Source organism: Aspergillus melleus (assembly GCF_016097325.1).
Source record: "Aspergillus melleus strain CBS 546.65 chromosome Unknown contig4, whole genome shotgun sequence".
In the NCBI taxonomy this organism is placed as follows: Eukaryota; Fungi; Ascomycota; class Eurotiomycetes; order Eurotiales; family Aspergillaceae; genus Aspergillus; species Aspergillus melleus.
Window position 1 is genome coordinate 224,740 of NW_025763373.1, and position 263,784 is coordinate 488,523.

Here is a 263,784-nt window from a genome sequence, read left to right on the forward strand (position 1 = left end):
TCATCGTCAACAAGACTGGACATTAACTAAATTCATCAAGAACTCTTGAAATTCATCAAGGGATCTTGGCAAATATACAATTCCTAGATACACGAATCACAATTCTAATCTTCATCTGTCCTGCTGGCACCTGTCGATATATATTTGTTCATCCTCCTAGCGCTCCGTGCAGTTGACCTGCAGCTACTTTTTCCATACCAAACAGCATGCTACATCAGTTCTAGCCGAGGGGTCTATGTCCTTCGCGGTGTCTACCCAAGAAAGTGACCGAGTTCCGTAATGCTTGCCGACCATGAATTTACTCGATCCTCTCCTCCTTCTGCCATATGATGATGGGCAACATAACCATCGAGCACGCTGCAGAAATGACTGACCAGCTTCATTAGCACCCTCTACCCGAAGAAAAACGCCTCACTTACGTGGCACAAATTGAAAAGCGTAAAGGTAGCTCGAGCGAACAACCCGCTGCACGGAGCCCGACAACGTCTCGGCGAATCTTGCGTCGTCGAGGATCCGACCGATGAACTAAAACCAACGATTAGATGTCAAAGGACCCACTATATAAGCTGCACAATAATACCTGTTTCTCTAGGAGGCCTTCTAGGTTCTGTGAGAGACGACTCCCGAATACTCGTTGAACGACCGCCGCCCCTGACGCAGGACCGATGATCAACCCCAGCTGCTGGAACAGATAATAGGTCGTGATGCAGGTCTCCAGACACCCTTTCGGCGCGCCGAACGACATTCCGATGAATTGGGTGGAGAACAAAACACCGGCAACAATGCCGTTGGGGAATAAGTAGAATATCTCGGGGATGGAGCAGCCATCGCGCCAGCGTGCAAAGATGAGGAGATACACCGCGATGGCGATGATGCCGGCAGTGACTGTCATGCTCTTATAACGCTTCGTTCTGCATGAAATGTCAGCCATGTCGCGTGGCACCGGGATGACAGTACCTCTTGATGATGGCGCCGGCTACAACACCTCCGATGGATATCCCCACGGAGCTGATGACATACGTGGACGAAACGAAGACGTTGCTAGCGTGATCAACCCGAATGAAATAGGGGACGAGGTTGCTCACAAGCTGTGACCGATAGTCAGTAGACATTCATTCCAAGAAAGTGCAGACCCACCGCCATACGAGCAGCGTTCATCAACACCTGTCCCACGGAATAACCTCCCAACGATCTTATCATAAGATTAAGCGGAATGAGCGGCCTTCGAGCCCAGAACGCTTCAACCAAGATGAATATTGTCACAGCCCCGACCAGGGACGGCACCAGCAATGTTATCAAGTGACTATGGTCCCCTGTCGTGACACTTGCATTCTGAAGAATGAAAAGCAAAATGACAGTGGCTAGAGCAAGAAAGAAAAGACCCCCAAAGTCGACCTCCGACAGCTTGGTGGGAGGAGCATTCCGATGGTCTTCTTCGACTTCGCGATTATTCAACGAGGGTGGAAGGCCATGGATCGACACTAAGCCGCAGATAATAACTAGAGGAAGCTGACCAAGGAAAGACCTGATTTTCTGAGCAATGAACACTTACGATGTGACCAGGGCGCACTCACCATCGCCATCCGATAGTCTGTATCAGAAGTCCTCCCAACGGCGCACCGAGACTTCTGCCAAGGACACTGACAACATTTGCATAGCTTCGGAAAAGAGCTACGTCGCCGGCGGGAATCAAGTCTGCTAGGGATGAGTTCGAATACACCTTGACAGAGAATGCCTGACGTACCTGTGATAATGATGGAAACCAGCGAGATCATTCCTCCACCACTGATCCCCGCTAAGACCCTGGCGAGAACCAACTGTTCCAACGAGCCACTAAGACCACTAAACGAAGGTGAGTAAACACTCGAGATACTGGAGCACGAGTAGACAAACCATGCTAGACATCCCACGGCAAAAAGTGCATAAGCGCCGAGAAGCACATTTTTCCGACCGTACATGCTACTCAGGGTGCCATACTGACCGCGAGGACTCAGTGCTGTGGGCAACAACGCACCATCAGAGGCCATACCATAGGAAGTGAGACGCAGAAACCGAAATTATACGCAACAACCAACCATGAACCCTCGGACAGGCGTTGAAACTGGGAGGATATGGTGCTCCATGTTGAAAGAACCAGAGAATCATCCGCTGCGGCAACAAAGATACCTGATGCAACATTAGGGCTGCATTGAACCTGCCTCGAGATGCTTACCGATGAATGAGCCATAAACAACAAGTTGGTTGGCATATTCACTCTGTTTGATCTGTCGCTCCTGGACAATCGATCTTTCTCCGGTCGGGTCCTGGAGGAGAGGAGATTCTTCGTCCGCAGGCATATCGCACTATAACCCACAACCTGGAGGCTTGAGTAGATGAAAACCAGGGCAATTGGTGGATATATCAATTTTCTTTGTAGGTCCAATAGTAACCCCTCTCATCCAGGGCCAGAGAGTGAGTCAGGGTACTGCCCTGCCGAGCATTCCTTACTTTGCAAGGTTATCACGTCAGCTGGGATTCTGATGATACGCCAATTGACTAGCCTCAGGATTCGCACTAAGATAGTCTGTCCGCCAGCATATCATGGCGATCTCTTTAATCAATCAGGGGAAATGTCAATTTCCTCGTGCCATGTTGGGTCAAAGAGGGACTTGATCCGAGGGGATCTGCGTGGATGTGCATCAAAATCCCCTCGTCAGTGCGGCTGAGCCAGCTCTCTATTCAGCTTCGACACGATCTTTCGTCACCCACTGGTCAAAGATGCAATAGCCTGTGATTCCTTGCATCTGTTCCCCGCATGATGCAAGGTGACCGCACAATGCGACAGACCCAGCAATGAGGTGTCGCCAGGACAGTGGTTTGTCCGCAGATCGATAATGTCACGCAAAAAGGCCTCGTGGAATGAATGAAGATACCATTTGGGATTATATAAAACGACCAGTGAAATGATTTAGAGGAACAATCACCAAGATAATGCAACCGGTCGGAATCACTCTATCTTTGGAACACCCACAATGCCCAGCAGATCAATCACCGAATCGATGGTAAAGTCGGGGTTTAAGCGACCACACTCTTCGCTGTCACCCTGCCCATATCGACACCAGGAAACCTTTGCTCCGATATTGCGCGCGAATTGAATATCAGTCCGGGTGTCGCCGACCATGAGAACCTCGCCCCCTCTCTCCCCATAAAGTTCCTTCAACCTCGGCAACATCACGTCCGTGAAGCTGGAAGGATCGGGCTTCCGCGTAACCCCGGGAATGCCATCGCCCAAGATGAAGGGCTCGGGAAAGTATCCCAACAAGCCAGTCTTGGTCAAAGCCGACTTCAAAGCTTCCACGCCCTTATTGCTGATGATAACAATGGGAATGTCGCGAGCGCGCAAAGAGCGAAGCACCAGCTCGGCACCGGGGAATGGTTTGGCGCGCTGTTGGCCGTGGGCAGCGTACAGTTCGCGATATGTCTTGACCCAATGATCCTCGTCAAAGATATTTGGGTCGGGATGAAGACTTCGGAACGTGTTTCCGGGAGGAGCGCCCGTGGAAACAAGTCGACGCACTTGATCAAGAGGCGCGGTGAACCCGGGGAGGAGAGTGCTGAATGTCAGGAGAACGGAGTGCTCGATAGCATCGTAGGTATCGAAGATCGTGCCGTCGAAATCGAAGATAACGAGTTTGTACATGGTCAATGTGGATTCTGATGGAATTGAGGGTTGAGTACTGAGGAGTGAGAGAACAATTCACCAGTGACTCACTCGTCAGCCATCCCGATTTGTGGAAACGCGGCTGATCCTTAGACCTTAGCCGACCAATTCTGGCGCTAATCGCAGATCCTTCTCGATCACCGAATAGATTGATATTGCTTGTATCGGCAGGATGAAGGTGTTAACTAACTTGTCAACATATCTGCCTACACCGAAACATCATCTGGTCAATTCAAAATGGACCGGCACATGCCATTCATGGCTTGTGTGCCCTGAATCACACTCCGTGTAACATCTGACGAACATTTTCCCCAGGACAAAAAGCTCATGGTCCGGCAATGCTATACTTAGCATCAATCAGGCCAACGCAGCAGCGGTCAGCGCATGTGTGGCCGATTTGACCTGTCGTTGGGCCTTGCCGTCAGGCTCGCCGTTCTAAATATGGAGAGGCAACCAGCTCGTAAAGACGCAAGAAACCCTTCCAATCAGTTCGGTTGCCATCAGACAAGCCAGATGAGCATCCCTCAAGGTAGTATTATGATCCAGACACTGTCTGTGGTGTATACAGCAGACCACACTCTTGCCACTACTGGGTATAAAACAGCCCAGCAAAACTTGTCTATCCCTTACTTCATTCAATCTCAACCTCCCCTTTGCGTTGACTTCGGATAGTTTCATTCAACGTTCACCTCACTTCACAAAATGCACTTTGCCTTGCACTTGCTGTCGGCACTAGCCCTGGCGAGCAGCATCATAACCGCTCTCGCCGCAACCACCGACCGACCCGCCGTCAAAGACTCCACGATCCTTCGCTCCACTGCAGGCTGCCCAGCCTGCCCCGAGCAAAACTGTTTGAAATGCACCCTCGGCTTCCACGAGACCCTCGAGGCCAAAGCGGACGCACATAACTTCACCCGCACCCTCGTGGGCTTCAAAATCCCCGTCCTGCCCTCGTCCATCATAAAGTGCACCGTGCAATTCCCGGCATTCACCCGCCCTTCCCGGGACCCGGTCAACATCACCGTCGCCGCGGCCAGCTCCCCCGACTGGGACGAAGGCACCGTGACGGGTGAGACAGCACCGGTGTGCGGACCTGTCTTCGCCACTTTCAATGTGCCAGAGTATGGCAACCCCCCAGCGCTGGACGTCACGCCTGCGTGTCTCCGGGCGGACGACCAAGGCAGGTTTTCAGTCTACATTGGCACCGATGATGGACGATTTGAGATTTGGTCAAAGGACTCGGGGAATGCGGCGATCTTGCATGTTAGCCATTGAGTAACGTTCTGGGGTTGAGGTGCTATGATTGAGGGAAGGATGGAGGAGGATCAGGAAAATTGCTATCGAGTAGAATTTGGTACTTCACGCTTAGTGGAGTGTGTTGCGAGGCTACGATTGGTCAAATTGAAGTAGGAAGAACAGGTAATCTCAATTTTATGCAATGATCTTTCCGTTTTGCATATGGTCGTACAGGCAACTACTGTGTGATTCACTAGGATATAACGACTCTTCACCTGTTCTGGGAGAGACGAAGATTAGTCTGTCTGACAAGAACGCCACACAGACACGTTCCCCGGAAATCTGATGAGCTCATGATGAACTAAATGTCTCATTCTAACCCCCATTATCCAGCCTAGAATGTAGCCTCCTGAAGCGATAGTATCTAAACTGATCGCCCATCGTAGAAAATGCTGTCTAGAGATATGAACCACGAAAATGTCTCCTCTCGAATAAACCATCAAACATATCCATCCAACCCATCCCATCCACTAAACCTGTCCCCAAGCCTGCCCTCGCGATCCAAATCAGCCCACCTCTTTGAACTGACAACATGAGGCAAGACATCGCCACGATAAACGCACACAACACATCATGAGCAAACAGAAACGTTACATTGTGCCGGAGGCCCGTTCACCATGAAGTATATCACCCCACATATAATATCGCACAGGAACGCTGCACTGTAACGCAAACCTACGCCACTCATTTCAGCTCAGTCAAACACCTCCTGGGCCGAGCGGGCATTCGACATGGATGATCTCGAATACTGACCGAGAAGGTTGACGCTGGATGTGCAGCTTGGTGGTTAGCATGCCTGACAAGGTGTAGGGTGCTTTGAAATTGCTACCAATTTGGTTAACATGATGCGCGTTTTAGCTCAGCCAATACTCCCCGTCATTATAATAATTAGGTAATGTCATATTCAGTGAGTGTCCAGCGAAGTGATCTAGTTCTCCTAGGCCATGGCAAATAAATAGGCCGGACCCAGGTGCGTGCCAGTGGTGGAGGCATTCAGGAAGCAGCGTGAACTTCAACGAAAACGATAGTATAGAGTGTTACGCGGTATAGTGCTTGGTGGGTTATATTGGTGATGCGTTTAATACCGCGAGACCGGTGATGCTTTTGCCCAGGGATGGGCTGAATTAGGCGAGCGACAGGGATGAGGAAGCCAAAGAGGTGGTCCGCCAGAGAGCGCCTAGACAGGCAGAATCTTGCTAAATATAGATGCTGATATGTGGTGCTCCGTGGTCCATTGGCTATAGAGTTGCAGCAGCAAGCCGAGACATTGAAACCTACGTCGTTGATTCCACGAATACTTCTGGCAGAGAGAATGACTGCTCAACCACTTTAGGATACGGCATGCAGATCCGGTCCAATTGACACAGTCGTTCCTATCCTCCCCTCCAGGGCCCAGTTGTACGACGGGCTTCACTTCATCTGCCAACCAGGTCGAGCATGTCTCGGCTCCATGCAGGTTCAGGCAATTGCCGCCAAACACCACTCGGGACGTTCCACAACAGGGATCTATCAAGGAAACTGGATTAACCTTTGAAGTTGCATGGTATCAAAGGTAGTTCGCCACAGTCAGGTCAGTGGGTCCTTGTCCCAAGTACAGGAGATCGTTCTACACGTGAAGGTTGAGTCAGTCATGGCTGGAAAGAAGTAATCAGAGAAGTCCGTATCCTTTCCCTCGGAAGAGAAAAGACGTATTACGCATGACATGCCTCGGAAATATGGTGCATTGTAGACTGGAAGCGCCTTATGTGGCATGAATAAAGAGAGATAGACTAGGAAACAGGCAGGAGACTGCACTATCATGAATGAATAATGAAAATAGTTCATCAGAGCTGTCCGCATAACCCCCGTCATCGAATACAGGCCCGACTACCCACTTCGCAAAGTCGCTTCAACCATAGGAATCATTCCTTTGTTGATCGCATCGGAGGATCTCCAGTCAGACCAGGTATGATCAAGAAGCCCTGCGGAGCTGTTAGTAACTAGAGTTAGGTCTCCCCCGAAAAGAACTCACCCCAAGATTCATCAAAATCTTGCACTCCCTCACGAATGTAATAGCTTCCGCCTAGCTCCCAAACCATCCATCCCGATTGAACTTCGGGCAAATATTCCTTCAGGCAGGAAGCATAAACAGTGTTATAAGAATCGTCATCCTGAGAGAATCCAAATTCGGTCAATAGCACCGGCAGAACATTCACAATACTCGAGTTCTGCGTGTCTAACGCATTGTAGCCACTGCCGTAGAGGCTTGACTTCAAACTGTCACAGCTCCCAGTGTCACTGGCGTAGTTGTGAAGCTCAAGCACGATCTTATCAGCGAAGGCAAAATCATCCTTACTGAACTTAGTACCGTCGCCGAGGTCCTCCCCAGTAGGGATAGGAGTCAAGGTCGTGTCGAAGTTCAAACCGGAGAAAAATATCAGGAGATCGGGATTCGCCTCGTAGATCTGTTTGGCATTCTCAACCATGTTCTTATACCAGACAGTCCATGTATACTCTTCGCTTGTAGATTCATCATCGGGCTGACGGAACTCGTTGCGCATTCCGACGCTTTTAACGGCGGGAAGGTCTTTGACCTGTAGATTGTTACGTGAGATACGGTATGTGCGACAGGGGCATGCGGCGACATACGTGATCAGCCATGTACTTCCATCCCCTATGCCAGCTGGTCACGTTGAAGAACTCGTCGCCAAACCAAGAGTTTCCATCATCAGTGGAACAACACCACTTGGCCTTGGAGACGTGGTTGTCAAGGTGGACGTAGACACCCTGGTCGTAGCACTCTTTAGCGACGGCATCAAAGACCTATATGTAACAGTCAGTATCTGGAAGACTCTATACATGACAAAGCTATCATACATCCAGCCTAGTAGTATCCTCCCCAAACTGATCATTGTGGCTGACAATATCCTGATACACGGAAGTCCCATTCTCCTCACCAAGAGCGTTGATAAGGGAAGTTTTGATAGGCACGTCGCCGCCCTGTTCATAGATGTCATCGATCATTTCGATCGCAAATGTCAGTCGAATTGAGTTCATCCCCAGCTCCTTCACCTTGCCAACAATATACGCGATGGACTGGTACTGAAGACCCTCGGGCAGCATCGCATCTGCTGCGCCGGGCCAATTTACCCCAGCAAAGGTGACGTTTGCTCCATCTGAATCAACGATCCAGCGACCGGATGTTGAAAGGGGCGAGTCCGAAATAGACGCAGCGAGGGGAGTAAGACTCAGGCCGACCAGAACGGCCAAAGCATTGAGAAAATACATGACGAAATGCGATACTCTTCCTGCAAGTCACCACCGACCAAGCCAGCCGGGATAACCTCCACTCTAAATACATCCCGAAAGACAGAGATTGCATGAGGAAATTCTCTGAACGCAAGAACAGGCCACGCATGAACACCAGGCAGAAGATGCGGGGATGCTTCGGGATTTTACTGTGCAGAGTTTAGTCGCTGTAAGTTTATGCACGAGCAGCTTGGATGAGGTCATACTTGCTGATCCTTGCCAACGCTAAAGCCGTCGTTCTCAATTTCTAGTCGTTTAGCCTGTTTAGTGCAGAATGCATAGCATGATGCTGCTCCGCGGTTAGCGCCGCTGATCCCGGCTGTCTCCGGCCGAAAGATCTCAGAAGAAGTTAGAAAGGAGAGAATGGAATTTTGACACTTGGTATATATTAGGTGCATTCTATAGAGAGTCTGTACGGAGGTATTCCGAGCCCGAGGATCGCAACATTTCAGTCCTGGATTGTTCGTTCGGAAACAGCGAGATGAAGGATTTTGGACTAGGAACTGGAATATTCCGCATCGCAATGCTAAAAGCGGAGGTCTCTGTGGAAGATATCGAACAGACATTATATCGGTATTTCGCAGTTGCTCAATGGATCGTTTGGCTTGGATAATCGGGACATGCCGCGTTTGAACATGAAGAACAAGCTCGCACAAAACCCCTAACATCTACCGCAGCTTGAAGGCATACATAGATACCCAACCGATTCTATCAAGATCTCGAGCTCTCTGTCACATAATGGTCCTCGAACGCAACGGCTGCGCATATTGCAACTCAGCATTCAACCTGACCCAATGTCAGGGTGGGTGCATGGTGGTACTGTACTGTAGCCAGGAGCACCAAGAGGCCCATGACGCACAGCACAGACGCAAGTGTGAAGACATCTGTGTATCGCGAGCTACTCATCTAGAGGAGCGTGATCGTGTTATGAGACAAGCCAATGTCACCGATGACTGGCAAACCTTTGTCAGAAGGACAAACCCTGGTTCACTCTTCCTGTTCAAGTACACGATTAGTCAAATGTTTTACCGATGCAGTCTTTCACTTGTCCACACCACGCTGGCACTGGAAAGTGAAATGGACCTCGTCAAGAACTGGTATGTTCCATCACGAAACAAACCTACCTGTGAAGCCATTCGGATTGCGCCTTTCTTGATACGCCTCAACCGGGACGATGAGCTCGCTCGTGAGTATCTCGACGGACTTGACATTTCAAAATTCCAGATCTCTACAACTAGCACGATCTCCGGCAATTATTGGAAGATGAAAACCCGGTGCAACTTCGTCAAAATCCTGGTGAGAGTCAGAGTGGCCGTGGACCTGAGAATGTTAAGAATGACCACGAAAGCCCTTGAATCAGCAGTGCCTACCGAAATCTTGGACCAAATCCGTCAAGAGGTCGCGGTCAGTCCGTTGGTGTGGAAAAACCGCCGATTTATCGAAAGTAACGACCACGATACACTGATCCAGGCATTAGACAAGGACATCATACACTCGGTGCAAGAGATTCACAGTGAGAATGGAAATCTGTGGGGCGAGATGTTCAAGGACGGAGAGCTCACAGTTCCATTCAAGCATCGTCTTCCTGGAGGAACAGAGATTAATACTGATATGAAACAGGATGAGGCGCACTCAATTATTCGAGACAGCCAACTGGCTTGGAGGGGCTCTCCGGGTGCGGTGGATTATCTTCAGAGGATTCTTCGCATGGTGCTGCCGCCTTGTCGTAATCATGAGGATATGGTAGCGCTCAGTTAGCGAAGCAGCATACATACCCATGCTGGATTCTCAGTACTGTCTCCCTAGCAGTTTGTTCAAGATAGGACCAGAGGGCTTCATTACATGTATGTACTGCCGGTTTGGAGCCAGGTTTGTTTTGTTTGGTCGAATCCATATTTGGCGCAATAATTGAAGATCTACCTTATGGAGCTCTACGTCTGATAGTCTTGACTCTAATCACTCTAATGAAAGGGCCATCGGAAACCATGAAGAGCAGTATGAAGCAACTGTAGAAAGTCCATATCTTCTTCCAACATCGAGAATGAAAAACCACTATCGAGACACTCCACTGTAACAGACAACAGCCAGAGGTGTGATACATAGCCTTGTTTGATCGAATTCCTTTGCAAATGGGATGACTATTAGGTATGGCCCGGGAACCTGGCTTGGTTATTGTTGTCCTTTATGAGGAGATAAAGGGTTGAGTAAGGGGGTAATGGGCTGTCCCAATATTACTGGTACAGCCAAATGCTATATAAATACCGAGGAATTGACTAGAAGGACAGGTCTCTTTTGTTGCAATTCAATAGGCCGACACAGTGGCATCGTGCAGTATCTGGATCTAAGGAAACCTTCCTCAAAAGATTGAGTACCTGGCATCTTGATAACCGTTACTATGTCTCAGTCAAATCAATTCGAAAGCAGGTGCCCTCACTGCCTTGGCGCGGACAACCATTACCCCTGTCAACGTTGCAAACTTGTTTTTTATTGCAACGAGGAGCATCGGGCTTCTCACCTTCTTGCCCATATGTCAGTATGCAGTGCCGTTTGCAGGGAACGCACTAAATACGAAGTGGTCAAGTCACAGTTACCTTTTGCTCCGGAAAGCCCATCTGGAGACAGCATCGACCATGATACGATTCTCGGAAACCACGTATATGATGTGAACAGTTACATCGAGGCTCGAATCAACTATGCGAGAGTTCTGGAAAGTCTTCATAGCAGGCAAGCTGCCGAAAAGCGGATCAAGTTGCTGAGGAAGGCACTGATAATGCTTCCGGACAACAAACATGTGAACGCTTGTCTGAAGCCTCTGTTGGGTCTCATGTTCCGACTGAAGTCCGATGAAGAAATTTACAAGTTCATGAGGCAATACCTCGGCGTTCTCGTGGTTAAGTATAAACAGCCTCAAGACCGCATCAGAGACTACAACAAGCTGAACGCATTGAGCGACATTGAGCTGGTCCGAGCGACCCCATGTTCGCAGATTCTGCGAGTGGCATTTGTGATCCTGAAACTGAGAGTGATAGCACAATTGCAGGATATGCCACAGATTGTCGGTAAGAAAACCCGAATTGTGCCAAAGGAGTTGAAAGATAAAGCCCATTTCGGGTTCTTCAACGCTCTCGCCACCGCAGAAGATGACAGATACACCATGAGTGAAGCCAGCTGTTCGCGCCTTATCGAACGCCTAATCCAGCAGGTCCGTATATTGTTCTTCGCTGTTCATGAGTATAATCACCAGGTTTGGGACTATCTCATGGCCAAGGACAACCCTGCTAACATGTTTGAATCTCAGGAGAACTCGACCTCTCACACAACAGCCGCTATGATTCGTATACAATTACGTGAACCTTTTGAGAAGACTCCCGGTGCCGAGCAGCTCGTGGACCGCTTCCTCGGTGAAGTCTTCCTCGCCGAGTGTCAGAGGACGACCCCCGAAATCAAGGTGGAACCCGATATGTGGGAAGAAGTCCGGCTGGATGACATTCCCATGGCGAAGCACGAGTCAGACTGAGGAGAATATGGCCGGCAACGAGTAACTTTGGCTCGGAAATCGTCTGTGTCTAAATTTCTACTGTTGGAAATTTAGGAAGGTGGCCGACCTGGGATAGGTAATACTGCCAACTGGGTTCTATTGTTCATTTCTGGAATCCGAGGGTCCTGTCTGAATGATTGTATTTATATTGTTGGTTGATAAAAATTGATTAGCTCGCTTATTCTATAACCCTATGATATCTTCTTCTTTTGTTGCCTAATTGATAGTTACAATCAGATTTGCGTAGCAGCATATGCACATGCATATGCATCCTTCGTAACCGAAATCTCTCTACAGATGGATCAAGGATGCGCTTTTCTCAGCGCCTTCATACCCGAATACTCAATTAACCAAACTTTAACAGTCTAATAGAATCTTGATTAATTGATTATGCTTTTCTCACGATGTAAACGTATGTCTTGCTTGCACTAATAGAAGCAATCTAAGTGATGAGGACTTGAGATGTCCGAATCGGCCATGTTAACTGGGTGATTGATTGTAGGGAGAAAGAATGATATCGACAGGCTTCCAAGACACCTACCGATTTTATTACAGGAATCTCACGGTATATCTGAGTGACTTACAGAGTCCGGCAAACGGACATAGACTGCTTATTGCTCACGCTTCGCAAATGGAGGGTTCCAGTATGGGTATATTGGTAGCGATAATGTATAAATCCCCAGATCAAATATACTGAGACAATGGATGCAACCTCCACTCTTCACGCCCATATCCAGAACCAGCACCCACTTCGGGCTCTTCATCCTCGCTTACACCGCAGCCACCATGTGCTTTCCACCGTTTGGTCAGTATCATTCTGGCTGTCCTGAATGTGATACAACTAAAGATCTCTCCCCTTGCGAATGTGGAGCAGTCTTCTACTGCGGACCGTCACATAAAAAGCTACATCATAAAACACACAAAAGGTCCTGCTGCCAGAAGATCATTAAAGCACGCCAGCAATATGAGGCAGCAAAGAATGCCCTCCCTCCAAGCCAAGCGGAATGCCTTGACACAATGAACGTGTTAGAGATCGATCCCGTCCACCTGAAGGAGGGCAGAGACCAGGCGTTTGAGAAATGTCTGGAAGACAGACATGCACTGGCTCGGGCCTTGAGAGCCGCGCGTACCAGGCAGGCTCTTGAGGAAAGTGCAACCTATTTGAAGTGGAATACAATCCTTCGACCTGATACTTTGGACCTTGCTTGCCCCCGTGTGGTGGCTTCGTATCTCATTCGAACTAATCGGGATGATGAATGCCATGACTTTCTACGGCAGTATACGCTTGCCATTTGCAGAAGCAAAGGATGGCTCAGTGACGAAGAAATGACCAACGAGAGAAGTAGCGATTCGTGGAACGACACTGATTTGCTGCACAGCCCGTTCGTGCCAACTACCGTGCTCCTATTCGCAACCCTTATCAAATTGCGGATGCTCAGAGAACTGCAAATGTTCGATGAATTCGACGGCGCGGTGTCAGATTCGATTGGCCACAGACTTCCTCTCGAGCTACTGGAGCTTGTACGGTCGCATCTGCATGACAATCCGATTTTAGCGAACACGCGTACCTCACGACGGAGCAACTACAAAGACGGAATCTACCATGTCAAAGCTCAAATCGACAGGCTATGGTGGGAGGTCCGACAACGGTGTAAATACATCTGGCCATACCTGGTTGACCATCGCGTGATGCTGCGGCCCGAATGTTGTCGACATAATCATCGGATGGGGCATACTGGGTGCACCTTTTGTAATCTCCAGGATATTGCCAGGTTTAATATCGAGGACGCATGGAAGCAATCGCCCGGTGCCCTTGCTTACATTGCTGAAATGGCTTTCAAGCACGATGCGGCATGTTTGGTTAGTGACGACGATTTTATTGATCTTCGAGCAACTTTCTGATCTTCATGGAATATCGGCATAACCAGCTACTTAGAACGATATACAGGTGAATAAAACATAGTTCATTCATGAAGCTATACAGAGCGATAGCTTCCAAGTCATGGCTCCGTTCACGCTTTATTCGTTCTTTCTGTGTATGTTTGCCTTCTCTTGGCCTGCTTTGTCAACAGATTCGGTTCTTATATGATGCCATGGAAGACAATAACAAGGCTGCCTGGCCATGTATCATCTCTGGCCAACATCATTATTACTGCATGCGTTTGGGCTTGATGTGGCCGCCGGACGACGCCCCGATTAATCCCGGCAACTCACGTCATGTGCCTTGTATAGGTGATAGTTTCATGAGAGGCTTAGCTGACGACCCCAGGCGCCTTGGCTTGTATTGCTAGGTTCAGGCCCTCGTAACCGTGAAGAGAATTACTGGGTCAAATTGCCATGTTCTATTTGCCTTACTTGCATCAACTGTGGCTGCGCTGGTCTCGGGTCTGAGACTTGTGCTTTCTCGTGCATCTTAATTCTAGCCGTCGCAAAGGTTTGCTGGTTAATATAGCCGGTCCCAATAGCAAATTATATTTCTTCCTTACTACTTGTAATGTTGATATAATCGAATTGTTAAACGGTTCCTCATAGAGAATAGAAGTTGAGAGTGCGAACCCTATCCAAGAAGCTGAAATATCACTAGAGATCTTCTTTCGACGCATTCCAGTAGACATAGTGGAAAGATCCACGCAGCATGCAAATCTTTCGAATTTTCAAGGAGCCTCTGCGCGTGCGCGAATGAATGTCCAGGCGCAACTTCCTTTGCCCATGAAGATGTTACTTTTGGTCAACAACAAGGAACTACAAGAATCGTAGCTCGTTATTAGTACCTCTTGAATTCTATAACCTGGCTGAACGGTACGCGTTACCATTGCCACCTTTGCGTGTGCACCGGATGGATTATCGCGAGGTCCAAGAATGGCTTCGTGGTAAAGAGACTGGCGATCCATTCGCGTATGTCAACTTCTGGGGTGAAATACTGCTTTTCAAACTTAACGTGGAGATCCTGTTGATGGTAGTGTTCATGAAAACCGAATTACGAAGCGAGCTAAAAGTGCTACATGAAACAACACAGCGCGTTGTGCCTAAGGTTCCCTCGGAAATCCTTGATCAAGTACTTGAATATATTGTACTCACTCCTATCATTGGGAAGGATCGAAAGATGCTATACAGCAGAGATCAATCGGGCCAGATTCGAAGGTTGGAGCATCAGGTCACACTTCTTGTTAATATAATTCATCATAGAGATAGTAACACATGGCCCTTGGTCCCTCAAGAGGCGCGCAAGGAGAAGGAGCCTTATAGTTCTTGCCCATACCATAACCCAGCCGACGGTGAATGCTATTTGTGGCGTCCGTGTATCTTTCAGAACTTTTATCAAGTCAACAGGAGTGACTTTTAGAATTTTGCGGCGTTTTTCTCAGCTAAACAGAGTGTTTCAGTTCGTCGCGCATTCACAAAAGGAGGCTGTGTTTTTGTGCTGCCTTCTTTGATAAAAATAGAATAACTCGATGGGGGCAGAAAGTGGAGTCTCCCGAGGGCGGTAAACATCGCCCTGGTAAAATGCTGCCTAACGTCTTTGTTTATCCTCCCGCCTTTCATTCCAGGAAGGCAGGCAATATAAATAGTATTTCCCAACGGGACTCTCTCTATCTTGGAGCCTTTGTACCATCGGTGGCCTCTAGATTTATCCTATCTTTCTTCATACGACACAACCATACCCACCATGCCCTCTGACGCCACAGTGATCGACGGATGCGGTCTGTGCAATCGACTCGCTAGTCCCTATGTATGCGAAACCTGCCAGCTTGTCTCCTACTGTAGCGAAGAGCATATGCAGGAGCATAAGCATGCACATCAAAGGGTCTGCTGCCGAATAGACGACATCCGTCGGGAGGCCGAGCGATACCAGCTTCGCGATGAAGATGGGAATGTCATACGTCCTCAAGATTTGGACACAACAGAAGACGAGGGCTGGCGGTATCGCTCGGAAAATCTCGAATACACCACAAGTCACATGCTATTGATCCAGGAGATCGAGCAGTTGAGCACTCGGCCAGCACTGAAAGCACGATTGGAGCTTATGTTGAAGACCGGTCACTTGTATCGTAATGATGCTGAAAATGCGATGGACATACTATGTCTGCACTTTCGGCTGGGTCGGCATGCGGAGTTTTACAATCTCGTGAAGACCCATACCACAAAGTCTCCTGCATCCGTCTTGTCCACCTTTGGGACCGGATACACGTTCCAGGATTGGCTGAAAACAATCGATGAGACGCCAGATCTATTCGAGGATGTCCAATGGCTGATATCCTCTGACTACCATGTCGACATTGTGCTATTGGTAATGCTACTCAAGCTTGACATGCTCTTTGATTTGGTAGCGGCAGAGACAGCCACCGATACAGTCGGATCCAGAGTTCCCCGCGAGATCCTTGACCACATCGTCTCATTTGCTGTCACTACGTCGGCCGTTGCGGACAGCCCCAAGTTTCTCTCCCTTGACCATACTGAGCAGATCAGGATCCTCCGCGATCAGATCCAGGAACTGTATACCGCAATTTCGAGAAGGAAATTCAACGTATGGGATTCCGTGATCAAGTACAAAAAGTCCGGCTGGGGCGATAGTTGTCCAGAACACATCGACTTTCCCAGTGGCTGCCAGTCCACATTCAGATGTGGCCCTCATTACGCGTTGGACTTCTGGCATGAAAGGCCATGGGCTCTGAAGTACATCTCGAAACTTGCCCCCAATACATATGTCTGCGGTGATGAGATTCTTCCAGGAGCATAGGTAAACGGAACGTGTTTTCATTTCATTACAACTCCCAATTCTTCCACTCACTCCAATTATTCCAGCAAGTACCCCAGCAAATTAGGTTTTCCAGATCATTGTCATTTCATAATTACCTTTCTCTCTTCAGTGTAGATTCTGTAGCTTTCTCGGCGTGTAGAATCTCGTGTTGGAAGCAGCACGTGCTTTCAGAGCATCTGCATCAACTACACCAATGTCCGTCGATACGCCCTCCAAAGTATAACAATCAGCAAAGTAAACATGATAAACGGGACAAATAGCCTTGGGGAGTCCAGATCATGATACCATCGATCATGTCTTGTTACGAGATTTGATCAACGGGAAACGTCCGAGATTTCTCTCGCAATTGGTGGAAATTCCCATATTATTCCCAGGCCGCCATTATAAATACATACAGAGATTGCCACTCCTGCGATACGCGTCTGCTGCTCAGGGATGAACTCAAACAAGATGGTCTATCGATATTCGGCTTGGACACTTGAATCAGGCTGCTACATATGCAGCAGTACACAGGACTTACAATTCTGTCCGTCGTGTAAGGTGACCGGGTATTGCCCAAAACATAAAAGCGGACACCATGAAGGCCACAGTGCCGCATACTGTCAGTTAATGGCCAAGTCGCGCATAGAAAAAGAAAATAACATGAAGGTGCTTCAGGACCTGCTTGGACCAGATGTTTGCCCGTTGGAAGCGAGTACCTGGAGATTCAACATTTCTCCCGATCCCACAACGTGTTATTGGGATGCGTTTGAAACTTACACAATCCTATTGCAAGGCGTTTTTACTCGAGAGGCGCGTGAAGAGGAGGCCAACCATCTCATGATCTGGGCCAAACACAAGATAATATGGACTCATGTCAAGCTGCCGGAAATGTTAATCCGACTAAACAGGGATTGGGATGCATGGGCTCTCATCAGAGACTGGAACCTTGATCAGGTACGCCGCGCGGGGAAATACAACTCTGAAATGTTCTTTACCTGCGCGGAAATCGGTCCGTTAGACGAGCTCCACTCACTTTTCGAATTCCACGCGCGCCAGCACACCGTTTTGGCGACATTGATCAAAATCAAAATACTCCTGGATCTACAGGCTGTTGACGAAGCGCGATTTGCAGTGGGCTGCAAGCTGCCGCAGGAGCTCCTGGCCATCATTTTATCGTATGTTCCTTCCACGGACATCATAGCCAAGGACCAAGACCTGGCTTATCACGGCCATTGGCTCAAAATTCGCCTCTTGCAACAACAGATCAGATACTTGTTCAGGAGGACACTGGAGGAATGCGGTGACACCTGGGATTACATTCTCCACGGCTGCTTTCCTGAAGCCCCAACCTGCAAATGTATAGAGGACAGATTGATTCCTGGAGAGAAGTGCATTTGGGACGACGAGGCAGACGCGTACTTTCTTCGTGTACCATGGTTGGAAGCCCCCGGAGCATTGGACTACTTGGAAAGACTGATTAATGCTCCACGGATCCTCCCATCAAACTACGTCTCCGTGAGCCAGCTAGGAAAACGACGTCCTGAACATATGTCATAAACCATCGAAAATACAATTAGATTCTATCAATGCTCAATCTTCTCCATCAACATTTCCACTGCATTCCTATTCCCTAAAGCATATCCCTTCACAAACCTTTCCCCAAAGTCCCGCACGCAATTATCGTAGGTTGTCTCCGGCTTTTTCTCACATAGCCCACACATCAGCTTCTTGACCCCGTCCTGGAACCCATCCGCCGGTAATTCCTGCACCACGGCATTGTATTCTTCCTTAGAGATCAAACCCCCAGGGAATTGCGGGCCCTTGAAATCCGCAAAGATGCCCATATTACAGATCGCGACCTCGGGCTCCTTATGATGCCCAATGCTTGGCGTCGTGTGTAGCGCGATACTATCCCAGATGAGTTGACGCCTTCGAGCGTCGAAGTTGGGGGCTTCTCGGTCAAGGAAGTCTCGCGCGGCGTTGGCGCTGTCGACTTCGAAACGCTTGTCTGGCGTGGCGAAGGGGCTGGTGGTACAGTCCCACGCGAGATCGTGTAGGAGGGCAGAGACGGCATGGACTTCGGCGTCGATAGCGGAGAAAGCCGGGATTTTGGATGCGATGATGACGCCGAATATCCAGGACCGGTAGGTATGGTTGAATGAAAAGGTGTCGTTATGATGACGGGTGTACTCCATAGCTTTTTGGACCAGCGGGGTGTCGATGAGAGTGACACCGGCGAAGGTACGGGTGGGATAGGCTGGGGTAGACATTGTGAGATGTACTTTTGGGAACTAAACAGAGTAAAAAGGCTTCTTCGATGGGAGAAGAAAGGTCTATGACTTGTATGACCGCGGGTGAATCTCGACTCTTATATTGCGAATGCCGTCCACACCCGCTCTATGGCACGACCGTTGTATTGGATATCAGTAGTGGAGCATGTTCACGAATTGCTATCCCAATTTCCTAATTCATAAAAGCCACAAGCATCAGAATGTACTACTCCTGGAGCACACCTAGTGCCAATACGACCAATTGGCCAATGACCTTGCATCGGGCGTTGCACTAATCACTCCGACGGCCCGATATGCTAAAGCAGGTTAGTGCTGTCTAAGCTTGAATCTAGGCATCGAGTGATTCAGAGTAAGCTCAAGAGTAAGGCTGTACTCCGTATTCAGCATCATCCTGCATCTTCACGGATTCTATCAAGCTAGGGCTAACAATGTCACGACCCTGTCGCACGTGCCGGTCCCGCAAGAAAGCTGTACGCATCTTCTGCATCTCCGTTCCTGACAACTATTAACTAAATCTTCCAGTGTGACAAAACCCACCCTCACTGTAAAACATGCCAGCTCGCCGGCCGCAAATGTCTAGGCTACGATAACGAACGCAATCAAGTCTTCATAAATCTAGATTCGAGCAACCTAAAGGCCCCGATGAAGCCACTCATCAGCAAGGCCATCTCCACCAGCAAACGCCAAAATATAGCCTTCCCAACCATTCAATCAGACCCGATATTTTCTCTGTCACTAAGCACACTGGACCTGTCAGCGGGAGAATTCCGCTCTCATTTCATCACGCTATGGGGCAACTTCCACTCGCTGTACGCACGCACCCCGGATGTCTGGTCCTCAGGAATCTCCTCGGTGGGGCTTCAAAACCGAGCGCTGGATTTAGCGCTCATTGCGCTAGCGACGATGCGATTAGCACTGTCTCCTGAGCATAAGGAGAACAGCTATCAAGTGTTTGGCCTGAGTGCGTATAATGCTAGTATCCAAATCTTCAGACGATTGTTGCAAGACGCACCTCCAACAGCAAAGTCAAGGCCCGTGCTGGTTGTGATCTCCCTTGTATTCACGCTCTTCGAGGCCGTGCAGCAACGGCCTACTCAAATCTATGACTCTGGATGGGCCGGCCACTTGAAAGGCGCATTGACGTTAATGGAGAGACAAGGTCCCGGGGCGTTTCGGACTGGAGCTTTGCATGAGGCGTTTAGGAAGTTGAGGGAGATGGCGGTATTCCCCCTTCTCTATCTTTCGAGGGATAACAGACCTAACTAACGATGTCAGATCCTCTACCTTCTCTCGACAAGCCAAAGCTCTTTCCTCTCACACGCAGAATGGATGACAATTCCTTGGGAAAAGATCAAAAAGACCCATCGTGACCAATTATACGACATCGCAGCGAAACTCACATCCATCTACTGTCGCCTTTCATCAACGGCAGCATGCCAGCTTCTCCTCGAGGACGAGAAATTTAATCTAACATGGCGCTGTCAACAACTCCACGAAGAACTCAGGAACTGGCGAACAACGTGGCTGAGATGCGAACATCCCGAGTTTCTCATCTCCACACCCAGTCAGAAACAGGAAACTACTTCATACTGCTCCTCTAGAGAGAGACACTCCGCTTATACCTCCGACCCAAAATCTTTCCCAACAAACGAGTTCTCGTATCTCGTATCCGAGTGGACAGCGTTGGTTCTGCTCATAAATAACATGCTCGCCCGTCTATCTGGTTCTTCATCGCCACACACGTTTGTGGGTGACTCCATCAGTCAATCTCCAGAATCCCTAACCACCTTGACCTGCACCTCCATATCTTCTATATCCATTTTGACATCAACAACCCACTCCACCAAAACACTACCTTCCGTTTGCTGTGAAACCTTCCGCCTACAGGGATACCTCCGCTCGGTCCTCAAATTGCCATGTTTCGGCTACTCGTCGTCTACATTCGATGAAGCAGGGATAACCGAAGGACGGTGTCGCTCGTTACTGCCGAACTGGGTCCTTTCGAATGTGTATTTAGACGGGGAAGAGGCTTGGGCGGAAAAGGATGGGAATTGGGAAAGTGATCATGGGGCTGATCGGAGTGACGCAGGTTGGTGGAGTGGATTGAGTGATCGGTTGAACTTTGGGGTTTTTTGATCTTCTGCCCTAGGGCTTGGAACTTGTAGAGTGGGGATCTACGGATGGAATCAGACTTCGAGGCCGAGGGATGCATTTGACGGCGTAATTATTCCTTATCACTGACGTTTTTACCTATTTTTCTGCAGCATTCCAAATGGACGAAGCCAACAAACAACAAACCGAAAATGCATTATCGTATCATATTCTATCTGAAAATATTAAACTTCATTACCAACTTGGCGCATTACCACAATTCTTCCCAGCTTAGATAGGCTCATCTCTCGGCTCAATAAGAACCTCGTTAACAGATACATGTTCAGGCTGGCGCAAAGCATAAACAATCGAGCGCGCAACATCCTCCGGATCCAGGATCTTCGCACCCGAGGGCTCCCCGAACTTCTTAACCGCCTCTTCATCCGTCGACATGCCCAGAAGGTCTGTGGCGGTGTTACCCGGCTGGATGCTCGTCACACGGAGACCGGTGCCTGCCGTCTCAAGACGCAGGGACTGCAGTGTAGCTTCGACGAAGAATTTACTAGCCGAGTAGACACCCAAGCCGGGGAAGACCTTGCGGCCGGCGTCGGAAGAGATAGCGACGATGTGACCGGCGCCGCGAGAAAGCATGCCGGGAATGGTAGAAGACAAGCAGTGCAAAAGACCTTTGCAGTTGACATCGACGGTGCGCTCCCATTCATCGGTCTGGGAGTTGGCCATCATGGTGAAGTACATGACGCCAGCACAGGAGACTAGGATGTCGACGGGGCCAAGCTCCTCGGCGGCGTCCTTGAGCAGGGACTCGACGTCGGTTCGCTTCGTGACGTCCGTCTTGCGGATGATGACCTTGCCGCCGCCAGAAACAAATTTGGCACGGACAGCCTCCAGCGCGTCGAGGCGACGGGCGGCCAACGCGACATGGCAGCCTTCTTTAACGAGGGCGGTGGCAACCGCGGCGCCGATTCCGGACGAAGCGCCGGTGACAACGGCCACACGACCGCTGAGGGGTCCCTTAATAGCTCCGGGGGATTTAGCAAGGCTACCATGGCGGATCGGCGCGTGAGGCAACCATCCTCTAGCGAACCAGTGACGAGTGTAGGTCTCTAGCAACGCGCGGTCCACCTTGGGACGTTCCACCACCGCGCGGAAGGGTCGGGTCGCGGAGTTGTCAAGCACGACAATGCCCTGGAGGAAATCAACGGTCGGCATACCACTGCGAAGAATATCGACCGTAAAGCCACCGTCGCCACCCTTCACGCTGGAGCGGTTCTTCGTCCACATGGCCACCCAATCGTCCCACCCGAGGCGCTCAGTCGGGTAACCGAGTTCGTTGAGCGCGTCAAATACCGATCGCGTATCGACCGGATCAGGATCGCCAAGGTGGAAAATTGTTTGCTCTGCGTGAGTTTGCGTGGATAAGTGGATGATGGCCTTGCTGACGAAATCGACCGGCGTCATCTCGGCGCGCCAGCCATCCACGTCGGGAGCATAGCCAAGTTTGATGGACTCGACAATCAGCGCAGACAACAGATCCCAGGCGTTGGCGGCACCCGTTCGACTGTGGCCGCTGATGGTACCCGCACGATGGATCTTGACCGGAAGCCCGCGACGACCGGCCTCGAGAACCAGCTGCTCGGCCACCCACTTAGTTTGTCCGTAGCCATCCAACAGCTTGTCGGGCACGTCCTTCACATCCAGCGTCGCGTCCTCGGGCCATCCCTTTGCATTGGACGGAGGCAGCACTCCGTTCGTCGAGACATACTGCACCGTGGCGCCGCCCTTGGAAGCTAGACGTAGGATCTCTCGGGTTCCTCCAACGTTGGGGCCACGCAGCGCAGCATAGGGATAAACCAGGTTGACGGTGGCGGCAGCGTGCACGATAACCTGGACACGGCCAGCCAGTTCATCGAACGCCTCCTGCGACAGTCCAAAGCGCGTTCGAGAAAGATTCCCGGGCATGATCTCCACTCGCTCCATCATCGCGTCGTTCCAGAGTCCCAGGTCCAGCAGGTTTCTTCGAACCCGAGCAACACCGCCGGGCTGATCGTCGTCAGCGGGTTCGTTAAATCGCACCATACAGATGATGTGAGCGGAGGTGTTTTCAATCAGGTCATTGAGAAGGAAGGCACCCAGGAAACCGGTGACACCCGTAAGAAGAACGGTTTCGGCCTTGTCCACGGAGCAAATAGTGGCGTTCAACGGGCGGATATCCTCGTCGAGAGTAGCATCTGCGCGCAGGACAGCCGGCAGGTCTGCCTGGACTGCTTCGGTATGTCCGTCGCGGATGGCACGCACGGTCTCCAAATGGCCCTTCAGCGTGGAGTTCTCCGCAAGACGAGCGATGGGCACGCGGAAACCGAAATGACGAGATAGTCGGGACGACAAATCCGCCAGCGACAGAGAATGCCCACCCAGATCAAAGAAGTTATCTTCGGCCTTCAGCAGGTTCTTGGAAGTTTTCAAGGCGGCCGCCCAGATCGCGGCGACTTGGTCAATGTTGACCGGGTCCTTGTCTTTGTGACCATTGCCGTTGACATGGTCGCTGCGTGGAGAGGGAAGACGCGAGAGATCAACCTTGCCAGTGACGTCGTGGGTCGGCAGATCCTTCAGCTGAACCCACAACGCTGGGATCATGTAGTGCGCCAGGAACGGGGCCAGAGTGCGGCGCGCCGCGGGACTGTGGCCAGACTCGTTGATCTCCACCGCGGGCCGACCGGCAGGATCCTCCGTGTCGGGCACGATGTACGCCACCAACTGTCGCTCCAGTCCCTCCCCGTGGGCAATCACGGCACAATGGCGAACCGCGAGGTTCTTGACGATTTCGCTTTCCACCTTGGCCGGCACAACCGAGTATCCGCGCAATTTGATCATGGCACCGACGCGACCGGTGATCTCGAGGTATCCCGAGGGGAGCATGCGGGCCAGGTCGCCGGTCTTGTAGAGCCGTGAGTCTGATAGGGAATCAAAGGGATTGGGAGTGAAGGCCTTAGCCGTCGTCTCCGGGAGGTTCAAATATCCCCGAGCCAGCAGGGGACCGGCCACAAAGAGCTCGCCGCTCACACCAACGTCCACTTTTTGTCCGCTCTCGTCGAGAATATGGGTGTTTTTGCGGTCGAGCGGCGGGCCCACGGGGCAGTACAGGGATTCCTCGTCGAACATTTCCCGAATGTCTCCGCAGGCAATCTCATGTGTCTCGCAGGCACTGTAGCAATTGAGCAGTCGCGTGTTGGGCAGCGATTGGATGGCGCGACGGGCTAGATCTGTTGTGACCACCTCGCCATTGAACCACAACGTGCGTAGGTCAGGCAGGCGCTCTCGGATGTGCGGATGACGGGACAGAACGGTCGCCAATAGGGTAGGGGTCATGAGGGTTTCCGTGATCTTTTTCGAAGCCAGCAGATCGACGAGCGCGGCCGGATCGTAGCTGGCTTCGTCCGGCACGGCCACGACGGTCGCACCCCGCAAGAGCGGGCGCAGGATCTCCCAGATGAAGAAGACATTACAGGCGACCCGATCGCCCGGTTGAAGATCTTGTACTCCGAATCTCAGGTTATATGAAAGCACGGCGGCCTTGTGGGGGTTGGCGATGCCTTTGGGTTTGCCGGTAGTTCCAGACGAGTAGGAGACGAAAGCCAGTCGGTCCAAATCATCGTCGGCCGGTAGGGGAGGCGCTTCTTGGGTGTGTCCATTGCTATCGGTCGGCGGTTCGTCCAGCACGATCAGCGGAGCGTTGCTTTGGATCTTGCCGACCTCCGCACGGTAGGTGATCACGACGGAGGGGTTGCCATCGGCAATGACCTCAGTAAGAAGATCTGGGGGATAAGCCAGCTCGAGCACGAGGAATGCCCCACCGGCACGGAGAGCGGCCAAGCACGCAATCACGTAGTGAGCAGTTCGCGGCAACAGCACGCCCACCAACCGGTCTCTACCAACTCCGTAAGCCCGCAGGCGACGAGCCAAAGCCTCGACCTCGCGATCTAGCTCGGCATATGTGTAGACTGTGGAATTGTCTTCTAGAGCGACGGCATCGGGGGTGGCAATTGCTTGTCGCGAGAACAGCGCCGACAGATCTTTGGTGGTGTCGATTATCGACATTGTCTGGTTACACGGAGAGAACAATGCTGTCGTGTCAAAAGGGAGGGGAGGAGGAGGATCGCAATCGGCTTGGGAACTCCCAAATTAAGGTAGGTGCGAAAGGGATTCGAGGTCTACTCCGGTGTACAGCTGTGCTAGAGACAAGAAACGAGTGAATCGTTAGAAACAAAGATAATAATCCCTCGCCAGCGGTGAATAATGAACGACAACAGCAAGGCAGGGGAAAAGAAAAAGGTAAAATAGACTCACCGACTGCCACGACACGAGATTCTTGACTGGAGCCCAAGCAAACGGCATGACGGCGCTGGCAGACAGACCAGACCACCTATTGACAGACCCATTCTTGCCTACAGTGTACAATAGTGAAATGTGGTTCCAGAAAGACCCAGAACTTGGAAGAGCAGCTCCGTCCATTGTCCTCCGTCGACAGTGGGGTGAAACTGGAGAGGCGAGAGAGATTGGACCCGGCTTGAGTCTAGTATCGGCCTCAACCAGCGGTCGGCAGGGGCAGCGTTGCTGAATTGGGTTATCTTATCCCACCCATTCTTGTCCAATGAATCCGGACTCAGTCAGCAACCGGCCGAGATGTCGCAACGCGTGGCCAGTGAAAGCGTGGCTCGCGGACTGGTCGCATTCAATATCGAACCCTGCCCCGGTATCTCCACAGCGCGGTGGAGTTCGGACTCGCTTTTTGTTGGGGGCGGATTCTTCCGACCTTCTGGCGACACTTGACATGTGAAAGTCCTGTCTTCGCTTCTCCTCTGCTCCGTCTCCTTACTGGACTGCGTTAGACAGCCCAGTTAGCCAGAGAAACGGGTGCAAAAAGGTGAAAGCGACCGGGAGAAACATCGGGTGTCTGCGGCTCACCGAAGGCCGCTTGGGCTCTTAGCCTGAAAGTCGGAGGAAATTGACTTTCGCCCTGAGAAGGCACAATCACAACATTGGTCGGCTCGTCGAATCGTCAGCCGCCACCGGTGCTTGGCTCGGTGCAGGTCAGGCCAGGATCGTGGAATCTGGAATGCCGCCTTGCTGCTTCCGTTCGCTTTCAAGTTTTCTCCCTCCGGGCGCGGAGGCGGTCGGGGCACGTGATTTGTGTGTCTGCCTCAGGCCGTACCCTACCTGACTCATGCGGATGCCTCAGGCACTATTATTCTGCTCGAGTGTTGACTCTCAGTCTGGAACATGGTAGTTGTTACTTTCTACTTTTATTCTTAGAGAATAGTACATCATACGTATGATGCTTTTGTACCCATTACATCTCCCAAGTCTCTGTATGGCGTGTCCTTGTTTAAGCGGGAAAACTATATATAACCTTCGGGTAGTAAACACAAACAAAAAAGCTGGAAAGAGAGGGAGGGAGCGTGAGAGTTGTTGGCGTTTGAATATTTAAGGCAACCTGCCAAGTATTTCTCCCTTTGCTTACCTCTCCTTGGGCACCTGTTAAATAGTTAACACCGGGGAAACCTTGTTTCTGCCTGTACCAACCAATCAACCAGCCAATTCTTGAGTATCGATCAAGAAAGCATCCTTTCGTTGCTACATTTTCATTATCTTTGCTCACTACGGTGTAAGCGGCCCCTATGATTGCTCTAAGAGAGAGATACACGAAGATAGCAAAATCGAGAAAGCCAGAAGAAAGGGCGAAAGACATTGGTAGACATGAGCAGAGACCAATATCACAGACAGAAACAAAGAGATCCCAGCAAAGAGCACGAGAGAATAACCTCTACTTGGCAAAATAGTGGTAATGCACCGGCCTAGAGTACCATTCTTGATCGGAACGAGCCGAACTTCCTGGTCTTTGTTAAATAGAAAGCAATGCCAACAGTAAAGTTGATTCAATAACATGGAACAAGGATGAGTGGTGGTTCGTAGTTGGATAATTTAATCTATACGTAGCACCGAGTACCTACCAGCTAGGGTCTGTCCTTCCGCCTTGTGACAGCTCATCTGGCGGTGAGGAAAACGGACCGGGCTTGAGATAGCCTAAGCAGGTGGAATTATGTTCGATATAGCAAGAAAAACATTCAAATTGTATGTATAGCGTGGGCTAGATGGTGATTTGACCAATGGCTCGGGAATGCGCACTATCGGGCAAGGAGAAAGTAGGGAGCCTGAGGACTCTACGCACTATGGACTACACAATAGGGGATATAAGTTGGGCTTGCAGTTACACAAATGATGCTCATGAGACCGAGCAAATATCACAAAGGAAGCTGAAAACGGGAACAAGGGACCAGGGCGCTTGAAAGTGATACAGACAGGACTATGCGCCTGAAATACAGTTTTGAATAAAAGATACAAAGATCTGGGACCGCATATCCGCGGCCTTTTACCTTTCAAAGTAGCTAGTGGATCAGATATATAATATCAATTCAGTAGCAAGCCTGTGTATACTACTAAGTATACATATAGTAGTAAGCGCACGCATTAGTTAGCCTACATTTAGAATATGCCCACATAAAGTAGTCAGCGCACGCATACCAGTACATACACGTATAGTAATCAGGCGCACACATCGTAGTAGGTGCATGCATAGTAACAAGTAGAAAAAAATAAAAAAGAGAGAGGTAAGATAGCAGAACTACCTAGGGTCTAATACCAAAAGACCTAATTAGGATGCAGAAAGTGAACGGACTCTACTGCAATTGTCAAGATGATTATATAATGAGGCAGAAACAGCACTATCCTCCCTGTAATGCATGATCCAACGAGGCCGAAGTAAGGGACGGATTGGTGATTTGTTGCGTCGTAATTAAGGACTCTTGGCCCATCGAGTCTACAGCGTTCCTTGGGCTTTATTTTATGTCGGGGTGGACTTGTATACTCTAGGTAATAATGAGCCTTCATTGGCTGATGGAAACTGCCTAGGATACAACAAACCTCTAATAAGAACTGTCTTAGCCCCGAGGATGAGTGCATAATCACGATTTCTCAAAAACCAGAGCAGCGAGATTTAGAAACCGATGCATCTAATATTCTTCGCCCTCTTGGGGCTTGCTTGTCTCCCTACTGCATATTGTGCTCCTGAATATTGCCCACTCTTGGGTCCGGTGTTTCCTGCTCCAAAGAATATCTCACAAGACCCGGCATTCCGCGCCGCGACAAAGAATATCAGCGAAGCACTGAGCGATTGCATTAATGGCGATACATCCACGAAGGCGTTCCTCAATCCAGATTCTACCTCCGTGGCTTTGCAGATTTTCTCTGCCGATAGGCCCGCGCCTTTATTCGGATCATATTACACTGCTAGCTCTGCCCGCAATGCCAGCCTGGGAGTCAACAAGGTCGATGGAAATACAGTTTTCCGGATAGGCAGTATATCCAAACTCTGGACCATGTTACTTCTTCTGATAGAGAAGGGTGACATAATCTTCGATGAGCCTGTGATCAAGTACGTCCCAGAGCTGGAGGATGCGATCAATGATATGCACAATGCCACCCAGGAGCTGAACACCGTGGACCATGTGCGCTGGGGAGAGGTTACCATTGGGGAGCTGGCTAGCCACCTAGCTGGAATCTCTAGGCAGTGTGAGCTTCGCACATCAGCGCGACAGTGGCTATTTACTGACTTTATGATAGATGGCGTCGGCGACTATGCCCTGCAGCTCAAGGACCCCGAGGCTGCCGGACTGCCCAAGCTTACCAAGGAAGAACTACCTCCGTGCGGTGCCACAGCTGCCTGTGATAGGGCTGGTACGTGGTGAAACATCGTATAGATTATGGACTGATACTAAATGTGCCCAGACTTCTTCAACGGCCTGCTCAAGCAACGTCCGGTTGTGGCGACCGGAGCGACACCCATCTACTCTAACGCAGCGTTCCGGATTTTGGGCTACGCATTGGAGAAGATGACCAACACCAGCTATGAGGATCTTCTTACGAGACATCTGATCAAGCCTTTGAAACTAACACACTCGAGCTACAGTGCACCAGATGCCAAGTATGGAATCATCCCGGGAGACGCAGCGACCAGCTCCTGGGGTGTCAACATTGGCGAAGAGACTCCGTAAGTTCAAATGCCCTATCTTGGACACGGTTGATTCACGAACCAGCAGCGCCGGAGGCGTATATGCCTCACCAAACGACCTCTCCGCCGTCGGTCGCGCCATTCTCAACAACACTCTGCTTCCTCCCGCCATCACTAGACGCTGGTTAAAGCCCGTCTCTCATACCTCCTCCCTAGCCCTCGCCATCGGTTCACCCTGGGAGATTTTCTCCTTCCCCAACGCTCGCGTCGTGGACCTCTATACGAAGGCCGGCGATATCGGTGCCTACTCCTCCATGATTGCCCTCTCCCCAGACCACGGCGTCGGCTTCAACATCCTAGCCGCAGGCGAAAAGACCCACGAAGTAGTCTCCTACCTATCCGACTACGTCGCAACCTCCATCCTGCCGACCCTCGACCAAATCGCCCAACGCGCTGCAGACCAGCGCTTCAGCGGAACCTACGTCGCCAGAGACACGAACTCCACAATAACAATAAGCACAGACGACGGTCCAGGACTGAAAGTCACGAACTGGACGAAAGGAGACATCCGAATATTTGAGGCTTTGAGCAAATTCTACGGAGACGAGAGTCCCGCCGACCTCGAGGTGCGGTTGTATCCTACCGGTCTGGAGACGGACTCACGGATCTCGTTCCGTGCTGTTGTTCAGGACACGGGCAAGCATTTACCTGGCATCGGACCGTTCACGAGCTCGTGCTTCACGTGGGTGACTGTGGATGGGATGCAGTATAATGGAGTTGGAATGGACGAGTTTGTATTCGATGTTGATGAGAAGGGAAGGGCTGTTAGGGTGTCACCGAGGGCATGGCAGTATGTGCTTGAGCGGGCATATGTATAGGGAAGTTTCATATGTTTCTTTTCGTTTTCAAAATTCAAATCTCCAAGTGAAGCAAACAAAGGTCTCCAGAAACACGTAGAGCGGCGAGAAAATCTCCCATTCGGGATACATTGCAAAATTGTGGTGCAATGAGAAATGAGGTTACGGAAGTAAGGCTCACGATGATGCGAAATAGTTTCGTCATCAATACCTAATCGACATATGAGCCATACAAGTACATGCCTTTCGAGAAAATTCCGAACCTTACATTCCAGCTATTTTCGAATCTTCCCAAACATCTGACAGAAGGACAGGCAACGCACCCTGGCTAACAACAATGTTCTTCAGGAAGAAGCAAGGGCAGAAGGAGACAAAAACAAAGATACCCGACCGAAATTCAGGCGAAAGCCAACGCAAGACAGATTATGAAGCAGCTCTCGAACGGTGCGAGGATCGTTGGAGGCATCGGGAATCCAACGATGTGGCTGCCAGCGAGTGGCTTATCTCGTTCCGGAACACAAGAGCAAAAGGGTGGGCGATTCTCCAGCGAGAAAACCGCCTAAAGAGATATTTGTCCGAAGCAAACAATTCCTCCAGTACGGAAGAGGGACCCAGTCTCCCGACCTACGATGAAGCACTTCGGCCGTCGACGGCGGGCGCTGAACCTCATGTGTTGGACGCCACACGGAGAGCTGAGATTCAAAAAGCGATCACCAAAGTTCGCCAGGAGTACAAGGATTGTATTACCAGTCTCTACGAGTTGGAACTTAGCACTCCCGATTGTCGCGAGGTGGACATCGCTCTTCTCAACACTAAATATGGTGATGACGGTCGTTGCTATTACTGGATGCTCGACCGAGAGAGATGTTCTGATGAGGGGGGTTGCTGTCGTCGAGGCTGTGGGTGTTGTGAGAAGCTTTTGCTAAAGTATTCATACTTCCCAGGAAAGTCACATGTGAAGAAGAAGGTGAAAATCTACGGGCACTGTACGAATGAGTGCGAGTGTTGTATTCGAAACGGATGGCGTGCGAGCGATTACCCGCCTCTCTCATTCGAGGTCTGAAGTTACAGGGGAGGCACCGACAAGATATTGCTGCAATTAACTCGGCGTCGCTGATAGAGACAGTTCAACCTTTTTATTGCTACTAATGAGATGGCTTTTGAGTGAGATAAACTGTGTACGTAAATAGCTAAAAGAGGCTTGTTACAAGCAGGCCACACCGCAGGCGAAGCGTAACCCCCAAGGAGTTAGGACTGGAATCTATCATAATTAATTCTATTTGCTTTTCGGAAATTCAAACGGTGGCTAACTAGAGCTTGCCGCCTGTCAACAAATGACTGATGATCGCCGGCGACATTCTGTTGTTTCAACAGGCTCCATGCAAGCCCGGATCTCCCGATCAATGGCGTCCTCCTGGCCACCGCTACCCCAGCGTCCGTGATGTGATCGGTGCGAACTCGACTCTTGTGGCGTGTAGGACAATGGACTATCGTTCGAACAAGCCCCCTTGGCTATCTGAATCAGTCGTCCCAGTATCGCGTATTCGAGTTTGAACTTGACGCTATAAGCCACCGGTTTAAACATAACCTGAAGAGCGTAGTATCCGGCATATTCGATTCCGACAACGGCGACATCGAGGATGAGGATGGCGATATTGGTGATAAGAAGTTGGGCAAGGATTTTATGGTGGTGGCTTTCGGGACGAATTCGTAAGGTCTTTGCCGTTTCCCAGACATATGTCCCCGAGATGATCACTTCCTGGACACAGAACCAGACAAGCTGAATTCTCTCCATGACGTTGTAGCCTTTGGCGAATGGCTCTTGCGTGATAGATCCGTACATGAGGACAACGGTCGGTGTGTGTAAGATGATAGCGTCGATGATGATCATAGCAAGAATCGCCTTAAGAACTTTCTGCGTTTGGAGGACAAGACTGAGGCGCGACCACAGGACGAGCGAGTGTCCCGTTACCATCACGCACCAGCTTAGAAGGATCAAAGTCACCGAGACATAAGGTGAGATGCCGAGAGGAAAGATGTAGAATATGTAGCCAAGACAGTGTGGGATGAGGCTGGCCGACGAGATCAACAAACTCCAAAAATAACAACCACGGTATCTCTTGAAGGTGCTGAAACAGAGGACGATGAGCTCGAGCGAATTGCACCAAGCTATGGCGGCGAAGACTGAAATCACGTATTTCTGCACATCATCACCAACGTCGCCGTCTTCCCAGATGGCCTCGGTGGTGCCGCCTTCATGGGGGAACCGCATGGGGAGATCATCTTCCCGGGCAATTTGAACGTTGCGCTATGCTGGGACTGTTTGGAGAATCTCCGGGGCATTTGAAGATTTCAACCTGAAGAATTGACGAGGGGCGTCGGCGCAGTAGACTTCGCGAGGAAAGTTAGCAAGGGATAAGCCGTGGATACGGATGCGGCGCCGAGGCGAGCATTCCGTGGAACGGACCCAAATGTCACAATCACATAGGTGGAACGCGATGTCAATGACGCATTGTCGCATCCAGGCTTGCCATCTAGACCATGGTGGAGAAAGTGCCTTTTCGTAGCTATCCACAGTTCCATCAGGTGCACTTTCTATACTTTCTGTCCTATTGGTTCATTAGCCCGACGAGAAAATCATATGTCGTGATGGCTGGAGGTATTCCTAGGTTTAATCCGAGCTCATAAATGCCTCGGACACAGTTACAAATCTGATCTCATTGGTTAGGCTTGACGTTTGGCAGAATGTAGCCCGAAAATTTGGTGGTAGCAAAATGGCTGTCATGGCCACCACATGGCCGTTTTCTCTTTCTACGCCTTGAACATAAGAAAATGTCTTGCTGAGTGGTAATCATGTCATGCCATGTTCAACGACAGCCGCTTGGGTAAGATTGGAATCAATGGGAAAAGAAAGAAAAAGGAAAGAAAATAAGATTGGTCTTTCACGATTGACCTTGAAGACAACCATGTCGTGCCCTCCGCTTTAGGAAGTTACGAGGAGGTCCTTCCAACAACCTTCGCAAATTTCATTCACCATCTCTCCTTGGTCCCACCATTCACTTATCCATCATCATCCACCACTATATTCATCATCATCCACCACTATATTCATCATCATCCACCACTATATTCATTGACCCGTTTGAACTTGAACCATAACTAAATGCCTGCTCTTTCTACCACCGTCACAACGGTGGTCACACCGTCGGGCCTTGACTCGTCGACCTCAACGACGCCTACCCTCCCTCTGACAGCGACCATCATGGTCCTCAACGTGATAGCGTCGGTCGAACCGTTGACTATGAATGGTACAACACATCGCCGAGGCAAATCCCCGGCACAAGGACTGGGAATTCGTCAGGCGTCCTCTCGATTCATTCACCCTTGAGAATGGGTTGGCAAGACACCTTGGCATTGTCTTTGAGCCATTGCGAGAGCCCCTATGGATATACCGCACGAGGTTTATCGGTGATGATACCTTCAGACGTGTTGAAGATATTACTTCAAATGGTGTTGCATGGACTTGACTATCTCCACTCTGAATGTTGTGTCATTCACACTGGTATGTCTCTAGTTTCTAATTGAATAACAAAAAGCACTCGAACTCATTGGCCCTAGACCTGAAACCAGACAATATCTTGATCAAAGTCGAGGATCAATCTATCTTGGAGGAGTCGGCCAGAGATGAGCGGGAGCATTCTCTACCACAGAAGGATTGCTCAGATGGTCGCACAATTTACCTTTCGCGGAACGACTTTGGCATCTCTGACAAGACTACGGGGATAATCCAGCTGACTGACTTCGATTTATCTGTGCGCGGGCCCTGCCAGCGGATTTGCATCGAGTGCTACGGCGACTATTCTGGCGACGAGACAATGTAAGAAAGCCCCAAGGTTCCATTTGAAAGGCTCCACAGCTAATAGGTTGTAGGTGGTATCTAATTGCATCCATGGCTGGCCCTCTCCTTATGGGTGATGTTATGGCCGTTCTAGCTGAATGCCAGAATCGGCAAGAATACGGCCTAGACCGCTGGGCTGGAGTGCGCCAATATACGGGCCGGGTGCGCAGATGGACAGCAAGTGACTGGGATACCAGTGACTGGGGAACTATTGATACCTTGCCCAACGATGTATCAATTAAAGTTGCGGTCGTGATTCCCTGGTGCGGAGAGGAAGGTACAGCATTTTCTCTTCGGCGCATCGACGGCACAGGAGACTTTCTACATGAGATGATCTTGCATAAGATGATAACGGAATATGGCGATGAATATCGGTGGGATCACTGGCATCATGGCGGCAAGCCAGGGAGACCTGTGTGTAAGAGAGGAAATTATAACGCAAACCTGTTGGCTGTACGGGATTATCAAGACGAATATCTTTCGAATTACCGCCATATATTCCGCCTGCTGTCAGATGTAAAACAATGACCTCATTCTTAACCTGGCTTCCGTAAAGAGGACGGGGGGATATGGTTGACTGGTTCGCTGAGATATTGTTTTCGTACAAGCTCTAGAGGCAAGCCTTCAAGCTGTCTCTCCCCCAAGCAACTCGGCATACGTGTACATAGTTCTCGTACTCTATCCCACCATGCTCCCGGTTTTCATTCTTGCAGTATCAATAACGGAAGTTCTAGATCAGGAGCCGCGATGGCCTACAGCAGCTATATACGGGAATGAGGAATTATGCGTGCCCTAAGACACACTCTAAACTGACGAGGATGGGGTATTTTTCTATTGGCTAACTGTAGACTTGTGGTTGACCATCAGGAAGATGGTGCGAATAGAGCCAAAAACAAATAGGAAATTGAAACTTTTCGCCTTCTGACCTGCTAGAACTAGCATAGGGCTTCTTGCTGTGTGGAATCGATCCCTCTATCCAGGAGCAATCTGCACATGGTTATGTACTAGAACGGTCCGAGAAAGCCAATGCTAATGTTAGACAGGCGTATGCCCGAGAGAACAGGGGTTTTCTAGATATCACCGGCAGTCAGAAACTATAGTCCCATTACTGTCGCGCACAATCGAAGAGGAGAGGTTCGATGATGACTGTATCAGCCCGTAGTTGTGAAAGTCGAGTAACAGAGGGCTAGCGCATAGATAGCTTGATCATAGTTCGGGTGGAAGAATACCCTCATACGGAGACATACTGTTAACAACGCTGAAGTATACGAGGCTCTTCCGGTCCTGTCAATCAAATGACGGAGCACGCCATTGGAGGCGCTTTGACTGTCCACGCCATTAGTAACTCATCTTGGGGCTATCAATGCAAAGGATCCGATTCAAATAAAAATCTGGGTTGAAAAGGGAAACACTGACGTCGATCAAGTTGCTCACTATCAGACCGGCGCAGTGAAATCCGCCCCCAATGCAATCTTAGGTTTCAAGCTCGTCGGGCCGTTCGAATACCTAATCCGTACTCCATACTCCACAAGAAGGATCGCTTGATAGAAAACCTGGTTGGAACTAAGCTTTTTGTGTGAGGCTCACCGCCAAGTCCCTCGTAAGGCAGCCTTATATGCCAAGGCTCAGTTGATCCCCAGCTAATCATCTGTGGGAATGAGGTTCCGGGTGCCGCTAGTCCAAAGGAATGCCCCAAATGGGCTCGGATGACGCTAAATGGGCACTAAAATTTACGAGACTGGGTCATACAGTGGATTGCACATCAGCAAGGCTGTGCCCAGTCATTGTTGTTCTCATAGTAATTGTTTGGTTCTTGTGTCATCCACCACAAGCCAGTTCCAACGCCAGGAGGATTTAGTATAGGTCGTTAGATCAAATTAACCTCTTGCTAGAGCTAAGGCTACTGGAAAATGTTGCTGTCTATCCCAAAAACACAAGGCTTATACAAAAAATCAAAATTAACGAGGTGGCCGCAAACGACATATAAAAAGCTGCTCGAAGTGCATACGTTGACAATGCATCAGCTTCTTTCATCCCAATTCATCCTTCCACTATGAAAGCCTTTCAATTTCTTTACACCGTGGGCGGTTTGTCCCTCGTCGGGGCTCGCACATTGCCCTTGAGGGTTCGATCGTCCGACGCCACGTCCAAAGTCACGGCCACTGAGTTCGGCAGTGTCTTCGATACCCCGGTGACCATTGGGGATCAAACCTTTCAGATGCTGATCGATACCGGCAGCAGTGACACCTATGTCATGCGTGATGGTTTCACGTGTATCAACCCGGAGACCAACTTAACCATCCCACGAACCGAGTGTCTCTATGCCAACCATACATACCATGAATCCAGCACTTACCGTGAGGTCCCTGGCGAGATGTTCGGGATTCAATACGGAGCGGGTATTGCCAGTGGTGTGATGGCATACGAAGATGTTACAATCAACGGCCTCACCGTGAAGGGCCAGAAAGTGGCCATTGCCAACGTGTCTCATCCCATGGGCGACGGGGTTAACAGCGGATTGCTCGGTCTTGCATATCCATCAATCACCTCAGCCCACCCAGAGGACAAGAATGACAACGGAACATTCTACTATAATCGCCTCCCTTACGACCCTGTCATGTTCAGCGCATGGAAGCAGGGCCTGACCGACTCGTACTTCAGCATCGCCCTGGCACGAACCCCACGGAATACCACCGTTGGGTTCGGTGGCTACCTGACCATCGGCGGACTCCCACCCGTCAAGCACAGCTCCCAGTTTGCCGTTGCGCCCGTCGAGATCATCGACGTCGTCCCGCTCGAATTCACCTCTGGCAAGCGGATCCGATCCTACTGGGCCACAACGTTCGGCGCAACCTTCTACGGCAGCTCCGGCAGCAGCCTGGAAAGCAACACGACCAGCTTCCAGGGGTTCTTTGACATCGGCAACCAACTTTCATTCCTGCCGAAAGAAGTCGCAGACGGTGTGAACTCGCATTTCTCGCCCCCGGCTGTCTTCGATGCCGAATTGAAGGCGTACCGCGTCAACTGCACTGCGAAGCCGCCTAACTTCGGCCTGAAGATCGGAAACCAAACCTTCTTTCACGAGCCGGAAGACCTCATCTACCAGACTGGTGATGGCTGTGTCTCTGCTATCTCAAGCTCCCAGAACGTTGCCGTCCAGGGGATCACGATCCAGATCATCGGCGCCTCCTTCTTGAAAAGCATCCTGTCTGTCTATGACTTTGGCAAGAACGAGATGCGATTTGCCAAGCTGTATGATGTTTCCAAGCCGGACGGTAATGGTACTGTGCCTTCGCTGCCGCCTTCTGCGTCCGGCTTTCCTTCGTCGTCCCCTTCTCCGTCCACTTCTACTCCTCCGCTGAGTAACGGCGGCTCGCTGGTGACCTCCAACGGTTTGCTTTCTCTGCTCGCTGTCCTCGGGTCTGCGTTCGTTGGAGGATTTTAGGAACGGAACAGCCTAGGGGTTCTTGTATACTATTTACTTCAATTCTCCCTGTCTGGCGCCACTGCGGCTATATAGACGGTCATGAGCAGAGTGGCTCTAATTTATAGATCAGATTTGAGTAATGAAGATTGATCATGAGGCAATCCAACTTCTATTCGTTGTGTGACAAGAGTTGTGGCAACCAGCATTTGTAAGGTGTGGTCGAAGAGCGACAGATACACCCTGCCAGAATTGAAGCCTGAGGCATCAGCACGTTGGCGCTCTCGACCAGTTCGAGAAGGCGCGACCGTCGGCGTGGTTGTACATCAGTGGAAACCCTTTCAGCAGTCCCGCTCCACGTAAAACGATCGAAATCGTATAAAACTATTATGGGGTGGTTACCAGCGGCTAGTAAGCAATATCTCCAGCTCTGATAGCATTCGAGGATGTTTTGGAGTTGCAGGAATTAATTTAAAATCTTCGGTACCTGCACGTAACACAGCAACGCGCCCGGTCGGGAACTGAGTGGTCGGCTAGTTCGTCGCAGCCTCAGGCCGCAAGTGGATCATCGAGGCGTCTTCTGCCACCGAGAGCTCCTTGAACTCGCTGATTCTGAGAGGACAGTCCTCTCCAGTTCTCACTCAACATATGCCTGATAATCATGAACTAAGAATGGATTCTGATCAAAACATACATAGAGAGCGAAGAAGACATTCTATAGACTGATCCAACCAGCAAACCAGTTTTCTTTTGCCTTCTGGAGAATTATTTCTATAGTCCTTTACCAGGAAACCAGGATTAGGATTGAACAATGCGACACTGATATGTGGGCATGTTAACCCCCCAGGAAAAGCCGCTGGTGGTCTCTATAGATGTTGCCAAGACCAAGACACCCATCACCCAATGACATCGTCAGGCTTGCCGCCCATATCGTGGTCATCGTGACCTACCCTGGCATCACTCCATCTGTTTCTCTTCTCCACCTATCCCAATCTATCTGCACTTTGGTGATACCATACAAATGCCAAAGAACATACTTGTCACAGGTGCGACCGGTCAGCAAGGCGCATCCCTAATCGCAGCCTTGCGACCAAGCGAAGACGCCAACGCCACTTCGGAGTATCACGTCCTCGCGCTGACGCGGAGCAAATCCACCTCTTCAGCCGACCGTTTGTCCCAAGAAAAGCATGTCACCGTAGTTGAGGGTGACTTGAATAATCGCACCTCCGCAATCCGTGTCTTTGAGGACGCAAAGAACAGGGAGGGGGGCAGCATCTGGGGTGTGTTTATGGTACTCGCCTTTCCGGGACTGGGGAAGAATGCAGATGGGGAAGAGGCACAGGGGAAGGTACCGATTCTCTCTTCTGATTTTATCGTTTCTAGCCCTTGGCTGTTCCTGGAATACACATTCGTTCATTGACTAATACTTCACAGTTGCTGGCGGACATTGCTCTGGAATACGGCGTCTCGGCATTTGTTCACTCCTCTGCCCTGCGTTCGGGCCCAAAGTATGATGACGAGTTGAAGCTGTCAGGAAAAGCAAAGGTCAGTATAGAGAGACATGTAAAGGAAATCGGACTGCCTTGGGTGTAAGTGCGCAAACCCTTTACCCCGCGCACAGCCAAAAAGCTAACCTCTCAATGAAATATAGGATCGTGAAGCCCGGATTCTTCATGGAGAACTTCTCAGGAGCGCTAGGTGCTCTCGCCGTGAACCTAATGCAGATTGGTCTCAGGCCCGAGACACGTCTTGATCTAGTCGTGAGCATCGAGCTAGCAGTACCTCAACGCAAAATCGCCATTGCTAACAGTTCGAAGGCTGCAGATGACATAGGGCGTGTTGTTGCGGCTGTCTTCAAGGTGAACTGGCCAGCTTTGCATTGTCCGAGCCCATGCTGACCACACCATCTATACATATAGAACTTTTCCAAATGCTCATCCCGTGAGCTGATCATCATTTCCGAATCCTTAACAGCCAGCCAAATAGCAGAGCAATATCGTCACACCGCAGGACTCATTGGCTTTTATGTTTCGCCATATCTTGCATGGTTGGTGTTGAAAGTCAATGCTGATACGCAGAAGCTGTAAGTCACCAAGGTATCCGATCTGTGCATTCAAGTATGAAGATATCTGACTATCTGTAGTGTACAAACCATTAAAGACACGCATGATCGATCGGTCAATGGGGACTATCCCGAGCGCGAGGCAGAGATGCGAATAGCAACGGATGTGTATGCCCCACGAACTACGTTCCAAGAATGGGTCAGCAAGACAAACTCAAAGACCAAGGAGGGTTGGAACAGGTTAAGTCTCTGGGGTCTGCTTACAGGGGGGTCTTGACCTACCTGGCCACCCGTTAGGATGCTACATTGAATCTGAAATGAAAGGTACACGAAATTGTCATTAGGCATCAAATACAAGGCAAATTCCGTTAGAATCACCCCAGAAGTCTCTCCTTCAGCTGCAATCCCAAATGCCAGATCCATGGCCTAACCTTCTCCCCAGTCACTCCATTCATGTAGCCCACTCCGCCAGCCACAGCACCTACCAGTCCAAGAACCAAAGCCGTATAACTAATTGGTATCTCCTCTACGACCCTACCAATGTACACATTCCTCCCCTTAACCAGCTCCTTGCCAGTTCCCTCAACGATGTAGTCATCCCAACGGACCCGGGACATTTGTTTCTGGTACTGCACTGCTGTCCCGGACCAGTTCTGTGTAACCCGGCCATTTTCGGCCTTATACCAGCTATGGCACGCCGGGTCTGCGAAACTGCTTTTCGCCAGCCGAGCTTGAACATCATCGTCCCATTTTTGGACGACGTCAGGTCGAGGTGTGATCACCAGAGATTTGCCCGATTTCTTGGCCTTGATGACTCCGTGGATAAGGGTGGACAAGTAACGGGATTGCGCTTCGATCATGAGAACGATAGAGTTGTGGCCTGTCCATGTCAGTAATGCATTTTGCAAGGTCAGGCTGAGGATAGAGAGAAGCATACTCACCAAGATTCGTGTTCGGCCCATACAACATCCCGAAATTAGGCATATCCTCCACCACGGCTCCCTTGTACGCCTTAGGTCCATCCTTCCAAACATCGGAGATAGAACGACCGCCTGCTCCGAAAACCTTAATGGGGTACAAGAAGTCGACGGTCCGGAACCCTGTCGCTATGACAATCATATCGAACTCCTTGACCTCGCCATCTTCTGTCTGGACGCCGGACGCTGTTAGCCCATGAATAGGTCTGGTATCCAGATCCACGTGCTTCTGGTTCAAAGTGGGATAGTAATCGTCAACGATGATAACTCGCTTACAACCCGGCGCGTAGTCCGGGACCAGCTTGTCCCATAATTCAGGCTTGTCGGGTAGCTGGGCTTTCATGGCTGCTATAGAGTTTCTTCGGAAATAGTTCGAGAACCAGGACTCGGGGATGGCGAGACCCATGTGCGTCAACTCACGGTACTGCATTTGAAGGGAGCGCTTGAGCCACCGGAGGGGTGGGACTCGTGAGAGAAGGAACTTCTGGACCGCGGAGACGGGTTTGTCGTTGCGCTCAATGAGCCAGTTAGGGGTTCGTTGATATACAGTGAGGTGCGAGACGGAGGGTGCGATTGCGCCGATGACTTGAACGGCTGTCGGGCCTGGTGGAATTGATACAAGTCAGCTTCTCATTCCTGGAGGGGAGGATGCTATGAGAAAGGACTGACCATTTCCGATCACGGCTACGCGCTTTTCGGTGAAATCATAAGTCCAATCCCATCGTGCCGAGTGCATCAGTTTCCCTGTGAAGTCATCTAGACCTGGGTACGAGGGCCACTTCGGGATATTCAGCTGGCCCACGGCGGAGATCAAAAAGTCGGTGGTTATCTGGTAGGACTCTATATATTGTCTGTCTTTGACCCCGGCGACCTCCACATCTACCGTCCATTGCAGTTTCTCGTCATCCCAGCGGGCTGCTTGAACGACCGAGTTAAACCGGATGTATTTGAAGAGACGGTACTTCTCCGCGACGCCTATAAGATATTCCTGGGTTGAGCATTAGTCGGTATTCTGAGGATTAGTTGATCGGGATATGTACGAGAATCTCTTCCTGTCCAGGATGTTCTCTCGACCAGTCGGACTTTTGTTCGAAGGAGAAACTGTATAGCGTACTCCAGACTGGCAGAGTTAGCGAAGTTCTTGCGGGCTTAGTTGGGCGCTTACCATCGCACGCGCATCCAGGATACTTATTATCAAACCAAGTCCCGCCAACCTGACTTCCTTTCTCGAGAATCACGAAGTTCCGACACGGTGTTCTCTTGAGAAGATCAATCGCCATACACAAGCCTATGTTGACGTGATTTAGCCAACCACCCCTTGCTTCCCAAACAAACAAACAACGTACCCGAAAAGCCCGCCCCGATGATCACCACCGTCGACTGCGTGAAGTCCTTGTTGCCCACATTGCGTGAAATCCGAGTATCAGCCATTCTGAAGCGATGCGACCGCGGCCTTTGAGAGTCACATTCCAGCGACCTCGCATCAGCGCCTAGCAGGCAATATAACGGTGCATGCAGGTGGTGCGATGCAACCTCGGCTACTAGCTCGGTTACGCATGTTGAATGAGAAGAAGCTGCAGACAGCGCTTACACCACGCCTTGGCTGAGGGGTTAATCACGTTCAACTGAGGGGGACGAAGCGTCGGTTCATATTGCTTCTAAACGTAATCAAGCCATCCGCGGCATCATAAAGACTGCGTCATAATGATCAACATATTCATGCCCCTCATATTGTCGACCCGAGGCTTAACTGTGCAGCATTCACCCCTTCGCCGTCGATGAGCTGGACAGCTAAAACTGCAGACTTTCCTGACTTATGAGTGACAGTAATAAGAGTCACGTAAGACCGACGGCGTCTCTTCACGGCGCCATCCTAGTCCGACCGGTGAAGGTTCAACCTGGCCTTGATGGTGGGCAGCCACACCTCAGTGGCTGGCTGTGGACTGTTCTGCAAAAGAAAAAGAAGAGGCAAGAGACGAGGTAAATGGCCGAGCCCAGTCATCCTCGCCCTATTGCCCTCTATCCCTGGCGTGCACGTCTAGAATTTTGTTCAGGTCAGAAACCCTGAAGAAAGTCAGATATTCAGCCACACTAATTTCTGACGGTGGCGTGGGCCTTATTCTTCCTTGGCCTTGTAATACTCCACAGATGGTTAGTATATGCGAGGCTGAAGGCTGATTGGAGATTTTAGATCATCGCACACTTCGTCACTTCGTCCTACAGTGGACTGTTGCAACCAGCGAAGGGGAACAGAATGTGCGGTTCTTGCCGGCAAAAGACTTGTGGTTGCTGGTGACGGACAGAATCTGACCTGTCGATTCTTTACTCCGGTTTAACTAGTTGTACGTAAGCTTTTAATATCTTATCACAAATGTGGCGTCGAGTTAGGGTGATGGGAACTAGTTCTAGTATGAACTCCGTTTCTATATTGGTGTTGTAAGGAGGAAGGCACAATTCTTAGCCTATCGCTTCTTCTGCAAGGTCCGCATTCTGATCATGTCGACAAGCTCAGTCTTACGGTTATTGGTCTGATTAGACCAAAGTTTTGGTCACGGTCTGATTTATGTCTGGACTATATCTATCTAGACTATGTAATTCTCACGAAAATCTGAACACAATGGCTTTGTTATTGGATTGCTTCCCAGTGCCCTGAGGAACGAAGCAGCCAACCTTCACCATAGTTGGTGGTTTATGCGGGCTATGAATTGTATATTTTAGTGAGATTGTTTACTCCATATGAGCGCTGGCCATATCTAGGCGATGCTCGTCACATAGAAAATCCCTGCATGTGGAAAGCACATAGCTGGTAAATCCAGGATCTTTTTTTTTGAGCGGTGGATTTAAGTCTCGATTAAATTCACGTTTGTTACTAGCACTTGACATGTATGATTTTGGTAGGGTTCATCAATTCTTTGAAGACAAAGTGGTGATCCATGCGCCCGGGCGGCTACGGGTGAAACCAGCTTTATCTTGCCGCATCACCACCTCAGCATTTTCCACCATCTCCCCTTCATCTTCTCCCAACATGGATCTATCACTATTCTGCCAAAGTAATACTCTTTACACACAAGAAGAACTATCAAGATATCGACCTGGGGGTTATCATCCAGTCAAGCTTGGGGACACATTCCAAAACGGTCGCTACGAAATACGTCATAAGCTAGGATGGGGTGGCTTTTCGACCGTATGGCTGGCGAGAGACAAACTGTTGGTCCATGCATACACACTTGGGATCCTCTAGGCCGTAGCTAACAGTAGACCAGTCGAGATCAATGGGTCTCTTTAAAGATCATGGCGTCACGGTCGCAAGCATCTCAGGAGCTGCAAAATCTTGAGCACCTGCAGAGGCATTCTCGCGGCACACTTGCTTCGAACTATATTGTTCAACTTCTCGATTGCTTTACCCACGAAGGTCCAATTGGAGTCCACCAATGCCTTGTTTCTGAACTACTGGGCCCGACCGTTGATAAGGTCCTGGCCGACTACCGTTGGGGCAACGACAAGCTCGACTCGGAAACCGTACTTCGCATGTGTACGCAACTTTTGACGGCCGTCAGGTTCATCCATAGCGCCGGAATGGGCCACGGAGGTGAGATCATGCTGCGCCAGCAATTTGTTTGCGATCCAGCATCATTATACTTACTTCGCATTAGACATCAGTGGTCGGAATATCGCATTTACCTGCACCCAACTATCTAATATGACAGAGGAGCAACTTTTCGAAGTTCTTGGTGTCCCGGAAATTGCTCCACTAGCTCGTATTGATGGCACGCCTTTAGAAAATGGTCTACCATCCCAGCTGGTCAAGGCAACAGAATGGACGGATTGGATTGACGAGGACGATGAAGACATTCGGCTTCTTGATTTTGGGGAAAGTTTTCTCCAAGGGGAAGAGCCTACAAGGCTGGCTCAGCCGGGTATATTGCGAGTACCGGAAACCATTTTCACGGATTCGTTTGGTTATCGCGTCGACTTATGGCGAACGGGTTGCATGGTACGTCAAAGTACCTTTTTGTAGCAAGTTACTGATGTTTAGATTTATTCCTTCCTGCTCACAAACTTTCCATTCTGGTATCTGGGCAAGGATGAAGACTTAGTTCTCCAAATGATTAACTTCGTGGAGACGTTGCCGACCGAATGGGAGTCTCAATGGAAGTCCATGAAGATGAACTCTCTCCACGATTTAGAGATCGAAGAAGGTAAGGGCACTGATCGGTCATGAGCGTTTGCTAACTGGCCTCAAAGATTGCGACACGCCGAAACTTGAACGGAAGTTTGCAGAAGTGCCTGATCCCTCCCTCAAACCTCTACTAGAAGTGATACAAGGATTGATGCGGTTCCTGCCATCACGTCGCTTTACTGCGGATGAGGCACTCAACTTGGTGGACAGCATTAGAGAATACTAAAGCAGCTTTGATTCGCGCAACTCATCTGAATGGTTCTTTGCAACCTGCAAGCTGCAACCACCTTCACCCCTTTGCGCCAAGACATATACCCCTGTTCTTTCCCCACCGTGCCAGCTCATCAACAGCGAGAAATACCTTTTCCCTGTCTCTCCCCGGCCATTATTGACTACGAAAGGGAAAAAATCTTTCCAGCACCATGCCTCTCAGCGGACAGGTTCAGAGGAATTAAACACAGGTTGTTTCAATCCGCTCCAGACGAAAGGTATCAATAAACACCGAATAGGTCCGTGACATCAGTAGACAAAGCGAGTCAGAGGGAGGGACAGGCCAGCCCGGTCGGAAACCAACAGAATACACATGTTGTGTCTCTTTGGGAACAGGCATACAAGCTCATTGACAGAGACCTAAAAGATCAATATGAAAAGATTCTTTCCGAAGAATGGGAGAAGCTCAGTGAGTCTTTCGGGCTGACTCAAAGTCATTCAATCATAGTCAAGGTGCTGAGTTGTGTCATTAGAACCCGAAGACAAAATCACCGATCGCAGGGAACAGCAGAGCGCTATAATCGAAAGAAGCCTGCAGAAGCTCGACACAGAGAAATCTGGCGTCAAAGAAGGCGTCGCAAAATTTGCGAAATGCGCACAGTCCGTCAAGGAGTTTGTTGACGCGGCGGTCAAGGCATCGCCAGAAGCCTCGTTGGTCTGGGCAGGTGTTTGTGTCGCTCTTCCCTTATTGACAAATCCCCAAGCCGCTTCGGATGCCAACAAGTCCGGGTTCCACTACGTGACCTCTCGACTGGCCTACTATCTCGAACTCGAGCATCTTCTCTGGCCTGTTGATGGACGCGAAGAACAGCAAATTGCGAAATTGGAAATCAAGTTCTTAGACAGCTGGACTGAGCTGTACAAGAAGCTGTTGGAGTTCCAATTCGAGAGCGTTATCCGAATTCATAGTAGGCACCTTGCAAAGGATATATTTGGCCTTCAAGACTGGGAAGGAATGATCACCAGCATCAAGGAGCTGGAAGCGATGGTGGACAGAGACGCACAACAGATTAATGCCTCGCTGTCACGACAAGACCTGGAACAAATTCGAACAAATTCAGACGGCCTGATTGATTCAATGCGCGAATATTAAAATGGATGTGGCCGGACGACAATTCAAAATTACCGTGAATCAACTAGAGATTCAAAAGCAAATCCTGGACCGACTCCCTGATAAAGAGAAGGAATGCCTGCAATCATTCCGTCTGGCGAGGGATGATCGAGACGACACCTACGAATGGTACAAGAACAGAGTTCAACAGCGGACAGAAGGAACATGTAAATGGTTTTTATCACAACCCAACTATACGAACTGGCGGAAGCAGGAGACAGGGCTGCTTATCGTTTCAGCCGACCCAGGTTGTGGCAAATCTGTCCTCGCCAGATACCTGATCGATAGTGAATTTGAAAAGGCCAAATCGTCAGCCAGAGTCTGCTATTTCTTCTTCAAACATCGGGATCAAGATACCCAGAAACAAGCACTCTGTGCCTTCCTGCATCAAATGCTTTGCTTCAGACCGGAGTTGATTGAGCATGCTATTCCTGCCTTTGACAGCAACGGGGAGAACCTGATTAATGTGACCCACGATCTATGGAATATTTTCGCAAAAGTGGCGACGGACCCCCGAATGGGGCATGTGGTGTTTGTCTTGGATGCAATGGACGAATGCAAAGAGCGGGATTGGAATGGTCTTGTCACTGAACTAAAATCGCGAATTCCGCTAAAGCAAAGAACGAGTCATGTCAGCATTCTTTTAACCACAAGGCCAAACGACAATGTTCTGTCCAGCTTTTACGATCTCATGGATGAATTCCCTGAGATTCGGATTCCTGGGGAAAAGGAGTCCGAGAGGATTGCGGAAGAAGTGAACCTCGTGATCAAAGATCGGGTCCATGAACTGGGTGTAAAGAAGAGATTGAATCAAAGATTGAAAGATCACTTGGAAGAGAAATTACTGAGGATGCCACATCGGACCTACTTGTGGGTATACCTTGTGTTCGAATACCTGGATACACACTCGTTTGAGAAGCGCACAACCAGCATCGATAGAATTATCGACAACTTTCCAACGGGTCTCAATTCAGTATACGAAAACCTTCTCTTGAGATCCGAGAACAGGTACATGGCCCGAAAGGCATTTTGTATCATTCTAGCCGCGACTAGGCCACTGAATGTGCAGGAAATGAACATAGCTGTCCATGTCGACAAGTCATCTACCGACCTTGATGACCTCGAAAGCAATGAGGACTTTGAAATTACCCTGAGGAACTGGTGTGGTCTGTTGGTATCCATCAACGCAGATAAAGTATATCTTCTGCATCAAACAACACGCGAATACTTGCTCCAGGCAGGGCTTTCCGGTTGCGCAGACGGCCAAGATGGGCCAATCACTATGCAAGAAGCACATGCAGTTCTTGCATTCAGTTGTATTGGTTTCCTTGAACTGGCGCAGCAGAAACCCGAATTTCTTGATTATTCGATCAATAATTGGACGACTCACACCCGTGACTCGTCTCTAAACCGTGACCGGAGCCTTTCACCGAGGTTGGAAAAGCTCTGCGACCCTCATGAAGGGACTGCCGGCCGCTGGATCCCTCACTATCAAGGGCAGGAAGACTGTCAGTTTTCCTACCCATGGCAAAACATCGACCTCGAGCATATCAATACCTTGTGGATAGCCTCCGCGTTTGGAATGACTGCACCAGTAGAGCAGATACTGCGGCGAGGCGAGGTCAACGATGTGGTTGATAGATTCGAAAGAAATGCTGTTTTAATGGCTGCTCACGGCGGCCATGACTCGGTCCTCAAACTCCTGGTCGATTCAAACCAATTCGATGTTAACTGTCGTGACTTCTGGGAGTTGATAGCATTGAGCTTCGCTGTCATGTTAGGGGGCCTAGCATCAGTCAAGGTTCTGTTGGATTGCGGAAAGCTCGATTTGGGCCCCAAGGAATTGATTGTACCATTCCAGAGCGCGATTGAAAGTGGGGATGAGGAGGTTCTCAGACTGCTGCTGTGCTCTGAGAAAGTTAGCGACATTGACTTCAGATCCCCCAAGGGAGACACGCCATTGATTATGGCCTGCCGAATAGGGAATAAGGGGATCGTAAACCTCGTACTTGATTCAGGGAAAGCCAATCTCAATCTCCGCGGAAGTGGTGGGTCAACGGCTCTGGCTGTCGCTACAAGAGAAGAACAGGAAGGAATCGTAAGGCTTTTGCTAGGCACCAAAACAGTTGATGCTAATGCACCCGACGACAATGGCTGGACGGCGTTCTTGCGTGCTGCTGATACAAGAAACGTGACTATCATCCAGCTTTTCATAGATTCAGGCAAGGTTGATTATACCAAAAAGCTGAATGACGATTCGACAGCATTGCATCTGGCGGTACAAAACAACAGTGTAGACGCCGTTAAAGCACTGCTACCTGTTACAGTTCAAGTAGATGCGCTAGATGACGAGCAATGTACTCCCTTGATCTATGCTGCTTGGAATGGGTATGAGAATGTTACTAGACTCCTGCTTGAGTCGGGAGGGGTTGATGTTAATTTGAGTGGAGGGGTATCGGACACAACTCCACTATCCTTAGCCAGATCAAGTGGCCATGATGACATTGTCAAGTTACTTCTCGAGTTTGGAGCCATCGATGATTAGCTACATTGGTAGGAATCAAAGGAAAGGTGAAAATATAAAGATTCCTTCACATATCGCATTCCACCCTTGAGCACGTTACTCAACCAGAATTGCATCACTCCATATCTTTACCTCCCATTCTCTAAACAACTCCCATGCGCTCAATGCTCAATGCTCGCGGAGCCTGGTCAATTAATTTGTTAAAGAGTCTTTGCCCCAAATCGTGCGCGGTTTGAATAGAACCGCCAGATCCAACGCAGACGCTCTACGCAGTAGATCCCCTTCACAAATGCGGCATGTAGGATGGAAAATGATCATACATCGATGTAATCCGAACTACAGCTACTGAGATGTCCAAGTTCCTTTATATCCTTATTTGGACGCAGCCGATGTTCTGCTCGAGTTACTTCGTTGGGGAACCGGGTATTTGTTCCTCTTCTCCGGGGGGTCCATTGATGCCTCGGCACAAAGGAAGACCGAAAGACGGCTATTTACAGCTGGCCGGATATTTAGTTTATTTTGATTTTCTCGACCACCTTGCAGAATAATTTCAAACGCAATAGAGCCTCGTCAAAGGGAAAAGAAATGGGGACTGGAAAAAGGAAAAGGAAAAGAAATCTGGGACAGATCAGGGGCAAAAGAAAACCCTTCACCCAGAGCCACTGACAACTTGAAACCCCGTCACAACAACGATAACAAAAAAAGAACAGCTCAGAAAAATCTAGTTATCAGATCCATTTGCTAGCCTGAAAAACCGTGCTCCAAATTCCCGGCAGTACTCAGCCTGCACGGCAATTTAAACGAACCGAACCAAGCAAAAGAGCGAACTACAAACAGCCTCGAGGAAACGAAAAAAGTAAATACCTCATGGACCCAGCACGCTCAGGCGTACGACTGACAAATCCCAAACCCGGAAAGCAAGCAAAAAAATCCTGCATCTCCCGTGTCTCCAAAAAGATCTACACCCCTAGTCCTCGGCACTTACGAAAACACCCGGTCAAAACACCCGGCGGCCAAATATCCGGCCTGAAAACATCCGCAGAAGAAACATCCGGGCGAGAAGATCAACAAAACCGGATATTTGGTGGATACAGATCAGCTCAGAGAGACCCGAACTGGATCAGATGAAAAAAAGAAAGCACACTAAGTACCAGGTCCACAGGGGGGAACATCAATCCGCTAAGGAGTAAACTTTGGATGACGATGTTAGCGTCAATGGCCCGCCGATGCAAGTGGGGACTGACTCGGGACTTGCTCGATTTTCAATTCCAGAAATGGGTGCCATTTGGGTCGAATCGGTAAATGCCGTGTGGCCAATGGGCTCGGGGGAAGAAGGCACAGGACCTGGGTAAGTTGGTTAGATCTAAGATGCAAAGTTTAACATGGAAATTTCTACGGGAGAAATGTAAACAAAGTAAACCCGACTGTCTCACCGGACTGCCTAGATCTTGCCTGTTACCAGTTATCTATCCAGTCGAGAAAGTCCAAGCTTGAAGCAATTCACTCAATCTACTGTCTCTGGCGCCTTGCATTAAATTAGGTCAGATCAGGGGAAGACACAGAAGCTGCAACATGGTCCGTGATCCTTCGCGCTGGTGATTATTTGAAAATCCTCAAAAAAACCGGAGAAAGACTTCCGATACTAAAAGACGGGATGTGGAGCACGGCTTAGAAGTGGTTGCATCCCGTCTTCCGATTGGCGGAACCACTTACCGTACTTTGATGGCTCTTCCCCCTGGATGCCTGATCCACGAGGCATTGGTGTTATTGTTGTTGCTGTTGTACGAAGCGAAGTCGGTTTGTTGGCGTAGTGCAAGTGGTTTAGTATTGGGCTCCGGTAGCAGTTCTGCTTATGTGCTCCTACATTGAATCATCTATGACGGAATTGGAAAGCTTATAGTGTATTGGACTAAGTAGAATAATAGCCAGTCATATGGCATTCGGAAAATATATATTCGGTGGTCTAAAGAATTGTTCTTCAAATTAAAATACACATCTATATACACAACACCATTTTATCAAATAAACAAGACCAAATCTACAACTTCGCAGCCCGATCCAACTTCTTCAACTCCCTCCGCAAAATCTTCCCCGACGGGTTCCTAGGAATTGCATCCATAAAATGCACGCCACCCCTCAACTTCTTATAACTAATAACCTTCTCCGCCACAAACGCAATGATCTCATCCGCCAACGGCTTACCAGCCGAATACCCCGGCGCAGGAACCACATAAGCCCTGGGCAACTCCGTCCCAGACTGTCCGCTCTTAATACCCGTCACGGCAACATCGGCCACGCCGAGATGACCCAATGCAATATCCTCCAGCTCAGCCGGCGCGACCTGGAAACCATTATACTTGATGAGTTCCTTCACGCGGTCGGTGATGAAGAAGTGGCCGTCTTTGTCTTCGTAGCCCACGTCGCCGGTCTTGTAGTATCCGTCTTCGGAGAAGGACTCGGCGTCGGCTTTTGGGTTGTTCAGGTATCCGAGGAACACGTTGGGACCCTTGACCCAGAGTTCGGCGGAGCGGCCAGTTTCGCCTTCCACGGGGACGTATTTGGCCGTCATGTTGGGGAGGAGACGGCCGACGGAGCCGGGGTGTGAGCGCGCTTCGGACCATGTCTAAGGGTGTAAGCGTTAGCGATCGATTTAAACTGAGGGAATGAGTATGGTGGGTATTGAACGTACCTGCATGTGAGTGCACGGGGCGCATTCGCTCATTCCGTAGGCCTGGCGGACCGAGAGGTCGAGCTTTTCGCGCAGGGCGTGGATGAGTTCCGTGGCGAGGGGCGCAGCAGCGGAGAGCATCATGCGCAGAGATCGTAGGTCGTATTGCGACACACGGGGGTTGGATACCAGTTCCAGGATAACAGGAGGCACGACGTACGCGTAGGTGATGCGCTGGTCTTGCACGGTGCGGCAGAAGGCGTCAAATTGGAAGCGCGGCATGACAAAAGTGTGTAGACCGAGGTAGATAGTGTGGTTGAGGAGATAAGTGAGGCCTGGAGTACGTCAGATGCGATCTCTCGTCCAAATTTCAGGAGGAACGTACCGTAAATATGGAAGAATGGGAGAAGCGCAAGAGCGCGATCCCCCTCGCCATTGAGGCCCTTGTTCCAGGCGAGAACGCCCTGATCGACGGATGCCGACTGCAACAGATTTGCGACCATGTTGCGATGCGACAGCATCACACCCTTGGGCAGACCCGTCGTGCCGGACGAGTAGACCAAAAAGGCCAGGTCGGTGTCCGGTCGCGCGACGGGCGCCTTGTGCGGTCCGTAAGTGACGCCATCCTCAGCCATATCGCGCGGCAGCTCATCGAGGATGAGAACGCGATCAGCCGGCAGACCGGCCTTCTTCGCAGCCTCCATGGCCACGGGGTACTGCGCGCGCTGCGTCACCAGAGCCTTCGCCTTCGCATCTTTCAGCGGGTGTAGCAGCTCCTCGGCACGGTAGCTGGGGTTGATAGGGCAGACAACACCGCCGATAGCCAGGGTACCCCAGATCAGAGGAGGCAAATCAATAGAGTTAGGGGCAAAGACAGCCAGCACGTCGCCATTCTGCCAGTTCCATTTGCGGCGCAGCGAGTGGCCAAAAGTCAAAGCCTGCTGCCGAATCTGTCCATAGTTCAGGGAGCGACCGGTGTCAGCATCGGTGAACAGGGCTGCAGCGATCGGATTAGCGGGATTAATCAAGGGATGGTATGCAGAGCGTTGACGTACCCTTCTGCTCGGGATACGGGCGGTCGCCACGTTCGAAGAGAAAGGACCAGAGGTCGACAGAGGGCACATCGATGGCAGGAAATGGCGATGTCATGATGGGCTTGTGATGGGAGTTGATGGGAGAGTGAGAAAATGCAAAAGACATGGGAGGACGAAGTGAGACCAGCTCGTACGGGTAAATTCGATTTCTGACAGCGAATGCAATGCAATCGAATGCGATTGTAGTCTAGATGAGGCCCGTGGTTGAGCTCAAATTCCTGGCTCCACTTGTGGAAAAAAGAAAAAAGAACAGCTTAGCCATTGTTGCTTTTACCGAGTGATCGGCACAATGCTCAGCTCCACTTGCGCCAACAAGTACCTTGCGCTAGTCTTTCTTCTAAACAAATAAATGCCGGATCAGGCCCATCTTGCCATCGCCTGAATCAATCAGAGGCGTGAGTTAGGGTTTGCCGCACAGCGTGACCCGCTTCCTCCTCCAGCTGAAACCTGCTCCTGGGCAATCATTTAGCCTTTGATCCAAGTGGTTCTGTTCCGATCGACGAGATGTGATTTTTCTTTTTCCTTCTGCTCGATCGCTGGTCCAGTTAAGGCATCTCCACTGTCTTCCAACTTGATCATTGGCGTCGGTGAGCGTCCACACAGCATAGATTCCTTCTAGCGGCTCGTGCTTTTCGACTCCGTCCACGACACTATCAGATATCCACGGCTGAGACCTGCACGCTAACTTGCAAATGATACTATTCCCGGGCCAAGGTTCGTCAGCGGGTATCGACGGTCTGATGCCGAGTCCACCTGGATCGATGATCATGTTCCTGCTTGTCGGTGGAGCGATCTCGACCGAGTTGTTGGTTTTGTTTGGGAAATGCATTTTTCTAAGATCCACCGGTGAATATACTGGCGAAATGTTCAGGATTCACAGTGCATGAACCTGAAGTCATGAACAAAATTCTAGGATCGCAGCTCACTATTAAACGTTGTTATAGAGATCTCGTGGAACTTCACTTCAAATGGAATACAAGAAAAGAGCTGCGTCTGAAAATCTGAGACCTGTGACAGCGAGCATCTCCGTATACGACCGTATCCCAGTCCCACGATCTTCCCCCTGAGCGAAACAGCGGATAATTCCTGACACCATGGATTTACAATTCACCTCCATGCTAATCTTGCTCATCCACATCCACTCGGTTCAAGTCGTGGATCCCACCCCCGACTCGGCAAGATCTGGGAAAATCCGATAGAGCAGGTCATCCCCCTGCCTCTGCTCCTGCCGCGTATAAAGCTCAGCAGCTGTCCTCTTTGTCCAAGGACTTTCTTGACAGCCATCTCTCCTCACACATCATCCACAATGCCTGCCCTTCCATCTACCCCTACTCACTTGGCCACGACCTGCCGGACGTGGAACCGTCTGCAGGACATTAAGGCCAAGAAGGACCTCCAGCTGGATGGAAACAGTCTCGACATTGCGTCGGTGGTTGCCGTTGCCTAGTATGTTTCCTACTGGTCGGATTTAGTTCCTTCTGTGTTCTTTCTAACAATCTACCTTTAGCCATGACTGCATTCCCGAACTCTCGTCAGACCCCAATGTCATCGACAGCATCACCTCCAGCGTTGATGTCCTGATGGACCACCTGGACCACGGATACTGCGTCTACGGTACGTCATCATCCATCCTATGTCTACATAGCCTAAGAACAACGTGATTGATTCTGTCTATTTAGGTGTCAACACCGGATTTGGCGGAAGTGCCGACTCTCGTACGGACCGTGCCACCTCCCTCCAGGCTGCTCTTCTGCAGCTCACTCAGGCTGGCGTTTTGGTCGCTGCCGACAAGAACCAGCCCACAGATACGGCTTCACCCGGAGCCCACTCCATGCCCTCTCCCTGGGTGCGCGCGTCCATCGCCGTCCGTGCCAACAGCAATGCCCGTGGCCACTCCGCCGTCACCATCAAGGTGCTCGAGGGTCTCCTGCTGCTGCTCAAGCACCGCATCACTCCCATCATCCCCCTCCGTGGCTCCGTCTCCGCCTCCGGAGATCTCATGCCCCTGTCCTACATTGCCGGCGCCGTCGAGGGCAGCCCCGACATCTTCGTCCAGGTCGCCGACCCCAAGGCTCCCTCCAACCCCCGCATCATGACCGCTCGCGACGCTCTGCGTGAGGCCGGTATCGAGGCCCGCACCATGGGTCCCAAGGAGGGTCTCGGTCTTGTCAACGGTACCGCTGTCTCCGCCGGTGTTGCCAGCTTGGCTCTGCACGAGTCGCACCAGCTCGCCGTCCTCGTCCAGGCGCTCTCCGCCATGGGTGTCGAGGCCATGACCGGCACCGCCGAGAGTTTCCACCCCTTCATCCAGGCCACCCGTCCCCACGACGGCCAGGTCGAGTGTGCCCGCAACGTTCTCTCCCTTCTCCAGGGCTCGCAGCTCGCCGTTGGTGTCCAGCGTGAGAAGGACCGCAAGCGCTCCGGCCTCATCCAGGACCGCTATGCCTGGCGCAGTGTCCCCCAGTGGGTCGGTCCCCAACTCGAGGACCTTATGCTCGCCGACCGCCAGGTCTCCGTCGAGCTAAATTCGTCCTGCGATAACCCTCTCGTCGACACCGTCAACAGCGAGATCTACTGCGGTGCCAACTTCCAGGCCGCGGCCGTCACCTCCGCCATGGAGAAGACCCGTCTCTGCTTGCAGATGATCGGTAAGCTCATCTTCGCTCAGGCCACCGAGCTGGTTGACCCCAACTACAACAACGGTCTGCCCACCAACCTCGTCGCCGACGACCCGTCGCTCTCCTTCACCATGAAGGGTGTCGACATCTCCATGGCCGCCTACATGGCCGAGCTGGCGTACGTCGCTCACCCCGTCAGCGCGCACGTCCAGACCGCCGAGATGCGCAACCAGGCTGTCAACTCCCTGGCTCTCGTCTCCGGCCGCTACACCATGCAGGCCGTCGAGCTCGTTTCCTTGATGAGCTCCGCCTACCTCTACATCGCCTGCCAGGCTCTCGACCTGCGCGCCATGCACATCCGCTTCCTCGAGCGCGTCACGCCCCGTCTGGAGCACCTCACCAACAGCACCGTTGGCGCCTCTCTCCCCACGACGGAACAAACCTCTCTCTGCGCCTCCGTCCTCACCACCATCACCAAGACGTGGCCCACGACCACCCGTATCCCCATCGCCGACCGCTGCTCCACCACTGCGCAAACGGCCATCCCCGTCATCGTCAACGCCGCCGCCTCGTCCTCGGCCCTCCGCCTCTCCGACCTCAGCGAATGGCAACGTCAAGCCACCGCCATTATCCAGGAGACCTACGACGAGACCTCCGCGGCCTTCATCGCGAACCCCCACACGACCGAGCTGCTCGGCCACGGCGCCAAGGTCCTCTACCAGACCGTGCGTTACGACCTCGGCGTCCCCTTCCACCAGGGCTTCATTGAACACCCTACGCCCGAGAGCACGGAGCTGGACGGCCGTGACAAGAAGACCGTTGGTTCGTGGATCTCGAAGATCTACGAGAGCCTCCGTCGTGGTGAACTCCAGGGTGGATTGATGAAGGTGTTGCAGGAGGTTGCTTAGATGAGTGATTTTTTGGCTAGCGTTGATGGTGTTATGGGTATAAAAGTGTGATGGTTTCCTTTTGTTATCTTCTTTTGTCGAATATTTAATCTACATATATAGAGAGTATAATAATTTCATGAGCTATAGATTGCATTTGTCTTTCCTCTTCTTTGCTTGTAGTGAGCGATATTATTCCAGATCTTTGTATATTGCTAAGGCCTTTATCCACATCTACCCGGCTATGCGCTCATACATTCTGTGCAACCCGCTCGTCCATATGAAAAGAGAGTAGAGTAATCATTTAGAAAATTTTTTCTTATACCTCTTATCAAAAAATATCTATTACCAGTGTATCGGTTGGGAAATTGTTGAAAGAAGTATCTTTCGTATTTCACTTCTATCGCGCTGTTCTATCCAGTTACTGGGGAGAATACAGAGTCTGGCTGATAGTCTAGGTTAGTTTTGTCATATTGCAAGGCCTTGTTTATATTTTTTGAGTCCCAAACCATCAAGTTGAATCCTCAAAGCTTGACTCTGCTTCAGAGTGGGATTATAGGGATCATATGGTGAGTCCTTCATCACAACTCTCACCGGAAAGTATCAACCTGTATAATAATAGCGAGCGAACCGATGCAGCACATGGTGATTCCGATGATTTAATCGATGGAATTCATGAAATAGCGCCCTCATGAACATAGAATTTTAAATTTTTTTTTGTTTTTTTACAGAAATCATTCAGACAGCTATGTACCCGAATAGGTATGGTTTGGCAGAGTGCATCTCAGGCATTACGAGATCTACAAACATCAAAGATTAGATACCAAGGACAAGATAAAGGTAAGTCGAGAAGAGATATTCTCACGATTAGCTCATGCGAATCATAGAATTTTAAACCCTCAAACTACCCATGCACCTTAACCGACCATAAAAGATCATATACAAGCTCAAACACGCAAACAAGAAGTCCCAAAACAGATCTATTCATGAGTTCGCCAACAAACATAACGAACCGGTTTATAAACAATCATAAATCTAAGTACATTCACATGCCATGCATAACAAACATATTTATAGAACCATAACAACAGGGTCAGCCTCTAATCAGCCGTATTCGCGCACGAAAAGCTCGTCTTGGAGCTGTCATCGTGGATGGCCTTGCCGGAGACGTAGAGACCGAGACCGCACTACATAGATATCATTAGTATCCACCATCTCATACTGAAGCATGGAGGGTGAGTGAAGAGAGGGAGAACATACAATAGCGCCACCAACCAACACGATGAGCATGTTCAGAATGGTCAGGAAGATCTTGCGAGGCGAGGAGAACCATTTGCCCCAGTTGATGTGGAGCCAGTAGACGCCGCTCAGACCGTCTGTGAATCATTGTTAGCATGTTTCCCACCGTTTGGGGATCTCCATCCTGGGAAGGACATGAGAAAAAGAAAGGGAAGGTCATACAAGTGAACCAACTGGCGAATAGCGAACTCTGTTGAACATATTAGCGATCCATATTTTTGCAGCGGGAAAGTTTAAACAAGGAAGACATACAATCAAGCTGACAATGTTGTTGAAAGTCGGGATACCCTGCGCAATAATGAAGGCAATGATCCAGCAACTCAGACCGATGGCAACCCAGGATCCGACGGAGACGAGATCGCGCTTATGCATGCGTCCCGAGCGACGGAAAATGCGCACGTAGATGTATTTCAATCCGACGTGACCATTGACGACACCGGCTCCGACGATCTATTCCCATTAGCATCCGGTGAGCTTCTACCGCATTGCAGTCGAGTGAAAGGTGGGGGTCATACCGTCGGAATCGCAATTCCATACGCCACCTTCTTCAGCACCGGTCCGGCAGACCCAAGTGCCGGAGAAGCCACCCCATCACCGACATAGTAGTAGATGACAATGGCGGCAACAACGTAAAGGACGATCTCGAAACCCTGCAGCAGACACAGCGCCTTCGGGAAGTCCTTGGGGTTTTCCATCTCAGCGATAAGACCGAAGAAGGCGACGTGGGCGCAGTAGGCGAAGACGATGTTGGTGACGGCCGTAAAAGCGTGGTAGAGGTTCGTTTCGTTAGTGACGGTGATGTTCTCACCACCCTTGTACTGCACTCCGACTCCGATCATGGTGATCATGACGGCGGTGAAGATGCTAATGAAGGCTGGGTCGTGTTAGTTGACTTGACCGGAGCTGTCGCATGGATGATGGAATTAGGTGGAGGTGAGACATACAGGCGATGGAGATGTAGGTCATGTTCTTGATGGTCCGAGGCAGAGACAGAACCATGCAGATAACCATGCCGACAACGCTGAAGACGATGGAGCAGGTGCCGTGGTCGGTGATGGTGTTCATCATGACGGTGAAGGTGACGATATGACTGCCCATGATGAAGATCGAGAACAGGATCTGGCCCAGACCGAACAGCTCGCGACCAAACCGGCCCAAGAGGATTTCGCCTGCATCGGCCAGGTTATGGATGAAGGGGTAGCGTTGACGGAATTGACCGATGACATAACCGGTGTAGAGGGCGAGGATACCGAGTCCAACGATGAGGATGATGGCACTGAGAATTGTTAAAGGAAGGTATAGTTGAAAGCCGGCGATTGGTGACTTACGGGACGATTCCCAGGGCGGCCAGCGTTGATGGCAACGAAAGGACACCGAGGGAGACGGATTCGGCAATCATGACTATAGATGATTAGCTACACAGATACGACATGTGCGCATCTCGACGTCACGTACACATTCCACATTGCCTAGTCACCGGTGTTATTAGCGCATGATGCCTCAATCGCATAACCAGGCAGCTCAAACGTACCACCACTTCAACGTCTTATACTTGACCTCCGCGGTCTCTTCATTGCCGAACGGGTCATGATACGACGCGTCCTCCTGGCCCTTGAGGTCGTCCTCGGGGAAACCGCCCTTCTCGGCCTGCTTGTTGTCGATAGGACCGACGGGGTTGACGCCTTCCAACATCATCTTGTTTGAGACCGGCGAAGTGGAGTGACGGGTCGAACAAGGTCAAGGTCGATGTCAACGGAGGGCGCAAAGGGTCGACAAAGGACAAGAGACAACGACGGAGACGACAGAGGAAGAGTGAAGGGCTGCGCTGAGTAGAAAATTCCTGCGCAGTGGGTCGTGGCGGTTGTGTCTCGCCGGGATGCTGGAACGGCAAGATCTGGGGATCGGCCGTTGAAATTGAGACACACTGTGTACCAGCCTCTTCTCTCTCGGATACTAACAGCGATTTCGGCCTCGGACATAAATGCAATCACTATGTACATATTCCACCCCGTGCTACATCATACCGCATGCCGATATCCCCTCCCCGCGAACTCGAAGCGAGGGTCGGATCGACAGCACGCCGCGTAGATGGGCTACATGCATCACACATGGAAATTGTCTGCGGCGACGAACCAACGCCAAACAGTCAAGCTCTGCAAGCTCCACCGACGCCAATGAGAATGAGCAGTCGTTGCAATTAAGTAACAGATTTGACCCACGCCAGAAAGCTTTGCGCGCCATCCGACGATAACCGTCCCTTGGCTGGTCGCTGGTTGGCTCGTCCGTTTCTGCTCGGTGGACTTCCGTGTGGCCTGAGGCATCCACCCGATCGTCCCAAACCGCGCGGTGGAATTCCTGCGTTTCTGTTATTCTATCATTACTGATTTTATTCTGTCAGTGTATGCGTCTGACCAGTGGCGTTGGTTCATTCTGTCTGACTGCTTTATCGGTGTTGATATCAACGTTCGGTTGCGGGTCTGCATTCTGGAGTTGATGTTGCATCGACTTGGAGAGCTCTCAAGATCTTCAAATCTTGCAGCTCGCGTCCTGGGGTATAACGTGGGATGCCACCTGTTTAAGGCTGCCGTTTTATACCCCGTACGGTCGTGCGGTGTAGCTGGGATGTTGATCAGTTCACCGTTCAATTGGGACAAAAGCTGTGTTGCCACTTGCCAATGCACAACTCTATACATCAGTGCGCGTCGGCAGTTCCAACTGTAGTATTCTGTAGTTGGAACTCACCACCAACAAGGATCGATGGCACTTGACCGACTGAAAACATGACTCGACGGTGAAACAAAGCAGCAGAGATTATTCTCTGACCGCTTCTCAACGTGCCCACGTTACATTCTAGCCTCAAGTATCGAGTCAGGTCGATCAATGTCGCGGGAAGGCCTCTTTGATGTCTACCTGGCATCAGCCATATGACAGTTGAATGGCTGTGAGAAAGTCGATAGTGTTGAGACAAGTAGAAGGCATGCAAGGGATGGGAGTGGCTAGTATATATAGTCACTGCGGGCTGTAGAGTTTTAACTTTCACATGTACACGTTGACATTCTGGTTGGAGAGAGTTGCATTGCACTGTTCGTAACCACGTGTCAGGCTAGATCTTGGTGTGTATCGCGGAAGATACATCGTGTCTTGTCGATCTACATCTTATAAGAGTGATCTTGCATGTATCGGTTTGCCGGAAAGGATGGGAAGACTATGTTTCTCGGCATTCCCACAACAACAATAACCAAGGGAATAAACGATCGTTCGAGAAAACCAAAGGACATCTGGTTTCAATGTTAGATGTTTAAGTTATAAGAAAGATTTAAATTCAAGTGTTGACGATCGGCAGAAGGATAATGAGGGCACTCGAACAAAAATGCCAAGAAATCCAGCGTACCTCTCTCCAACTATGTACAAAGCTAGAATTACTGGTTAAAGTTGTCATGCCATCGTGCGTTGTCAACTCTGCACTTCGCAGTCTGCCACTTGCACTGAGGGATTAAAGCAAAATCAATTCTCATAATCTATCAACAAAAGTAACTGCATCCTCATCACGCCCAGAAGTAGTACATAAACCCCGCCTTCCCCTCACTCCTCAAGCCCCAGTGATTGGCAGCGATTTGAAGACGTATCACAGCGCGCTGTCCGTGCATAACCTCGGATCCAGGTCTCCTAGCTGCAGCTTGTAGGATTAGCCGACCACGTCGTTGTTCTTATAAAGACTGTTTGTCCGCCCCGTTCCGACGTGACCATGTAGCCTGCCTGATTCATCCATCTCGTAGCCAACATGCGTCTCGATAAGAAAGTCGCCATCGTCACCGGTTCCTCCTCCGGACTAGGACGAGCCATTGCCGTCCGATACTCTAACGAAGGAGCACTCGTCGTTTGCGCGGACCTGTCTCCGACGGCACGGTCGCAGGTTCCCGAGGAGCTTGAAATCACGACGCACGAGGCCATTCAGCGAGCCGGCGGACGAGCCATCTTCGTGGCTACGGATGTCGGCGATGCAGTGGCCGTCGAGCAAATGGTGCAAGCGGCTGTGAAGGAATTCGGACGTCTAGATATGTAGGCTTTCGTGTTTCTCTCCACCCTCCGTGTCAAGAGGGCACGATAGATAACTCATATCTGTACTCAGAATCGTGAACAACGCCGGCGTGGCCCTCGAGACACGTCGGCCAGGGAAAATTCACGAAACCGACGAAGACCTGTGGGACACGACGATGCGCGTGAACGCGAAATCAGTCTTCCTAGGATGCAAGTATGCGACAGCGCAGATGTTGCGACAGGAACCTCATGAATCTGGCGATCGGGGCTGGATCATCAACATGTCTTCTATCTGTGGAACCATCGGGACCTTGGATACTCGTACGTTTGCGCAAGACTCATTGTCTTGTTTGTGGAACCAGGGCTAATTAGTAGACTAGCATCATACTGCGCCTCAAAAGGAGCAGTCAGCAACCTAACTCGCCAAGTCGCCCTAGACTACGCTGCCGATCGCATCCACGTAAATGCCATCTGCCCTGGATGTACGTCCCTTCCCCTGCCTCTGGTATGTTCCGAATAAGACTGACAGCATAGATACTCAAACGGCTATATTCCGCGAGGTGACGGCGAGCAACCTAATGGCCGTGGAAGCGCTGCAGAGGAAACATCCACTAAAAGGCCCGGGCGTGCCGGACGATATTGCGAAAATGGCGGTGGTGTTGGCGAGCGAGGATGCCAGCTGGATGACGGGGGCATGTGTAGCGGTGGACGGGGGATATACGGCTCGGTAGATGCTGTTTGTAGATAGAGTGCTATCAGTTAATGACAGCAGAAGCGAGAATGGAGGGTCGATAACGTTGTAATACCCCAGAGAAAAGATGAAGGAACACGATTGAAAGTAAGGTTTGAGAATCTCACGGAAGAGATGGAATGATGTTGATGCCCGAGGCAGCGCTGAGCAAGTGACCATCCGAAGCCTTAAACATCATGGAGTTCTCGGTGATAGTTTTGGATCATCTTGACTTCAGATCCCCGCAAATATCCTAGCTCACTAGAAGGACACGACGTGTTCTTTGGTGGAATACCTCGGAGAATGAGTATGAGATTTTGGAGAACATCCAAATGTAGAAGGGATACGGGTTCTGACAGAATTGCGTACTTGCCCAGTATTCTGCTAGTGTGCCATACCCCCCAAAATATTGAAAGCTTCAACGGATGGTGTTGTTTCTATCTAGTAAAACAATTTCGATGGCGTTGTCAACAATGCAGATCAACCGGGAGTCAGTGGATTTCTACAACCATGGCAGGAGAACCTGCGGATGATTGTAAGACTACTCTCATTGTGATTTGCTGGTGCTCGAATGCTAGTATGTGCTTCTATATTTCTCTTGAGAGATGGCGTGAGCTATTTTCCCGCGACAATGAATGAGGATAAATGAAATGGGTCGCCTAAATTTCCGAGACCTCGGTCTACCGGTAGTTGTTGAGACCGCGCATACTACTCCGGGCTAGAGGCTCGAGGTAACGTACACCGTAGTATTTGGCGACTTCGACTTTTCCTCGATAGCCTGGTCAAGAAGCAAATTGGAAATTATCGAACACGAGCCATGTTCACCGAATTGTCTCTAAACACAGGGATGCAATATCTGCAACTCTTATAACACTTAAGGACTGTTGATGTCCTCTTTCAGAGTTTGAAATCCAAAATCAGCAAAGGAACACAAGTGTGGGTTTCAGAAAAACTAGGATACACCGTACATTGTTCTCAGTCTTCTAACCAATTATGTCGACTATTTTGCCTAGTCTTCCTACCAGAAGGGTAAAGCTTTCATTCAAGTGACCCACATTGGATATGAAAATAGAATGGACAAAAGGGCGGAAACAACCGAGGAATGCCAAATAGTCCAAACCAGAAGCAATCACCCTGGCGTAAAAGCTTTACTATCTGGCTATATAGTTGCCTAGAATTTGAGAAAACTACCAAACTCTGCACGAGGCTAAGACTGAGACATTGAATGGAGCTTGCACATTATATGAAGTAGCTTCATGCATTGATATTGTTGATATGTTACTGCCTAGACCAGGACGCGCTTAGGATCGAGCCAGTAGAGTTAGTCAATATCAAGTCATAGTTACAGAAACTCACCTATCGAACCCTTTCGCAAAACCAACCAACAACGACTGGATCAATCTAATCTAGAAGATCCACTTACCACCGCCCACCTCTCCTCAATGATACGTTAATAATCTTTTAAGTTGGGACATGCGAGCTGCACGAACCTATCAAATACCTGTATATGCTAGGCATCACAATTCAACACTGGAAGAGGGCTTGGCGTGTCTGTGCAAGGTGCTTGTCTGCGTGCTGGAGCCAGTGAGGTTTCTATTCAGGTGCCTCTTTCTGCCGTCTACCCGGGGATTCAAAAGGCTTGATGCCCCTAACAACGCACTTGCGGGCTTGGCGCTAGGGGCCGTTTTCCTGCGCTTCTAGGCTGCTCAAATACAAGGGAAACAGTCAATAGAGCACATATTTTCTCCTGGGGATTTCTATTCATGGCTCTCTGAGTAGGCGAAGTGTTCACGACGTATACACGACGTATTCAAGCATAACCCCAGTAATAAATATTAAGCTTATTCAGACAATTCCGCCCGACGCAAACTGCAAGTCTGCCGAGGAGTTTGGAGTTCGACCCCAACCAACACTACACCAGAGACCCTGAATGGACCGGCCATCAAGTGGGTCCAATATACGAGTGACCCTCCCTGGCTGCTCTTCGAAAATGGCTGCCTGCACACATGGCAAGCTTGAACATGCTAAGCCCTTCGCCCGCAAACTAAATCATGTGTCTCCTGCTCTGAGCCTCTGTAGGTATGGACAACGGAGTGCACAGCCAACCAACATGGCGATCGCAGCCCACATCAAACACCCCCGTGCGCCCGTTAAAAGGCTGATCTATTCCCCATCAGGGTGGATATTAGGCTTGAACTGGCCCTGCCAAGCGCCATCCCTGCCTTCCTGGGAAACTGCTAGACGGACGGCGCGTCCATCGCTTTTGGCCCGCCAATAAACACCGAATCTCGACCGGTAGGGTCTAGTTTCACAGATGATCGCAGAGCCTTCTCTCTGCGGATCTCGGCTGGGGCTGCGTCATGGAGAAGAGGGCGGTTTCGTGTCACGCTAGGATGAAAGACCAGGCGATAATTATCGGCCATGCCCTCGTCGCGGGTGATTCACAAGAACCACGAAAAAGGAGCCGCGAGGACGATCAGCTTGACACCTACTCCGGAGTACACCTGATATTCAGGACATGATTCAGACTCGTTCCTAGTGAACATGTTCGGCCAGTTTCGCGTCCGGTCTTTTTTCCCTCTTTATCTTTTCTGCTGCGCGCTCGTCGGCCTGTTTGTCTGGGGACTTTGGTTCGGCGTCAATTCAGATCGTGATAATGTCCCGGCGCTGTTGAATCATTTGATTCCGGCTGGTCACTGCGCCTGTCAAACCGCGCTGGATTTCAAGTGCGACACCTGTCTCAGCTGCGCGGCGGAAGCGCCCACGTCTTCCCTAACCGAGAGTCGGAACTATAATCCGGTCTACGACGCACATAATCTATCCCTCAGCGATGCGCAATGTCAGGGGTTCTTCCCAGGCCTGTTCGAAGACATCCATCGCGCCGAAAAGCTATGGAACACTCGAGGCGGAATCAGCATGGAGGACCTGGACAACATCGAGCTAGTCGATAGCATGGCGCGGGCGGTCATCGTCGACGGACAATTATATGTGAAGGCGACGCGAGCGCACAACGACGATCATCGACGAAAGATCCTGGCAACACTCAGCGCGATTCATCGGGCTCTGGTGACGAGTCCCGACACAACGCTTCCACCAACAGAATTTGTGTTTTCTGTTGAAGACAAGCTGGACGATGTGGCTGGACCTCATCACCCGCTTTGGATCCTGGCCCGGAAACCAGACGAGGAGTCTGTCTGGCTGATGCCGGATTTCGGCTTCTGGTCGTGGAATAACGGCCACACGGATATGCCGATCGGGCCGTACGGTCTGGTGGTAGATCGCATCGTTCGTCGAGAGGAGAATGAATTTCCCTGGGACGAGAAGGAGAAGAAGTTGGTGTGGCGAGGGAAGTTGAGTTTTGCGCCCAAGATGCGACGAGGCTTGTTAGAAGCAGCGAGGAACCAGCCCTGGGGCGATGTCAAGGAGGTGGATTGGCACCGGAAGGATAACTTCATGACGATGGAGGATCATTGTCGGTATCGATATATCGCTCACGTCGAAGGTACGTTTTGCAACAGTCGAATTCCTAACGGAGGCTAACATTGACAAAGGTCGATCGTATTCCGCCTCGTTGAAGTACCGACAAGCATGCAAGTCCGTGGTAATCGCACACAAACTCCAATTCATCCAACATCACCACTACCTTCTCGTATCGTCCGGCCCAGACCAGAACTTCGTCGAAGTAGAGCGGGACTTTTCCGACCTGCCGGACAAGATGCAAGTCCTGCTCGACGACCCAGCACTATCGGAACGAATTGCCAACAACAGCATCGCCACCTTTCGCGATCGATATCTGACTCCAGCGGCTGAAGCATGCTACTGGCGCAAGCTGCTCGATGGATGGGCATCTTCTTCGCAGAACATCAGCAAGGCAATCAACTCGTCATCAATCACGAACGAGGTTTTGCGATTCGAATCATTCCTATTACTAGACAGCCCGGCGATGATGGATTTCTCAGGTACCTATACTACAGCATGATGGCTGGCGTCAAACGTGCCACGTCATCTTCTTTTGTTTCCTTTCCTTTTCAGCGTTATAGAACATTATACCCAGAAGCAAAGTCAAATTCATTGAGATTGAGGGCCTACAAAGGTATTCCAGGAAGAGCCACTATGCAAACATTGACCATAACCCTGGCTCCTTTCTGCTTGACAGGGGCTAGTAATCCGGTCTTATTTAGATCTCATTTAGATGGATAGAGGTCGAATGCGGTAGTAAGCACAAAACTATCAGTGGTCTAGACTCTAGCCGCTTAGAAGTGTCCGACCCGTGAGGCGAGCGGCACGATAGTGAGATTCGTCCCTGTGAGGGGCTCCATCCAGGGCACTAGAACCTATCTTAGGCTTTCGGATGTTCCCTTGGAGATGCTGTCAAGAGGGTATACTAGTTCTTCGCGCTTTTCCGAAGAATCGGCCGATGCGCCTTGTGCAGAACATCTGATATCAGAACTATTTGTAGATCACTGTTCATGATCGCTAATGCACTCCGTACAGAAATCGTAAACCAAAGATCTGATCGCATGGTGTCCATCTCCATACATCCCATCTGCATCTTGACAAAGTTGGATCCGAGACTCATCATTAGGCATGAGGAGGAATAGTGTGCGACAACCGATCTACCCAACATGTAGACTCTACGTGACAGTCGGACTTGTCAATGCAGGTCCCTCGTGTTGGTACCTGGAGCTTATTGACAGGCAAGCTGGAGATCAGGATCTGGCGTGTCAAAGTATGAGAAACACCGAGCGTATATGATATTATTATTAGAACCTTGGAAATCGGATTCCGTGACAGCGCGGTTGCTAAATACCAAGCAATGTTTGGAATGAGATTTTTCATTGACTCGATGCGATCTAGTGCTCCGTAGAGCTCAATTATACTTCAGAAGGTAGACGAGTCACATTGATGTTCAGGGGTATCTGATACATCTCATTGCAAGGGCTTTCAGGGACCCAATCGACATTTCCGCGGGTTGCCCCTTAGCAATACTCCGTACTTGCGTGTAAGGCAAAGCAGGCAGTTTGGATCCATGAATAGTAGTGCTCTAACATTCTCTTGGTGGCTTCCTAGGCTTCTATGCTGATCACAGTATGAAGTTTTGATTTAACTAGAATGATCGCACGAGAGCGTAGAACCCTATTAGAAGACCCATGGCAAGATAGAAAATGGTGATCAGTCAGATACAGAAGGTTCTAAATGTTTGATAGCCCCTTGCCATGTGTTCATTCCAAGATGCGCCCTTGCATTTGCGGACTATAATTCATTTGGGCGCATATCATAATATCCCGAGCCATATTCGGCACCTTCTTTTCTGTCATGTCCGATCTAGCGCATGCAGAAACAAGGGAATAGATCAAGTCCCTAGCATGAAATGTGATCAGTATTGAGAATCTTCTTTTTCTTCCACAGTAACTTAATCGTATAGCTGCTGGTGGTGGGTCTGAAAGAAAGACATTTTATTCCTCTCCGATACAGCTAATATTTGACAGTGATTTATTGAATTTTCAGCAAGCCATATTCTGAAAAAGGGGAAGGAAAGGGATAAAATGAGAATAGATATAGATGGACGATGAGAGTATGACAGCAGTCATTCTATTCTTCATATCCTTAAAAATGTCTATTCCAATGGAACTGGGGCACCTTCTGAGTAACCTCTCGAGTGAGGTGGATGGAGGTCCTCAGGTAGCATCAGAAGGGTTCCTGGTCAATGTATCTCGATCGGCACTGCTTGGATGTCTGTTCATAGCATCCTGGGCTGTATACAATGTGTTCATATACCCTCGATTCGTCAGTCCCCTGAGGTCCCTCCCTCGCGCCAAGGTAAGCCCACAGACTTTCCCTTCGTTTTCCCACCTCTAACAAACAGACGACAGGGTGGCTACCCGATCCTCGGTCACGCGTTAGCCCGATTTAAACAGCCCTTGGGGGAAGAGTACTTGCGTTTCGTGGAAGAAGTACCTAACGAAGGAATCATTCTCTTCCGCGACCTATTCAACTCAGATCATCTACTCCCCACGAGCACCGCGGCCCTCCAAGACGTTCTCTCCAAGAAATCATATATGTTCGAGAAGCCCAGTGAAGTGCGCGAATTCACGAGCCGGATATTAGGAGGCGGCATCCTCACTGTCGAGGGCGAGATCCACAAGCGCCAGCGCAAAGACATCACGCCGAACTTCACCCTGAGGCATACGAGACAGCTTGCGTCGCTGTCATGGAGTCGGACCATGGAGTTGGTCCGTGGTATTGCAAGCGAGATTGGGTCGCAAGCACAGTGCGGTAGTGCCATGGACCGAGGAGATAAGTCGGGTATAGTGGATATGAATGTCTGGGCTACGCGCACAACGCTGGATATAATTGGAATTGCCGGGTTAGGACGCGATCTCAAGACGCTCAATACCTCGCGGGTTGCCCTCCACGAGGCCTATACGGCGGCGTTTACGGGCACGTGGAGGAAGAGCTTCCTGTATGTCGCGATGTTGTGCAGGCTGACTTGGTTGATTGACTGGATTCCATGGAGGGTGGATGAGCGGTTCAATCAGGCCACTGACTACCTGAGACGGTTCTGTCGGGAGTCCATCGAGGAGAGCAGACGGGAGAAACAAAGCAACGGGATAAGCTCCCCGGACTTCCTGACCAAGCTCATCGAGTCAAACAAATTCACGGATGATAACCTGGTGGAGCAATTGCTGGCGTTTCTAGCAGCGGGGTGAGTTGTGAACTCCATGTCCCTAAGAGTCAATCATATCAACAGCAGGTCTAACACAGAGCAAAGACATGAAACAATAGCCGGCTCACTGGGATGGTCCGTTTACCTCCTTGCCACTCATCCTAGCATCCAGACTGTTCTGCGAGAAGAGTTACTCTCCTGCGCCTCGCCCGAAGAATGGGCCATGCAAAGTCCCGACATCACGACTCGTCTCGAACGCGTTCCCCTTCTCAATGCCGTCTGCAACGAAACCCTTCGTCTTTATCCCTCCATACCACTGACACCCCGTGTCGCCAAACAGGACACGTCCATCCTTGACTGTCCCGTCCCCAAGGGAACTCGAGTGATGATAGCACCGTATGCGATCAACCGGGCACCGCATCTGTGGGGACCGACCGCGAATGAATTCAAGCCGGAGCGATGGATCGACGAGACGACGGGCGAGGTAAACAAGAAAGGAGGCGCTGATAGCACGTATGCCATGCTAACGTTCCTGCATGGGCCGCATAACTGCATGGGGTCGGGGTACGCAAAGGCGAATCTTAGGGTTATGGTGGCTGCTTTGGTGACGGCGTTCGAAATGGAATTGGCGTATCCTGATGAAAGGGTATTACCGAGTGGGAGGCTTGCGGCGAGACCGGGGGATAAAAATGATCGGTTGATGATACGATTCAGGCCTGTAGTTAAAGAGTAGGGTCGAATGAGAAACATGCTATAATTGCATTAGCAGAGAAGAATAACAGAGGGAAGGAAAAAACTGAAAATCACTACCACATTCAATTGCGAGGAAGCCATTGCTGACAATACACTCAAAACATTATGTTTTGAGAAGGAAACAGCAAGTCCCCTGCTTGAAGTCTGTGGGAGGTGGCAGTAGAATCGGAATATATAAAAGGACACGGGACAGGAAGCCAAACAGGGGGTACAATATAAAGCACAAAGACGACAGCACATGTATTGAGAGTACTACTGGTAGGGTATGCTAGAGCTCAAGATCCAAGAGCCTTCAAAGAGAAGTAGCAAGAGGATCAAAAGAGAGGAAAGCCTCCAGCCAAAGAGATCCATTTGCTGCCTGACTGCCTGGTTGCCTTACTGCCGGGACCTGTATGCCTCAGGCTTCAGGCAGCCAACAGAAGAACACGTGCCACAGACTCTCGCCGACGAAGATCCTTTCCTTTCCTTCTTTCTCTTTCCTTCCTTCCTTCCATCTTGCGTCTTCAACTATCCATCCTCCTCTCTTTCTCTCGGTTAATGCATCAATGCTCGCTTACAGCACCATCCACATTGACCCATCTTTCAGCGGCTTCGGCCCGCCCTGAACCTGTTTACGGTTACCTTGGCAATGACGTAGCCGACCGATCGGTTAGAATCCAGACCTGCCTTGCAGTTAAAAGCGTCGCGATCCCCACCGTTCACCGCAATCCCCGGCGTCTTTCCATTCCTCCACATTCCCCAGACAAGACCTGCCAGTAGAGTCTCGGTCATGCCCTGGTCTATTGCTCTCCCGCAGGCGATCTTCGCCTCGCCCATCATTTCCGTCGCGACCCCGATGGCCGGCGGTTCTCTCATCGGCTATCTCGTCAACGGTCTGTTCCCCCATTCCGCCAATTAACGCGCCTGTAAAGGCATCGAACCGCTCGCTGATTTCCTATCCAGGCGGTGGCAGCACGAAGCGCAAGTACCGATCCCTGCGCCAACCTCCCTTCTACCCCCCTGTCTGGGTCTTCCCGCCCGTCTGGACCTTCCTGTACGCGACCATGGGCTACGCCATCCACCGTGCCACCGTCACCGGCACCGTCACTTCCCTGACCGACCCCTCCGCGACCACCCTGCAGGGCTGGGCCTCTACCGCGCAGACTCTGTTCAGCACACAACTAGTCTTCAACTACCTCTGGATGCCGCTGTTCTTCTCCGCGCGGAAACCCAGCTACGCGTTGGCGGATCTCGTCCTGCTCGGAGGCAACGTGGCGGCGCTGATTGGGACCCTGTGGAACAATGACCGCACGGCGGCTTTGATGCTGGTGCCGTATGCCCTGTGGACTGGGTTTGCGGCGTACCTGAATGTGGGAGTCGGGGTGTTGAATAACTGGACGATTGAGGAGAAGAAGCGGGAGGAGTGAATGGTATGCAGCATGATTGACGGCATTTGAGAATGAGAAAAGTGGTCCTTATTATGTCTTATTTGAGTCATGGATGTGAAAACCGGCAAACTGTATGATGTGTCGGGATTGTCATGATATCCGGAGACTGTACTAGTATACCTCCCTTCAATTGATTATACGTTCAATGAATGTTCAGAATGTTCATGATACACTGTATACATTCCCAATCCACCTCAACATCAAATCGCCTCCGTTTCCCCCAGTCCCCAGAGAAAGAAAGGAAAATCTTCCTTAACATTTCCGACTTCCCTCCTGCTCCGACGCCTCACACCCACTCGCACAAAGCTTCGCATGTCCCACATACCCCGGATTCATACAATGGAAGAGAATGTTCTTGAAATCCTCATTCTCGTATTCACTGCCTTTCAAGGCCGTCTTCAGATCATCCTCCGAGAAACCTGGAGGCTGTGTTACTTTCCTGATTTGGGATTTTTGGCCACTGGGGGCGATATGTTGTTGTTCTCTCCACGGCGAAGTCCCATGCATATGTTTGCTTACCTTTCTTTTCCAAAAGCTCACTCGCGCAGTAATCGAAACTGGGGGTACAAGTTTTATCAGCCACCGCGGCAGTAGCGAAGAGGGCTGTGATGCCGAAGATTAGGGAGGCGATTTGCATTTTGTATAATAGAAATTTGATGAAGTTGCTTGGGATGTGGATTTTTGCAAGTAGGCTTGGGTAAGACGTGATGAGGAGAGGCAATGGACTAATTTATTTAGATCATAGATGGAGTGGTGCGGAATGCTGCGTAGGGTTGTGGTATGCTTGCTGTTTACCTACGTGAGGGTCGATGTTTGATAATGAGTGAAATCACGGTTGTCATTGAAATCATTAATTAAACATCTTCTGTGTTTGGAATGCTAATGCTGTTGATCGAAGATGCATGATACAGGAGTCTCATGATTTGGCTAACGAGCGCGAACTTGCTGCATCATGTAGGTGTCCTACAATCCTCACAGGTGGTCCAGGGTTAAGGACAATAAGCGTCAAAATGTGACGTAGGGCGATTCATGGCCGTCACTCCATCGATCGTGACATTCTTGCCATCCTGCTGAAGTCCACCGCCCGGAATGTAGATCCGACCGCCCAACGAAGCAGCCTGAGTACCATGACGCGGCACGGCCATGGGTGCAAGGCTTTCCCATCGCTGCGACACGGTATCAAACACCTCGGATTGATTGAACAGCCCCGTGTGTGTGGTCGGACTGCCCTCTCCACCAAAGGTATACAACTTGGACCCCACCGCACTGCCGCTAAGACCGCCTCGGGGAACAGACATATGGCCGCTGCTCGTGCGCCAGCCAGCGTCTTGGTTGGCGAGGTCCAGCTCAAAGACCGTGTCCCGGGTATTCTCCTGCCCAAGAAGTCGTCCACCAGCGACGTAGAATGTATCACCGATGACCGCACCGCTGCCATGCTGTCTGCTCTGGGGGAGCTCGGCAGCCTCTGCGCCGAGTCTCTGCCAGGTTCCCGAGGTTGTGTTGAACGCGGTGACGATGTTCACCGCATCCTGGTACTCGGCCTGCAGCACGGTCATACCGCCGGCAAGAAAAATCATCTCTTCGTGTACGCCCATGATGGAACTTCCTCGTTCCGTACCGTTCGGCATGGGGGCTAGCTCCGTCCACGTATCGGTTGCGAGATCGTACGCGTGAGAGGATGTGGAAGCGACCCAGTTCATGATCATGCTGGGCGACAAGGGTCCGTCAACCAAGCCGCCCAGGAGGTAGAGGGTGTTGTCGACGACGGCGAGGTTCGGATGGTTGACTGGGTAGGGGGCAGGAGATGCGGTGCGCCACGAGTTCGAAACGATGTCATACAGCTGGAGGATGTCGGTGGTTTGTATGCCATGCTCGAATGGAACAATGCCACCCAGGATGGCGATGGTCGAGTTTCCGATGGCGACAGTGCCATGTTCTTGACGGGGTTGCGTCGGAATCGGGGCCAGGTTCACCCATTGTCCCGACGTGCAAGAGGCTGCTGCTATGGCGAGATCAAAGACGCTGAAGGCTGTCAATGAAACGGCATTAGAAAGATGCATGATGAATCGTTTCCCTGTAAGAGCGATTTGGAGGCTGAGAAGAGAAAGAACGGGAGGCGTGTCTGGACAGGAAGACAAGAAGCCGGTGTAAATAAACTTGCGGTCAACCCAGTCCGATCTTCGATGATCGCATCCCGCAATCTAGGCTGCCAGCTGCCAGCTGCACTCTAAACGAGAACGCACCCTGCCATGCGGCCTTTCGATGTCCCACGTACGTCTAGAGTTGATGGTCTTCAGTGGCTGAGTCATGGCTGACAGGTCATGTCCCGTGACCATGACCTTTGCAAGGGACAGAGCCTTGGGTCTCTGAGGGGAAAGACTGTCAGAAATCCAGAGTCTTCTGTACGCAAGGCTCTCTCCTGAGTGCTAGGAATCAGTCCACGCGCAATATGTCGTCTAGCGACTTCTCATCTCCAATACTTCCTGCTAGTACACCCGGCAAAGTGGAGGTCGAAGACCTCTCCATCGCGGTAATCCCTGCCAGCACGGAAATCACTCAAGCCAGCGGATTGCCCACACGTCTCGACACGAGGTTGCCCCGGATTGAAAAGCTGTCAAAGACCGAAGACTGGAGTTTCTGGGTTCGGAGAGTGAAATGCGCACTGGAGTTGTTGGACCTAACTGATCTCATCGACTCGTCCATTCCTCGGCCAGCTCCTGGTGACCGTGACTATGAGAAATGGAGGAAAGCAGCAAAGGCTGTGCGCTACTGGTTGCTCAGTAGCATTTCAAAAGACATCTTCATGAGAGTCACGGATTTCTCCAAGCCAGATACCTGGCCCGACGACTTGCTGAAACTGATTCGATCAGCGGTAGTACCCCCACCTGCCGATCTCTTGGATAGAACATCCAACATCTCACGTTCAGAATTTGGGACGATCCCTGAGTTTGTGAAGGCACTGAGGGACCTAGTCAGGCTCACGAATGATTCGTATATGGCCACTTCGCCTTCCTGGGCCTGTAACCAATTGCTTGGGGGGATTCGAGGCGAGATGCCAGATTTTGCTTTGCGCCGCTACATAGAGCTCGACGAGACCCCGGCTAACGATTTGTCTTGGGATGCATTCATGAAGTTATGCGACAAAACGATTCGCAGTGCAAACTCTAGTGGGTTGAGGCCGTCAACGGCGCAATCTTCGAAATCATCTTCCAAGACGGCGAAAAAATTCAGATGATCAAGAAAGTGTCAGCAATAATTTCACACTGGAATCACCCGTCATGCTGGTAGATGATGTTGGACGCTGGCGAAGAGTCGGGCTGGCATTCTGGAGATTGGTGGCAAGTCAAACACCCAGGGAATGATCATTTGTGGCTTCTTCTCTTTGTTTACCTTATGTTTTTCTATTCTTGTCTTCATGCCCGCCTTGATCTCTACCACGATTTGTCAAGGTTGTTTTATGTTTCTTCCACAATCGCAGATGTAAACTGTGAACTATCGAGAGAGCACAGAGACTGTTGATCCATCTGGTCTAGGGATGTGGGGATTTTGAACCTGACACAGGTACAAGGGACAACAGCTAACGAGCACAATGAAACTGATAATAACTCAAGGTGCTATGCCTATGATTTTTGGGAAATGGGCCGCTTCCATATGAGCCATGTGAGATTGCTGTGAACTGAAAAAAACTGAGCTGATTGTCCGGGTCAGCACTAGCAGGGGCTTAGCCTACACAGTACCTACGCGATGCCGGATTCCGGAATGCCCTCATCGCCGATCAATTCGGGCCCACCGCGACGCCAGGCATTTTTCCTTATCGGGCAGGTCGATATTCCACGCTTGGGGCCTGCTGGCAACTGAATGTCGGGCAGTTGAGGTGTATGGCATCTTGCAAATCTCCGATCAGGCACCGTGCAGATTCACTCCGCAGGTTCAGAATCCAACGACCTTGCATTCCTCGCATCATCAAGCGGGGTAATGGGGTGAGACCGACAGGATCAGTCTATCAACTGAGGCCATTCCCTGTCTTTTAAATCTGCCGGACTCCGGTCGATCGCCGACCCCTTGAAGAAACACGGCCTATTTAACTCTCGTCATGTCCGGCCCTTTACCAACCACCGCATGCGAGTCACTGCGCGATGTATTTCTCAGCCCGAGTAGTGTCGCTCCTGGGGACTTTGGTCCTCCTAGCGGTCCTCACACAGGCATTCGAGCACACGCCGCTCGAGCTGGCGGTGCCTCGACTGCACGCCATCAAACAGCGTCATAAATCCACCGGCGTCGCGGGACTAACGCCACGCTCAGTAGCGGGGGCATCCTATCCCGAGTACAACCTGTCCGTTCCCGTGGATCATTTCCACAACGATTCGCGTTATGCGCCACACACCGACGAGGAATTTAACCTCCGGTACTGGTTCGACGCCAGTCACTACCGGAAAGGCGGACCGGTGATTGTCATCGCCGCAGGAGAAACCGATGCCACCGATCGCTTTCCCTTCCTGTCGCAGGGCATCGTCACGCAGCTGGCCAAAGCGTACCACGGCATCGGGGTCATCCTCGAGCATCGCTACTACGGCAGCAGCTTTCCCTTCGAACAGCTCGACACGGAGAACATTCGCTTCTTGTCCACGGACCAGGCGCTGGCCGATTATGCCTATTTCGCCGAACACGTGAAGTTCCCCGGTCTCGAGCATGTCGATCTCACGCCCAAGTCGACGCCGTGGCTGGCCTATGGTGGGTCCTACGCCGGTGCCTTTGTCGCCTTCCTCCGCAAGCTCTACCCCGAGGTGTACTGGGGCGCTGTGTCCTCGTCAGGCGTGACGGCCGCAATTATCGACTACTGGAAGTACTACGAGCCGATTCGCCAGTATGCCCCGAAAGACTGCATCCACGCGACGCAGGTCTTCATCGACATTGTCGATCGGGTGCTGATCGACAACGCGGACAACAAGACGTTGAACGCGCAGTTGAAGACGGCGATCGGGGCCTCTGCCGACCTCGACGACTTCACATTTGCCAGTTCCCTCTCGGCCGGGCTGGACGACTTCCAAGGTCGCAATTGGGATCCTTCGATTGGCAGTCTCGGATTCCGTCGGTACTGCGATAACATTACCAGCACGGACCGGCTGTACCCTGAGACCAAGAAGGTCGAGGAATCGATCAAAGAGATCGTGGACGTGGCGGGCTACGACGCGCAGAACAAGACCTTCGTAACGCAGATTCTCAACCACGTCGGCTTTCTCGACAAACTGGTCTTTTCATACTCCGACCTGGCCTCAGGCGCCGACGCAGACACCGATACTCAGACCTCTAATAACAACTCCGCAGCCGCAAGCCCGCTCCCCAAATCATCCGGCACAAGCTGGAGCTACCAAGTCTGCACAGAGTGGGGATACTTCACGACTGGCACGGGAGTCCCCGAAGACATTCTCCCGCTAGTATCCCGCGTCCTCGACATCGAGAACTTATCAAGTTTCTGCCCCTCGCAGTTCGGAATCACCACACCCCCACAGGTCGAGAACATTAACAAGCACGGCGGCTTCGACTTCTCATACCCCCGCGTCGCCATCATCGACGGACTCGCTGACCCGTGGCGCGATGCGACGCCGCACGCCGATGGGACAGCAGACCGGGAATCCACGGACGAAGAACCGTTCATCCTGATCGATATCCCGGCGGAGGACGTCTGGGATGGGATCCGGGGTGCGGTGCACCATTGGGATCAGAACGGGGTGCCTGGGAACCAGACGAGGGGTGGCATTCCGCCGAAGGAGGTGGTCGATGTGCAGAAGGAGGTGGTGCGGTTTGTGGGTGTATGGTTGGAGAAGTGGAAGGATAGTGGACGGGGGAATGGCACGGTTGCGAACAGGCAGAGAATTATTGGACATAGATTTTGATCTCGAGACGTGGATCGTGAACCGTGGTTCTGACCGCATGGGGCCGTTGTCGATAATATGAATCAAAGTATAAAGTTCGTGACTGAAAGTCTGTGGCGCTCGTGTTGATGACGTCGACGGGTTCAAATAGATGGGGTAACACGAGACGTAGTATTGCTTGACTCATATTTGAACTCATCAATATCTTTCCGACCTCGTACTTTTCTCGTCGGAGAACTGTCTGACTCGACTACGCAAGTTCTTATACCGTATCCATCATCTACAGATCAACCTCAAAATGAAGATAGCTATCATCGGCGGCGGCATATCCGGCTGCACCACCTACCTTTCACTGAAAAAGCACCTCCCTGCAGCATGTATCCACAGCATAACAATCTACGAAGCGTATTCTACGCCTCATTCTCCCGATCCCCCATCCACCACCAACTCCAATGACGCAGAGAATACAACGGCCACTAAAACGCCAATAATCGGCGGCGGACTCGGCCTCGCGCCTAACGGTCTGCGCGTTCTCTCTCGTCTTGATCCATCCCAGTCACTGATCCAGGATATCGTACGATCCGGTTACGCCATCTCAACCATGTCTTTGAAGACGAAGAGCGGGAGGGTATTAGCAGATTTAGACTCAAACTCTGATGCTGGACCTATCCCGGAGGTCTTTCTCTCCCAATCCGATTCACACGAGGAGAGCCATGACGGTAGTATTGGAATGAAAATGAATATGATAGCCAGTAGTCGACACGGGCTCTGGGGATGTTTGCGGGACAGAGTTCCAGACGAAGATGTTGTTACGAAGAGGGTGGAGGATGTGATTCCGAGACCTGACGGGTTGAACATCTTTCAGTTTGAGGATGGTGGAGAGGTAGAGGTTGATTTGGTGATTGGGGCGGATGGGCTGAGGAGCGTTACAAGACGGGGGATGTTTAGGACGTTCACGGAGGATGGAGAGGAGAGGTATGAATATGGACCACACTATGAGTATGATGATCCTACCTCTTTCGTTAATATAATTTCGGCCAGAATATATTCTAGTCTGTGGCTATCAAGAAAAGGAAAGCTCGGCCTGCTAATCAGTTTATATAGAGGCCTCATCGGCGTCGGCGGCTTCACGCCCCTCCCGGCATCACTCAAGACACACCTCAAACCAGGCACAATGTCCCTTTTATTCAGCGGCAACGGCTTCTTCGGATACTTTCCCAGCTCTTCATCCTCCGAACACCCAACCTCAACATCCCCATACACTATAACACCCCCCGGAGAAACCCTAAGCTGGTGGTCCACCTACGCCTGGCCATCCCCACCCCCAACGCCCTCCGACATCTCCCTGCCAACAATAACCGCCGACCTGAAATCCCGGCACGCGAATTGGACCGACCCGATCATCCAATCCATTCTCGCAACTCTCACAGTCGAAAACATCTATCCGACATGGACGTCTCCTGTCCTGGAAACGTGGGAGAAACACGGCGTGATACTGGTCGGTGACGCGGCGCATGCGTTACCTTCGACGAGCGCACAGGGTGCGTCACAGGGTATGGAGGATGGGGAGGCGTTGGGAATGTTTTTAGTGCATTCCATCACCCAGGGAAGGGAGGAAAGAGAGGATGCTGAAGAGATAGAGGAAGCGGAAGAAGACATCCTACGAACAAAGAGAACCATCACTCGAGCTGCGAAACGGTATATTGAGATCAGAAAACCACACGTGGAGGTGATCTTGAACGAGGCGAAACGAATGCAGAATAATAAGCGCGATGTAGGCTGGGTCGGGGAGATGGTGATGTACGCTGTTCTTTGGATTATGGGTAAGTGAATGGGTTCATTCTGTCATTCCGGTCTGATGCAAGTCTGGCGGTTGCTTGTTCTAGTCCTATTATGCATGATCTGTTAGGGTTTGGGGACTTCTTTGCCTGGTGGTTGAGATATCCTCCCGCCTTGCTCTTCTCTCGTTCCCGAGATATGCTCAAGTTAGAGAACAACATTCTATACTGACTGCTAACGTTGAAGGAATAGGCTTCTTCCCCAGCATTCTCTCGCGCAAAAGCAGGTCTATTATCAACTATAATGTGGCGGACGAGGCAAAGAAGGTTATGAGCAAAAGACAGCAGAGCTAACTCCCATCTCAACACCATGGATATGCCTGTACGAATAATTGCTCTAGTCATTTTCTGCAAGGTACGACTAATAGTGAATCACCGAACAATAGTCACGGATCTTTGCCCTTAGAAGTTTAAGCAAAACCTGCAGTCCTAGCAATATAGCTAGAAACTGGGATTCTCTTGGAAAAGGGACAGTTTCAGACAACTAGGGTCTACTATCTAGCTATGTTCGTAGTCTTTTCGAGTTGGGGTACTGTTCGGACCTTGAGGCAGAAATATTATGCGCGACATCAAGACCCCTGTCATGAAGAGAAGAGGCAGTCAAATGCTCCCATAACATTAGGACATGGATAACATGGAAATGTCTACCCACTGGTCTCTGTTGACGATCGGATGCCTGAGGCAACCTGCCAAGCATCGCCGTTTGCCTTCCCCTCGAGGCGACGTGGATGACCTCTAGTTACATCAATCAATCAATCAATCATTTGTATTGATCAAGATATTCAATTCATCAATTTGACCACGGTGGTGCATGTGGCCTCTCGAACGTGAATATATGGAATGACTACCACGTCTGTACTGTACATGACACAAAACTGACCGGTGAGTACTCATATTCCATGGGATTATTATTAAACGCCAATTTAGTACACGCATGAAAAGCCTTGCGCATTTCAAACACCAATTTAATCCAAATTCCTCGCCCCCAACGGATGGTTCCCAGTCACTCGATACTCGCCTTCTCCCTTCCACCTCTCCGTCTCCTGCAATCCCGATTCGAAGTCGAACGGCCCCGAAACAGACAACCCAGAGTCCTCCGTCTTCGGCTGCCCAGCAACAGTAGGCTCCGTGCCATCGGCGCGCCTAGCCGGCGGAATGAACACGTCATAGTACCGCGGCAGCACAAACCCGAGAAGAATAGCGACGAGGCATAAATGCGCCAGGATGAAACCCGCAATCATCATGGGGTCGTAGCGCAGGGTGTGGAACTCGGGATACGCGAAACTGAAGATGATGGCGAGGATGGGCGCGCTGACGTACCGGAGCAGTACCGGCCAGAAGCGAGGGATGTTCCAGTTGCCGTTTCCACCGACGTGAGCGTTTAGGTCGCGGCGGAGTTGGTTGCCCTGTTTTGGTTAGGTATGATGTTTTGTATAGATGTGAAGGGAACGTACGGAGTAGTTTGCCAGATACCAGAATCGGCTGAGGAAGGGATTCCGACCCCAGAAGCTGGCTGCTTTGATAGTTGGAGTCGAGGCGAGGAAGACTGAGGCGATGGTGCAAACAATGTATAGACCGAAGCCGGCGCCGGCGCCGGCCTCTGGCATTTCCACGCCATGGGCGACGGCAACACCAACGATCTGTCCACCAAAGTAACCGAAGTTGTACAACAGAAAGGCAGGAAGTCCGGTCTGACTGACAACGTCTTGCCAGCGGTAGACTGTAGTGGCGCTGACAAGCTCGGACCAGACGACAAAGATGAGGCAGATGTTGTTGATCCAGCGATCAATTCCGTCTAGAAGATAGAAACCAAATTCCGTACAGTAGGGTAAACACATGAGGAAGGAGATGATGGTGAGGGAAGTCACAATGACCGGTCGAGGCAGCTTGACACCGGCGTCGACGGCCAGCGTGGCACAGGCGTCCAGCATCACGAAAGCAGAACTGAATCCGAGCACAACCAGCGTGAAGAACAAGAGGATAGCCCACCAGTTCGCCCCAGGCATATGAATCACGGCTTCAGGCAGCGTGAGGAAACCGACGACGAACGCGCCCAGTCGCTCTCCGTCTTGAGGCCAACGGCGGAGGTATCCAACGACGCCAAACACGGCGAAAGCAGCAAAGTTCTCGAACAGCACGTTACTGCCACAAATGAGAACCGCGTCCATGACGGCATTCGAATGCTTAGCGTTATATGACGCATATGAGGTGAAATAACCGAAGCCGATGCCGGTTGAAAAAAAGACCTGTCCGACGGCCGTCTGCCAGACAGTGCCCGAGGCAAGCTGCCCGCCACGCCAGGTCGCCCAGAGCAATTTCACGCCTTCGCGGGCATTTTCGAGGGAGCACGCACGGCCGACTAGGATGATCGTAGTGACGATCGGAAGACCCATGGTCCAGTAGACAACGCGACCGGTCATGCCGACACCACGAAAGATGGAAATCCAGATCAGGAACCAGATAAAGGCGCTCCATCCGACTGTCTCGCCGAGGAGGCCCACCGATGGGTATTGCGTATACGCGGCGACTCCCTTGTTCCCGTCGGTCAGGCTGCCCGCAATGGGATCGGGATTGGCGACCACGTCACCCATGTAGAACTCCTCGATGCGACCTTCCCACGGCAGGGGGCTGGTGAATGAGTTGCGAAAGTAATTCATGATCCATGCCAGATTCACTGTGAAATATTGCGTCACAATAAAACTGACCAAAACCGGTCCAATGCCCACACCCTTCAGTCGCCGGTTGATATTATTAAATGCGATAACCGTTCCTCCACGATATGCCTGACCGATCGAGATCTCCAGAATCAGGGCCGGAATAGCGACTGCAAAGACAGCTAGCAGATATGGAATAAACCACTGCAGACCGTAGTTGTTGTAGACGACCGAGGGGTATCGCAGGAGGTTTCCTTGGCCGGCGCAGCCACCCATGGCAGCCAGCAGAAAAGCCGCTCGAGAAGGCCACTGGTCTCGCCCATCTTCCGATTTTTGCGGCGGAGGAGCAAGCCAGGTTGCGACCTGCTTCAAACGTCGACCAAGCGTCTGGGTAAAGGGGCGGGAAATCATCCTGCCTTGAAACCCGCGACGCAGGCGGCAATGAATTCAATATGCAAGGTGAATATAAGCAATGCGACCATGCAAGAGGTCAAGAATCCAGCAAGCACAAGAAAACCATCAGCGCAGCCCGCCTGGTGGTTTTTGTATGATTTTGCGACCGACGCCAAGGGAGACGGGGGCAAGGGCAGGTGCCATGCTAGTGACCCCCGGAATTGGTCGAGCCATGCCAAGCAGCGTCAGAGAAGGCATTCTGATCCTGGCCCAGCAAGTTTGCGAGATTTCTGATAGAGGGACCCATGCCAAGGTCTTGGGAGCATCGCGCTACGACGGTGGTGCTCGACATGGCCTCGTCGTTGGTGATTTGGAGATTGCGGGCGTCCTTCAGCCAATCTGGACAGGCCGGGGCCGCCGATGCTGCCGCTTTGGGTTAGTGCGTCAGGGCATATCAGGTCACGTGGAGTCACTTGATCACCGCATGAATCGACTGGCAGCCTGAGAGCCTGAGAGCCTGAGAGCCTTGCTGCCTTACTGCCTGCCTCTTCCGGCATCCCCGAGTGCCCGACTTGGGATACTTCATACCTCATCCCCTTTCCACCTCCCTCCGTCATTCAGCATTCCCTCTCCGCCGCACCCGCCAGAGCTTCACCCTCCACCCAGTTTCTTCCGGGTGATTCAACCCGCCAAGCTCCTACCCTCTTGGCACAGTGGCGTAATCCCGTGGCCTTGATTGCGACATGCAGGATCGAAGCTTGTGGCGGACTAACCTTCTTTCTCGAATGAATGGACCGTCCAAGACCCGTGCGGCCCCATGTCCGGAACCAATCACGAGAACCATTGCATGGATGTTGGCGTCCTGGCATGATTCGTGCAGCCTTTTCCGCGTGGCGATCGCGATGGCGGAAGCACGCGATATCAGGGCCAGATGGTGTTTGTAGGGCTGGACGAGTCTGGACTGGCTGTCTTTGAGGGTAAAGTATGGACGAAACTGGAGCTGTTTGAGCTAGGCGTGAGATAATTATCTTGAATCAGGCCATTTAGTTAGAATAACATGGTGCTGTGGTTACACGCCTCCAAAGTTCTGGTCATGAGATGCGGTAGTTTCACAGCAGGAGTACAGTATTCGGAGCTGACTCTTGTTCCTAGATCTGCGGGTACCTGATAACTTCCTCTTCCGCGGAGATATATCTCCTGCCTCCATTCAAATAACCACGCCCCATCAGATTCCACGCGAAGGGGAAATTGAGAATTGAAAGCTAAAAGTTGAACTCTTTCAAAACGACAAGAGAACATTGAGCAAGGCTTTACTCGGTGGACCTTCTCAAACAAGAGTCCGATCTCGGGGTCGAGAACGAATTCCCTCCTACAGATGCCGATGATCCATAACGAAGTCTCGGAACCGATTTCTAACATCTCAAGAAGCTGAGGAACGGTACATTCCTACACGGGGGTCTTAAGAAACTGGAAATGGGCAAGGGGCCTTGTCCAAAGCCGATTCTCGGCAACTGTCCAAATGCCCAGATACCTATCACCAGTACCAAGTGTTGCTGATAAACCGCCCGCGAACGTATCTCTCTCCAATCCCACATCGAGATCAACTTCTCGGTTGTGATCTTGTCCACACTTCCACGGAGCGCTGCGTCCAGGAAGTGGGGACACTTACAGTCGGCATGCAACTGGTCCATTACCGTCTTGGCTTCAAAGCATGCCTTCTCAACCAACCATGGCGGCAACTCCGGAAGAACCCAAATCCCATCTACATAATGATGCCTGGGTCACCTGGAACGACAATGTGGTTCGACACTAGACATGACTGTCCACCTAAACACATTTACAACCAAGTCACTACAAGATGAAAAAAATCCCACGAGAGCATAAACTGCATCAAACTCGATAATTTGTCACGTTCCTGTGCCGTCGCGATTCAGAGCAATAAATTGGCACGAAAGCCTAATTCAAACGCACCGAGAATCGCAATGCAGGTGTAGAATGATACGATAGCCCCTCTCTCGGAGGCAGATCGCTCCCCTATGTATTCGACAGAATGGGCTGTGCGATGGAAGAAGATAACTCTCTCTCATGGGGGCTGGTATATTTTTGTTCGAGTGGGTGAGCAGCGGGAGAGCCTTTGGCTTTCACGAATATTCACATTCATTCAGTCTCAGCCGCGATCATGTTTTATGGGAGACAATTTTATTATTCAGTCGGGTGAGCTTTCGCCGAGTTTGCGAATGGCATGTCGGAAAGATGAGAGCTTGTTTTCGTGTCCTTGAGTCTAGTGGCCCGTGGCAGAACGGTGAATGTCTTGACTGAGGGTATAAACATCGGTATGTGGGGGGCCTGTGATGATGGGCATGTACGAGCTAAAGCACGGCGTATCCAGTTGATGAGAGACAAACGAGCTGTACGGATGTGTCGACCATACTGGTCGATTCTCACATCACCTAAGTTGAGAGAACAAAGGCTGAGCCATGCTACATCCTGCTATCACGAAAGATTCCACCTTGGCACCGCGCGCAGTCCTCGGTGTATTTCCTCCGACACACACCTGAGCACTTTATATTAAATCGGGATGTGGAGCCGGCACCGGAGCCCGAAGCAATTCACCATTCCACTGTGCACATGTAATTATGCTCGTTTCTCCCACATTCTCATGCAGAATCCCCGGAATCGAGAACAATGTGCTTGTGTGGAGCATGCGGAGTCTACCCCGTGCGGAGAAAGCGCCCTGAAGATGTACAACCCAACGCGTGCAGGAAATGCAGGGACCTGAATACCCACCACTGGCCTTCGGGGTGAGATTGAAATCACCGAGCGATCTACATCGTCGAAATACGCCGTCAGTGACCTCGAGATAATATACTTCCGACGTGGAGAAGCCTGTTAATTCAACTATAAATATTCACACATGGACCAGACAAGCCCTCGAACAACCCAACAGCAACCCCATCAACACAGCCATCATGCACATTCCCAAGCTTGCCCTTGTTTCTACCCTTCTCACCCAAGCTGCAGCCGAGTACCTCGACTGGCGCACCCACACCGTCCATGGCGTCAACCTCGGCGGCTGGTTATGTCAAGAATCCACCATCGACACCACCTGGTGGGCCGCCAACTCCCTCGGGGCCCCAGACGAATGGGGACTCTGCGCGAACCAAGGCTCAAAATGCGGTTCCATTCTCGAACGACGATACGCGACATTCATCACGCCCAAGGACATCGACACTCTTCATAGTGCGGGAATCAACACCCTCCGTATCCCCACGACCTACGCCGCCTGGCTCAAGGTCCCCGGATCGCAGCTCTACACGGGCAACCAGCTTTCGTTCCTTCGCGATATCTCGACCTACGCGATTACTAAGTACGGCATGCACGTTATCATTGATGTCCATTCCCTTCCTGGTGGCGTGAACGGGATGCCCTTCGGCGAGGCAGAGGGTCATTATGATTGGTTTCATAACGAGACGGCACTGAAGTACTCACTGGAAGTCATCAACGAGGTGATCAAGTTCGTGCAAACATCTGAACATCCAGATGGATACTCAATCGCGCCGATCAACGAGCCGGTCGATAATCCCGATATGTCCGCGTTTGGCACGCCGGCGGCATTATCAGACGAGGGAGCGACTTGGACATTGCAGTATATCCAGTCCGTGATCTCCAAGGTTGAGAAAGTCAACGCAAAGATTCCTATCGTCTTCCAAGGCAGCTTCCGTCCCGAGAGCTTCTGGTCTCCGAGTTTCAAAAACACCACGAACCTCGTCTTCGACGTCCACAACTACTACTTCGCCGGACGAGGAGCCACAGGAGCAAACATCACCGAATATATCTGCCAAGATGCGATCGCCTCAGCAGGAGACGGCAAGTTCCCGACGTTTGTAGGCGAGTGGTCGATTGAGGCTGAGAAGGCAAATACGTTGGCCGGACGTCAGAGGGCGCTGAATACAGGGCTTTATGCGTTCCAGGAACAGACGAGGGGGAGTGCGTTTTGGACAGCCAAGTTCTCGGGTAATGCAACTGTTGATGGGGAAGGGAGACAGGGTGATTATTGGAATTATATGGCGTGGATTGAGGGGGATATGATTGATCCGGAGGAGGGGAAGAATGTTTGTTGAGATGGTTGAGTACACAACTCGAGACTGCTAGTGACTGATGTCTAGAAGCCGTCCAAGTGACAAGTAACATTCACTTTTACCACCGAGACACATACCCAGTAGTAGGCGACGTAAGGCTGAATCCCTGCTCTGTACACAACGAATAAAGATACAACCCAACAGTCGGTGTGACCACCAACACTGACACCGACAGACAAATTCCCAAGGCAGACAAAAGGACGACCGTCTAACTCGAAGGAGAAAATATCGCTCAACCTGTGTCACTTCCAGAACAAATGACATTCGCTCTATATATAACTGTCCACCGAAACTCCCCGACGAGAAACCACTCGTGCAGTCCTCCCTTACCAGGACAACCTACCCAACCGACCAACAAAACAAGGATCAGATCGCGTCGATCATCGCCCAGAAATCAACGCCTCTCTGAGCTCATCACCAATCAACTCCTCTCCCAGCGACAATCTTCCCCCCCACGCCGGGGTTCCCCGGAACAAAAATAGCGCCCGCGTGGCTATGGAGAATACGACGGTCGAGCCAGTCATTTCCCCGGAACAGGGAGAGTCCTGACTTAGACATTGAGAAATATACGTCATTGGCTGACTTACTCAGGTTCAGGCAGGTGCAGTCTTACTGTCTTAGACACATCATCTGCCTACACAGTTGCCTACTGGTTCATTGGCCAGTACCTCCGCCTGATCTGTATACTCGGCACTGTAGTCTACCCCATACCTCGTGAATGTAGCCGTACAACAGACGACAAGTCATTCTGCCAGTACCTCCACATCACCTTGACACAAGGCCAACCAGTCAGACAGACACAGAGACATGATTCCATTCTGAGGCAAAAGGTTACATATACAGAGACCTTAGACAGTAAGGCGAGCAGGATACGAGATCTCGGTTCTTCGCGAGCGGCATATGAGAAACAGGGACAATGAGGATGTGATTCGCGATGGGGAAGGCATGACGGTGCCGTATAGTCCGGATGTGTCATATCGTACTTTCTATATTTGTCGTTCTTGTGAGTGTTGGATGAGTAGAGAGGTTGTTGACAGAATGAGAAGGATGAGAGGAAAAGGTATATAAAGGTGTAGATATCCCGTCAATACTCATTATCATCATCATCATCATCATCATCCACAGAACAACACCAGAAGCAACAGCATTCACATTCAATCAATCAATCAAGAAACCAATCCCCAACCAATACCATCAGAATGAGATATACCGTCCTCTCCCTCATCGGCGCCGCCACCCTCGCCACGGCCGCCAGCCTCCCGCACGCCGCGCGCGCCGACACCCTCCTTTACCCCTACCGCACGTACCGCTACTGGGTGCAAAGCGGCGTCTTCAAAGAAGACCCTCAGGACCAGCTCCTAGTCCTCAAGAACGGCAACCAAGCCGAAGAGACGACCACCATCGTGACATTCGACATTTCCCCAGACCTCCAGGGCCGACGATGCAAGCTCCTCTTTGACCTGTGGGAGCGAGACGTCTCGACTGGCTCGCAGCAGGCCGACGTGTTCACCGCGACGAAGCCGACGGGCGCGCAGGCCAAAGAGGACGGCGAGGTCAGCGTTCAGGCTGTCGCGGCTGCCTCGAAGGAGGTTGCTGAGGTGATCGTGCAGTCCAGGGATGAGCACATTGGACGGATCAAGGTCGCTGCTCCGGGCGTGGCCGAGTGGGTGATGTCCTATGATGGATATCCTGAGTTTGATTGCCCCGCTGGTGAGATGGCTGGGTTTGAGTTCGTCGGGGTTAATGATCAGGTGGCGATTCGGTGGGATATTGGGGTTACTGGACCTCGCGTGCAGGTTCTCTAGATCATTGGGAGAGTGGTCACGGTGTAGTAGCCAATGTGAAAGGATCGGGAGAGGAGTGGCTCAGAATGTTTCATGCTTTTGTGTGCTTTGCTTTCTTGCTTTCTTGATTTCCTGTTCTCCTGCATTCCTGCTTTCCTGCTTTTATGTATTTAAGATGTCGTGAGGGAAGTTGTTGATAGTGCTCTGCCGAATGAATCTGTTGCGTTCTCGACTGTTCCCACTATTCATGATGAAGTCTGCTCTTCGGCAGCATCAACCACGTCACCCCCGTAGCCCCTAGCAAACCGACCAAGATCGGCTGAAGGACCTTGACGCCTGTCCTGTCTGCAATAACCCCTGTAATGGCCGGAAACAGCGAGCCACCAACCTGTCCGAGGACAAAGATAAACGCTACAAGAATTAGCTCATCTCATCCGAATGTAAGGAAGGAACACAAACCCAGAGCCGAGGACCGAATGCCAACATCAAACAGCTTCGACGCCACAGAAATGCCCTAATCTCGTTAGCACAGCTTCCTGACCTCCAATCCGAGAAACACATACCGTCGCAAAGAACGGCCCCGAGAAAAAGCCCAACAGACTGATCGCTACAGCCTCGGTGACAATATTCGGCACCCTAAACAATCAGCACGAGCCTAGACCAGAACTGTAAGGAATTTGGAAACATACAACCAGAAGACCAGCTCCAACGCCAAACACAAACACACATAGACAAAGACCATGCGCCGCTCACCAAACCGATACGTCGGTTCGGCTAGAAGCAGTCGTCCTAGAAACGCACCCCCGTAGAACCCAGCCGGCACGTAGCCCATCTGGTTCAGATCGCCGTCACGAACATGAACCAGATATTCGACGATCCAGCCTGGAGATGATCATCAGCAAGATTCCGGACAGATGCAGAACCGTATCGCAGAACCATATCCACGGCACGGAATACGAGAACAGGTTAGTTCGATCGCAAGGAAGGGGATCTCACCACCAGCGGTGATAACCGCGCCCAGAAAGAAAAAGAAATACAAACTCAAAACCCACACGCTGGGCAGCGATAAGGTTGCCCACATCTCCTTGACCGCACTGCTTTCCCTGGTTGACGCCGCCGTATCGATAGCTCCGTCACCTTCAGCTCCAGCTCCAGTAGAGCTAGCCCGCCGTTTCAATCCCAGCGAATCGCGAAACGCAAACACGACCAGTCCCAAGTTCAACACCCCCAGACCCAGGGGCGCCAGGTAAAATAAACTCCACTTGGCTGTCGGCCCCACCGACAAGGACACGGACGAGGAGGAGGAGGAAGCAACCGCGGTCGAGACAAACGGCGCAACCAAACATCCAGCCATATACATGGCGTGGATAAAGCCTAGCCAGCGATGCGCGGCCTTCACGGACGCGACGAACGTGTTGGCATAGGTATCTTGGTAGGCTTGGCCGAGGGCAGCGAAAAAGAAGGTTACGGCGAAGAGCGCGAACGGAGGCGTCCAGGGGCGCAGGGCGTGTGCGAGGACTTGCAGACTGGCTCCGAGAGCGAGGAAGACTCCGAGATTGAGGTATTGGCCGAGATAGCTGTTGGATAGTGCGGCGATGAGCCAGCCTAGGAAGGTCGTGCCGTAGCTGATCGACCAGGGATGATGTCAGTGAAGTGCAATGTGGTCGGGGAAGACTGTGAACCTACACGACGGACACCAGGTTTGTATCGATATGGTAGGACTCGCGAATGTATGGAATGAGAGCCCCTAGACTGCCATCGTTGAGGCCTGCAACGAAGAACGCGAAGCCCGCGCTGACCAGTTTCAGGAGAAGACGTGGCGGTGCGGGCTCCTCGTGCTGTTCTACCTGCATCGACTCCATGCTGAGGCTGAACTAACACTGCGATTCCATCTGTCTGTGTGCTATTCCTCGTTCATGAGTTTATCATCACGAAAGTCGGTGGAACAGCGGAGAGACGGCCCGCCAGCTCATCTCGGCGTGTCCACACTTCCACCAGCGTCACCAATAATAAGAGTATAAAGCACGTTAAACACCGTTAATTTCCCACTAATTAACAATCTACATTTCAGGCCAGTAATATTCGCCTTTCCGCAACGCCGTCTCTAACGCGCCATCGACCGCCACAAACCCCGCGCGCTTCAACTCCGGAATTACACCGACAATCAACGAAGCCACAAGGCCGCCAAACACCTGGCTCCCCTCCACGTTCAGATGTGTATTATCGTCCGGGCTGAGGTTATAGTTATGGGCCTGGTCCTCCCCAATGGCGTTCAAGTACCGCGTACTCTCCCGATTCAAGTCAATGTACCGGGCCTTAGAATTCCGCGCCGCCTGGATAGTCGCGACCCTCTCGGACTCTAAATTCAAGACGATGGTCCCTGTCGACTCGTTAAACGTGCGACGCGACAACGGCGTCACCAGGATAGGCGTAGCCCCTGCCTCACGGGTCTCCGCGACAAACCGCTCCAGGTTAGCCGTATACTGCGCGATGGAAATATTCTTGGCCGGTTTCTGGTCATTATGTCCGAATTGGATCGTCACGTAGGGCGCGTAGACGTCGCCGACCTCGCCCGCCTTCTCCAGCACCGTATCCCAGTCGCCGCCGTCGCGGAAACTAACGGTCGTTGCGCCGTTGTGGCCGTAGTTGAAGCCGTTGGCGCCGTGGTGGAGCGTCGTGTTCAGGAAGCCGTCGCCCCAGCCGCCGCCATTGGTCGCTTGCGTGGCCGTCGTACTGTCCCCTGCTAGTAGGAAGAACGGCGGTTTGGATTTGGATGGAGATGAGGGGAGAGGAGAGGCAAAAGAGGGGAGGACTAGCGCCGAGAATGTGAAGGCGAGGAGGCGCAGATTCATGGTGATATCGTGGATTTCCGGAGGGGGGGGTCGGTTAGAGTGCGTCAGGGATTAGACTGGGATCTGTAGTAGTCTGTACTGTACGCGCTGTGATGCTGTGATTTATAGTCACATACTTCCTTGCCTACATCTTGTTGACTCCATGGTCGGCGGTTATCCATCACTCACGATAGATTGGAGAGAAGATTCCACCAACGGGAGAATTCTCCAGATGACAGAATATCGCCCATCTTCCACAAATTAGATGCCCCGTGAGGACGGAGGATAGACAGTGAAGAGCAGCTGTGTATGCAGATTGATGTCATTATTGTGGGGGATAAGCACGTCGTTTCGATGGATGAGATCCATTTCCGACTCTACGGAGTTGAACAGTGAACGGAGGGAAGAGATCGGTCTATGTACTCCATAATATGTGTGTTTACGGTTTATCTGTTATCATTTCCACCGTGGTCTGAAACATCAACGAGCGATCTCAGGCTTGGTATTCACGAAATCTTTGGATGCGATCGTTCGAGCTAAAATCCTCATGGCGTCGGTTCGCTGTACAAGAAAGCCAATCGTACAGGCTCGGGCTTTTCTCGCTGCTTCTATTGAATGCTGACGGGAATCTCCGGTGGCTGCGATGACCATGGATTGTCAAGTCATGCACACGTGAGGAGATTTAATTATTAACATTGAATCCTAGGCTTCCTAGCAACAACTGTCATGTCATCAATCCTGCTCGGCTGTCGTCTTGCATCTCTCAGCGCTGCGGTCCAGACTTGGACTCGTAAACGGAAGTTATTTGACAGAGTGGAGCTGAACAGGAACAAAGAAGAGAGAAACGAGAAACGAGAAGGAAATTGCTGCCCAGTGCTAACTATCGACCTGCTAGTCCTGGCTAAGGTAGCATTTCTAGTGCCTTGGTTCCACCGTCGGACAAACCGTACGGTCGCAGGCAGGGAAATCCGAGCTGAGCGTCATCTCACGCCGGCAGTGCACCAGACACTCGCTGCCGGACCATTCGGTGGAGGCGCAGACGCTCGTCACGAGCTGAGACTCCTGTTTTGAACGGCAGGAGTCCGTAGGTTGGACTCTTTTTGAGTCTGAACTGAAAGCGGCTCTTAAGGGTTTCGGCCCTATCTCCATCGGCCGGATCATGGCGAGGCTACAAATGGGTCCCTTAACCCTTTAAACGGGGGCCAAAGAAATTGGACAAGACTAAACCGAACAGGACAACACTGGGCAAGTCCACCGGAGTCAACTCGCTGCGCAAGGCTGGACTAGGCCGATTTCAATGATCCCTGATCACTTTTTGGTGTCCGCCAAGGCCATTAGATCGGTCTGATGCCGTCGCTGGACCAGTCAGAAGAGTGATTTCTGCTCTAGCAGGGCCACCCTCGCACCAGATGAAGGCCCGAATTGGCCCACGGGGACGAAGTGGAGAAGCGCAGAGCACAAAGTCTCGGATAGAGCTTCATGTGAATGGCTGGCGCCGGATCCATGGTTTAGTTCGAACCAGACAGGCCCAGGATCACCGCCAACGAGCGCCAACTAAACCGGTTGCAGCAGTAGTTCTGGGTCCAAGAAGCGATGAATGAATCGCTTCTTGATTATTTGTTATTGTCTGCTTGTTTTCCCTGTCGGTTTTTCGTTCATTTGGTCTGCGCCACGGCCGTTCTTAGTTATATCGGCCCTGCTAGATTTAATAATCAAATGGAATTAAAAGAACCTAAAAAAGTCGGGCTCTTTGTTAAGGGCTGATTGCTGACCCCTCTCGCTCTTTCGTAGGTATTATTATTTCTCTCCGTTACTTCCCTCGATTTATTTTAGTTCTTTTTTCCCTTTCTTTTCTTTCTTGCCCGACTCTTTGTTTGGACTTGTCTCCCGCATGACGGCAACCCCCCAGACATTCTGAAACGCCGTGAACTTGCGGAACAAAAGGAAAGGGAAAAAAAAAAATTCTCTCGTCATGCCATCTCCCGTGCGTGTGATGACATGGCTGCTGCTAGCCCTGCAGGCGGCAATGGTGTCGACACAAACAACCTCATCGGACGATTCATACGGCTCCGCGACGGGGAGTGGCACTCGCACGCAGAGCATGGCCAAAACGACTGCAACGACGACCTCTGCGTCGAAAACGACTTCTTCAACCACGGGTACTGCAACGCATACCGTGAAGGTCGGCTCCAAGGAAGACCCTCATCAGTACTCGCCGCATAACATCACGGCGGATGTCGGCGACGTGATCATCTTCGAGTTCTATCCGCGCAATCACTCCGTCGTCAAGGCGGATTATCTGGCTCCTTGTGTGCCGGCTAGTAAGGATGTGTTTTATTCCGGGGAGTTCAATCGGTTCAATGAGAATAATGGACAGTTGGTGGGACCTGTAAGTATCTGTAGGGAGATGATCCGGATACATCGAGACTAACCAGAGTCTAGCCTCCGACCTGGTCTTTGGTTGTAAATGACACTGCTGTGAGTTTATCTTGAATATAGCAGATCGATCTGAGAAGCCCCACTGACTCCCACAGCCAACGTTCTTCTACTGCACGGCCATCGACTCATGTATCGGCAATGGCATGGTCGGCGTCATCAACCCGGTAAGTCTATCGACGATCTCCATGTCGATCTCCTGCTAATAGGTCCAGAACTCGAGCATGACCTGGGACGACCAGTACAAGAAAGCCAAAGAATATCCGTACATGCTCGTGCCCGGACAATCGCCCCCCGCCGAAGGAGACCTCCCACCCAGCGGCACCGCCAGCTCATCTCCCAGCTCGACCGGTTCGTCTGACAAGGGCGGCGGCGGCGGACTGAGCGGCGGTGCCATCGCCGGTATCGTTGTCGGCTGCGTCGCCTTCGTCGCCATCCTCATCGCCCTGTTTTTCGTCCTCGGCCGCAACCGCATATACAAGAAGTGGATGTCGTCGGAGGACGGACGCACCGAGCGAACGGCCCAATGGGCCCTATTTAACAGCCACGGCGAGCGCAAGAGCGAGATGACTGCCAGCGCACCGGGGCATCCGGGCGATCAGGCCACGTTCGTCTCGAGCCCGGACCCTACGCAACGCGCCTTCTCCCCGCCGCCGCAGCCGGCGAGCGGACACTGGAGCTGGGACTCGACCAATTTCCAGCAACAACAGGCACAGCAGATGGGCCAGATGCCCCCTCAGTCGGGATATCAGCGCGGTCCGACCGAGTTGGAGGCGCCGGTGCCGATGACGCAGATCCCCGAGAGCCACGAGCACTACGACGGGCGGTGATATTGCCCAAATATCTTTATGAAGTTGATCGCATACTGAGCCTGGCTAAATGTCCCTGTGGAGGTGTTGCTAGCTCTGTCCTTCTATTGTTAATATATGTTAATACTTTCGCTTCTTCTCCGTCTGGTCTTCGCGGCGCATGATATCCAAATAGGCTTTGTCGGTGTTTTCCTCTTTACCAATTTTATACCTTCTATCTAGTCAGTCAGCTGTCCGATAGGGCATCCGTGTGCTACGATCAATGTTATTACATATTCCAGAATTCGAATTTTGCAGGCCGTGTGGAGGGACAGGTTAGACTGAGAATCTCCCCGGCTGTTCAGTCTATACAGTCTATCTGTGTCACTATCAATGGCATCGCTCATTTGCCCCCGTCACCGAGCCTTATCACTTGGCAGCGCCACTAGCATCGCCTTCTCTTCCCCCTTCCGGTCGCTGGTCGCGATCGGCGCGATAACATCTTATCAGTGGGTGGGTTTTGTCAAGATATGCTTAATTCTGTATCGGAAATCGTGGTGCGAGGATACACAATGCGGCCGTTTATCGTTCCACCTCGTGGCTGCGGATATATAAACTCCGTTCCAGGCTTCATATGAACCCACCAAGGGCTGATACAGTAGTCCATCCTGCGCGGTCATGGAAAAAAAAGCTTCTGTCGAGGACCATAGTGTCCCAGAGGATGTTATCTCAGGCACCATCACGCCATACCGTCAGACGCAGCGCGGTCTATCGCCTCGACATGTACAGTTGATGGCCATCGGGGGATCTATCGGCACGGGTCTTTTTGTCGGGATTGGATCGTATCTACGCGATGCGGGCCCCTTGTCCGTTTTTCTGGGGTATCTGTGCTATGGTATCTTCTTCATCTGGCCATGCAATCTGTGCGTGGGGGAGATGTGTGCCTATCTGCCCATTCGAGGGTCGATATTTGAATTGGCTGCACGATATATTGACCCTGCGTTTGGGTTTGCCATGTGAGTTGCCTGGTCCTATCTCCCTATAAAGTTTGATCTGACCGGACAGGGGCTGGGTATATTTCTATGGAGGACTGATGTTAGTCTGCACCGAATATGCGGCCGTGGCCACCGTCATGCAATACTGGAATACCAGCGTCAATCCGGCCGTCTGGGTTGCCATGGCGCTGGTCGTCTGCTTCCTGTTGAATGTAGTCGCGGTGAAATGGTACGGCGAGAGCGAATTCATCATGGCCTCCACCAAAGTCCTCCTACTGATCGGTCTTGTCCTGCTCACCTTCATCACGATGGTCGGTGGGAACCCCAACCACGACGTCTACGGATTCCGCAATTGGACGAACGGCGTCATGCACGAATACTATACCGACGGCACGACAGGCCGCTTCCTAGGCTTCTTCTCCGTGATGGTCTACGCCGGCTTCTCCGTCGCAGGACCCGACCTACCGGCACTCGCAGCCGGCGAGATTCAAAACCCACGCTTCACGATACCCCGCGTCGTCAAGATGACCTTTTACCGCATCGTCGGCTTCTACGTGATAGGCGTCTTCGCCGTCGGCATCATCTGCCCCTCGCAAGACCCTCGTCTCCTCTCCGCCATCGACAACGGCAGCGCCGGCTCCGCCGCATCCCCCTGGGTCATCGGGATCACGAACCTGAACATCCACGGCCTCCCCGACCTGATCAACCTCCTAATCCTGCTCGCCGGCTGGTCTTGCGGAAACGCCTACCTCTACTCCTCCAGCCGCACGCTCTACTCACTCGCCCGTGACGGCCAAGCCCCAGCCTTCCTCCTTAAATGCACCGCCGCCGGCGTCCCGATCTACTGCGTCGCGACGGTCTTGGTCCTCAGCTGCATCACCTTCCTCGTGGCCTCCAACTCCTCCTCCACCGTCTTCTACTGGTTCGTCGACCTCACTACCTGCGCCCTGATCGTCACCTACACAAGCATGGTGATTGTCTTCCTCGCCTGGTACCGCGCTCTCCGTGCCCAAGGCATCTCCCGGACCAGTCTGCCCTGGGAATCGCCCCTGCAGCCTTACTCGGCCATATTGGCCGCGATCATAGGCTGCACCGTGACGCTCTTCAACGGCTTCACGGTCTTCAAACCATTCAGCGTACAGGGATTCATCACGTCGTATTTCGGATTGGCCTTGTGGGTCGTCATGTTTGTGTTTTGGAAGCTCTGGCATCGCACGGAGTGGGTGGATCCTGTGAAGGCGGATATCTATAAAGGGAAGGCGGAAATTGATGAGGAGTGTCGGGTCTGGGAGGAGGGAGGTGTGCAGGAGAGGAGGAAGCGGGAGTTGGCGGAGATGGGGTTCGTGAGGAGGTTTTGGGAGAGGATGTGGTGATCCTGCTTTCTTGTTCGTTGTGTTTTCCACGGGACTTTCATCTGGGTGTTGGTTCGGTGTTATGTTGCTGATGGGAGTGTTTATCTATAGGATCAGTGATTTCCATCTAGCCCTCTGCCTATTTTCCTGAGATGGATCAACCGAGGTATAATGCGGTGTATTGAACAATGGAAGTCATCCTGTCATCGATGGCATTTCTAGTCACTTCTGTGCATACAGAATACTCTGTTAGACCAATGACGAGTGTTGGACTACACTGCACAAGCTGCTACTCAAGGGCGAACAGTTTACGATTTACAGTCAGGTTGAGAAAGCACAGACGATATGGACAACTACAACCAAGCTGTGCCACGACAAGTTGATGGAAACTACCTGTTTAACCAGAACACCCCTTGATTCCGGATCCGAACCCGGGAGATGTCACGTATCTTCTGTCACGACAGATAGGGGAAGCATGAGTTGAAAGATTATGAAGTAGGATGATTACAATTAGTCTCTTGATAATATACCGTAATTCACACAATTCTCAGATATAGAAAGCTGACCCTTTGCTATGATCAATCCTTCCATGCCTCATATCCGTTTACATGTTATTCTCCGGTATGTGGCCTTAACTTGACATATTTGACGTCCTGTAGCACAACCATACAAAGAAATACATGGATCCCGCGTGTGCCCGTTAAAAACGCTACCCAATGACCAACATTTCTATCTCAACGTAGATACATCCATTGTTCGATTGCTATAGGTCCAAAAGGATAAGGAGTATCTCCTAGTATATCTTAGTATCGTTTTATGCTAAAGTAGGTGGAAAGGTATAAAAAGACCAGGTCATCTGCACGCACCAGCAAGAACGACCTCCTTAATCTAACAACCACGCGGAAATCACGACTGCAGCTCTGTAGTCTTGAACTTCCTATCTACCCATCTGCTGCCCCTTCGGAATCGCACGGGACTTCTGTCAAACATATCCTCTCATCTGACTAGCGAAACCTAGAAGGTCACAATGGAGACCACAGGAGAGAGAGGTCCTGGCGTTACCCAGGCGAACGAGGGCGACCAGGAGAATCTTGACCGCCAGAGACAGACCTTGGAGCTGTGTGATAGGATTGTGCAGGACATTGACGTTATGCGTGAGACGTATTCCGATGCAGAGATAAACGCGATCGTTAGTCGCTTTCGCCGGGCGATTGACAACGGGCTGGGGAATGAAAACAGACAGGAAGATGAGGATAGCCAGGGAAGTGAAGACGGCCAGGAAGATGAAGATGAAGACGAGGACTATGATGAAGATGAGGATCCTGAGGATCCTGAAGATTCCTGGAATCCTTTCAGGGCCACAATGCCGATCACTCATTCCATCACCGAAACGAATGAGGTCATCCTGGAAAATGTAACTCCTGGTGATCGATTGTCCGTGATCAACTACTTATCGCAATTTAATGTAGTCCACAGCTTCCTCGAATTTCACGACGATCCAAACAAGCTCATCATTCGTTGGTTGATGATTAGGAAGCGCGAATACTACTTCATCGACGGGCTCACCATGGCAAGGTTTCTTCGAGCCATGGATGAAGAAGACGAGTCCTGGTTCAATCGACGACTCGATCAGTATGCAATAGACGTTAGGGACAGAGTCGGCCCAGATCGCGAGTTGGATTATGAGGCTGGGCGAGTCATTTATGGGATGCTTCATTGGAGCATCATGGATGCCGCCCAGCGCTGGGAGGTTAATAGAGACTACAGAGAGATCTTCACTTCTAACCTGCGCTGGCTTCCAGCCATGCGCGTCGTCGTCGATACCATGGCCGATCGTTATCGCGAAGAGGATCCGTTCATGGGGTCTGAGCTAGGTCGTTTCCATGCTGATTTCCTGTTTCTCCTGAAACAGAGGTTTCTAGCAAATCTCTCTGTTCCTAATCCTCAAAGCCAGTTAGTGTCTACTTTGACCCGTCAGGAACACCTGCATATCCTGGCATCGATGAATGCTCATTTTGTGCGTCGGTAATCTCATGAGTGTTCCATCTGTGGTGGTATCTACCTTTCTTTGCCATGGAGCTCGGTATCCTTTCAAGTTGTCATTCCCTGACATTCGTGTTTTGAACCAGTGTTGCATGGGCCTTGCCCTTCTCCAAACAAAGGAACCATAATAGATAGGTAATCTACGCGGCTTTATGAGGTCGAGTTTGGTACAATGCTGACGAGTCAAGATCTATACTGGTTATAGAGTCTCCCTCAGATTGTGCTGGTAACTGGAAAGTCCAGCCAACAACCGAATTGTCGACTTTTTGATTATAATGAATTTGAATAACCATTTCCCAGGTTTTCAAGCAATGCATTACCAACGCCAATAATACCAACATTATCTCAATTATTTATTACTTCAGAGGCATATTTATCATCGCTTATCGGCTAGCGTTTGAAAACCATCCTGGACAGGGGTGAGCTTTCCTATGTCTATGATTACCCCTTCGTGCTTTGACCTCTTAACCATAGTATTTAGTCAAACTCTTCATCTCACTCACATGTTCCACACTCCCTGTCACTCAGTAACAGGTGTCCGAGCCAACTGTTAATTGGTACACTTGAACCCCAGCGGCTCGTTAACATTACTGCATTTCACCTTCGCCACCTTCTCCTCTGGATCAACCGCAACATTTGTAAACTCCACACCATTCATTTTCAAGCCATCACAACCATCCTGAGACCGGCTACATTGGAACTCCGCAATGTAGCCAGAATTGATAGTGCCACGGAGATTAGAGTAACTGATATCGGAGATATCGAACGTCGAGGTGCTGCAATTGGCCTGCGCCACGTTCGTGTAGCACTGATTGATGACCAGAGGAGCCCTTTCGCCGTCGTGAATGGTTACGTTGTCCCATGAGATATTTCGGATGTCTTGAGTAGCATGATACCAAGAATTAGCACCAGTTTCAACAAATATTGGAGACAGGAGACTGAGCACTCACAACCAATTCCGCCACCACCTCCATTCGGCGGCCAGTCGTTCTGTTCACCTGTCCAAGTTTTGACCCTTCCAATATACCGTGACGCATGGGCCACGATATTTCTTACTGTTACATTCTCCACGGTTTCAAACCGTTCCGCGTACTGACCTATACTCCCGATGGCGACTCCCTGGCCTTTGTGAAAAACCGTATCTTCGATCAGAATGTTTGTGGAGTTGGCCTTGGCAGCGATGCAGTCGTCTCCGTTTTGCACGGTCCAACGTCGGAAGGTGATTGAGTCGGAAAACATGGTATTGGCTCCATCGGTGTTTCGCGCAGGTTGCCGGCTGTCGCTGGTTGCGTTGACGTGTATGTCTTCAAGGAGTAGGCGAGATGAGCCCACAATAGTGACCGTCCTTTCGCTTTTAGCCTTCTGTTCGTAAATAAATCGACAATGATCAAAAGCTTACCACATCTGAGGTTTGATAAAGCGCAACCCATGGAAGTAAGAATCCTCAGCTGTGATGACAAGAGCATGTGGTCGATCTGGAGATGGTCAGGTGCTTTGCCAGCCCTAATGAGTGTTCCCGCTGCCTACTTGGATAATTGGACTCGCCCTTCACAAAGTCATACCAGGCCTGGCCATTTCCATGGAATGTCCCGTATCCATGGCCTTCAACCCATAGTTTCTTCCCGCCAAGAATGAAAGCCACAGTTTGGTTTTGATACGCAGCGGGCGGATAGGAGTTCTGATCCTCACCGGGACCGATGGGGAGGGAGTTGTTGAGCCAGTAGTCGATGTCATCGCTCCACTGTGACATTGTTAGCCTTTCTTGGACCGTAGATGAATATCTGGTATGAGAGGGTCAGCTTACTTTGAGCGTTCCTTTGATGTCGACTTTGACGTTGTTTAGGTCCTTAAATTCCATCGCGGTGTTGATGTTATAAGTCGTGTTTTTGAAGACGATCACGCCATCTTTCTGACACTTCTTGAAGGCTTGAATAATCCCCGGGGAGTCATCCGAGCCATCTCCGTTTGCAGGGATAACACATGTTCTCACATACTCAGCATCCAGACTTAGGCCTTGGGCCGGCGCGAGGTCCTTGCCTGCTCCGAGTGAAGCAAGCAGAAGGACCCCGACGAAAAATGCAAATCTGAGTCTCATTTCTAGTTTGTTGCGATTTATTTTCGTTGCAAATGCCCATCATAATTCCCGGCTCCATAATCGACATGCCTCATATACTCGTCGTCGGCCTTTGAACATCGGCAATCCATATCAGGGCGGCAACTTGGTGTGCCACAGAGATGCCCATCTCGCGTCCTTTAGGTGAAAGCAGCATAGATTGCCACTGTTCATTTTCCCCGTGTCAGTCGCGTGTCATGAGAACCAGCTTGGGCGCTGGACATGATTCGGCCGGATATATCCCGAGAGCCGGGCCAACGGAGACGGTCCTGCAAAGCGACAGGTAACTAGCTCTAGTTCCTGGCTCCCCCGCATTATATTTTGGCAGGAACCGGAAGAGCCAAGAGGGGAATTTATTAATTCATGCACGTCGAATGCGTTATGACGGACATTTTCCCACGAATGAATAATCGCCGGTGGAGAGCATCATCGGAGTTGCGCGAACACCCCTCTTGTCTACTTTCACCCCACTGGAGCATTTACAATATAAACTGCGTTATGATCGTGTTCTTCAAGGAGCCCCTTCAAAAATCTTTTTCGGGGCAATTTATTGGATTTTATCAACACAATGCGAGCACTCCAAGCTCGAACCCTGCCGGTGCTGGCCACGCTTGCAACCACAGCGCTTGCCCGGCTGCAGACTGGCGAGAACTCAACTCATATTTCTCTCAACAACAATCACCTCAGTGTCATACTTACCAAATCAAGCGGTCAGATCACTGATCTCTTCCTTGACGGCCAAGACCTGCTTGGCCCTACGAGCGGAAATAGCGGAAAGGGCCCCTACCTAGACTGCAGCTGCGTGCCATCTGGCTTCTGGACCCCCGGAGGCAGCGACAAAGCGGACGTCCAGCTAATCAATGGAACCGACTCTGAAGGAGTCGCCTATGGCGGACTCGTCATGACCGATACATACGCGTCCACGAACCAGACTCTCTCGCAGTACTTCTTCCTTCGCGACGGCGAAACAGGCCTACATGCTTTTTCGCGTGTTACGTACTTCAACCCTGACACTCCATTCCTTCGAGGACTTGGGGAGATGCGCACGCTTTTCCGTCCAAACACCAAACTCTGGACTCATTTCTCGACTAGCGACACAAACTACGGCCCGATGCCGTCCTCGGATGCAAATTCCAGGGCTGTCACTGTGCAAGATGCAACTACCTACCTAGGCAACACCCCCGACGATCCCTATGTGAAGCAATACTCCGACTACTTTACTAAATACACTCTCGCTGAGAGCTGGCGCGCTCACGACGTCCACGGCCACTACGCTGACGGTTCCCAGAGTGCGGACGGGAACACGTTTGGCGCGTGGCTGGTGCACAACACTCGGGAAAGCTACTACGGCGGACCGCTGCACTCTGATCTCGTAGTGGACGGCATCGTTTATAATTACATGGTCTCGGGACATCACGGTGCCCCGGTCCCAAATATCACACATGGGTTCGACCGGACCTGGGGACCGCAGTTCTATTACTTCAACAAGGGAGACAAAGGGACGAGCATGTCCGAGTTGCGGGCCGACGCGGCGCGGTTTGCAGATCCGGAGTGGAATGTGCAGTTCTATGATGATATTGCGCAGTATGTGCCGAACCTGATCTCTTCTAGTGGAAGGACTGCGTTTTCAGGGAAGGTTAAGCTGCCGAAAGGCGCGAAACATCCTATCATTGTGCTCTCGGAGAATAAACAGGACTTCCAACTGAATGTCTTTGAGACTGAGTCAAAGCAGTACTGGGCGGAAATCGATGCATCTGGAAAATTCAGCATTCCTAGGGTAGCGAAGGGAACGTACCGAGTTACTGTCTATGCGGACGGTGTCTTTGGCTGGTTCATCAAGGACGACGTAAAGGTCAATGGCGGCAAAGACTGGAGCTTCACGTGGAAAGAAGAGACCGCAGGAAAGGAGATCTGGCGGATTGGTGTCCCCGATAAATCAGCCGGCGAGTACCGTCATGGCTATGCGGTGGATGAGTCAAAGAGTCTTCATCCTGAGCAATATCGGATCTACTGGGGACAGTATGATTTTACCGATGACTTTCCCAAGGGCGTGAACTTCGAAGTCGGGAAGAGCAAAGAGTCCGAGGACCTGAATTACATCCACTGGTCATTTTTCCCAGCAAATGGAAACCATCTTCGCAACGAGTCTGTGTACGAGAATGTCAATAACTGGACGATTGCATTCGACCTATCAAAGAGTCAACTCTCCCGTGCCAAAACGGCCACCTTCACCGTTCAAATTGCCGGCACCAAGACAGCCAACGGAAACTCGAAATGGTCGATCATCGATCATCCGTATAGCAACCTTCCATGGACTGTGAATGTCAACGACGGAAGCTATGAGTCGACCTGGTGGATCCCTTACTTCCGAAGTGGGTCGTGTGGTGTGCGCAGCGCCGTGGCGTGTCAGAACATCGAGCACAAGTTTGTGTTTCCTACCACAAAGCTGAAGCAGGGGAAGAACGAGTTTGTTTTGAGTTTGCCCTTTAATGCGTCGAGTGTTGAAACGGCCGTCTTGCCGGAAGCTTTGTATGTGCAGTATGATGCCTTGAGGTTGGAGTTGAAATAGATGCGCGGGTACATATTTGAGACGGATCAATGGGCCTTTTAACGAGATGACATCACAATTTTATTATCCGGCACCATTTCCCCCCACTGTAGGTGATCATCTTCGCAAAAACCCAATCCAGGGCAAGATAGACGTTTGACACAAAAGAAATGTAGATGGCTTTCAAGGTGCCCTGAACGAATGAATTAGCGCAATACAACATTAGAGGTCAAGGCATATGCTTGTCCCTTGAATTTCCATGACATAGTAATAATCCCATTCTTGCTTAGCTCAACACAGGTTATACTGACACATCACCGCGGGTGCTCTCTTAATACCCTCATTGCCACCACCTACGCCCCTTTCCTCAGGAGAATATACGATCACCTTCTCCAAAATAGCGCCATGATAATCCTTCCCATTGTATAGACCCCCAATGGTCACTATGCTCCTGCTCTTCTTCAGCAGCAACTTGAGCGGAAAAGAGAGTACGACACCCTTATGTGTATCTTTCTGGTAGAGGGTATGCACGTTCTCAATATCCCCGTCGACCACAACATTGCTAATGCAGCGCAGTTGTAAAGTGCTGTTGATGCGATCTGGCTGGCCCGTTCCTGTTGTTATCATCGTAACCAAAGGCTTCCATCTTGTATTCAATGGGAATTGACTCAAAGTTAAACGTACGTTGGTCTCCAAAACCTATGTCATCGATATCTGCCGGAATCAAGAGATTAGCAGCCTTGTTTTAGGCATGAGTGGCTTGAGCACCATAGCTCACTTGGATGACAGATTGAGACCCATTGCTCTTTATCAGAACCTTGAATTTCGAATTCTACATTTCTGTCGTTGCCGTATATCCCGGTGGCCATCACGCCGTTACCGGCAAAGTTCTGCTCATCCGGAAGATGGATTAGCAAATTCTCTTTTCCTCTTCCTATCTTCCCCCCCCTCCCTGTACCGAGTACCGAAGGAAAACTGTTTTCGAACCAACCGTTTCTTGCACGAACGCATCGCCCTTGGTTTTGGCGTCTTTGACCTAGTATATCTCGCCGCGGATTGACATCCAGTCTCCAGTTTTATTTGAAAAGAGGACATATGTTAAGACCGCTCAGAATCCCGCCGTAGATAGACGCAAATTATGCTGAGCACGTCCACATTCATATCTTAAACATCATCCCAGGCCAGCTTGAGGTCCCCCTTTGCGTCATCGATTTCCACGGGGAGCTGTATTCCGGCTTTCCCATTGAGAGTTCATGTCCCACTGTGTTCACTTAGTGGTCGCCGAGAACCCAAAGTAGAGCCCACCATACCGTGTTACCCATATAGAAATAGGTTGTCTCCATGCTCCCCTTGATCCTCATACTGTATCCGGATCGCGTGCTAAAGGTGCGAGTATACGGTGGAGCAATCATGTAGGGCATAGACCACGGGCCTGACAAAGACGGTTCTAGTTACAGTTTCTCGGTCAGCTTCTCCCGTTGTAAGAACTTCATCAGATAAGTGTCTTACTGTTTGGTCGTCTATATCCCGTCTTGTTGCTCATGATAGCGTAGTAGCTCTTCTCTGTCTAGATGATAGTCGGGGCTTCAAGATCACGTTTGGGGGATCGGTGAATAACCTCTTCAAGAAAGGTCACGGTCTCATTGAATCAAGTGAGATTCACTTCTCTACCCTCAACCCTATTCCTGTTGGAATGATTTGAATACAGTGTTGGACCACTGCTATTCGCTTGTAGCCTTGCACCTGCCTATCATAGTTAGCCTGCGCACCAGCTGACCCACGGTGGATCGGCTTAGGTAGATGGCTGCGCTAGGGCTCTCATACAATTCAAGCATTCCACAGCAGCAGTTCCGTCTGTAGCTAGTAGCTACTCCGTAGATAGCCCGTAGATAGCCTCGCTGCAAACCGTGAGAGCTTCATACAATTCAAGCATCCTACACTCACGAGTTCCATCAAATGGGCATATGATTGACCCTCTTTGTTGTCTTTGAAAAGGCCAAAGTCCTGCGACCAGTTTCCTAGAGGTGCGAGGGCTTTGTGGAATTCGTACGGGCCAGGGATAGTGTGGCATATCGCAAGACCTTGCAGGAGCATGTCGGGTTGAATATGCGCTATGTGGTCAACCCTTCTTAGCGAGGTATAGTGCATATCTCCCGCGGCCACAGTGGCTGATAGATCACGTGACTGTGGCTGAGATCCCAGGGCCAGCCGACCACACCCAAACCTCAAGCAATATGCTGAACCTCTTGCAACATATGTATCTTCTTAATGAACATACTAGAGCTTATCGGATATCTTCTTTCCACACGTTGGCGTGCCACCGAATCTAGAAGCGAAGTTTAGCATCACAGTCTCTGATGAATACTCTCGTAAAAGAGCCCTACGTGGTACTGTTGAGTCTCCTGATAAAACACAACTTCCGGCCTCTGGATCAGATTCACAGAAGACACATATCTGTGTCGCTCAACAGGCTCTGACTTTATTAGGTTCGGGGTCTTCAAGCTCTCAGCTAGACAGCTCACCAAGCGCCAATCCACGCGATCCCAAGTAACCACCGTAACTATAAACCGAGACACCCACGCCGTCAGTTTGGTTTTCGATCTTATACTCGTCGAACCAAAAGAACTTTCCGGTCTTGTCGTCTATACAACTTCCTCCGGCGTGCACATCAAATGACTCCCCGTTAGTATCGACCCATCGAGCCGCGCGTACTATCCATTTTGCAGATCCTCCGGCCACAAAGAGAGTCAGGGGGATCAACATGGGGGATCACAGGGTGATAATCATTTTGAGAAGGAGAATGATGGCTCCTTTACGTGGGATACTGAACGGATACTCCCTGTCTTTTGAAGTTCATTGTCCACATACAAGGCTGGCGGTCAATTGAAGCATCGTCGGATACAGCTTCACCGAGTTCAACAGCCAAGACTACAATATCCGACTTCCCCGCAAGACCCTTTGCTGATCGGCTTCCCCACGGGGCATTCCCCCCTACTGGGTACCGTGAATAAGGCTATTGAGTCAATAGCCGACGGTAGATTTAGATCGTTTCTAAGATATGCTTGATTATATAGTTTCCACCAATCGTACAGTACTACAGAAGAATGCATCTCTTACCGCTCCACCTCTCTGACTTACATTCAAGAGTACTTACAGCAAGCATTAAATCTTCCGATTCTCTATCTTATGAAGGGGGTCCGCACAATGGGGATAGAAATAAGTCACTTTCCATTCAAAGTAAAACATGTCAACGTCCCTTTTTTTCTGCGTTTCGCAACACGCCGCTGATAGGCGGCGGCATGGCCATTTATTCCGGCTGATATTCAGATGTTCAGTCTATTGTTCAGTCACTTAGTCTACAGCTTATACGTCCAGTTGGCTTATCAGTCATTTTACCCTTTAGCGTACCGCCAAGTCTATCAAGCCGTCTATACTGAGAGTAATTGATGGATTCTGTTCGCATGAGTTGGGGGAATAAAGCAGCGCGAAAGCACGGCCGCATTTCCTTATTGCTTTATTTCTATGATCTATCTCGAATGCACCACTATCTAGCGAAGATGGAGAGACAAGGAAGGCGTAGGCCTTTTGACATCGTCGCACTCTCTCACGTACCCGACTCCGCAGGCGTCCCCGCTCAGCATTTACAGAAAGTCAGACCTTGATTTATTCAACCAAGGTCATACAAATCACCAGATTCGTCACGTCTACCCATTTCCCGGAGATGCTTCTGGCGCGGGTTGCAGAGGGTCAAAGAGTTTGATGTGCATTTTTCCATGCACTTCAGTTTGAAGGTCGTTGATTACCGCGGTGTTGAACATCCACTGTTCTGCCGGTGTATTGGCAGAACGGGGTTTGAGAAGAAAATCTTTTGTTAGGTGGGAATCAATCTGACTTTTTGTTATACGCCCTATCTTCCGGGTTGCGCGCCCACATATAGGTCCAATGAGAAGTTGTTTCTCAAGGAGACTCGCATCCGGCGGATCCTCGCACAATCTGGAGTGCCAGACAAGGCTTTTCCACTCGTTATCAAACCAAAATCTCTTTTCCTGCAGCTGACCTATAGAGGAATTGGAAATCTGTATTTGGATGATGCAAGTTTGATTGTGAGAATTGTTTCTAGCCGCAAGGTCACGATAGTGTTCGGCTGTGTCTTTCTCTGGTGTCCAGTAGTAGGCCGGCAGCTTCCCATTGAAATCTCCACCTTCGTTGGTGACTATCGGTTCGAAGTTGATTTTCCCGTCAGCTTGGATAAGCCCCTCAGTATAAAGCTTCCCTTTATAAAGAACGACGTGATCCGGTAAGAGTTGTGGGTCGCCTGCAATAACCTCGACACGGGCGTGGGCGTCGTTCGGGAAGTTGAAGTCCTTCGCTGGCCTATTGATAGTGGCTGTTGGGTTTGGGCGCGACTGATCCTCTTGCTGAGCGGCCACTCTGGTGCCTTTCCGACCTTTCCTGCTCTTACCGCTCTTTTGTGTCCTATGTTCGTTGACCTTCCCTAGAGACCGTTCGTATGCATAGCCCGGAAGAGTATATGGGCACTGTTCTTGGTTTGGCCCTCTATTCCAGCGCCCAAAATCCTCGTTTGCGGCCTTGCGCTTGGGGTCCAGGCTCCCAGCAATCTCCAGACGTACTTCCACAATAGGAATTTCGGTGTCTATCGCTGAGGGGGCGGGGGAAGACGAGGACAAGAGCAAGGTTGGGATAGCCGGTTCAGAGCTGACAAGCGACGCTGAAATGGCTTTCTTGCCTGCGTTGGCCATTTTATAGGAAGGTATAGTCCGTAGGTCTAAAAGATGTATAGCTGGGTTCCGCTGAAAGATATCAAAAATGGATGTTTTGATGTTTTGTTTTGGATTATCGACGTGGAAAATTGGGGGTAGTGAGATGGATGGAGGGCGAAATAGGAGAGGCTGCCCAAAAGGAAACCTGTTTGGTTCTTCACTTACCATCTAGCACATCCATTTTCGTTTGTTGAGCCCCCCCTACTTCAGTCATTTGCAGTGCAACAAACGGGAGTAGATATGGAGCGTTCCTTTGTTCTCATATGTATGTTTCACTCAATTTGCTTGTGCATCTGCGGAGGTTGAGGGCCCTGACCCTCCTGCTCCAGTGCCTTTCTTTCCCTTTCCTCTTACCTTCAACCCTCGTTAAGCCATTCCTTCCTGTCGTAGATGTATACGATGGTCCAGGGCCATCGAATGCGCTTTTGCCTTGTCGATTCTTCCCAGGGACGGACTGTATCAGCTTAGGAGCTCTGGTAGTGGCGTACAGATTGCCTTTTCTGATTCTGTGGGCTACCGGTTCGTCAAATCTTCCCATCGTCTGCTTGCTCTTCTGGACTGGCTCGAGTATACCATTCACAATCTCCGGTCCGGTTTTATGAGCTCCATGGAAGTAAAACTTCTTGCGCTGCGGATAAGCCCGCCTAATTTCTCCAGCAATCCATTATCCTGCTAGACAACGTCAGTGTTTCCTCTCCTTGACTCGCTTCCAGGTCCGAATATTTGATCTTTTGAGCTCAAACTCCGGAGGCTTGCTCTTATTGCCATCGCAGAGCAGGCTTTGACGCAATTCTTTCACGAATCGATGTCCATACGCCCGTTTGAGATTTGAACCCCTCTGATTGGGGAGCTTCCTTAATTCGTCGTTTCTCCTGTGCTAATTGTTTTCCTGGCCCTCGGTCGATCTAGGAAGCCAGATAATTCTCAATATAACCTGGGTCTCCAAGTCAATACGGCAACATGACAAGGGTTTTCACATATAAATACCGTCCCTCCAGTTCACGTACCGTTGGCACATTGTGAATACCACAGGTGAGTACCGGAGAAAGCGGCCTCTGCCAATCTCTATCTCACGAAGGAACGTAGTCTGGTCATATGTTGTCAAAAGGGTGTCATTCGGCTTCGTACCCGGCATGTAGAATGCAATTTGACTCAAAAGCCAGTTAACTCGCATGCCCACCAATCCTTTGCTGGGTTATCTTACCTAGAGGATGCCAGAAAGGCTTTCGTGACCGTCTTCCCCAAGATTAACGGCGAGAGCTAGGTCGTATCTTCCACTCATGGAACCTTGGCATCTCCGACCAGTTTACGTATACCTAGGTATTCATAACCTCTCCACACCGTGCCTTTGAAACCACCCAAAACGAGGTCTTGTTGGTGTGATCGAATTATGGCGCTCAAGACCTGGCCAGCCCTTCCTACCCCCTTCCATGCGCATAATCCTCACAGGAAACAAATACCTGCTCCTAGACACTCGAGCTGAAGCAGCCAATCTGGAAATTCGGCGTCTAACAACGATGGCTCCTAGGTCTCTGCTTTGATGGTGCTTATAACATCAAGCGTGGAGTTGGTCCATGGCATAAAATCCCCTACAAAGTAAATGTTATGTAACTCATGATGGGTGTTGTCCACTGACTCTCAAATGTGGAGGTGGTTTTCTAATTGCCAACTGTCGTTCTTGGGAATCCACTATGACTTTCAATGCCTGGACGTGGAAAATCAAACCCGTGCCCAAGAGCGTGTTCACGGATTCCCTCAAGTGAGTATCCATGAAATTCCTCGAAGGCGAGGTCAAGCTTTCGAGACGCATCGTAACGCGGAAGACTTCATTGGTAGCGTTGAAGGATAACATCACTGGCAAAGATAGGTGTATAATTTCGTCACCGAGTTGAAAGTAAAAGTTGGTTCACGATGGCGGCTTGGCAGATAGGCCTTGATCGTCTTGTCGAGCTTTCGCTGCACTTTATCGGCGGGACTATCTATCTTGGTGGGATTGCACGACTGTACGAGCCTCGCACATAATTGCGAAAACCTCAGACGTTGATGTTACCGACGACATGCTTCAAGGCGCTGATCAAAAGTGACAAGTGGACTTGAAAGAACGAGACTTGACGCTCAATAATCACGGTAAGCAAATGTGGAAGGAACGACCCAGTTAACGTGAAAGCTTCATGGCTGGGAGTGAGGTCATATAAAATCACAATTCGGGGTTCGGCGCCAGCTATCTTACTCTCCCAAATTTCCTGGTCTTCTGGTTTGTCTAATTCGGTTGTTGCATGGAACTAAAAATCTCTAGACCTCAGTTAAGGCGACAGCGAAAGCTAGTGAATATATTTGGTATCTGCATATGGTTAGGTGAATGTTCGGAATTTTCGTGAATCCCAGCAAATGGAGGGGATACTTCGTAGACAACAATCTTTGAAGTCGTCCTTCATTTCCCACCACAAGGTCATAATCATACCTGTTGCGATTTGCAGAACTACGAGTTCATCAAAGATGGCCGACCCATCAATCTACCATTACGGTCTAACTCGCGAAATTGGATGTCGCTTTTTCCCAGCGTTCTCTTTCAACAACGCCAATTGTGATCCAAGATTATCCCCAGAAGGGTGGTCACACAGTAGATGGTAGGGGCTAGGTCGGCTCCTATTGAGAAGAAATAACGCTAGCTGGAAAGTAAGGCTAGAGGCTCCGAGGGGATGAGACGAAAGTGGGGGGGTTAAATTACGAACGGGTCTATGGACATCAGTATGTCCAAGAATTGCGCTCGAGATACCGGACGGGCGTATCTACCGGAAGGGGTCGTGAGGCATCCTACTTCGACGGAGCTTTACGCATACAAGCAGCGAGTGTGGGTGGCATAATCGAGACAATTTAGAAAGACCACAAGAAGATGCGAAGGCCGGTTATATCGGGAACTTCCCATCTCCTAGTGAATTCCTCCAGTAGACAGGGCCCCTGCGGCCTATATAGGATCCTACAATGCACCTCGGGAGAATACTGGTTTGCGTGGATCACCGGCAGGATTCACTACGCAGAAATCCCGTCATCGAAAAGCCTATCCCCATCATACTTGCGGAATTCTTCGCTTCCAGAAGACAGAAGAGAATTGCCGAAGGATCGCCTTAACCACCGCCCCAATGTCGCCTGACGACTACGATCGTCTTAATCCGGAGCGAATCAATTGCTTAGAAGAAGACGGAATCATGCTTCCAAGGCAACAGCGGTCTCTCGCAAAGTGATTTCTCACCAGGAGTGAGCGGTGTGCCCCATTTCGCATACGAACGGTCTCGGCAGCGCTCGTAAGCCCTCCACTGAGTATATCAAGCTCGTCGACGTCCTCGACGTCCCCAGCATCCTCAGCCTCAGTGAAATTCCGGAACTTTAGCCCGGGCATGCTATCCACCAAAATTCCCATTCGGACAGATGTGAAAGAGGTGCTTGAGTACATTGGTTTCAAGCCTGAGGCTGCGGAAGACATATCTCAGCGCTGGCGTCTGCCACCAGAAGGCCCATGGGATCCTATGGACACTGCCCACCATCTAGTGGATGAATTGGAATCGCCACGTTATGCTGGTTTGAAGCTCAGAGATGCGATGAGCCGTGTTGGATTGAAGGACGAAGTGGCAGCGCCAATCCTTGACCCTGAGTTTCGTGACTTACTGGATACCCAAGGCTTATGTTTCTGGATCAAGGATACCCTTGATACCAACTATGAAACCCTTCTGTGTCGTCAAAAGCTTTTGAAAAGGCACGCCAACAAGGTCATGGCGCAAAAAAGCCGAAGAGAGCGAGACGGCTTGGAAAAGACTTCTCGGCAAGGTAAACAATCATCAGCCACCATCAATTTGAGGATGGAGGACTTCAAACTCCCAGCCGCCCATGTCTCGGTCATAGAAGGGGATCCACAGCCCGTCTTACCCGATCACGTTGTTCTCTACCGAGGGATGGCCTATTGTCATCATTACCCGAATGACCAAATTGTCAAGAATGATGGGAGTATCCAATTGCTCAAGGCGCATAATCGGCGGTATAATGGGGATTTCAATGAAGGCCGCAGTGGCTACTACTGGGCGGAAGAGAAGAAGACGGCCGAACGATATCGTAAATGGGCCGCTCTTCGGTGTCCCACAAGTGATACTTGCATCATTCAGATCCAGGTGCGCAGGACCTTTTTGGACCAGCTGGTATGTTTTACAGCCTCGCCTTTCAACACATGGAAGGACTTTGTTTGGAACTTGAGAAACTACGGACGCTACGGGGAACTGCCAGATCATCTCAAGGAAGTGAAGAATGCAGATCTCATCAAGGGCTATACATATACAGGCAGATCAAGAATAAAGGGGAAAAGTCTTACAAAGCTAACGAGCGACAATTTGCTACGCTGTCCTTCCACCGGTCGACCAGCCATACAGTGGATGTTTACCTTGTCCGGCTGGCCTGCGATCGACCGACTAAACGCTGAAGTTCGTGGAAATGTCCACCTTGATCTCTTTGCGGCCACGAAGCTCGCTGCAGAATGAATATTGCTGTGTACTGGGCCGGGGGATGGAATTGTTGTTGCTTTTCCATATCACTCTTCCGATCCGTTATGTTTCTAGGAAATTCGAATCAATCCATCAGTCTTTATCTATTCACTAATAAAGCCTATTCAGTTGTTAGTAAGTTATGTATGAAGTTTGCTGATCGAAGGATATAGGGACGCTCTTCTATGCCTTTGGGCCTCCTGTTCCTTCCTTTCGCTCGATAGGTTTCAGCCACCAATGGTGCACGACCTGAACCCCTTTTGGCCCCTTCTATTAGTATAAGAGACCCTCTGAAGACTTTGTGGATTATCATCCTCCCAACTGGCCCTTCATAATGCCTTCGAAAACCACGGAACTACCTTTTCCGCCCCGGGATATGGTTCTAGCAGGTTCAGGATGGGCGATGAGCTGGGAATCTTTATTTCTTCGAAGTCCTAGCATAATGAGGTATTATAATGAGCCAGAGCGGAGTAATAGCTAAATAAGCACTCAAACCATTCCAGGCACTGTATCATGCTATTCCTTCCCGCCTAAGGGGGTATGGAAGTAGGTAGTAGATGCCAGCCTCTGTTGTCCCTAGCTGAAACAAGGTTGCGCGCTCGTCTAGACGGGGCTGAGCCTAGTGCCTAGGGAACCCGTAGGATACCCACTCCTTTTCTTCTCACATCATTGTATTCTTCCTTCGTTTCTTGACTCAAGTCGAGAAGCTCCATGAGTCTGTCCTGGGTGATCGATTGAGGTTTGAATGTGGTCTTCCTGGCATTAGGATCCGGAAAGGGTCTGTTTTCACATATTCGGCCTAGTTCCTTTCCCAATGGCTCCCACGCGCCTGCTGAAGTTGAAGGTTTTGGGCATTCATCTGCCCCTGGGAGCTCATAATCTGCTTTCCTCTTGTGCTGGACGGACTTGATGATCCGGAGCCACCAATTGCGTTTTTGCCTAGCTGACTCTGTCCAGGACCGGCCTGGATCTGATTAGGGGTGATGACAGTGGCGTATAGATTAGGTCTAATGAGATTACTCCAGGAATGATGGGTCAGTGGTGTTAGGAAGGTGGTAGGAAAGGTGAGGTCTTGATGGTGATAACTACTTAGCAACCACTCTTATCACGTGTCATCTCCGCGGTCTTGTACTTTCCCGGCGGTCATTCACTTGATGGATTCTTCCGACTCTTGGCCTCATATTAAATTCTCGTCCTTCGGCATGGTTCGTCAGGCTCTGGATGTTCAGCTGCTCATTTCTGATGGGTCTACTCGCCCTGCAAAGAGGCAGCGCCCTCGCTGCGGGAATACGCAGTAATGCCCCAATAAATCAAATATAAAAACTCCGTACCATCATCCGCAAAGGACTAAGCTAGTTCTGAATTATATTAATTGTGTGATTCAAACAGCGCAACCGTGGCATGGCTGAATCCAGCTTCATCCACCTGCCCCTGTGAAGTCCAGTCGATTCCACGCAATATGATAAAATGAACGGCATTATGGCAATGAAACAGCTACTACAATAATCTGCGGTCCTTAAAATGCAGTCAGCATGTCAACTAAGTTTACTGGGGTCATGAAGCGTGCATGGTAATATGGATACCTCCGGAGAACTTGCAAATTCCCAAAATTCCAGCAATCTCACTATCATTCAAGGCGACATTAGATACGTAAATCCCATCTGTTTCAGTCTTGACCTTATTTGTAATATCGTGTATTTCTTCAATAGATCACCAAATCTTTCTTTTGCTGTTAGATTTATTACGCGCTTTCATGTAGTTCCGAGCTACAGCCGAATTAGGCAACTTCAAAGACCGAATCTCCGGCTGCGCCATTTTCGCCTGCGCTTTACCAAAAGGGGTATAGTTTCTCCCGTCTGTTATCCTTCACCAACTACTTCTTCCTCAACTTCTCCAACTGTGTTTTCAGGTCCCAACCTGCAATCCACCCTCGCGAATTGACCATGCTATTTACGCGCTCTTCATGTCCAAAGCTATTCTCCAGGTTTGGACCAAGACCACTAAGGTTCTTCTCATCAGCCACTCCCCGGCAAGCATGCCACTCAAAATCATCCAGTCATACCAACACATCAAGTGGCGATCGTGAGCAGAACGCAAGCCCAAAACCGGAGACACGATCACTACTGCAAAATTCCTTCTGGAGCTGTCGCTCGACATGGAAACGCGCGGGCATCAACACCCTTCGCTGTCTGGCGGGCTGCACCATCGGCGACTTTTCGGCCCTCTGGATCCTCCAGACATATCTTCCGCATTTGGGAATGGGAACAATCATGGGATTATCAAGTATTCTCGCCACTTGCGCTTCCCCCCTATATTACCAAGCTTCCTCTGTTCAAAACTAATCAAAGACCAGTGGCAAGCGGCATTTCAACCTCGATCCTCCTCGAAACCATGCTTCTCAAACACGGCCCCGACAAACTTCCTCTTCGCGCAGCCTTCCGCACCGCAACGGGCATGAGCCTCGTCTCGATGCTTGCCATGGAAGCAGCCGAGAATGTTGTCGACTGGCATCTAACCGGGGGTGTGGTCGCAATCCACGACCCGACGTTCTGGGCCGCCGCGGCAGTGAGTATCACGGCGGGTTTCTTGGCGCCGTTGCCGTACAACTATGTTAGGTTGAGGAAATGGGGGAGGAGTTGTCACTGATTTAATGTCTTCGGTCTTTGGATCGGATAAATATTGTATTATTATCATTTGGTGCAGTCTTTCATGTACAGTACATTATATGCATCTTCCCTCAAACATTTCAGTGGGAAAGGTCGTAGGTATTATTTCGTTGTTAAAATAGGAACTACATCAACGGGTCCATCAGCGGCCACCTAGTAGTTGAATAAGGATCAAACGAGTCGAGAAGTAGATTCCAGTCCAATGAAGGGTCCTTTGCGATCAATTAGCTAATATAATCATACATCTGGCCTGTGCACTTACGAGAAACTCCGGTATCGAATCGCCCATAGAGAGAGGTGTGACAATCTGTCCTTGGTTAGGCATGTGCTGAATTGTCTCTGTCTCTGTCGCGTCGATCGGCGATGAAGCGTGTATATCGGCTGCCTGTATTTTCGCACATTAGCATCTAGCTCCAAGGATCAAGATATCATGCAAGTTGAGTTCATACATCTGCGTAGTCTGGGCGCTCATGGGTTGACGCTCCGTCACTGGCATTTGTCGTGTCGGCCAACAAAAGCTCCCGACACCGACGCGATGCTTTAGGACAGGCATCGTCTAGATCAACAACGGAGTCGTTCCCAGATGGTGAATTGTGGTTTCTCGCCGAAGTCACGATCAGATGAAGAAACATGAGCGCCTTGCACCCCTGCTTTTCCGCTCGGACCTTAAACTCAAAGTACTGGACGGCGCTGTCGATGCTCTGCCAGAGCGATCCGACATGGTATCCTGTTCCGTAGTCAATGAAGGATGACCGCGAACCTGGCAAGGATGGAATCCGGGTATCTCTCGCTTGTAGACAGAGCTCGAAGCACAGAGTAGCTGCAGCGTGGAACATGTCATCGCGAAACATTCCCCCTCGCAATCTTAGAAGATGGGGATAAGATTGGTTCGTTACGGCGAGGGATTGAGCGTCAAGATCAGATGACTCCAATTGAGCCAGTAGTGCTGTACTGGCTTGGACACAGAGCCGTCGTGAGTATTCGAATGTGGGGTCGCTGGTATCCCCGAGGGTGAGGAAGAAAGGCCGATGAAGGGCAAGTAGACATCGGTAGATAAGAAAGAGATAGAAAGATTTTTGGAACGTTGAGTATCCTGTGCCTCCAGCGGCCTCTTCGCTCCGTAGCGCGAGTGGAATGTTGACCATCCCCGTCGTCAACTCGTTACTAATGCTCAACACCTCCTGGTAGTCTAATGGGCAGCGTAGATTGCTGACACACTTCGCGATTGTCATACGAGCTTGCAAACTCTGTGCCAGAATCAGTTGAAATGACGTTCTTGTTGCAGTGGTGATTGGTGATGATACGGGAGGCTCGATCGAATCAACCTGGATGTCTTCGTCGTCGATGTTCAAAGGAAGAGAGACGTCCATTTCATCCCAAGACACAGCCATTGGTGTACCACTCTGTAGGGCGGATTGAAGGTCCAGTTCAACCACGGTCAGCCAGATGCGACGCCGCATTTCAGCCATGTAGCTTGACACCCGAGGAAAATTGGAGGGGTCCGTATGAAGACCCATCGTGATGGCCTCTCGCACGAGGGATCCCGCTGTCATCCAAGCCAAGTCTCCTTCATATGCGACGGATTGCGCGCCGAGTACCATCAAGCATTTGATTTGAATCATGTCGAGATTCAGCCGGGCATATCCCGTCGTAGAGTTAATCCACGATACAACTCCTTCAAACCAAGCCCGCGCAGATATGTTTACACTGTTGCAATTTGTGCCGTAGGTGGTCTGGGTTTCGTAGAAGTTACTCGAGCATGCCATGAGGGCCAACAGTTTGGCCACAAAAAGTGTCCTAGGAGCTCGATTACCGGAGGGCCGCTGTGTGTCCCAATAGTCCACGTATTCAGACATGAACTGTGGTCTGTGCAGAATGCGAAATGTCGTTTCAAAACTTGAAAAATAGAGATTCACTAAAGTATCCGCCACACTGCGGCTGGGAACCAATTCTTCCAACCGTTGCACTTGCGGGTAACGAGCAACGTCGGAGTCGGGCTTTTGTGTCCTCATGTCTCGTTTCAGTCGCTTCATTGTCAGATATTCGTCGAACGTGTGGTGTGTCTCTTTATGTTTTTCATCGCTATACTTTTGTAGGTGAGCTTTGAGATCTGGGAACTATGATCCGGTCAGTGATAAACCATCTAATGGAACAAGATCGGTACCATGTCCAGTGTTGTCGCCCAGTGACTTCTTCCAAAGTAGCGTGTTTTATGATCTTTTCCACGGTACGAAAAGGAAGAGAAGGCGTTTGGTTCTGCAGGCAATGGTTGGCTTGCAGTCCTTGTTATCCCCGAGCATGTTGAGGCTATATGCTCGCGATGCTCGGACACAGTAGCACGGTTGTTCACCCTTGACCCCAAAACCGATAATGACTCGTCCCGTTGGCAATTCCTCCGAGGCGTTGACGCTTCCTGTCGACTATTCGAATTGGTAGGCCGGATTAGTTGAGAAGACTGATTTGACGTAGAGGCACCGATAGCGCTCTGTCTCTCCTCAGGGCTCGAGTCTAACGCCTGGGGGTAAAAGCACGTATCTCCGATACTGTGTTTGACACATTGTGTACAAGGTTGTAGGCGGTCACATTTCACCTTGCGTCTCCTGCAGGCGGCGCAGGAAATGATTCCACGGGGCTTTCGAGGAGTTACCACTTTCCCATGCTGATCTACTCGCATAATCGATCTCTTCGAATTTTGAAGCTGTCTCAGAGGGTCCATAATGCACGGAACCTTTTCATGCGTGACAGATGAAGTCCGAGAGACACGATGATTCTTGTCGGTGTCTGCGGACGGGCGGGTTGCCATGTCCGGTATCTCCGGACTCCGACAGCGGACCGACGCTAACCATACAAGTCAATTTCTTTCTCCTACAGTAGTGGCTGCTTTTCCCTTCCCAATTCATCTTCTGCCCGCTAATTTCTAATCATCTTTCCAGTAATATGGGAAGGCATGAATGGAGGCTCAGACTTTTCTATATGATTTCTAGGAAGTTGCATGTTTATATGAGAAAAGGTCTTTTATTTCCAAGTCATGCTAACTAAGGTAGGTACTAGATGACTCCGGCTAGATTATGGTTGTCATTGGACAATCTGTCCGGTCTGACCCACCCACCCGAAAGGGGAAACATCTGTCTCCGAATGTATGCAGGATATATCTTCGCTGAAATCTGAATTTTCTTTAGCATCGTGCTCTGCCAACCTTTCAAAGACCAAGAGAGTCCCAGCTGTCCCTGGCAGGCTTTATAAAATGGGTTTAAAGATATCTCGCACACAACGGCTGAGTGCAGTCATTGCTATTTCCACATCTTTCTTCATCGCCGAGATCTCGGGTACTGTTCTCATGTCACTCCCGCTCCTGTTCTTATCGTTTTAGCTGACCTATAATTATCAAGTGGGCTTTTATACACATTCGCTCGCTCTTATAGCGGATGCTTTCCATTATGTAGGTCAAACATAAGGTTTTCACCTTTTTCCACCATAATTGACTGAACCACTCCAGCTGAACGATCTAATCGGGTTTATCATCGCACTTATCGCCGTCGTTGTACGTCATTTGTACCGTTCTTCCATAGCTCCAGGCTGATTCGTATCTGCGCAGGTCGCAAACAAACGCACTCCTCCCAAAGCCTTAACATACGGATGGCAGCGTGCGGAGCTTCTCGGCGCGTTCTTCAATGGAGTCCTCCTTTTCGGTCTGGGAATCAGCGTTTTTCTACAATCTATTGAGAGGTTCATCTCGTTGCAACGTACGTATCATATTTATGTATGTACTTTTGACCCCATGCAAACATACTAATCCCTTGGTGGCTTAGCGGTCGAGAACCCAAAGTTGGTTCTTATCATTGGCTCTATCGGCTTGGGGCTGAACATTATCAGTGTTCTATTCTTGCATGGTGTGTTTTCCTTGACTATACACTAGAATTTATATTTGCATAAGGTTGCTCACTAATTCTTCCAGAGCATGACCATGGACACGATCATAGCCATGGTCACAGCCACGACGATCATGGTACCGCCAACGAAGCTGACCTGCGTGCAAATACGCATTCTCACCCCTTGCCGAATGAAATGGTTTATATTTCCAATCTTCACAATCATTTGACAAGTCTGACCTAGAACAGCACGTTCACCACAAACACCAGACCAATGCCGCCTCTGCCTCAGCCCACCGACCCGGTCACGACCTCGCTATTATGGGAGTTCTAATTCATGTCCTCGGTGATGCAGGCAACAACCTCGGTGTTATGGCCGCCGCGCTGGTTATCTGGCTCGCCGATTACGGTGGAAGATACTATGCCGATCCGGCAGCTAGTATGGGCATCGCATTGATGATCTTTGCTTCCTCTATACCTCTTAGTGAGCTTTCCGTTTCCTGTATCCGGTCTGAAAACAAAGCTAACGATGTAGTCAAACGCGCGGGTCTGGTTCTGCTACAAAGTGCCCCTGGGGAAGTTGACCCGGATGATGTAAAGCATGATCTGGAAAGGGTATGCGGCTATCCGTGATCTATTGCATAATCTGGAAACCAAGCTTACTTATTTCTAGATACCCGGTGTTCGCGCCATTCACGAGCTTCATATCTGGCGTTTGAACCAGGCCAAATCTCTCGCGTCAGCCCACATTCTCCTAACGGACGAGGCAAAAGATAACTTCAGTTCTCTGGCTAAAACGATCAACGAGTGTTTCCATGCATATGGTATTCATTCAGTCACGCTGCAACCAGAGGTGTGGTCAGACCAGAAGGGGTTCGTTGCCACTCCGGCGGGAAATGGTACTGATACGACCTCCGTGCAATCGGTGAGACCGGGTGTATCAGAGCGAGATTGTCAACTTGTTTGCGGGAAGCTGTGCGAAGATCTTTTATGCTGCTAAGGACCGGATTTCAACTGTTGCCTTACATATGTGTATCGTATGTTTAAGTCCGTTGCGAAGCCTATCATTCAACTAGAGTATCCATCTATTGTCTCGATCAACTATCTATTCACTTGTTGATAACGCAATGAAAAGTCACAGTCATCCACCACCCATCTCCCGTATATCAACCATATGTATCCCCTCCCAAAATAAACGTCTCAGGATTCTTCTGTATCATACTGGTAGGTTGTCATTTTTCCTGGGCTTGGAGAGCGTACTCGAGCGAATTCTTTCAAGGGATCGGTCCATGCTCTTCCCTCTCTGTACCCAACCCAGATGCATCTTTCATGGCCACATCTGCCATATCTGCCACCTTCTCCCCACGCTTACTAGCAGGGGCCCCTGGAATGTTGGCAACAGACGGTACATCAGCTGCATTGGCCACATCTGCCACGTTCTCCCCCTTCTTATCAGCAGAAGTGTCTGGGATGTCGACAATATACGGCTTGCCAGGTTCGCTGGCCATGTCCGCCATGTTCTCCCCTCGCTTAGTAGCGGAGGTCTCTCTGACGTTGACAACCCGCGGCACATTACCTGCGTTGGCCATAGCAGGACCGTCGGCCATAGCGGGACCGTTGGCCATGGCAAGACTATCGCCGTTTCGTTTCGTCGCTTCTTCATTTTCAGCTCGAGCGAGGCCGCCGTTGGCTTCGTTGAAGGTGGGATACGGGGCGGCCATGGCCGCGGAGAAGGCCAGGGTGATGCTGGTGAGGAGGGATGTTTTCATCTTGGTTTCGAAAGTTGAGCGAAGTCTGGATTTGTAGGAAAGGTAAAAGATAACTGTGTTTGTCTTCGATTTAGAAAATGTCGACATTGACTCGAGTGGAAGACACGGATTTATATCATGTTTGGGGGGGGGGTTGATCTTCTGTGGCGATGACGAAGGCAGCAGACATATCATATTGCAGATCATTGCACCTCTGCAGCATATGCTCCCCATAGTGTGTGTAGCTACGTACTTCAGTGGCCTGAACTAACGTCTTACATGTATGTGTATCCTATAAGATGCCGCAAGGGGGAGAGAGCGGGAGGGGTGTTGCATACAATGAATACTTATGTAGGTTGATGAGTATTATGGGGCTCATTTGTTCTGAAATCTGCGCTTGTATATGAAGCTTCTCTCATAAACGCCTCCGACGAACTAAACACGTCATTAATTATAACCCAATTTATTTCCAGCTTCACATTTTCATACGCGATGAGTCTATAGTACATGTACCTCACAGCTGAGGTAAAGTGAGTCTCATTATATTGCATGCCAAGCTCACTTTCATCGTTCTCTTTTCCGGTTTTCTTATATCTCAAACCAAGACTTCGTCAATGTGTCTCTTTTGCCGATGACCGCCTAACTTCCATCCACAGCATCATCATCTTTCACGAAGGCTATCACAAAATCGCTCTTCCAAAATCGACAGTTAATAAGTAATACGTTCGACCTTTGCTTTCTCCAACAGTCTACTTTGCGGTGGTCTTTCCCAACGAAAGCAGTATTGCCCCTTCGCTAATGCAATGCGTCTCGAGCGCTCGCCAGTTTGCCAAACAGTTTCTCCTTCCTTTGTCCAGCCCAGCTCAAATGGCACAGTGTAATCTGGAGGGCCCGGAAGATCAGGCCAGGTAAGCCGCCTGGGTGCACTCAGACATTGTTCCGTGGCACTCTCGGCCCTCCTTGCTACCCAATTATCCAGGAAATTGCGGAAATTCGACATGTCAGAGTCGAGTTCGCGGCGAACAGGCCACTCAATATTTAGCACCATGTCTATGTTTCGGTCCCAGTGTGGAATACTCGTAAGATGCCTATCGTTCGTGATGATCTCATAAAGTGTGAATACAACACTCGACACATCGTCTCGGCCATCTAATAGACCGTCCTTTCCATTGGCAGCCCAGTCAAAGTCAAAGAGAACAACGTTGTCTGTTTCAGGGTCGACAAGCAAATTCCGGGGTGCAATATCTTGATGCATGATCCCCAGTTCTAGGTTCAGGAAATCCACCACCTGGGTAAGTTGTTGTAGCCATTTGAATCGGAAAGGCCTTTTCGGATCGACATCTTCTAGCGTTCCACCTGGTATATACTTCGATGTGAGCCCAATCACTCGGGACTCCACATCTTCAAGGACAAGGCTATCGAATGGTAATATATTAGGATGCGGTGGCATTTTGCTGAGCAGGTTCATCTCCTTCCAGGACATGTGTAGTCTTCGCGGCATGCCTAGAGGGTTGAACTTGAATGCGACCTTCCGGTCATTATAGGATACAAGATCGACACCTGGTCCAAGTCGATCAATTTCTTTGAGTTGTGAGAAATAGATCGTAGAGCAATTTGCGAGTGATTGACACAGGGAGAAGGGAAGATACGCAATAAAGAATGTATCATCTTCTTCCGGATCTGTCGAGACTCCCGTGAGAAGCCCGTCATTGTCGACCGTGATTGCACGAACCTCCGGCGAGAGGTAATCAGCGAATTGCGCAAGGACTGAGACCTCTACATCCTCTTCAGGCCGAAAGAGTTTGGCTGTTCCTTTCACTTTGATTAATCGCAGCTGGTCCCAATCCCAGACATTGCAGTGGGTTTCGGTCAACGGGTTTTCCCTTGGGCCAAAATAGCCCTGGCCTTCTGAGAAGAATCTATCTTGAGGGTCGATCATGGTTCAAAGATCAAGGAAATCGATTTTGTAAATTCGTGGGCGGCTGGTGCGGAGGAGACTCGCAGCAATTGGTGTGCAGCAAGGGGTGTTTCCAATCCCCTTTGAGAAATCTTAGAATGCGGTGTCACTCGGCACATGATATTCGAGCGCTTACGCGCGAGACGTCATTTGTTGCGCTCATCAGTTACCCCTTGATCGCATCCGAGATGCTGTAGAACCCATGTCGGGTCAACGACAATTTCTCTGGAACCAGACCATTAAGAGATTTTCGATGCAAACTTTTAATCGTGATTTGATAAATCTCACAACTCATTGATCTGATCATTTCGCTGTTCAAATACCGCTCCTTTTCTGCTGTTCGAGTATTTGCCAATATATACCGACATCTCTGCAACATTCCAATCACGAAACCCATCAACAACTTAATCAAAGGGAAGCAGCTAACTGAGCAGGTCTGTTGGCGTCAGCTGCTTGAAAATCCGATACTTCCGAGATCACTACCTAACTGATTCTTCCACACATGCCAAGCTATACACAGGGTCTCCTGATCGCAAAACTGCTGGTCGAAACGTTCGTCCTTGACCCCTTGATCAAATTAAGACAGATTAAAGCGACCGATAAACTTCCCCGAAAGTTCTCCGGCCCGCGTCGCTTCTCAGACCGTTGTTTTGCCTTGAAACGGATGGGGCTGTTGGCGCGTCTCCATCGGGTGATGATTGACATTTCACGGCCTCAACCCAGATCGTTCCGTGGGTGCTTCCTGCCACCAAACATGACAGGGGAGGGTTCCGACCGGAACGCAGCCAGAATCGGGTTGGGTTCCCTTCGAACATACTTTCAGATCTTGACAGGTTGACGTACTCGTTCGCTGATCCCTCATGAGAACGCTCCGCTCAATATCCCATACAAGTGTCAGGGGTCCTGCATCATGTCGACTGGTTGGGCAATTTTCCGATGTGAAAAGGAACTCGGTGGAATTGCCGGAGGGTCTCCGTTGAGAGTGGCCCTATATAAAATCTCACGATGGTATCGACTTTGAACCGTTATATATTATCTACGTGGTACGGAGTGCATCGGTTCCATTTCTAGGTAGAACAACACGAGAAGAATGCGTTCTAGTCTCACCTTCGGGGCTCTTGCCTCCATTTCACTTGTTCAGGGCTTCACTCACCCCGGCCTTCTCCATACCAACGAGGACTTTGACCGCATCAAGTCCAAGGTCCAGGCTAGCGCCGAGCCCTGGATCACCGGCTGGTACAAGCTGACCAACAACTCCTACGCATCCCCCTCCTACACCAACACGGCACAGGAGGTCATCTATCGCGGCGACGACGGCACTCATTCTCAGAACTACCCCAACCTGTACCGCGACATCGCAGCCGCTTACGCCCTCGCCATACAATGGAAGATCACCGACAACACCACCTACGCGGACTCCGCCGTCGCCATCCTCGATGCTTGGGGTACGACCCTGACCGAGATCTCTGGCAACTCGGACAAGTTCCTGGCTTCAGGAATCTACGGCTACGAGCTAGCGAACGCAGCCGAGTTGATGCGCGACTATGACGGCTGGTCGACCGAGAGCTTCAACACTCTGCGCGACATGATGGTGAACGTGTTCTATCCGATGAACCGGGACTTCTTTATCCGGCACAATGATGCCGAGATCGATCACTACTGGGCGAACTGGGATCTTTGCAACATCGCCTCTATGTTATCCATCGGCATCCTGTCTGACAATGAGACCATGTACCAGGAGGCAGTGGATTATTTTAAGAACGGCGAGGGGAACGGCCAGATCGAAAAGATGGTCTGGAAGCTGTACGATGTCGATGGACAGACTCTAGGCCAGGGGCAGGAGGCCGGCCGTGATCAGGGACACTCGATGCTAGACTTTGCCCTGCTGGGTCCGATTGCCCAGTCGGCGTATAACCAGGGTGATGATCTGTTTGAGTATCTGGATAACCGGATTCTAGCTGGGTAGATTCCCCACCGTCTCGAGATGTTTAACAGGTATGCTGACACTATCTCAGTGCCGAGTATGTCGCCAAGTACAACCTTGGCGAAGATGTTCCCTACACCACATACGTCAACAGCGATGTCACGCAGGATATCATCAGTGAAGCTGGACGTGGTGATATACGCCCTCTCTGGGAGCTGCTGTACAACCATTACGGCGTGTTGAAAGGACTGGACGTGACGTGGACGAAGAAGTATCGCGATCTGGTGGTCGAGGATGGCGACGGAGCTGAAGGAGGTGGCGGTGACTATGGAAGCACCAGCGGGGGATTCGATCAATTGGGCCATGGAACGCTCTTATACACGTTGGAGTAGATTGCACGTTGCTGAAGCAGAAGCGATCTTTCCACCGAGAGCCCAAGCCAAATAATGTTGTGTTTCAGTTAAAGTAATCAGACAACGATACAGTGGAATAACAAGCTGACAGTCACCAGCAGCCCGAAACCATGATATCGAGAGGTCAGGAAATAGTCTACTCTCATATATAAGCCAGATGAACCAACATGTTGGGATTCCACTGTTCAACCCTTCGTATATAGTCCTAAACACTCTGGAGGCAAGCTTACCAACTACTCGATATCCTCGGTCGCAGTGCAGGGCGCCTCCCAGCCCTTAACAATTAGCGGGATGGTTTTTATAGTCTTCCATAAATCAATATATGGTCTAGTATTTGATTTTTCATATGAAAGAAATCGATACTTATATAATCTAGCATGCTTTGAGTATTTAGTGAGATATGGTAACATGATATACTGATGTTAAATAGAAAAGCAATTATAAACTCGTTCAATGATTGGTTAAGATAACGGACACAGTCAGAAGTGGGCGGGGCATCTTCCATTGAATAGTCAATTTATTTAACCCGCGCTCTTTTCACTTCGGACAATCCACTGCTCTTGTTCTTCATCATGGTTGTGCAAGGGGTATCCGGGACCTATAGTCCAGATGTTGAGTTGCAGGGCACTCAAAGAGCCAGCCCAAGTCAAGTGATGGAAGAAACCCCACCATCTCATGCTGTGAACTTAGCACCCCGATGGAACGATTCAAAAGCCACGATCTGGAGGCTAACTGCCACCTTCTGGTGTGCATTTGTAATGGGTGCTAATGATGCCGCGTATGGTGCGATAATTTCCTACGTTCGTCTACCCCCCTATATCTATACTCGTTCTATAGTCATACTTATATTTTATTTTCAACGCTCTAGCTTGAGGAATACTACCAGAAAAGCTATACGGTTGTTTCCCTAGTGTTTCTCTCCCCTTTTGCGGGCTACACTATCTCTGCCTTTGTCAGCAATTCGATTCATCAGCATCTCGGTAGACGAGGCATCGCCATTATTGGTCCTGCGTGTCATTTACTCACTTTCACGATAATATCCAATCATCCGCCGTTTCCGGTCCTGGTGTCCCTGTATGTCCTCATAGGATTGGGCAGCGGTATCCAGAATGCGGCGTGGAATGTGTGGATCGGAAACATGGCGAACTCGCATGAAGTTCTCGGCTTCTTTCACGGATTCTATGGCATTGGGGCTACGGCTAGTCCTCTTGTTGCTACCAGTTTGATTGCCAAGGCTGGATGGCAATGGTACTCTTTTTACTCTCTAATGGTAAATTTATCACCTGACCCGCCCTCTTTTCCTCACGAGTAGACATGAATTAGTTAACGGTGTGCCAGGCTGGAGCAGCTGCTATCGAGCTTATCTACGCGACCAGCGCATTCTGGCTTGAAACCGCGTCAAAGTACCGACAGGAGAATTCAAACTCCTCAAACTCAAGCGGAATGATGCGCCAGACTCGCCTTTCCCTCACATACAGGGCTACCTGGATCTGTGCTGTTTTCCTCTTCCTCTACGGGGGCGTGGAAGTCTCCATCGGTGGTTGGATCGTCGTCTTCATGACCAGTGTCCGCCAGGGCAGTGCATTTGCAGGTGGTATGACAGAAACAGGCTTTTGGCTCGGCATCACAGTGGGCCGATTTGTCCTTGGATTCGTGTCGCCCCGAATTGGCGAGAAGTCATCCATTGCTATATACATGATCCTTGCGATCGTGCTTGAGGTCATTTTCTGGCTCGTTCCTCAGTTCATTGTTTCCGCACTTGCGGTCTCCTTTGTTGGGTTTTTCATGGGAACGATCTACCCCGGCGTTGTCGTGGTGTCAACACGTCTTTTGCCCAGAAACCTCCATGTCGCTGCAATAGGGTTTGCCGCTGCGTTTTCGATGGGCGGGGGTGCTGTTTTTCCTTTCATGGTCGGCGCCATTGCACAGACAAAGGGGGTAATGGTGTTACAGCCTATTCTCCTGGCAATGCTGACTGTGGCGTTAGCAATTTGGGCAACACTGCTTAGAGTTCCGAAACTGGAGCTGCTACGTCGAGTCTTACCTGATAGACCCTGACAATCACAAAAGGCAGAGAATGAGGCATGTGTTAATTGCGATACAGTATGACGTAAATCCTGAACATCCTATGATGGTGTCAAAAGCGTTTACAGGTCAGCAGGTCTTAAGTTTCTATCGCCAGGTTGCCAGTATATCAGGTTTACCAATAGATTACTACTACATAGTTGATATTAGTAATTAAACTACCCGGATGATAACTTACAATATAGAAAAGTCTGTTAGATTATAGATCTATGAAAAGTTTTACATGTAATATGATAGCGTATGCTCATATCAGCGTTGGCTGAGTATTACATAGTGACCCTTCGTCCTAGCCTTAGGCATCACCTGGGTAGACTGCGGCAAAGTAATGGTTTTGGCTATTCACCGGCCACTTCCCTTGTTGTCAATTCACTTTTGTCTTGTCACCATATTACTTACGCATGCGAATGCCCTCATGTTCCGAAATCAGTAGAGTCGCTAAACTGGGTTTTTGCATACATGGAACACGGGTGACGGAAAGTGAAGTTGGTCCGTGCAGCCCAAACACTTGGAATGTAAGATATGCGGGAGAAAACTGGACACGAATCGCCTTATCACTCAGCAGTGCGAGTCCAATGGTGTTCTGATTGAATTGACTGTCGGGGTGGTTGTTCATTCAGCTCAATGAGATGACGTCAGTCAACTGCTAGGACCATACAGTGTACTTTAGAGTCGTCTTTCTTCAGGTCCCTTCGCTCTCCGTAAGGCGCAAACCATGGGGCTTCATCGGCATGGAACCTTTCTGGGAATTTCCCCTTTTGAGACAGAAGTACGTCGCCGTGTCTGGTGGTATCTCGTTAGCATAGACGTTCGTGCTTCTGAATTGGCGGGCTTTAGGAACTCTATCATATCCCAAACGTGGGATACCCAAATGCCTTCAATATCAACGACCAGGATATCAACCCCACAATGACGGTCTTACCGAAGGATCAAACAGGGATAAGAGATATGAGTTTCTGTCTCTTCACCTACGTGACCATTGATGCCCTGAGATCCGCGGAGCTGAAGAGATATTCCAATATTTTGTTGAATACAAGGTCCAGATCATACTAAACAGGGAACAGTTCTCAGAGCTAAAGAGCCTAGTCGAAGAAAGATTCCTGCGTTTCTGTGACCCTGTGATGCCATTGGATCTTTTCTTGAGTATCATGGCGAGATCTACTCTTTGCAAACTAGAAAACAAAATAAGGCTCTTCGCGCCTGACCCCCAAAATCGGGCCACCGAGCCCTGACTCATGGTGCGCTTATGGTATCCGGATGTCGGAATACGAAAAGATGATCCACTCGAACGAGCTTCTACGTGGGTTTCTCTGGTATGCCCATGGTAACTTTCCATGGGGTGCCCTGTTTGGGCTCCTACGATCGATTAGTTCTAGTGAATGGGACGAGAATGAAGAACAGTGATGGCAGTGCGTACAAAACACTTACCGAAACTACCCGGAGCTCTGGCATCAGGACAAAGGCATGAATCGATTTGTTGGGACTCTGACACTCAACGCTTGGGATGCACGGAAGACATCGACATATGGCTCTGCAGAGCAGAACAACCCCCCGGAGTTCATCGAATCGCTTATCGCAAGACGCAGCAAGATAAATGGCTTTACAGCTTCAAGTGCTGTGGATAGAACCCAGGGAGAGAATGTTTCCGAAGTCTACTTGGCCAGGGCCAGCTCTGCTGTTCAAGGCTATCATGAGCGGCCGCAATCTTGGAGCGATCCATCATGGTCTAGTCTATTATATCTGAATACCGCAGATCCGGATGTTGATTTCGAATCTTGGTTAACATGAACAATGCAATTGTGGGTTCTATGGTTAACAATTATACACTGAGTGAAGATTTTCGAACAGCTTTCCAACACCTCAGCACCGAGCCTCGCAGTGTTCAATCAAACAAACGCGTCTCTGGGACCCGATTAGGTCAGATACCTTCTTTTTCCGACTCCGGTCGCTCATCTACCTCCTCTGTAGTTCTCATATCCTTCCACTCCACAAACAACGCCACAACAACCCCAACACAGGCAAGCGCAATGGCAAGGTAAAACACCTTGACCACCGTGTCGTTGTAAACATGAAGCAGTGTATCCATCTTGTCAGAAGAGACTGCGTCACGCAGATCCGTGGCTCCCGAGTTCACAATCATAGACGCGTCGACATCTGGCAGCTGTGACTTCACGTTATTGATCAGTTCCTGGGACATGATATTCTGAGCAATAGAGAGAAACACCGATCCTCCCAGCTGTTGGCCGAAGAACAACAAAGAAATAGCCGGAGGGAGTTCTGATTTGGTCATCATGGCTCCTCCCACGCAGCTCGAGAAAGCGAATGCAGCTGCCACCGTGCGCTGTTTGACGGTCTTCGTCCTGATCATGGCCCTGTCGCCTTCGAGGGCCTGATCAATGCCAAATACGATGAACAGGACCCCGCTCATCACCAGCGAAGCAATGACTCTTCCGGAACTCCAAGGATAAGCCGAGCCTCCCCACTGCAGATCGAGCAGCAAACAGACCACTGCAGGAACCAACACACAGAACCCCAGGGGATTGAACTGAAGCACCTTATCCAACAGCGACTGTCTCCCTGTTTGTGCACCTGCACCCTCATTTCCCCCCTTTCCCTCTCTCTCCTGCTTCGGAAAGATGAAAAAGATAATAACCAGCACCACGCCTCCAATCGGCAAGTTAATTAAAAAGCACCACCTCCACGACGCATGTGTTGTCAAGGCACCACCCAACAGCGGTCCCGCAACCGCCGAGAGACCAGAAATAGCACAAAAAACCGGTATACATCGCGCGCTTCTTCAACGGCACGGCCTTCATAATCAGGACCATTGACCCGGAGAAGATCCCCGCAGACCCGAAACCCTGAATGGCGCGGCCTACAATGACGGCCTCGGAATTCGGCGCGCCCCCGCATACCGCGGAGCCGACTTCGAAGATGACCACGCTGGTGATGTAGACAATCTTCGCTGGGTACATTTTATAGAACATGCCCTGAGGCAGCTGCATCACGCAGCCGGTGAGCATGTATGCGCTGCCGTACCAAGCGATGTCGTCGAAGGAGTGGAATTGGTTCGTCATGCTGGGGATAGCGTTGGAGATGATGGTGCGGTCCTATCAACAGGTTAGTAGTCATTCAATATCCTGTGCTGTATATCCCAATGGGTTTATAACAAAAGAGGGCAAGAGAAAGGGCAGGGAGAACCTACCAACGAAACCAGGAACATGCAAAGACAAATCGAAGTCATCACCACAGCCAGCGCCATGCCCTGGAGGCCCTCTGGCTCGGGGGCTTGGTCATTAACAGAGCCACGCCCTTCCTCCTTGTCTTTTTCTTCGTCCAACTTCGATGATGAAATCTCGTCTGAGTGTTTCATATTGGCACTCGAAGAAGTTCCGCAAAAGAGTATAGATAGTAGGTAGAGCCGATGAGCAAAGAGAAGGTAAACAAAGTCGGCCCAAAAGTAACTGATCAAACCAGTCTTTTCAGTATCCAATACTCTCTCCTCTCTATTATTGCACGAAAAAGAATTCCTCAGTTATATACATCGAACCCCCTTAAAGCACCCAACAATAAACCCAATCTCTGTACCTTCCGGATCGATGACCAATTACCATATGCGGTTTAGCCCCGGGTGCTCGGGACCAATCGGAGTGGTTGATTCGGGCTCGAATGCTCAATCCTCCCGACTTTTTGAGCTGTCCTGGACCGAGAGGGTTATCAGTAAGTAGTTTAGGGGTAAGTGTCTTCTGGTGATCCTTGACATACGGATAAACTTTGAAGGTTGCTGTGGTGGTGTCGGAAATTGGTATTATGTCTTCTTCCGACTGGTATATTTTTCCCACGGGGTTCATCAAAATGTACTTTTTTCTGGCCTTCTCGTTGAGCAACGACATAACACAGCAGGCTGTCTTTTCCAGCGTCTTAGATAGCTACAAGTCTTCTATCATAGTACAGAGATATATTGATCAGCAATAATCCCTCTCCGGTTAGAAATATATCATGGACCTAAACCTGTCGGAAACTTTCATCTAGCATCTTAGATGATAATTGAATAATTTCAAACCATGATGTTGTTGCCAACAGTAGTTTGTGTATCATTCCATTCAGAGCTTCAAAAACATCGTTAATTTCATTAGATCTTATGGAGGCTGTTGATGTGAACAGGATCCGTCTTGCTGTGGGACGGCGGGATAAAAGCAATATAAACCGAGGAATCAGAAGATATTGTCAGATATAGCACACCTGCCGGTGTGATTCAATGCATTGTTCATGCTCTTAAAGAAATCATGTCTTGGTTCCCAAGCAGGAATTAAAGCATATATATGATATTTCCGTGGTCTAATATCCCAAGCTAAGGCGTTTGATCATATTTCAAAGATTACTTATAGAATACTGTCCCTAGTCCTTGCCAGAAGGTTGATATAACGCTGATAATTTCGTCTATGAACATGCAGGAGCATACAAATAAACCACTTAAAGTATCTATATCACGACTGGATGTCTAGAGCTCCGTCAAGATAAAGACCACGGAAAAGAGTCCAACAGCATTTCAAAAAAATAACATAAGCGGCACCAATAAAACCAAATATTGAATCTAATATGAATTATACCCTGTTCCAAAAAGTGAGTAGACAGTCCAGAAATCTAACATCATCTCAAGTCCACGGACTGGGTCAAGTCCAACATTCATAACTTAACAGACAACCAACTCTCCCCACGCCATGTCATTTGATTCAAACCAAGAACCAAGCATCAAAAAGCTCGGAAGCTTCCATGCCTGCGCAAAGGCAAGTGCCCTACAGCTTACGGTAGTTCTCATCCATCATGTGGTCCGATTCCTTAGCATTGGCCCGAATCCAAATTGCCAGCTCACTCTCACTTTCTCCCTCTTTATGTTCTTACTTTTCTTGATCCAGTGAGGGGCCTGCGGGGTACTTGGAAAATCAAACAATAATAGGAGAGTACATATACCCTATCCGAGGTGTATACCTCCGGACCTTCGATATAAACTTGAGTAAACCCCCAGATATCCAAAACAAACAACATGTATAACAGTATGCCAGCGCATAAAAAGAATATCATGAAAACCAACATCTCAACATTCCAACCTGCCACCCATATAATGATTCTCAAAGTCTAAATAATCTAAGTCAACGCCAAACAGACATACTGTAGACACACCTCCCAACCACCAGTCCACCTAGTAACCAACGCAACCACATCCCAAACAACCGAATTCCAAACCCGCCTTGCCTTGCCTTGCCTTATCTCACCTTACCTCACTCCTGAAATCAAAGCTGGAACCTATTCTGCACTGTGCACGTTTACATCCTGACCGACAGGAAGCATTTCATTCATTCATACATCCCACTAACATTACTAGTATAGCACACTGTCAACTCCACATCCGGATATCCATCAACCTCATCCAGAAAGGCAAACAGCAAACATTCAGCCCATTGGATATACATACTCAAGTAAGCAGACACCCATACAGTCCATCCAATGATGCAATTCAGATGAAGTAAGATAAACACAACGAGGGGGGAACAGGTACAAGTACCACCCACTGTTGAAAGGAAGTTGGTAATCGGGCTGGGTGGGGTTGAAATCTTTCTCTATCCGTGGGGTGGGTGTCTACAGTGTACATATGTACTGTGTACTCCGTACATTGGTGTAGGAGTAACTCGAACTGGAGATCTGCCTGCCTCTCTGTCTGCTTTTGTTCACCGGATGGATGGGTAGATGCGTTGGGCGGTTGCGTTGGGAATCGTCTTTTTACACAAACATATCGTTTTTTCGGGTTATGTTATGATCCTGATTACATATGGCTTGATCAATGTTAAGAAAGCATGTGCATACATAGCCTCATAAAGAATACCAAGAACATTCCCTATCAACACCCTGGCCAGGTTAGGTCCGATTAGTCGCTACAATCTACTGTACACCCTCCATAACCCAACTACATACAGTACGTCCGCGATGATAAACCTGCCTCGCCGTTATGATCGACAAAGCAAGGATTTCTGTACGACTCACCTCCCGGTCTCAACTGCAATAAAGCCAATTTGGCAAGTTTCAACGCTCACAAGTATAAAGCTCCGGTCGCACACGCTGGTCGAGAAGGTTTTCTGTGCTCGGGCAGTTGATATCGAGTGCTAGCTGACGCGACAATCTCGGATCCTTGGGTATATTTCGGAAGAAAGGGAAAATGAAGAACGGAGAGATGATTGGAATGTGAAGGGTGGCCAAGACCAGCCAGACAACATAGATAGGAGAGGTAATGAGAAAGACTGAGCATTAATTGCTGCTGCAGGACCCCGAACAAGCATCGCGTCGCATCCTCGGGAGATTTCACGGTATCCTACACGATGGACCTGTTGTCGAGCCACGGGGCACAGAGTGACACTGCATGCATGGATTTCATCCGGATTCTTCCATGGCGTGTTTTCCGTTTTTGCCTTCCTTATCCATGTTCATCCGTCAAGTCTCGTCACGAGTGACACGATCAAGGATGGTCCAAACTTCGATTAGCTCTGAGTGTTTTTTGGTCTCCAATTGGAGTCGCTATGATCGCGCCCTGTAACTTCATCCCCTGCAACCAAAGTTAGACAAGTCCTGGCCACAGTAGCTAACGAGTTAGTCAACCTAGGCGATTAGATAACCACGGAGTACATCACACCGAACGCGCCTCGACTCGCTAGGAAGTCCGTGGCGGCCTCGACATGCAGAACAATCTTACATACATGGTGGCTGCTAACCGGCTTTGGGCTGGACCAGTACCACTAATGTATGTCCTTTATCCTATCACCGTCCAGAGGGCGTGATCGGCCTTACTCCGGCGTAACTTTCTCCTGTACATAAGGTGACATGGAGACTGGTGGCTCCTGATGGTCTATCCTGGGTGGACGGATGTGCATTGTGCAGCGTGCACTAACACTTTGCAGTAAACTCAATAACAAGCAGGCAAGGTTCGCAGCGATCCGTTGGTGAGTCGTGACTGTCTCTGTGGGTTTGGGGGTTCCATTTTGCCTCCGTCTTCAACTCGGCCTGCAGGGACCAGGGATGGGCTTGTGCGTCATTTTCATATGGAGTGTTATTTCCCACTTACCTAGGTTGTTTCTGCACTGCGGGCCGTGGCGCTGGCAGGTCTCCATCTGTTCCGACAGTCGCAAACATAACACCAGTCCCATACTTCAATAGGTTAAACGGCGAGAATTTGAGGCCAACCTTTCGCATAGGGAGTACTCGGTTGAAACAATTCCGCATACCCCCAGCCAAGTACTAACCAGTTAGTACAGAGTACAAGCAACGCAAAACTCAGAATTCCAATTATATCTCACACCCAAACCTCCTGGTTTAGCGGCGGGATCGTCAAGGCTCAGCCGCAGCAGGATCCACTTGTTCAGGGCGAAGATGAAAAACCGGGTAAGAACAGTCCTATTATTCGAAGCTACCGCAGTAACCGTACGACGGGGGTCGAACGTCAACCATTTCCGGAGTAGCGAGGTCTCTTCCTCTCAGAATGTCCATGCGGAGGCACCAGGAACGGGTTAATTTCTCGAGTAGCCGTGGTGGATGGGTGGTGGCCCGGGTCCTGCGCCGGCGTCTGGGCTCGCATAGTTAGCTTTGTTGGTACCCGTACTTCTGTGGGCGATGTTACGAATCCTGCAGCGGTTAGACGTTCTGTCTCCACTGAATGTGGGAACGCTACTCGAGAGGCCGTAGGAGCTCTCCTAGTCTCAAGCTGCGACGGCGATGTGCACGATAAGTGACGCGACAGGTGGTTGGGAATGGGTCTGGCTTGTAGCCCTGTCGGTGGGACGGATCAGAGATATAGAAGAAAGTGAGCCCCGTACTGACGCCGAATATCATCGTGATTACAACTGATCACAAAGCTCTCAGTCAATCGGCAACTTTTATCTCGCCGGTCCGATAATTAGTGCATCCAGTGGATCCGCTGTTAATGCAACATCCTGTTTACCACTCTTTCTAGTTTCTGCTAATAATGTCCACCTATGATGACCCTTGTCACTCGAATGGCGTGCTCCCTAGTGCGTGCGCTCTGTCTGGGACTAGGGACTAAAATCCGCTATCTGATGGCGGTCCTTGACCAAATTATCAACTAGCTGCGCAAGTTGCTAGTGCGTACTCCGTAGAAGAAGTTCCAAACTTAGACGGTTACCTCAGCTTCATGGAGCCACAGGCGATGGCAAAACAACCTACTACCCGTATTATAGGCATGGGTGCTCCGATGTGGCAGAATGGCACGGACAGCACCGTGCATTTCGAATGATGCCATCGTGCATGAAGAACCTATCAACGGTACCAGTCACGGCAAGCCAGCTCGGAGATTTCTTGTCTGCTTGCACCCGCAACCGGCTGTAGACGATATCAGATTGACAATGTGATTGTGTCAAGAGAAGAAGGCCACAAAAGAAAAGTAGAGAAGCGCAGCATGCGACGCGCTGCGATTCGGTCCTCCGCCGTATGCACGTCTCAATTAATCTCGTTGGTCCGTGTTCCTGCTGTGGTCCGGCCGCGTCGCCAATCGAAGCTTGCGAGATCGTTGTGGGCGTTCGGGTGTAACCGTCCTTTCCTTGGCCCCTTATCATCCCTTGTGTCAAATGCTGTGTCCCCGATGAATGTCTTCCGTGGCCATTGACGTTTTTGATCCAAATATGTTTGATAACGGACAGGGGGCTGAAGTGGGTTCTAGTCTGAGCCCAAATCTGAACCCAAAAATGAGGTGACACGGTGGTGGGTGTTAACGCTCAAGGGGGCATTGAATTCGCCGAGAGTGACGGCTGATCGCGGCCAATAAGAATATTCCCTGGAGCGCTTGGGAGACGCGAGAGGCAGATCATCATGTAGTTGACGACGTTGAACGTCGTATGAGGTATAGCATGACGGGTATGGGATCATGAAATAAATAGAACAAGGTCGGCACGGCGTAGGGGTGGCAACAATGAAGGAGACTCGACTTGAATGCTCGCAGATCAAAGGTGAACACGTTTTGGAGCATCGTTAGCACGTAGCCATGTACGCCGTAGGACGGAGTACGATGTGGACAGGAATCTCGATGGACCACCTGACTCGGCCGTAGCTAAACTCAACTCGTCAGGTGCTCGGCCCTGGCCTGAGGTGTCGAGGGTCCGAGACCACCCGCGGAGGACCGTGCGACTTACGGAGTACAGACTACAGACGTGGCCACCCCAGGCAACTTGTTGCATACACAGCACGAGTCTTGGAATCAACGCTGTCTCTCGACTGTTTCTTTCGTTTCGTATCGATGAGATGCAAGGTATTACCCTTCTTGTCGCCTAACTTCGTATCAGAAAATGACCAGGGAATCGGGATTGGGGGCAACGAGAAAGAAGGCAAATCATAGAACAAAGAGCAACAAAGAGCATCCGATCTAGATTCACCCTGCCGCGTCTCATGCACCGGAGATTAACAACGTCATAGCGTGGGATGGAACGTTGCCCCAACATGCAAACGACGGCGGCTAATCCTAGACTTGTCTCACGGCCCTCGTGCAGACTCCCTGCGGCGTCGTTCACCCGTTTCGGATAATCGTCCTCGTCTGGTTGACGGGGCCAGTGAGATCGACTGGAAATAAATTCATCCTTCGCAAATCATACGGAGCCGTTCAGATTGGGGACTTCTAGACGTGCGCCTCGCCATGGACATGCAAACTTTGTCGGCGGGAGCTGTGCTCTCTCTACCGTGTACACCTAAACACTTTTCGATGAGACGACCCGCAATTCCGCGTCCACGGCGACGAGGACGGAATCGAAGCGTATTTCGAGCCGGGCAAAGCCGTGGCCATCGTTAGGTTCGCTTTGTTTGCGATTACCAAGTTACTTTGTTCGGCGGACTTGCCACTAGGACTGCGAGGACTTCTTTGTTCGTCGCATCCAAATTGTCGATGCCCAGCCGTCCGAAGTTTATCCTCTTTCGCCTGTCAGTCGCGGAAAAAACAAAGAAAAAGAAAGAAAGAAAAGAAAAAGGGAGAAAAGAAAGGCAAAGATCAGCAGGACGACCACACCCCGTTGGCCTTCGCTAAGTTCTAGAAAATCGAGCCGTGACCTCAGTGCCCTGGGAACCGGCTCGGCTCCAGGGGAGAGACGCATGGATGGGGAAGGTCCCAGGCAATGATCAGCCATCGTCGGGACAAGTGGCCAATCACACCGACCAGACGATCTGGAGTAGCGCAAGCATCGTCTCTCGTCGTGCTGATGGGGGCGCCAAGTCTTCAGTCGCTGGTGGAGGAAGGTGGTGGACTATCCTTTTTTCAGACATCTTTTCGATTTTCGATTTTTGAGGGTTGTTGGGGGGAATTCTGACAGGGAAGGTGCTCCACCGAGGAAACGACCACGATCGATCAATTGGTAGAAGGTGAGAATGGATCCGAAACGATTGGGCCCGAGAGCAGGAAGCCGAATCCCGATTGAAGTTAATGCACGCACGCCCCGGGGGGAGACCAGCGACGGTGATTGACCCGCGATGACCTCAGGGGCCCACCAACCACACCGGATCGGGGGGTGGTCATTGGCTTCGACGCGGCTGGAACCTGGGAAATCCCCCACACAAACCTCGCCCCGTTGCTCATTTGCTCTCCCCACAAAATGGCGCAAAAGCAGGTCGTTTTCTTGCTGCAGGCAGGCGGGCTTACCTCCTTGAGCATAGGCAAGGGCCTACTCCGTAGAGAGGCCGTGGTCTTAGGTTCCGTTTCGTTCCTGCTTGAAAAGTCCTATTAATACACTGACAGTACGGAGTACAGCGTACATACTTACGATCGAATTGCTGAGACCGGTCTCGTTTGAAGGCAAACGATGCGGCGCCAACCGCCACCCCATCAGCAGCCACCGTCTCTCATTTTGGTTTTAAATTTATTTTTCGTCTGTTCTGTCTCGCTTCTTCATTCTTGACGTCCATTCCAAGAATGATCCATGACCCCTCTGAACTGTTTCTAAGAATGGGCAATGATTCGTTCCGGAATGTCCGATCTGACCGGCAAGGGCGATGAAGGCGTCACGAGGTCTGGGGTTGAATTCCATGTTCGACGATCCACGGGCGCGTTACGTGACGGTACTCTTTGCCTGCCCTGGATCGGTGGACTCGCCGGACCTTGCCTCCTGCCCTGCGCTCTCACCGGTAACTGTCGTGCATGAATGAATATACACAGTGTACACTGAGTATGGTCATGGTCTCAGTCAAAGACTCAGTCATGTTCATACATAGTCCTGTAGGATCCGGCAGACTGTGCCAAAACAGACGGCATACCAGGCAACTGATCCAGCAGAGTCAGGACCAACGGGCAGCAGCAGCCGCAGCCAAGGGGCTGGTCACTCTGGATCGGTAATATTAGGTAAGTCAATACACGGGCAAGGCGTATCTTATCTGGTGGCTGACAGCTATCTCCCATCCTTCTCTTTGGGCACGGTGGCTTTCAGCTGCTGATTCCTGCCTATCTGCCCTTCCCCGTGCGACCGCAGCTTCATCACTATGATAGTCTTATATCGGAAGCTCTCCGAATCGTTGGTGCTGGCCAGAAACCGTATCCATATTTACCTTAGGTACTCCTTACACCGTACAGGAGAGAGCTTCCTAACGGCACCCGCGGATCGGGTCCAGCCTGCCAAACAAAGCAAATGGGGTCGTAATCTGTGATTACCTATTATTCTGGAGGAAGTTAATCTGAAATTAAGGATCAATTTCCACGCGCGGCATTGCCCTCCGGCATGCTTCCAACCCGGTTTCCCCAGCAGTTTATTCTCATGAAGAGTCCTTCCTCTAGAGGGCTAGTCTTAGGGAGGTTGTCGAGGTAAATTCTACGAAGGGACACCATACTTCTGAGTCCAGTTCATTTAAATCCAATTGTGGATATTTCATCCTGCAAAATCTGGTCGAGCTCTCGAGCGTAGAGACCTTACCCTCCTAGGCAGGTAATTATGGGCTTCCCGTCTTACAAGACGCACTGGACGTACCCGAGGGCCGATGTGACCCCCGTGACTGGGAGGTGGGGCGGGCCTTGGCTCTGGGCCTGTCATGGCCCATGCTTCCCCTGCAACTGTCGGCGCACCAACGCTAGCGGCCCCCACCCCGGCTCCCGGCGGGTCTCCCTGATTGGAGTTGAGCCGTTAGTAAGGGCGACTCCCGCGACAGTCGCCGGGGTAGAGACTGGGCTTGGGTCGTACATTCGTTCAAAGGTGGTTAGCCCCGTGGTAAGCAATCAAAACGGATGGCGAGAATTAAAAATAATCATAATCAATATTATTCTTTTTATTATTATTATTCGAATTATTATTCATCCGGTCAAAATAATAATAATAATAATAAAAAAAAAGAAATTGTACGAGGCAATTCTGAATTCTCCCTTAAGATTGCCCGTGCGAGATTTAGTTCCTTTTCATTAATTGAGCTAAACAGAAGTAGTGCCATTCGGACCTTCTGTAGAAAGAAACGAGAGAAGAGAGACCTTCCTTACCTCTCGCGACCTTTTTTAACTTACCTTACTGAACTTGACTTTCTCTCTTTCTTTCTTACTACTTCTCCTTCTCAACCTTCCTCTCTCTCCCTCTTCCACCTCTCCGTCCATCCATCCTTATCCTCTCTCTCTTCTCCCATTCCCCACCATCCATCCCTCTCCGCCCCTCCCTTATCAATTGACGGCGCTACCCACTTCCCTTTGCCCCCCTTCCTTGCCGCACGTATCAATTCCGCCCTCCATTCCCCCATTCGGCTATCTCCGGCTTACCTCTCCCATCCGCCTCACACCACGGCCCGTTGAGACAACGCATTCCAGTCATCGCTCTTCAACGTCCGCTTGCGTCCTTCACCTTCTCTCCCTTGAATCGGATCTCGTGGATGGATACTTTCTAGCTCCATTCTTGTGCACGTTTCTCGGTAAGTTGACATCCGTGGTCATTCCCCTGGATCCTCCAAACTTTAACCCCTGCTGATTGCTTCGGCTTTCGAATGTTCCCAAAGATCGAGCTCCCCAGGAACCGCGTTGCCACAATCCAGTTGCGCCGCCCGTGCTCCTTTTTAACAGACCTCTTCCTCCATCAGGTCATTCCCACATAATCAGGCCCATTCCGATCGCTCGCCTGGTCAGCTCCTCGAGGCTTCCCGGAATCCGTTGTTTTTCTCCTTTTTGCTTTCGTCTCCTGCGCCTCGGATTGACTGGTTGGTTTTTCCCTCGAGTTTCCCGTCTTTCTCTCTGCTTCATTCCGCGGGAACGCCAATGACGGCAGTATTATATGATTCCTATCGTCATTAGCATCATAATCTACGCCATCGTACCACCGTGCGGATATCGCTGGATCTTTATTTCTACCACGCGTTATACTGGTCATGATTTGCTTACTGGATTCATGGCACGCAGAATAAACAGTCGATGCTAGGCCCTGATCATCATTATTTCGATAGATTCCTGTGAAAAACCGTCAGCTTGGTTTTTCGCAAGTGGAATACGATCCCCAGACCTTTCGGCACGGCCTTTCCTCTGATAAGCCAGCGCCGAGGACCTGGATTTTCCGGTATATAAACGGCAACTAGTATGCTAGTGGACTCGATGGTGGGTCAGGAATTGGGCAGTAGCCCCAAAGTTGAGGATCTTGCAAGTATAAGTGAGGTCCCCGCGGATATGTCGAGTGAGTTGTGGCGGTTTTATTTACCACGGCGCGCATTACTGACACAATGTGAAAATTCTAGCTTCTAAAGATGCTGCGAAGAAAGCCGATAGCGCCAACGGTCAGGCCAATGCCAACGCCAACATCCCGCCTCCCAAAACCGATAAGCCACGCCCGCATGGTTGCACGACATGCGGTCGGTCCTTCGCTCGGCTTGAGCATCTGAAACGTCATGAACGGTCACATACCAAAGAGAAGCCCTTTGAGTGCCCGGATTGCGCTCGCTGTTTCGCTCGCCGCGATCTACTGCTGAGACATCAGCAAAAGCTGCATATGACTACAACCCCGTCGTCGCGCCCTAGAAATGCTCGTAGAGAAAGCACCGGCGGCGCAGGGACGGGAACCAACCGCGTTCGCAAGAACTCCATTGTCAGCAACAACGCCGCAAGCACAATGCGGCCGCGTGCCAATACCATTAGCCATATAGACGTTGCTTCACTAGGCATTACCAATGCCACTAACCCACCCCCGTCGGCCCCCGGCCATGCCTACCATCCCAGCCTGGGGTCAGCGCCCCTAGGATCCAGCTTGGATTATCGCGGATTCAGCAGCAGCCATGCACCGGTGAACGGCCTGACGAAGCTGGACACGCACGGGCTGCCCATGGATCTCTCCGGCGGTCTTCGCACCGCTCCCGTGGGGCATTTCGACGTCAACTTCGGCGAAATGTTTATGGGCCATGGTCATGGCACTACTATTAATCCCGCTCAGCTTCACTTTGGCGGTTCTCCGCAGGCCTACGGAAACGACTCCCCGTCGTCTCCGTACGCGCACGCGGCTCATATCATGCCGCCGAACGCCGACCCGATGATGGAGGACGACTTTGCCTTTGAGTGGATGAACGGATTCGACCCCTCGGTGCCGATGGGCAAAGGTAATGAATCGGCCCTGGACGGATCCTCCCCCTCGGCCATGAGCACGGGCAGCCAGAGCGGAATCAGCGAGGCGATGATGGACGGATCGAATCGATTCTCTGCCTCCACGGCCAGCTGGCACAACCCTTTCCCAGCGCATGCGGGGCCGCCCAACCAATTCTCCGTTGATTATACCTCCCCCGCTTTTAACGATCTAGGAATTCCACCGGAAACCGTGTCTCCCAAGTCCTTGATGGCGCAAAACCCTTTTACGGAGACCTATGCCACCCCTCCATCCATGACGTCGGTGGGCCAGCCCATTTTGGGTGGACATTCGCAGAGTATGTTATCATCCTCTATGGCAACAAGCGGAGAATCTCCTAATCCTCTCAACCTGCCTTTCGCGAATAGTGCCTTACGAACTCTCCATTCCGCAACCTCCACGGATACCTTTACAGACTCCACACGACAGGCTCTATTAGCCAGCATGGCCACCCCCTCCGCTTTTAGTCACCGCAAGTACTCCCAGCCCGCCAGCGGCATGATCCATTGCCGCGAGCTCTTTGCCCGCTCTAGTTTCAACAACTCTTCCGCTCAATTACCCAGCACCTCCGATATGCAGCGTTACATCTCGGCCTACATCACCTACTTCCACCCTCACATGCCGTTTCTCCACATTCCAACCCTCAACTTCCAGGCTCCCGAATATACGAACAATCTCCGCACCCCCAGTGGCCACCTCAACTTAAGCTCCACGGGGGTCGCCGGGGGTGGCGGCTGCTTGATTCTCTCCATGGCAGCCATCGGGGCCCTCTACGAATTCGACACGGCTGCCTCCAAGGACCTTTTCGAGGCCGCCAAAAAGATGATCCAACTGTACCTGGAGGAACGCCGCAAAGCCGACATGTCCGCCGCTCTTGGCCGAGGTCACGCCGGGCGAGACAACTCCGTGCACAACACGCCTCTCTGGTTGGTGCAGGCGATGCTCCTCAACGTCATTTACGGTCACACCTGCGGGGACAAGACCTCGGCTGACATCGCCAGTACGCACTGCGCGGCGTTGGTAAGTCTCGCCCGTGCGGCCGACCTGACCCATCACCTCGATCCCAAGGATCTCCCGCAAGATTATCTGAATACCGCCGTCGGCGGCGGGTCTGGGACAACGGAGCCCGAAGGATGGAACCCGTCACCCTTTGGGCCACCCCACGAACGAAAGGGCTGGTTGGACTGGAAGGTTGTGGAAGAACGCAAACGTACTCTCTATGCCATTTTCTCACTCTCGTGCTTCCTTGTGTCCGCGTACAACCATGCACCTGCTCTCACCAACTCCGAAATCCGCCTGGATTTGCCATGTGAAGAGGATGTCTGGGCCGCCGAATCCCCGCAAGCATGGAAGCAAATGGGCGGCCATCTTGCACCGAAGAACACCACTTCCTTCTCCGCGGCACTGACGACCCTCCTGACCGCCAGTCATCGAGAGCAGACCCAGTCCAGCTCGCCAGGGAACCCCACCTCTGGTGATGAAACTGTAAATAATGACCTGAACCTGAGCACCTTCGGTTGCCTGGTCCTTATCTACGCACTCCATAACTACATCTGGGAGACTCGCCAGCGCCATATGGGTCGACAGTGGACCGCAAGAGAGACCGATGCCATGCAAGGGCACATTGAGCCTGCCTTGAGGGCATGGCAGACAGCATGGGCCAACAACCCTCTCCACAGCCTAGAGCGACCCAATCCCTTTGGGGCGGGCCCGCTTTCGGCCGACAGCATTCCTCTGCTAGACCTTGCCTACGTGCGGTTGTTTGTGAACCTTGGCCGGTGCAAAGAGGCCTTTTGGCAGAGGGACTGGAATGCGATGTCCGATGAGCTTGCACGAGACACGGAAATCGTACACCAGGCCGATGACATGCCTTGTGATGTATTGGATCCTTCCATGGTCGATGTCACTCAACCACCGGGCAACCGCCGTGATTCGGTAGCGGATTTAGGGGTCGCAGATCTCACCATTTCAAGAACCCCGACCCAAGACCATCCCACAGAGGGCCTGATGGGGTTATATCGGCCGGGCCAGTCCAAAAGAGAGCGCCATCTACGGAAAGCTGCATTCTACGCCGCGGACTCCATATCCATGTCTGACCGACTTGGGAACACTTTCGCCGAATTCACGTGTAGAGAGCTGCCAATCCAATGTGCCATGTGCGCCTTTGACTGTGCCCAGGTCCTTGCGGAATGGATCACAACGGTGCAGGAGCGCGTCGGACCCTACCTAGGGGTTCTAGGCCGAGACGACATCGATCTGGTACAGGCCTCTAACGCCATGCTACTGGAGGAGGAAGACTGTAAACTGTTAGACAAAATCAAAGAGATTCTCACAAGTGTTGAAAGCAAGATGCAAAGAGAGGTACAGAGCAGTGCGACCGTGTCAGCTCTAAGCGTCTTACAGCGGCTTCCCAGCGTTGTGGAGGGAGGATATGGCTGCAAGATCCTCATTGCTACAGCAAGCCTTCTCGACCGGGCTGCTGTCTGGCCAGGTTAGTTCCGTCTTCTCTTTATTTACTATTAGACTGGGCGATTGATCTAACCTACGTTGTAGTGATCAAGTTGATGGCCCGATCGCTTGAAGCGCAAGCTATGCGTCTCAAGGAGCGTTCCGAAAACTCGACCATAGGCTCCAACTGAACAAGACGTGAGATGACACCGTCTTTCCTTTCCCCGCCGTTTATGGTTTTGACGTTTCACAATACTCTGCGTTATTGTTACGTGTCATGACTGGGCTGTTCTTCTTTCTCGCTGTTCTTCCTACCAATGGAGCTGCGCCCACTTCTGGCCAGCTAATTCAATGATGCTTGCCTAGACAAAGTTTATGTGATTGTCCGACGTTCGATGATTTCGACCTGTTACACTATTTTCAACTTTTCACTGCGGTCTATTCCGAGGGGTTATGCAAGAGTTTCTGTGGAAGCATTCTGTGTCAAAGAGTGTTTTTTATTTCGTTATCCTTGTTCAACTTTGAGACGACAAGCAATGCCGGAGTTTCTATATGGGGTGGATGTCTTTTTATATTTATCATTTTGCATTTTCACGAACCTTGTTCATACTTTCCGTTGGCAATATCGGGGACTTTCCAGTCGAACTGTACGACCTCTGTCTACTCTCCGAGTCATACACGCTTTCGACATGACTCCTCAGAAAAGAGACAGCGACACGCCCCATTTTGTCTGCCTCCCGTCTGTAACCCTTGTTTTTCATTGCAAGCGATGTTTTGTGTTTCTGTTTGAAATCACTGTACGCTTTATGGTTTTTGTTTTTTCTGTCTGTCTGTCATGATTACTTCTTTCACTCTCGTTCGATTTGCATGCATCGCACTCTACTTTCTGATTGATACGAGGGATCAGCAGGCCCCAAACGCCCAAGGGATCATTCACCTATCCTATTCGCCGAAGGATGTTTCAATACCCCGGACTGGACCCTACCCATTTCCCCTTCCTGCCTTGTTTTGATTAGTTCGCAATATGAAGACGAAATGAAACATCAACGATTTGATCCACGCACACACATCAGATGAATCCGTCTTCAGGTGGCTGATTTGTCGGGTTGGAATGCATACGCATGTATGCGACATGCTTCCCGTGCTAGGTATTTGTTTACCTGCAGTGGTGTGTGTATGTGGGGATTGATACGATATGATATGATTTGATATGGCTGTCTTTGTGCATATAGTGAGACGAATCTATTAGTGTATATAAATGTTGCGATTTATCTGTTGGTTTTTGAGATTTTCCTGACTGTAGAAGTAGAAGTAGATGTAGACTATAGATTGTAGATGCCGATGCCAGAACTTCTAAAGGACGTAACTCGCCATGCTTCAGTCGGATCTTGTCTATGCCTTTGTATTGTATAATTGCATGGTTAGACTAGGCCATGTCATTTTATATCAAGAACAGCCAGAAAGACACCTAGACACCTAGACAAAAGGAAAGAAAACCTATCCCAAAAGGACGAACTCCATTTTTGTTCTAACAAGTCTAACTAGACAGATAGATACAGGCCCACACAGCCCGAGAAAGAAACCTGAAAGGGGATAAAACACCCACATCACATGAAAAAAAAAAAACAACCATCCATCCATTTCAACAAGAAGTAAATAACAAGACGCATCAACAACAAGAAAAGAATGGAATTCAACAAAAGAAGAAAAGTTTATACAACAAGCCTCTCAAACGAATACTTGCCCACGGCCTTCCGTTTCAAATATCCGATTTCACGACTACTCCTGGACTTAACCTCCCCGGTAGTTTTATTGACCTTTGTCGCGGAAACGTCATGAGGAGCCACTGCCTTCAACGACAAGGGCAGGAGCTTGCCGCCGGCGTCACAGTCAAGGGCATCGTCGCCGTCAGGGGCGCCGTAGACCATCAGGTCTGCGCCGTTGAGTTTCTCGTAACGGACGAGGGGAGCGTGGTCGGTCGTTTCAGTTTCACCCTGGCCAGAGGTAGAGGGGATGAGGTCCTTGCTGGATTTGGACTTGGAGGAGGGGGTCTTGGAGGATTTGGAGCCCGTGTTGGAGGGGAGGCTGTGGAGGGAGTCTGTGTAGCGGATGTATTCGCGCAGGATACCGGTGAGGTAGGCTGCTTCTTCGACGCCGGCGAGCGCGGCCGAGACTTCGGATTTCATGTCGGCGATCAGGTCCATCTCGCGGGTCGGGGCGTCGGTGAGGTCGGAGGCGGAGATCCAGCCGGAGGGGCCGATGGCGTCGACGGAGGCGTTTAGCAGCGTGGCAATGGTGTCCAGGGAGAGGGTGGGGGTGGTCTGGTGCGGCGAGATGGGCGTGGGAGGGTTCTCGGTGAAGCGGGTGGTGTGGCCGCCGACGGCGAGGGAGAGGCGCAGGTGGTGGACGAGCGAGAGGATGTCGGTGCGCGAGAGGGCGGAGCGGATAGAGCGGGTGAGGGCGGGGGCGGGGTGGGCGTGGATTTTCTGGATGGTAGTGTTCAGGCCTAGGAAGATGCCCTTGAGCGCGTCTTGGATGGTGTTAGTAGTGGCGGTCGGCGTGGGCGTGGGTTGTTCGTCGAGTTCATCGCCGCCGGCAGTGATGGCCAGCGTCTTGGCCGTCTCTTCTTCCAGGGCGAGCGAGCGCGCGTGGGCCGTGTTGAGGAAGGTCTTGAGCGCGTAGGCGAGTTCGTCTGGGTTGAAGATCGTGGGGCCTTGGAGGACGCTGAGTAGACGCTGGAGCGTAGCGTCCGAGTCGATGAGCGCCTGGACGAAGGAGCCGACGGGCAGGGATGGCAGAATGCGTGGCTTGAGGGACCGGCGTAGGGCGATCTCGACGTTGTCTGCCGAGAGGTGGCCGAGCTGGATGAGCCATGCGCAGGTCTTAGACGGCCAGAAGTCGATGGATAGGCGCAGGGTCGACGAGGCGGAAAGCTTGTCCTGGCTGCTGCCGGCATCTTGGACGGAGAAGATGAACGTTAACAGGAACAGGGTAATCTCGATGTTGACGTATTGACCACGGGTGGGCAGTTTCGACGAGTCGTTCACGTCGAAGTAGGCCTGGACTGCCCGGTCGAAGGCGTCGGCATTCTTGGACTTGGCGGATTCGCGGAGGTTGTCGGCCATTTTGTTCCACCGATCGATCTGTTCCTGTGAGGTGAGACCGAGCGAGGTCACTTGGTCAACGCGAGGCTTCTTGGAAGCGGCGTCCCAATGCGAGGCGGAGGAGCCAATGCCGCGTCCGATAGCGTCGATGAGAAGACCATCCCTGGGTCGCTTGACGGAAGAAGCCAGCGTCGCGTGCGACGAGCTCAGGTCAAATCCGTACAGGATGTTGCCTTTTGCTGCGACGGCAATACCGAGCTTAGCAAAGTAGCTGATAAAGATCGTTGGCGCCTTAGGGCTCGACGAGATACTAGGCACATCCTCGAACGCGATACTGCGTTGGATGGATTTGTATTGGGTGTCGAACAACCCGATGATCGACTTGCCAGCTCCGATTACCGTCTGCGGCGAAATTCGCATGACCGAGGAGAACTCTTCGTCCTCGAGAATGAACTTAGAAGTCGCCGTTGGCTTGTATTGCGACAGATCGAAGTTGATGAATCCCTTCCGGCAAGAGAGACTCAGCCCTGCGGATCCGGCGTGAAAATCCCAGGCCAATCCATGGCTCTCGAAGGTCTCCTGGGCATCGATATCCGGAATGCTGACTGTGATGAGGTGTTTCAATTTTTGAGTGTCATCCAGGTGTGCCTGCGGCTGCACGTTGCCGGGGACCGAAAACATGGAGATTTTCACGTCGCTCAGTTTGATTTGCTGGGATCCAGTAGGGTGCGAAACGACCAACAATATGGATGGCTCATCCACACCGGAGTCTGTGAGGCTTCCCAGAGCCAAAGTCGCAAGATCTTGGCGTTTCTTGAGCAGCGCTTTCTTCGCGTCCTCATATTCGACAAGGAAGCATGCACGCACGGCATCGCTCGAGCCCTGCGTCAGCTCGCTAGGTCGGATACTCCATCGCTGAGTCTGCAGATCAGCGGCCAGCCGGCGCACGCGACCGTCTTCGTGGACCGCCAACACATCGAACGTATCGTCGTTTTCGACAGCACCAGAGGCAGTCGGGACCAGGCCGACAAAGATGGCCGGGCTATCAGAATCCTTGACCGAGAAAGACGAGGAAGAAATCACAGGCGCGGTTGATCCATTGCCACCACTTTCCTCAACAAACGACTTGATCTCGCGCTGAGGATTCACTGCGACGTACGTCTGGCGCTTGACAACCGGCTTGTTCGAAAGCTTTCTGCGCACCGAGCATGGCTGGCACGAAAACGAGGACTGCGGCGGAACGGCATAGGAGGTAACGAGCTTCGGCGTTTGAACCTAGAAAGTCGAGATCTTAGCAATGGTGACCTAAAGGCTCAGCGCAATTCCAGTGCATACATTATAAATGTTCACAGCCTCTCCATCAACCGCAACGGCCACTTCATATCTCTTGCGCTTCTTTGAGTCGGCCAACCCATGCACTTCACCGATGCGGATTTTTCCAGTAGAAGCTTGCAAAGGGCGAGGCAGTTGAGCCAACACCGAGGGCGGTTGCAAATCCATCACAGCGGAGCTTGAGCTGTAGAATATCAAATTGCGCGACGGGTGCCGCTAAAAGCTGGATCAAAGTAACTGCACGAAGAAATCCAATTCGATGCTATCCCGAAAAATTTCTGGATCTTCGATTCTTCCGATGCCGACGCTATACCTGCTATGGTTAGCGCTCCCTCTGTACATTTGATGCGAATAGCTGACTCATCAGTCCCTCCGGCAGAGTTCTCTGCCAGGTCCTTCAGGCAGCAACCCCGTCATCAAAGTGGCCCCCGCGGAAGACGCGCTTCTGCGCGTCTTTTGGTGCGTCGCCGGCCGTGTCGCTCCCTCAATGATGCCTTTCTCAGCGACGACACCCCTTTCACCATTGTCGTCCCACCTCCTCTATTCTCCAGTTTACGGTTACTTCTGAACAATCATATCCACCTCCTGATTATTATTTTGAGTCTCTGTCACTCTCCGCCTCTGGCCGACTGTTATTCGAGCGATGAGCATTGGCTCATCCAATGGCTATATTGCCGGGATCTATGGCCATGGAGCAAAGCGAGCAACGCAATATCCACCCATTTTTTCGAAAAGGTCACAATCTCCTTTACTTCCAGTCATTCAATACTCATCCTCAACAGATATACCTACAAATCTACCTCCGCATAACCTCTCCCACAATGCCTCGATATATGAAAGTGAACCATCCGTGAAACCCCAATCCTCCGCCGGCAATCATGTTTCTCAGACGATGAATCCTCAATTGACCGATTCCCAAAACGCATCGCCCATGCTTGAGCACGACCCCAATTTAGATAGGAGGAAGAGGCGCAAAACGGACAAGTCAAACAATAAGGGTGGGCAAAATGGATCGATCGCGAGCTTTATGGGATGCAAGCAAACAGACGGCGCTTTCGAAAATGAGAACAATCTGGTGGATAGAATTCCTGCACAAGAGAAAACACAACCAACTCCAGCATCTGAATCTCAGGTTGCTTCCGCCGCGGACGAATCTACTCTAAACGCCCAGGACAACTCCAGTCGATACGGACAACCAGAACAATACCCAAGCTTATCTACTACGCATTCGGCCGACTCTACGCCTACAAATGAATCGACGCAACGAAGATCTACAAGACAAAAAACAGTCAAGTTATTTCCGAATGGAAAGCTGCTGAGTTCTCCGGGGCCTGAAACAATCGACGAGACGCCCAGGAAGAAAAAGCCCAGCAAGCGGGGCAAGACGAATGACCAGAAAGATGGCGGGAAGAAAGGGTTGCTTGTCATAAGGTATGGTAATGATGATGAAAATAGGAAACGCCTTGGCGTCTTGGTCGACGATATCATCAGTGGCCGGAAAAGACACGGCGCTCCAAGCGTGGTCCCTGCCCGAGTACCGGCTCCAAAGAAAAAGATGCCATCGAAACCGACGCATCCGTTCTTTATGAAAAAGTCTACTCAATCAGATACAATGCCAACTTCATTGTCTGGCCATAGCTCGGAACAGGGTGATACAACACCAAGTGAACACTCGGCTTCGATTCCAGATAGGAATAGGCCAGGCATTAAACCGACATCATTCGCCAGCTTCAAACCCAAGCCTAAATTTCCCGAAGCTATTCAGCCAGTATGGCCTCCACGAGATTTCACGCATATCCGCGGTATCGATACAAAGGCTGTGCGGACCCCGAAGCCTTCCTTGAACATACACTTGAAGAAAGCGAAAATGGCAGCTATTTCTATCCATGACAAGGAAAATGTCCTTTCACCTGAAGTCCAAGGCTATCACCATGACACTGCATCAGTACTACGAACCCCAGGCAGAGCCGTCGCCAGTGGAACTACTCTGCAAAAGGCAGTGACCAGAGAGCTTTCTCCGCCATGCCTGTCCGGACCGAACAAAGACTCTCTAAGCAACAACTGCCATCCTGCCATCCGAAAGTTGCATTCCTCCCTTAGGTCCTCGATGACAGCCTTTGACCGTGGGCAATACGATACGCTTCTATGGGCTCACAAATATGCCCCCAACACGGCGGACGATGTTCTTCAGCCTGCTCGTGAAGCATCTACGCTACGCGATTGGTTGAAGTACCTCATGGTTTCAGCTGTCGATACTGGTAAACCTTCTAAAGATGCCGAAAAAGCCAAACAAAAGTTGGACGAGAAAAAACGGAAGAAGCGCAAGTCAGATAAGCTAGACGGGTTCATTGTTTCAAGCGAAGATGAGGCCTTTGAACTGGGTGAGATCAGTGGCTCTGACGATGAACTTGCCGGTGATGTGACCGTTTCATCTAAAAAGTCTCTAGTAAGGTCGGCAGACTTGGCTGGTGGTTCTTCCAAATCCAAGGTTGATAAACCACGAGTTTCGAATGCAATCCTGCTCAGTGGTCCTTCTGGGTGTGGAAAGACTGCATCTGTCTATGCGGTGGCTAAGGAGCTTGACTTCGAGGTCTTTGAGATAACGCCGGGCAACCGGCGCAGCGCTAAAGACATCCTGGACCGCGTTGGTGACATGACACGAAATCATCTTGTGCAACACGCCAACTCTGGTGAACAGCGCTCAAATAGTCAACCTCCTGAAAGTGAGCCTCCAGATCTAGGGCCGGAAGATACTAAACAGAACAAACTAGTAGGCTTCTTCAAGTCAGTTCCAGCCAAAGCTCCGAAGAAAAAGGCAAAGTCTCCAGAAAAGGAGTCTGAAAGAGAATCTAGCCAGAAGTCTCCTCGTCATCAGAAGCAGTCTTTGATTCTTCTGGAGGAAGCAGACATTCTGTTCGACGAGGACAGGCAATTCTGGTCTGGTGTGGTCTCCCTCATTCAGCAATCAAGACGCCCAATCATCATAACCTGCAATGATGAAAAGCTTATTCCTGTCGACGACATCTCCTTCCACGCCATCCTCCGATACCGAGCTCCTCCCCAACACATCGTTGTAGACTATCTACTACTGATGGCTGCCAACGAAGGCCACATGATAAAGCGAGAAGCTATCGATAACCTCTACACTGTTGCAGGCAAAGATCTTCGTCGGTCGATCATGGAGCTTGATTTCTGGTGTCAAATGGCGGTAGGCAGCGAAAAGTCTGGCCTGGACTGGTTAGTCGACAGGTGGCCTCCAGGGGTGGATCTCGACGAAGATGGTGATCCAGTGCGGGTGCTCAGTTTAAACACATATGAACAATTCATGGGTTGGTTTAGTCGGGACATGTTAATGAGCACCAGCTCAGACCATATGGTTGAGCCACAACAGGAGTCCCTGGATTGGTGGCAACTGAGCCTTCAGGATAGTGAGTGGCTATCAGGCTTGGGCAAGCACTCGCCTCAGTCTGCTCCCTCTCAATCCAACCAGGAACGACTTAATCAACTGCGACATCAAGACGACCTCTTCGACTGGAGAAGTGACCTCGATATCCTAGGCTCTGGTTGTTCTCTTGATCACCGCCTGGTAAGTTAGGATGTTCCCTTGTCCGAAGCAACAGTCAATGCTAAATTCTCTCAGGATCCTGTTGATACCTTTGTGCCTCAGCTTTCTGAGAAACAGAGGACAAACTACATAGAAGGCCACCAACTGCTAACTGCCGATCTCGCTCCCGATTACTCCTCACTTTCAAAAGCCATTGGGAGCACCTTCGGAGTTCTTCTGGACAAAGTCTCCCGACCAAACCATCAAACTAATATCGAGGCTTCGCAATCCACCAAAGTATTGGCAAATATTACCAGACCTAAAACGCCAGGTCCCACGCCCGCTGACTTTCTCAGGGCCTTCGAGCCCGTCATGCGAGCTGACTACGTATTCCCTATTCCGACGGGGCGATTATCCCCGTCATTCGAGAACGGAATCGGCCCGATCGCGGAGGATTTAGGGCCCTACATCAGAGCCATCATGGCTTTTGATCTCAGACTCGAACAGTACCGATTGCAGTTAAGCGGGCTACTCTCTCAACAGAGACAAGGAACGAAGAGAGTGCGAAAGACGAGGGCGAGTCGGGCGGCCCTCGAAGGGGGTAGCAAATCCGAAACTCGAAAGGAACGGTGGTTTCCTACGGACACCAATCCTGCTCTCATTCTCGCCACCGGTAAACCACAGTGGCAGGATCTCCTTGTCCAGAATGGATATTTCACTATAACATCCGTCGAGGATGTCCGTCAAGAGGCAAGCGAGCCCGCTGTCGAGAGCTCGAGCGAAGGAGGCATATAATGTAAACTAGATGTATAGATACCCCCGTCCGGGCTGGGTTTGGAGTTCTTGCAATATGAATGAAATGTATACCATGTGATTTGAAAGATACACTGCGTGTTAATAGGAATCCCTCTGTACCTATACTTCAGCAATCACATGGGCTGGTAAACACGATATCGTCATAGCTGTCCAATAGTAGTCTAGCGTGGTCCACCGCCCGCCCCCAAGGAAGTCGTCCGTTGCTCGCTCGTCCTTATCACTGCCTCCCTCACTCACGTACTGGGAAGAGCCGGTCCTTTTCCCTCTTGTGCTTCATTCATCGGATCTGCTCGAGTTGCCAATCGATATCTAATCAATCGTGTGCTGTCCTCCTCTGGGTGCTGTTTGAATAGCTCCCCATCCTTGGTGCTGTTCGCGTTGATCCGTCCCATCCCCCCATTACTGTCCCCGAACTCCGCTCGTTGAGTAACAGGAGACCCGTTGGACCCGGCTCTTCGCTGCGTCGCTTGTTTGAACATAAACACCACTCCTCATGTCGTTATTCGGCACATCTCCGGAGGACTCTCCGGAGGTTCAATCCGCCCAGAAATCCAAGTCCTCCCTCTTCGCCGACGAACCCTTCGGTGGTGGTAATTCCGCCCTGGGCTCGTCCTCGCTCTTCGCTGACGACGATGGTACGAGCTCCCCCTGGAACAACAATACAAGCAAACGAACCGCCCGCCATGAGATCGTGAAAACTTTACTACCCGAGTCCGATGTTCCCGACAGCTATATTGACGCCTACGACCTAGTGCTGTCGGGTGGAGATCGCGTCGGCGCCCGGGTGGGCTTGACGTCCGTTCGGGAGATCCTGTCAGGCAGCGGGCTAAGCGCCACCGACCAGGCGAAGATTCTCAATCTTGTTGTTTCAGGCGACGGCGACGACGCCAATGGCCTCGGTCGTAGCGAGTTCAATGTGCTGTTGGCGCTTGTGGGTCTTGCGCAGGAGGGCGAGGATTTGACATTTGACGCGGTCGATGATCGACGAAAGAGTAAGAGCTTCTCCGCTTTAGCGATCATATGGATGTCTTGTTAACTTCATCCAAGAGCTTCCGACTCCTCGGAGCTCATATCTGGATAAGCTGCAGGCGAGACAGGAATCTGCCACCTCCGACCAACCCGCCGAACGACCTGCCACACCCCCTCCCCGCTCAACGCAAATCCAAGAGCCGAACTCCGCACATTCCCGCAGATCTGGTCGAGAAACATTGGGTGGCCTAGAATCAGACCCTTGGGGTAGTCCTCAGCTACACCGCGACCATGCGCATGCGCAAACTGACTCTAACAACCCCGTGTTGAACGGCTACGGGAGTGTGCGATCGACGACGAACGCTTGGGCCAATCGCCCTGGTGAGGAAAGCGGCCGCAGTGATGTTACCTCGAGTCATCGCGCGAATGGGCAACCGGATACGGGGTCTGCTGCGAGCAGCGCAGGGTTTGGCTGGGGCGAAAGCTTCGGCAATCCGTCCGTTGGGGGTGGGCTTGGAGGCGGGCCTGTCCAAGCTGGACTTGGTAGCTTCGGTCCTTCGAATAGTGACCAGGGGGGGTCGAATTCTCGTCGCCGGTCCCTTGGCATTGGCCGTGTGGCCAGTCCGCATCTGGAGGAGTTGATCACCGTCACCCTGCTACCGGAGAAAGAGGGCATGTTTATGTTCCAGCATCGCAACTACGAGGTGAAATCCGCTCGGAGAGGAAGCACCGTCATCCGTCGCTATAGCGATTTCGTCTGGCTACTGGACTGTCTTCACAAACGATACCCCTTCCGACAATTGCCCCTTCTTCCCCCGAAGAGGCTCGCAGGTACGTAAATGGCAAGGCTTGCTTACAAAAGCTTACTCACCTCTTTTCGATTAAAGTCAATGGCACTCACCTTGCAGCGGACTCTACATCATTTCTCGAAAAACGTCGTCGCGGACTCGTTCGGTTCACCAACGCCCTCGTTCGTCATCCGGTTCTCAGCCAGGAACAGCTGGTCATCATGTTTTTGACCGTGCCTACGGTACGTATCGTTGGGGGTTTTGACGGGGTTTGGCTAACATGATGTCAGGAGCTTTCTGTCTGGCGAAAACAAGCTACGATCTCGGTTCAGGATGAATTCACCGGCAAGGCTCTTCCTCCAGACCTGGAGGACTCGCTGCCGGCCAATTTGACGGATACGTTCGAAACGGTCCGAGGCGGTGTCAAACGGTCTGCAGAGGTCTATATCAATCTCTGCACGCTGCTTGACCGCCTGGCTAAGCGCAACGAAGGGCTTGCCGCGGACCATCTGCGGTTTTCCCTTGGACTGCAATCCCTCACGGAAGTGACTCGTGACACCTACGCCATCGACACCAACGACGTCCCTCTGCTTAACGAAGGCATCAAAGCTACCGCCAGTCATCTGTCCGCAAGCCAGAGCTTGCTCGAGGACGAGGCACGGGCCTGGGAGACGGGGATACTGGAGGACCTCAAGCGTCAGCGAGACTGCCTGGTGAGCGTGCGAGAGATGTTCGACCGACGCGACCGATATGCGCGCAGCAATATTCCACAGTTGGAGCGACGCATCGAGACCAACGAGCGGAAGCTGCAAGACCTGCGGACTCGGCCCCAGGGCACCGTCAAGCCGGGCGAGATTGAGAAGGTGGAGGAGTCGATTTTCAAGGTAAGGCGCCGTAGCCCTCAAGAAAATGCGAAACGCTCGCACGAAGTGGAGACCGATGCTGACGGGGGCACGTGGATGGCAGGACAAGGAATCGATTGTACAGCAGCACGCACGCGGGGTGTTCATCACGGAATGCATCCGCGACGAGCTGGTGTATTTCCAACAGAGCCAATATCACATCAGCCGCTTGCACCAGGACTGGAGCCAGGAGCGGGTCAAGTACGCCGAACTGCAGGCTGACAACTGGCGGTCATTGAGTGATCAAGTGGAGGGGATGCCGTTGGGGGACTGATTGATTGATTGATCACTTCCTGATTCGAGAATTTCTGTTTTGTCATCTGACGGGTCATATTTTTCTTTCCTTTCTGGTCTTGCTTTCGTCTTTAGGTTGTTTCTGCGTTTGACGGAGCCCGTCGTTGCTTTTCTGTGTGACACCTTAGCCGGATATATTGTCGAGTGCGATATCATTTTGGAGACTGTGATCTAAATGTGACTTTGAGTTTCTGAAGCAGCCAAACACCAGGTTACTCCAGGCTGCTTCTTGCTGTGACCCATCCATGGATGTTTTCGCTATCTCGCCTTAGGGCTACGAGGGAGGGTCTACTCCGTAGTAGGTGAAGTACCGGTGACGAGGGACGCCTCACACGGCAGGCGCACCCAGCAGGTATCGGTACCTGAGAGCATCGGCAAGTCCCATCCGACCGGTGGGGGCGGACGAGTGGGCGGCCAATGGGTGGGCGTCACGGGAGTCTTGGCCGCCCTGCAGGGCTGGGCGCGCTTACCATACGGTGACCGTACGCGGTATGGCTGAGTCAGCGCTCGTCTTCCTCGTCTTTGCTTTTCTGTTCTTTTCTTCCATCCTTCTTTCTTCTCTCTCTCCGGACCTGACAGACAGGGTTCGATGTACGCCAGGGCTCCGTGAAGTAATCGCTCGATTGCCACCCAGTGCACCAGGCACGCATCTGATCTCTTCTCGTCTCTCGTGTGCCACTTCTATCGTCATCCAGTGGCTCGAGCCCAACCACTAAACAAACTAACGCCGACTAGCCAGAGGGTCCGCTCCGCCAAGCCGCGAGTGCGCAGCCCTTCCGCGAGTGAGACTGGCGCTCGCCTGGCAAATCCCCGCCGGGTCTCCTCCTGCCGCCTCTGGGCGTCGCATCTGATTCTGATTCCTTCCCCAGACCTTCCCTCCATCGTCATCAGAGTCAGTATGTCGGTCTTGGCCCGACTCTTGGATTTCTTGGTCTTCGCTTCCTGATTTTTCGCGGCCTCTTACCCGGGAGCCCTCGCCCTCTTTCTCCCCCTCTCCCTCTTTTCTCTGCTGCCCAGACTCTTGTCCTTCTCTGGTCGCTTCTTGTTCTCTCTTGTCCTCTCTTGACTTTTTCTTGTCCTTTCTTGTCGACCCTCTGCTGTTTGATTTTTCGTAACTTTCGGGGTCTCCCCGGCTTGCTTCTGTCGATTGCCCTCTCCGCCCGGCAAGCTGCGACGGATCGATCTATCTCCAGGTAAGTCCTCCGGGGTCTCCAATCGCAAAACCGGTTTTCGCTCCCTGCCCCCGTATCCTGTCCTTTTTGTCGTGGGGGAGTGCCCCTTCCACATTTATACTTTCTTATGTTCCGGTTCCTGTCGGTCGACTTTCTCCCACGAGTGCTGCCGCTAAGCAATGTCGTCCCCCTTGCAGAGAGAACGAGAGGATCCCTCATCCAGCCCCAGAACGAGCTCGCGGAAACCTTTGACCTCTTCCCTCGCCCAGAACGCCTCGCGCGTCATCGTTCGGACTTATCTTGCCTTTCCTCCGAGGCATGCCGAGATCCACGTCGGACCTGATTCTTCCGTTCTCCGATTGATCGACCGATTTTCGGGGTGTGCAACCCCTAGCATAAGGCGATAAAAAGGACTTCTGTCTCCAGGGATAACAATAATTGTGCGATAAAGACAAAACGAGCGTAAGGACCCTGGCAAGCGCTGTTGTACGCGGAGGGACGCTCCGGGCTCTAGATAACAAGGCTCCCGACGAGGTCCACTTGGTCCCTCCAGTCCAATCATGGCCTGGGAACATTTGGATATCGATAAGCCTCACCTGGCGTACATGATCCTGGGCGGGTTCACCGGCCTGTTCATGCTGTGTTCCCTGTTCGTCAAGGAGAAACTGTACATTGGTGAGGCGACGGTCGCGACCCTGTGCGGGATCATCTTCGGGCCCCATGCGGCGAATCTCTTCAATCCCATGGAATGGGGAAATGTCGACAAGATCACCTTGGAATGCTCTCGCATTGTCCTGGTGGTACAATGTTTTGCCGTCGGCGTCGAACTGCCGAAGGCCTACATGGAACGTCACTGGAAATCGGTCTTTCTGTTGCTGGTGCCGGTCATGACCTGGGGTTGGTTGATTACAAGTCTGTTCATCTGGTGGATGGCGCCTCTCTCCTGGCTCGAAGCGCTAGTGTGTGCGGCATGTGTGACGGCCACCGATCCTGTGTTGGCCTCGTCCGTCGTAGGTAAGGGTAAATTCGCCAAGCGGGTGCCCAAGCATTTGCGAGATCTGCTGTCCGCCGAGTCCGGCTGCAATGACGGCATGGCGTTTCCATTCATCTACCTATCTTTTTACATTCTGCACTACCGTCCCGATGCCGGCAAGGTGTCCCTGAACTGGTTCTGTGTCACTATCCTCTACGAATGTATCGTCGGGGCGATCTTCGGCTTTCTGATTGGATACTTCGCGCGTCATGCCATCAAGTTTGCGGAACGCAAGCAGCTGATCGATCGTGAAAGTTTCTTGGTGTTCTATTTCGTACTTGCGGTCTTCTGTGCGGGTTCCGGCAGTTTGCTGGGCATGGATGATCTCTTGATCGGATTCGCCTGCGGTGTCGGATTCAGTAATGATGGTTGGTTTACGGAGAAGACGGAGGAGTCGCACGTGTCCAACGTCATCGATCTACTGCTGAACCTGGCCTACTTCGTCTATTTTGGATCTATCATTCCCTGGGAGGATTACAACAACCCCGACATCGGTCTGACTCCGTGGCGACTGGTCGTGATTGCCCTCCTCGTCATCTTCTTCCGCCGCATCCCCATCATGTTAATTTTGAAGCCTATTATACCGGACGTGAAAACATGGCGAGAAGCCCTGTTCGCCGGTCATTTTGGACCCATCGGAGTCGGTGCCATTTTCGCGTGTATTCTGGCGAGAGCCGAGCTAGAGAACGGCAACACTCAACCGGATCCAACTAATGAACTACCACAGGCCGGGTCGCCGGACTACTACGTCGTTCGGCTGATATGGCCGATCACAACGTTCATGGTCATCTCGTCGATTTTGGTGCATGGCTCGTCAATTGCCGTTTTTACGCTCGGAAAGCGCATCAACACCTTGACCATCACGCTGTCCTACACACAGGCCAATGAAGAGGGCCCGTCCTGGATGAACCGTCTGCCGCGTGTGCAGTCCATTGCCAAGGGCTCTATGTCCTTCCGGAAAGCGGATGAGTTGGAAGAATCGTCAAACGAACCGGAATATCCCCCGGGTACCCTTCCTCCCATCGGCGTTCCTGGTAACTTCCTGCGCCGACAGCGGGATGAAGATGCCGACTCACCTCCCGGGCGGCCGCGTAGCCAACGACCTCGTCGCCGTCGCCGTCGTGGTGATGCCGGGGCCGGCGGCCCTATCAGTCAATCTGCAATCGCACCTCAACGACAGCCAGAAACAGAAGACGAGAAGCTCGAAGATGAAGAGGAACGGTCTGAACGTGAAAGAATTGAGCGCGAAGGCTCCCCGCCGTCCAAGGAACGCGATCGTTTCGGACGCGAGGCGGGTCTTGAAGTGTATTTGGAAGGACATAACCTTATCATTGAAGATGAGGAAGGTAACGTTCTGAGAACGGAGAACATCAGTCACAAATCCCCCAGCGAACAGCAGCAGCACGTCGAAGAAGAGCGCCAGAAGGTGCAAAGGGCGAGGTCGGAACAGCTCGCCAAATCGCACAGTCAACCCAACGGCAAGCCCGATAGTGGCGATGGTGTGCAGCCCGTGGCAGAGGATAAGACCGCTTTCGAAAAGGCCCGCAAACGGTTCGGCGACTGGATGGGCTTCGGCAAGGGCCGCGCTACCGAGGCCGACTCTCAGCCCGGTCAGCCTTCCGAGAAGACTGATACAGCTGCCGCATCTGGCAAGCCTTCGAAGCCAAAGGCTCGCTCGGCGCACGCGTACCAGTTTGGCAATACGATCATCGTCGAGGACGAGGATGGGGAGGTTATCAAGAAATACTCCATTCCCTCGGCTGGTTCCTCTTCGGCCGCCGGCGCCGCTGGCGCCGCCTCCACGCCCGACAAGAAGCCTGATGCTGGTGCCGCTGCACCCGTGCGCCGCGGTATCACGCGCATGGGAACCTGGTTCGGTCAGGGAGAAGCCGAATCATCTCAAGCCGCCAAGAGCAAGAAGGCGGCCGATGACGATTGGCTGGCTGATGACGGACTTCGTTTCACGGTGGCGGAAGACGACAGCATCGGAAAGAGGGGGGTTGGTCATAAAGGACAGCGGATGAACAAGCACGAATTTGTCAACCAGCTTCGCGGTCTCGGGCCCAAAGCCCGTCGTGAGCTGGTCGAGGAAACCGACGCTCCGGAGCGAGTCAAGGATGTCGCCCGCGGCGAAGAGAAGGAAGCCGTCAAGGAGGAGCGCCGCCGTTCCTCTGCCGGGGTGCCTGCTCAGGCACCCGCCGGAGACACTCAACAACAGCAAGCTGCCCCAGCAGCTGACGATGACGACGAATTCACTACTGACAGTAGCGACATGACCGATGAGGGATCTGACCGAGGGGCGCCGGGTGGTAATGTCGCCGCTTCCTTGGCTCGCTTTACTCGCGGGACTGCCGCCGACGAACGCCGCACCAGCGCTCTGGATGCCTCAGCTAGTCCTCGGCCGCGCAGAGATTCTGAGGACGACGGCACGGCGCGTGTACCGCCCTCGAAGTTGCGAGAGGCGGCTGGTCTCACACGCCCTCCCCAGGAAGCCGATTTGGACGATACCGGCGAGACTCCGGCTGAACGGCGCCGTCGTCTAGCCGCCCTCGGTGAAGATGACTCGGACGAGGCCGTTGAGGAGTCCGACAGCGAGGATGACGGCGAGTTCCGTCAGGTGCCCGGCAAGATATCATTTGCGGATGGTACCAAGCCTGCGCGAACCCGAACCGATGAAGGAAGTTCGAGCGAGGGTAACGGATCTGGGTCGTCGAACCGAGGACACCGGCCTCGAATTTCCTGGGGCGGCGAGAAGGGTCGAGAGACCTGAAGATTTGAACCAAAAGAAAGCGATGAAAAAAGAAAAAAAACAACACTTTACTATGATCAATTAAACGGCCAGGAGAGGCGGTGAGCTTAGTTGGCACTTGCGGTGAGAGAAGAACCAAGAAAACCAAGGAAAAATACACCCTCTTATGTGTCATAGGATGGGCACAGCATGGCGAATTTTCATATAGATTTTGTTCAGCTGCTACTTCATACTGCCCGATTTGCTGGACCCTTGACTCTCTTGTGTTGCCGAGCGACTCCCATTGCATGAGTGTTTGTTATGTATAGAATTTTTTGCAAGCTTCTTTTACCTTTTGTCGGTTCTCTCTATTTGGTTGCCTCGGACCACTCAGAATCCTGCTGCCTGAATTCTGGACCAAGATCGAACTGTTTCTTGTAATTAGATTTGGCTCCGTCTCTATTTTCTTTTTTTCTGTTTTTTCTATTCTTTCTTTCTTTTGTGTCCTGTGGTATGTCCCATTATCCATTAACTGTTAGATCGAAGCAGACGTTGGGTTCTGTTTAATATAGACTATTTTTTCTATTCCCTTCCTTAAATATATAGCTATTTCTCGAGGAACGATTAATCAAATACTCAATTGAATGTTCTCTGTCGATATCACTAAGGTAAAGGTGCTGTTGGCCTTGTAAATATCACATTATCTATGTTATCTGCCTCAGGCAGACCGTTATGCGTTGGTGTTGGAAGCCTGAGGCAATCTGCCAAGCATGCCTCCTATACAACATCTGGGAAGACCTCTAATCATCTGCTCAAGTATCTTCTTGAGCATCTCGAGTAGTTGAATCCAGTTACTTCAATCACAAACTATATCATTCCTAGTTTTGTACGCCCACACGAATTACCTATATACATATTCAGGTCAGTAACCTTATCCCTCATGAGGAACAATATATTCTCACTTAATATTGAGACAATATTGCCGCGACTTCCGCAATCATGTCAGTGCAATCTACTAACCCACCACCTTGTCTATGCATCCTCAAGCATCCTCATCATAGACTGGTTCTTGTTGAACCAATCCCAAAGTTGAGCCCCCGAGAGATCCATCTCCATATCCACATCCCCACCTGCCAGATTCTGCAACGCCCAAGGCCCAACCAGCCCATCCACAACCCCTATCCCCTCCCCGACCGCCTCATCTCGCGACGACATGTGACTTGTAGGAACATACACAGTATTCGTCGTCCCCGGGTATCCTACATTCCCTGCCGAGTTTATTGCCTGCAGCCCAATACTCTCCATCGACCACGACATTCCGGGTTGCGCACCGTGCGCGCACGATTTAACCTCGACGTACTTGGCCGCGACGTCGTATAACGCCCTAAAGAGACTTCGTTGTCTGCTGCACATGCGATATGCGCTCTCGCTCGATGTCGATTCCAGCGTCTGGACAAGCCCGATCATGTGCTCTAGGTCCGAGGCGTCGCTGGTCTCGATGATATGGCAGAAAAGAATGATGAAGGGGATGAAGGGAGACTGGATGATTGTCCTGTTATATGCACTTCAGGTTAGCTTTATCCGATCTTATTTGAGGAACAAAACCTAGGCCGGGGGGAGGGGAGATGAAACAATCGACAACGGACCAGTTGATGTATGCTTCCAGGAACACGGTCTTCCCTTGCGCTTTGGTGATGACGGTCACGCATCTGTCGTGTTCTCGGAGCGTATCTCTAGCGGCGTCGATGCATTCGTGACAGAATGCCGACGTGGAGGGGTTCTCTGGAGCGATGCTCCGGTAGATGAGCGTCAGCATGGAAAGGCCGATGACTCGGTCGGACAATCTGGCTATTTCGTGGAAGTCTAGTCCTAGTACTTGTCCTTTTGCCGCTGTGTAATGATCCTGTGGTCGGTCAGTCGGAGCCGTTGGCATTGTCTCGGAGAGACAACCGGATGGAACTAGTTGATTATGCGGGCAAACTAACATGTATGTCTTGCGCATGTTGCATGACAGATTTCAACTCTTCCGCAAGAGCCTGGGCACGGAATGTCCGGATGTGCGGCGGTTGCATGAGGGCCCCTGGACTGTAAATCTCGTCATATATCCGGCCCTGGATACTCGCCACGTTGATCCAGCCGGGGGCCAATTCAGCCAAGAACGTGCTGCCGGGACGCTGCATACCAGAGCGACTCAAGGTAATGTCCTGATCGCGGAAAGTCGATGAACGGCCTAGGCGGAGCGACAGCATCTTCTCGGTCATGTATATGGTCCAGAACAGGTCCTTCTTCTGGGCCTTTCCTTCCGCTCCTTCTATGCCTGTAGGTGTGTTATGTTGTAGGCCAAGAGCCTGAGTTATATGTGAGGCTGAGTTGATGAAATTCCACGCGGCAGATGGCTTGCTCTTCTGAAGGCAATATAGCGCCTAGTAAGCGGTAGTTATGTAAGTCAGTCGGAATGGATCTGTAGTTATCTGTTGATTTTCCCAAGCGACTTACCGCCATGCCCATCGCATATACCAAGTCCATACTTGTTGGCTGATGAAAGCGAAGGTTTGCAAGGACCGTTTGGAGGTTTCCTTCGCAATGGAAGGCCTGCGCGTTATAGTCCTGCTTCGTTTCCTCGTCCGCGACAGCTTTCGAGCATTCACAGAACAGCCAGAACAGACCGCAATGGACGATGATCAAGTCAGCTTCGGTTGCCGGGCCCGATGATGCGACTTTGATAAAGTAGTCATTGAACTGAGTAGGCCTGATAAAGTCGCCCAACCAGAGCGTAGCCACTTGCGGACATTCCCTGGCCATCCGCAGGCACATGAACACTTTGTCGGTGGGCGGCAAAGGGAGGTTGCGCGTCGTCGAGCCGGGTGGGATCGTTGTGGCATGAGGGTACAGGCTATCGAGTGTATCTGAATGTTGCTTCCCAGACTGAACGGCAGCCCTGAGGCTGCCCAGGACGGTTTCCATCTCGTGCGCGACTTCGGCGTTTGTCGCGTTGTCCACGGCATCCTGCAGAAACCGGCTGGCGAAGACGGCGTGAGCGAACAGCGACGACTCTCCTTCGTACTGCGCTTTGGACGGGCTGCCGTGCACTTCACGGGTTCCATCGCCGACGGGGTTATAAGACACGGGCCCTGGATTTGGTGTAGAGCTGAGCGAGGAAGCAGTTGGCGTTGGTCCGAACGAGGACGAGTAACGGTCTTGCTGGTTGGCTTTGATATTCTTGGTCGGCTCGTGACTCAACAGGCTCATCCTCCGGCTGATATCGTCTATCTTCCTCGATATCGCATCTAACTTAGAGTCGCTTGATGAACTTCAGCATGGAATCCCGCCTTCTTAGGGCTCGACAGGAGGGACTAACTACGTGGTCGAGACCATCACCCTCTGACGCCTTTCTCTAGGCTTAGGGCCGGTTGCGTACGAGCATCGCGCCCCAGCTTTGACGCAGTGAGAGCACGGACTCCCCCGGTCGCATTTTACCTTGCGTTGGCGACATCGATGACACTATTTTCGAAACTGGTTAGCCACAACATATGATGTCACATAACATAGGTATATCGGAGACTCACAGCCAACTTCTCAGTCGCAGCAGCATTTCGTTCTTCATTTTCCTCCACTTGCGAGAAAGAAGGATCTGGTTCTTCTTCCATCTCACGAGGAAACTAGACGTTCAGAATCAATCACCTTTGTTGAATACATCGGAGCCTCGATGGGACGTTGGGGTGCGAAGAAAAGGAGCCTCGGTGGACGCGGCCTTCCGAAAGTCTCGGCCTCTCGGAGGCTCCGCTCTCCGCCCTGACGCCCTTTCCAAGTGTAATACGCTCTGATGCAGCGCCAACATCCTGAATATCATGATCCCCAGGGGTTGGGGACGGGGCGATGTAGCCTCCAAGCCCCCGAGGCGTGAGGGAACAATGTTGAAACGCGTGTTCTGTCATGATGGCAAAGCTTGGGAGTTGTCTGTCATTGTAGAAGCCTAATAACCAGTGAGTTGCTCCCCTTTCTCGCTCTCTATATATTCGTTCCCATCCGTTTTCTATTCACTCTCTTTTATAAGATTGAGCAAGCTTGTAATCTTGCGTCAATTGTCCATTCATTTAACTACTTTTCCTCAAATGACACCCCCTTTGCGCCCTCAAGAGGCCGAGAAAGCGGCCGGAGAAGCCAATGATGCTCACATTACAATTCAATCTGAGAAGAAACATGACGGGTCCGTCGAGAAGAAAGGCCAGAATGGGTTTCTGGTAAGTCTATCGAAAGAGTTAATATTTGCATCCTGGCTGACGAGCTGCAATGATCGCACTTATAGAGAGTTTTCTCCTTCGGCGACACTAAACTTCACGTCCTCGAATGGATTGCTTTCGGTGCTGCTATTGTGTCCGGCGTTGCTCTCGCCCTGGTCAACCTGGTGATGGGGAACTTCTTGACACTGCTCAGCGACTTCAGTTTCTCCGACGCGGACTCAATCCCTGAAAATTTCATGCCCGCCGTGCGGAACTCTGCGTAAGAGCATTCTAGTCGATGGCAGGGTCAGATGCTAATGAGACTAAAGACTCCAGTTCGTTTACATAGGTATTGCCCGTCTCGTGGCTACCTATATCTACGCCTCCCTCTTCACCTACGTGGCGTACCACTTGACCCGCAATGTCCGACAGAGCTATCTACGGGCTGCCTTCAGCCAGGAAATTGCCTACTATGACCGGGACGCCTCCGGCTCCATCTCGCAGCAGGCGACCACGAACGGCAAGCTCATTCAATCCGGAATCGCAGAAAAACTCGGCATCGTCGTCCAAGCCATCTCCACCTTCGTGGCGGCCTTCGTGATCGCGTTCGTCTCTCAATGGAAGCTAACCCTAATCCTTATCTTTATGGTGCCACTTCTGCTCATTGTACTCGGCACAGCTGGTGGCATCGATGCTAAGATTGAGACCACGATCTTGCAGGTCTACGCCCAAGCCAGCAGCTACGCCGAGAACGTCCTCGCAGGCGTTCGAACCCTTCAGGCCTTTAGTCTTCTACCAAGGGTGATGACCAAGTACGACACTTATCTACAGGATGCGTATACTAAGGGAATGAAAAAGAATAAACTCTATGGTATCGTGTTCGGAGGACAATATTTCGTTGTCTACGCGGGTATGGGCCTGGCCTTCTGGCAGGGCATTGCCATGCTCGACCGCGGCGAGATCTCTGATCTAGGAACCGTCTTCACGTTAGTACAGGCTATCATTTTATTTCGAAGATCTGCAAACTCACCAAAATTCTAGTGTTCTCTTCTCTGTTATCATGGCTGCCAATACTATCATGCAAGTAACACCACATATGGCAACCTTTAGTCGCGCAGCCACCGCAGCTTCGGAGCTCTTCGCGCTCATTGATAGAGATTCCGAGATCAACCCCTTCGACGAATCAGGAGACAAACCTGACGAAACGGCCGGCGTCATCGATCTGCATGGTATCAACTTCAGCTATCCCACGCGTCAAGATGTCACCGTCTTGGAGGACTTTACCCTAACTATCCCGGCGGGCAAGGTCACGGCGTTAGTGGTGAGTAGTGTCCCATCGTCTCTGTTGTAGAAGCCTCTAACGAAAGAAAGGGCCCATCCGGTTCAGGCAAAAGCACCATAATCGGCCTGCTCGAACGTTGGTACAACCCCAATGCAGGCAGCATCTTTTTAGATGGCAAAGATATCAGTCAGATCAACCTCCAATGGCTGCGGACGAACGTCCGCCTTGTTCAACAGGTAAATGCGTACCACAGATTTGCATGACACATCCCTAACAAGTCCAGGGACCGGTACTTTTCAATGGCAGTGTATTTGAAAACATAGCCAACGGCCTCGTCGGCACCAAATGGGAGTCAGCGTTGCAAGAAGACCAAATGCAACGCGTCCAAGAGGCGGCCAAGCTCGCCTTCGCGCACGACTTTATCCAGAACCTACCCCAAGGATATGACACACGCATCGGCGAACGAGGTAGCTTGCTATCGGGCGGACAGAAGCAGCGAATTGCCATTGCTCGCAGCGTCATCTCAGAGCCCAAGGTCTTGCTCCTCGACGAAGCGACCAGCGCGCTTGACCCACACGCCGAGGCCATTGTCCAGAAGGCCCTCGACAGCGCCTCCGCGAATCGAACAACCATCGTCATCGCCCACAAGCTCGCAACCATTCGTAACGCAGATAACATCGTGGTCATGTCCAAGGGTAAAATCATGGAACAGGGACGTCACGAAGAGCTGGTGTCTAGGAATGGCATTTACGCCACTCTCGTCGAAGCCCAGAACCTTGCACCTATTAATGTCGAGAAGAACCATGGCTCGCAGGACACAAGCATGGACGACGAGACTTCAGAAAAGGAAGACGATCTTCAGCCTCTTGTCAAGATCCGCACGGCCGAGGCGAACCGACTGGCTGCACGAAAAGACCGGGAAGACCACGACTTCTACGAGAAGACGGGCATTATTCGCAATATCTGGAAGCTTCTAAGAGCGACGCCCGAGATTTGGCTTTGGTTTGGGGTCACAGTGGCCACGTGCATCGGAGGAGGTAAGTGATCTTGAAAGGCTCCCCAACTCTCGCTGTGGAGGCTGGCACTGCCGTTACGCTTGCTCACACTTGTCACTTGCAGCTGCCGTTAACCCTGGGCAAGCCCTCTTGCTGGGCAATATCCTGAGTGTCTTTGCTTCTTCTGACATGGTCGCTCGCGGCAACTTCATCGCGTTAATCTTCTTCGTCATGTCGCTTGGTATTCTGGTTATATACTTCATTATGGGCTGGTCGACGAATACTATCGCACAGGTGAGAGCTTCCATGGAACTAGAACTCTAATCTAGGATCAGTAATACGATACTGACCTCAGTGCCTCATAACCTAGACCCTCAGCAGGAAGATGCGACGAGAAATCCTAGACTCCTTCCTTAGACAGGACCTCCAGTTCTTCGACCGGCCCGAAAACACAGTAGGCGCGCTCATCAGCCGGCTGGATTCCTATCCGCAGGCCATCCTAGAGTTAATGGGATTCATGGTCGCCATCATCCTCATGTCCGCCATCAACATCATCGCATCGAGCATCCTCGCGATCGCCGTGTCCTGGAAACTCGGACTAGTGGGCGTTTTCGCCGGCTTGCCGCCCATGCTCCTAGGCGGCTACGCACGCGTCAAGCTCGAGACCAAGATGGACGACGAAATGGGCCAGAGGCTGTCGGCGAGTGCCTCGGTGGCATCGGAGTCGATTATGGCCATCCGGACCGTCTCATCGCTCGCTATCGAGAATACCGTACTGAGGAAATATGTCGACGAGCTCGACCTCGCGATCTCCCAGACCAGCTGGCCCATGTTCCACATGATGATCTGGTTCTCGCTCACCCAGTCCGTAGAGTACTTTGTCCTGGCTTTGGGGTTCTGGTGAGTTTCCTCTTGTTTCCTACTCTCTGCGAGACTTTCCTATAAGCGATCGACTCGACTGACTGACCTGATTCGAACAAAAACAGGTGGGGATCGAAGCTGATCAACGACGGAGAAATTAGCTTCTATCAGTTCATCGTATCGTTCATGGGCGTTTACTTCTCCGGCCAAGCCACCGCATTGGCTTTCAGCTTCGCCAGCAGTGAGTACAGGGCTCCTAGAGGCTCAAGCACGCCTAGGAAAATATTTATACTGACAGCTTCTTCCCAAATTTCCAGGCTTCACCAAGGCAAACCAAGCCGCTAACTACTATTTCTGGCTCGATGACTTAGAGGGCACCATTCGTGAGACAGACGGTAATCGCAAAGAAGGGCCAGCTTACGGATGTCGCTCCTACGATTTCCAAGACGTGCATTTCTCGTACCCCCTGGCGCCAAACACGCAGGTCCTCAAGGGCGTGTCTCTATCAGTCAGTGCCACCTCCTTCACCTCTTCTTCGCTATACCTACCCCTTCTACCCTCTTCCTCCTACCCTACCCCTAGGAAAGACAAAAGGAACTAACACACTCCAACCAAACCCACAGATCCGTCACGGCACCTTCATCGCCTTCGTCGGCGCCTCAGGATGCGGTAAAAGCAGCATGATCTCGCTCCTCGAGCGGTTCTACGACCCGACAACCGGCAGCATCACCATCGACTCCTCAGGCCCATTGTCATCGCTAAACCCACTCCTTTATCGCAGACAGGTATCCCTCGTTCAACAAGAACCGACGCTCTTTCCTGGTACGATTCGTGAGAATATATTGCTGGGGGTTCCGGATCTTGATACCGGTGGGGGAATGTCGTCGTCTTCTTCATTCCGAAAAGGCGAAAGTGAAGAAGAGAGGAAACTAAAAGAAGCCTGCCTCTCCGCCAACTTATGGGACTTCATCACCTCTCTCCCCGAAGGCCTAGACACACCATGCGGCGGCAACCATCTCCTATCCGGAGGACAGAGACAACGAATCGCAATCGCGCGAGCCCTGATCCGTCAACCTCGGGTCCTTCTACTCGATGAGGCGACGAGTGCGCTAGACACGGAGTCCGAGAAGCGGGTACAGAAGGCGTTGATGGAGACCGGGTCCTCAAGAGACAGGATCACGATCACGGTGGCGCATCGGTTGTCGACGGTCCGAGACGCGGATTGCATTTTTGTGTTCTATGCGGGCGAGGTCGTCGAAGTAGGAGGGCATGATGAGTTGGTTGCCAGGGGTGGGATGTATGCGAAGATGTGTGAGGCTCAGAGGTTGGATGATCCTGTGGTGTGAGTTTGATGTTTTCTTCTTGGGTAGGGGACATGGGATGTGGTTGTGGGAGGGGCGGTTGTAATATTAGGATGTCGGTTCCTTTTCTTCTACATACTTGCTTAGTTTAGATCGACCTGCCTGCTTTGGATGGTTTCGAATATCGCATAGATGGTTCAAAGGTGGTAAATGGATGCCCAAGGACACATTGACTAGGTAGAGCTAGAGGTTGTTCAAGGTGATTCAAATGCAGAAATGCCAGTCAATAAGTTCCATTCAATCCACGCATGCAGTCATGTTCATTATGCTGATCAAGGACGCTAAAAGAGAAAAGACAGATAATAAATAAATCAAATAGAAAGATAGATAGAATGGGAAAATAACCTGAAGAGAAGAGAAGAGAAAGGCAAAAGTGGTAGTAATATAAACAGGGTAGAAGATGATTCCAAAGAGACAGAAAAGGTAGGAAGCGAAATGAAGAGAAACCAAAGAATCAGACGCTGAATTTTTGCTTTTCCAGTCCGTTATAATTCCCAACACCGTAACCAAACACCCCCACTTATATAATAATCAATATAGTTAATAAACCAGGTAGGAAGCAAGGGCTTGCTTGAATGAGAAGAATGCAAATGAAAGAAAAGCATGGAGTAAAAAGGGTATCTTTTCTTTAAACAACAACAATAGCAAAGTCCAACGGCCTTCAGAGAACTCCACCGGGAAGGTTGATCTGGGCCTGTCGTCCTTCGAACCCTGCGCTGTTGGGCGCTGAGCCTGCTGAGGCTCCTCCCGTCGCGGCGTACATGGTGTTCTCAAAAGGTTGTAGGTGCTTGCGTAACATGAACATCGGCTTGCGCCCTTCCCTTTCTAGCTGCTTGAAGAGAATGAGAGGTCGTTCGTCCAGCGCGAGACACCGTTCTTGGTCACCATATACAATGTATAGGGCATACTGCCTCCAATCCGCGCTGATATTGTACTTTTTCAGGGCAGCCGGTAGAACTTTGTGGCAGGGATCATCCATGGAAACGCGGAACGACTTGAAGATCTCCACGCTGGGAGGGTCCCCACCGGCTCGGGAGTCGGAGCGTGTCGGGATCTCTGGGCGCGTGGCTTGGGTCGGTGTCGGATTCAAGCGATCGGGTCGAGACTGCGTAGGCATGCTCTCTTCGTAGTGATCGAAGTTACTGCGGCTGGTCGTATTCGGCTGGGTGTACGACCGCGAGGCCAGCGTTTGTGTATTGCCGTAATGACCACCGGGCGACGTGGGAGACGGAATGCCGGGGGAGAGTTGGGATTTGCCGTTCATCGTGCTCAGGTGCGACGAGGAAACGGCGGCCATCGAAGGGTCCAAGGCGCCGTGGTCATTGTACGGCCGGTTTTCGTGAATCGAGGGTGGGATGTGGGTAGGAGAGTTGTTTTTCGGCGTGGTGCCGCCGTTGTGTAACCGCTTGGAGAAGGTGCGAGAAATGCCGGACACGGACCGTTCCAGCAGCGTGATGCCGGAGGGGGAGCTGATCGGTTGGTTATCATGATGCCCTTCGGGTCCGGAGCTGGGGATAGCGGACGGAGGGGGCAGGGGCTGCGACCGATCTTTAGCCATCTTAAACACAGGCAGAAGCTCTTCTCGTAGTCGTCGGTATTCCTCCGCAATGCGTCGCATCTCGGATTCGACGGTCGTGATCCGCTCATCTCGTAGACGAATGGATTGAATCAGACGAGCAACGTCGTCTTGAGAGGCATTCTCGTTCATGCTTTGATCCGCCGCTGCAAGACAGAGTAAGTAGGAGAACGAAAGTGGGTGCTATTTGGGGTGACTTACAGAGGGGAATATAATGATCTGCGTCAAGCGGGATGTCTTGTTTGACTTTGGTCTCGTAAACACTCTTCAGAATGGTCAAGCGATGGCCCACGCTGATGATACCCATCTCCTTCAATTCATCATGTTTCAACGCGATCAGCGCTTCTCCCACAATTTCATTTTCTACCAATTCGATGCAATTTATCAGCGACCGTCAAGCGATTGAAACAGTTATTTCCGGTGACCAAGATAACTCACCTAGAAACGCCGGGCAGTATTGACGAAGTCCGAGAGTGACGAGGAAGCTGGCGCACTCTTCGGCAGTCCATTCGGTGATGATCGTCCGAGGAGATTGCGGGTTGTGTTCGACATTTGCGTAGGAAGTCGGCGTATGCTCCGCAGAGGGGAAGTCGGACTCCGACGGAGAGGCCTCCGAGTCCGTGGCCAAATGGGGGGAGGTGATCACGCTGCGCTCGTACTCGTCGTCCGCGTCGGAATCGGCATGGTAGGAGGTGTGAAGAGACATGGTGGATGTGTGATAGGGAGGAGGATTTACTCGAAAACGAGGGGAGAGAGAGAGGAGAGGAGAGGGAGATTGTTATGGAGTGGAGGCCCGGTCCAGTGGAGGTCAGTCGGCGCGGCTCGAGCGTTCAGGGTCCAAAGGACGGGAGAGAAGGAGACGAGATGTTAAGAACGAGAGACGGAGAACGGTGGGTTGTAGATTATCCCATCTATAACGGCGAACACCCAGTTGGATTTAGGCCGACAAAGTGATTCTCAGCCAAGCAATCGTGCCGCATGGGACAAGGCAAGACGGGCGCCTGAAGGACGAGAAGCCGAGATCGCTAGGAATGCGGAGAAGGCACCGAATCGAGGGTTGGGATAGAGAGGGGGGTTGCAACTTTGCGAGATTCGATAGAACGAGGCGAGAGGACGAAAAGAAGGCGAGGATAAACAAGACAAGGCGCGGATCGAGAAAGACAAGGCCGAGAGGAACGAATCGACCGGGCCGGAGAGCGGGGAAGCTGTTCTGGGCGATTCCAGGCAGACGTGGATTCTGGCCGGGCGAGATGGGAGGGCGGCCGACGGAGACGAGGCAAACACAATCGACCGCGAAGAAGGCGATATGGACGTTGCAGACAAGATATCAACCGAGATGGAGATGGGAAAAAGAGAGCGAAAGGCGAGGAGGAGGGAGGGAAAGAGAGAAGAGGATGGAGACTGGAGATGGAGGCGCTTCGTTCGGATCGTCGCACGTGACGCCGGTCTGGACTCGATTGGCTTTTCTGGTATCAACTTTTATCAACTTTTCAACCATCAATCTTCTTCGTTCTTCTTTTCTTCTTCATCAGAAAGAGACCTCCCGGCATTATGTATTATTCACGATCCACTATGGAATATTGACGCCCTCCGAATTGTCACCGGCCACCAATGCCTTGCATCTCCCCAGCCTGGCAGGATTCGTAAGGGACGGCAACTATAGAAAACTACAGGTACGGAGTCGTTCACTAGGTCCCTCGGACTAGAAGAATTCATCAGAATCATCAGAACTAATCCGTCCAATCGATCGGATCCTCCATGTCATGAATCAGCTCAGGGGGGGAACTAGCAGCCAGATAGTCAACCGGACTATTGAACCGCTAGCCTCGATCATCTCCGCTGCAGAGCATTCTGAAGGACAACGCTGTCAGCTTTCCAATAGCGCCGGAGCCTTTAACTCTTTGGGCGGGGTGTGGAAATGCTCCGCCGTCATCGTGCCAATATTTCTTCTCATTCTTATACGACTCGCACACCTGTTTGTCTTGGCCCGGAGTCGTTGCCTTCTATCGGTCTTCCTTTGATCCTTTCCCCTTTCTTCTTATTCCTCTTTTTCTTGATCCTTCTTTTCTTCTTTCTTCTTTATTGCTTTTTTGTTATTTTTCCATCTTCTGCCGTAGTTCCACTCCTCCGACTATCCCTTACTCACCCCCACCATCAGACAATCCCCTCCGGACGATCTATTTTCGGCCGCATCTTGCCTCCGAAGCAAGTCCTTGCCTGTTCGTCACGACCGTTGCGCTAGCATGTGGCTGTCTGGTAGTCTGTGCCCCTCGTGCACGTTCGTCCCTTCGCTCGGAGTCGCCGCCTCAACGGGCGCGTTGGCCATCTCGCACTGGCGTTGCTATTTTCATCCTGCCAACTCAGAATCCTGGTGGTCAATATTGTCTCACTTCCCGTAGCTCTGACCCCTCGATGCATCCCGGCTGCAAGGTCGTCGCTCGTCAAGGTCTCCGGTGACACAAGGCTATCCCCGGATTTCAGGGCCCTCGAGGGACCAGAAGAGGTTAGTCGGGAGAGGCTAATCTCTAGAACCTTCAGGATAGTGCTCACCTCTGCGAATTGCTCGTTTGCATTAATATTATTGACTCGCTGATTTGTCAATACGCTGGTGGTGTCTGGGGAGTATGGCTCTTCAAGACCGACACCGAGTAAGGAATCATAGTCACAGTTGAAGAAAGTAGGTGACCTGCCAGTGAAAGGGTGACTCGATTTTTGATAGCATGTCGCCTTTATTGTAATCGATTTATTAGTTTTGGCAAAAGATGGATTGTGCGGCACAACTACATCTATATAGATAGTATCGGCTTGGTATTTCTACATTGTCCAAAGAATAGAATCTTCTCATAGCATCATTGTACCATTTCTACTTAGATCGAGCTTACTCTATTTTAATTGAACAATTGACTCAATAATTGCAACCTCAAACCGAATTCATCAAGTCGTCCGTCCCAATTGATGACGCCGCATTGGGAATTACTTCACCAGGAATAATTGATTGTCAATGACTTTGTCTATTTTCCCTTCACCACATCACATTCATTTTCTTGGGTGAACAATCATCTATTGAATGTCACAGTTAGTTCTCTTGTGGTTCGCTCGTCTCGATCTGGTGCCTCCAACAACTGGTCGGGCCATTTCTGTTTCTCCGCGGTCCCTCACTCCCTCTCTCTTGGCTCTCCTCGAGCAACTCAACTCTCTTCTTTCTCCTCACATCTGACCTGCGCAATTCGCACTTCAACTCCAACTCCTGTCAGGTAAGTCTTTTATCCCTCTGCGAGCTAACCACGAGAAACTCTACGCTCCATCGTCACCCCCTTTCGTGAACCAAGCTAATCGCCATCGATCGCGACCAGATCGCAATTCTTACGCTTTACTATACCCATCCATTTGCGGTCCTCGACTGTTCGACGCCACCCCTCCTTCTCTTCGTACTCGATCATACTGTGCATTTAAAGCGCGTCGCATACACTCATTACCGAGCCCTCTTCCCTAATAACGACCAAATCCCTTACTCGAACCCAAGTCGATCGGAAAACCCCGGACGACGACGAACAAAATCTAGATCTCCGGCCGCCGACGCGACCAACCAACCGACTAACCCAACCAACACCAGCACTCACCTCTCCTTGTCTCCTCTCCTCCTCTCTACGTAATCAAAATAACCTTGAATCAGCAATCGCTCTTCGAAAACCACACCCTCCAAACCCATACCAGAACCGCCCCCCAAAAAACCGACACCTCAAATCAAAAAATGCCCTCCTCATCAACCAGCCCCTCCTCACCCTCCATCTCAACCATCACCCCAGAAACCCTCGAATCGGACCTCCTCGCACACCTCGCCTCCAGCACAGCTCTCGAAGACCTCCACTCGACACTCCTCTGCTCCCTCCAACGAATGGGCTGGACCGAAAAGATCCGCAAACTGTCGCTCGAGCTACTGCGCGCCGGACGCTGCGATCGGTTCGACGAGGTCGTGGAAGCGGTGGTCGCGTCCGCCGAGGGACGGGGTCATGCGCTGTGGGGGGAGGACGCTCACACGAACTCGAATCTCGAGGCCGACGAGGGGGGCATCGACGGCGGGGAGACGGCGGCGCTGAGGAATCTGGATGTGCGCATTCCCTCGGAGGTGGTGGAGCAGGGGGTTCGTGCGATCAAGGAGGTTCTGAGAGAGGTGGTGGTTTTGGAGGAGGAGAATGATTCTGGGGAGGGGATGGGGCAGAGGCAGCAGAGCAACGGCACTGAGAAGGACAAGGACAGTAGTAAGGATGCCAAGGAGAAGGAGAAAGGAAAACACAGTGGTGCGACGGAGAAGTCGTCGTCCAAGGTCTCGACCAAGGCCGGACAAGATGGGCTCAAGAACGGTGATACAAGTCCCGTTAAGAAGACGGAGAAGAAGCCGAAACCCGGGAAGGGGAAGTAGGACCTTTTCTTCTCTTCTTTCAGTTATTCGGTCTTTTTTCCTCTTCTGCGCACTTTCCTCCCTTTCTCATTTTTTCCTTTCTCCTGATGCTCCCCGTCATTGATTTATGGATATCTTCAGAGGCGTTTCTCGGTTCTTTCTTCCCTTATGCATCCATTGTATGCCTGCTTACCAGTTCTTGATACCTTAAACCGTTGTTCACCGTGCTGTTTGTTTCCTTCTGTCTTCATTTCACTGCCATTTACTCTCTTCTTGCTATCTTGCCTGTCCTGTCATATTTCATCCATTCTATGAATCATGTCCTTATTCCTTGCTGTACAACAGAATATCCCATCGATGTGGAAGACTGGACCGGCACCTTCATACATAGTTAATCTATCTACCTACCTTAGGACATGACCCAGGTAGAAAGAGTACTTCTAATAATTTCAAAGAAAACCTACTACGTTTGAATACATATACCTATTTGCTACTTTGGACATACAGTAGACAAGATACAAGGTTGATTGATTATCAAGGCAATGACCTCTTATAACATAACACAAGTGTAGGTAATAAAAACATACGATATAATCAATCCCATCCAGAATGAAAGAGAATGGAGAGACCAGAACCAAGGAACATTCCCGTAGTCTTCATCAAACACCTGTCAGGCCATCTCGCTAGATCTAACTAGTGCCGGTAGATAGATAGGTAGCAAACTATGGACACATTAAAGGACATGAAAAAGTGAAATTGATTCAGAGACAAATAGAAACACTAAATTTAATCGTAGAGGCTGTCGTCATTGCCGGCTTCACCGAACGTGTTGTTGTCCTCGACTTCACCGGCAGACGGGAAGCGGAAGAAGCTGCTGCCTCCCGAGTTCTTCAGGCTCTGCGCGAAAGCCTCGTACCGGCGGATCTCCACGTCGCTGACGGACCGGCGAGCCGACTTCATGGCCTCCTCGAAGTGAGCGCGGGTCAGCTCGGGCACGGGGTCCTCCTCGTCCAGATCCTCGTCCTCATCCATCTTGACATCCTCGCCGTTGGCCTCACGCTGCTTCTGGCGTTCGATATCGGCAGAGATCGACTGCTTGATGGCAAGCTTGACCGCCCGCTGGGTAACGAAGCCAAGATCGGCACCGGAGAAACCGTGCGTCTTGCTGGCGATGAAGGACATGTCGATATCGCCGGCGACGGGGGTCTTACGGAGCTGAGCCTTGAGGATACCCTCACGGGAAGCCTGGTCGGGCAGAGGAACGTAGACCAGGGTGTCAAGACGACCAGGACGAACAAGAGCGGCATCCAGCTGCTCAGGTCGATTCGTGGCACCAATAACGAAGACGTTCTTCTTCGAGGTCATACCATCCATTTCTAAGAGACAAAGACGTTAGCATGGTAGAAATGATGCAAAGGGGATAATTGAAAACGTACCGGTCAGGAGCTGGTTGACAACACGGTCCGAAGCACCACCAGCATCGCCGACAGATCCACCACGGGACTTGGCAATCGAGTCCAACTCGTCAAGGAAAACGACGCAAGGAGCGGCGGCACGAGCCTTGTCGAAGATGTCCCGAATGTTGCTCTCAGACTCACCGAACCACATACTGAGCAGCTCGGGACCCTTGACGGAGATGAAGTTGGCAGCGCACTCGTTGGCGACGGCCTTGGCAAGCATGGTCTTACCAGTACCGGGGGGACCATAGAACAGCACACCTCGAGAGGGCGAAAGACCGAACTTCTGGAACTTTTCGGGGTGGTCCACGGGGTACTGGACGCTCTCGATGAGCTCGCGCTTGACCTCCTCCAGACCACCAATGTCCTCCCAGCGAACGTTGGGAACCTCGACGACGGCAACCTCGCGCAGAGCGGAGGGGTTGGAGACACCAAGAGCGTAGCGGAAGTTCTCCATGGTAACACCCAGCGAGTCGAGCACCTCAGCCTCGATGGTGTCCTCGTCAAGATCGATCAGATCCATCTTCTCACGGATCTGCTGCATGGCGGCTTCGGAGCAGAGAGAGGCAAGATCAGAACCGACGTAACCGTGGGTATCGGCAGCGATGGTCTCCAGGTCCACATCCTCTCCGAGCTTCATGTTCTTGGTGTGGATCTGCATGATCTCGAGACGACCGGTGGGGTCAGGGATACCGATATCGACTTCACGATCGAAACGGCCGAAACGACGCAGGGCGGGGTCAATCGAGTTGGGCCGGTTGGTGGCAGCCATGACGACCACGTTGGAGCGAGCCTTCATGCCGTCCATGAGAGTCAGGAGCTGGGAGACGACACGGCGCTCGACCTCTCCGTTGGTCTTCTCACGCTTGGGGGCGATGGAATCGATTTCGTCGATGAAGATGATGGCGGGGGAGTTCTTCTCAGCCTCCTCGAAAGCCTTGCGCAGGTTGGACTCGGATTCACCGGCCATCTTGGACATGATCTCGGGACCGTTGATCAAGAAGAAGAAGGCACCGGTCTCGTTGGCCACGGCACGAGCCATCAGAGTCTTACCGGTACCAGGAGGACCGTACATGAGGATACCACGAGGGGGCTTGATACCGATAGACTTGAAAAGCTGGGGATGACGCAGGGGCAGCTCGACCAACTCACGGATCTGAGCCATCTGCTTGCGGCAACCACCAATGTCATCGTAACCAACCTCGTTGAGGTTACCCTCCTCGTCCTCTCGCTGGATGGGCTCACCCTCGCAGTGGATGATGGTGTCCTGCGCAACAATACCGTACTCTGGGGGATCCACCTCGACGACCTTGAATTCCACCTGTCTCATACCACCTCGTACCGTGAACAAGTCTCCCTGTCTCACGGGTCGGTAGGCTTCGCGGAAGTAGGGGGCGAGGTAAACATCGAAGAGAGATCCGGTGAGACCCTCAACGGTGTCTGCGATGGGGAGAACAGCAATCCGCTTGGCCTAGATCGCAGAGAGCGAGTATTAATAACAAGCTCGAGTGGGGACACAAACGAGGACCTTGGTGGGGGAGAAACTTACATATTTGATATCAGGGCAAGGGTGAACGGTGATGATATCGCCATGCTTGACGCGGAGGTTGTGACGAACGACACGGTTGATACGAGCACTTCCGTCATCGAGATCATCGTCCGCCAGCACAATCAGAACGGTGTCTTTCCGCTTCTTGCCCTTGACCAAGACTGTGTCACCTCGGAAGAGCTGAAGGGTATCCATGGTGTTGTTGGAGAGGGCAATGACGGAGTTGTCATCGTTGACGGCATCGGTCACACTAAATGGGTTGCCAGGTCAGTATGAGGAAATCGAACAAAAGGCCCACTTTCATCACGGTGGCCACCTACATCAACGAGTTGGGCTTCTTCTTCTTCTTGAGGATAGCTGTCGAGGTGTCGAGTTCCTGTGATAGAAAGAATAGATCAGTATATTTGACCTTGGAGAGCCGTATCTATCCCGATGAGATATTTACCTCTTTCTTCTCGGCGCCAGAGGCGTCGCTGGGTGAACGGTTAGCTTGTCTTCTCGCCGCCTAAAACAGGATCCTTCAAACATACTTGAGGTTGACCCTCTTCTTGTCGTGGGTGTGATCCGGCTCCGTGCTCATTTTGAAGTCTGGAAGAGATGGAAGACGAATCTGGTAAGCTCTTGAAGCAACGTAGGCTTAACGGACGTCGCTGGGATGGAGTTGACGAACCCGGCGACAGGGATGTGGGAGAATCAAAGGAGATGGATGAAAGTTGAAAGGGAAGTAAGAATCCAGCAGACGCGATGAAGGTCTGGGTGGACGAGGTAAATTGGTTAAGATGAGGGGAGGGGAGGGGGGGAAGGTAAAGTAGAGAGAGAGGGAGATGGAAGTGAGATCGGAGGGTGACGAGAAACAGCTTCCGTTAAGAGGTGACGATAGAGCCAGTGCCTGCCGGGGCTGATGACTTAAGCTGCCATGCCTGAGGATCCTCCGTCACACTGGATTTGTCCGGTTGCCGCCACCGCTTGGGCGGAGAGAAGCGCATGGAAGCCGGTCGTATCCACCAGATCATCACCTCGTCGCTTTCTCATCGCAATGCTTTCCACGAGACATACTGCATCTTCCTTATCTTACTGTCTTCCGATCAGACCCCTTGCTGACCTCACTCCGCACTAGACTGCTGCTTGCGTGAGTTCAGGCACCGCGACCTTGGCCAATACCTGGCTGCCTGAGGCATCAACATTCCACCGGACAGTCCTGGAACCCAGGACCAGCTCATCCTGTTTGGCGTCCAAGGCTCAATGCTTTCCAGAGTGGAGACTTGAAACTTAGTCTCTGTCTCTGATTTAATCGGCTTCTCGAAGGGGTATCAGATTGCCCTTTCTGGGGGCTCTAGTTACTCCACCTATCCACCGTGCTTTTACGCTGATGCTACGGACTAACTTTCACCGGTACGGATGAGAGATGATCTCATTTATACAAAAAGAACTTCATTTGAGATATTCGTCTTTCATCCTTCTGTTCTGCAGTATCCCATAATCGTCACCACCGTGACAAGCTAGGCACAAAGTGGATGCTCCCCAGTTCACATGCATATCAAAGCCAATTAGAGAAAAGCACATGGTGAGAACATGATCGACGGCCAATCAATGTTGTCATCCAGACCCGGTTGAGCTACTACGTATACTGCCTCTTGCAACGTGGAATCCGTAAATTATGCCACCGCGTTGGGGATTCATTTGTGCCCATTGTTCGGAAAGGAGACGGAAATGGCCAGTTTTTCATTATCAGACTGAGCCCGTGGCTCGCAGCAAACACTTTAATACCAGTTACATCTATCAATAAAAGCAAACGAAAAGATAAGTGCAATCATGTAAGCGCCCGGTCCATACAGGGTGAAAAACCCAGGCAGAGAAAGGCCTATTAGGCTACAGCCTCAAATCACCCTCTCAACAAAAAGGTGAATGAGGCTGCGCATATCAAACGCTTTCATTAGCCATCCACACTTTAGCCAGTGGGGGGATGTAAACTGCGCCGTAGTCATCTGGGGGTCATTCTGACGACAGAGGGAAGTCTTAAGTAACTTACTGTATAGCATCTTTAGCCTCCCGAGGCAGATTGTCACATCCATCACCTTCTCCGTGATCAGAAAGCGGTTACCTATAAACAGAACAGAATCTCAACCGCATGTGGTCTCACGTCTATCTACCCAGTTGCCCGGTGCCGTGTGTCCCTGAGCTGACATACACCTACTGCCGGTTGGGGAGAAGCAAGAGGCAAGTACAAGAGCTTGATATTCGAAAGCTATCCCTCCATCGCCTTCAAATCGTGCTTTCATATCAAACAACATCATTAACCCCAAGCCCAGACATATAACGACCCCATCTCCACGATCTCAAGCACGCCAACCCACCCGAAAGTTGCGATATCCAGACCAACCATCTGAGCAATCCACCCCAGAGATGACTTCCCAGGAATGGCACCCACAAGACTACCAAGACGCCGTCACCAACACCTTCAGCGAGGACGAACTCACCCGACTCCTCGAACGACCCGGCTGCGCGCCACGCTTCGTCTACGGGGCCCTCATGCTGCCCACCGTGCTGAAGTATTTCATCAACGAGAGCCAGGCCGTCAGGATCCACGAGCGCATGACACGCGCCACGGTCCCGGGGTACAAGCTGTATCAATTTTCGAGCACCAGCACCCCAGTTCTGCGGCCGTGCGGCGAACCTGGCTCGGTCGTAGAGGGGATGCTGGTGCTCGGGCTGGACGAGAAGCAGCGCAACGCGATTTACGAAGTCGAGGGCGGGTTGATGGATTTGGTGAGCTTGCAGGTGCGAATTCAAATGATTGAGAAGCTCGAGGGGCATGAGGTTCGGAGCGTCAGGACCGTGGATGCGGGTGCGTTTGCGTGGACGGGGTCCGCGGATGGGTTGATCCCCGTAGAGAGCTCGAGATGGGCAGTGAATGGCTTTTTGAAAGAGCCGTTTTATGAACAGATTGTGGCGTCGCAGCGTAGACAGGCTTTGGGCAGCAGGGACCAGCCATCGACGGTTTCCGATGGCGTTTGATGATGGATGACAAGGTCCGGGCTCTTTAAGTTGATGCAGAATGGGCGACTGTGACAGAGCACGTCGCAATGGTGGAACGAAAGGCGAAGAAAAAACACAGCGATTTTATCCTCAGGCTAGGATGTGACCCAGAGTATTCCCTGGTATCAGAATCAAACCCCCTTCCGCACAATGTCTAGAGCAAATACAACGCAAAGTCCAATCCACTTGAATAGATGAACAAACCATTTCAGATTACCGTGATGTTCTATATACACGCCCCGACCCATGCTCTCTGCTCCCACGTACATATCAAGATTTATGCCGTCGCCGCCCACATGTCCGACACGCCCCAAGCCCCTGCCATGAAGCTCACCAGGCCGGTCAGATTGTCCGGGAAGCCGATGCCCTTTTCAAAGCACCAGTGAAGACACACGGGGGCCCAGCATATGTTGTTCAGCAGACTCTTCTTCCAGGCTCGCGTCTCGGCGCTCACGGCGTCGCGGCCCTCCTTAGTCTGCGCCGACGGATCCGCGGCCTTCTTCTTCAGCAAGACGCGCTTCCGCCACAGCACGAAGAACTGGAGGAAGATGTGTCCGAACCAGGCGCGGATGCTCCATAGATCCCATTTGGCGGGTCCGCCCCATCGGTCGACGAACCGCTTCGAAATGATGCCCTTGTTCGCCAGGTAGGCGCCGTTCTCGAGGGCTTGGTAGATCACATTCACGAATACTTGTAACAGGGTCAGGGTGTAGATTGTGCGATCTGAAGGAGGCGATTTGATCGTTGCGGAACCCCAGGTCCAGAGGGGAATGAGACCCAGGAGTCGGATGGTATAGCGGGTCTCGGACATCAGCGAGGAGAGGGCGAGCAGGCGCGACTCGGACGAGGGAGACTTCGGAGGGGCAGGTTTAGCCCCGGGTCGTAGCCGGGCGAGGAGACTCAAGCGTGTCTGTGCAGCGATCCATGGCGCCGAGGAGAGGAGGTGATGGAGGACATGGGTGAGGTAGCCGGTTACGGCGAAAATTCGTTCCTGACCGTCGGCTGTGGACGCGAGCCTTAAAGACGAGAGAGCATTAGTTTGTGATCCCACGATCGCTATGAAGTGATAGCCTACCGGTCTAAACGACCAACAAGGAGGTCTGCGGTCCTGAGAGCTGCCAGCAGCTGACGTCGAGCAACCGAAGACGAAGGTGGTGGTGATGGTGATGTCGCGGGGCTGTCCGACTTCCCCACGTCGGGCTGAGAGTCGGCCATGGCGAGTGTGCGGTGACAGTCTTGCGAGCGGGTTCCAACAAACCGCAAAAGGCGTGGTGGTAAAAGCGTACGAGCGCCTACGGAGTATTTAAGGAGAGATCATGCGGCGCATTTGATCGGCGGGTTGGCGCATTTGCGCGTGGTTCAGAGCAGTTCAGATGCCGAGGTTCGGAATTCCACCTGCCCGACTGGCCCGCCACGACTGAGGTGTGGTTACTGTACAACGTCTGACAGGTGCGGTCAGGTACACAATGAATCGGCATATTATCAATCTACACCGAGTAGGCCTGTCTCGCCGTCGGATAGGTCGAAATCGCTCTGGTGGGGGAGGAAGCCACGAGGCCGCCGACAATCGCACCGGAGCGAGCGTCACCGGTTGGCACTTTAGGGCTCCAGTTTCTTTTCTTTCACGTAAGAAGCTGCCTGCCGATGTTGATCAATCCACGCACGGGTTTGGCTTGCTCCGAAATGTTGAGCATTTCACTCCACTTGCATGGATGGCGGTCCTAAATTGCGAAGGGAGGTTCGAAATATATATCCCCGATCTTGCCGAATAACGCCAACAGACTTTAGTATTATACATACTGGGATTTGATCTATCTTTCCTTTCCTTCATGCTCCGCTGGGAGATACTCACCATTTTGTGGACTCACTTTGACGGAGCATACTCGACCTTTTCATCAAGTAGGCCTTTGTTTCATTGTCCGACAAACGTCGCTCAATCCCTGGCGCGTTCCAAGCCACGAGTTTGACGACGGTCTTGGAAGGAGCCTAGGTGCTATACTATACGAAATCAGGCTGTCAAAAGATCGCATAAGTCTCATTCATGGTTGCAATTAATTGAAAGCATGCTAATTGTACAATTCACGGGACGGACGACGAGAATCAAACCAGAAGTCGTGTGTACGCTATGATATCTGTCCATCCATGCACCAACAGAGGACGGAACCAACAATGCCTGGATGGTGACACAAAAGGAGGCCTAGATCCATCTATTCAAGCCCTGTAAATTGGCGGGTGGGTAGGAACAGCCTGCAACCTGCCTTCTTGTATAACCCTGTTCTAAGAAGGGGGTTTCTCTCGTTCATCTTCTGGCCACCTTCTAGTCCAATCTAGAGTTGCGTCACTAAACGTTGCCCTGATGAACAAAGGGAATTACCGCAGTGGCACTCCTCCATAGGCTTCTTTATCGCCACCAAGTTCTGATTCATCGTCGATTTCCACTCCGAAAAGGATATTTGAAATCGATTCGTCGGCGTCAATGTCGGCAGATTCATCCTGTTTGATGCCACCCTTTCCCACAATATCCAATGCTTGGTCGACGAGACTAGACAAGTCGTCTCCGGTGAGATCGATCTGAAAATCAAATACACTGCCCAGGCCTTCCTGTCCGCTGTCCTCCGCGCAGTCTTCAGATGTCTCGGCCGTGGGGACAGGAACCGCAGCCGAACGCCAACCCAAGTTCCGAACGATACTGGCATCAGAGACCGGTCTACCTGCCAGCTCGAACGCAGCTGGAGGCCCGATGGCGGGATCGTTGCAAATTTCGTTGATGCTGCCCCAGGAGCGCTCTTCCAGATTGGCAAACCGACGCTCGCAGTGACGACAGGCTCTAAGAATGCACGGCAGCGGTGGGAGCGGATGCGGGAACAAGTCGGTCATTGATGCGCCTGGGCTTGCAGGAGAAGATGCGGTCTGCTGCATGGCAGGCTCTTCAGCCCCGTACTCGGCCTCCAGCATGGAGATCGAAGGACTCGGGGCTCGTTCTAGGTCGGCCATTGTCAGGACGCGCAACTTTTGCTGAATCAACACCTCTCGCTCTTCCTCCGTGTATTGTCCGGTTTCGATCGCTTTCAAGATCCAGGGACTGAGAAACGGGCCCCGGATAGGATCCAACGGGTCAGAGAAGCCCGAGGTGTCTTCGACGCAGACGAAGAACCATCCGAGAAAAGGAATCCTGCCGCAAGACTCACACTGCTCATAGGGGTTTACGCAATGCTGTCGTTCCACCACGCTGTGCGTGCAGAGCGGTAGACGGATGAATGGCTGGCGAGGTGGAATCGGCGGAAGAGGTTTGCTAGGATTCTGGCTGGAAGGACTTTCCTGAGCAGAGGGGAGGTGACTGACAGGTAGGCCTTGTAGGTGAGGCTGTGGGATAAAATAGTCCGACGATTGTTGACTCCAGATCGGAGGGTTTGGGGCATCAGCCAGTTTGGCTTCATCTTCGCCGTCTACCATAATGGGCTACTGATGTTGGGAGGGGAAAGATGAACTGAGTAATGAGGGAAAGAGTGCTGAAAGAGCAATGCATTGTAGGATGGTAAATAACAGAGTGAATACATTCACTTTCACTTGCATCTGCCTCACACTTTCTGTCTGAGGTCGCTTATGTCGTCAGTCGCCTCGACGATAGGAATGAGGTGAATAAACATGGACACTGTTTTTCAAAAACCATGTTGATGCAAGGAGGTTTCAACATAGGTATTTGATATTTGATATTGCAAATGAGAGAAGACTCAGCAGCCAGGTACTTGAATCCCATTTCTCTCTCCTGCATCAACTGTTTTGGCCTGTGATGCTTGTTAGTTATTGGTTCAAGGGAAATGTTTAGATACGACGAATCCATTCTATGAACAATAGAGTATATCTGAAATCGATATCCTTTCACAGGTAGAATATCAGTATTCATGATATTTGCTCCCCCAGAGAAAGCATCGGAGGTGACCGAAGCCGGGACGCGCAGGCCGCGGGACGAAGCGCCCATGGGAAAGTGCCGGCTGTCGTGGCCGGTCGGACTTTGCCTCTCTCTTTCTCTCTTTCATCTCAGCTCCTCCACTTGGGAATTCCCATCCATTGCTTGCATAATTTTAGTCCTATATTAATCCTCTCTCCCTTCTCCATCGGATCTTTTGGGAATCCAAGCGTCTCTCCATTCTTTCATTTAATCCACCCACTTCCTCCACAATCCCCTTCCCCCCTCATCCATCATCCTAATTCCCAATTCCCATCCCATCCCATCCGTCATCCTACCTCGGTAAGCTTCTTCCTCTGCCATCCGCTTTCCAGCCTCCTCTCTTTGGTAAACAAACCATCTCCACTTCGGACCCCCCCCTGTTTCTCCTGTTCCCTTCTTCGCGGGACTCTTTTCCAACCTTAACCTCTTCACCCAACCCCGTCGTGCCCCATTCCATTCATTGTTCCCCGTCAACCCATCATTGCCGCCCTCCACACTTGGCTCTCCCTTGGTCGGTCACTGAATTCTTGTTCTTACTCTTCGACGCCGAGTCGCTCGCTAACCCCTACTTTTTGCATAAAAGCTAGGCTCGCTGCTGGGTTTCGCCGTGATCCACTCGTACCCGAATTGAATTGACCTTATCGCGCGCTTCCGAGATCCTCCCTTCCTTTTCATCCTTTCATCCTCCCATCATTCGCAACCATGTCCGTCAAATTCGAAGATGAGGCCTCGCGATCGCTCCGCAAGGACACCAAGGAGTTGGCGCATAAAGTCGGCGAGCGCTTGACCGGAGGGAAGTCGGAGGCCGGCTATCTGGCTGTATGTTTACCTATCATGATTCCCAACCTTGCCGCCCGGCGCGGACCGTGTCGCTGACTTGGGGATTGGACCTCGCTGCAGCTCTATCTCCGGCAATTGCAGTCGAACCCGCTGCGCACCAAGATGTTGACATCGGGTGTTCTCTCGGGTCTGCAAGAAATCCTGGCCTCGTGGATCGCGCATGATGTCAGCAAGCATGGACACTACTTCAGCGCCCGCGTGCCGAAGATGCTTCTCTACGGAATGTTCATCAGTGCCCCGCTGGGTCACTTCCTCGTTGGCATTCTTCAGAAGATCTTTGCCGGCCGGACGAGCCTGAAGGCCAAGGTGCTGCAGATTCTCGTCAGCAACCTGGTGGTATGCTTGCCCTGTCTGGATTGGAGTCAACTGCGATAAACTAATAAGTCTAGGTCTCCCCCATTCAAAATGCCGTCTACCTTACCTCGATGGCCGTCATTGCCGGCGCGCGCACGCTGCACCAGGTCCGCGCTACCGTCCGCGCGGGTTTCATGCCCGTCATGAAGGTCAGCTGGGTGACATCGCCCATTGCGCTGGCTTTCGCGCAAAAGTTCCTGCCCGAGCACACCTGGGTGCCGTTCTTCAACATCATCGGGTTCATCATCGGAACCTACGTCAACACCCACACGAAGAAGAAGCGCTTGGAGGCTCTGCGACGGGTAGGTTGATTTCTTTTCGACGTACAACATATAGCTAACGTGTGATGAATCAGCGCTACGACCAACGCCGCGCGCCCGGCGGACCCGGCAGCGAATACGACAAGGAATACCGGTAAATAAGGTGGATGTGTAACTACCTGCTGCTACTTAACTAGCAGCTAGTAGATCGGTCCAATCTTCCAAACCGAATTCAAAGTAATTGTCGGAAGAAAGCAGTCTAAATCCTATGATGTCCGAAACCTCATAGAATTAGACTGCCATTGGAACAAACCATCTCGCCGTGTTGATCTCGTTTCTTTTTTCCTTTCCCTTCCTGTTACCCTACCCTAATCCGGCCCGGAGATCTTCACTCTTCCCCCTTCCCCTCTTCTCTATCTCGTCTCCTTTCCGTATCTGATTGTTCAGATGAAGAGATGTTTCACTGTTATGATGTATGCTTTTTCTTATCCTATTCTACCCTTTTGCCTCCTTTGTCTGAGGATTTATCTATCTTGGCGATATACATACCTGAGAATCGATTGTTTATAATGTCGCCTTTTATATTGTCGAAATGCCAAATATTCAGATCTTTGTATCGGATTTACTAGTGGTAGCGTACAGTGATCGAGATTTGGGACTGCTTGGTGGAAGTTGTCTTGTAGTAATAGTAGAGTTTGTAGGGCATTACGAGGGAATCTTACTATCAGGCTTATGCTGGAAAGTTTTAGAAAGTGAATGGAACACATATCATCTATTCATCCTGATGCATTTCCCAATCCCTCGTGGTTAACCATACTCGGCTCTTGTGATCTCAACCATCCCACCCGACTACATGCACACATAGCAGGTAGCCAGCTAGTATGATAATTGACTCAACTGACTACTCCCTCCCGTCAAAGATACCCACTCACCCAACTAGGTAGTAGGTAACAGATTGATTCGCTAGGGAGAGAGCTCGAAGACAGAGAAACCGAATTACTCAACCTCCATCCCCCCGTCCCTCTTCTTCCCCACCCACGCCACAAACTCATCCAACGCGCCAGGCCACGCCCCATCCTCGCGCCACCACCCAAAGGCCTCATCCTCACGCGTCTTCCGCATAAACACCTCCACTTGCTCCCACAGGTCCTTGTTGACGGGCTTCTTGCCGCGCTCTTCCAGGAACTCAACCCACCAGTCTAGCCACGGCGTGGTCGCCGTGTTCCATTCGATGCCGCCGTTCGACGGCGTGAAGAACAGGCTCCATTGCTCGGCGGCGATTTCGAATGGTAGGTTGCGTTGGCCTTGCATGCGGCAGAGCGGGAACGTGTAGCGGTATACCCGTCGGAAGAGGTCCGGTTGGGTGGGGATGCGGGCGCGGATGTCGGATGCGTGGGTGGTCATTTTGTCGAGCGTGTCGCAGCTAAAGGTGCGTTAGTTTGGTTGGAAGGGTTGTTGGATAAGATAGTATAGAACAAAATATAACATCTGAGGAGGGTACGTAGAAGGAGAGTATACATACCCGACAGCTCTCCATCCATTCAAGAAGCCCTCTCGAGTAAACTCTCCCATAGAAGGCGATTTAAGGAGCTCGGCGATCCCCAGACAAGTCACCTCGTCCAGCTGCACCTGGATATCACCGAAGAACTTCATCGCGCCATCGATGCCGATGGTGTCAGGGCTTTCGGCCGGTTCGTCTGTGGGCTGTTAGTCTTCTTTGCTGGTTGAGTTGAGCGATGATAGGGGGTTCCAACTGGACTTGCCTCGGTAGCTGTCGAAGATTTTGTTAATAGCAGAGGTGCTGGCACCACCTCCTTGGGGGCTCTGGAAGTATCTGGTCTTGCGTTAGCTGGTATGATTTGGAGAATTGATGCGAAGTGTGTTTAACGTCGTTGATAGGGAGAGAAAGGCAAGATAAGAGTTTGATGCTGTGGGGCCATCATGAATAGTGATGGATCAGGGATATCTATGTCTCCCTCATCTCGGCTGGTAGATCTTAGAAAATGTGTATATATGGCATAGGAGATATTCCATCCCATTAGAGACTAGGCAAGGCCGCAAAGAATCCTGGTTCGGTGGATGAAAGATGGCATCTGGAGTATGATTCATACTCCAGGATGCTACTTATCCAATCTGATCGTAGCCGGAATTAGCCATCACTTGATAGCTTCGGCGTTGCAATGATCACCTTCACGGCGAGTCGCACAGGCTCCACGTCTGAAGCAAAGGATCATGTCTTGCCATAACCACAGTTGGACAGCAAGTATGCAGAAGGCAACAGTCACTTCGGCTCTTGTCTAATGGGAGAGGCGGAGCAGAGCCGCCATCATATCAACAGACCACAGCCACATGGCTGACGCATGGCGATCAACCAGCCTCGACAATATCGAAACGAGGATTCCAAATTCAATTGTCCAAGAGGGAATGAATCCTTGAACTCTACATATTGCGAAAAGCAATAGCCACCAACTGAGAGAGGATGGTCCGAACCCAGTGCCAAGACATAAAGATAGACAGCGAAAGCGAGACAGTCAAAGAAAGTATCTACTCACGCATCAATTGCTTCTTCGACATTCCATCTTGCCGATTTCAGGAACTAGCCAAACATCAGACGTCAGTGAGTGATATTGGATGTGCCTGGTTCACGTGACATGATGATAAACCGGGCGAGAAAATAGGATTACAAGATCTGTGGGAGAAGAAAACACGGGAAATCACTGACCTTGGCAGCTACTGTATCCTTGGCCTGTGTGAAGCCCATGAACTGCGCGATCTGTTGCTTCTGCGCGCTGGAGTATGGAGGCATGGCGGGGTGAGAGAAACAGGCCGGCGCCTGCGATACGCTGCGGATGATGGGAAAAGGTGAAGCTGGGGGATGGGACTGAATTCAAGGAATGAGAGGATGGATAGATGGACCGGTGATTTAGTCCGGGAACAAAGGTTTCTGAAACGAAAGTAGGTCGTCAAGACTGGAGAGTCCAGTATATCTGATCTGATTTGATTTGAGGCAAAGTTGGGCCTGGCCGCTGACTGATCGTCCCTGCACGTGCCCCGCAGTTGCCGTTTAGTGTTGGGCGGTTATGCCGTCGTGTATAGACTGGTAGGTGCCGTGGCTGTTTTACAGGAATATCACACAATTAAGAAGAGGGTTCTATTTAATTCATTGCTACCAGCCATGCACATGCTGCACCATTATGTATGCTGGATTGATTGGGGGTCTGGCAGTGTCACGTGCCTCATGGTATATCCGGAATCTTTCCTCCAGTATCCTGATAAACAGCAATCCACCGGAAGTAAGCTGGAAGCACAGGTGAGATATAGTATCCAGGCATTCAAACAAATATTGATGGTTCCATATCTAATAGGAATCCTTAATCTAGAGACTCAATTTCAAATCCAGACAAGAGACACTTTTAGCTGAACAGATAGACGACTCCAAAACTCCGACAGAATCCCCAGGTATCTAGCCTCCGAACCCCATGCTCTGTCTTGCCAATCCACCTCATTCCTCCTATGTCGTGAACAGGGTATCTTCCTAGAAGCTTGTCAGTATCAAAGCCAATTCATGAGCCGCCGCAGCGCCGAAATGATCGTCTTACCTCTCTGAGATACTCGCCCAGGTCAGATTGCCGATGCACAGCAATCGATGTAGGGGCCAGTTTCTTCAACTCTGCCGTGGATCGCGCGGTGACTCCAAAGCCCTGGGACCGTTAGCACTGGGCAGTCCAACCGCCCGGAACCCAAGATCTTACCAAAGGAGTATCGTCCATGTTGTAGACCACCACACCCTGATGCTCCGGAATATCCTCGCTCCATCGTCCAACGTGCGCACCGAGCACACTCGAGCCGTACAGGAAGGGCATCTGGCCGTTGTCGCGGATCCAGACCTTGTAGCGGGCGTGCGGCGCAATGATATCGAGGGCCGTGAGGTGGACGCGGAATTTGCCCGTCTTGGTGAATTTGCCCATGCAGGTTCCGACGGTCAAGAGGTTCGCGCGAGGAATCGACGTCGCCAGGTTGGCCAGCGACAGTCTCATATAATAGACGCGGTTGCCGTGCAGTCGGAAAACGTATCGATCGCCCTCGTCTTCGGAGGTGATGAGGTTGTTCAATGAGCGACCGGTGTAGATGGCCAGCTTGCCCAGCATGGTCTTCAACTCTTCCTCTGTTAATTGACGCATTTTGATAGCGGTGAGGTGTGCTATTCAAGTCGTGATTGACAGGATAACTTTTTTTTTCTCTGATGAGAGAAAAAAGCTCCGCGGACAAAAACTCTAGACGGAGTGGAGATGCTTTAGCGCCGGCAGGTCTTGGCACCCGCGCAGAAAAAAAAAAGTTTCGGACCGCCAGGAAGAATCACCTCGTCCCAACCATCTCGAATTCGTCAATTTCCGGAGAATCAAATTCAAGATGGCCCCGAGTCGCACAACGAAGAGAAGACGCGTCAGTCCTCCTGCCGATGAGGGCAGCGGCTCGCAAGCCAAGAAAGACTTCTACAGCAGCGCCGCAGAATGGGACCTCGAACAGGATTATGAGCGCCGTCCGCGCAAGATGGGCAAAAAGGACAAGGAGCGAACGCGGTTACCGATCAAAACGGCTGAAGGTTTCCAGAATGTCGAGGAGGCAGAGCCCGAGCCTGCTGAAGAGTCTGACAGCTTCCTGGGGACCGATGACGACGACGACGAGCTACCGGATGCCGACGAAGGGATTGAGGAAGAAGAACCCCAGGAGGAGAAGCCCAAGATTCCCTTGAAACTACAGATTATCCAAGCGAAGGAAGAAATCGCAAAGGCTGCCACGCTTATCAACGAGGACCCCGAGGAGCATCTCAACTCGTTCAAAACAATGTCGGAAATGGTGGAGAAGGGTTCGCACGTCGCGATCAAGAAATTGGCTCTGGCCGCACAGGCCGCCATCTATAAGGATATCATCCCCGGGTACCGTATCCGCCCTCTCAGCGAAGAAGAGATGTCCGGCAAGATCTCCAAGGACGTGCGCAAACTCCGCAACTTCGAGCAGACCCTTGTGTCGGGGTACAAGCACTACGTGCACACGCTGTTGGATCTCACCAAGCCCGTTAAAAGAGGCCAGGCCGAGGTGGATCCCGGCCTCAAAAGTATTGCCATCAACTGCGCATGCAACCTGATACTTTCCGTGCCGCATTTCAACTTCCGGACTGAGCTATTGAAGATTCTGATCAACCGCCTTGCCCGGAAGAAGGTCGACGACGACTTCATCAAGTGCCGCGAGACACTCGAAGATGTATTCCACCGAGACGACGACGGAATCGTTTCCCTCGAAACCGTGCGCATGCTGTCGAAGATGATGAAAGCTAGGGACTACAACATTCAAGAAAGCGTTCTGGACACATTCCTCCACCTGCGCTTGCTAGGCGAGTTCTCCTCCAAGGCGTCCCGAGACAGAGTCGACCGCGGCGAGGACGAAGAGAACAACTTCCGCGGCAAGAAGCCCAAGCAGAAGAAGGAATTCCGCACCAAGCGCGATCGCAAGCTAGAAAAGGAGCGGAAGGCCGTGGAGAAGGATATGAAGCAGGCGGATGCGTTGGTTTCTCATGAGGAGAGGGACAAGAACCAGGCCGAGACCTTGAAATTGGTGTTCGGAATATACTTCCGGATTTTGAAGCTCCGTATCCCTAACCTGATGGGCCCGGTTCTTGAAGGTCTCGCCAAATACGCCCACCTGATCAACCAAGACTTCTTTGGCGACTTGCTCGAAGCCCTGAAGGAACTCATCGGACACGCGGATAAGAGCGAAATGGAAGGAGAGGACGAAGACGCCGATGTCGACGACGCAGAGGATGAGACGACAACGCGAGACGCCCAGCGAGAAGCCCTTCTCTGCACCGTCACAGCCTTTGCGCTCCTGGAAGGGCAGGAAGCCAGCAAGGCCGCTGCCACGCTGCATCTGGACCTGAGTTTCTTCATCAAGCAGCTCTACCGCTGTCTCTACTCTCTCTCCGTCAACCCCGACATCGAATTCAACCCCAACAAATCCCTCCGCCTTCCCGACCCCAACATGCCCGACTACTCGAACCGCCGGTCCCGCAACAAAGTCAACTTCCAGACTCCCACCGTCCTCCTCCTCCGCTGCATCTCCTCCACCTTACTTTCTCGCGCCCACGGCATCCCGCCCTCCGTCCGACTCGGCAGCTTTACTAAACGCCTCATGACCACGTCTCTCCAAGTCCCCGAGAAGTCCGCCATCGCGACCTTGGCGCTCCTAAACCAGGTCGCCAAGCATCACGCGCGCCGGATCTCGCCGCTCTGGCACAGCGAAGAACGCAAGGGCGACGGCGTCTTCAACCCCTACGCGCAGGAAGTTGAGGCCACAAACGTATTTGCCGGAACGGTATGGGAAGGAGAGCTCCTGCGACATCACTACTGTCCGCAGGTGCGCGACGCAGTGGTGGACATGGAGAAGATGATTTCGAAAAAATAATGCTGTTCCTTCCTGTAACTACCGAACGCTGGATAAGTAGCTATCATTTCATACCCCGTCATGGCCAGCCATATCATTACTTCCTCATTCTTTGCAGTATTGCAACCGTTTCTCATATTCATAACTATGCATGATTCATTATTCGTCATCGGCCTTTTTTTTTTTTGGTGAGATTTTAAAATCATTTAATGGCCCGGCAGGATCGAAAGTCTGTAGAAAACAAAAACAAAGGACAAACAGAAACCACGTGATCCCCATTCGATCAACGTCTCACCAATCAATGACAATCACAGTCACCTCGTCACTTTCACTTCCACTCACTCAATCTGATCAATGATCCCCAAGCCAAGTCAAGTTCATGTCCGGCTAATCAATCACCAAATCCTCATTATGATATCTCAAGAATGGAATCCTTCATGACCATATGCATCTCAAGAAACAATCGATACAAACAAACCCATTATGCCATTATGTACCGAACATCTCAAGACCGACCAACTCGACCGAGTGAAATAAAATGGTTGTCAAAAAAGAGCCCCTGACTGAACCAAGTGATTGATGAACGATGAACGATGAATGATCGACGAGCAGACGAAGCGATGAATTAATTGTTGCCCTTGGCAGACGCATTGCCCTGGCCCTCTCCGGTCTCCGGGGACGCGTGGCCGCGAGTCTCCTGGTACCAGCGACGCATATCGATGCCCTCACTGGTGAACGGCATGCCGGGCTGGTAGCGAGGCGGCATCATGACGTTCGGAGCACCGGTCAGAGAACTGGTAGCCAAGCTATTGTTGGCGCCATGTGGTCCGTAATAGTGAGACACGATTGCCTGGGGGGCCTGGCCGAATGAAGGCGGATGGGGGTGAGGGTGGGTGAATGGTGCAGGCTGCTGCTGGCGGCCGGGCAAGCTCGGACGGAACGTCACGGGAGGGTGACCGACATGGGGAGGGCCTCTGTATGGGGTGCCAGGGATATGGTGAGGAAATAGTGGGTTAGGGCCGAAGGGCAAGTGCTGATCCAGAGATGGGGTCTGGCCAGATGGCTGCTGCTGGATCTGTTCAGTGGACTGCTGACGAGCGAGGCCTCCGAGACGTTCGCGTTCAGCCATGATGGCCTTCTGGCGTGGGGTGCGCAGTGCAGGATGCACGAAGGCGGGATCTCCCTCGGTGGAGTGGAGGTCATAGTGAGGAATAGGGATAGGCTGAGAGATCACTGGCTCGATGGGTGCGCTGATGTCAGTGGCCTTGTTCTCCTTGTGGCGCTGAGGAGTTCTGAGGAAACCGCTGGACGAGGATTGGTTGTTGCCATCGCGGTTGCGCTTGAAGCTGCTGAACATACCCTTTTTGTGTTTCTTGTTAGGGGTGGACTTGACGTCCTTGATGTCAGCCTTCAGACTCTTGGTCTCAGTCTTGGCCTCGTTGTTCTCGGACTTCGCGTCAGAGTTGGCCTGTTCGGTGCTGAGCTCGCCTTCAATCTTGGGCTGCTCGCCTTCACACTTGGGCTGCTCGCCTTCAATTTTGGGCTGCTCGCCTTCAGCCTTGGAATGCTCGCCTTCAGTCTCAAGAGTGACGTCCTGGGCCTTCGACACGGTCTCTTCCGGAAGATGCTGGGCCTCCTTTGGCTCGAGCCCCGGTTCCTTCAGAGAAGACTTGCTGCCCTTGTTGGTGGACTTCTTGTCGGTTTTCTTAGCCTTCTTGTCCTTGTCGGACCGACCGAATCCAAACACCATCTTGTTGGCGTCAGTTATGTCTTCAGGTGAGAGTAGTGGATTGTGGGTAGAGCTGCCTGGCCTGGATCCCTTTTGTGTAGGACTGCCAGAAGACTCCTGCCGGGGATCCTTGATGGCTCGTCTGATCTCACGATCAATCGCAGAACTGGATTCTTCGGTTTTGTGGAGGGGAGGAGTGTGGAAGATGGTGGGAGGAGGGACAGAAGGGTGAGAGTGAAGGTTGTTATTGTCATCACGTTCACTCAGGTCACCACGGTCACCAGCTGCACACGTCTGTTCTTGCTTCTCGGCGCGTTTGCCTGCCTCGATCACATTGCCAGCACTAGTTGTCACAACAAATTCACTTTGCTTGTTATGTTTTGTGGCTCTTTTATTTTCTTCCGGTCTTTTCACCATCTCTTCGCTCTTTGGGACCATAGCCGCACGAGCCTTCTTCTTACTGTTCTGCCGCTTCTCATATTCCTTGGTTCCCTTTGCCAGGTATTGTCCTCCCCCCTGCGACTCGCCATGCGAGGAGCTCCATCCGACGGCGGTGTTGTGGGGGGCTTTGCTAGTGGTGGCAGTGACAGGCAGATTTCTGATGTCGGCCCTCACCTGCGCTATCTCTGTGTGGATGCATTCTACGAGTTTGTTCTCCATCCGAAACGACTGGTGCTGTAGCTCACTAACCTGCATCCGCAGATACTCGATCGACTGCTGTATCTCCCTGATCGTGTCGGCCTGGTTGACGGTGCGCGTGTTCAGCGTCCGAGCCATATCGGTCACCGATTCCACCTGCCGGATCAACTGGTCCGTGGACCAGTTGATGTTGCTCTCTGTGTTGCGGGTCAGCTTTCCCAGCGCAGTGTCCAGATGGTGGTGAATCGAGTTGGCATGGGACGTGACATGCTGCTCCACGGTCGTCGTGTTCTGGTAGCCGGGATGAGGGGGAGGAGGCGCGAAGCCTCCGTGGCTGGTTATGCCGGTAAAGAACCTCGCCTCATCCACAGACATTTGCGAATTGAGCTGATGTGGATCGAGCTGATGAGCAAAGGGTGCGTGCTGTTGCCCTGATCCATACTGCCTGGGCCCCGACGGCACGAAGGCAGACCGGCTCGGTGCCGCTCGCGGGGCCTTCTTCTTCCGGTTTTGATCGGAGGAAACGATCATGGGGTGCTGCTGCCGCTGCTGTCTGTTGTCTGTCGCTGGCTTGTTCTGCTCCACGGTGACGGCTTTTGGTGCGCTCGTGGCCTCTAGCGTCTCGTCATCGTAGATGGATGGCGAGTACTCACGGACGATCTCTGCAGCGGGCATGGTGGCCCCCGTTGCTTTGACCGGGGTGGTCGGTCCTTGTTCTGCTTTCATGCTGCAAATCCTTTGCCCCGACATGACCTCCGGATGGCCGGCGTTTCGCAGTTCGCCCGTATGGGCCGGAGGAGAAGATCCATCGAGCAGCAACGTCTCTAGCATTGTACCAGTCTGTGTCTGCCTCATCGTGAGGCTATCACCGTGCTCTTCGTGGATGAAGGCATGCCGGAACTTCTCGTTCTTCTTGTCGCCTTTCGCTATGGTTGGGGGAGACGAGTACATGCTGCTTTGCGAAGCCCTATCCGTGCCCAGCGACTCCTGGAAGCTCGACTTCCCCGGCGGCGCCGACGATGGCTGTTTTGTATCCAGGCCGCGTGCCTTGGGCACGTACAGTCCCTCCTTGTCGAAAGAGGGAGGCGACTGCGCCGACCGTGGTGTCCCCAGACTCCCTTCCGCCAGGATGATACCGCTGCTACTAGACTTCCGCAACGAAGGCACTGCCGGCGGAGGGGACGAGTTCTCCCGACGAAACTCCCTGGCCAGGTCCTTCAAGCTGAACTTAGACCGCAGCGAAGCGACCTTAGACTTCTTTCCCGAGTCGGTCGGGCTGTCCGCTGCCAGATCCCCCGAGCGCTTCTTCGTCAGTCTCGATCGGTGCGTGGACGTTGACCGTCTCTGGGATTCTACCTCCGCCAGCTCGGCCTCTGTTGGCGGTAGATGGCGCGGCTTGGGCATTGGGAGGGCGAGTTCCTGGTAGTAGTCCAGGCCGTTGGATCGTCGGCCGCTGCTAGTGCTTGGTCGGGGGGTTTGTTCTGTGATATGACTGTTTGTTAGTGTATGGCTTTGCTTCGTCTTTCTCATTTATTCCCCTTCGTCCTTCGCTGAAATAGAGAAGCAAAACAGCAGAAAAACCACATCTCAAAAAAAGAAAGATATTCCTCGGCAACAGAAGAAAAAGAGGAAGCACAGAGACGAACTGAGATCCACCAACAGAACCAAACCACTTAAACAAAAGACAATGCCAGCCTCAGACCGGCCACAAAAGAACAATCAAGACTTACCCTGACTAGGACTGCCACTCTCACCCAACTGCCTCTGCCTCTCTCTCTCCTTCGCCTTCATCTGCGCGAACGCGTTGCCCTGGATATAAGACATTTGGGGCAAGATGACTCGGGGACTCGGTGATGCGAAGAGATCAGGAGGGTCGCGGTCTCGGGTCTGTTTGTTTTCTTGGGGAGACATAAGGATCGTCTCCTCTGTCCGTTGGGGGGTTGTTAGGGGTTATGGACGGTCCAGATTGCTGGAGGATAGGTTAAGGGTTTTGTCGAAGGATGGCAATTGATCGATGCTGAGGATATGAGGTATCGACAAGTGAGAAGGATGGGTATCAGGCTGTCTTGCTAGAGAGCGGATACGGCGACCTAGCTGGCAGAGTGAAGATGTGGCGTGGTAAGAACGGTCAACTGTGAGTCTGGATGATGACCTATGCGTGAAAGGCAGGAGGAGGGCGATAAGAAGATATCAAGTAGCGTCGCAACAGCTCAAGCGCAACAGTGGCAACGTGACGTGACGTGAAGAAGATCAACAATAAGTCTATGAGCGAAGCCCAATCCAGCACAAAAAATCTGAAGCTGAAGGTGGAGGGCAAGCTCTCTTTTGAGAAGACAACAGCTTAGACTGTCAACAATAACAACAAGAGCGGTGATGGCAAAATGACGTGAAGAAATGCACTCAACAACGGGTACCTGAGAAGAGAACGATGCAGATAATGAGGATGAAGCAAGGCTCAACAGAGAAGAAAGGAGCTGAAGAAAAAGAAAAAGAACGAACGTCTGAAGACACGCTGACGTGAAAGACGATTTCCCAATTGCCAATACACTATCCAGAAACCTGAAAGGAAAACAGAAAAGAAGGATGAGGTTGCGTGGGATAGTGCGATCAACAAGCGAAGGAGACTGTAACATGAAGCAGAAGAAAAAAGCCCACTACAGAAGGTGTCCGACAAGATAAAACATCCTACTCTATCACTTCCTCTTGCTTTACCACTGGCATACCCGGTTAAAGATGAAAGTAGGTAAGGCATAGCCCCAAGTACCTTCTTCATCTCCATCTACATCTTCACAGCGACTCTATTGGCGCGTCACTATCATTCGCACACCAGGAGACGCTAATCCCATCTGGGCCTTGTTCATGGCAGCTGCACGGTGAATTTCCCCGGATGGACGTGAATTTGGATGCTTGCTGGTGTACACGCTCAGTGGGTACTCTGTTTGTCTTTCTTTCTGTATCGATTTGTGATACTGTGCACTAGAGGTACGGGAAATAGGCAAGTCGATTATTTCAACGGATATCAGTTTCCTATCTTGAACCATCCCCATCTTTTCTACGAATAATAGAAACACATTTCTATCCCAAGAAAGCAAACGCAGAAAGCCTCATGACAAATAGGAAAAAAAAAAAACAAAAAACATACTGAACTCATTCACATGAAAAAAATAATAACAACTACCTATGGGTACCTTAGATGGTTTGATATCAGACAGTAAAGAGCCCAGAATATCCTATTACCCTCCAATAGGGAATGCAGAGAGCTAAATGCTCGATCTTGTTCCAAGTTCCGATGATTAGTGACATACCCTACATGTATGAGTTTTCTCCACCCTTGAGCATAATAGGCATTATGCGAATTGATATGTAGTAGCAGAAGGAGGAGGAGAAGAAGAAGAAGAAGAAGGTGGTGGTACGTTCTTATCAATTCTACAACGAACTATCCCGCCCTAGCACCCAAGAATCAACGAACCATACAAGAAAGTTCTTCATTCTACTGCTCCATGGGACATACAACACGCTGACATTTTTAGATACATGCATTAACGACCTAGGGTATAAGGGATGGGTAAACCTTCATGTCTGGCAGCGAAGGATTCGACATCTGAATACGGAAGTCATGGAGCCTACGATCAAAGAGTCATGGACTACAAAGATACAGTAAAAAATAAAGGTAAAGAAATTCTCATTATCATAAATCATCATGAACATCAAATCATTACATCCCATGTAACAAGGCAGGTAACCAGACACCAACCATCAGACAGTTCGCTGATATCTGGCCACAAATGCATCCATCCATCCATGTATCAATTAGTCAATCAATCACTCAAAACCACCCATGAATCAAATCTCAAGAAACATGCGGGGACAGACAAAAGCAATGAGTAGACAGAAATTGCAAATCGAGATGGGTGAGCAATCCAGTCTGGAGAGGAGAGCATGTGAAGAAAAAGCAAAGCAAGTAACCTGAATTGATGACGAACAGAAATATCAAATACAGGGGAATCAAATCAAACTATTTCAAACAAAAGGAGTGACAGGTGAAGAGGACAGAAGTTTTATCACAACTTTGTCGGGTATATGCATGCCAAGCAAACAATGCTAGTAAAAAGGTAGCAGTATTCACCAGGTATAATAAAGACTCGGTTTCTTTTCTTGGCAGTAACAGGAATAATAGACATTCTGGAACCCCGGGTGGAGACAGGGACAGGGATTAAGATAGGGAAGGTCGTTTACTGGTCGGATCTTCCACGACGACGGAAAGGCGAGAAAATGGCACCGAAAAAGTTGACGAAGACGGCACGCAGAATCGTCTTCAACCAGCCATCAGCCTGGTTGTTCAAGGTGTAAGCCTGGACAGAGCGGTTCTGGCTCTGGGAGCGAGACTTGTCACCGTCCTGCTTGGCCACCTGCTTGTCCCCATCAGCCTCAATGGAAGCCGCAGGCTCGGCAGAAGTAGTGGGTTCAGTAGCAGCAGGTTCGGTAGGAGCAACAGGGTCGTTCGAGGTCGGTGCCTGAGCTTGCTGTTCCGGTTCCTTCACTGCAGGTTGCTGGGTTCCAGTAGGCTCGTCAGAGGTGCCATCCGCGGCAGGGACTGTTTGAATAGAGTCAGCTTCATCCACATGTCGGTCAGATGGTGTAAGAATTCTCTTACCCTTGGTCTCTGGCTTACCCTTTTTCTGGTCCTTGTCTTCAGTCTCGGACTTCTTGTCAGCGGAAGCAACAGCGGCTCCAGCGGCAACGGCGCCAACACCGACAGCAGCGGCAGCACCAGCAGCAATCACTTCAGGAGTCAGGACGCTGTCCTTTGATTCAGCAGGCTCCTCAGCGGCGTCCTCCTTCACAGGCTCGGTGGAATCCGTTTCGGGGGTGGGCTCAGCAACGGGTACCTCCTCCTGAGCGGGAGTCTCGGTGGTAGCAGCAGGGACAGGCTCTGCCTCTTGAGTCTCTTGAGCAGGAGTCGATTCTTCGGTGGGCTTGGTCTCTTCCGCAGCCTGAGTTTCCGGGGCCTGCTCGGTAACCGCTTCGGTGGCAGGCTCAGCCACTGGCTCGGGCACAGCTGGCGTCACCTTAGGAGCTTCAGTCACCTCAGCAACTTCGGCTTCCGTGTTGTTCTGGGTGGTCGATTCCTCCTGAGGCTCCTCAACAGCGACAGGCTTGGCAGGCTCTTCCGTCTCCGTCACAAGCTCGGCTGCAGGCACGGCCGCGGGAGTCTCAACAGCAAGCTCCTGGGTAGCGGGCTCCTCGATGATATCTTCCTTCTTGTCAGAGACATCGGTAATGGGAGCCTCGTCTTCCGCGGTGACTGGCTCCTCAGCAACTTCCTTGGGTGTCTCAGTAACCACTTCTTCGGTTTCGACCTTGGCGGTAGAATCTTCAGCAATTGGCTCCTCGGCTTTGGGCTCCTCGGCGGGTTTGGGGGCTTCTTCGGCTGGCTGCTCTTCCTGTTCGGTGGCGACAGGCTCCTCGACCTTGGCTTCTTCAACCTGAGGCTCTTCGATCTTAGGTTCGGCAGGTTCCTCAACCTTGGGTTCCTCGACCTTAACCTCCTCAACCTTGGCTTCTTCAACCTCGGGCTGTTCAACCTTAGATTCTTCAACCTGGGACTCCTCGATCTTAGGCTCCTCGACCTTAGGCTCCTCAGCCTTGGGCTCTTCCGTAACCGGCCCCTCAGCAGTGACTTCCTCGGCCTTGGGTTCTTCGACAGTCTCCTCAACCTTGGCTTCCTGAGCTTCAGGCAGCTTAACCTCGGGTTCCTCAATCTTGACATCTTCGGTCTTGACTTCGTGGAGTTCAGGTTCGCCGGCCTTGGTCTCCTCAACCTCAGGCTCCTTGACTTCGGGCTCCTTGACTTCGGGCTCTTCAGGCGTAGGCTCCTCGACCTTGGCCTCCTCAGTCTTGGGCTCTTCCAGCGTAGCTTGTTCAACCTGAGGCTCCTCAACCTCGGTCTTAGCCACTTCGGTAGTCTCCTCAGCCTTGGCCTCCTCAGCCTGGGGCTCTTCAGAAGCAGGCTCCTCGACCTTGGTTTCCTCCGCAACAAGATCAGCCTCCTTAGTAGGCTCCGACTCAGCAGGAACCTCCTTGGTAGCGGGCTCTTCAACGGAAACCTCCTTCGGCTCGTCCTTCACGGCCGATTCCTCGGTGGTCTGATCAACAGGAGCAGCCTCTTCCTTGGCCGGTTCCTCCTTGACGGGCTCCTCCTTGACGGGCTCCTCCTTGACGGGCTCCTCCTTGACGGGCTCCTCCTTGACGGGCTCCTCCTTGACGGGCTCCTCCTTGACGGGCTCCTCCTTGACGGGCTCCTCCTTGACGGGCTCCTCCTTGACGGGCTCCTCCTTGACGGGCTCCTCCTTGACGGGCTCCTCCTTGACGGGCTCCTCCTTGACGGGCTCCTCCTTGACGGGCTCCTCCTTGACGGGCTCCTCCTTGACGGGCTCCTCCTTGACGGGCTCCTCCTTGACGGGCTCCTCGACGGCAGGCTCGTCCTTGACAGGCTCCTCGACGGCAGGCTCGTCTTTGACAGGTTCCTCAACAGCAGGGGCCTCGGCCTCAGTCTCCTTGACAGGTTCCTCCTCCACAGACTTTTCAAGGGTCGATTCTTCAATGGTAGGCTGGACAGTTTCTTCAACGACGGGCTCCTTGGGCTCCTCAGCGGTCTCCGCGGCGACAGCGGCATCGGTCGATACCTCGGGCACCTTTTCTTCGGTGGCCTTCTCTTCGGAAGACGTCTCAGGAACAGCCTCCTCGACGGTAGGTTCCTCGACCACCTCCTTGGAGGCTTCGGGCTCGGCAGCGGGGGTTTCGGAGACCTGTTCTTGGGCGGTCTCCTCTACCTTGGATTCCTTGGCGGGCTCCTCGACAGTGGAAGCTTCGGCGGCAGGCTCTTCAACGACAGGTTCCTCTGTAACGGGCTCGGACTCCTGCACGGGTGCAGCCTCGGGAGTAGATTCCTGCACAGGCTCGGGAACAGCAGCCTCCTCGGTAGTCGACTCCTTTGGAGTTTCCTCGGACACTGGCTCCTCCTTAGCAGGCTCCTCGGTGACCTTCTCCTCTACCTTCTCTTCGGCAGACTCCTTGGGAGCTTCCACGGGAATCTCCTCCTCCGTGGGTTGCTGAACAGTCGGCTCCTCGGAAGCAGCCTGAGCCGGCTCGGCCTCCTTCACCTCTTCAGCAGAGGGTTTCTCAGTAGGCTCCTCAGCCACTGGCTTCTCTTCCTCGACAGCTGGCTTAGCGAGCTCCTCGGTCGCCTCTTCCGTTGACTTCTCGGTAGCTTCGGCGGCGGCGGGGGTTTCGGGCACAGACTCCTTCACCGGCTCTTCGGCGCCCGGGGCCTCAGTTGATTCCTTCGCGACCGTCTCTTCCGTGGAGGGTTCCTCCTTTGCGGTTTCGGTGGCGGGGTCCTCCGCGGGAGTCTCGGTCGAAGGCTTCTCGGTAGCTGGCTCCTCGGCAACACCGTTCACCTCCTTGACAGGCTCCTCGACGGCAGGCTCGGCTGTAACGGGTCCGTGGACAGTCTCGGAAACGGGTTCCTCGGCCTTTTCTTCAACGGCAGCCTCCTTGAGCTCTTCAACCGCAGGAGCTTCCTCAATCGGCTTCTCTTCGGCCTCCTCCTTCACGGGCTCCGCAGCAACCGCGGCCTCCACAGATGGCTGCTCATCGACAGACTCCTTGGCGGGTTCTTCGGCGACAGGTTCGGGCTCCTTGGGAGCTTCAGTGGCGGGAGCAGGCGTCTCCTCGACAGCCGGCGCTTCGGTCGATGGCTGCTCGACGGGAGCTTCCTCCTTGACTGGTTCCGGCAACTCCTTCTCGGCAACCGGCTCTTCCGGCTTAGGTTCGTCAACCGGCTTGTCCTCGGCGATGACCGGACCGCTGCTCTCTGTCGAAGGCTCCTCGGGTTCGGGCTTGTGCTCACCCTTCTCAACCGCCTTCTTCTCGACAACAGCGGGGACTTCCTCCGCCTTTTCGACGACCTCTTCCACCAGTTCGGGCTGGGACTCAGTCGGTTTCTCCGCCTCCACCGTCTCCGCCGTTCCGTTCACAGGTTCCGTCGTGGGATCTTGCGTAGCAGGCTCGACGTCATTGACCGCAGGGGCTGCGTCGCCATTCGAGACCGGCTCCTCAGGTTTCGACTCAATAACCGGCTCGGGCTTCTGTTCTTCAGCAGTGGGCTCCTCGACCGCAGCTTCCTTCTCCGCCGTGCCGTTGGTCTCGATGTGAGCGGACAGGTCCGCGGACTCCTTGGCGGGCTCCTCCGCCTTATCAGCGGTACCGTTTTCAACGGGCTTCTCCTCCGAAGCAGCGGCGGCGGGGGACTCGACGAGGAGGATGTTGTTCACGAGACCATCGTCACCGGGGGCTGTAGCGTAAAGCAAGTAAAATTAGCTCAGAGCATTCGAAGCAACACAAAAGAGCCAGGATCAAACATACCACTCTTGGCCGTCTCATCATGAAACCACGAGCCCTCGGGACCCTCTCGGAAGCGATACTGATATTTCCCGACGGGGACCTGCACGTCGCGATAGAACAGGTACTCAGTGGACGTGAGACCCTCGTCATCCTTGAACTCAACGGTCTTCACGGCCAATTCAAGCGGCTCCCATTTCGGATCGGAAAAGGAACCCGCGACGAAGATGATGGGAGAATCTGAGGGACGGCGCACGGAGAGGGTGACATTCTGGCTGATGGATTCAGCCATGATGAGGATGTGAGGGGGGAATTCAAGAAACAATGGAAACAAAAGTCGTAACAGTCGTTATGTGAAAGGCAGACGCAATCAATGAGATGAGGGGGAGGAAGATCTCACGAGACTTGATTTCTGGGTCAAGTCTGCAAAAAGTAAACAAAGACAAAGAAGCGTCAACAAACGAGCAAGCGGAAAATTGACAAAAGATAATAATGTACAGGAGGTGGCGGGGGTATTGGGAGGGCAACTAAAGAAGAAGAGAACCTCCCAAGTAGAAGAGGGGAAGGAGATGGAGAGGGTAGTTGTATGTGGTAGGAAGTAGGAGTAGATGGAAGAGGAAGAGGCAGAGAAGAGGATGAGGGGTAGACGAAGGAATTGATAAGGATGACGAGGAGATTGGTCCGTAGGGAAAGAGTAGCAAAAAGGGAGGAGGCAGAAGGAAGTCGACAGGCTCTTCCGTGTAGGACTACAGAAAAAAAAAAAAAAAAAAAAAAAGATGGAGCTCCGGTAGGGTTCCACTGCTGTAGGAAGTTAGACCAGTCGTAGGAGAAGCAACGACTCTACTAAGACTGTAGAAGTAACACTAACCCAGGCGGGGCAGTCGTTGTCCCAGTGACTACAAAAGTCGCCCGTTTTAAATTATCGTTTTATCATTTTATTCTTTTGAAAGACATCTCTCCTTATGTGGAATCCTCCCTCCGTAAATAATTCACTATAGAAGTTCCCCCTATACTCCGGATCGATAGTCGACGGAGTCACTCACATATGATACCCGCTATTCAGGGGCACCAGAACCCCCCGATCGCAGGACTGCAGAGCACGTACAGCATCCTCCAAGATATGACTAACTCTTCTCCTCCAAGATTTTCCGATTCTGCGAAAATGCGGTGAGTTGGCGCCATCGTGCAATCACCAATCACCGCCATGTCGGCCACTAGTCTTCCCTATTGAAGTTAGGGATGGGCGAGGAACTTGTTAGCCTGGCCATACTCCAGTGTCGGCTGATAACCAGACCAGAACAGAAAAAAATCTGATCAACGGATGAGGATGGAAGTCGAAAAGTGGACCGACCTACAGATGAGGGTCGAGGGAGCTTTTAGGGCGGTTTAGGGCGCTGGTGGCACCATTTAACGGTGGATCGGTGCCAGTTATGACGACGGTCATGTTCCCTTTTGATTCTTGATTGTTTATTTGCGATGGATTTGATCGGATTCATTATTATTGACTAGGATTCTATGAATGAATAGACAGTAGTATCGCGAATCAGTAAAGACTACACCGGAGTACAATTTCGATCGCATATTCCAAACCCTAACGGTGAGATCATCGGGCATGAATTGCATGAACCGCGGGAAGTGAGTCACTCGCCTCGTTAAGCATAATTTCTATTCAATTTCTTCTGCGCAATGGAATTGTGTCGGTGGATCTGGCAGAACCATGGATCCAACGGACGTTGCCCTCGGTAATTCCCAGGAACTGCACTTTCATAACAATCATCTGAAGGAAGAACGAGGTCTGCCCGACGAACTTTATTTGCATCTACTTGCATCTGTACTTCTTTCTGTGCGTGAGGCTTGTCTGGCCCGCCGGTTCGACTGGCTGCAGTTGCCAACTCATCGTCGATCGCCTGCCTGAATCCAGACTAAGCCGCGGCATTCTTCTGCACAAGGTCAAGAGGTTTCAATACTAGAAAATTAATCTGTCGGACATCAGTATGGTAGGTAAGGAGGAATTGGAAAACACAGGCCCATATATCGCCTCGCTAATTCACGCAATCTCGGGAAAGAAAATATTAAGAAACAAAAGCAAATGCCCGGATGAATGATGAATGCCCCTATAGCTCGACTCCAATTTCTCGGCAATCCAATAAATCCCGTGTAGAATGAAACGTGACGTAACAGAGGCCGTGAACTCGTAAACCATGCCATGTCGCTCGTATGGATCGCGCAAGGGATGCTAGAAAATAAAACAAAATGCAAAGGCCATATGCAAAACAGACCGAATTGAATGAGAGGGAATCACACAAAGTTTCAGTGGAAACGCATCAGAAGATCTCCAGATCTTCAAACTCCACCACCAAGCCGTCAGCCGTGTCGGGGCTGTCCATTGTCGGTCCGTTCATCATCTCCCACATCGTGTCGCTGCGAGTGAGACTATTCGGACGACTGGCATACACCCCCACGTGGATGAACTTGTCCTCAACCCCGTAGAAGAACCAGGTCACCTCGCGCAGCTTCTTCCACGTGCTGCTGACGGCACTCGGCGTGCGGGCATAAGGCGACGCCGACGGGACCTGATACCAGATCCAGAGCGCGTGGCCGATGCGCTCCAGTTTGATGCGCAGCGAATGCTGAGTCGATGCCGGTGCCGCCTCCGACAGGTTCAGGGGGGACAGGCACCAATCAGCCCCGTCAGCCGTGGCGCTGACCGACGAGGCGTTCACCGTCCCCGACGAGAATTCCATCCCCGCCTTGACCCATTTGCAGGGGCGCGCTGGGGACAAGGGACCGCCGTGGCTGGACCGAGTCTCTGGCGCCAACGGGACGCTTTCCGACGAAAATGACTGGGGGGCAGCGCCGGCAAAAATGACCAGCCCTCCCTGGTCCCATTCCATCTCCCAGTCCGCACTGACGGTGACTTCGGCCACCACAAATGGGTTCCGAAGCGACGTAAACACAATGGGCGCCGTCGAAGTGTCGCCATTGGGGGGTTTGCGCCAGAGGTCAGTGTTGGGACCGGCGGTGAGGGTGAAGTATTCCATACATCGAGGCAGAGAAAAGGACGACGGCAGGTTCAACGCCGTGAATGATGAGCCGTCCGGAGGCATTTTGACCGATTGATAACTGGCTGAGCAGCGTAATCTGATCCGGCAGATTCTCACCACGGGTTTCCAACAGCGCGATAGAAGCTAGGGATACCAAAAGCAAAAGGCGAACTAAAGGAAGCTTTCGTTTGAAGTAAAACCAAGCTCTTCCGAGAACTGACAGGTTAGGATCACCACTGAATCAGTGCCGATGGTTCTCCCCCGTATTTGGGTCTGCAGTCGTGCTTTTAAAACCCTAGACCGGCGCAAATGCAAACATCCGAATCACCTCGGTCGTAAAACGAACCCCGATTGATGTCCAGAAGAGAAACAAATTAAGGGGTAAAAGGAAGGTGACCGACAAGTGGGCGGAGGATGGTTGACTCTTTCCTCTAAGCCCTTCGAAGCAAGGGCGTTCACCTTATCAAGGACCGGCTTCAACTGGAATTCAGTACTTCCTTTCTGGATTCACTCATGAAGGGAGTAACACGGCCCCAGATCGGGGAAGGTCAAAACGATCAGGTCGGGATCGGAGAGACGAAGCACAAGTCGATTGGGGGAAGAATTATGGTCAGGCCTCTGGGATGTGATGTGATGATATTCGGCAATCACCGCGAGGAGCGTACGTCAGTCAATCCGAGGGTTTGTCAAACATCAAGAAAGGAGTGTGGGAGAGTGAGAGAGCGAGGGTATGCGCAGAGGAATCGTCAGGAAATAAAATGAGGCCGACAGGTTTCGCCCTACCGAGCACACTTATAGTCAAGCGAAGTGCAGTCACGATGGGTGGCCCCTGATCTGGGCACAAAAGTCAGGAGTCGACGATGTCCACCCGAACCAACGCGCTGGAATTTCTTCTTCTTATCTCACGTAGACTTTTTTCATCTTCTCTTTTCATGTCTTTGTCTGTGTCTCATTTCTCTTTTTCTATAATTTCTTTGTATTCATGTTTTCATCTTTTTTATTGCTTTTCTTTTCAAGGGATTTAGAATTTCTTCTCTGTAATGTCCTTTTCTTTTCTTTTTTCATTTTGCCCAAGAATGTGCGTTCGCTACGGTCGATTCCTGGAGGCGTGGCATTGGCAGCGATGATTTGTTGTTCAGGGCTGCTTCTGCAGCGAATGCAGGCCAGTTCAGGAGTGGCGGGTCCCATCCTGCAGCTTGGGAGAGACAACAAACACGGTGGAGGACCTTCAACCAGGGCAGCTGAAACAGATGGCGAAAAGTCCCAGACTCTGTCAGCTGAAGCTGATGAAGACCGTCGCTCTCCAGAACGTGGATGGAGGATGGATTCTTGTTCCGTTTGCCACTCCGCGATGCTTGGTCGCTGCTACGGAACTCGTGGGCAGTGCTCCGGTTTATCAGCTTACCCTCTGTTCGCATGGTCTGACTCGTCGGTCTCCCTCCTGGTCGGGTGTTAGTGAGATGGCGCCAGATTTTGACCTCGCCAGTCTTAGGCTGCGTCTCTCACATCCATGTGAAAAGCGATGGCTTGGACTCCCCTAGTCAGCCTGACGAATTTCATCGCCTTTGTGACCAGTCCAACCAGTCGCATGCATGTCAATCTCGATCGTGTGGAGGCCTTCTGTCCCCTCCAATCCGCCGTCTAGGCCGGGATTTAGGACGCGATGAACCTGCAGCTGAAGAATCCTAGCTGGACGCAATTGCAACGGCCCCGTATCCCTCCGTAAAACCATGACTGATGACAGGCATGACGTTCTCGCGATCCGAGAGCCTAACCACGTCTTGCATCCTAGCATGTCGGATCTCCGGATCCCACAGGTACCGTCCACACGGACAGCGACCATGAGCTAGCAGGGACACCCACATCGTGCATCCGTCGGTTAGCTACTGTCGAGTATCCTTCGTTCGTGGCCAATCCTGCGGCGGATGTCTGCTTGGCCAATCCTACCCTGCTGGCAATTCAACTTGTCTAGACCAGGCTCATATGTACTATCGGCCTTTTGCTTTTTCTGTGCCTGGTCTTTGGTCCGGAGAGTACTTTGTGCAGGATGATGCCGTTGATAGTAACCGGCCTGCTCCGACTTTGGTGGAGTACGCTGTCAACCATCGCAGACGCAGAACTCCACAAATCACATGGCGACCAGCACCGTTGGCATCACAAATAGAGATCGACATCCACGTACTGCAATGTGGAAATCCCTCGAGCCATGGGCGGGGGCATCCGGCCGATCCCCAATCTTTGCACGCAGTTCCCATGGGTTTCCATGGCGTGCATCACAACATCACTGTATTCACTGCGATAAGTAAGGCTAAATGATACACTACAGAGTATTAAGTTTCCTCTCTGGCCGATTATGCGATCGATGGGTCATCCGTCTCCCCATTAAGCTTTGGAGTCCGGTTCGCGCAAGAACTCTGAACTATCAACAATTATGCTGCCCGTGTCGATCCTTCCATTCCCATATTTGAAACCCCACGGGTCACGGCTAACGCAAACGACCTTTCACGCTTGGATGGTGCGATCCTGTCTTCCCCCAGATGTCTCACTCCATCTCTTTCTTTCCTTGGCTTCCTTGTCAACCGCCATCATGGCTCCGTGGCGCAGATCAACAGCCTTCAGCGAGAGTCTACTGTTTTCCCCGGATAGCTACAATCACAATTCATGGGTTGCGGATATCCACCTGCTCAGGTCGGATCTAGGCCCGCTGCCATACACCACCGTCTGGCTGGTCTCGGAGTTTCTGATCCTCGTAGCCTTGCTCGTTTTCTTTCCGGGGGCTTGCACGATCAAACAGTCTTCATGCGGTGCAACGGCGCTGTTTCCGTCCCTGGCGGTGATCGGGTCTCTCGTTTCCTACATCCTGTAAGTGGCTGCGAACATGCCAGAATCTATTGTACTATTGTGTCAACGCAGCTACCTACTCGTACATCGTGCTAAACAATCACCCAGCTCGCAGATCCTCTCCGTCATTCTCCTGCTTGTTTACTTTCTTGAAGCTACTGTAAAGCAAAGCTACGTGATCGCGGGAATCTTGCAGATGATATTTCGGCTCCTTGCGCTGCTGCTGCTATACTACGCATTGTACCAGGTTATTCTCGAAGCCCTCGAGCGCGTTTCCTTTCCGGCGGGGCTTTTCACCCTCGTTAAAAGAGGCCACCTGGGAGTTCTTGGTGTGCTTTCCATAGTTATTACTGCGAATTTTGCCCTGCGGATCGTGTCGGTTGGCAGGGCAGTGGAGGGCACCGATGCCGGTATAGTGGCCCATGACAACCGACTGACTACATCACGGGTCATCCTCTTCATGATCATCTCTTTGGAGGTATTGCTCTGGGTGGTCTTTTACATCTTCACATCGTCCTCTAGCTCCGAATTGCTGGACAGTCAAGTATCTGGCCCTTTACCTGCTCCCCCCTCCCCGCGCTCGCAATGAGATAGCATGGAGTCCTAATCTTCCCTAGGCCCGATCCATCTCTCTCGTCACCTCTGCTCTCTCCTACCTCATTCTCACTCTCACTTCGGCAATCGGAACCATTCGCTACGTGTACCTCCACGTCCCAGAGCCCGGATACGTCAATGCCGCCTGCGCACTGGTCGAATTCTTCAGCATAGTCGGCATCTACACCGGTCTTACTATTTACTGGATTCAAATCGAGAGAGACGAGGAAGCTATCTCAATACGTAATCGTTTGCGTAGTCGACACTCCTCAGAAAGAAAGCCCTACATCACCTATCGGCCTTCCATCGGAGAGGTCTTGAGTGGGCCGGGTTATTCGAACAAGGTCGGAGGGACTGATGGGACGTGGAAGGGGAGTTCGGAGGAGGCGTATATGTCGGGAGGTATATAGTAAACATTTACTTACTGGTTGCACTTCTCGGTAGGTATTGGAGAGCCGTGCGTTATGTGATACGGAGAGGTTATTCTGTTCGTTATGTGATATACCTTATTTGATGGCATTTTCTCAATATTTCGAAGCCTGAGAATGAAGTGTCCACACGATAATGATAGCGATCGCAGACAGATAACAACAACAAAAGTGTGATTCTAGGACAGTTCTTCAATAAACAAGCTGACAGATTCAGATAATGTATGTGAGGACCCTCTACTTTTTAGTTGGCTAACTAGTATATAGACGCATATATAGAATGATCCAATTCTAGAAGTACTCAATCATTCGACTTGCTTCTCTCTCGGATCATAAGAAAATCCAAGTATATTACAGAGTATCCAAAAGATAGAATAATATAAAATCACATTTCCTCTGAAACTAGAATAAATAGAAAGGGTAGAAGAAAAAGACAAATGACGCAACCGAATCCTCGAAAGCGGTGGCAGATCCCACCAACCAAACTAACCAAATCGAGCACCACCACCATCTATCATCCATCAACCATCTACCAAGCACCTATACACACCCTATCCCCTTCATATCCATCTTTCTACTCTCACCTCCCCACCCCTCCACCAACCCAAATCAGCAAACACCAAAGAAAGAAAAAAAAAGAAAGAAAACAAATATGGTCTGCTCGAAATGCCAAAAGAAACTCAAATCAACCGAGCTAGCGACGCCCGGCGTAAAACGCAAATCAGAAATGTACTACGGCTCGCCATCGACCTCGGTAGGCGGCGGTGCCGGTGCCAGCTCTAGCAAGTCGAAACCTACGTTGGGGAATACGGGTGTTGGGAAGGTTTGTATATCCATTCATATAAGCGTGCATGCATATTTACATGCTCGTCTTCCTCTTCTCGTTCAGCTTTAATCCGCTGGGAGATATATGGTTGTAGTAAGCATGCTGACCAACTAATTAGAGTAAACTCCTCAGCTCCAAAGCCAAGAATCCCTACGCGGCGTACGCGTCGTCCTGCGAGCTATGCAAGACCAAGACGGAGCAAGGGAAGAAGTATTGTCAGCGGTGTGCGTATCAGAAGAATGGTGAGTCTTTCACCTCCCTCCTTCCCTCTCTTCTGCTCTGCCGTCTCTCTATGTCGGAAGATGTTGCGGTTTCCAGGTTGAAATAGAGTTGATTATGTGTCTAGCGTGCCCGATGTGTGGGAAGAGTTTGGCTGCAAAGGCATCGAAAGATCAGCCTGTTGTGCAGGGGCAGAAGTTTAATTTGAAGTAATTCGATTGTATTGTGTTTGTTACTGTTACTATTTATGCTACGTTGATAATTATAAGACCACATGGTGGGTTGTTCGGGTCTGGGATGGCGGGCGTTGGGTGCTATAAATCAACTTGAACTACGTTTTCTAGTCTATTCAGTCTGTCTACACTACATAAATTCGTACTGATAAACCCAAAAATGATATCAAAAACAAAATAAAGCTAGTTATACAATACATGACCATACCTATAAGTATATGCAACCCACCTGGTCTGTATACCAGACCCATCTGCTGAACCAAATCGCTAAACAGTTCTATCGGTACATTTCACCGTATCCAACTGCCCCACTAAAGCCTCTCTCTAACAAATCCTCATATTCACGTATTTACCGCTCAGCCAGCATGTTCTTAATGCTAGCGTAGTACTGAGCCCGAACGTACTTCGCAATCTCCTCCTTGGTCAACCACTTGAAACTCTGCAGGTTCTGCACGTTGGCAGACAGATCCGCCTGGCCGGCCATGATGCGCGCCTTCATGTAGAAGGTCTTCTCGCCGAGGTGTTCGATGCCGTTGGCCTCGTCGATGTGCGGCTTGCGGTTGTTGTAGACGTAGTGGCCGACGGGGTGGTAGCCCACCATCCAGGTGTTCATGTTCACGCCGGCGGTCTGGGCGAGGGTACGTTCGGCGGCCTATTCAATTCAAGTTAGTCACACCACTCCTAAAGTTCACAGGTTCCCCAGGGGGGGGGCTAAGAAAACCCAGGTATAACTCACCAATCGAAGAGTCTCGTCCGTCTCCACCGGAGAGCTAGGAAGCTTCCAATAACCCTCCTTCGACTGCACGAGCAGATACAGCGTGCGCTGCAACGCACGGTTCAGACTCGTCTGATCCCCCTTCTCATCGGCCTCCGTCACTCGGGAGAACGGTCTCGGGATCTCCTCTTTCTTACTAGTGTCCTGGGAGGTAGCGTTGGCGGTGGCCTCGGCGTCCTGGACGAGCATCTCGACCTGGTGCTCCGGCTCGGACTCGACGGCGCCGACGAGCAGCTCATCGTTCCACGCGTCCTTGGAGTAGGCGTTGTACTTGCCGACGTCACGCGCAGGGGTCTGGCGGTCCCGGATCTTGCGCTTCCAGTCCTCGTCGGCGGGGGTGCCGCGCTTGAAGTAGAAGTATTTGGTGAAGGGGAGGGCCAGACGCTCGTTGAGACGTCGCTGGTAGAAGTAATACGCCTTCTCGAACGGCGTCAGGTCGCGGGTGAGCTGGGGCGGACGGGACAGGACCACGCCGGCGTTGATGGTGTAGGTGGGCTTCAGGACGGGGAAGGGGACGGAGGCGGCCGACGAGGAAGAGGTGGATTCGGTGGTGGGAGCAGCAGCGGAGGAGGCATAGCTGCGGCGAACGAGGGTTTCTTGACAGCTTCTGCACACTCGGGGGTCGGCGATGGAAGGCCCTGTTGTTGTGTAAGTCAGTAATTGCCCAGGAAGGAAGTACAATTGGATGGTTTAATCAACATACTCAATACTGAGGCTATGCGCCTGGCGCCATTGGCTCCTGAAGACATCTCCGTTGAACAGGGACCGTGTTGCGGGTTGCTGGTCAACAGTTCAGATACCTTTTCCCGATAATTGATTGCAAGAAAAGTTGGCGGTCACCTGTCTTGAGCCGTCGGAGGCGCTAGTCCGAAGGGGGATTGGCGGTACACGTGACTCCTGCGTCCCTTTTTCTTCCCGAAAAATTTCCCGCCGCGATCTTTCCTTTCTCTTTCTTCTCACGGCACCTTTTCCTTATCATCACTGCGTTATGCTACTCCCACGACCAGTCGATCATTTACCGGTGCTCAGAGTGAGTACTTGGCGGCTATTTCGCTAGCAGTACCTTCTTTACGTCCAAGGTGTACTGTTAGATAGATGCTGCATACATTCCTTACTGCCATTGCGGTATGGACTAGCTAGTTGTATGATTTCGTAGAAAATACTGGGTTATTGCTAGGGCGCCGCTCGCTAGATATGAAAGATATCTACGGGTTCCCTACATGGCAAACACTCTCCTCCGTGCCAAACACGCGGAGCTTGTTGCTGTAAACGGTCCAGAACTCAGCGCCGCTCCGAGGGATCAAATGTCCTTTGCTAGCTTTCCCGGCTGCTTCGTCCCGCCGAATCTTTTGATCCTCGCTGGCAAGATCGCGGTCGGCGTCTCCAACCTCGTCGATTCCCAGCACATCAAACCTTGTGGGAAGATCAATGTCCCCGGTTTTCTTAGCACTGCGTTTCTGCTTCGAACCCTGTCTGTTGGGCTGGCTTTGTGGGTTCGTGGATTTGGCTGTCTCGGACACGCCGCCGTCACGAAGCTGCGCAGAAAGCTTGATGAATACCTGAGCCGTGAGCAGACTATCGTAGCCTGCTTCATGTTGGTTTTTCCGGCCATTATATTTGGCATGCTGATGGTGTATTTCTAACCCAACCATTAGTCCATATCGCATCGGGGGAGCAGGTAGGCTGACTGATTTTGGGTGTTGCAGTTTGCAACAGCTTCTCATTGATCTCACTCAGTGAGGACCGAGGAATGATAGACCCGCAGTTATGCGTAGCTAAGTATTTCGTGTCGACCAACACCGGAAACATCTTATGGACCATGCTCTGAAAGTCCTGAACGCTTTCCGGCAGCGGCCCAAAAAAACACCGGCAGAAGTATACCAAATCGACGAAGAGATTGTGGCCAACCAGTACAGGCCGGTGTGTTTGCAATTTCTGTTTCATTTTCTCCGAAAACATCTTGAGCGAGGCTTGTGAGTTCACAGCTGTAGATGTGGACATCGTGCTTCGAAAACAGTAGGGATCAAGACGCGAGAGATCGCCGCCTGCCAGCGCTTCCGCCACCCATCTGAACCCGGTTTCTTGTGATATTCGTTCTCGGGTTCGCTTCATTCGTTGCTCACGAACCGCTTTCTCGCGTGCTTCGTCGTATTCAATGATCTGAATGAAGGTGGGGTGGCTGATTGTCACCAGTGATGGGTATTCTACTTCTATAAGTTGATGCACGAGTCTTTTCCGGTAGTTGTTCAACGTTGACGGCATCAACTTGGTGTCATCATCCATAGTATCACGACTAGGCGGCGGGATGTTGAGGTACGATTCACGGTCCTATAGATAGTTAGGACAGTCATGAATAATCCGGGGTATGCACCTACTTTACCAAGAGCAAGCCAGTCCTTGACCAGCTTTCGAACTGCCTGGACGAACTCAATAGAGTCATGCTCTGTCTCTTTAACCTCCATAACTGCGTGAGATTTTGTCCGGTTGAATCTCGCCGAAGCTTTGGCCATGGCTATGTCCTCTTCCTCCCGAGACAGATATCGAACACCATCATTGTACAGCGAGTTCAAAGAAAACTGATTCTGAAGCAGGAACTCCATGGCTGTTTCAGACATTAGCTTGCATCTCCTCAGCGTACACCACGAGACACAGACCGCTACTTTGGAAGCTGATATCCCTTTCTACGTCCAACTTTTGATCGATGTTCGGATTCAGGTATAAATTATAAGGTCGGAGTGTATAAGTTGCTAGGAGACCTATCAACACAATTCCCAGGATATGTACAGCATAACAGAGTCTACCTTTCTTGATATCTTCATGGCCAACAGTGAGGCCGATTTGCACGATCCTGTATTTATCGGTACACTTCCTGTACTCATCATACCGTTGTTGTAGAGTGGGTTTCCCACCTCCACTAGACGGTGCTGAATTGGTGGTAGGAATTCCTGAGAATTCGCAATCTATCGACACGAAGTGACAGGTTGCTAGATCATCTAGGAGCCTGGGAAGGTGGAAAGCAAATGTTCCGGCGGTGATGTCCATTTTGTCTGTTGGTTTGCAATAGCAGAGCCAGTCAAGTCATGAATTCAATCGAAGCGATGAAACCAAAGGCGATCGATCCGATGTAGGTCTGCTACTCATGAAGTCAAGACTGCATGGAAGAGCTTAGTCCGGGTGATTGATTCGGTCTGCGTGAGATTGAATAAGAGTTCATAGTTGAATAGACAGCACTTTCGAAGTACGGATGATTTTTCCAAAATAAGCTAGATGTCAGGTGGAAGTTTCACCAAGATTGGTGTTTGTGAGATGAATCTCAGGATCGTTGGAAGTTGTTGTTCCAACCTGAGCGGAGAAGCGACTGTCCCGTGACATCAGACCCCCGGATTAGATCCAGAACGGCCGAGCCGAGGGAAAACGAACCCCGACTTTAGTGTCAACGCTGTCTCCTCCAACCTCCCTCCGCACTCGCATTGCTCCTCTTTCTGCTTTTCTTTATCCCGATACCGACACTGATCTTCCCTCCCGAGCATTCCACTGTCTCGGTCATCGCTCCGGATTGATTCATCACATTCCTCTTTCCGCTCGCTGGCGGTGAAACAATGGCCGACAATATGTCAGCGTCCCAGTCGCAACTCGCCTCCTCCACATCGTCTCTTTCGCCCTCGAAACTCTGCTCCAAAACCTACAAGAAAGCCTCGCAGCTGTATCTCACGCGTCGGTTACAAGAATCTCTGACGGCCCTGGAGCCTGTCATCACGCCCAATCGATCGGCCGAGGACCAGCAGTATTCCAATGGCGACGATTCAACGGCACCCATTGCGACCGCCCCCGCCACGTGGAGGATTAAAGTGTGGAATCTATACATTACCCTCTTGAGCACCATACTTGATCTGGGACCCGAGGAAGGGAAGCAATTATTTGGTCAGAAAGAATGGAAGGCGATTTCGACCAAGGTCCGAGAGGGGGAAATTTGGGAGACCGTTCTCCAAACGGGCTACAAAGGTCTAGAGGGGTCGGTCGACGCGGAGGTCGTATACAATCTGTGAGTAGGTTCCTATTGACACTTTGTGAGTAGTGCTAATGCGATGCTTTTGATAGAGCCACGTTATTACTCAATCACTCTCCCTCGCAAACGCTGAACCAGCAACGACTTGAAACCTACCTCTCCTCGTATGGCCAGCCAAACCTAGATATCGCCGAGCACATGCAGAACTCCCCCAATGGCTCGCAGAAGTCCCGCGCACGCCCGAACGGCGGCACCGACACCCCGAAAGACCTCGCCGCTCGGGTCAGGATCATCGAGCTCTTTACGCTGCACGTGCTTCCCCGCAACGAGGAATGGGACTATGCGAGCGAGTTCATCAACCTGAGCGAGGTCCTCGACGAAGAACGCAAGGAGCTCTTTCTACAAACTCTCGACGGACTCAAGGAGGAGCGGGAGCAAGGAGAGCTACGCGCCGCGGCGCTCCAGCGGGAAAAAGATGCCGAGATGGAGCGACAAATGCGCGAAGCCGAGCGCGAAAGAGCGGAGGAGGCCGCTGCGGCAGAAAGCGCACAGAAGAATCACGGTCGCAATCACAGCGAGGTGGACTATGGCATCGAGAAACCCAACCCGAATGGCAGCCCCAAGGCGCGGGGAAAGCAGACAAGCAGCAAAGGCAGTGGCTCGTCACGAACTGCGTTCTCGCCGCCCGGGTCGAAGAACGTGAAAAGACCCGAGAAGCCCGAGTCCCGGGCCAAACGGACACGGGCGTTCACGAACGTGCTGCGCAATCTTCTGCAATACATCTCCAAGTCTATCGCCGGGAATCCCCTGTCTTTTGCTCGCACGCTATTATTCATGCTCGGCTTGGTTGTGGCTCTAAGCCGAGAGAACGTGCGGGAGCGGATCCGGAGGATCACAGGGTCTGGATGGCAAAAGATCAAGGGGACTGTGGGGATGGGCGTGAAAGTGAGCTATATTTAACGTATCTCTTTTCTTTTCTCTTCTCTTTCTGTCATTGTTCCCATTCTTTTCTTGGACTCAGACTACGGACTGGATTTTGGCCATGGTTATCATCACACTTATTGCTATTAGACTGGATGCACAGGTCAACATGTTACATAGGAGTATCCTTTCATTTTACAAATTCTCTGTACAATGTTTGCATGTGAAGAATTCTTAGAATAGCATCTGCAGGACTGCCCACGGTATCTCTCATCCATCCACATATATCCATAAATCATAAACGCATCACCCATCATATAACACACACGACTATTACCGTCTAGACTCTAGATCCCTCCCAAATCACGGCGCGATCAAACCACCCCATCTCCACCTCTCACTCCAGTCCCCTCATGCTCACACTGATCCTCACTCTCACCTTCATCCCCCTTCTCCTTCTCACCCACTCTCCCCCTCCACCTCCCAAGCACATGCACAAAGAAATGCGCCACGCAAATCTGCTCCGTCGTATACAACAACACAGGCACAGACGTCTTCGCCTTAACCACCAGATCCAAAGGCGTCCACATCGCATAAAGCAACGGAATACCAAGCGCGGTGCTCTTCGCGGGACCACAGAAGCACACAGCGATGGTTTCCTCGGGCGAGATGCGTTTGAAGATGGAGACTCGTTTGCTGTCTCCGAGTCCGAGATTGCAGAGGACGCGAGGCGGACGACACAGGATGAAGCAGAGAGCCGTGAGGAAGACGTAAAGGGCGATGTTGAAGAGGACGACGAAGATGATGCTTCGGGCGGAAAGAGTCTGGAGGGCGCCGGTGGCGAAGCAGGAGGAGAATGTTGTCCTGTTTTTTGGGGCAGTCAGTTTATATGATATGAGATGGAGTCGGGAGGGATTAGACTCGGTAGGTAGAGGAATTGGAACCGAGCATACCAAACCAACAACAACATACAAACCGTCCCGATCTTCGGGATGCGATAACGCTGCAACACTCTCGCCGTGGGATCCGGCCAAGTCCACCGCACCAACTGGCCCACGACTAGCGGCAACAAGACACTGAGACCCAACTGCTTGAACACGTCGCGATACATATCCTGCAGATCGCCGTCGCCGTGCCTCCAGGTCTCGAACTCGGGGCGGTCCGGCAGCACCGTGACCGTCCAGGCAGCGGTGATGAACGGACCCAGGAGATTAGCCAACAGCACCTCGACAAGGGCCGCGGCCTCGTCTCCGCCCGCGGAGCGAGTCATGACTACATTCGAGGCGATGGTGGTAGGGATGCACGCGGTGAAGATATACCCGGCCAGCAAGGCCCGGTCGATATGGGCGTGCGGATCGCCGGCCAAGATGGCGTGCACGACGGCGAGCATGAGGGCGGGGATGAAGAGGAAGGAAAAGGCCTGGACGAGAAGATGCAGACGCCAGTTGAGCATGTGCAGGAAGAGTTTCTGGCGCGGAATGCTAAGGCCCGAGATCAAGAAGATGAGGGCCATGGCGCCATACAGAATGCTGTATTCGGAGCGGATCACGCCGCCGTGTTTGGCGACGTTGGGGAAGTAGTAGGCCAGGACGCAGGCGACGCCCATGCCAATGAGAAGCCATTGGTGGAGGATGAAGCGAAGGGTGGATTTGGAGAGCTGTTTGAGCTTGCTGGGCGGTGGTTCTGTCGTCGTCGTACGATCTGGGTTGTCGATGGTGGTTTGGTCTGGGGGGTTGGTATCCGGGGCGATTTTCGAGCCCATGGTGTCGCTTCACGGCGGCTGACTGGTGGCGAGAGAGAAATCGACTTGAGGCAGCGGATGTATTCATTTCATGTAGAGAAAGCGGTGGTGTCTCTCGCGATTCGAGAGCACTGCAGGCAAGGAATTCATCCCTGCGGATGAAAAACCGACAGCAAAAGTCGCCATGCTAGCGTAGCGACGGACTTAAGAAAAAAGAAAGATCGGATCAAATCCGATGTTCTGATAGACCGCTGATATGACGAATGATCGATAAGTGTTCTTGAGCGATCTTGAGGATGATCATTGACTTCTTAATCCATTGGTCGAGGGTTGAAGGACGGAAATTCCATTAGGCTGTTTTTTCTGCCAGGCGTATATAATGAACCTGTTTAAAAGGTACTCGTTAGGGACGGAGGTCTTGGTCCGGCCCCAGAGACCCTAAGGAGCTCCAGGACTATATTTTTCTACAAGTCGTGTATTTACGCTGGTTTCTGGCCTTCATCCTCATAGCACATCTTTTTGAAATGTCTTTATACGCCCACGTAGGTCTTGTACTAGGTCCTTGGTATTGATTTTGGATCGACCCTCGCCACAATCTGGATAATTGAGAGCCCAAAAGAGAAGGCCAAGCAGGGCAACAGCCAGGTCCAAATCGTTAGTTGTACTTATTCGACCTAAATGATATCGTCTGATTAGCAGTTTTGAAGATGCAGTCGCTCCAATCCGAAATGCTCTCGAAATTTCAGCTGCTCCGCGTCTGCGAATCGGCTCGGCGTTCAACATCTTCAATACAACTTGCTGTCTCTGGACCTGCCCGATTGAATTAGCGATGTGAAAATGTGGAATAAGAGCTTATGGATAACCTGACATGAAGGGTCTCGTTCACAGCGGTCTGTTGCTCATTTCGCAATGTTCAACGTATCCTTGAAAACGCTCATCTTTGCGAATGGCGACAATCCGCAGATTCGGCAGCGAAGTACCGTATAAAGCGTCATGATCGTGCATGCGACTGTACCTCCGGCCGTTGACTGCGGTTGATATCCGACGGTTGTATACCCCATACGCCCTCACCAATCTGTTTCCCGTACAGCTTCACCAGAATTCCCACCACGACCGGTCCAATGATCGTATTGAGCAGGATTGCCCACACTCCCGTGATAAAGCCTTCCTTGCTGACGTAGCCCGACTCATTGTAGCCGATTTCAATGATCAGCAAGCCGATCTCACCACGGGCAACCATGGCAGATCCAAGGAGCAAGGCCGCCTGCCAGGTGGCACTGGGTTTGGCATCGGAGTCCGTGCCTGTCTCCCTGATCTGATGCAAATGTTCCTTTTCCTCGGGGGTTTTGCGTTTCATACAGCCCCAGAGTGGAACCCATATCCCCACGACAAACTAGTCCATGTTAACGTCGTCATCCCCACACATACTATCAGGATCAAGGATGCATACCTTCGCGAAAGCCATCAAGAGAGTATAGAGAATTCCTCGCCAGATGCGTTTTCCCGTCCAAAGCTGTACAAACGGAATAGCGAATCCGACACTCGCAAAAAACAACGGCTCCATCAAATACTTTTGCACATCGAGGAGATATCGCTCAAAGGTGTGGACGAACGTGGGACTCTTGTCGGCCTCTCGTTCTCCCTCCTCGCGACTCAAGACCACAAACGGGCCCTCCGGATGCTTGCTCGGAATGTACGTCAGGAACACGCCGGCCAGGAATGCGCCGAAGAGGATCGAAGTACCGGCATAGGCCGCAATACTAATGAAGGCGGACAGCACGAGAACCATCAAGACGATATTCGAGAGATGGTCTAAACGGGCAAAGTGGTATTCAATGTATCGGCGGAATAGCGGAGCGAACACCCATTTGGTGAGCACCGGAGTCCCGATTGCCATGGCGAAGGATGCGACGATGGGGCGACCGATGAGCCAGCCCAGGTTAACGTTGTCGCCCCCGGAGAGCTTTCCAAGGTCGCCAATGATACTAGAGGAGTAAGTTGCTAGTTGGGATATGGCGTGTCGGTCTGTGCAGCTCACCTTGACAGGACCAGCCCTACCACATCGTCGATGACGGCGGCGCTGACTAGTATTGAACCCACCCGGGTCTGGGACAAGTCGACGGCTTTCGAAGCAGAAGCGATAACGGCAAAAGTAGTCCCTAGCAATCACATCAATATTCTGAAGAGGAGGCACACATCGAGAATAGTTACCCAACGAGGTAGCGGATAGACTTGATCCGATGATAAATGTTTCGACGGCCCCTGGGTTTATCAGTCAGATGATCAACGCCCTGGAAAAGCTAAGAACCGCAGAGGCATCGAGAAATAAGTGCATACCATAGCCGTAGCCCAGGTACAGCAAAAGATACGACAGGCCGATAGGGAAGCACACCCCCGTCGCAGCGCCCAACATGCTCGGGGAGAAATTCTGCTTGAGAAGATCAAGCCGAGCACTAAGTCCACCTGTAACGCCATCACACGGCGTCCGTCAGCACTCTATCACTAGCTTCAATGATATCATTTGCCACGTCCATACCCTCGAAGATAATCAAGATCAGTCCGACATATCCGACCGCCAGAAAGGTACGCTGCCATTCTGTGTCCAAAATATCCGCAAGCGGCGTTCCATAGACCATCCCAATGACAATTGGACCGATGATACCGGCCCTGATGATCTTGGCCGACACCCATTCTGCTAGGGAGAGGAAGAAGAAGAAAGATATGATTATAAGGATTTCGACAACTGAAAAAAATTAGCATCGACGTCTGCTCTCGTCAGGTGCACGACGTCACCGTACTGCTTGGCTCATGGTAGGGAAGAAAGCCTCCTGCCATGTCTTATGCACTGCAGCTGAGAGGATCAGCGAAGGAGGTTGATTTATGATTCTTACTCGATACCGGGATCCTTGTGTGTGTCGAACAGGGCCAGTGTTTGTCAAGTTGGAAAGGATGAAAATCCCGTGATTCAACGTTACATTGACCTCGAGGGTGAGTGACAAAGTTTGATTAATCATTCGTGACCCAAATAATTGACTCTTGCCTGGCCATTCTGTTCCCCACTGACAACTGGTGGATCCCCCCATGTGAAATGTCAAGTGTCATCGAATCTTCGGTGTGCTGGGCACACTGTCCTCTGTCGCTTTCTCGCTGGACAACCACCTTATAAAATTGGTATAATTGAGCTCTGCTGAGAAACCTTGATGTTTTCATTCTATGTTAATTGCTCTTAATAGTCCACGTTACGCATATATTTGCGGTCCATATGTATTACAAATTGCCCCATAAATTATAGTTTGAAGTCGCACTTTGGTCTAGCTTCTCGTTTGAGTCGTTCCTTTTATTTCTTTCTGCATTTGCGCTACATCTCAGCAAGACATCCCAAGTTACCAACCATTAATGACCCTCATGTATAGATCTGAAAGCGGACCCTTCAGGTCCAAACTCAACACCCATGCGCCTTCAGACGAACAAGATCCAAGTGAAGATAACCGAATAAGTATAATCGAAAAGGCCCAATTGCCATCAGTCAAGCACATAGAACATTGTGGTCTTCAGCTGATTCTCAAGTAGGCGCTGAACTACATGGTCTATATTGACTTCAAGCATCAACCCGTGCATTTCAGTCATGGCTCTGTCGATCAAGACTTCTCGGTCAATGACAAGCTCTTCCTTATTTGATGCAGTCTTACTAATAGAAAGACCCTCGAACCATGCGTATCGGTGCTCGCGGCCGGCGCGTGTGATACAGATATTGCAGGTTAGGCCACAGCACATTGGGGGCAGTACGGTGGATATAATGCCTTTGCGCGATATCTGACACAATCGTATACCTGGTTTAACAAATCAGCACAAGAACATCAAGGGGGGTCTCCGAACTTACACCCACCACCGACACCCGGAACCTCCTCCCGACATCTCATACCGATCTCGCCGAAGGCTATAGATGAGGCGAGCAATGAATAATACCGTGATGCCTCTCCCAAGGGGAAAGTCCCAATGCGATATAGCAGATGTGGGTCTAATGTAGTTCAGTCGAGTCCATTCCAGGACTCCGGTTACATCTCCGAAATCAGCCCTCATGTTGATCCGGGTTGATGAACTACGATCACTGTGAAGCAGGTAGATTGACCAATGGTTGTCGCTGGTGTTCGGGCCTGCTGCACCGGTCGTGTGTACTACCACACGGACATCCGTGATTGGCGTGGAGTCTGTTTGAATGTCTCGCTGGTACAATTGGTAAGACATTTAGGCAGGAAGTCCCTGAGCAGGATAGTGGGCTGTAGCCTGGACTGGAAGCTCAAGCCCTGGCTGCCTCGTCCGGGCTTATAGAGTCGGCAAGAATGGGTCAAATATCGACACCTTCCACCAAAGTCAGCGAGTCAAGGACTATGATCCAAAGTCTTGTGTGTTTATTAGGCAAGACTGCGTATTGTTCATGATAGTAGTTCCAGTTCAATGCCCTCGCCCTCTTTGTCTGTGATTTCCTATACCCTTATGTATGAAGCCAGGACATTTCCTTTGCATACCGTTGTAGAGCATGGCATATTCCGGAGACATCCAACAATTCTCGGTGATTGGGCCTTACGCAGGGTTGGTAGCGGAATAAATCTTTAGTATACAGGGAAACACATTACCAAGATCTCGGGTTGGAGTAGCAGGATGAAACTTAGGGCTAACAAAAAGCATCTAGCATCAGATTCCAGAATTTAATCTGAAGGGTCGTCATAGTTCGGATACCTCCTCTTTTTTGTCTCCATTATAGAAGCGCGGCTGGCGCTATGTCTAATGAAGTTTATAGACATTCCCGGTGTCCTGATCTTCAAAGGGTTCTTTTTTTGGGCCTGGGGATTGGCCACTACTACTGTTGACGGTACAGTCACTCGGCCTGTAACTTCTACCGTTAGAATGCTTATCAGCGTTCATTGCTGCCAATCATCCATGTTACTACCGACATGAGCTGTCTCAAATGCTACATTAACGCTGCTATGTAGGTGTATAATACCATTAACATCTCTTAGCACACCTTGTCTTATTCCTAACTTCCCTGATTGCCCTGCTTGCCTCATATCTACGTATGCTTCCTGAATTTTGTAGGAGCTTGTAAGAGTATTTTTCTGTGGCTCGTTGCCCCCACCAATAGATGAAAGATTATCTCCCTTGGTGACACCTACCGAATCAACGCACTCGAAGATACACAGAAAGGCAGCAAGCAGCCACCTTGTTACCTCGTCCATACCTAATGTTCTGTCACCTGAGCTCGAGTCCTATGTAGTGTAACACCATGACGGCATCCCGTTTTCTCTTATTATCTCGTAGCAGCTCTCTGCCCCTCCCCCGCACAGTGTTGTTGTTTTTTCTTTCTCCCCGATGAGACACTCCACTGTTGAGACCAAACGCACGGATCAAGATGGATCGCCTTCATACTTCGGAACGACAACCACCGAGCTGTCTCAGATGCGGCAAGCAGACTATTCTGGTAATTTGCAAGAAAGAAAACACGAAAGGGAATGCAGATAGGCCCTATTACATCTGCGAATGTGGCAAGTTTGCTTGCTTCTCCGACTCACGTGGGGTGCATGATGGCAACCCTCACTGCTATTGTGGGAATGGAACGCCTGTGACGAGTAGACTTATCATCTCAAGTCAGGGAGCGAAATTCTACGCATGTGCTGGTGGGGGTTGTGACTTTTTTAGATGGAAGAGGGACAACGATGGGTTCATCGAGTCCTACAAAGGTCCTATCAACCCTCGTGTCTTGGCAGGTCTTGGATGCTGAAATCCTCAGACGGTGTTTATAACCAGCTGATATATCCTCTCCCTATGCAAAGCAACTCCAAAGTATCTAATTATCGGTTTTGCTTATAGATCTCTCATCTCTCTCCCCTCGAGAACGAGAAAACGAGCCCCCGATCGGAGTTTGCTTGAACCCCCGACACACAAAGCCTTGTCCGCAGAGCTCAGCATACCAGTAGATCTATCTCTGTCCTTCTTCCTCAGCTCTCATGCACATGCGGTATAATATACCCTCGAGGCGGCACGTTGCTCCCTAGGGCGCTACTCTACTATGTTCCCCGGAACAGCAGCTCTTCCCATACTTTGATTTAGGTTTAGAACCAGGGTCCTAAACCTTACCTCAGACAAGGATAGCCTATCCTATTGAGGTATGGGCGATGAGCATAAAGGTGGAAGACGGCTTAGTACAAGGATCATGCAGCCGGTACTGACAGGAGTATGTGGCCGGCACAGACCTATGACACCCCTATGAGCGTTAGTAATGATGGTATGTTAGCATTGTTCTCTGCTTGTTTTTATTCTTCTTGTTTCTTTTTTCGCTAATTTATCTTCTGGTCATTTTGTACTATGTACTTGGTCTCTAAGGTCTTGAGGTTATTTTGGTCTCCTCGTGAAGTACATTCGGCTGATCTTAGGTTTGAATTACTGGATAGAGGTGTGTATATACCAATGGAACTAGATGGGTCAGATAGAAAGGACGAAGAGAGTATAGATGTCCAAATACTATGAATTTAAGAAGTCTTGTATACTCTGTTTTCCACTCCTTCCATCGCTTAAGATATTGAAGCCAGTGCTGGTAGCCGACCGGAGCCAATAGAGATTTCTACCATCTCGAACGATGAACATAAACGGATTAGCTATTTCAATAACAGCAATATATCCTCCGATCCTCGACGGATAAGCCTTCAGCGCGAGCTCAACGCGGTGGAAAAAAGGTCAAGAGGCGTGGATAAACTATAAACCGTAGGTCGGGCGCGTAGATCGTAGGTATACTATTCCTTACGGTGTATCCATGGATGTATTCACATGCAGATTGATAACTCCAGGTGCAAATCAACAAAAAAGAAGATGAGTCAGACACGAGACCAACAGCATGCATCACGAGGATGGGTTCCTGAAAACCCAAACCAAAGAAACAGAAAGAACGAGGATAACCGACGGCAGAAAGCAGAGAAGGGGGGAGAAAAAAGCCTCGGTTGAAGGCAGTCCAGTTCTTGGCCCGGCTTCTCCCGTGTTAGTCATTCACTACTGGACTTTGTACTTCCGCCTCCGCAGTCTGCAGACGCCCCGACGGAGTAGAGAGGACTAGTTCTAGTTCTAGTTCTAGTACAGAGTACTAGAGCACATCACAAGCCTTGGCTAGCAGACACACCGTCGCTGCCTGATGACGACGGTGCGCCTCCAAGAATTGGGCGAGCGTAGGACTGAGCATGTGAAGGTCCCTTGGTAGCGGCAGAGTCGATGAGGTCACGCCCGTCGAGGGAACCACCGTGGCTGAGGTGCAATGCCTCGGAAGTTATGTAGTTATATAGTAGGTCGAGGTATATGGGGGAGAAAATGCGGAGAAGACAGTATACGGAGCACTATTTCATAGACTGCCAGTACAGCTGTAGAGCAAGGCATAATTATGAATGATTAACGCGCGGGGTAAAAAATCAACCCAGCAGTCTTTCCTCCTGTAGTCTTCTCGATCGTACATCTGGTCCTCCAGATCTCCGTAGGTTCGGTTGTTGAATCGCAAACGGCGGTGCTGCTTCCGCTCGTCCAGCAGCCTCCGCTTCCCCGTCATCGCTCTCTCCCTCTCCGTAAAAGTCAAAACCCGCCACTTGGACCGAGCCGTTCATTCGATGATCCTCGTTCCCGAGAATTAATTTTATTTCTTTTAAAATGATTTTCCTTAATTCTTGCTGCCCCGGCGCCGGCTGACCTGAGCCCTCTCCTCCCTCTGCCGATTTAAATAGCCTGGAGTCGAGCCGAGGGACATATAGCTCTTATACTTCCGTATCTCCCCGGACTTCTGGAACGCCTGTGAAGGTCCGATATCGTCCTCTCTCACCCTGAGCTTCCCTCTAATTTAGAAAAGACCTCTTCCGGGCTCCTTTGAAGTTGTTTTGTCCGGCGTCTTTCTCTCTTTTCGATCTACTCCTTGTCTTGTCCTTCGCTTTGTACCGGACCGCCGTTGCACGTGCCATCGCACCAATAGCTTCATATCGTCATCGTACCATTTCTGCTGCCAATTGACTCGTACCTTCTCCCCTGGAATAATCACAATACCTTCATCATGTCTGCAAAAGGAGGCAATGGCAAGAAGACAACTTCGCCGGCGGTAAATCTGATCGGTAGGTCCTATCTCGCCGGAATGACAATATGCGCACTTTACTGACATGCGCAAACAGCCGGTGGCGGTGCCGGCATGATGGAGGCGCTCGTGTGCCATCCCCTAGATACCATCAAAGTCCGAATGCAGCTGTCGCGACGCGCGCGAGCTCCGGGAGTAAGTTGTCTCGCATGCATGGCGTCCTTGAATGAGTGTGAGTTCCAGCTAACACCCAATCTCGATAGATGAAACCCCGGGGCTTCGTCACCACCGGTGTTGAAATCGTGAAAAAAGAAACCGCATTGGGACTGTACAAGGGTCTGGGAGCTGTTCTGGGAGGTATCATCCCGAAGATGGCCATCCGGTTCACTTCCTACGAGCAATATAAGCAGCTTCTTTCAGACAAGGAGACCGGCGCAGTCACAAGCAAAGCCACCTTCCTTGGTAGGTTGCACTTCTCCGTCCACATACCTCATCCAGCCACGCTAACCAAGACATTTTCTTGAATAGCTGGTCTTGCTGCTGGTGTGACAGAAGCCGTGGCCGTGGTGAACCCCATGGAAGTCGTTAAGATTCGTCTGCAAGCGCAACATCACAGTTTGGCCGACCCCCTCGACACGCCCAAGTACCGAAGTGCCCCGCATGCCCTGTTCACCGTCATCAAAGAGGAAGGATTCAGCACTCTATACCGTGGCGTCTCCCTAACCGCGCTGCGACAAGGAACCAACCAGGCGGCCAACTTCACCGCATACACCGAGCTGAAGGCGGCGCTGCAAAAGTACCAGCCCGAGTACAGCAACACCCAACTCCCGTCGTACCAGACGACCCTGATCGGACTGATCTCCGGTGCGGTCGGGCCCTTCTCGAACGCCCCCATTGACACGATCAAGACGAGACTGCAGAAGACGCGCGCCGAACCCGGTCAGTCCGCCGTCTCGCGCATCATGGTCATCGGCAAGGACATGTTCAAGCAGGAAGGGGCGCGCGCGTTCTACAAGGGTATCACGCCGCGTGTGATGAGAGTGGCGCCCGGCCAGGCCGTTACCTTCACTGTGTACGAGTTCCTGAAGGGGAAACTGGAGGCCTCGAAGTGGAGTCTGGTGGGCGGCAAATATGAGGAATAGATTTGTCCGAGGTCATCTCATCATTCGTGGGGCCGCTGCGCGCCTCTCGAAAGCATTTGATACCATGAGCATGGTGGCGTTTCCGCTTGGATTGCGTCTTGCGATCTCTGCATCGTTAGTACATATTGTTTGGTCATTTTGGAGGCCTTTCTGTTTTTGAAAGGCCGAGTGGACGAATCCATTGGCGAGTGGATTGTAAATATCCCTTTCTTTTTGTCATAGTTTTGAATACCAGGTTTCATATTTCATATGTCTAGAGAAGAAGATTGAAACCGAGGACATTCCGAGTGTACATCGTAAGCCGTGGCCTGAGGCGCGCACTCCTGCAAGCCCCGCTAAAACAACACACCGCTTCCCGTCGTCCCCTCCGCAGTTCCCAACCAAGTCAACAACCACTTGAACAGGTCACTCTCTTCAAGGCACCCGGCTTCCCGCAGGTGCATACTCCAAGATGCAGTCAGGAATCTCCGGTATGTTTAATGATGGCTTTTTCTGCAGGAACCTCCTACACCGACTGAATACACCTTCCCCTCTTCTCCTATTCGGCGCCATTCCCGATCCCCATATCCATACCCATACCTCACTCCATCCTCGATAATACATACAATGTCCCCTTTCCTGTACTAACACACAATAAAATCCAGTCTCTCCGGAGCTCCATAATGCCTTCAACCGCTTCACCTCCGACTCATCCCTCTTCTGTCTCCCCGTGACAATCACCAACGAGAGCCTCGCCCCTCTCTCCCCTATCCCGTTCTCCGCCCCGAACGCCTTCTACCCATCCCTCAGTCAATTGAACTCGGTCCTGGAACCCAAAACCCCCATCTACCTCCTCCTCCGCCGTCCCGAAGCCGGCTCCTCCTCCCTCATCGCCCTCACCTACATCCCGTCCAACGCGGGCGTGCGAGCCAAGACCCTCTTCGCCTCGACGCGGGCGACTCTCGCCCGAGAGCTCGGCACGGAGAAGTTCGCGTCGACGATCTTCGCCACGGAGGAAGAGGAGGTCGTGGGCGAGGGTGCGTGGAAGGAGCGAGATGCGGAGAAGAACGGATCGGGCGCTGGGGGCTTTCAGCGCGAGGATCTGATGGGGGAGAAGGAGCGGGAGTTGGAGGCGGTGCGGAGAGCGGAAGAGGAGGCCCGGAATGGCACGCCGAGTAGGGATATTGGTATCGGGGGTTCGTTTGCCAGGGGTAGTGGTGGGAACAGTCCGTTTGGGGGTGGGAATCGCGCGTTGCAGATGCCCGTGGATGAGGATGCTAAGGAAGCGTTGAGGTCGCTGCAGCAGGGTGGACTGGTGCAATTGGTGGGTTTCCTGGGAGAGAAAGACGGTGGCAGACGGGTTCAAGATTATTTGATTAAGATGGCTAACTTCTATGGAATTCCCCCGCATAGGTCATTGATATCCCCAAGGAGACTTTCCGACTGGGTGGCGCGGGGTCTGGCATTGACCCCAACGCCGTCCAGGAACAGATCTCGACCTCGTCACCTCGCTATACTTTCTACCACTATCCCGACTCTGAAGCAGTGGTCTTCATCTATACCTGTCCGTCCGGATCGTCGATCAAGGAGCGCATGTTGTACGCCAGTTCTCGATTGTACGCCCTTCAACTCGCCGAGGACCAGGGTCTGAAGATTTCCAAGAAGGTACGGAATTCCATGATCGGGGCAGAGATTTGATTGCAGAGTTTCGCATATTAACGAGGAATCATTGTAGATCGAAGCGTCTTCGGCGGATGAAGTTTCGGGAGAACGGTTGCACGAGGAGGTCAACCCCTCGCAGAATAACGGGCCTCAGCGAGGATTCGCGAGACCGAAACGACCCGGCCGGTAAATCCGTGTCCCAGCGACAGCACAACTCTTTTCTTCTGCATGATACATAGCTCTTCTTTGTGTAGTTTCGCTTCCCCATTCCAAGACTTCGATCAGACATCAGACATAGACATCCGACCAGGATCGTAGAAAGCAATGCAAGCCAGTCGTCTTAGGCTCCCGAAACCCCAATCCCCCAAAAAAAACGACCAGCTCGCATCCGCATCGCAGAACCAAAACCAATCAACCCCACCAACAAGGCCAAAAGCCAAGGGTAGGGTCAAGGTCAATGATTCCGAAAACTCTTTTTCTGATAAAACAAATCCGTCCTCGAACTACCCAAATTGATAATCTTCGGACACCCATCCCGATCCTTCTCGAGGCGCGTACACTCGAAGCAATAGAACGCATCACTGATGCCCTCGCCGCCGCACACGATGCATTTGTTCTGGTAGTTGCCGAACGAGCACTCGTCGCAGATGCGGACTAGGGTCGTGGGCCGCACGTATGAGTCGCAGACGGGACATTTGCCGTCACATTTGTCACACAGGCGGCCGATTGAGATGCCGGGTTGCTTGCGGCACATGACGAGGTCGGGGTGATGGCGGGACATCTTGCTTTAATAGATATAGGGGGCTGGGAGGAGGAACTGTTGGATTTGGAGAGGTGGTGGCGCGCGACGAACAGGGAGGGAGAGCTCGAGTCTTGATCTCGTCGAGGGGAACTGCGCGGTGTCTTCTCTAATAGTGGAAATCAAGCAGACAGGAAGGCAAAAAGCAAGAATAGAGTAAGTAGGATTGGTAAGCGCTGGCGTTGTCTGCGTCGTAGGTGTAGCGATTGGATTAGCAAAGTGGAAGAGATGGAAGGACGCCGCCGAAGAGAAGAAGATTCCACGGCTCTTGGCGCCAGATCGGGAAATGGTCCGTGCGGGGACTCGTCGAAGTGCCGCCGTTCAGATGATGGATTGGATTCGGTTGCACCTTGCAATTCCTTCGCAGTTGATGAGTGAACGAGAATGAGTGAATGATTGGTTCTTAACAGGAGGAGTTTGATTGATTTTTTATCGACACGTGTTAGCAGTCTTAGTCTTGTCATCAGTTTTACCTGTTGTTTTTCTTTTCTTCGTGTCGAGTCCCTCGAGGTAAACGGTACGATATGGCGGAAGGGTGAGTCCAGTACCAACATCAACACCTATCTGATTGAATCTCCTAACTGACAATCCCTCCCTACTTGCTTGCTTCCCAGCTCCCTCGCCTCTGCTGTCGCATTGCCCGAACAGGAAAACGTGATCACATCGCCAGACGCCGGGTTCAAGCGGCGCCAATCCTCCATCTCGAACCCCGACGCAGAGAACAAACGACGCCGACTCAGCAGCACCACACAAGATGACCATGATCACCACGATCGTCGTCCCTCTATCACAGACCACAAACAACACTCCCCGGACGCCGAGCGGAGAGCGGATCGGAAACCCACCCGGCCCGCCGGCGGACGCGACGAGGAACGGAAGCGCGGACAGAGGCTATTCGGTGGGCTGCTAGGGACGTTATCGCAGAGCTCGAACTCAGCGGCGCAGAGACGTCGCGCGGATATCGAGCGCAGACAGAAGGATAAACTGAAGTTACAGGATGAGGAGTATGACGAGCTGAAGAAGAAGAGACGCGGGGAGAGGGCGGCGATTCGGAAGAAGGAGCAGAGGCTGTATGAGGAGGAATCGGTGAGTTTGCTCTTGACTGGTGTTGCGCAAGGGAGAGTGACGATGCTGACGGTGGAATGTAGATGCGAACGCGCCACGCAAACTTGCTGGCTATGGCTCATTTCTTGAAGACGAGGGCTGAGCCGGTATTGGTATGTTTGGTTCTCGTGATCCGCGTGCATGGGCGATCTCAAGCTAATGTGTTTACAGTATTACAAGCCGTGGCAACTTCGTCCGGACGACCATACGATCATACGAGACCAGATTGAGGATGCGGAGGCTACGATCTCTCGCGAAGTGGCAGAGTTCGAGGCGCGTTACCCGCCTCAGCAGGAGGAACCTCAGGAGCAGACAGAGCAGCAGGAACAGTCCGAGCCTACACAGGTAGCGAACGCGGAGCCAGCTGCGGCGCCAGAGAAGGGGACAGAAGCAGAGGCCGATACAAAAGAGAAGGAAACAACGAACGAAGCTTCACACCCGGCAGACGATGCACAGCATGAAAAGAGCACCGAGAACGCACCGACTGACGTTACGCCCACTAATGATAACAATGTTCCCGTCAACAGCGAGCATTCAGATGTGCACCGAGGCCATGAAGACGACGGCGGCGAGGTGGTTGAGGACCAGGAGGATACTGTAATCTATTAGCATAGGCGATTTCTTTTTCTACTTCTCCGATTTCCTTTCTATCAATTCTTTAATCCAGTATGTCATCTGGCAATCGCATACCTCGAGGATGGACGTGCATGCATTGATGAAGTATAGCGATGACATACCACACTTCCCTGAAGAGTAGAGGAATATCCGGAGAAGCCGAGGCACTTCGGCAGAACCCAAAAGAACCCAGCAAAAGGACGCTGACGACACTACACTACAAATCAAATAGAAACAAGAACGAACATCCCAAAGCCCGGTTACACATATTCAGCACCCACGGAAATAGATCGTACTAGTGCCCAATCTCGTAGCTTCGTAGCCTCATTTTTCTCCATTTTCCCATTTCCGTGGGTTCTGCACGTGATGAACAGCTGGCGGGGAAAGAGGAGCTCTATAAATAAAATGATTGTCGGTATGCAACTTTCTTGGATTTCCTCCGTAGATTCTACCTGTTCCTCGGGCTAGAGATCGGGGGGTTTTCTATCTCTTTTTCAGTCTTTATCCCTCGCTGTCGACTTCCTGCATATTGCATTGCAGTCATGTCCGTCGATAAGATCTCTGTATCCGACGATCCGCGAGTCGAGCGACGTTTTGCGACTTTGAATGGCAAGAATTACGGTATGTCGGGAGGTGACCTTAATTGATTAGAAAGTTCCAGTTCTTGCAGAACCACCGACATGACGAAATTGTGTTCTTGGCATTCGCGTTAGCAACCGAGTAGTCGAACTGATTATATATCGTCTGTGCAGGCTATCTCTACAGCGAGCCCGAGTCGGGCAATTACAGAGCGACTATTTTTCTTGTGCGTGGACTCCCACCTGGCTCAGGTTTACTTCTTTCCAAATGGAATCTGCTTTTTGAAGATAGGATCTTAACTCATCCATCCAGATTCATGGCTTCCCTGACTTGTCGATGGGATGGCGGTACCAGATCCCCATGTTAAGACGGATGGGTCTGCGGGTCGTCGCACCGGATTGTTTAGGATACGGACGAACAGTGAGATTTGCGACCTTTCTGAATTGCAAATATGCTAAGATTCAGATAGGACGCACCAGACAACATAGCTTTATATTCACATAAGAGCTGCGCCGACGACATCAAAGAACTCGCCTCGCACGTCGGAGCATCGCAGATCATCCTCGGCGGACATGATTGGTACGTCTTCGTCGTGAATCATTGACCTTAAAGGAACTCTAGGTTCTAGAATTCCCAACACTGAACACTGAATCTAACACCAAACAGGGGCGCCGCCCTCGCCTACCGAGTCGCGCTATGGCATCCCGATCTGGTCTCCCACCTATTCACCGTGTGCGTGCCATACGCGCCGCCGCAGAAGAAATTCTTCCCCCTCGAAGAGATGGTGAAGAAAGTGGCGCCGCACTTCTCGTATCAGGTGCAGTTTAGCAGCGGGGAGCTGGAGGAGCCGACGCGGTCGAAGGACGGGATTAAGAAGTTCCTGTCGGCGTTGTATGGCGGGCGGACGCCGGAGAAGGAGTTTGTGTGGGATGCAGAGTTGGGGATTTCGGTGGAACGGATGGAGAGGATTTTGCCGTCGAGGTTGTTGAGTGATGAGGTTTGTTTTTCTCCTTTGCTGTTTTGGCTTATTCTGAGATGAAGAGGGGCTGGTCCTGTCTCGTTCTTCTCTCTGTGCATGCAGTATCGATGGGTGCGATATACTGATGATATTGATGCAGGAACTCGAATACTACGCCACTGAATTCTCACGCCACGGACTACACGCTCCATGTACGTCTACTCCCCCCTTCTATTCCTCTCCCACCCAAAAACCTACATACTAACACAATAAAGTCAATTGGTACCGCACGCGGGAAATCAACTACAAAGAAGAACTCTCGATCCTCGACCGCCGCATCACCGCGCCCGTCCTCTTCATCCAGGCTCTCCGCGACGCAGCCCTCCCGCCGAATCTAGGCCGCGGCATGACGAAGACGATCCCGCACTTGACGTTCAAGCAGGTCAACACGTCGCACTGGGCGCTGTGGGAGCAGCCGGCGGAAGTGAATGAGATGATTGCGTGGTGGTTGGAAGAGGTGGTGTTTACGGATCCGAGGGTGGTGAAGTTGTGATCTATCTCTCAGCTGGGCTGATGTTGGATTAGATTGTACTGTTATACTGTACTGCACTGTGGATGGGGTAGGTAGGTAGGTAGTAGGTGGTCGCCGAGACGAGCGGGCTCGTTTTGGAGACTGTGCTGGCGAGATTCGAGGTAGTTATATATAGGGACTACAATGGTGTGAACTATACTCAACAATAGTAAGATCGAATCAAATACGATTTAGTAAGTACTGGTATGGTATACATCAAGATATCAAAAATCACTCAAACACAATATCAGTATATATAGTACCACCAAATCAAAACTCCAACACCTTCGTCTCAATATAACACCCCGCCTCCTGCAACCGATCCGCATATTCCTGTCCCAACGTAGCCGGCGTCACGATCCCGCCTCTAGAAACCCTCTTCACCTTCTCCTCATTTTCCAAAAGCACCATCGCGCCCTGCGCCATCAACAACCCCGTCAACGCATACAACGAGCCCTGGAACTTCAACGTCCCCAGCGCCCGTTTCGGCTCCTTCGCATCCTGATCCGCAGTCGCCACAGCGCGATACTGAACGCGATCGGCAGTCGAATCCTCCAGCCGCGGTCCGCTACCGGGCAAATAGATGAACTGCTTCACGAGCATCCGCACAGGCGGCAAGACCAGGAGGGCGAGACTAATGAGGAAAGCAAAGTGCAGAGCCACGCCGACCAGGACGTTTCGGACGCGCACGAACTGGCGGAAGTGGAACCTCGGTCCGTAGAATTCCGGCATTAGCGTGCTGCTGCGGTGCACGATGATGATGTCGGCGATGGCGGTGGGGGAGGTGGCCAGGACGCCCATGTCGGGGATGCAGCGGACGCCGAAGAGCTTTTCGGTGATGGACTCGCGGGGAAGGTTTTTTGGGTGTGGAGACGCGGCCAGCGCGAACGGGTGCATGGATTTGGAGAGGTCGGTGAAGGAGATTGAGTCGAAGAGCGTGAGGATGGTGCTGAGGGTTCCGCCGCTTGCGCCGGAGCTCCTTTGGAAATGGTTAGATTGAAAGGTGGTGAGATGACGGGTTGAGTGGTTTGTTGGCTTACTTGAGGTCGTCGATTGAACAGGTGATTTCCTTGGTGTCGCAGGATAGCTCTTCTCGAACTCGTTTGACGAGTGACCAGGACAGCATATCGGCTGGGGCACTTTCAACGCCCATGAAGGGAATGATCTGGCGCGGATCAGTATACCTATCGATGGGAAAAGTGGATTGTACTCACAATCGCCCCGTTTGCCTTGGCAGTTTCATGGTATTTCTCGACCACGCTTTTGATGAATGGCGGCTCTCCAGTTCTAAGATCCAGTCAGAGGGACTCTGTATATAGCTCCGAGGTAAGGGATCATACGCATCGATATAATGCGTCCCGTTAGTAGCGCAGGCTTCGACCACCGGAATCGAATACAAGATGTACGGGCCGACGCAATTAATGATAATCTTCGTTCTCTGCGCCAGACTATGAAGTTCTTCGCGATTGAGCTGAACAGCCAAGACCTCTACTACAGCGTTAACAATGGCAATTGACCTTGGAAGCGAGCCATACCTGGCGGGGTGCGGTCTGGGTTCAACGCCTTGATATCCTGCGCTACATTCTCAATCTTCTCGACCGAGCGCCCCGCAAGCGCCCATTTCAGATTAGTGGGCAGGTTCTTGACAATGTGTTCCGCACAGAGCTGTCCTGTGTAACCTGTTGGACCGAGAACGGCTAGGTCGAATTCCCGGCCGGATTGCATGTTGGTTTGGGGAGTTTAGGGAATTGAGGATGGACGGTGATACGAGGATATGATGGAAAGAAATCACAGGTTGAACGTGGTATATACAAAATATATACGTGTGTAGATATACAATATATAAGTATCGATGGAAAGGAAAGATATAGATAGGGACAGGGGTCCGGGGGAATTCTAGACTGCCGTCTCAGGAGCGGCCTCAGGCTAGCCCGAATGGGATGGATGGGACATGATGACATCATCCAATCATGTGACTGCACTCCGGCCTCGTTCGCACATGTTTGCCACCAATGTCCATAGCATGAGAATAGTAATAAGAACCAGAGAGATAAATGAAGCCAAGTAGTCTAAGTTCCCATCTGAGATTCCGCAGTATGGTTCATGGTAGCAATAGTAGCAATATTGTGGTGATGACGTTGAAGGGCGGGGGAGGAAATTGGAAACATAACAGCGTCAAAAATGCAAAATCGATAAGCTAGTCTGGAAATCAATATCGTCTTATGGTCTTAGTTTATTAAGCTACTGAATAAGATAGCCATACCGCAATCTACACCGTAGGACTAGTTGAAAGTTCATACACCACATCTGCGGCGCGAGCCCCACGTGACCGTCGCCAAGAGTTCGAGCCCTAAGCGAGCCCACAACGACTCCCGCCTACCTAGAAAGCCTCAGTCTCGATTTCGACTTACCGCACTGTTACCATCTTCGACTCAACAGCCTCACAGCCAAGATGACGAAGCGCACCAAGAGTGAGTATTATCGCCTGCCAGATTCATGTCGACCCCGAGGAAATTAATCACTGACTGAAAATTCCAGAGGTCGGCATCACCGGTAAATATGGTACTAGGTACGGTTTTCTCTTCGCCCTGCAATTTAGGAATCCGACTTGAATTCGATGGCGCTCCTCGCCCGAGAGCGATCACCCCCCAAATGAAACGAATTCGGATTCAAGACTTCGCCCTCGATTAGACGAAAGAGAACGGTTGTATTGACGACGTGATTGAACAGATACGGTGCCTCCCTGCGTAAGCAGGTGAAGAAGATGGAAGTGTCGCAGCACGCCCGCTACATCTGTACCTTCTGCGGAAAGAACACCGTTAAGCGCAAGGCTGTTGGTATCTGGGAGTGCAAGGGCTGCAACAAGTGTGTTGCCGGTGGTGCCTACACCGTCTCGTAAGTCGAGCGCCTGTCCTGATAAATTTTCTCTTCGTCATCGCCACCCTCCGATTTTGGGAACCGGCCAGACTGGACCCCTGCACAAGGGGAGATGATTCGAGTAACACAAATACTGATTGATGCGATCGTCCTACAGTACCCCCGCCGCCGCTGCCACCCGCTCCACCATCCGTCGTCTCAGAGAAATCGCGGAGGTTTAAGTGTGATGATGGGTTTTTCTTTACGTTTGAAATAAAAAAAATAGCGAAATTCAATACCTGAAGAGCTTAAATGAGTGAACTCCTCCTACGATCTTACCACTTTCCCCCGATGTCAATAGCGCCCGGTGCCTTGCGGATCGCCGGTTTCTCGCCGTATCCAAATAGACTTCAATTCCACCGGCGATCCCGGATCTCTCAAGTCTTTCCATCTTTCTAAGAGCGCTTCGTAGCAGATATCTCGCGTCTGCAGTCTGTCCGTTTAGTGTGCGTTGCGCTGGGGCATCTACGGCGTTCTATAACCTTGAATAGCTGGGAACAGTGGTTGTGATCGGGTCCTCTGACGTTGCAGGATTGCAGCCCTATGGATGAACTTGTGCTTCTATCAGAAAAGGTGTTATCTGGCCGACATGCTTTTATTTCATCTGTGACGCGCGTCTGACTCAGAAAGACAGCACACAGTAGGTACGGAGCCAGTAATCTTACTTTCGTTGTTGCCTTTGGAGGTCACTAGTTACTACTTGGGGGACCACCTGTTGGTCTCAAAACACATACTCCGTAAATCTACTCTGTTGTAGAGGCCAGCGTCAGGTTTCACCGGCTGACTAGGGACCTGACGACACCTGAACACCTGAGGCCATCAGGAGGGCGGCTTGCGCACACGCATTTTCCGGGCGCTCATTGGCGCTCGAGGCAGGCCGGTCACGTTGCGGGCCAGACTCCTTTGCGTTAGACCGGATTGCAGGTCCACCTTCAAAAGGCCGGCTGCTTTCTCCCCACATCACTTCGTCTTGCTTCCTCTCTCTCCCTTTCCCTTCTTCTTCCCACGCCTCTGTCTTCCCATCCCTTTTGGCCAGCTGCTCTTCATGCCTTCTCTTAGCTTCCCTGCAGACAATCCTGGCACAACCCCAACTGTTAATGTCCGACACTTGTATTGTGTGTTTAGGAGACCTTGGCGAAAGCGCCAGCGATCCTCTTGCCGTCACCGCCGAGGCCGCGCCAAGACCTGATCTCCGAGTAGATGGCAAGCCCAATGACCCTCCTATCGAGGCGAACGGCGTGGACGGCAATGAGGATGCTGGCCAGATCGCCCAGTTACTCCCTTGCGGCCATATCCTGCACAATAATTGCCTGAAGCCATGGGTCGAACGGGCCAACAGCTGTCCCATTTGCCGCCGCAGCTTCAACATGGTGGAGCTGAGGGAGCGGCTCGGAGGTATGTCTTTCCCCTTATGCGTTTCTTTACCACAACTCATGCATACTACGTGCATTGATAGATAATGGACATTCGCTAACGATGAGGTCTCTCCCCCCCTGCAGGTCCCGTATCGTCATCTTACTCCGTGCAAGACAGAACGCAAGTGGCGGACGTTGATCCCTCCATGGTAATAGAATATATAGATGACGATCTGGCTGAATTCCAACCGTGTCTCATTTGTGGAGATGCAGATAATGATGAGCTCCTGCTTCTCTGCGATGCGTGCGATGCCCCGTCTCATACCTATTGCGTCGGGCTCGATACCGTGCCGTCCGGGCCTTGGTACTGCTCGCGCTGCCTCATCCAACGCACGTCGGGATCCTCCTCCGAGATGGCCGAGCGATCTCTCCGGACTCCGGACCGCCGCGGTCGCCGCACGAGGGCACAGCAGCGGAGACTGCAGAGCAGGAATCAGATGAACTCTCTCCACTGGGCACGGGTATGGCAGTCCGTCTGGGATCATCTCAACCTTGATTTGGATTTTCCTTTTGATGATGACAGGGCTGCAGAGCGTGCCCGTCAGCAACAACGACGCGAAGAGGCAAACCAGCGAGAGTTTCGAGTCTGGCAGCGTCGGTTCGAGGTTGCCGAGCAGCAGGGCGGTAGCAATCGATTCCGAGACACGGCTGCTCTCCTCGACCTCGAAGTTCCTCGGCCGTCACGTCCTCGTGTCCCACGGGAACCTACGCCGGAGCCCGAGTCTCTTGAAGAAATGCGAGCATGGAACGCTTTCGAGAGAGCTCGAGAGATCGAAAACAACCCAAATGCCGCGAGAAAGAGAAAGGAACCCACTTTGTCGCCGTCACCGGAGCCTAGCGAGCCCGAAAGAAAGTTGAAACGTCCGCGAACCCGCAGAGCCCAGGATTTGGCGGCTCTGGCTACGCAGAATGGAGAATCCTCCCGAGCTGCTAGCGCCCAAGCCTCTGCTCGAATCAATGCCGAGGGTCCGGGCGAGCCGAGCTTCCTTCAATCCCTTCTTAAGGAAGTAGAGGATTCCTCAACTCCTCGCGGTGCTAATTCGCAAGGCCCCTCGGCCCAAGTGTCAGTAGCACCAACCGATCATCCATCCCCTGGGCCCTCATCCCCATCAATATCGCCTGCTCCCTCAAATCACTCTTCTCCCCGACTATCATCTTCAACACCACCCCCGCATTTTCGGAGCAGGCCGATTTCTCCAATCCAACTCGCGTCCCCCGCAGACCCGTCGTCTCCACCGTTTTCACCAGACGTATCACCGGCTGGCGCTGTCAATGGCACCAGGGAAGATACACCACCACAACCTGCTGCCGGGCGGCCTCAGCGTCGTGTGCCAAGGGCATGGTTGCAATCAGTGGGTGCACGGTCTAACGAGAGTTCTCCAACCCGAACCAAACCGTCCTCGGCCGTCAAATCTGACATTCAAAAAATAGTCGGAGCCGCACTCAAACCATACTACCGCTCAAAAATCATTTCGAAGGATGAGTTCACTGATATCAATCGAAATATATCTCGGATGCTATATGAGCGTGTCGGGGGCATTGGAAACCTCGAGGCGGGTACGAAGGCAAATTTGGAAAGCACGGCAAAGGACGAAGTGGCGGGAGCCGTGGATTCTCTCAAGCAGAAGCAGAGGAGCATCAACGGTCATGAGGATAGTGCTTGATATTTGAATTTTATACGGCATGTGCCGGCGTTAACGCAGCGATTTATCTTGATCCCATTAAGGGAAAAGCATCTTCTTGGGCGTTTATCTATGACCTGCCGGAAGGGGCACCACGGATACCTATTTTTTATCATTTATTTTTTTCTTCTGGAGTCTAGGGTGACTGGCTTGGGAATTGGCATGAAGCGCACATCAACTTTTGTAGCTGTATTTTCTGGATATTTTATGGCTGAGAAGATATTCCTGAATAATATATTTTACGGGCCCGTCTTGATGGCGGCCTCATCAGCGACGATTTTGTGTTATTTCTATTTCTTTTCCATGAGAGAAGTGTTCTTTAGATATAAGGTGCTTGATTTGAAGGTCAAACCTTTCCTCTGTACCTGAACAAGACGGAGCAAGGTAGGTGTGTTCTGTAGGCCTTAGGGATCAGGCCCGTGTAACCACCCCGCCTTTTCCTCTCCGCGCTTTTCGTTTCCCTTTCACACGATTCTCTCCACTTGCATGTGCAAATGCCAAAATGACAACATCGGAGAATCTACTGCGCGATCTTCAAAGGCTAACTGACCTGTCAGTTGATGCCTAAAATGTCTCCGAGCCGGTAACCGAATGCCCAGGTTTTATTCTGCCTACTGGCTGCATTAGCTGAGATTTATACAGAGTCTTGACCACGATTCTGTTCGACATGTGCCTGCATACGCGATATCTACAGTACAACCAAAAAGAACCAATAGATTGCGACATTGGTCTACATCGGAAGTTCCCTGGACCCCGATTATTGTGTCATGCGACTATCATATTATTAATGGCGGTGGCGAAACCAATAAAAGTGAGAATCCTGATGAGATTGCACATGGAATATGGACTGACTAATCGGCATCACAAAGGAGCGATGACTGATCAGCATAAGAGAGAAACTTCAGGATCGGACTGACCGCGCTGTGTTCGTCTGATATCTCCGAGATTGATAGCATGGGGTGGCCTTTGAATAAGAGCCTTAAAAGGCCGGACTGTCGGAGCCATATTTCCGAACAGCGAACATATCATAACGGACAATGCACGCTGACCTGACGAATCGACCGGAGCTTGCATTTTCACTGCTTCAGGCGGACAGTCCAGCCTGACTCGGTCTCGGGAATAGCGATATGAGCATTTACCGATACCCGCTGAATGATCAAGAAATGTCTAGATAGAGGGAGGCTAAGACGTCGGCTCGAGTGGGTTCCCGACCCTCCTGACCCAATAGCTTATGCGAATCCAAGCATGGTCGGCCTTCGGACCGCTGCAAAGCGCGAGCAGCGTTTTCTCGAATCCACGTTTCCAACTTCCATCCCCTTCTAACAGTTGGATTCGAAAGCTTTGACTCATGTGTGTGTGCCTGGTCTCCAATCATAATGAGACCAACATACCTGGGATATGGCCTATGGGCCGATTACCCGGGCGAGGCACGTATCAAGGTAGTTTTAGCATGCCAGATCTTCGCTCTCGGCGTTAACGGTTTGCGACTGACGCTTTCAGGCCCAGAAATGATTCAATCCTCACATGGACCGGACTGGTCATTGGCCCATTCGTAATTTTTGGGCCACTCACGTTTTTCGCCCTTCATTTTCCTTCTTTAATTTTTTTCTCCTAGCCTTCCTTTCTCCATTACGAATCAGTATGTCGGGGTATCGGTGCCGGGCATTTCGGACTTAAGATTTTATGACGGTGGAGCACGTTCGCGCGCTGGACACTCCGGTGTGGCAGCTTCAGACCGAGATGATTCTAGCCTGGTTTTGATTTACTAATTGATAGATCTTTGGGTATATTTTTTATTGTTGGAGGCCCACTCCTTGATATTTTGCAATGACTTATAATCTCCGAAGGGGCCCATATTTTGGCCGCAGGTTTCACTACATTCCGCACTATATAGATTCAAGTTTTCTAACAATTCGCCCTTACTCCTAATTCTCGATCATCAGCAATATATCTCTATTCACCTGAAGCGAAAGACCACGCTGAGCAAGGAGGAAAAGTTTTAGATCCGCCGTTCCTGACACGCGCCACGAAGACCAGACCAGCGCACGACGAACGACATCAACGGCATGGCTTCACGTTTTGACCATACGAACGAGCTTCCAGTATCGTCGGACGTTACCTTGAACTCTGAAACGCATTCGACAGCGGGGGACCCAGAGAAGGAACTCGAGCGCTCCCACGAAAAAGACTTGGAAAACGATGGAGCACTTGCTCAACTACCTGGCGGCGAGAAGCCAACGCCGCCCCAGAAAGACCCGAACTTGGTAGAATTCGATGGACCCGATGACCCCGAGAACCCGCAGAATATGCCATACTGGAAGAAATGGGTGTTGACGATGACATTGTCTTCAATGACCATGTGGATCACCTTTGCAAGCAGTGTCTTTTCGACCGCTACTGTGGTGACGGCCAAGGAATTCAACGTTTCGACCGAAGTTATGACATTGGGAACCAGTTTGGTTGTCTTTGGATTCGCCCTGGGACCTTTAATGTGGTCACCTCTGTCTGAATTGTACGGACGCAGACTGCCATTGTTCTTTGGCTACGCCGTGTTCGCGATCTTCCAGATCCCAGTTGCTGTCGCGCAGAACCTTCAAACCATCATGATTTGTCGCTTCCTGATGGGTGTGTTTGGCTGCTCTCCTCTGGCCGTTGTTGGTGGTGCTATGGCCGACTTCTGGAACCCTATCGACCGTGCTGTGGCTATCGCAATGTTCTCGGCTGCAACTTTTGTTGGACCCGTTCTCGGTATGTTTTGCTCCCCTGATGATGTGTGTTTTCATCCTTGCAATTGCCTATCTAACCTACAAGTGTAGGTCCCATCGTTGGTGGTTTCATCACAGACTCGCATCTCGGCTGGCGCTGGACGGCTTGGATCACTTTGATCGCCTCGGCAACCTTTGGCATGATCGCCCTTATCATCATCCCCGAGACGTACGCACCCGTTATCTTGCAAAAGCGCGCTGCCCGCCTCCGCCGAGAGACCGGAAACTGGGCACTGCACTCAGCTCTGGACGAGAGCCGCCCTACTGCATCGGAAATCGTCACCAAGTATCTGGTGCGCCCGATCCAAATGCTGTTCCTGGAGCCCATTCTCCTCTTGATCACCATCTACCTTGCCCTGATCTACGGCATCCTGTACCTGTTCTTCGAGGCCTACCCCGTCTCCTTCCAGGAGGTTCGCGGATGGACCAACGGAGGCGTTGCCGGACTCCCCTTCCTCGGAATCATGATCGGAGTACTCTGCGGAGTGGCCCTGATCATCTGGCAGACGAAGACCCGGTTCGCGCGCAAACTGGCGAAGCACGGCCGTGTTGTCCCGGAGGAGCGTCTCGTCCCCATGATGATCGCGTCGGTCCTGCTGCCCGCAGGACTCTTCTGGTTCGGCTGGACCTCTGACCGCAACATCTCCTGGGTGCCTCAGGTCATTGCTGGCGTGCCCATCGGCATGGGTATCCTGGTGATCTTCATGCAGGGTCTCAACTACATCATCGACGTCTATCTCATGTTTGCCAACTCGGCCATCGCTGCGAACACGCTCGTTCGGAGCAGTCTCGGAGGCGCTTTCCCGCTCTTCTCCGTGCAGATGTACCATAAGCTGGGCGTCGACTGGGCTTCCAGTCTGCTTGGCTTCATCACCGTCGCGATGATCCCTATCCCCGTGGTCTTCTTCATCTATGGTAAGAAGATCCGGGCGATGAGCAAGTTCTCTCCGAAGCTGTGAAAGCCGGGTTGGTTGGTTTTTACATGATAATGTGTTTCTGTTGTGCAACGAGTTATGCATAAAAAAAGCGAGCATTTGCAGGGTGTTTTTTTCTTTGAAAGCAATATACTGTTTATAGATCATTATAGATAATCTTAATATTAACTCTAGTTATAGCAACATTTTGATTAGCAAATGGCCGTTTCTGGCGTCCTTCTAGCCATTCGATAGATACACCGTGCGCATGCCTGAGGCCGCGGGCTTTTCACCCCTTGCTTCCTCGACCTCATGTCTTCTTCAGCTCTAAGTAGTATTCGAGTCGCACCATGACCTCCGGTAATGTATGTAAGTAGGTAGCTCGAGTATGTACCGTACCTAACACGACCACGCTATCTACGCCGTCTGTCGAAACACAAATATCTCATCGCTCACGGAGAACCCCCCGTCCCCGTTAGCGACACCTCCGGTCATTTCATACCTCCTGACCTTCTTCTCCCTGCGCGGCGTTGGGAGGTACACGGTGCCCTTCGTCCCAGGCGGCGGAGTCACAGTCATATACAGGAACTCCCGACTATCATAGCTCCACTTCACCTCGAACGCGCCCTGCGGGACGGGATAGCGACCCTCCGCCCACCTCAGATCCAGCGTCTGTGGTGTGATCGTCCACTCCGTGAAGCCTGGCTTAGCCGGCGCGACCCCGAGCACATATCTGCTCAGAGCTGCCGTGGGACCAGCGCTCCAGGCATGACAGAGGGAGGTACCGACGTCCAGGCCGGGGGTGCCGTCTTCGTTTAGGACTTCCCAGAAGCAGCCGGTGTAGTTGGCGTGGGTGGGGTCGCTCATGGGGCCCCAGAGCGTATGGAGGAGGTGTTTGGCCGCGGGACCGTCCCGGGCGTGGAACGCTGCTTGGAGATGGTAGCCTGAGGCGTAGGGGCTGATCTTTTGCGCCCAGCCGCTGGCTGCGCTGGCGCGGGAGAAGGATAGCGGGCCCGCGGGGACGTCGAGCTCGCGGGCCATGGTCGATAAGAGGGCGTGGGCGGTGAAGTTGCCGGTGCCGTTGACGGGGACTGTGTCGCTGAGGATAGCGAGGGCGTTTGCTTCCTGGGAGAAGAAATCGCGGTGCGTGTCCGAGTGGGAGTAGGCGTGTAAGGAACTGCTCCAGAAGTGGCGATTGATGGCGGGGCGGAGGGCGTCCAGGCGGTGCTTGTAAAGAGTGGCGTTGAGACCAGCGTCGTCCATCAAAGGGATCCATTTCTTGAGGGTAGAGGCATAGATCAGGTTGAACTTGGCGACGCCGCCACCTACTTGCGGGTCGTAATGGTTCCAGTCTCCGGCAAATGCTTGGTTGGATATATTCAGGATCCCATTGGGGAGCACTTGAGAATGTGCCCAGTCGAGCATCCGCGCTGCCTTGGGCGCCCAGACTGAGAGGAATTCCGTATCCCCGGTCTGCTCGTAGTACTGTGCCATGGCGCTCACAATGCTGAAGGAGTATCCAATGAGACCTGTGATGTTGGCAGGAATGTCCGTAGAGCGTGGGGGCTGTTGAACTTTGGCGTTGGGAACGAAGAAGCCGGGAGGAAGTTGAAAGGAGCCTAATAAGGAGATCGTGCCGTTGATGTATTCGCGGCCATGAGTGCTGGCAAACGCACTGCCTGTGGTCATATCCAAATCACCGGCATAGGCAATCCGATCCCTGCGAGACCCATCCACCTCAACTGGCAAGGGGTTGGTACCTAGGAGGAAGTCCTGCAAGTCCGACTTGCTGGTCAAGCGCGAGCTGTACATCTCGGTGCCGAATGCAGTCAACGAGACATTGGTGAATATGGCGGCGTGATGGAGCGAAGCACCCAAACCGAATGAGCCGAAAAAGCGCGTGCTTTGCGTGAAATTGAGGACAGTGGACCCATCAATAGAGATACTGATCTGCGTGCTGTTCACACTAGAGTGAACCTGATGCCAGCGACCCACAGAGACGGAGGGCGGCAATGGAGCAACGACCAAGGGGTCTGAGAGCTGGGTTGCACCCACATGCGCTGAGATTGAGTTGTTGGCAATGTTGACAAAGAGGTAGATTCCTGCGCCTAGGGTATCACTGAGAACTGTGAAGCCAAAAGCATTCTTGATGGGCTTGACAGCAAAGTCTAGCTCAAAGGCAGTCATTGTGCTAGCATAGTCTGCCGAGAAAGGTTGGGGGCTCAAACTCTCGACCAAGGCGCCCTCCTCGGTGATGACCCAGAAGTCCGGCAGCGAGTTGGCAGGGAACTCGTTCAGCTGAATGGTACGGGCCCCGGCTTCCCAGATGCGAGTCACGACTGGATCGGAACATCGAAACGCGCCAGGAAGCTCACTGATGGGAGTATCGTCGACGGTGGGACGGAAACCAATGGATGACAGCTCTAGCTCGCCGGCGGTGGAGAGGTTGAGCTTTTGGTATCGAAGACCGCCTTGGATCAGGCGGTTGGTGTGAACGAATTCCGAGCCGCTGCTGAGGTTGTATCGGTTGACGCGATAGGTGTCCATCGCTGCAGAGAATTCGATAGGCCCGTCAGACTAGAAAAAGAGCCGGTGTCAGCATCATCCGTCCACTTCTGTGTCCTTCTTGAAGGTTGCCACTGACCATGTACGAATCTAGGGCAGCTCTAGATTCACTGTAGGACATCTCAAAAACCGACGTGTCTCCGGCACGGTGGATAACCTCGAAGGAAGCGAGCCCTTCGACGTTACTGCCATAGTCCAGAATCAGGATCGAGGGCGTGGTGCCGTCGGAAGACAATTTCAGAGTAGTATTCTCATTGACAGAAATATGACTTCCATTCACTGTGTAGGACAAGGGCCAGGTGAGTTTGGAGGAGTAGCTCGCTAGGGCCTGCCAGGCCAGGAGCTGTCCAGCCAAGAAAGAGGGAATGATTCGCATAGCAAATGGCCCTTGGACGAAGAATGTATAGGATGCGAGAAAGTATGAGTGTTTTGAGAATGGGATTATGGCTCAGCGGCAGCACCCTGCGTTATATATGAATAGACATCTGTCTGCCATCATTTCGTTTTCAGGAATTGATACTATACGAACCAAGGCTACACTCTGTCGTACTATTAGATTAATAGCAGTGACTTCACAGAAAGGAGATGCGGGTCCGAGAAGGAGAAATCCATGGATCGACAGGAGACAACCGTGGCAAGGCGACGTTGCGTAAACACATAAGAATCTTACTACTCCGTAGTAACTTCTTTGCTAGAAACATGATTTAAACTATCAGTTAAGTGGAGCTCACCACCCCTAACTTTACTGCCTTATGGAGTCCTGCCGGCAAGGCACATCCATGAATGTTTAGTGTGCAGCATGAGGCAACGATCGAAAACGGTTCATCCACCGTTTTCTAGACGTACTCCCCGCAGAAACGACGGAGTAGGCTCGGCACTTTAAAGATCGATCTTTGAAACAATGGCTCCGGTCATTTAATAATGGATACTCAGGCAACAATATGAAGGCTGGAGGCACAGTCCACAGTCTGATCCACGTACCCTTGTATTCTGCTCTAGACCACAAGTTATCTTAAGAAGCCCCCGAATTACTTCTAGGAGAGAAGCTTGCAACCTCTACCATCTGTGAGTGTGGCGAATATATGGCCTGGTACGTACTCTCAATTGAAATTGATTCCGCACGAAAGCTCAGTTGAACTCGTGATAGACGGGCGCCTAGCAAAGAGCCTAGCGTAGGTTCCAACGTGGTATTAGGGTCTAGGAAGATCAAGTCAAGAAGTTGTACGGAGTATGTACCAACAGTCCTACACTGAGTAAACCTTGGAAAGAAGTGGATCTTCAGATCTTCGCACTTTCGCGTTTTCGTATTCGTGTTCGCGTACCTTCGTATCATCGTATCCGAGTCCAAGGAAGTTGGCTGGTCTTGGACGGACTCCACCTCTCGGTGTTGAATGAACTGTCTGAAGTAAAGATGAGATACCTATTTCTGAGACCCGGAAGTTCAGTGGATGCGGGTTTTGGCGAGAAGTTAGCTAGTACGATGCTGTACAGTTTAATTCTATTGTGCTGGCCTCCCAATGTAGTTTAGGGCACATGTGACCCGCAGTGGATCTTGGCGGTCATCCTCCTTCATTGGAATTCAGGCATTCTACATTGAATTAAGGTCATCAAAGTCGACTGACAGGGGGCGGAAGTGGGTTGGAGTACTATTCCATGAGTCTTCCTTTTTCGTTGTTTCTTTGCCTACTAGTCATTGGATGGAGAGTGTATTCCAGATCAGGTGCAACAAAAGGGGATACCCAAAAGCGTGCAGGAGTACTATGCTGGCAGCTGGAATGAGGAAGGATGAGATATAGACACCTTTCTCTCCCAACATGCGGTGGAAAATGACTTATCCACGACTTTCGGTGCTCTTACGGCGGCGCTCGCCTGCTGCTCGCCATTCCAGCCATTCGAGGAGTGGTCCACTGATCGAAGAGCAAACATTACCATTCTACAACCAGAAACGATATTATCCAGTTCGCATTGGGGATACTCTCAAGGATCGATATCAGATCCTTGCAAAACTTGGTTATGGTGGCTATTCCACTGTCTGGCTTGCCTGGGATGAGAGGTTTGAGCATGAGTGCATCAGTGGGTCCATCGACTGATCTGAATACCTAGGAAAAAGCAGTATGCTTCGCTTAAGGTATCCATCGAGCAGAACGATGACAAGCAATCCCCTATACTAAACGAAGTCAACATGCTACAACGGATGAAGCAATTCGCTGAAACTGCCAGTCACCCTGGCTTGTGTTTTACCCGCCTTGCTACCGACATCTTTGAGCTTCATACTTCTTCCGGAAGGCATTTTTGTATCGCGTCCAAAGCCCAGGGCCATAGCCTGCGCACGCTACAAACATCTTTTCCTAACGCAAGGGTGCCGAAACTCGTAGTCCGGTCTTTGGTGCATCGGCTATTCTTCGCTATAAATTGGCTGCATGCAACCTGCAATCTTATCCATACAGGTTTGAATAGGATCTAGGAAGACGATGTGCACATACTCATCGGTTTATAGATATTTCCCCTCAAAATGTCCTAACTGAGGTCGGGGATAATAGTAGTTTCAAGGACATCGAAGATCAAGAATTGCAAGATCCTAGCATCCCGATCATTAGTGACTCTGGCGTCCCTATCTACCCGTCCCGGGAGCCTTTTCTAGAACTTGGCGGCATCCCGGTTCTTACAGATTTCGGCCACTTACGAGACGATGACGGCCGTATAAATCAGGACTGGATCATGCCTGATTTGTACCGAGCTCCGGAGGTATTATTGCAGATTCCCTGGACTTTTCAGGTTGATATGTGGTCTGTTGGTGTGATGGTAAGTGATGAGTGCCGAAAAGAAATCCCTGGTACTGTTTCTGACCCGTTCAATAGACGTTAGAACTTCTAGAAGGCAAAAACCTCTTTGATCCTATCGATCACGTCAATGATCAATATGTTCTTCCATTGGCATTGGCTCAGTATATCGGCTATTTTGGGCCGCCGCCACTGCACATGATCCAGAATAGCCCTCTCTTTTCGACTTATTTCGACGAGAAAGGTTAGTGATGTGCTACTCTCATCCTTGCCTGTCCGATAGCGGAAAGGGGAGATAGAAATCAGATCCATCTAACAATGTGATAGGCAACTGGATACTATCTGAGGCATCGATTCCCAAAACGTCCTTCGAAGACTTCGTCACAACTATACCCCCAGGTGAAGAGAAAGACCTGTTTCTGAAGTTTATACGAAAGATGCTAGCCTGGGATCCGGAAGCAAGGGCGACAGCAAATGAAATCATTGAAGACGAATGGCTTCAGAGACCGTTTGATAAAATGATTTAGCGCCTTTGGGTGGCATCGACTAGGTCCGTTGATTGAGTGCGTTAGCGATTGGGGACGTTCAGAGGTATAGAGGCGAGCGATCAAGCGAAATAGGAAAAGTTCCGGCCTATTCAGGGAGAGCATGACAATGGCTTTTTTATGTATTAATATACTAGGGCGCGTACCTCCGACATTGATATCTTCCAGAATGCATGTAAAACTGGTGTATTGACCATCCCAACATCTAAGAATCATTGATTTCAATTCCACATCTGTCAGATCCTGAAACGCCTTCTCGAATTTCTTCTCTCTTTCATCTTCGGAAAGATTGTGATAGGGCAAATGGCCACTTGCCATTTCATACAGGGTGGAGCCAAAATTTGATATGTCCTCTTGTAAAGCCTCCGGTGTAGTGAAGAAGTTGATGAATGAGCTAGTAAAATCTCCAACCTTCAAGTCCAGAGATTGATCCAGGAAGAAATTTGTACAACTAACATCGCCATGACAGATCCCATTGGCGTGAACAAACCGCAATGCTTCAGCAGCTTGCTGCGCCCAACGGAGCAAAGTGGAACGGGTCATTGAATGTTGCGACCCAGCGAGATATTGTCGCACTGGCCCAAGCTCTGCATATTCCAACAAAATGCCATGGCTCGTGCTGCCGTGGAATTTCAAGAGAGATGATGGCCGTGGGTGTGGTGAGCCCTCCAGAAGCTGGTATATCTCCCTTTCCCGATCACAGCGGTCACATTCGTCCTCATCACCGAGGGGGAACTTGATGATATACTTGGTTTGGGGGTCTAAGGCTGCCATTCCACTGGTCCCACATCCCTTGACATCCCCTAAACTGATACCAGGAGGTTAGGAAAAGCCCATTGCACCCACCAGCCAGAAAAATGATTTTAGGCGCAAATTTTCTTGAAGGGAAGCCGTAGTAGGAATGAGCGACAATAGTGCTGAAGCTTTGTAAAAGGCACCGAATTGATGGAAGAGTATTGCTTTGTGCCGGGGCATCACAGCTATCCGGCGGTTGGGGCTCCAGGCTACCTGCGGGGCTCCAGGCTACCTGCCCCCAAGGCTGGGGGACTTTGGGGCCTGGAGAAGGCCAGCCCGGACCAGACCTCGGCGCCAAGCGGTCAGGTGAGTTCGGTCGGCATCCATTCGGGTTTTCTTCGGGAACTTTCGGTAGTGGTCCCTACTGCAGAGTACTGGGATTCTGTTGTTGTTGCTGTTGTTGCTATTGTTTTCTGTCTTTGTATATGTCTGCATGATTCAAAGATATTTCCCCACATGTTTACATATTGCCAGTAATCTGTGCCTTATCTGGTTGATAGGAACACCCCTTCTGTACTCTCTCTACAATCACTTACTACAACAGACATATCTTCCTCCATAGCTTCACATCTACTCGGAGTTGGCGGCCAATCATATGTTTTGGCGCCGTTGAGCGAGCTAGTGGGAAGCTTATCATTTCATTGTCTCGTTTGGATCTCCATTCCCCGCACGCAGGACGGTCAACGTGGTTCTCTCATTGTTTCAATAATCCCCGGGGGAATTTGAAATCCGCAGCTTCTTTTCTGTTCGTTGTGGTCGGGTTTAGATAACCGTTTGTGGAATTACCAATCTGCCTACATCGCCTGTCAGGCAACAACAACAACACCATGGAATGCAATCGGGACAATGCGAATCGCATAATAGACGAATATATCTCAGGCTTAGGAGACAGCTTGCGGTATTTGAACCAGAGCGTGAGTTAGATAGCATTATCCGCAGGCATATTCAACACTAATAGTGGAAAAGATCCATGACAACCCTGAGCTTGCATACCAGGAACAACATGCCCATGCAACCATATGTAATTTCCTAGAAAAGCGCACTACTATTCCTGTGACTCGGAGCGCATACGGTCTCGCCACGGCATTCGAGGCCGTCAGCGGCTCTGGCGGGAAATGCATCAACTTCAATGCTGAGTATGATGCTCTTCCCGGCATTGGACATGCCTGCGGGCACAATCTCATCGCAACGGCGAGTGTGACGGGCTTCCTGGCTTTATCACATTTGATCGAACGATCGGGGATATCTGGACGGGCTCAGCTGCTCGGGACGCCTGCGGAAGAAGATGGAGGCGGAAAGATCGATCTGTTGAAGGCTGGCGCATACGACAAAGCTGATGTATCGTTGATGATGTGAGCCCTATGCAACTCTTGGTTTAGAGCATCCACGATCTAACGATAGAAGACACCCAACCTCAGATCAACCCCTTCATGGACACGGAATCACCGGAGTAGCCGGCCAGACATCCATCTCCTGCTTCGATCTCATCTGCATATACGAGGGGGTCAGCGCCCACGCCAGCGCCAACCCCTGGGATGGAGTCAACGCCCTGGACGCCATCGTCTGCGCATACAACAACATCTCAATGCTGCGGCAGCAAATCAAGCCCGAAGAAAGAATCCACGGAGCCATCATGGAAGCGCCTAAGATCACCAACGCCATACCCGAAAAGACAGTCACCAAGTACACCGTCCGCTCGTCGTCTATGAAGAATACAGCCATCCTTGGAGAGCGCGTGCGTGCATGCTTGCAAGCCGGAGCTCTCGCAACAGGCTGTAAGCTTCATATCGAGGAAACCCCACTCTACGCCGACTTGCGAGTCAACGAGCCTCTCTGCGACGAATTCGCCAAATGCATGGCAGAGCAGGGAGAAAAGGTTCAGACCGTGCATGATGATCCTATACCGGGGTCAACGGACCAGGGAAATGTCAGTTACGCTCTTCCGGGGTTGCATGCTAACATTGGGATCCCGGTCTCGAGCGGTGCGTTTCCACATACTCGTGATTTTTGTACGGCTGCGGGAGAAGCAGCGGCTCATGATGTTATTCTCAAGGCTGCAAAGGCCATGGCAATGACAGGATGGGCTCTTTTGACTGATGATTCATTGTATGGGAGGGTTAAGGATGCCTTTGATCAGGATTGTAAACTACGTTAGGCTACTCATGCTGAATCTCACGCTCAGTCCACTCGAGATGGTTCCTCATATTTGCTCGGGAGGCCTTCTTTGCTGATAGAACCTTGGCCTTGTCCCTAGTGACTGATTAAGTAGGCGGGCGACGAAGAAAGCTGTGGTCAATGCATGCCTGCTGTCTTGTACTACGTGGGGAACACTGTCGGGCCCAGTTCTCTTATGTCAATAATGCGCCAGGGGATCCGCAGGGGATCCGTGCGAGTCTGACGGCTTTCTGGACGAGTATGAGAGTTGATCTGGGATTGGTGATTCCAACGCATCGATATATTCTTTGCGTATGTTATCTTGAGGATATTTGGCACCTGTCATGATAAACATAGATGGCAGAGCATGTGCCGCAGAAAGCCCGTGGCGCAGGTACGTAGCAAATGGGCATTCGGCCACGACGAGGCAATTCTTAGAATTTCATGTGTGAAATATAACGGAGAGAAATATGATGGGTAAATCATCATAAATCAGTGTAACCACAGGTAAACATCGGAGTGCAAAAAGGAAAAGGGAAGAAAACACGCGACGCGTCCCAGGCGAAGGCGGTCAGGGCGTCCCCTCTCGTCCTTCGTTTCGCTCCGGAAGTTCTTTGTCGATTGTCTCCTTATCCTCCTCCGCTTCTCGCCCATTTGACATTGTCCCACCCAGTTTAATTTCTTCTATCCTATCATATTCAGACCCTTCCCTCCCAGCGCATGGTACCTTGAAGCTTCTTTCTCTCTCCCCCCTCCTTCTCCTCCCTCCCTCTCCCCCCGTTCCTTTCACCCTCGGCTTCCCCGCGCAATCGTCCACAATGCCTGCGCGCACCCGTCATGGCCCCTCCGCCGCGACGGAGGTCGCAGAGCCCGAGGAGATCGCCGGTGGTCTCCGTCGTCTTCACTTCAATGAACCGCTATCGTGGCGTGTCGGTCGAGGCGCCATCCCCATCGCAGACCTGCTCCACCGCCTGCAGACCCTCGCGCAGGAGCTTCGCAAGCTGGAACAAGAGGAGGTAGAGAAGGATTCGCTCAAGAAGGTATCGCAGGAGCTGGCCACCGCTCAGCTTCTTGGCCACAAGGATAAGGGTGTACGAGCTTGGGCGACGTGTTGCATTGTCGACGTGCTGCGGCTCTGTGCGCCTGACGCGCCGTTTACCGCTAATCAGCTCAAGGTGCGTTTTAATGCTTGCGTCCGGCAGAGGATGCATGCTCATATTCCATTGGACTTCTGTCCTTCTTTTGATTTATCATCTCTAGATACGATGTTGCCGCCTCATGATGGCGCCGATCATTATGACGCTGATGCGGATACTGACCATGTTCCCCTCCCGATTTAGGATGTGTTTACCTGCATTGTCACCTCGATTATACCCGCTCTCGGGGATCCCGCGAACCCCTATAACTCTCAACACATCTACGTGCTCAACTCCCTCGCGGAGGTGAAAAGTGTTGTCCTCATGACTGATTTGGACCACCCCGATTCTTTGATTGTTCCGCTCTTTATCAGCTGCTTCGACATCGTCTCCGGCTCCTCGAAAGCGTCGACCGGCGAGGAAATCGCGAAGAACGTCGAGTTCGACATGACTAGATTGCTTGTCACCGTTATTGACGAATCGCCGGTACTCGCTCCCGAGGTGGTCGACGTGATCGTCGCGCAATTCTTACGGGTTGACCCCCGTGTCTTGGAGCTTCCCGCTGGCAGGAAAGGAAAGAAAGCCGATGCGCCGGTCGATGCCAAGCAAGGCACGTTACTTCTGAAAGATTACCCTCCGGCCTACAACATGTCGAAAGCGATCTGTCAAGCGTGTCCGGAACGGATGACCAGCCATATCAGTCAGTATTTCAACAATGTCATTATCGACGTCTCCGCATCGAAGAACGGCGCATCGAAGAATTCGAATCGCCGGGTTACCCTTGACGAAGAAGAAGAGGAAGAAGAAGACATCAAGGAGTTGAACAAAGCCCATCGTCTGATTCGTGAGCTGTGGAAAGCCTGCCCGGAGGTATTGCAGAACGTGGTCCCTCAGCTCGAGGCCGAGCTCTCCGCCGAGTCCGTTTCCTTGCGTCTCCTGGCAACCCAGACTATTGGCGATCTGACTGCGGGAATTGGCGTTTCCGGGCCACCTCCGGCACCTCCGATGGATCCCACCGTCTATCCTCCGGTCACACTGGAGGAATACCCCCAAACAATTCCTCAGACGAACGTCGTTCTAACGCCATTCTCTCCCAAACCTTTCTCTCAGGCACATGGATCTACTTACGAGGGCTTTTTGAGTCGGCGTCTGGATCGATCTGCCTCGGTCAGAGCTGCGTGGGCAACCGTCGTGGGCCGGATCCTACTGACGTCAGCCGGTGGCTCTGGACTGAGTGATAGCGAGGAGCAAACGCTCATCAAACACCTAGCATCGATGTTGCGAGATGCCGACGAGAGGGTTCGCGTGGCGGCAGTCGACGCGGTGAGCAATTTCGGTCTGTCTCATGTCGTGCTGAAGCTTGGTGCGGACGGTGGATTTTCATCCTCGGACTCGATACTTTACATCCTAGCAGAGCGTGTCAAGGATCGGAAGCCGCATGTGCGAGAGCGCGCAATGCGGACCCTGGCCCGGATGTGGGCTGTTGCCGCCGGTGAACTTGAACATGATAACGAGCAAGTCGTTTCTCTTCTCGGAGACGGTCCGTCCAAGATCCTGGACGCCTATTACACGAATGACCCCGACATCCACGTGTTGATCGATCGTGTTCTCTTCGAGATCCTCCTCCCGCTCAACTATCCTCCGATTAAGCCCAAGCTGACTCGGGGTGGGTCGAGCCAATCGCAAAAGCAAAAGGACTCTCAGACCACGGAAGGCGAGGGTGAAATCGACGTGGACAAGGTCCGCGTTCGTCGCATTCTCACCCTGACAAGGGGGTTAGATGACAAAGCGAAGAAGGTATTCTTCGCTATGCAGGCCCGACAAATCCAGATGAGGACCGCGATCACGCTTTACCTTCAGGCCTGTGAGGATTATAATGGTGGCATCATGGAGAAAGACGAGCAGCGGATCAAAACCCAGATCACCCGCGTCATTGACGGTCTGTCAAAGATCTTCCCTGACTCCTCGCGCGCGTCTGCCGACCTGTGGAAATTTGCCAAGGCGCACGACCGACGAAGCTACCAGCTCATTCGCTTTGCTATGGCCGCGGTCAGTGATTATCGCACCGTCGTCAAGGCTATCAGAGAGCTTGTGAAGAGAATGCAGAACGCCAACAACACCCCTGTCCTCGAAACTCTGACCCCCCTCCTTTACCGATGCAGCTCGCTTGTGTACAATCGGAGTCACATTCCGGCGATCATCAGCCTTTCGAGGACAAACGAGAACGGCCTGGCCGGCCCTGCACATGAGCTGTTGCGGGAAATCTCCTCTCGCAACCCCGAGGTGCTCGAAGCCCAGGTCCAGGAGATGTGCAAAGATATTGAAACACAGGCACCGAAGGCCACAACTACCAATGACACCGGTACCGAGGAGATCCTCAAAGCTTGCGCGGGATTCGCAAAGAAACTGGGATCTAAGCTCCCCAAGGAGCGCAAATTCTTTCTGTCCCTCGTCGACCACGCCCTCCACAGCCCATCTCCCCAAGCTGCCAAGCATGCCGTTTCGATCCTTATGGCCACCGCGGACAAGAAAGAGATGTATGCAAAGGACCTTATCCAGAAGTGCGTTGCTAAATGGACTTTTGGGTCGGATAAGTTCCTCACCAAGCTGGCCACTATGGCTCAGCTGAGCCTTCTCGCTCCCAACGAAGCAGACTGCGAGAGCGACTCCATCATTTCGATCGCCGTGAACCAGATTCTACTCACGAATCGGACCCCCCAGCCAGATTCAGGCTACGCTTGGTCGGATACGGTAGATGATGAGACTGCCGCCAAGGAATGGGCTCTCAAGATCATTGTCAACCGTCTACGTGCCAAGGGAGGCTCTGATGGCGAAGATGACTTCCGCGCCCATGCGGAACCGGTCTACGATACCCTTAATAAGCTTGTGGCTAATCAGGGTGAGCTGTCGAAGAAGAAGGATACCCCGGGGACGCAAAAATCTCGGTTACGCCTCCAAGCTGCCAAGTCGATCCTCAAACTCTGTGCATCTCACAGTCTCTGTGACCGAATCTTTGCGCCCCGCGACTTCAATGCCATTGCGCTGGTCGCTCAAGACCCGGTCGCGGCTGTACGAGTTGGGTTCATCAATCAACTCAAGAAACAGCTGGTGCAGACTACCCACTTGAGCCACCGCTGGTATACGATCCCCTTCCTGCTGGCGTTCGAGCCGAACCCTAGCCTGAAGGACAGCACTCTCACTTGGCTGCGGTCTCGAGCTGCGTTCTTTTCTCAACAGGGCAGCGGTAAGAAGACCGAGCAGACCGCCATGGAGGCTATATTCTCCCGCCTGCTATCGCTTCTTGCTTACCACCCTGACTATCCGCCCGCGGATCTAGACGATGCCACTCAGTTGGCTGATCTGACCGACTTCGCCCGCTACATCCTCTTCTATCTCTCTGCGGTGGCCAACGAGCAGAACCTGTCGCTGATCTTCCACATCGCACAGCGCGTCAAGCAAGCACGTGATGGTATAACTAAATCGGATGAAATGACCGTCCGACTTCATACACTTTCAGATCTGGCACAAGCGACTATCCGGCGATTCGCCGATATCTACTCGCAACAGCGCAAGTTTGGTGGGGGAGCTGCAGGCGGCACGAACATTCTACAAACATATCCCGGGAAGATGGGGATCCCAAGTTCCATCTTCGCTGCGATGGGTAGCCACAAGGAAGCGCAAGAAGTGGCCGACAAGAACTTCCTTCCCGACGACGCGGATGACCTACTCGACCGCCTCGTGAGATCCGTGATGCGGATGAAAGGCGGGTCCCACGGCCAGGCAGCAGCGAAGAAGAGAAAGACGGATTCGAATGAACCAGGTGGCGATACTGGCTCCGCAAAGAAAGCCAAAAAGGACAAGGCTCCCCGTGCTCGGAAACCATCCGCAGCCGCAGCCTCCAAGACACCAAAGAAAAAGAAGAAGAACGAGGATGACTGGTCCTCCGACGGCGAAGGTCGGAGTGGCGGTGCAACCGCCTCTGCCCGAAGACGCAGTAGCAGAGGCAACGCCTCGCGGAGAATCAGCTACGCAGACCGGGACAGCGACGAAGATGACGTGGAAATGGACGAATGGGAACAAGACCAAGAACAGGCCGACGAACCCGAAGAGGATGAGGCCGACGAAAAGAGTGAAGCAAAAGAAGACAAAAACAACGTCATGGATGAATCTTCAGACTCGGACGCTCTGTCGGAACCCCCAGACGATGAAGACGAGTTCGATATTGAACCTGAAGAAACAGAAGCCAAGGAGCCCTCACCATCGCCAGCACCGACGCCAGCGCCAGCATCTGCCAAAAAGGCTGCTGGCGGAAAACGTAATGCGAAACCGACGACAACGTCGCTACCCACGCGACGATCCTCACGACGAGGATAAGGCTTATTATAAATTAAGTAAACTCGGAGAGATCTCCCTGAAGGCCGCTAAGCTGCGCGGCTGCTTCTTTCCTTCCCTTGTCTGTGTAAAGATCAATGACTTTGCTGTCACCTCCTTTCTGCCCATTCGAGGTGATGTCTCCACCTGAGATACCTTTCTTTATTCCTTATTCCGGCCACAAATCAACTATGTATGTTTGCTGTACCTCTCTTTCTCCTTGTGTTTTCTTTGCTGGAGCGTTCTTTCATATCTGTTTGTTCCCTGTTCGTTGCTCACTCCATGTCTCTTATCTGTCATCTGTCTGTCTGCCCATCTATCCATCTGTTCAGTTTTCCAATTGAATTCGATTAAAGCGCAATGGATGTAACTGATCGAATTTGGCACTGCTTTCTCTGTGGTAGTCGTCGCTGTTGCTAACTCCTCCTTTACTTGTATTCTGTCTGTTAAGTTATTCCGAGTATCAGTGTCAAGTGTCAGTGTCAGGTTTATTTTCACATTGAAATTTATACCCAATTTAACTTCTTGCCTTTTTTTTTCTACTCTTCTTCACCCTTGTCTCAAAACTATGGGTCTCATCTGTTCTGATCTCAACTCATCTAAGTTATTAATTAATGCAAGGTCATTCTATTAATTATCCATCTTCTTTTAACAATTAGGGACATACGAAGAATGACAGCACTTATTGTATAGCTAAGTGCATTGCAAAGCAGATAGTTCATACAATAAAGACTCTTTTGGCAATGCAGAACAAAAGATAGGAAGAATGGAATTGTATTTACGCCGACCATGGACTGAATGTCACAGATGTAAGTTAAGAGGGTAGGTAGGTAGGTAGGTAGGTAGGTGGCAGTGGTAGTAATGGTGATAGTAGGAAGATCAGATCAGTAAGGCCAAAACACCATAGCCTCGGCTGAATGAGAAATATCAAACACAGTGAACAATCGGGAGACCAAGGAGGAGAAGAATGTAGGATTTCCAAGACCGTTCAAGCCGCTCAAAATCATATACATGACAATCAACAAAATCAAGTATCCAAACCAGGTTGGGTCGGCTTTCCCCATGATAGAAAGACAAGATGGAAATGAGGATTAGAAAAAGAAAAGTGTACATTGGTGTTAGGAAGAGAGAGAGAGAGAAAAAGGAAATGATTCATCATTGACTCATGACTTATGATGCATTGCCTCCGGCACCGGCACTTCGGGCGAGTCTTTCTTCCACCCGTTCTTTATGCTGTCGGTTTCTAAGATGGACTTCGAAATTGTCGACCGTCGTGGCGGGTCCGGGCGTGTACAGCTTCCCCGGACAATCGTGGCATCGGATGCGAGGGAGGTATTGATATTTCAGCTTGTGCCCTGGTTGGGAGGTCGAACTTGCTACCGGGAGCATCGTTTCGGTATCAACCGCGGTGTAGCGCATGACACCTTCGAAGGAATCGTTGGGATACGTGCGTTTTAATCGCGCAAGTCCCGCTGCAAGCCAACTTGGAGGCGGAGGCTAAGTCAGGGTAAGGTCAGCAAGGCACCATGCTCGGGGTTTATTCTTTCCATTAGGAAAGTTTTGTTTATTTCTTCTTCTCTTCTCTTTTCCCCTGGATCCTTTCGCTTCTTTTTTTTTTTTCCTTCTAACAAAAGAGAATTCTTTGACACACTGATGACAGCCAGATATGATCTAGTGTCGCCGTGCGCGGATCCCAACAAGAGGTTTTATAGACATATCATTAGTAACTCACCCCAGAGACACCCGGCTGAGGGGGTTGAACAGCATCTATGGCCCCGATTTGTTGAGCGGGCGTGTTTCGTTGCGTGGGAGTACCGACATTTTGTACGCGAACTTGAGGCTGAGGATGTGAGGGCGGCGCCATAGAACTCTGAACTGGAGTCTGCGCTCCAGGCGTGCTTCGTTGCGAGGGCAGCTGGGCCCCGGGAGTCGATGCCGAAAGGCCGGGGACCGCCTGCGGGCCATGGGTGAGATATTGGCGGAACTTCTCACGATTGATCTTCAGCTTGACAATCAACCGGTCCGTCTCTTCGACGCTCTCTTCGCGATAGTCGCGTCGTCGGGCCGAGACCCTGCTTTCGTGATGAGGTTCCGGCGTGGCGGATTGGCCAAGGTTGGCTCGGAGAGCTGCATGAGCTGCGGTGGCAGCCCCACGCATGCCTCTGGTGCGCGCCGTGCCCTGGGCCAGATGCGGACCGATTGCGGGAGAGGCCGTTATCGACGATTCGTCGCTGTCCGAGTCTTCGGAGTCGTCGCCACCGTCGCGCAGTCCGACGGCGGCACGTCGGTGCCGACTTGACCCAGACCGCTTGAACACGTTGCTCTCGTCGATAGACGCGGCCGTATTGGGAATGACCGACGAGACAAGCATTGTCCGAATCGTGCGTTGGCGGTCCTTGAGGTCGGGCAGAGCCGGTCCGCCGCGTCGGTTGACAGACCGCTTCTGTCTTCGTTGGTCTCTCGAAATGGACACTTCGGTGCGTTCTAACTCGGCTTCGTTGAGTTCGTAGAGATACGGCGTATATTCCTTGGCCGCCTGGAAGGGCCGGAAAGGAGAGATCATAGGAGAAGGTAAAAGAGCGGTTTTGAGGTCGGGATCTTCGATGGGACGCCCGTCGAATGGGTGGGAGAGGATGTAAAGCGATTTGGTGAACAGCTGCGACTGTTCGCGGATCGAGTGTGCGATCGCGGTGGTGAATTCACCGGAGAGAGAAAGGTCGTCGGTCATGCGAGCAGCAAATTCTTCCGGGGAGTTCAGAGGGTCGTTGATATCCCATTCGAATTGGTCAATCAGCGTGTGCTGACCGATGGTGATGTTGAGTTTGACAAGGATGCGCATTTCATCGTTTTTGTAGGCACTGTACGGAAGGTGCGGGTCGAGCGGTTCCTCTTCCATATAGATCTGAGGGTAGTAATCGCAGAGTTGCTCCTGGATGCTCTGCGAGATCATCCGGATGAGTGGACCGCAGGATTCGAGCGGCAGGCCCAGATCCTCGGCCAGTTTTTCGGCGAACAGATCGGGGGAGACGACACGATCGTGCAGGTTCCAGGTGAAGGTGTCTCGAATCTTAATTTTATCCCAATCGATATCTAATCGGATCGGTACCAGGTTCTCTATTTGGTCGTTCTGCGTCTTCAGATCTTTTCTTGAAATGCGCAACTCGCGCGTCCTTCGATTCCCTGGGCGACGGCGGTTGGATGGGTACAACAGCTGTGGATGTTGTCCCCGCAGATCTGTTCGGGGGTTTCCAAATCCTTCGTATCCCACGCCGTAGAGAGCGGCCGGGTTCATATGATTCTCGCGTCGGATGGTTAGGAAGTAGTCACGCTCGGCGCGCTTCTGGTGGGCGATCTCTTGGCTCGGGTTCTGCCAGGCCACCAAGGCTGAATGTTGGAACTCGCGGTTGACGTACTGCTCCAGGAGGATCTTGTCTGCGGGCGTTTCACGCACCCGTACCGGTAATTCTTCGGCAGGCTGGGTCACAGAGCCGTTTCGCGCCCGCTTTTTGCTCGATGCCAAACCATTGGAATTGTTGACCGGATGCCCCGAGGAGTCACCATTCGACGCGTCCTGACTCTCCTCGGCCGACGACGACACGCCGGAAGCTGCTAGTACCGCCTTTGCGTTCTGTTTCCCCTCGGAGATGGCATCCGGCCCGTTCGTCGACGGGTCCGTCAAGAACTCGGTGGCGACATCGCCGGATTGGCTATCGGGATGGACGTCGCCGGGGAGGTGTCCCATGTGAGGGACCTCAGGAGACGGCATGATCGCTAATTGAGGCAGGCGGCGGACGGTGGGGTCTTGTTTCTAGGCGAGATAAGAGGACGTGTCACTTGCGGGAAGGGATGGGCATTCGCGCAGCGACACTCAATCGACAAGAATTGCAAGCCAGAAAGAAGCTAATGGTCAAATCACGGCAGCATCCTTAGCGGGGAATCTACCTGCGACACAAGACATCCGGGTCAGCCAACGCTGCATGGGCAAGACATCATCGCACGAAAGACGCGCCAGCGCAACGGGTGGAGCGCGCGCTCTATCGCGGGAGCAAGCAAGCGGGAGGAGTCGCCATCCTGCCACGAACGCACCATCCGCGCATCATTCGTCGCGCGGAGCACATGGTCCAGGAAAATACAGGAGGGACGGGAATGAGGTGACAAGGAAGGTGATGGGGGAGAAGAGATGGATTGGGGGGGAAGGGGAAGAGGGGAGGCAAACACACCACCAACGCCAACGGAGGGCAGATGGGAAGGATAATAGAATGATATAATTAGAAGGATGAGATGGATAAAAAGAAAGGAAAAAGAAGAAAAGCCAAGGGCATTCGAGGGGACGAATGACGAAAAGCAGCCTACTCACCAGCGAGAGAGAGCGACAGCAGCTTGAACGGGTCGGGCGGTCGGTCTGGGTCTGTCTGTCTCGAGCTCTGAACTGAAGGGAAAACCCGATCAGCTGACGACTAGACCCTTAGGTCGTTCCTTGTCTCCTTACCGTTGAACTGATCACTTGGTCCTGGTTTCCCCTTCCCCTTTCCTTTCACGGGTCATCAAACGTGGTTCTGATCGATTCCCCTGAATGTGTGGGGGGGTCTGCTTTGCTGCGACGGTGCTTTGAACGTCCAGAGGTATCCAGGAGGGAAGAAGAGGAGAGCGAAAGAGAGAGGAAAAAAGAGGAAAAAACCCCCCAGCGGCGGGCTGCACCCGTTACAAGTGCCTGCCCGTTCGCCCCCCTTGGCTGGGGAGGTTTGCGGGCAAGCAAGCCGCGACGGGTCTGTCCATATTGAGGTCGACTGCTTGAAGACGTCTTCTTTGGAACTTTTTCGACGCCATTTGGATTCTTTTTTTGCATCCTGAGGCTTCTGTGAGCATCCTGAGGCACCCGACTGCCCCGTGACCGTATGGCTGTTGTATTACCACGCCGTTTCGGTACCGTATCGCTGCCTGGTGGCGACGCTTTCCCCGTTTAAGTATGTCACGTGATATGCACTAGGCCCGATACGGTCAGGCCGTCACGGGGTGGAGATCACGGGATGCCGTCGTATTCCGCGCCATGATAGAAGTAGAACTAGAGTATCCCAAGATTATCATGGTTATATGGCTGTAAGTATACATACATCTGTCTACAGACTCTACACTCACTAGCCAGACAACCGCACGTCAGTCACCACCGCCCGATGGTCCGAGTTGTAAATCCCGTCGTCGAACCGGTTGGCCAACACCGCGTACCCCTCGACCTGCCATGGCCCTCTCCGGTCTGACTCGGACGATGCCGAGTCG

The 263,784-nt window shown here is 51.4% G+C and overlaps 97 protein-coding genes across 100 annotated transcripts in view; 55 read left to right on the forward strand and 42 right to left on the reverse strand.

The window, feature by feature from the left end:
• Positions 1–298: 298 nt before the first annotated feature.
• On the reverse strand, positions 299–2,027 carry LDX57_007007 (uncharacterized protein; the record flags this gene model as incomplete). The annotated part of the gene is made up of 8 exons (XM_046088729.1): positions 299–369; positions 420–525; positions 581–911; positions 958–1,088; positions 1,138–1,525; positions 1,575–1,695; positions 1,745–1,842; positions 1,894–2,027. 8 exons carry the CDS (start codon positions 2,025–2,027, stop codon positions 299–301), a joined length of 1,380 nt encoding a protein of 459 aa, XP_045944699.1.
• A 959-nt stretch (positions 2,028–2,986) lies between these two features.
• LDX57_007008 (HAD family hydrolase) lies at positions 2,987–3,679 on the reverse strand (the record flags this gene model as incomplete). The annotated part of the gene is made up of 1 exon (XM_046088730.1): positions 2,987–3,679. One exon carries the CDS (start codon positions 3,677–3,679, stop codon positions 2,987–2,989), a length of 693 nt encoding a protein of 230 aa, XP_045944700.1.
• Positions 3,680–4,402: 723 nt separating this feature from the next.
• Positions 4,403–4,975, forward strand: LDX57_007009 (uncharacterized protein; the record flags this gene model as incomplete). Its single annotated transcript, XM_046088731.1, has 1 exon — positions 4,403–4,975. One exon carries the CDS (start codon positions 4,403–4,405, stop codon positions 4,973–4,975), a length of 573 nt encoding a protein of 190 aa, XP_045944701.1.
• Positions 4,976–6,862: 1,887 nt separating this feature from the next.
• On the reverse strand, positions 6,863–8,263 carry LDX57_007010 (cellulase family protein; the record flags this gene model as incomplete). Its single annotated transcript, XM_046088732.1, has 4 exons — positions 6,863–6,957; positions 7,008–7,569; positions 7,625–7,798; positions 7,853–8,263. 4 exons carry the CDS (start codon positions 8,261–8,263, stop codon positions 6,863–6,865), a joined length of 1,242 nt encoding a protein of 413 aa, XP_045944702.1.
• Positions 8,264–9,015: 752 nt separating this feature from the next.
• On the forward strand, positions 9,016–10,042 carry LDX57_007011 (zinc finger MYND domain-containing protein; the record flags this gene model as incomplete). Its single annotated transcript, XM_046088733.1, has 1 exon — positions 9,016–10,042. The coding sequence occupies exon 1, from the start codon at positions 9,023–9,025 to the stop codon at positions 10,040–10,042; it is 1,020 nt and encodes a 339-aa protein (XP_045944703.1). The 5' UTR covers positions 9,016–9,022.
• Positions 9,808–11,817, forward strand: LDX57_007012 (zinc finger MYND domain-containing protein). Its single transcript, XM_046088734.1, has one exon. It carries the CDS (start codon positions 10,680–10,682, stop codon positions 11,799–11,801), a length of 1,122 nt encoding a protein of 373 aa, XP_045944704.1. The 5' UTR covers positions 9,808–10,679; the 3' UTR covers positions 11,802–11,817.
• Positions 11,818–12,839: 1,022 nt separating this feature from the next.
• Positions 12,840–13,724, forward strand: LDX57_007013 (uncharacterized protein; the record flags this gene model as incomplete). The annotated part of the gene is made up of 1 exon (XM_046088735.1): positions 12,840–13,724. One exon carries the CDS (start codon positions 12,840–12,842, stop codon positions 13,722–13,724), a length of 885 nt encoding a protein of 294 aa, XP_045944705.1.
• Positions 13,725–15,373: 1,649 nt separating this feature from the next.
• On the forward strand, positions 15,374–16,656 carry LDX57_007014 (uncharacterized protein). The gene has a single exon (XM_046088736.1). The coding sequence runs from the start codon at positions 15,490–15,492 to the stop codon at positions 16,558–16,560; it is 1,071 nt and encodes a 356-aa protein (XP_045944706.1). The 5' UTR covers positions 15,374–15,489; the 3' UTR covers positions 16,561–16,656.
• A 567-nt stretch (positions 16,657–17,223) lies between these two features.
• LDX57_007015 (uncharacterized protein) lies at positions 17,224–18,120 on the forward strand (the record flags this gene model as incomplete). The annotated part of the gene is made up of 1 exon (XM_046088737.1): positions 17,224–18,120. The coding sequence occupies one exon, from the start codon at positions 17,224–17,226 to the stop codon at positions 18,118–18,120; it is 897 nt and encodes a 298-aa protein (XP_045944707.1).
• Positions 18,121–18,146: 26 nt separating this feature from the next.
• On the reverse strand, positions 18,147–18,833 carry LDX57_007016 (uncharacterized protein; the record flags this gene model as incomplete). Its single annotated transcript, XM_046088738.1, has 1 exon — positions 18,147–18,833. The coding sequence occupies one exon, from the start codon at positions 18,831–18,833 to the stop codon at positions 18,147–18,149; it is 687 nt and encodes a 228-aa protein (XP_045944708.1).
• Positions 18,834–19,496: 663 nt separating this feature from the next.
• Positions 19,497–20,120, forward strand: LDX57_007017 (uncharacterized protein; the record flags this gene model as incomplete). Its single annotated transcript, XM_046088739.1, has 1 exon — positions 19,497–20,120. One exon carries the CDS (start codon positions 19,497–19,499, stop codon positions 20,118–20,120), a length of 624 nt encoding a protein of 207 aa, XP_045944709.1.
• A 1,116-nt stretch (positions 20,121–21,236) lies between these two features.
• On the reverse strand, positions 21,237–25,061 carry LDX57_007018 (non-ribosomal peptide synthetase; the record flags this gene model as incomplete). Its single annotated transcript, XM_046088740.1, has 1 exon — positions 21,237–25,061. The coding sequence occupies one exon, from the start codon at positions 25,059–25,061 to the stop codon at positions 21,237–21,239; it is 3,825 nt and encodes a 1,274-aa protein (XP_045944710.1).
• A 2,966-nt stretch (positions 25,062–28,027) lies between these two features.
• Positions 28,028–29,909, forward strand: LDX57_007019 (serine hydrolase domain-containing protein; the record flags this gene model as incomplete). The annotated part of the gene is made up of 4 exons (XM_046088741.1): positions 28,028–28,592; positions 28,644–28,757; positions 28,809–29,070; positions 29,117–29,909. 4 exons carry the CDS (start codon positions 28,028–28,030, stop codon positions 29,907–29,909), a joined length of 1,734 nt encoding a protein of 577 aa, XP_045944711.1.
• A 1,306-nt stretch (positions 29,910–31,215) lies between these two features.
• On the reverse strand, positions 31,216–32,160 carry LDX57_007020 (uncharacterized protein; the record flags this gene model as incomplete). Its single annotated transcript, XM_046088742.1, has 1 exon — positions 31,216–32,160. One exon carries the CDS (start codon positions 32,158–32,160, stop codon positions 31,216–31,218), a length of 945 nt encoding a protein of 314 aa, XP_045944712.1.
• A 3,679-nt stretch (positions 32,161–35,839) lies between these two features.
• On the forward strand, positions 35,840–37,231 carry LDX57_007021 (uncharacterized protein; the record flags this gene model as incomplete). Its single annotated transcript, XM_046088743.1, has 1 exon — positions 35,840–37,231. The coding sequence occupies one exon, from the start codon at positions 35,840–35,842 to the stop codon at positions 37,229–37,231; it is 1,392 nt and encodes a 463-aa protein (XP_045944713.1).
• Positions 37,232–38,231: 1,000 nt separating this feature from the next.
• On the forward strand, positions 38,232–39,549 carry LDX57_007022 (uncharacterized protein; the record flags this gene model as incomplete). The annotated part of the gene is made up of 6 exons (XM_046088744.1): positions 38,232–38,558; positions 38,645–38,799; positions 38,862–38,970; positions 39,028–39,069; positions 39,130–39,293; positions 39,354–39,549. 6 exons carry the CDS (start codon positions 38,232–38,234, stop codon positions 39,547–39,549), a joined length of 993 nt encoding a protein of 330 aa, XP_045944714.1.
• Positions 39,550–39,646: 97 nt separating this feature from the next.
• LDX57_007023 (flavin-containing monooxygenase) lies at positions 39,647–42,364 on the reverse strand (the record flags this gene model as incomplete). Of its 3 annotated transcripts, XM_046088745.1 has the most annotated exons (6): positions 41,596–42,364; positions 41,415–41,537; positions 41,290–41,369; positions 40,919–41,237; positions 40,214–40,852; positions 39,647–40,152 (listed from the first exon to the last, which is right to left on the reverse strand). In XM_046088745.1, exons 1-6 carry the CDS (start codon positions 41,678–41,680, stop codon positions 39,647–39,649), a joined length of 1,752 nt encoding a protein of 583 aa, XP_045944715.1. In that variant the 5' UTR covers positions 41,681–42,364. The 3 variants fall into 3 exon arrangements, with proteins under 3 accessions (XP_045944715.1, XP_045944716.1, XP_045944717.1); XM_046088746.1 differs by having other exon boundaries at positions 41,415–42,364; XM_046088747.1 differs by having other exon boundaries at positions 40,919–42,364.
• Positions 42,365–43,274: 910 nt separating this feature from the next.
• LDX57_007024 (uncharacterized protein) lies at positions 43,275–46,351 on the forward strand (the record flags this gene model as incomplete). The annotated part of the gene is made up of 6 exons (XM_046088748.1): positions 43,275–43,456; positions 43,513–43,838; positions 43,903–44,243; positions 44,286–44,448; positions 45,067–45,108; positions 45,173–46,351. 6 exons carry the CDS (start codon positions 43,275–43,277, stop codon positions 45,790–45,792), a joined length of 1,674 nt encoding a protein of 557 aa, XP_045944718.1. The 3' UTR covers positions 45,793–46,351.
• A 35-nt stretch (positions 46,352–46,386) lies between these two features.
• LDX57_007025 (ankyrin repeat domain-containing protein) lies at positions 46,387–48,355 on the forward strand (the record flags this gene model as incomplete). The annotated part of the gene is made up of 1 exon (XM_046088749.1): positions 46,387–48,355. Exon 1 carries the CDS (start codon positions 46,502–46,504, stop codon positions 48,353–48,355), a length of 1,854 nt encoding a protein of 617 aa, XP_045944719.1. The 5' UTR covers positions 46,387–46,501.
• A 2,017-nt stretch (positions 48,356–50,372) lies between these two features.
• Positions 50,373–52,151, reverse strand: LDX57_007026 (acyl--CoA ligase; the record flags this gene model as incomplete). The annotated part of the gene is made up of 4 exons (XM_046088750.1): positions 50,373–50,957; positions 51,024–51,337; positions 51,388–51,999; positions 52,058–52,151. 4 exons carry the CDS (start codon positions 52,149–52,151, stop codon positions 50,373–50,375), a joined length of 1,605 nt encoding a protein of 534 aa, XP_045944720.1.
• A 1,251-nt stretch (positions 52,152–53,402) lies between these two features.
• LDX57_007027 (uncharacterized protein) lies at positions 53,403–55,622 on the forward strand (the record flags this gene model as incomplete). Its single annotated transcript, XM_046088751.1, has 3 exons — positions 53,403–53,542; positions 53,604–53,710; positions 53,776–55,622. The coding sequence occupies 3 exons, from the start codon at positions 53,403–53,405 to the stop codon at positions 55,620–55,622; spliced, it is 2,094 nt and encodes a 697-aa protein (XP_045944721.1).
• A 1,079-nt stretch (positions 55,623–56,701) lies between these two features.
• Positions 56,702–58,595, reverse strand: LDX57_007028 (uncharacterized protein; the record flags this gene model as incomplete). The annotated part of the gene is made up of 9 exons (XM_046088752.1): positions 56,702–56,788; positions 56,862–56,977; positions 57,063–57,090; positions 57,153–57,350; positions 57,416–57,774; positions 57,845–58,176; positions 58,229–58,301; positions 58,356–58,369; positions 58,432–58,595. The coding sequence occupies 9 exons, from the start codon at positions 58,593–58,595 to the stop codon at positions 56,702–56,704; spliced, it is 1,371 nt and encodes a 456-aa protein (XP_045944722.1).
• Positions 58,596–60,681: 2,086 nt separating this feature from the next.
• LDX57_007029 (SDR family NAD(P)-dependent oxidoreductase) lies at positions 60,682–61,669 on the forward strand (the record flags this gene model as incomplete). The annotated part of the gene is made up of 4 exons (XM_046088753.1): positions 60,682–60,959; positions 61,030–61,259; positions 61,319–61,420; positions 61,473–61,669. The coding sequence occupies 4 exons, from the start codon at positions 60,682–60,684 to the stop codon at positions 61,667–61,669; spliced, it is 807 nt and encodes a 268-aa protein (XP_045944723.1).
• A 2,304-nt stretch (positions 61,670–63,973) lies between these two features.
• On the forward strand, positions 63,974–65,647 carry LDX57_007030 (uncharacterized protein; the record flags this gene model as incomplete). The annotated part of the gene is made up of 2 exons (XM_046088754.1): positions 63,974–65,170; positions 65,220–65,647. Exons 1-2 carry the CDS (start codon positions 64,213–64,215, stop codon positions 65,645–65,647), a joined length of 1,386 nt encoding a protein of 461 aa, XP_045944724.1. The 5' UTR covers positions 63,974–64,212.
• A 1,634-nt stretch (positions 65,648–67,281) lies between these two features.
• On the forward strand, positions 67,282–69,068 carry LDX57_007031 (cytochrome P450; the record flags this gene model as incomplete). The annotated part of the gene is made up of 3 exons (XM_046088755.1): positions 67,282–67,488; positions 67,542–68,374; positions 68,441–69,068. 3 exons carry the CDS (start codon positions 67,282–67,284, stop codon positions 69,066–69,068), a joined length of 1,668 nt encoding a protein of 555 aa, XP_045944725.1.
• Positions 69,069–69,857: 789 nt separating this feature from the next.
• On the forward strand, positions 69,858–70,494 carry LDX57_007032 (TspO/MBR family protein; the record flags this gene model as incomplete). Its single annotated transcript, XM_046088756.1, has 2 exons — positions 69,858–69,960; positions 70,031–70,494. 2 exons carry the CDS (start codon positions 69,858–69,860, stop codon positions 70,492–70,494), a joined length of 567 nt encoding a protein of 188 aa, XP_045944726.1.
• A 1,010-nt stretch (positions 70,495–71,504) lies between these two features.
• On the reverse strand, positions 71,505–72,575 carry LDX57_007033 (Kelch repeat-containing protein; the record flags this gene model as incomplete). The annotated part of the gene is made up of 1 exon (XM_046088757.1): positions 71,505–72,575. The coding sequence occupies one exon, from the start codon at positions 72,573–72,575 to the stop codon at positions 71,505–71,507; it is 1,071 nt and encodes a 356-aa protein (XP_045944727.1).
• Positions 72,576–72,964: 389 nt separating this feature from the next.
• Positions 72,965–74,219, forward strand: LDX57_007034 (uncharacterized protein; the record flags this gene model as incomplete). The annotated part of the gene is made up of 1 exon (XM_046088758.1): positions 72,965–74,219. One exon carries the CDS (start codon positions 72,965–72,967, stop codon positions 73,748–73,750), a length of 786 nt encoding a protein of 261 aa, XP_045944728.1. The 3' UTR covers positions 73,751–74,219.
• A 432-nt stretch (positions 74,220–74,651) lies between these two features.
• LDX57_007035 (putative extracelular serine carboxypeptidase) lies at positions 74,652–76,409 on the forward strand (the record flags this gene model as incomplete). Its single annotated transcript, XM_046088759.1, has 1 exon — positions 74,652–76,409. The coding sequence occupies one exon, from the start codon at positions 74,652–74,654 to the stop codon at positions 76,407–76,409; it is 1,758 nt and encodes a 585-aa protein (XP_045944729.1).
• Positions 76,410–76,686: 277 nt separating this feature from the next.
• Positions 76,687–78,520, forward strand: LDX57_007036 (FAD-dependent oxidoreductase; the record flags this gene model as incomplete). Its single annotated transcript, XM_046088760.1, has 3 exons — positions 76,687–77,387; positions 77,493–78,211; positions 78,420–78,520. 3 exons carry the CDS (start codon positions 76,687–76,689, stop codon positions 78,518–78,520), a joined length of 1,521 nt encoding a protein of 506 aa, XP_045944730.1.
• A 671-nt stretch (positions 78,521–79,191) lies between these two features.
• On the reverse strand, positions 79,192–81,291 carry LDX57_007037 (sodium:neurotransmitter symporter family protein; the record flags this gene model as incomplete). Its single annotated transcript, XM_046088761.1, has 2 exons — positions 79,192–79,632; positions 79,681–81,291. 2 exons carry the CDS (start codon positions 81,289–81,291, stop codon positions 79,192–79,194), a joined length of 2,052 nt encoding a protein of 683 aa, XP_045944731.1.
• Positions 81,292–84,242: 2,951 nt separating this feature from the next.
• LDX57_007038 (uncharacterized protein) lies at positions 84,243–85,394 on the forward strand (the record flags this gene model as incomplete). Its single annotated transcript, XM_046088762.1, has 1 exon — positions 84,243–85,394. The coding sequence occupies one exon, from the start codon at positions 84,243–84,245 to the stop codon at positions 85,392–85,394; it is 1,152 nt and encodes a 383-aa protein (XP_045944732.1).
• A 1,217-nt stretch (positions 85,395–86,611) lies between these two features.
• On the forward strand, positions 86,612–87,217 carry LDX57_007039 (uncharacterized protein; the record flags this gene model as incomplete). Its single annotated transcript, XM_046088763.1, has 1 exon — positions 86,612–87,217. One exon carries the CDS (start codon positions 86,612–86,614, stop codon positions 87,215–87,217), a length of 606 nt encoding a protein of 201 aa, XP_045944733.1.
• A 220-nt stretch (positions 87,218–87,437) lies between these two features.
• On the reverse strand, positions 87,438–88,556 carry LDX57_007040 (uncharacterized protein; the record flags this gene model as incomplete). The annotated part of the gene is made up of 5 exons (XM_046088764.1): positions 87,438–87,607; positions 87,656–87,710; positions 87,760–87,832; positions 87,886–88,078; positions 88,193–88,556. The coding sequence occupies 5 exons, from the start codon at positions 88,554–88,556 to the stop codon at positions 87,438–87,440; spliced, it is 855 nt and encodes a 284-aa protein (XP_045944734.1).
• A 24-nt stretch (positions 88,557–88,580) lies between these two features.
• On the forward strand, positions 88,581–88,784 carry LDX57_007041 (uncharacterized protein; the record flags this gene model as incomplete). The annotated part of the gene is made up of 1 exon (XM_046088765.1): positions 88,581–88,784. The coding sequence occupies one exon, from the start codon at positions 88,581–88,583 to the stop codon at positions 88,782–88,784; it is 204 nt and encodes a 67-aa protein (XP_045944735.1).
• Positions 88,785–88,878: 94 nt separating this feature from the next.
• LDX57_007042 (uncharacterized protein) lies at positions 88,879–89,058 on the reverse strand (the record flags this gene model as incomplete). Its single annotated transcript, XM_046088766.1, has 1 exon — positions 88,879–89,058. One exon carries the CDS (start codon positions 89,056–89,058, stop codon positions 88,879–88,881), a length of 180 nt encoding a protein of 59 aa, XP_045944736.1.
• Positions 89,059–89,256: 198 nt separating this feature from the next.
• Positions 89,257–90,048, reverse strand: LDX57_007043 (rhamnogalacturonan acetylesterase; the record flags this gene model as incomplete). Its single annotated transcript, XM_046088767.1, has 1 exon — positions 89,257–90,048. One exon carries the CDS (start codon positions 90,046–90,048, stop codon positions 89,257–89,259), a length of 792 nt encoding a protein of 263 aa, XP_045944737.1.
• A 1,951-nt stretch (positions 90,049–91,999) lies between these two features.
• On the forward strand, positions 92,000–93,293 carry LDX57_007044 (uncharacterized protein; the record flags this gene model as incomplete). The annotated part of the gene is made up of 4 exons (XM_046088768.1): positions 92,000–92,416; positions 92,470–92,505; positions 92,562–92,630; positions 92,679–93,293. 4 exons carry the CDS (start codon positions 92,000–92,002, stop codon positions 93,291–93,293), a joined length of 1,137 nt encoding a protein of 378 aa, XP_045944738.1.
• A 636-nt stretch (positions 93,294–93,929) lies between these two features.
• On the forward strand, positions 93,930–95,619 carry PUT4 (putative proline permease; the record flags this gene model as incomplete). The annotated part of the gene is made up of 2 exons (XM_046088769.1): positions 93,930–94,267; positions 94,317–95,619. 2 exons carry the CDS (start codon positions 93,930–93,932, stop codon positions 95,617–95,619), a joined length of 1,641 nt encoding a protein of 546 aa, XP_045944739.1.
• A 1,006-nt stretch (positions 95,620–96,625) lies between these two features.
• LDX57_007046 (uncharacterized protein) lies at positions 96,626–97,627 on the forward strand (the record flags this gene model as incomplete). The annotated part of the gene is made up of 1 exon (XM_046088770.1): positions 96,626–97,627. One exon carries the CDS (start codon positions 96,626–96,628, stop codon positions 97,625–97,627), a length of 1,002 nt encoding a protein of 333 aa, XP_045944740.1.
• Positions 97,628–98,191: 564 nt separating this feature from the next.
• On the reverse strand, positions 98,192–100,144 carry LDX57_007047 (uncharacterized protein; the record flags this gene model as incomplete). The annotated part of the gene is made up of 5 exons (XM_046088771.1): positions 99,446–100,144; positions 99,169–99,382; positions 99,041–99,116; positions 98,592–98,986; positions 98,192–98,520 (listed from the first exon to the last, which is right to left on the reverse strand). The coding sequence occupies exons 1-5, from the start codon at positions 99,734–99,736 to the stop codon at positions 98,192–98,194; spliced, it is 1,305 nt and encodes a 434-aa protein (XP_045944741.1). The 5' UTR covers positions 99,737–100,144.
• Positions 100,145–100,322: 178 nt separating this feature from the next.
• Positions 100,323–102,323, forward strand: LDX57_007048 (uncharacterized protein; the record flags this gene model as incomplete). Its single annotated transcript, XM_046088772.1, has 1 exon — positions 100,323–102,323. The coding sequence occupies one exon, from the start codon at positions 100,323–100,325 to the stop codon at positions 102,321–102,323; it is 2,001 nt and encodes a 666-aa protein (XP_045944742.1).
• Positions 102,324–102,593: 270 nt separating this feature from the next.
• On the reverse strand, positions 102,594–102,929 carry LDX57_007049 (uncharacterized protein; the record flags this gene model as incomplete). The annotated part of the gene is made up of 1 exon (XM_046088773.1): positions 102,594–102,929. One exon carries the CDS (start codon positions 102,927–102,929, stop codon positions 102,594–102,596), a length of 336 nt encoding a protein of 111 aa, XP_045944743.1.
• A 7,549-nt stretch (positions 102,930–110,478) lies between these two features.
• On the forward strand, positions 110,479–111,606 carry LDX57_007050 (uncharacterized protein; the record flags this gene model as incomplete). Its single annotated transcript, XM_046088774.1, has 1 exon — positions 110,479–111,606. The coding sequence occupies one exon, from the start codon at positions 110,479–110,481 to the stop codon at positions 111,604–111,606; it is 1,128 nt and encodes a 375-aa protein (XP_045944744.1).
• A 2,394-nt stretch (positions 111,607–114,000) lies between these two features.
• Positions 114,001–114,255, forward strand: LDX57_007051 (DUF4396 domain-containing protein; the record flags this gene model as incomplete). The annotated part of the gene is made up of 1 exon (XM_046088775.1): positions 114,001–114,255. The coding sequence occupies one exon, from the start codon at positions 114,001–114,003 to the stop codon at positions 114,253–114,255; it is 255 nt and encodes an 84-aa protein (XP_045944745.1).
• Positions 114,256–114,400: 145 nt separating this feature from the next.
• On the reverse strand, positions 114,401–116,442 carry LDX57_007052 (fungal specific transcription factor domain-containing protein; the record flags this gene model as incomplete). The annotated part of the gene is made up of 4 exons (XM_046088776.1): positions 114,401–114,487; positions 114,538–114,660; positions 114,725–116,392; positions 116,440–116,442. 4 exons carry the CDS (start codon positions 116,440–116,442, stop codon positions 114,401–114,403), a joined length of 1,881 nt encoding a protein of 626 aa, XP_045944746.1.
• A 1,077-nt stretch (positions 116,443–117,519) lies between these two features.
• LDX57_007053 (cation diffusion facilitator family transporter) lies at positions 117,520–119,144 on the forward strand (the record flags this gene model as incomplete). Its single annotated transcript, XM_046088777.1, has 9 exons — positions 117,520–117,601; positions 117,665–117,714; positions 117,772–117,816; positions 117,871–118,018; positions 118,085–118,165; positions 118,231–118,343; positions 118,394–118,628; positions 118,680–118,759; positions 118,818–119,144. The coding sequence occupies 9 exons, from the start codon at positions 117,520–117,522 to the stop codon at positions 119,142–119,144; spliced, it is 1,161 nt and encodes a 386-aa protein (XP_045944747.1).
• A 274-nt stretch (positions 119,145–119,418) lies between these two features.
• LDX57_007054 (uncharacterized protein) lies at positions 119,419–119,913 on the reverse strand (the record flags this gene model as incomplete). Its single annotated transcript, XM_046088778.1, has 1 exon — positions 119,419–119,913. The coding sequence occupies one exon, from the start codon at positions 119,911–119,913 to the stop codon at positions 119,419–119,421; it is 495 nt and encodes a 164-aa protein (XP_045944748.1).
• Positions 119,914–120,433: 520 nt separating this feature from the next.
• LDX57_007055 (uncharacterized protein) lies at positions 120,434–121,884 on the reverse strand. The gene has a single exon (XM_046088779.1). The coding sequence runs from the start codon at positions 121,829–121,831 to the stop codon at positions 120,602–120,604; it is 1,230 nt and encodes a 409-aa protein (XP_045944749.1). The 5' UTR covers positions 121,832–121,884; the 3' UTR covers positions 120,434–120,601.
• A 695-nt stretch (positions 121,885–122,579) lies between these two features.
• Positions 122,580–124,165, forward strand: LDX57_007056 (uncharacterized protein; the record flags this gene model as incomplete). Its single annotated transcript, XM_046088780.1, has 2 exons — positions 122,580–123,811; positions 123,865–124,165. The coding sequence occupies exons 1-2, from the start codon at positions 122,940–122,942 to the stop codon at positions 124,163–124,165; spliced, it is 1,173 nt and encodes a 390-aa protein (XP_045944750.1). The 5' UTR covers positions 122,580–122,939.
• A 779-nt stretch (positions 124,166–124,944) lies between these two features.
• Positions 124,945–126,244, forward strand: LDX57_007057 (MFS transporter; the record flags this gene model as incomplete). The annotated part of the gene is made up of 3 exons (XM_046088781.1): positions 124,945–124,986; positions 125,055–125,456; positions 125,525–126,244. 3 exons carry the CDS (start codon positions 124,945–124,947, stop codon positions 126,242–126,244), a joined length of 1,164 nt encoding a protein of 387 aa, XP_045944751.1.
• Positions 126,245–128,186: 1,942 nt separating this feature from the next.
• On the reverse strand, positions 128,187–128,696 carry LDX57_007058 (uncharacterized protein; the record flags this gene model as incomplete). Its single annotated transcript, XM_046088782.1, has 1 exon — positions 128,187–128,696. One exon carries the CDS (start codon positions 128,694–128,696, stop codon positions 128,187–128,189), a length of 510 nt encoding a protein of 169 aa, XP_045944752.1.
• A 250-nt stretch (positions 128,697–128,946) lies between these two features.
• On the reverse strand, positions 128,947–129,641 carry LDX57_007059 (uncharacterized protein; the record flags this gene model as incomplete). The annotated part of the gene is made up of 2 exons (XM_046088783.1): positions 128,947–129,378; positions 129,474–129,641. The coding sequence occupies 2 exons, from the start codon at positions 129,639–129,641 to the stop codon at positions 128,947–128,949; spliced, it is 600 nt and encodes a 199-aa protein (XP_045944753.1).
• A 10,209-nt stretch (positions 129,642–139,850) lies between these two features.
• Positions 139,851–143,504, forward strand: amdX (putative C2H2 transcription factor (AmdX); the record flags this gene model as incomplete). The annotated part of the gene is made up of 3 exons (XM_046088784.1): positions 139,851–139,929; positions 139,991–143,356; positions 143,419–143,504. The coding sequence occupies 3 exons, from the start codon at positions 139,851–139,853 to the stop codon at positions 143,502–143,504; spliced, it is 3,531 nt and encodes a 1,176-aa protein (XP_045944754.1).
• A 1,080-nt stretch (positions 143,505–144,584) lies between these two features.
• On the reverse strand, positions 144,585–147,965 carry LDX57_007061 (uncharacterized protein). Its single transcript, XM_046088785.1, has 2 exons — positions 147,753–147,965; positions 144,585–147,692 (listed from the first exon to the last, which is right to left on the reverse strand). Exons 1-2 carry the CDS (start codon positions 147,915–147,917, stop codon positions 145,026–145,028), a joined length of 2,832 nt encoding a protein of 943 aa, XP_045944755.1. The 5' UTR covers positions 147,918–147,965; the 3' UTR covers positions 144,585–145,025.
• Positions 147,966–148,294: 329 nt separating this feature from the next.
• On the forward strand, positions 148,295–152,310 carry LDX57_007062 (uncharacterized protein). 2 transcript variants are annotated; one of them, XM_046088786.1, is made up of 3 exons: positions 148,295–148,484; positions 148,532–151,335; positions 151,390–152,310. In XM_046088786.1, the coding sequence occupies exons 1-3, from the start codon at positions 148,412–148,414 to the stop codon at positions 152,086–152,088; spliced, it is 3,576 nt and encodes a 1,191-aa protein (XP_045944756.1). In that variant the 5' UTR covers positions 148,295–148,411; the 3' UTR covers positions 152,089–152,310. The 2 variants fall into 2 exon arrangements, with proteins under 2 accessions (XP_045944756.1, XP_045944757.1); XM_046088787.1 differs by lacking the exon at positions 148,295–148,484 and having other exon boundaries at positions 148,752–152,310.
• mvp1 (sorting nexin Mvp1) lies at positions 152,311–155,300 on the forward strand. Its single transcript, XM_046088788.1, has 5 exons — positions 152,311–153,101; positions 153,157–153,909; positions 153,966–154,108; positions 154,157–154,750; positions 154,833–155,300. Exons 1-5 carry the CDS (start codon positions 152,603–152,605, stop codon positions 155,040–155,042), a joined length of 2,199 nt encoding a protein of 732 aa, XP_045944758.1. The 5' UTR covers positions 152,311–152,602; the 3' UTR covers positions 155,043–155,300.
• A 75-nt stretch (positions 155,301–155,375) lies between these two features.
• CNH1 (Na+/H+ antiporter Nha1) lies at positions 155,376–160,544 on the forward strand. Its single transcript, XM_046088789.1, has one exon. It carries the CDS (start codon positions 156,795–156,797, stop codon positions 160,035–160,037), a length of 3,243 nt encoding a protein of 1,080 aa, XP_045944759.1. The 5' UTR covers positions 155,376–156,794; the 3' UTR covers positions 160,038–160,544.
• A 483-nt stretch (positions 160,545–161,027) lies between these two features.
• Positions 161,028–163,370, reverse strand: LDX57_007065 (putative C6 transcription factor; the record flags this gene model as incomplete). The annotated part of the gene is made up of 5 exons (XM_046088790.1): positions 161,028–161,547; positions 161,642–161,898; positions 161,981–162,418; positions 162,492–163,296; positions 163,354–163,370. 5 exons carry the CDS (start codon positions 163,368–163,370, stop codon positions 161,028–161,030), a joined length of 2,037 nt encoding a protein of 678 aa, XP_045944760.1.
• Positions 163,371–164,107: 737 nt separating this feature from the next.
• Positions 164,108–168,699, forward strand: LDX57_007066 (ABC transporter ATP-binding protein; the record flags this gene model as incomplete). Its single annotated transcript, XM_046088791.1, has 11 exons — positions 164,108–164,236; positions 164,302–164,495; positions 164,545–165,201; positions 165,257–165,536; positions 165,587–165,733; positions 165,781–166,534; positions 166,617–166,786; positions 166,863–167,392; positions 167,479–167,594; positions 167,671–167,861; positions 167,977–168,699. The coding sequence occupies 11 exons, from the start codon at positions 164,108–164,110 to the stop codon at positions 168,697–168,699; spliced, it is 3,891 nt and encodes a 1,296-aa protein (XP_045944761.1).
• Positions 168,700–169,375: 676 nt separating this feature from the next.
• LDX57_007067 (adaptor protein STE50) lies at positions 169,376–170,996 on the reverse strand (the record flags this gene model as incomplete). Its single annotated transcript, XM_046088792.1, has 3 exons — positions 169,376–170,436; positions 170,492–170,653; positions 170,729–170,996. The coding sequence occupies 3 exons, from the start codon at positions 170,994–170,996 to the stop codon at positions 169,376–169,378; spliced, it is 1,491 nt and encodes a 496-aa protein (XP_045944762.1).
• Positions 170,997–174,041: 3,045 nt separating this feature from the next.
• LDX57_007068 (uncharacterized protein) lies at positions 174,042–174,710 on the forward strand (the record flags this gene model as incomplete). The annotated part of the gene is made up of 1 exon (XM_046088793.1): positions 174,042–174,710. The coding sequence occupies one exon, from the start codon at positions 174,042–174,044 to the stop codon at positions 174,708–174,710; it is 669 nt and encodes a 222-aa protein (XP_045944763.1).
• A 765-nt stretch (positions 174,711–175,475) lies between these two features.
• Positions 175,476–178,275, reverse strand: cdc48 (AAA family ATPase CDC48; the record flags this gene model as incomplete). The annotated part of the gene is made up of 6 exons (XM_046088794.1): positions 175,476–176,065; positions 176,126–177,617; positions 177,696–177,945; positions 178,016–178,071; positions 178,141–178,168; positions 178,226–178,275. The coding sequence occupies 6 exons, from the start codon at positions 178,273–178,275 to the stop codon at positions 175,476–175,478; spliced, it is 2,466 nt and encodes an 821-aa protein (XP_045944764.1).
• A 1,823-nt stretch (positions 178,276–180,098) lies between these two features.
• On the forward strand, positions 180,099–180,710 carry LDX57_007070 (gamma-glutamylcyclotransferase family protein; the record flags this gene model as incomplete). Its single annotated transcript, XM_046088795.1, has 1 exon — positions 180,099–180,710. One exon carries the CDS (start codon positions 180,099–180,101, stop codon positions 180,708–180,710), a length of 612 nt encoding a protein of 203 aa, XP_045944765.1.
• A 298-nt stretch (positions 180,711–181,008) lies between these two features.
• LDX57_007071 (uncharacterized protein) lies at positions 181,009–181,946 on the reverse strand (the record flags this gene model as incomplete). The annotated part of the gene is made up of 2 exons (XM_046088796.1): positions 181,009–181,747; positions 181,807–181,946. The coding sequence occupies 2 exons, from the start codon at positions 181,944–181,946 to the stop codon at positions 181,009–181,011; spliced, it is 879 nt and encodes a 292-aa protein (XP_045944766.1).
• A 1,155-nt stretch (positions 181,947–183,101) lies between these two features.
• Positions 183,102–184,184, reverse strand: LDX57_007072 (uncharacterized protein; the record flags this gene model as incomplete). Its single annotated transcript, XM_046088797.1, has 1 exon — positions 183,102–184,184. One exon carries the CDS (start codon positions 184,182–184,184, stop codon positions 183,102–183,104), a length of 1,083 nt encoding a protein of 360 aa, XP_045944767.1.
• Positions 184,185–185,382: 1,198 nt separating this feature from the next.
• LDX57_007073 (Mpv17/PMP22 family protein) lies at positions 185,383–186,292 on the forward strand (the record flags this gene model as incomplete). The annotated part of the gene is made up of 4 exons (XM_046088798.1): positions 185,383–185,499; positions 185,581–185,856; positions 185,910–186,176; positions 186,230–186,292. 4 exons carry the CDS (start codon positions 185,383–185,385, stop codon positions 186,290–186,292), a joined length of 723 nt encoding a protein of 240 aa, XP_045944768.1.
• Positions 186,293–187,130: 838 nt separating this feature from the next.
• On the reverse strand, positions 187,131–188,940 carry DCN1 (defective in cullin neddylation 1 family protein; the record flags this gene model as incomplete). Its single annotated transcript, XM_046088799.1, has 5 exons — positions 187,131–187,557; positions 187,657–187,831; positions 187,898–187,968; positions 188,687–188,730; positions 188,857–188,940. The coding sequence occupies 5 exons, from the start codon at positions 188,938–188,940 to the stop codon at positions 187,131–187,133; spliced, it is 801 nt and encodes a 266-aa protein (XP_045944769.1).
• Positions 188,941–189,160: 220 nt separating this feature from the next.
• On the reverse strand, positions 189,161–190,414 carry NIP7 (ribosome biosynthesis protein NIP7). The gene is made up of 3 exons (XM_046088800.1): positions 189,887–190,414; positions 189,734–189,835; positions 189,161–189,669 (listed from the first exon to the last, which is right to left on the reverse strand). Exons 1-3 carry the CDS (start codon positions 190,313–190,315, stop codon positions 189,646–189,648), a joined length of 555 nt encoding a protein of 184 aa, XP_045944770.1. The 5' UTR covers positions 190,316–190,414; the 3' UTR covers positions 189,161–189,645.
• A 79-nt stretch (positions 190,415–190,493) lies between these two features.
• Positions 190,494–192,745, forward strand: LDX57_007076 (nuclear export protein Noc3). Its single transcript, XM_046088801.1, has one exon. The coding sequence runs from the start codon at positions 190,545–190,547 to the stop codon at positions 192,591–192,593; it is 2,049 nt and encodes a 682-aa protein (XP_045944771.1). The 5' UTR covers positions 190,494–190,544; the 3' UTR covers positions 192,594–192,745.
• Positions 192,746–193,197: 452 nt separating this feature from the next.
• LDX57_007077 (uncharacterized protein) lies at positions 193,198–196,851 on the reverse strand (the record flags this gene model as incomplete). Its single annotated transcript, XM_046088802.1, has 2 exons — positions 193,198–196,421; positions 196,671–196,851. The coding sequence occupies 2 exons, from the start codon at positions 196,849–196,851 to the stop codon at positions 193,198–193,200; spliced, it is 3,405 nt and encodes a 1,134-aa protein (XP_045944772.1).
• A 2,321-nt stretch (positions 196,852–199,172) lies between these two features.
• LDX57_007078 (PT repeat family protein) lies at positions 199,173–203,635 on the reverse strand (the record flags this gene model as incomplete). Its single annotated transcript, XM_046088803.1, has 3 exons — positions 199,173–199,534; positions 199,595–203,296; positions 203,368–203,635. 3 exons carry the CDS (start codon positions 203,633–203,635, stop codon positions 199,173–199,175), a joined length of 4,332 nt encoding a protein of 1,443 aa, XP_045944773.1.
• Positions 203,636–205,667: 2,032 nt separating this feature from the next.
• On the reverse strand, positions 205,668–206,450 carry LDX57_007079 (uncharacterized protein; the record flags this gene model as incomplete). The annotated part of the gene is made up of 1 exon (XM_046088804.1): positions 205,668–206,450. The coding sequence occupies one exon, from the start codon at positions 206,448–206,450 to the stop codon at positions 205,668–205,670; it is 783 nt and encodes a 260-aa protein (XP_045944774.1).
• Positions 206,451–208,974: 2,524 nt separating this feature from the next.
• Positions 208,975–210,232, forward strand: LDX57_007080 (uncharacterized protein; the record flags this gene model as incomplete). Its single annotated transcript, XM_046088805.1, has 3 exons — positions 208,975–209,249; positions 209,337–209,772; positions 209,846–210,232. 3 exons carry the CDS (start codon positions 208,975–208,977, stop codon positions 210,230–210,232), a joined length of 1,098 nt encoding a protein of 365 aa, XP_045944775.1.
• Positions 210,233–210,977: 745 nt separating this feature from the next.
• On the forward strand, positions 210,978–211,508 carry LDX57_007081 (cysteine-rich PDZ-binding protein; the record flags this gene model as incomplete). Its single annotated transcript, XM_046088806.1, has 3 exons — positions 210,978–211,073; positions 211,195–211,318; positions 211,423–211,508. 3 exons carry the CDS (start codon positions 210,978–210,980, stop codon positions 211,506–211,508), a joined length of 306 nt encoding a protein of 101 aa, XP_045944776.1.
• Positions 211,509–211,877: 369 nt separating this feature from the next.
• On the reverse strand, positions 211,878–213,052 carry LDX57_007082 (mitochondrial 54S ribosomal protein mL46; the record flags this gene model as incomplete). The annotated part of the gene is made up of 3 exons (XM_046088807.1): positions 211,878–212,180; positions 212,265–212,941; positions 213,007–213,052. 3 exons carry the CDS (start codon positions 213,050–213,052, stop codon positions 211,878–211,880), a joined length of 1,026 nt encoding a protein of 341 aa, XP_045944777.1.
• A 221-nt stretch (positions 213,053–213,273) lies between these two features.
• Positions 213,274–215,549, reverse strand: LDX57_007083 (CAF1 family ribonuclease). The gene is made up of 4 exons (XM_046088808.1): positions 215,105–215,549; positions 214,958–215,050; positions 214,679–214,905; positions 213,274–214,631 (listed from the first exon to the last, which is right to left on the reverse strand). The coding sequence occupies exons 1-4, from the start codon at positions 215,343–215,345 to the stop codon at positions 213,915–213,917; spliced, it is 1,278 nt and encodes a 425-aa protein (XP_045944778.1). The 5' UTR covers positions 215,346–215,549; the 3' UTR covers positions 213,274–213,914.
• An 81-nt stretch (positions 215,550–215,630) lies between these two features.
• pex26 lies at positions 215,631–217,663 on the forward strand. Its single transcript, XM_046088809.1, has 2 exons — positions 215,631–216,345; positions 216,402–217,663. Exons 1-2 carry the CDS (start codon positions 215,903–215,905, stop codon positions 217,267–217,269), a joined length of 1,311 nt encoding a protein of 436 aa, XP_045944779.1. The 5' UTR covers positions 215,631–215,902; the 3' UTR covers positions 217,270–217,663.
• On the reverse strand, positions 217,605–218,992 carry RCH1 (uncharacterized protein; the record flags this gene model as incomplete). The annotated part of the gene is made up of 2 exons (XM_046088810.1): positions 217,605–218,094; positions 218,184–218,992. The coding sequence occupies 2 exons, from the start codon at positions 218,990–218,992 to the stop codon at positions 217,605–217,607; spliced, it is 1,299 nt and encodes a 432-aa protein (XP_045944780.1).
• Positions 218,993–219,962: 970 nt separating this feature from the next.
• LDX57_007086 (uncharacterized protein) lies at positions 219,963–220,328 on the reverse strand (the record flags this gene model as incomplete). Its single annotated transcript, XM_046088811.1, has 1 exon — positions 219,963–220,328. One exon carries the CDS (start codon positions 220,326–220,328, stop codon positions 219,963–219,965), a length of 366 nt encoding a protein of 121 aa, XP_045944781.1.
• A 36-nt stretch (positions 220,329–220,364) lies between these two features.
• LDX57_007087 (cation:proton antiporter) lies at positions 220,365–221,806 on the reverse strand (the record flags this gene model as incomplete). Its single annotated transcript, XM_046088812.1, has 6 exons — positions 220,365–220,956; positions 221,010–221,130; positions 221,183–221,233; positions 221,309–221,434; positions 221,508–221,714; positions 221,770–221,806. 6 exons carry the CDS (start codon positions 221,804–221,806, stop codon positions 220,365–220,367), a joined length of 1,134 nt encoding a protein of 377 aa, XP_045944782.1.
• A 5,239-nt stretch (positions 221,807–227,045) lies between these two features.
• Positions 227,046–228,205, forward strand: SFC1 (putative succinate:fumarate antiporter (Acr1); the record flags this gene model as incomplete). Its single annotated transcript, XM_046088813.1, has 4 exons — positions 227,046–227,103; positions 227,161–227,258; positions 227,327–227,525; positions 227,592–228,205. The coding sequence occupies 4 exons, from the start codon at positions 227,046–227,048 to the stop codon at positions 228,203–228,205; spliced, it is 969 nt and encodes a 322-aa protein (XP_045944783.1).
• Positions 228,206–228,541: 336 nt separating this feature from the next.
• On the forward strand, positions 228,542–230,960 carry TWF1 (Twinfilin-1). The gene is made up of 2 exons (XM_046088814.1): positions 228,542–228,675; positions 228,850–230,960. Exons 1-2 carry the CDS (start codon positions 228,657–228,659, stop codon positions 229,833–229,835), a joined length of 1,005 nt encoding a protein of 334 aa, XP_045944784.1. The 5' UTR covers positions 228,542–228,656; the 3' UTR covers positions 229,836–230,960.
• Positions 230,301–230,627, reverse strand: ini1 (PHF5 family protein; the record flags this gene model as incomplete). Its single annotated transcript, XM_046088815.1, has 1 exon — positions 230,301–230,627. One exon carries the CDS (start codon positions 230,625–230,627, stop codon positions 230,301–230,303), a length of 327 nt encoding a protein of 108 aa, XP_045944785.1.
• Positions 230,961–231,169: 209 nt separating the features above from the next.
• Positions 231,170–232,358, forward strand: LDX57_007091 (pinin family protein; the record flags this gene model as incomplete). Its single annotated transcript, XM_046088816.1, has 4 exons — positions 231,170–231,180; positions 231,260–231,731; positions 231,794–231,862; positions 231,921–232,358. The coding sequence occupies 4 exons, from the start codon at positions 231,170–231,172 to the stop codon at positions 232,356–232,358; spliced, it is 990 nt and encodes a 329-aa protein (XP_045944786.1).
• Positions 232,359–233,279: 921 nt separating this feature from the next.
• Positions 233,280–234,454, forward strand: LDX57_007092 (alpha/beta fold hydrolase; the record flags this gene model as incomplete). Its single annotated transcript, XM_046088817.1, has 5 exons — positions 233,280–233,363; positions 233,413–233,522; positions 233,610–233,940; positions 234,062–234,113; positions 234,177–234,454. 5 exons carry the CDS (start codon positions 233,280–233,282, stop codon positions 234,452–234,454), a joined length of 855 nt encoding a protein of 284 aa, XP_045944787.1.
• Positions 234,455–234,673: 219 nt separating this feature from the next.
• LDX57_007093 (uncharacterized protein) lies at positions 234,674–236,300 on the reverse strand. Its single transcript, XM_046088818.1, has 5 exons — positions 236,008–236,300; positions 235,813–235,960; positions 235,687–235,759; positions 235,513–235,637; positions 234,674–235,451 (listed from the first exon to the last, which is right to left on the reverse strand). The coding sequence occupies exons 1-5, from the start codon at positions 236,195–236,197 to the stop codon at positions 234,743–234,745; spliced, it is 1,245 nt and encodes a 414-aa protein (XP_045944788.1). The 5' UTR covers positions 236,198–236,300; the 3' UTR covers positions 234,674–234,742.
• Positions 236,301–236,924: 624 nt separating this feature from the next.
• Positions 236,925–237,570, forward strand: RPL43 (60S ribosomal protein eL43; the record flags this gene model as incomplete). Its single annotated transcript, XM_046088819.1, has 4 exons — positions 236,925–236,943; positions 237,011–237,041; positions 237,203–237,367; positions 237,507–237,570. 4 exons carry the CDS (start codon positions 236,925–236,927, stop codon positions 237,568–237,570), a joined length of 279 nt encoding a protein of 92 aa, XP_045944789.1.
• A 1,586-nt stretch (positions 237,571–239,156) lies between these two features.
• LDX57_007095 (putative PHD and RING finger domain protein) lies at positions 239,157–240,467 on the forward strand (the record flags this gene model as incomplete). The annotated part of the gene is made up of 1 exon (XM_046088820.1): positions 239,157–240,467. The coding sequence occupies one exon, from the start codon at positions 239,157–239,159 to the stop codon at positions 240,465–240,467; it is 1,311 nt and encodes a 436-aa protein (XP_045944790.1).
• Positions 240,468–242,551: 2,084 nt separating this feature from the next.
• Positions 242,552–244,209, forward strand: MRR1 (MFS transporter; the record flags this gene model as incomplete). The annotated part of the gene is made up of 2 exons (XM_046088821.1): positions 242,552–243,233; positions 243,302–244,209. The coding sequence occupies 2 exons, from the start codon at positions 242,552–242,554 to the stop codon at positions 244,207–244,209; spliced, it is 1,590 nt and encodes a 529-aa protein (XP_045944791.1).
• Positions 244,210–244,581: 372 nt separating this feature from the next.
• On the reverse strand, positions 244,582–247,105 carry LDX57_007097 (putative alpha-L-rhamnosidase C; the record flags this gene model as incomplete). Its single annotated transcript, XM_046088822.1, has 2 exons — positions 244,582–246,741; positions 246,809–247,105. 2 exons carry the CDS (start codon positions 247,103–247,105, stop codon positions 244,582–244,584), a joined length of 2,457 nt encoding a protein of 818 aa, XP_045944792.1.
• Positions 247,106–248,543: 1,438 nt separating this feature from the next.
• On the forward strand, positions 248,544–248,819 carry LDX57_007098 (uncharacterized protein; the record flags this gene model as incomplete). Its single annotated transcript, XM_046088823.1, has 1 exon — positions 248,544–248,819. The coding sequence occupies one exon, from the start codon at positions 248,544–248,546 to the stop codon at positions 248,817–248,819; it is 276 nt and encodes a 91-aa protein (XP_045944793.1).
• A 92-nt stretch (positions 248,820–248,911) lies between these two features.
• On the forward strand, positions 248,912–250,036 carry LDX57_007099 (uncharacterized protein; the record flags this gene model as incomplete). Its single annotated transcript, XM_046088824.1, has 4 exons — positions 248,912–249,176; positions 249,227–249,531; positions 249,588–249,753; positions 249,837–250,036. The coding sequence occupies 4 exons, from the start codon at positions 248,912–248,914 to the stop codon at positions 250,034–250,036; spliced, it is 936 nt and encodes a 311-aa protein (XP_045944794.1).
• Positions 250,037–251,676: 1,640 nt separating this feature from the next.
• LDX57_007100 (M20 family metallopeptidase) lies at positions 251,677–253,004 on the forward strand (the record flags this gene model as incomplete). The annotated part of the gene is made up of 3 exons (XM_046088825.1): positions 251,677–251,763; positions 251,816–252,201; positions 252,254–253,004. 3 exons carry the CDS (start codon positions 251,677–251,679, stop codon positions 253,002–253,004), a joined length of 1,224 nt encoding a protein of 407 aa, XP_045944795.1.
• An 817-nt stretch (positions 253,005–253,821) lies between these two features.
• On the forward strand, positions 253,822–258,513 carry PDS5 (sister chromatid cohesion factor PDS5; the record flags this gene model as incomplete). The annotated part of the gene is made up of 2 exons (XM_046088826.1): positions 253,822–254,178; positions 254,344–258,513. 2 exons carry the CDS (start codon positions 253,822–253,824, stop codon positions 258,511–258,513), a joined length of 4,527 nt encoding a protein of 1,508 aa, XP_045944796.1.
• Positions 258,514–259,680: 1,167 nt separating this feature from the next.
• On the reverse strand, positions 259,681–262,276 carry SNF5 (SWI/SNF chromatin-remodeling complex subunit SNF5; the record flags this gene model as incomplete). Its single annotated transcript, XM_046088827.1, has 2 exons — positions 259,681–260,007; positions 260,243–262,276. 2 exons carry the CDS (start codon positions 262,274–262,276, stop codon positions 259,681–259,683), a joined length of 2,361 nt encoding a protein of 786 aa, XP_045944797.1.
• A 1,369-nt stretch (positions 262,277–263,645) lies between these two features.
• The window catches only part of LDX57_007103 (endonuclease/exonuclease/phosphatase family protein), a gene marked incomplete at both ends in the record, with an annotated part of 912 nt that continues 773 nt past the window's right edge, over positions 263,646–263,784 (reverse strand). Inside the window, one exon of the mRNA XM_046088828.1 lies at positions 263,646–263,784. This exon is cut by the window's right edge and continues 773 nt beyond it. Within this exon, the coding sequence (XP_045944798.1) occupies positions 263,646–263,784 (139 nt within the window).

Bases quoted from the DNA above. Each gene is read 5' to 3' on its own strand.
- LDX57_007012 (XM_046088734.1), top strand. From the start codon at position 10,680: ATGTCTCAGTCAAATCAATTCGAAAGCAGGTGCCCTCACTGCCTTGGC.
- LDX57_007014 (XM_046088736.1), top strand. From the start codon at position 15,490: ATGCCCTCTGACGCCACAGTGATCGACGGATGCGGTCTGTGCAATCGA.
- LDX57_007055 (XM_046088779.1), bottom strand. From the start codon at position 121,831: ATGATCGACCCTCAAGATAGATTCTTCTCAGAAGGCCAGGGCTATTTT.
- LDX57_007061 (XM_046088785.1), bottom strand. From the start codon at position 147,917: ATGGATTTGCAACCGCCCTCGGTGTTGGCTCAACTGCCTCGCCCTTTG. The intron at 147,693-147,752 runs GTATGCACTGGA...TCGACTTTCTAG, and splicing joins AGGCTGTGAACATTTATAAT to GTTCAAACGCCGAAGCTCGT.
- LDX57_007062 (XM_046088786.1), top strand. From the start codon at position 148,412: ATGGCTATATTGCCGGGATCTATGGCCATGGAGCAAAGCGAGCAACGC. The intron at 148,485-148,531 runs GTCACAATCTCC...CATCCTCAACAG, and splicing joins CCACCCATTTTTTCGAAAAG to ATATACCTACAAATCTACCT. The intron at 151,336-151,389 runs GTAAGTTAGGAT...AAATTCTCTCAG, and splicing joins GTTCTCTTGATCACCGCCTG to GATCCTGTTGATACCTTTGT.
- mvp1 (XM_046088788.1), top strand. From the start codon at position 152,603: ATGTCGTTATTCGGCACATCTCCGGAGGACTCTCCGGAGGTTCAATCC. The intron at 153,102-153,156 runs GTAAGAGCTTCT...ACTTCATCCAAG, and splicing joins GGTCGATGATCGACGAAAGA to AGCTTCCGACTCCTCGGAGC. The intron at 153,910-153,965 runs GTACGTAAATGG...TTTCGATTAAAG, and splicing joins TCCCCCGAAGAGGCTCGCAG to TCAATGGCACTCACCTTGCA.
- CNH1 (XM_046088789.1), top strand. From the start codon at position 156,795: ATGGCCTGGGAACATTTGGATATCGATAAGCCTCACCTGGCGTACATG.
- NIP7 (XM_046088800.1), bottom strand. From the start codon at position 190,315: ATGCGTCAATTAACAGAGGAAGAGTTGAAGACCATGCTGGGCAAGCTG. The intron at 189,836-189,886 runs GTAAGATCTTGG...TAACGGTCCCAG, and splicing joins ACATGGACGATACTCCTTTG to GGCTTTGGAGTCACCGCGCG. The intron at 189,670-189,733 runs GTAAGACGATCA...ACAAGCTTCTAG, and splicing joins TGGGCGAGTATCTCAGAGAG to GAAGATACCCTGTTCACGAC.
- LDX57_007076 (XM_046088801.1), top strand. From the start codon at position 190,545: ATGGCCCCGAGTCGCACAACGAAGAGAAGACGCGTCAGTCCTCCTGCC.
- LDX57_007083 (XM_046088808.1), bottom strand. From the start codon at position 215,345: ATGGACATCACCGCCGGAACATTTGCTTTCCACCTTCCCAGGCTCCTA. The intron at 214,906-214,957 runs GTCTGTGTCTCG...TGTCTGAAACAG, and splicing joins TATCAGCTTCCAAAGTAGCG to CCATGGAGTTCCTGCTTCAG. The intron at 214,632-214,678 runs GTAGGTGCATAC...AACTATCTATAG, and splicing joins ACTGGCTTGCTCTTGGTAAA to GACCGTGAATCGTACCTCAA.
- pex26 (XM_046088809.1), top strand. From the start codon at position 215,903: ATGGCCGACAATATGTCAGCGTCCCAGTCGCAACTCGCCTCCTCCACA. The intron at 216,346-216,401 runs GTGAGTAGGTTC...TGCTTTTGATAG, and splicing joins GCGGAGGTCGTATACAATCT to AGCCACGTTATTACTCAATC.
- LDX57_007093 (XM_046088818.1), bottom strand. From the start codon at position 236,197: ATGCAATCCGGCCGGGAATTCGACCTAGCCGTTCTCGGTCCAACAGGT. The intron at 235,961-236,007 runs GTATGGCTCGCT...ACGCTGTAGTAG, and splicing joins CCCAGACCGCACCCCGCCAG to AGGTCTTGGCTGTTCAGCTC. The intron at 235,638-235,686 runs GTGAGTACAATC...GATCCGCGCCAG, and splicing joins CCAAGGCAAACGGGGCGATT to ATCATTCCCTTCATGGGCGT.